General features: G+C 37.1%; 4 protein-coding genes, 1 long non-coding RNA gene and 1 pseudogene across 9 annotated transcripts in view; 2 read left to right on the top strand and 4 right to left on the bottom strand.

Moving 5' to 3' along the window:
* The first annotated feature begins 15,622 nt into the window (after positions 1 to 15,622).
* fam8a1.S (family with sequence similarity 8 member A1 S homeolog) lies at positions 15,623 to 25,728 on the top strand. The gene is made up of 5 exons (XM_018269502.2): positions 15,623 to 16,044; positions 19,557 to 19,677; positions 21,207 to 21,330; positions 22,777 to 22,916; positions 24,070 to 25,728. Exons 1-5 carry the CDS (start codon positions 15,714 to 15,716, stop codon positions 24,209 to 24,211), a joined length of 858 nt encoding a protein of 285 aa, XP_018124991.1. The 5' UTR covers positions 15,623 to 15,713; the 3' UTR covers positions 24,212 to 25,728.
* Positions 25,729 to 31,952: 6,224 nt separating this feature from the next.
* On the bottom strand, positions 31,953 to 83,043 carry nup153.S (nucleoporin 153kDa S homeolog). The gene is made up of 23 exons (XM_018269499.2): positions 82,661 to 83,043; positions 72,017 to 72,254; positions 68,665 to 68,910; positions 68,251 to 68,390; positions 67,395 to 67,517; positions 65,905 to 66,021; positions 65,187 to 65,225; positions 64,715 to 64,768; positions 61,156 to 61,305; positions 59,931 to 59,983; positions 58,946 to 59,060; positions 52,639 to 52,770; positions 51,547 to 51,639; positions 48,068 to 48,152; positions 46,026 to 46,148; positions 42,782 to 43,375; positions 41,441 to 41,617; positions 40,833 to 41,024; positions 39,039 to 39,782; positions 36,983 to 37,714; positions 34,320 to 34,577; positions 33,883 to 34,039; positions 31,953 to 33,024 (listed from the first exon to the last, which is right to left on the bottom strand). Exons 1-23 carry the CDS (start codon positions 82,781 to 82,783, stop codon positions 32,952 to 32,954), a joined length of 4,758 nt encoding a protein of 1,585 aa, XP_018124988.1. The 5' UTR covers positions 82,784 to 83,043; the 3' UTR covers positions 31,953 to 32,951.
* Positions 83,044 to 83,199: 156 nt separating this feature from the next.
* LOC108704458 lies at positions 83,200 to 129,613 on the top strand. Its single transcript, XR_005962271.1, has 4 exons — positions 83,200 to 84,889; positions 117,582 to 117,690; positions 119,632 to 119,795; positions 129,477 to 129,613. It is a non-coding gene; the product is annotated as an uncharacterized LOC108704458 (long non-coding RNA).
* Positions 129,107 to 248,103, bottom strand: LOC108704456 (kinesin-like protein KIF13A). Of its 5 annotated transcripts, none has more exons than XM_018241013.2 (40): positions 247,447 to 248,103; positions 246,283 to 246,376; positions 214,011 to 214,023; positions 201,925 to 201,985; positions 195,298 to 195,390; positions 194,428 to 194,608; positions 188,507 to 188,594; positions 184,832 to 184,966; positions 182,202 to 182,314; positions 181,413 to 181,524; positions 179,424 to 179,636; positions 177,723 to 177,833; positions 176,851 to 176,985; positions 176,026 to 176,156; positions 172,523 to 172,609; positions 172,280 to 172,446; positions 168,511 to 168,721; positions 168,070 to 168,232; positions 163,707 to 163,847; positions 163,001 to 163,150; positions 160,937 to 161,098; positions 158,968 to 159,141; positions 156,942 to 157,093; positions 154,777 to 154,909; positions 154,554 to 154,700; positions 153,381 to 153,419; positions 150,796 to 150,895; positions 148,984 to 149,110; positions 148,480 to 148,535; positions 144,528 to 144,652; positions 142,954 to 143,130; positions 141,891 to 141,983; positions 140,648 to 140,800; positions 140,082 to 140,159; positions 139,620 to 139,667; positions 136,479 to 136,590; positions 134,531 to 134,676; positions 133,521 to 133,625; positions 131,940 to 132,975; positions 129,107 to 129,725 (listed from the first exon to the last, which is right to left on the bottom strand). In XM_018241013.2, exons 1-40 carry the CDS (start codon positions 247,508 to 247,510, stop codon positions 129,439 to 129,441), a joined length of 5,913 nt encoding a protein of 1,970 aa, XP_018096502.1. In that variant the 5' UTR covers positions 247,511 to 248,103; the 3' UTR covers positions 129,107 to 129,438. The 5 variants fall into 5 exon arrangements, with proteins under 5 accessions (XP_018096502.1, XP_018096504.1, XP_018096505.1 ...); XM_018241015.2 differs by lacking the exon at positions 247,447 to 248,103 and adding an exon at positions 247,137 to 247,417; XM_018241016.2 differs by lacking the exon at positions 133,521 to 133,625.
* An 8,243-nt stretch (positions 248,104 to 256,346) lies between these two features.
* LOC108704448 lies at positions 256,347 to 259,690 on the bottom strand (annotated as a pseudogene).
* Positions 259,691 to 264,495: 4,805 nt separating this feature from the next.
* LOC108704455 (probable thiopurine S-methyltransferase) overlaps positions 264,496 to 269,063 on the bottom strand; it is a 13,303-nt gene continuing 8,735 nt past the window's right edge. The window contains exons 8-9 of the mRNA XM_018241012.2: positions 265,827 to 265,871; positions 264,496 to 264,874 (exon numbers count right to left, since the gene is read on the bottom strand). Coding sequence (XP_018096501.1) covers positions 264,753 to 264,874; positions 265,827 to 265,871 — 167 coding nt within the window. The 3' untranslated portion in view covers positions 264,496 to 264,752. The remainder of the gene's footprint in view (positions 264,875 to 265,826; positions 265,872 to 269,063) is intronic.

Raw genomic sequence — 269,063 nt, 5'->3', positions numbered from 1 at the left:
TCCGACAGTTGTGTCGTGTCACATCAACAATGCGGCACAATCCGACAATAGCATTACTTACCTTATTTCCGTCGCAACCGACATGATGCCTGCGTTTTTGTTTTTTAGAAAATGCATTCATCTCAGAGGAAACAAAAAAAAATTCTCAGTGGATCTAATTAGCATGACCTGGATTATGCAAGAAGATATATAAATAAAATATATATATATATATACTGTATATATATATATATATATATATATATATATATATATATATATATATATATATATATAAATAACCATGTGTCTCCTTTGGTACTATTTGTACCTTGCACAATATGCTTGACAAGTACATGATGTTAAAGTGAGAACTGTAGAGTATGCCTAAGACAAACATCATGGCAGCTTTCACTTCACTGTATAAAATTTGCTAATATAGTTAATTTCAAATTGATGCATTGATTATGCATTTTGTAGCCTCAGTGCTAAGACTTTTATTTAATACTACTATGAAATTGTCCCATTGCTGATTTACCTTTATTTTTTTCGAAGTGCAAATGGTTTGCTTATTAATAAGCGCTACGTACTTGACTTCAGTTTCATCCACATTTATGTGCACAATTGTGATCTTACAGGAAACATTGATTCACACTAAGCAGTATGATTTGCTATTTCCCTGTTCATTCCGGACTAGAGCCATCTCAGAATAGTTGTACAGTATTTGTTTGAGACACAAGATAACTTGAACTTGGGGAACATGATCGTTCACAGCAGTTACTATACAACAGCGCTGTATTAAAGCCATGTTTGCCCTGTGAATCTGAAGTGTTTATATTAAAATACAAATTGGAATTGCTAAATGCCCAGTAAAAAGCAATATTTTAGTTTCCATTTTAATTGCACAATTAGCGTATCAATATTTTGCTTAGTTTTTCCTTGTTTAGAATAAGATGCAGTCCTCTAGAATGTAGAAATCCGTAACAGCTGTTAGAATTGCATTTATGATGCCAAAAGCAAACATGTTACTCTGCTATTTTAACCCTATCAAACTGCATTCCATTTTATTATCTCTTTTGGTGGAGTTACTTTATGCAGCATGTTTTGTATCATGTTTACATTTATTTGTGTAATGCTTACAGTATATGTTTCATTATGGATCAACAACTCTTTACTGAATATATTACTTTATAATCGGTAGGAAATGTACTCTTCCAGCAGTCTTAAATCCAAGGTATATCTGGCTACTGACATAATTATTTTGTACTGGCGGCTTTTAGTTTCCACGTGACTGCTGTAGGGGTGAGAGCCCTTGTGCCAGTGCTTTATTCATTCAGTTTTTCAAAAATGTGTTTTGGGCATACAAAAGTAAAGTTACTATTATCTGATAATTGAATGGATTTTTAAAGGGGAACTATGATAAAAACAAAGAATAAAAATAAGCTTTATCTCATGGAATATAAAAAAATCGAATTATTAAACATTTCTGAGGTAATCAAGTCACCCTATGTCTCTATCGTGCAAGCTTTGTGTCAGTCAGATTATAATGGACACCTTTGCATCATTGGCATTTAGTTATTCATGGGCCTGTGCTTTGACTAGATGCTTTAGAGCTAACTGGTGATAACAAAGTAAATTCTTACACAGCCTGCAGGTAAAGACAGATTGCTGAGAGCAGTATAATAGACAATAATTTGCTAATTTCAGAAACAGTACAGAATTTCAAAATTATTTTTAACATTAGCCAATCATGTTTTTACAATCTGTACAGGTAACCTTATCTAGCCATGTACGGAGATGGATAAAATGCAAAAAAGCATTAAATAAACACTATACACGATGTGTACACAAAAATGTGTTCTGCCTTTCTAATCAGCTTTTTTTTTTAAGGACAAAGCAAATGTAGGCATGGACCTAACCAAGTTATTTTAATAAAAAGAAGAACCTAACTCGTCATGATCCAGGCATTTCCTATATATTGAAATGACATACAGTAGGGGGCCGATTCACTAAGGGTCGAATATATAAGGGTTAATTAACCCTCGATATTCGACTAGGAACTAAAATCCTTCGACTTCGAATATCGAAGTCGAAGGATTTAGCGCAGATAGTTAGATCGAACGATCGAAGGATAATTCCTTCGATCGAGCGATTAAGTCCTTCGAATCGAGCGATTCGAAGGATTTAAATCCAATGATCGAAGGAATATCTTTCGATCAAAAAAAGTTAGCCAAGCCTATGGGGACCTTCCCCATAGGCTAACATTGACTTCGGTAGCTTTTAGATGGCGAACTAGGGGGTCAAAGTTTTTTTTAAGGAGACAGTACTTAGACTATTGAATGGTCGAATAGTCGAACGATTTTTACTTCGAATCCTTCGATAGTCGAAGGTCGAAGTAGCCCATTCGATGGTCGAAGTAGCCCAAAAAAACCTTCGAAATTCGACGTTTTTTAACTTCGAATCCTTCACTCGAAGTTAGTGAATCGGCCCCTAGGTCATCACAGCTCTGGTTTTTTTTCGTTACCTTTAAATCAATTTGCTTGAAATTGCACTGTAAAGATGGATACATACAGGGTACAGATGGCTTCATATTTGACCAGCATGTTGATAAGAAGATTTAGTTCCCCCTTGCTACCTGTGGAAGATCACATCTGTTACTCTACAAGAAAGCTCATCTAATCCAGAATCAAATGTATTTAGCAGTCAGATATTTACTATATCTAAATAAAGGTTCTGATATTATGTATGCTGCTCTTTGTTGTTGATATTGTTTCAGCATAGCTACATTAGCTGCATGGCCAGTCATTTTCATCTCAATGCTTTGCTGAGACAAAACCTGCCTGTCATCCTGCTTTATTCTTTTTCAAAATGTTGCATTTATACTGGAGATTGTTGTTCCATATAATGTGTATATTATAAATGGCAAATACCTAAAGAAATGATGCACTGTATCCCCTGATTGATAGAATATAGCAACAAATCCAAAACCAGAACAGCTTCAAGCATTGCAGAACATAGAGCTAATTTCATTAATAAGCAGTCAATATTTCTGCCTATGGTAATACACGCAAGTGCATACAATGTTCAGTTATTCATTGTATTAGCACTGGGTAGAACATTGAACATTTATTGACTGCAGATGTTTCTTGCAGAATTCATTTTGTTAACTGTTAAATACTGCTTAAAAGTGAGAAAATATGGCCCATGAGTAGAGCTGTGAGCCTGTAATGCTCTGAGACGACATAGCTTCGCACTTAAACCCAGCATTTCATAATTAGGGCCAGATTCAGTTCATTGAGAAAAACTGATCTTATGCTTTGGACCAGATTTAATATTTTATTGTTTATGACGTGAAAACTAAAGGGCGAGATTCAGTCTGAGGAGAAAAAGAAAATTCTCCTAATTCAGTTCCAGTTTTAACCATAGACTTCAATAGAGTTTTCATGTCATAAACCGTGAGATAATTTTTCTCATTGAAGTCTATGGGAAAATCTGCAACTGAACCAAACATTCATGTTATCTGAATACTCTTTTAACAATGCTATTCCTGCTATTTATGTTTTCAATGAAATATTCAGTATAGTTTATAGGACCACATTCAATTCAGTGAGATAAAAAAATCTTTACTAATTGTATTCTGGAGTTTTTATGAGATAAACCACCGTATAAATGTTTCATAGGATTGTATCTGGCCCATTAAATATATATATATATATATATATATATATATATATATATATATATATATATATATATATATACACACATATATATATATATACTTACAAATGTATATCATGGGCCAGATTCAATCCTTTAAAAATGTCTATTGTGGTTTATATATATTGTTCCTGATTATGCATTTATAGGAATGAATGCCATTGAAAGTAAATTTGGGATAGTGACCGAGCAACTTCGTTTCTCCTCTGTTGCAGAATAAACTCTTAGAAGTAACCAATTTTGATACTATTCATGTTGCTGACTCAACTATAAAAAGCCTCAGTTGTAGAGTGCATTGAATACCCAGTCTAAGGATTACAATTTGAATTCAGTCTATAAAGAAAAAAATCATATTTTCATGTAATGTTCTGCACACATATTTTAATCCATTGATTACTACATACCGGCCAATGCAGAAGGAACTGACATGATCATAATACTTACTCGGGTGATTTGGATTCTGTAGGTGGGTTTAAGCAGATTAGAATAGAGTTTTTTTATTTGATAATAGATTCATTTTATTTGATAAGAATAAAAAAATACTAGCATAGTAATCATTGACAAATAATTACAGATTTGCTTTCTTTATTCTACCTGCAGACAGACTATATTTCAGTGTTGACTGACTACACAACTCAGATACAGGGAAACAGTCTGTAAGATTGTCTACCTTTTGATTACAGAGCCCTGTTACAATATACTACGTACTAATATTTGCTCATAAAATTATTTACTGAAAATGTTTGTAATACAATTGTCGTTAAAGGGGTTGATCACCTTTACATGAACTTTTAGTATAATGTTGAGAGTAATATTCTCAAACAATTTGCAATTAGTTTTAATTTTTTAGTATTTGTGGTTTTTGGCTTATATAGATTTTTATTCAGAAATGTCAGCAATATGGTTTCTAGGGCCCAAATTAACCAACAACCGTACACTGATACGAATAAAAGACTGCTGGAATATGAATAGAATAGTGCCTGCATAGAAAGATGAGTTATAAAAAGAAGCAGTAACAATAAATTTGTAACAGAGCATTTGTTTTTAGATGGGGTCAGTGACCCACCATTTGAAAGCTGGAAACAGTCAGAAGAAGGCAAATAATTAAAAAAAAAAATTAAAAATGGACAATTGAAAATTTGCTTACAAATAGATGTTCTATGACATTCTAAAAGTTAACGTAAAGTTAAACTACCCCTTTAGAATGGAATTTCTATTGCTACCATAGAACTGTTCAAGGCTGACAAACACTTTGGAGAACAAAAATATGGGGGGAAATGCTTTGATGAAGTAGCACCACTTTGATGAAGTGGCAACATTTTTCAAAATGTGTTTTTCTGATGAGTCACATAATTCGTCCCATACTGTATATCAGGAAATGTTTTCACTATTGAATAATAATACTTTGAACTGCAAAGGAAAATGCTAAATTGTCCTAGGACAGGGGTGCCAAGACTTTACTTGTGAAGAATCTATGCACATTGGTCATTTAAACAAATAGCTTAGTAAAGTCAGCAAGTCTCATAATAAGTAGACAAAACAGAATCATAGTATAAGTATGGGACCTGTTGTCCAGAATGTGGGACCTGGGGTTTTCCAGATAATGTATCTTTCCATAATTTGGATCTCCATACCTTAAGTCTACTAGAAAATCATTTAAACATTAAATTAGGGATGCAACGAATCCAGGATTCGGTTCAGGATTTGGGCTTTTTCAGCAGGATTCCGATTCGGCCGAATCCTTCTGCCCGGCAAACAAATCCTAATTTGCATATGCAAATTATGGGTGGGGAGGGAAGTTGCGTGACTTTTTGTCACAAAACAAGTAAAAAATGTCTTCCCACCCCTAATTTGGAATGGAGTCTATGGGAGATGCAATTCCGTAATTCAGAGCTTTCTGGATAACGGGTTTCTGTATAATGGATCCCATACCTGTATAGCATTATGATTTAAGACAATGCTCTGCACACAGTGATTGCTAACTGAGGGTTTAACCCGCAGTTACAGATCTACCTTTGGGCATGTGTAGTCTAGGAGATCTGAATTGACCTGTTATAAATCTGTCCTATAAATTCTAATGCAAACGTATTATTGTCTCCCGTTTCACAATTTCTTTTTAAGGTCCTAGAACCATAAGAAACAATTCCAAATTATATTCTATTGTGTTTGTATGCAAAATAAAGTTTGCTTACACTATATAAATAATATAAACTGTCATTAAGGTAAGCTTTGCATCATGCCAAGATCTTGTTTATGTGCCGGAATGGGAGACCTGGTGCCTATGTCGATACACTGGCTACTCAATTACACAGTGAGGAGGGCAGTGAAATCTAGGAAGAATGGAAAGTGCCTTCCCCACCCAGGTGTATTTCAGTGATGAGGTGGCCTTTCTGATGCCGCTACCCCTAGCACCCGGGGCATAGCATTTAGAGCTCCGGAGCAGGTGTAGGGGGGCGCATCGCTAGTGATGGGAAAGCCTTAAATGTGGGTTCACCTTCATTTGTTTAGGAATTGACAATTCTTAGCAGCTTTTCTAATTGGTGTTCATTGTTATGTTTTTTTCCTTCTTCTTACAACACTTTCTAGCTTTTTAATGGGAGTCACTGACGCCAGAGGCTATAATTATATTGTTATTATAGTTTATTAATTATATTTTTATACAGACTCTCTCCTATTCATACTGCAGTGACGGATTGACACCTCTGCTTGGTTGGTAGGTTAAATTGGACCCTAGCAACCAAATATCTGCTAAAATTCCAAACTAAAAAGCTGTTGAACAAAATGCTAAATCTCTAATATAGGTAATTCTAAAACAACTGGACTTGCTGAGTAATCATTGAAAATATTTCACTACTCATCTGAGCAGCTTCTTCAGTTCAAATGACTGGTGTGGGAAGTCCTCAGCACATAAACTCTTCCACTAATCCAATCACAATGGCAATAGTAATTATTCAGAGAGATGACATCTGAAACTCACAGAGGTTGTGGTTGCTTTGTAGTTACTGTGATAGGATTACCAAGGTATCATGTGACTCCTAGAAACCGGTTTTATTTGTGAGAGTTGCATGAATGGATGTGTAAAGTGTTCTGAAACTGCCGGGATACAGATGTTAGAACAGCATTGTATGTAGCAGGTGGTGTCGAAGGCCTCCGCTGGTTTCTCCACCTTGACATGAACTGCCTCTTTCACATATGCTGAGGACTTCCCATACCAGTCAGTTGAACTGAAGAAGCTGCTCGGATGAGTAGTGAAACATCTTCATTGATTACTCAGCAAGTCCAGTTGTTTTAGATTTACCTATACTAGATATACCATGACCTGGATCGTGAAAATCGTCATAGCTAAATCATTCGGGAACCATACATAATAAAAAAATTGCTTCAAAATATCAGTCACTACATCATGCTCAAATTTAATTTAAAGGGGAGCAATCCCGTTAATTTCTAATTCATTTCAGATTTTCTCATAAACTTAATTGGAGTTTTTGTGGGATTATTTTCCGATTGATTTGGCCCTAAGACCCAGATTCAGTTCAGTAAAGGATAATTATTTCCTAATTCAATTCCAGGTTTTTTCAATAGACTTTAACAGTTTTCTCTTTTCATTAAACTGAATTTGGTCATTACATCTTGGAATACCATACATTTATCTATTTTTTTTAAAGAAAGTATTTATATCCCTAGATCTGTCATTTCCCCAGAAAGACCTGTATCAATTTTCTCATTGAAACAGATGAAAATGTAGAAATGCAAATTTAGGTAAATTCAGTGCATCATTTTTTTGGAAATACATAAGGCACCTGTAAGGCAAATGTTTGTTACTGTGTATGTGGAATTTTAGTCACAAGTTTATAAATAGTTAATTAATGTTTAGAACAATCTGTGTAAATAGATATAGGAGGCTGGTAAAAAGTATGGTTAAGAAAAGGGTACTGTGTGTTAGTGGGGTAAAGCTGTTTAGTTATATTGGAAGTAGGGATGGGCGAATTTTTTCGCCTTGTATCGCCGAAAAAATGACGCCCATAGACTTTAATGGGCGTCGGCGTCATTTTGCCCTCGGCGAATTTTTGGCGAAGCTAAATGGGTAAAATTCACCCATCCCTAATTGGAAGCACTGTGTTGAGGTTTGTGCATTTCCTGTGTGTGCTCTCATTGTTTCTTAATCTCCAATTTTTCTGGGCATTTAATACTATTATGTTGACAGAGGTTTTAATCTTAACCCCCCAAAAAAAATACAACTTGACAAACATAATATCTTCCCTTCTAAAGATACTTGGATAAAGTGAAAATGATCACTAAAATTCTTGTTTTTTATCATTGTGTTGCAAAGTAATGTCTTGATAAGTAAAATCTGATGCTGTTCAAGTATCAAAGCAAATTCTGCTTGGTTTTCCAATATTAATAAAAAGCGGCACTAATGTTAAATAAAAAGATTTATGTGAATGTGTGCTCTGTGATCCCTCATTAACAATGCAATGATAAACAGATAATGATACCTCGCAGATAAGGTCACATACACTAAAAAATGATTTATGTTCAAAATGTATTTTATATTGAATTGTTTTAGTGAATGAAAAAAATGAGGATTATGTGAACTCCTCAAAAGTAATTGAGGCAGTGCAGTGTCGGACGGGGGGGGGGGTCTGGGCCCACTGGGCTGCCACATCAGGGGCCCGCACACACCTGACCGGTGCCCCAACCCCCCTCTCCACCAACTCCAGGCCCTCCTTTCCAGCCAAAAGCCTCCTTCATCCACCCCATTCTCCTCCATCACCAGCATGTACCTGCTTTTCTTCTATTAGTTGGGGCAAGGAGAGTTCAGGCAACACAGAGTTCCAAGCAGGGGGGGGAGTGGATCTGGGCTGGTGGAGCTCAGAATGTTTACCAGCTGGCCCAGTGTGACCCTGAGGTAGTGATTATAAAAATCCTATTTTTTTATTCTTGCACACCGTATGACTAAGGCTTTAACTACCTCTACATAAATACACTACTACTGTACCCAAGTATTTATCATTTTCTCTTGTGTGAGCAACCTTCACAACAGAATGTTTTCTTGTCCTTTAAAGGAGAATACTAAGGGGGTTATTTACTAAACTCAGAATGCAAAAATCATGAAAAATTAATGATTTTTTTTAAATCGGACTTTTAAAAATTACAAATTTTTCAGAATTTATTAAACCCCGAGGATGGAAAAGTCCAGATCTGAAAATCCAGCATCTCAGACCTGTCGAGGTTGCATATAAGTCAATGGGAGAAGTCCCAAATATTTTTTGATCTGCGCTGGGTTTGTGCAATACCCGGAAGTTTTCTGAGGTTTCAGGTTAAGATTTTAAAAAAAACAAATTGTGAAAATTGTGAAAATCGGTTAAAAAAAAATTCGGATTAAAAAAATCGTGGATCAGATTTTTCCCGCAAAGCAAATTTTCGGGAAAATTTAATAATAAATAAGTGTAAAAAACCTAAGCAGATTTGATCTGAGTTTGTAGCAGAAAATATTGAGATAGATTCGGACTTTGATTAAAATAAACCCTAAATATAGGCAGCGCAAAACTGAAGATGCTTTCAACCTCTCTGTATATTATTATTATTTAATCTTGACAAAAAGGTTTATACAGGTACAGTATAGAATCCATTATCTGGAAACCCTTTATCCAGAATACGCCAAATTACGGAAAGGCCGTCTCCCACAGACTCCCTTTAATCCAAATGATCCAAATTTTTAAAAATGTTTTCCTTTTTCTCTGTGATAATAAAACAGTACCTTGTACTTGATCTCAATGAAGATATAATTAATCCTTATTAGAAGCAAAACCAGCCTATTGGGTTTATTTAATGTTTACATGATTTTCTAGTAGACTTAAGGTATGAAGATGCAGTTTTCCGGAATGCCCCAAGTCCCCAGCATTCTCGATAACAGGTCCCATACCTGTTTATACATTAAAGGATAAGTAAACCTTTAAAATAAGTGAATGTAAAAATGATGAGGATGCTATTCTAAGATATTTTGCAATGTACCATACAGTCTGACCACCAAGTAGTCAAGGAAGTTGTCAGGAGAAAGAAAAAGGCTGCTCTGATGTTTTTCTGCTTAGGAAAAAAAATTAAAAACCTTTCTCAAACCTTTCCTAAGCAGAAGAACATCAGAGCAGCCTTTTTCTTTCTCCTGACAACTTCCTTAACTACTTGGTGGTCAGACTGGTTGTAAACTAACAGTACATGTATCCCTTTAAGATTTTGGAATAAAAACAAAATAGATATATGAATATGAATGTACATTGCAAAATATCTTGGAATATCACCCTCATCATTTTTACATTCACCTATTTTAAAGGTTTACTTATGCTTTAAGTGCCTGTCCCAGTTGAGCTCACAATCTACAAGTCCTTATCACATTCTCACAACCTGTCTGTATATCTAGTATAGGTCAATCTAAAAACAACTGGACTTGCGGAGTAATCAATGAAGACGTTTCACTACTCATCCGAGCAGCTTCTTCAGTTCAACTGACTGGTGTGTGAAGTTCTCGGCATATAAACTCTTCCACTAATCCATTTACAATGGCACATTGTAACTCTTCAAAGAGGTGACATCTGAAGTAACTCACAGAGGTGTTGATTCTGTGTAGTTGTGATAGGATTATCCAATGTGTCATGCAACTCCTAGATACAGGTGTTACTTGTGAGAGTTGCATGAATGGATGTGTGAAGTGTTCTGAATCCGCCGGGGTACAGATGTTAGAACAGCATTGTATGTAGCAGACAGGTGGTGTCGAAGGCCCCCACCTCTGTTCAGAGATGGTCTCTCCACCTTGACATGAATGGCCTCTTTCACGCCTCGTTCAAACCAGCGGTCTTCTTTATCCAAGATTTGGACCTTGCTGTCTTCAAAGGAGTGTCCCTTGTCTTTTAAGTGTAGAAAGACAGCTGAGTTTTGCCCTGTAGAGTTCTCCCTCCTGTGCTGAGCCATTCGCTTGGAGAGCAGTTGTTTTGTCTCCCCGATGTATAGATCTGTGCAATCCTCACTACACTGGACTCCGTATACCACATTGCTTTGTTTTTCTTTTGGTGTTTGATCCTTTGGGTGTACCAGTTTTTGTCTCAGTGTGTTGCTAGGTTTGAAAAACACAGGGACATGGTGTTTGTTGAAAATCCTCCTGAGTTTCTCTGACACTCCAGCTACATATGGGATGACTATGTTTCGCCTACTATGTGTCTCCGGGCGGTTATTTCTATTGGTGTTCCTGTTGGGCTTGGTTGCTGCTGTTTTGACAAAGGCCCAGTCTGGGTAGCCACACGCTTTCAAAGCTCCTCTGAGATGTTTTTGTCTTTGGACTCTGTATCAGTTGCCACACATTCCGCCCGGTGGTGCAGGGTTCGAATGACACCCAGTTTGTGTTCCAGTGGATGGTGGGAATCAAACAACAGATATTGATCCGTATGAGTGGGTTTCCTGTATACTTCCGTCTTCAAGTTACCCCCCTCTTGGATACATATCAAACAGTCCAAAAAAGCAAGTTTGTTCTCATGGACATCTTCCCTTGTGAACTTGATGTTATTGTCCACTGAGTTAATGTGTTCTGTAAAGGCCGCCACTTCATTGGATCTGATTTTAACCCAAGTATCATCCACATACCTGAACCAGTGAATCGGTGTAGTTCCCTGGAAAGTAAGTAAGGCCCTCCTTTCCACTTCCTCCATGTACAAGTTTGCTACAATGGGAGAGACTGGAGAACCCATTGCACAGCATGGGATGAAAATCTTCATAGTCAACCTGTCTGTATGTTTTTGGATTTTGGAAGATGCCAACACAAGCACAGGGAGAAAATGCAAACATCTTGCTCATGGTGACCTGACTATGATTGAGACTATGGCCCCTGCGCTTCAGAGGCAGTAGTGCTAGTCAGGGCATCACTATGCTGCCCTATATATTATTATTTATGTATTTATTATTCATAATAAACCATTTGTTATAGCCCTGCTCAATTAATGCAAGACACAACTGAGTAGGCATTTCCCAGAAGTCTCTGTAAAAATATATTATACATTTCCATTTATTTTCGAAACAGTAAAGGAAAAATAAACAATGCTTTTCTCTGTATTAAAACTGCCCACTTACAGATCTCCTTTAGTTGTATTTTTGTATATTTACAAGTAGGCACACAATGAATGTTCTGTACATTCAAAAATAACTGGTCTCATACACACCATCTGTTTAATGGAAAATACAGAGAAGCTAAAACAAATGAGCTTTTGTACACGCCTGCATATCCATGATGCAATTAGCTGTAACAAGCTGCCCTAATCATTTGTTATTAGTAAGCCATGTTTTGCTTCTTGTGTGTATTTAATAAGACTGTTATGTTGTGTCTAAACAAGTAGACACATGGCATTTCTCTAGCATTGCAGTAGAATCTACTGATGTGGTAACAGCAATAGCACTTCTATTATTGTACCCGGTTTATGCATTTACCCTGATTAAACGTTAGAATCACATGTATACATGACACACTGAGCATTATTACATTATGGGGTTTATTTATTAGTGAGAATGGTATATACTCAAAAAATTTGAGTTTTTTTTTACTATAAAATCAGAATTTTTAGTGGAAAAAAAACTTGAATTTTTCAAGATTTATTATACCCTGAGGATGCAAAAATTCAGAATCCAAAAATAATCCCATCTTCAACTTGTCGAGGTCCTGTAGAAGTTAACGGCAGAGGTCCTATTTGTAATTTGAAGATACTATGGTCTGTGCTGGCTTTCGTACGATAATCCGAACATTTAGATCAACAATCTGAAAAAGTTGCGGTGTACGTGCGATGATCCGAAAAGGTCACGGTTTTTCTGGACCAGATTTTGTGTGGTTTTTTTTTAAAAATAATAAATACGGGTAAATCGTGGATTCTAGTTATACATATATATATATATATATATATATATATATATATATATATATATATATATATATATATATATATATATATATATATATATAAAACACAATGAAATGCAGCTCTTCCCTTACCTTATTGGGTGCACGTGGTCAGGCTTCATATACAAATTATACACTTTACCACAGCACTCCAACATATAGCCCCCTGGGAAAACCTATTTTGCACATCTGAACTGTAACGCTAATAAAAAAAAGATTTTAGTTACAAAGTTTGTACAAAGCATGCATAAGCTGACGCGCCCCGTCAAGACAGTGTCCATGCGTCAGTCCTATCTAAGTGAAAAAAGTATTATCTTTGGGGGGAGAAAGGCCATACTTGCTTTTCTCTTTGTTTAGCATGATCTCTTCCAAAGACACCATTCAGCGGGGGTTGGGAGAGCAGGCATTTAAAGGAGAGATGTCATCTCCCCATAATATATAAAAAAAACACAATGAAATTCAGCTTATCCCTTACCTTATTGGGTGCATATGGTAAGGCTTGATATACAAATTACACAATCTACCACAGCACTCCAAAATATAGACCCTGGGAAAACCTGTTTTGCACAACTGAACTATAACTCTAATAAAAAAAAGACACTTTTAGTTACAAAGTTTGTACAAAGCATGCATAAGCTGATCATGCTAAATAAAGAGAAAAGCAGGTATGGTCTCCATCCAAAGATAACACACAGTGTGGCCCTTTAGTATCTTAAGAGTTTCACCAATCCAAAAGAAAACAATAGTCATGGCCCGTTTGCATTTCATGACAGACACAGCGTAGCCCCTTAGTATTTCATAAAAAATGTAGCTGAGAGAAAGGGGCACTAACTGGTTAAAGGCAGTTATGTGTAGAATCAAATAATGCACACAAATAACAAAATCCAAATACTCCAAAATACAAAGGTCAAAATAAAATGCCTGATGCTCCAAGGGTTAAATGCAAATTATCCGAGAACTCAAACAAATGTTCCACGTGGGGTGCTGCCTCCTTAATCTGCTGGTCCCAAGCAGGCAAAGTGTAAAAGAAGGGGTGCGCTCCCATCATGTTAAATTGTATCAGCATCTTTAATCAAAGAAAGATATACTGCACTTACAATTTACGTAAGTAGAAAATTATTGTTCATCAATTTTTTTTACACAGCCCAGTTATTGTTTTCATACTGAACAATGATTTAAACATCATATCATCAATGTTGCATGATCTATGTATCTGTGTATTTCCCTGTGAAATATTACCTTTTTAATCAGTAGGGCTAATGGAAACACACAATGTATGACTTACTGGAACACGCTGTTATAGTGGTTGTTACAGCTGGTTGCATCATGCATAGAGTAGCACCTACACAATAGTATGTAATAATGTAATGAGTACAAACCAGTGGTGTAACTAGATGTTACTGGGCCCCACAGCAAATTAATTTTAGGGCCCCCAACATATCCAGAGTTTGTCCTGTTTTACCAAATTATATTGAAATAGCTCTTGAAATTAGGGCCTCATGGGGCCCCTATACCTTCTGGGCCCCTTTGCAGCAGCAGGGTCTTTTTCCTCTGTAGTTATGCCCCGGGTGGAAACACAGATTTTGAGATGTATTACAATAACTGCTTGTATTCAATCAAGACACTAAAAAGGCTGCCCCAGGAAATGGGAACACACAAGACAAAGGCACAATCAGAGCCGGGCCAACCCTGCCAGGCGCCCTAGGGCAACCTGGCGGGCCACGGCGCCGGCTCAGTGCGCGTGAAACTGCGCATGTGCGAAACTGCGCGAAATGGCGTGCGCGCATGCGCAAAATCGCATTTTCCGAAAAAATACACTCGCCAGCCTGCGAGAGACGGGACCGGACACGGGTTAGGCGACAGAGCAGGTACGTGCCTGGCGCCCCCCCAGCTTTGCGCCCTAGGCACGTGCCTACTCTGCCTACCCCTAGTTCCGGCCCTGGGCACAATACATATCTCAATGTAATGTATTAAACTCTGTGACTATATTATTGTGTGTGTTTATATTTCAGCATTCTCTATATGAAATGGTTGCCCAAAGCTCGTAACTAGGGTTGCCACCTGGCAGGTGTTTTACTGGCCTGGCCAGTAAAAATGATGGTTGATCCCAATGTTATTAATAGGGAAAAAGTTAAATATATAGAAAGGCCGGTATTTTTTTCCAGAAAAGGTGACAACCCTGGTTGTAACAGGGGATTTTAGGCAGCCCAACATTACTAGTACTGCGTTATTAAAGGGGTCAATTTCTAGTATGTTATAGAACGGCCAAATCAAAGTAACTTTTCAATTGGTCTTCATTTATTTTTTTTTAGAGTTTTTGAATTATTTACCTTATTCTTCTGACTCTTTCCAACTTTCAGATGGGGGGTCACTGACCCCATCTAAAAACAAAAGCTCTATAAGGCTACACATTCATAGTTATTTCTACTTTTTATAACAAATGAATTGTTATTTCTATTTTTTATTACTCCTTTCTACTAAGGCCCTCTCCTATTCAAGTTCCAGTCCCTTACTCAAATCAGTGCATGGTTGCTAAGGTAATTTGGACCCTTGCAACCAGAATGCTGAAATTACAAAGGGAGGAGCTGCTGAAAAAAAAACAGCTAAATAACTCAAAGGCCATAAATAATAAAAAAAAAAACCAATTGCAAATGTTCTCGCAGTACCACTTTCTATATCATACTAAAAGCTAACTGAAAGGTGAAAAACCCCTTTAATAAAGAAGTGCCACCCTGGAGTTGATTGAGAGACACTAGTATTACAGCAGAACTGTTTTACGGTCACACACACAACTGCAGGCTCAGCTTCATGAGAAATGTGCAGGGCAAATGAAAGGCAAATAAAGCATATGCTATTGGAAACGAAGTGGAATACCTTATTTCTACAACGCTGTCCAACCTGCATTTTCCACCAGGGGGCAGAAGAGAGTCACGTCAATAAAGGCGTTTGTCCAGCCCCTCTCACCTTTGCCCCGCTGTATCGCGCTCTGATTCGTTCTTTACTGCGTTGTTTCAGACTATCCTTGCCATGATTGGCTAATATGAACTGATGACGTCACCAAAACATGTTCCGGGCTTAGTGGATGATGGCGGAGGGTGAGGAATGCAGGGCAATGCTGCGGGAGGGGAAGGTGCAAGGTGGGAGCGAGGAAGGATCCTTAGAAGGTGCTGCTGCCACCGAACCGAACGCCACAATGAGTGCGGCACAATATACGCGACAGCTGCAGGAATGGCTCTGGCAGTGTTACTGTGGCTCTTTATGCTGGCAGAGCAGCTGCGCCACTACCACGGCTTTTCTAATGATGAACGCGGCCTCCAGCAGCACCGGGGAGTCTGGGAGATCGGCCAGTAGCAGCAGCGACACGGGGAGAGCGACAAGCGCAGCAACTACAAGTGGCACCACCGCAGCTGCAGGTGAGAAATATCATGGCTCCTACTACTCTGCTCACTTCATTCATTCACATGAACTTCCCAGCATTCAGTGGGCTCTGACTGGACATAATAATTCCCCTTCATCCTTTGTACCTCTTTCTTTGGCCAAGTATTTCAAAGCCAATAGTAGTCCTTGAAGGGTGCTGGGAGTTCAGGGATGAGGTTTAGGTTGCTCTCCATCTGTCTGACTAAATGGCTGTTACTAATATCAAGCCAAAGGTCTGTATGTTGCAATCAACACCTTGTATTATGAGGAGCAATGACACTAGCAGTAATTCTGCAGTGTAAATCCAGTGACAATCTGAACTGGAGTTAACTGGGCATACTAAATAATACTATAGAATTTCTTTTATTTCCTTCTGCAAACACATGCTTGTCAGTACATTTATCCCAAGGATCCAGTTTGTCACAGGAGTTTCCCATCTTGGCATTTGTCATGAGTGTCAGTGACCCTGCACATGCTCAGTGGGCTTTGAGCAGTAGCTTAGGGGTCGTTGCGAATCATCAAGCAGAAAATAAGGTTTGTCTTTCATATAAGATGATGCTACAGCATAATAAAATAATGATCTGATAATTAAATGTGTCTGATAATTAAATTCCGGTGCTTATTGTGCTGAATTGTGAGCTGCCATGTACCAATAATCTGAATTGTTTACTAATCAACCTTTTATTGTGACTTATATTTTATATATATATATATATATATATATATATATATATATATATATATATATATATATATATATATATATATATATATATATATATATAAATATATTCAGTAGCTTGTGAGTCAGTCCCTAAGCTCAGTAAGTGACAGCAGCACAGAGCATGTTCAGTGACATCAGCAGAAAAGAAGATGGGGAGCTACTGAGGCATATTTGGAGGGTCAGATATTTACTGCTAAAGGGCTGTGGTTACCTTGGGCTGGTACTGAAGCCCAAAACATAATGTACAACATTTCTAGCCTACTTCTTTAGTTAAGCTTTAGTTCTCCTTTAAGGTTTGCATGGTTACTTTCATATGGCTTGAAGATAATGTAAACATAACATGTTCTTTTTTTGCTTTCAAGAAGTTTGGTTGTAATGGATGCCCTGTGAGCACAACAGCTTTTTCTTTTTCTCTATATTGACAATTACATCAGAGAAGAATCGGCAAATGGATCTGATTTAAAGGGGTCTTTCACCTTTAAATTAACTTTGAAGGAACAGTTCAGTGTAAAAATAAAAACTGGTTAAACAGGCTGTGCAAAATAAAAAATGTTTCTAAAATAGTTAGGCAAAAATGTAATGTATAAAGGCTGGAGTGACTGGATGTCTAACATATCAGACAGAACACTACTTCCTGATTTTCAGCTCTCTTGGTTTACACTGACTGGTTACCTTGGTTACCAGGCAGTAACCAATCAGAGACTTGAGGGGGGCCACATGGTTTATATCTGTTGCTTTTGAATCTGAGCTGAATGCTGAGGATTAATTGCAAACTCATTGAACAGTTATGTCCCATGTGGCCCCCCTTCAAGCCTCTGACTAACTCAGAGTTAGAGAGCTGAAAAGCAGGAAGTTGTGTTCTGTTAGACATTCAGTCACTCCAGCCTTTATAACTAACTATATTAGAAACATTTTTTATTTTGCACCGGCTATTTATTTACCCAGTTTTTATTTTCAATCTGAACTGTTCCTTTAAGTATGATGTAGAGAGTGATATTATTGAGATAGTTTGTAATTTTTGTATTTTTTCAGTTTTTTGGGTTATTTAGCTTTTTATTCATCAGCTCCCCAGTTTGCAGTTTCAACAATCTGTTTGCTATTGTCAAAATTACCCTAGCAACCATTTATTGAAGAGATTGGAATATGAATAGGGGAGGGCCTGAATAGAAAGAGGAGTAAGATAAAGTAGCAATAACAATAAAATAGCCTTACAGACCATTTTTTTTTTTCTTTTTTAGAGGGTTCAGTGACCCCCATTTTAAAAGTGGAAAGAGTCAGAAGATGAAGGCAAATAATTTAACATCTATTTTTGAATAATTAAGGCCAACTGAAAAGTTGCTTAGCCTTTCTATAAAATACTAAAAGTTAACTTAAAGGTGAGCAAAAAAACAAATTGACTTAATTTCCTGGCTTGAGTGCAGAGATCCACTGCAAAGATTGGTGCAGGATCGCATCATTTGTGTTGTATCCGTTGCTAAGCTGTCTTGAACTAGAAACAAGCTATGTATGGTTGCACTTCTCGCAGTAGTTTGGTATTGCATAGGAAGTAAGAGTCCTCATTCTCAAGCTGTACCCACAAGTCTGTGCGGTTTCTCATGAAATGTTACTGGCAATCTTGGGTGCTATGAGTCTAAACGTTATAGTAAACTAGGCTGGTTGACTCCGCAAGGGTTGTCTTCCATTGGCACCAGAGCAAAGTTAATAAAATGCACAGTTGTCAGCTGAAGGCAACTCATGGTGAGACAGTGGCCATTGGAATAGCAAACTAAATGCTAGTGGCCCATAGCCCTAAGTTTTGCTTTGGATGCTTTCCCTTAATATTTTTTTCCAGGGTTCCCATATTAAAAGGGTAGATCCCTTTCAAATCAATTTGGAGCACAATGTAGACAATAATAACTGGAGACCTTTTTTTTGTGGCTGTTGAATTATTTAGCTTTTAGTTTGGCACAGCTTTCCAGTTTGGAATTTTAGCAGGCCCAGGATGCATATGAATGCGGCCCAGCTTGAAACGCTTGGTTCCCGAGGAAACGTCATGCCGCAAAGTATATGGGGGGGGACTCTGCCCATTGCCCAGTTAGTAATAATAATATAATACGTCTATTTAATATCCAGGTGTCCCATATTCCAGTGTATAGCTCCATCTGGTTATCCAACTGGCATTGTAGTTCTTCTCTGTGTTTTTCCTTTACTTTTACAAATCAAATGTGTTTGTCTATTTCATGTGTGGCCCCAATTTTTCTTTTTCCAATGTGGCCCGGCGAGCCAAAAGTTTGGACACCCCTGCTGTAAAGGTACACAAATAAGTGAAGGCCTGTTGCTAATAACTCAGTAACATTTTAAAAAATGTTACTTAAAGGTGAGCTACACCTGTAAGTCTGGGAGCCTTTTTCACACCCAAGAATAGGAGTAGACTAAAATATACACCTTTTTAATATTACCTTTGCTAGGGGATCAAAAAAGCCCCCTATAATGATGGGGGATAAATGTTAGCAGTGTTATATCATTAGATGTGTGCATGTATGTGCTACCAATTAGGGTGCTTCCATCCTTGTGCTTTTTTGGGGGGGGGCAACTTTGTTACAGTAATTTATATGATGATCATGTTTGAACAGTCTCTATACCTAGAATTTCTTCAGTTTTGTTTTTGAAAAACCTAGCATGGTATTTTCATGCTGAAAGGATTAATTCAGGTTTTTCAGTCGCATTTCAATCTGCCACCAGTTATTCATTTTGCTCTGTAGTCTCAGAGGTATTTAGGTAATAATATGTCACTTTGTTTTTCAGGTCGAGAATATGTTATTCCTACCTTGGCACAGCGGTTCAGAGCTGAAATGGTGGATTTCTTTATCCTGTTTTTCATAAAAGCAGCTTTTATCTTAAGTATAATGCATGTTAGTGGAATCAAGTAAGTAGGTGATGCAACATGTTGACACACATGTTCCAAGTATAACCAACTGTGAGAGTCCAAGTCTTATGCATGATTTTATCTACACTAGCTTGAAACCTGGTTGTAAATTCTAACTAAGAAAGCTGTGAGCTGTGTTGGATATCTTTCCTTTAACACCTGAGTAATAATACAACACGTTCAATAACATCGAGATATTTGTCCCTGGGCTATTTGGAAAAGGCATGGGAAATATAGTTATATATAGAATATAGTTAACAGTGTTTACAACCAAAGCCTCAAAGACAAACTTTACATACATAGCAGATCTTGCAAGTTTCAGTCCGTCTGATGTATCTTAGTAGTAGAAGAATTTGTGAGAGCACAAGAGAAAGGGTATATAACTGCATGCATTTAATTTGCCATTATCACTTAGATAATTTCAGCCAAAACAGACACTGGTTCCGGATGACTTTGGTCAAGTCGAAACATGAGTTTAAAAAAGTTTTGCACATTATAATGTTAGCATGCAAATGTATTATGTACGCACAGCTGCAACCCTTCTGCCAGACATAGATCATGTGTTTCAGTTCTTTATGCTATGCCAGAATGTTCCTTTTCCAAGGCATCTTTGTATCATGTGGAAGAAAGTACACAGTGACTCCCTTAGAAGTACAGATTGGCATTACAGGAGACATTTTGTGTAAAAATAAGAACATACCAGTGCATTATACTCATTTAGATATAGAAGAATTGTGCTTAAAAAAGTAGTTTTTCAGGCTGATTTATTAAATATTTCTGCAAAAACCCTAATAATCCCTCCCTTCCACTTCCTGCTCCCTGAATTCCCAGAGGCTATGCAGGGGAGCCGACGGCTCTCAGCTCACTGCACTGTAGGACAGGAACCAATCAGCAGCGAACAGGACCTTATAGGGAACTGAAGCCTGTCTTTGCTTGTGTGACTGCCTGGCTGTGATTGGCTGTCCCCCTCCTACTGTGCTTCTGGCAGGGACGGTTAGGACATGCCCCCCCCTTATTTGAAATACAGACAGGGACCAGAGAACATCTATAGGGAGCTCTAATAAAGGGGCTATTTTTAAAGATAATATTAATTTTTAGCACCATGTAAAAGCAACACCATATATTACTCATAATTGCCTACAAAATTAGAGTTTTTTTCATTTATCCTATGTCTCCTTTAAAGTGGTATAAATCCCCTATGTAAATAGAAATGTTTTACACTTTTTAATCACTGTATTCTGTAGTCTTCTTAAATACTGCATATTTATTGATCTTCCTGGCACATCAGTTCATGGATTACATGATAAGCAAAGCCATATTCACTATTCCAGTGAATACAGTCAGACACTGGCCTGGGAAAAAAGGAAAGAATGACACGCTACCAATATACTTAATTTTTATTATCCATAGCATTTATTTACACTCATGCATGTGCAGTAGAGTAAACTAAAATAATTCTGCCCTGCTGCATATGCTCAAGCCCAGACAAAGAATAGTTTGATTTGAGAATGTAAATGTTCATTTTTCAGAGACATTTCCAAGTTTACTATGCATTACATCATTGAAGAAGTAGACGAGGACACCTCAATGGAAGATTTGCAGAAGATGATGGTGGTAGCACTTATCTACAGAATAGTCGTGTGCTTCTATGAGGTAGGCTCTTTGGATTCTTACTCTATAGTGTATGGCTTATTCACTGTATAAAATAAGTTTTGCCATTCATAGGCAGTCTATAAACAGGCTTTTTTGTGTCTAATAATAGTGTTGCTTGGCTTTATGCTTAATCTAGTGGAGTCCTAAAGTGTACATACACCGTCCTACGCTAAAGATTTTCAATATTCTTCTATAATCTTATATTATTATATTATACATTGCCTATTTTGAGTCAAATCGTGTTTTTACTTCTATATCAGGTATTAGAAGTAGTTGCTTAGAGACCATTTTCTCAATTAGCAAAAGGTGTGAGTTTTGCTTTATTAGGACATACAGATGACCGCCTAACACGTTTCATGCCTACTGGGGCACTTACTCATCCTATGAGTAAGTGTCCCAGTAGGGACGAAACACATTAGGTGGTCACCTGTATGTCCTAATAAAGCAAAATATAATATAATTATTATGTTTTGAGCCATTGATTCACAATGTCTACATAATCCTCTTTCCTTATGATACCGTCTAGCTTCTATAGGACACCAGTCCTTTATCTTGGCAAAACCATGGTATGCTGCCGCCAACCCCATGCATCACCGCTGGTTATTGTCCCGAGTCCCCTTTTTTAGACTGTAATGTAAAATAATGTGTATGGGTGCATTGTATGTGATGCTACTGTGTTGAGAAAAAATCGCCTGCACTTTAGTAGTAAAGGATTACCCTTCAGAGTCACAGCAAGTGACTTTGATTTTATATTATATGAGTGGTATCTGCAAATGTTCATTACTCTGCTGAACTAAAATGAAACCTAAACCATACACTAATCTGTCATCACCAATAGCCACCCAGCGCTGGATAGTGCACATGCTCCATGCCTGATACTTGTAAAAAGGAGGGCCTGACTGCAGGAGCTAAGCTTGGGTGAATGGGAGATAAAGTAGCCCTGCCATTGGTTGGATACAACTTCTGGCAATAGGGTATGGCACATCAAGTGCAGTAAATAGCCAATGAGAATTTGACAAAGAGTGGGGTCCCTGGTGGGAATGAGGTCCAGTTGAACTGTCTGATCAGTGGTCAATGCACTGTGAACTTTACCAGCATTGTGGTGAACCTCAACTGCTCCTCGCACAGTATACATAGCTGTTAGTATTCGATGAGACAAGACCACTGACACATACATGTTACAATATGCTTGTTTATTATATTTTTTATTTAACAAAAAAAAAATTCCCCTTAAAAATGAGGGGGAAATACTTAATTATAAAATACTGCGCAGCAAATTAATGCAGGTGTTCTACTTTTCGTTGAACATTTTCAATAAATAAACTAGTGTCACAGTTCTGACTCCTATTTAATTAGGTGACTAATGAGATTTTGTATCGACACCTTTTTGCTTTACAGGTTTATCTGCTGTTTATCTCATTTGCAGCTTTCCTCTTATTTTTTAAGATAATTTGCATTTGGGGGGCTGGAGGAGCCACCCCAGGAAAATTCCTTCTTGGCCTGAGAGTCGTGACATGTGACAGTTCAGTGCTTATTGGGCCAAACAGAGTTTTAGTTGTTCCTTCAACCAATGTAAACCTGACTTCGTAAGTATACACTCAAATAACCCTTTATGGAGTTAAACGGTTTGGTTTGGGTTAATGGGATTTTGTCTGCATTTTTAGGCTATGTAACACGGGGTATGCTGAAATTTGCCTTGTGTCTGCACCTAGGCCAATGCAATGGTTCCAGGTGAAAAAGAAAGGCCTGGCCAAAGAAGAAAGCTAATGTCAGCTTTGGAACTGATTCTTGGCCTGTGTTTTTCTGCTGTAGTGGTTGGATGCCTAGTTACGCATTAGCGGCAAGCATCTGTCTCTAGAACTCCTTGACTTGCACCATTCCTTAGCTATTATTTCTGTTGGCTCTCACTGAGCTGGCTGAAGCCAAAGGGACCATTGCATTGAGTATGTTTGGGATGAACATGTAATTGATGCCTCAAATGTATTTAGTTACTATAGTTGTATGACTTATACAAAAAGTCTTTTTGTCAACAGTATCTATACCTTTGGGTGAAGGGGCGCTTTGTTTATGGTGTACTTTAAACAATGCTTAAAGGGATACTACCATGGGATATTTTGTTTTTGGAAACGCATCAGTTAATAGTGCTGCTCCAGCAGAATTCTGCACTGAAATCCGTTTCTCAGATTTTTTTTATATTTAATTTTGAAATCTGACATGGGGACATATTGTCAGTTTCCCAGCTGCCAGAAGTAATGTGACTTGAGCTCTGATAAACTTCAATCACTCTTTACTGCTGTACTGTAAGTTGGAGTGATATCACCCCCTCCCTTTCCCCCCCAGCAGCCTAACAATAGAGCAATGGGAAGGTAACAAGATAGCAGCTCCCTAACACAAGATAACAGCTGCCTGGTAGATCTAAGAACAGCACTCAATAGTAAAATCCAGGTCCCACTGTGACACATTCAGTTACATTAAGTTGGAGAAACTACAGCCTGCCAGAAAGCAGTTCCACCCTAATGTGCTGGCTATTTCTGAAAGCACATGACCAGGCAAAATGACCTGAGATGGTTGCCTACACCTCAATATTACAACTAAAAAATATATACTTGCTGGTTCAGGAATTACATTTTATATGGTAGAGTGAATTATTTGCAGTGTAATTTAGAAATTAAAAACTACACCATAAAAATTATGACAGAATCCCTTTAAACTTTCTATTTTTACTCTCTCTCTCTATAGATCAACGATACGAGCTGTGATCAAGAACTTTTCCATTGCGTTTTTCTTCCCTGCATTTATCACTTTACTATTCTTCCAACATAACAGAACGGCCTATGACATTGTGGCTGGTACCATAGTTGTAAGAAGGAATGGGAGATGATCCAAGCAGTATAGCAGCTTGTGTTTGTTTACATCTAGATTGTATTTGGGAGAGAGTTCATTCCAAGGGCTTAAACAATCAGTACTACAAGAGAGGAGTATTATTTAGCAGCATTACAGAAGGTAATATGGGAGCTTTGCTGTGTAACCGCTATATCAAAATGGCAAATTTATGACTATTGTGGTTTCAGCTCCATGTGAACTATATATATATTTTTTATTGTCAGACATAAGATTGTGTGAGTCAAGGATTTGGTAATCAGATGTCTTCTTGCGCCCCACTCCTGTATAAGTGACCGCTATATCCCCTGAAATGGAATGATAGTTGAATAAGTGTAAGTACAAACGTGATTCATTCAAAGAATTTACAAGGACGACTTATCATACTTGTGCTTGTCTTGCTGGCAAGAAGTCTCTTTTTGTGGGAATATACAAATTTGGTGCATTTCTCCTGTAAATGTTACTATTGATGATTGCGATACAGTAATAATTGATCTTTTGGTCTATAACAAAACCAAAAAAACGCAGCATTTCCTGTTTCTTCTGTCTGGTTAGAAAGTTCCATGAAGCCTGTTTTTACATAAGCAACTTAAATGCCAAAACAATACAGACCAAACTGGTTTTCACTAAAATGCACATTATTATGTACTGCTAATTGGGTCACCACATAGGGCAGAATACTTAAAGGGGACTCGTCACCCCCAAAAAATATTCCAAATCCTATTTTAACATGTTAGTCAAGCAAAATGAACTTTAATTACACTTTATGAATTATATTATATGAATCTTGTTTCCTTTAGTCTGTGAATTCATAATTAAAGCAAGCAGGCAGGAGCCATTTTGTGGACACTGTTATTAAGACAAGCCTTGCATCATCTCAGAATCATGTTTGTGCACCAGAATAGGGGACCCAATGTTAGCCCTTTGGAAGAAACATTTTTGTAGCCTTTATCAGAAGTGTAGAACACCCCCCCCCCCGAAGATATCTCTAATCAAAGTACACCTGTATAGGCTCACTCACCTCTACACCAACAGCAACTTCTGCAGCCTTTGTTCCAGCTCATGTTCTGCACTCTATGCTTTTCCTCTGCTTCCCTGGCAGCTTTTCAGAACCAAGATGGAAATCTATTACACTTTGCTGATAGTTTTGCTTTTAAGAGGCAGACTGACCTGTAGAGTGGAGGAAAAACATAGAATGCAGAGTATAGGTAATGACACATTAATGTAGGCAGGAGAAGCTTTTGTAAGTAATTGTGGTTCGGCAAAAATTCGCGTACAGCAAAATATTCTGCAAATACATTGAAGTCTATAGCAGCTTCTTTTTTGATGCGTGACCGTTTTCCCCATTGGAGTCTATGGCCATCTTTTGAAACATTGCAGGTGTGTGGCATTTTACAGTTGTCCCCTGGCATTTGTCCGAATATGCCAATTGCCAGTCCAGGCAAATTCAAGCTCTTGTGCAGCCTCTCTCTGCCCCTTCCTTCTTTATTTTCATAGTATTGTTGAACATTGTGTTGCCCTGACTGTATCAGCAGTGACGGTGTTAAACCCGAGGACATGCTTGCTATGTAAGAAAATATAAAAATGAACTTTTTAACAAGTCCCTGCTATTTTGGCAGTAGCGAAAGATATTCTCAAAAGCTGAACATCCCTTTTATTCCTTTTGATTGCTTGATCTCTGTCATATATATCATCAATCATTAACTGGGTATCAGTATAAACTTGCACTGAAATAACTCCAATATCTGTAGCATAATTATTACGTGAAGAAGTATATGATTTGTATTGCTTTTAAATGACATGGAGAACTTTGTATTTCAATTCAGTATTCTTTCATTCCTGGGCATGTCAATTTCACACCATTCTGGACCTTTTGATAGTAGGCAACAATTGAAAAGTAGAGGCTAAAATATTCTAGATTCAGTGTTACTGCAGCATATTTTGTATCATTTGTCTCAAGTTTAAGGCAAATATAATGATTTACTGAAACAAAATAGTCAAATTAGTGACTCACATTTAAAGCATTCTTCAACTATTTGGGTCTTCAAAAAGAAAACAATACAGATGCTGTTACTGTGCACTTTGGTCTAATCATTCATAGTTATCTGCATTCCCCTGAATATTAAATATAGCATATATACTTTATTTGCAGCTGTGAGGTAAATTATTAGACTTGCTCCAAAAAATTGCTTTCATTAATAAGATGCAGCTTGAGTCATTCTGCATGAGCAACCCAGTCAGTGTACTCCTCTCTCATGTCTCATTCTTTAAAGGAAAACTATACCCCCAGAATGAACACTTAAGCAACATAGTTCATATCATATTAAGTGACATATTAAAGAATCTTACCAAACTGGAATATATATTTAAGTAAATCTTGCCCTTTTACATCTCTTGCCTTGAGCCACCATTTTGTGATGGTCTCTGTGCTGTCTCAGAGATCACCTGACCAGAAATACTTAAACTCTAACTGTAACAGGAAGAAGTGTTGAAGCAAAAGACACAACTCTGTCTGTTAATTGGCTCATGTGACCTAACATGTATGGTTTGTTGGTATGTTTGTGAATCCTACGATCCCAGGGGGCAGCCCTTATTTTTTAAAATGGCAATTTTCTATTTATGATTACCCAATGGCACATACTACTAGAAAGTATATTATTATGAAAATGGTTCATTTACATGAAGCAGGATTTTACATATGAGCTGTTTTATGCAATATCTTTTTATAGAGACCTACATTGTTTGGGGGGTATAGTTTTCCTTTAATGATTGAATGGCTCCCTTGTGCCCACTACCCAACCACATCACTGCCGCTGAATAAAACTCCACTGGCCCCTTGTATGTGGTCTAGAAAGCTGCCCAGCAAAGTTGGTGGCTGCCAAATTGGGCCTGATTAGGCTTCTTGGCTATCCCAAGAAAACTGGTCCTGGCTTCATTTAGGCACACTGCTGATTGTGTGTAATGTGATGTGGGCACTTAGTAGGAATGACAGACAGCTGAAGATTTAGGGCAAAACTCTAGTTGGACTGTATCCAAAACAAAATATGCTGTGGTGTGTCCAATTTAGGTAAGAAAAGTTATACAGAGTGGTCACATCCCAGAAAACCCCCAGTCCAAAGGGTTATTTACCGTTTGATAGAGTAAATCAACAGCAAAAGATGGGAAGAGATCTGCTGTTAGTGAAAAAGTAGCCCAAATAATGTTAAAAATTTAAAAAATTTTATTAGGACATGCATTAGCCTAACGGGTTTCGTGTCAAAATGGGCCCCTACTCATAGGCTTACTCACAGCCTATAACATTATTTGGGCTACTTTTTCACTAACAGTGGATCTCTTCCCATCTTTTGCTGTTGATTTACTGGGCAGATTTGGCTCCGGTCAAGGCCATGTACCCACAACATATTTTGGTCTATACCAGTTTATTAAACACTCTTTCTGACCCAAAAATAGAAACATGAATAATCAAATGACCTTTCCTGACAATTTCCTGAAACTACTTTCTAAACGTTAGCAGTGCATCAATAGGAACGACACATGTATGTACAGGAAAAAAAAAAGGTATGTGTTTTGTATTTTCACAACTGAATTGTATTTTCTTCAGGTATAATAATAAACTAATTTATTTTAAGATAATTAAGATATGACTTTTTTTTTGTGCAAAGTTGGCTTTACGTTGGCAGCTTTATTTGGTTGGAACTTATGAGATCTGTTAAGGAACCATGGGCCTGCAAGTCTGACAGACACACCCCATTAGCAAACAGTGTCTCCAGAATTAAAACTTGGTTCTAATTAGTGGATGTTAAACGCAACGAGTTTCAGGACCACTTATTATTCTGAGCCAATATGCAGCCACTCGCTCTGTTACGTTAAATCCATTGTTTCATCGAAGTCACGAAGTTTCCGAAAAAAGAGAACTTCGTGACTTTCGGGCGCATGCGCAGTAGATCCTTACGGTTAAATACCTCCTACTGCACATGAACCACCGAACACCGCTGAATACAGGAAAAGTGCTCGGGAGAAGATGGCTGCCGTGAACTCCATTTGTACACAAAAAGAAAAAAGATTGCCAGTGCTAGGACTCAATTAGTGGCCTTGATGTGGCAAGTGAGCTTACATGTTTTGGCCAGTGTAGTACTAACACTTAATTTATTATAATATTTAGTTTTAAAGGAAAACCTTGCACTGGCAATCTCTTCTTTTTGTGTACAAATATTGGCTTATTTATAGCAGCTGGTTAACTCTAGATTATGGGTTCGACCGAGCGATGGCACTATTGTGCTTCTAGAATCTGGTCAATGGCACAGTGGCAATTTCTTTGTGTTTCATGTACAAATTGTAGCCAAATATTGCCTATAGCTGCCATTCAGCCTTTAAAACAGAATTATTCACAGGTGTATGATAATTGGCTGCAGCCCAAACACTTCCTGCTTTCTCACTAGAGCTCCTGAGTTAAGGGTAAATGCACTATGCTTACTCACATTTTTGATTTTAAACGCAATACAAATTTAGAATTCCAATAGTATAGGCAGTGAAGGGACTTGACGTGACACATGAGCTTCCATATTTTGGCCAAAGTGTAATACAAACGTTAGAGTTCAGGGCTGCCACACTAGCATTACAACATATAGTATAAAGACTCTCCCAGGAAAATGGAACAGTAGTTCTGTAGTCCTATAAAAAAAAAAAAAAAAAAGGCAGAAGGGCTATCCTCTAACAGGAGTTGATTCTTCCTGTATTGGTGCCTTCAGCACTACATCCTTTCTGAAGTGGACTATATTGAAGCTCAGAATAAGATAACGAGCAACATCTTGGTTCCAGACCAACAAGATTGACGTTATGGAGTGGGCAGCCCAATCCCTGAACTTTAATCAAATAGAAAACTTGTGGGGTGACATCAAAAATACTGTTTCTGAGGTAAAACCAAGAAATGCAGAAGAATTGTAGAATGTAACAGGTGCCAGAAGTTGGTCGACTCGGTGCAACACTTCTCAGAAACACTGATTATACAACTTAATATTAGTTCAGTGATTCAAAGGAAAGCAAAATCTTGAAACATTTTTCAGTTTATACAGTGAATGTTTGTAAAGAAAAATTCAGACACCAATTTTTGGAACAGCCTAATATTCCCTTTTTTCATTTTCTGTAAGAGAATAAAATAAATTTGATAGTGTTCTTGTTTTAATTTGGAATAGAATGTGCCGTGTTTCCAATGCATTTGTGTTTATGGAAATAAAAGCCATTACAAATATGAGATCAGTTACCTGGAAACCCATTATCCAGAGAGCTCCGAATTACTGAAAGGCCGTCTCCCATAGACTATTATAATCAAATAATCCAAATGTTTATACATTTCCTTTTTCTCTGTAATAATAAAACAGTACGTTGTACTTGATTCAAACTAAGATATAATTAATCCTTATTGGAAGCAGAACCAGACTTTTGGGTTTATTTAATGTTTAAATGATACTGTCAGAATTAAAGTAAAAAAATTAGAATAAATTATGAAAAGATCCATCCAGAGAAAACCCCAGGATATGAGTGTTTACATATTCCAGTACTTACATGGTTAGTGTGGATTGGGTCAGCCCTTATGTGTGATTCCCCCCACATCACTGATCCACAGTAGCAGAGAAACACTTGATGACTTTGCATCTCTTTGTAAATACATATCAAATTGTACACATGCAAAAAAAAATAAAAAAATATTTCACTTAAAAAAAATCTGTAGCCCTGATGATTCTGCCACTTCAAGCTATCTTAAAGCCTACATTTTCCTACCACGTATATAATTCGGGCACATCTTCCCTGACCCAAATGGCATTTATTCTGCTTATACCCCTCCATTTGCCAGCGTCATTACATTTCCCTAAAACAAACATCAGCTTTCACCAGGGGACTATTTTCCCTCAGACACATTGTCAGTGCATTTATAGTGATGTAAAGTTCATGCAATTGAAAAATGCAGTCTAACAGGCAGACTTTACTATGATGACAAGTCCTGCTTGGATTGAGCACTGTAATGGTTACTCTAAGCTCAGGAGACGGGTTAGGGGAAAAAATAGGATCCGTTTCTATGGGAGCCAGCAATGCTATCTCTTCATTGGCTGCTAGACTGGAGGGTGTGTTTATTAATCTGAGAAGAACTGAGCATGCTCATGAGCCAACAGCCAAAGCAAATTCCAGAGGGAGGGGGCAGAGTGGGTTACAGGAGGAGAAAGAATCCTAAAGGATTAAGGGGATGCTGCAGCCTTACTGTTAATCTTTTAACAATCAGAGTGGCAGTTATATAGAGATTTCAAAGAGGCTGTTCACTGATTCAATTTTTGCGTGGGGGGTTTACAGGTCTTTTAAGGGAATCCACTATGGCAACACCCTTTACACATGTAAAGGAGCAAGCCTGGCTGACCAGTTACAAGAAGACACTGCTACACCTGGGTGTATTGGTGACTTGTTTCTTGCCCAGCAGAGTAAAGTAAAGAAGTTAAGGTCACAGCAAACTGTTGCCAAACAGTGATTGGGTAGTCACAGAGGACCACTACAGTTTTATTATTGCAGAATGAGGGTGAAATCAGCAGCTAGCTGTGCTAACAATGGCTGTCACCCAAACTGGCCAGATACCAACGTGTTAAGTTATCCAGCACTTTCAGGCTTCATTAGAAGTAATGTCAAGCAGGATGAATAAAGGAACGAGTCTCTTACTTATGAGAGAGGAAACTGAAACATCCCCTGACAATAGTTGACATTACGCAAACACAAAGCTCCAGTCACATTGCTCAGGTTATTCATGCCCAAAGGTTTCAGTTGATATACACCCCCCCCCCCAGTCACATCACACAAGACAAGTTAGAACATTTACCCGTCGCCTTGTTGGGCCACTCTGCCATGGTTTCCCCAGTTATGGACAATGGCTATAGATCAACCAATTAAAGGAACAGTAACACCAAAAAACAAGTCTTTTAAAGTAATGAAAATATAATGTACGGTCATGCTGCACTGGTACAACTGGTGTATTTGCTTCAGAAAGTAGACTATAGTTTACATAAATAAGCTGCTGTGTAGCCATGGAGGCAGACATTCAAAGCTGAAAAAGGAGAAAGGCACAGGATACACAGCAGATAACAGATAAGCTCTGTAGTCTACAATTGGATTTTTCAGAACATATCTGTATCTACTGTGTATGCTGTGCTTGAATGGCTGCCCCATGGCTACACAGCAGCTTGTTATATAAACTATAGTAGAGTTTCTGAAGCAAACACACCAGTTGTACCAGTGCAGGGCAACACTACATTATATTATCATTCCTTTTAGAAGACCTATTTTTTGGTGTTACTGTTCCATTAACTGTACAGTAATACTCCAGTGGCCTATACAACTCCTCATTCCACACAATTCATTTAATAGCCTGCAGACTAGATGGGATCACGCAATCAAGGATTAAATACATTTTGTACCTTTGATAGGAATGAAAATTTTTTTGTACATCTACTAAGTTGCTTGAATTTTTGCAGTGCAATTTATATTTGCCCATGGAATATGTGTAAAGCAGCTGCTGGATTCCCATGTACTTACAACTGGATGTTTCAGACATTTCCATCTGCTCTGCATTTTGTTTTAGGTGCAAAAAGCTTTAGATGTGGATCATGGAGCAAATGAAATTGTTGCATTGCATCCATGTGCCATTTTGATCCGACAGTTGCAAAACATGCAAGGCATGAGCACTTCATTTGTAGCGTTAAAACAAATTGTATTTTATAATTTTATTGATGGCATTTAACATGTTAATTATACTGTAATAAACATGGCTTTAATATTAAACTTATTATCCAAAGTCACCACAGTCCATTTCTGTAAATATAAAAATATATACTTAATACTTTGTACAATCCTGGTTTTTGGTCCAAACAAAAATGGATCAGAAAAGCCAATAAACACTTTAAAGAATTTCCAATTTTCTTTAAAGACTTTTTTTTTTTAATGGATTTAGGCAACTTTGAATAATGAGACTTACATAATAAAATCTGAGACACTTCTAAACAAAGGGGAGATTTGCAGTAAAACGGAAAAAAAAAAAATTAAAACTTCAAGTTCACAGATTTAGGTTATGCTGAAGGGTACACGTAGGAAACAAATGTATTTACATGAATAGAATAAAATAATGGAGGAAAGTAAAGATGACAAGAGCTGAATGAAAACGGGTGAAGGAGGAGGAGGAGAAGAAAAGGCATGTTTGAAACAGAGAACTACAGATTGAGCATGTCCCACGTAAGGACCATCCACGTATCAGTCTTCCACAACCAGAAAAGTTTTGGTGCACACTACTCTCAACTTGACACATTCACCAGCACAACTGCGGCATAGAAATAGGTCGTCAGTCTCTAACCTATACACGGCCCCTCGCTCATAATTACAATTTGAAAGCATCAATAAAATAGTGGTGCGGATGAAAGAGGTATTATACAAAAGCCATTCGCTGTGCAGGCTATAAACACTTGTATAGCCACATCATGCCAAGTCAGGTAACAAAGGAGGTGCCGGAATCAGATTTCTTGGTTAAGAAAATTCCCATCACCATGTTTTAATTACAGAGGAAAAAAAAAAAAAAAAGAGACAAAAGTTTCAGCATATTATTTATATTGTCCTTGGGCTGATCTGACTCCCACTACACACAGCTTGAGGTACACTCCAGGATTTGCACAATGTGGGACACCATTCATTTCTTGAAAGAACGATTACACATTCGATTATTTTCTTCTTCTGGCCGTCCTTATCTTCCGATTAGAAATAGAAGATGCTGGAGTTGTCCTGCCATTCGTTCTGAAGAAATAAAAGCACTAGTTATACACGGCAAAGTATTTCACATTGTATGACGCAGACAATTATTTCGGAAGATGAGAATGATTAGGAGGGATTCTTTGCTCTGCTTCAACTAAAGTTTTGTCTGCTTTTACTCAATTCTATTGACAATTCACTAACACACTGAACAGTAAGAGGCATCATGTCCACTTGATTTAGTACAGCTCCTCCTTTGTATCTTTTATGGCTTACTCCCTATTATTCATACCTCATGTTTATTTCCTATTGTTTATACCCCATGTTTACTCCCTATTATTTATACCCCATGTTTACTCCCTATTGTTCATAGTTCGTGTTTACTCCCTATTGTTCATACCTCACTGGAGTAACCATATGCAAAAGTTTTGGGTCAGGAATTTCCTTACATTAGCAACAATGAGCCATAGTAGTGCCATTTTCCCCCCTTTGCTAAATCCCAGGACAGAATTATTTCGGCACTCCATCATAAGGAATGCTGAGTGCAAGGAGCACTGGGTCGGTTATGTTGGCCATATATAGGCTACGGCTGATTTGGTTGAATTCATGCGAGTTTTTTTATTAAATCGCCATAATTTTTAAATTTGACCAATCGAAATACATTTTTTTAATATTGGGTGAATAGGATCGACCAAAAACTCAAATTAAATTATAATCTAATTAGATTAGAGTTTTAAAAGATCTATTTTTTTTTTCTCTCCCAAAAAACACTTGAATGTCAGGAAGGCTCAAACAACTCCAAATAACTCCCATAAACTTGGCAGGTTTTAGGTGGCGATTTATTAATTTTCAATTCGGCCCTTGATAAATCTGCCCCATAGTCAGATAGGTTAGTGCTCTTACCCTTTGTTAAAGCCTGGTGTGACTGCATTAAACATAAAGCCTGGTGCAGGTGGCTGGGTGGTGGATTCTGAATTTGCATTAAAAGTGAAGACTCCACTTGAAGAATTTGTGCTGGTAAAGTTGAAGTTTGGGTTGTTGCCAAACTGAAAACCAGATCCTAAAAAAGAAAACACAGACATAATGTAAGGGCAATGTGTCACTTAAGTACAATATATCCATTATACCCCAGTAGGACGATCAGCTGGCAGCATGAAGGCAGATGGATGAGAAAAAAAATTACATTTTAAAACAAAAACTAAAAGCTGGCGATTTGTCAGTGGCCATTAAATGCGAACTGCAATGTGTATAAAAAGTTAACTTTTGAACATCTAGCTGAACAAATATGGGTGTATAAAATATAATATTTTCCAGTGCCTTGATATTAAGCGGTTACTTACCAGCGCTGGGTGCAGCAGATGATCCAAAAGAAGGCTGAGCGGCTTGCTGCCCAAACACAGGGGGTTGGGAACTACTAGACCCAAAGGCTGGCACTTGCTGAGGATTACCAGCTGGAAACACTAAAGTTGAAGAACCAAAAGCAGGTGCAGTAGACGGGTTAGCACTTTGCCCAAATGCTGGCACGGGATTGGCAGTTAAGCTTGATGAAGCAGGGCCAGTTGAGCCAGTGCCAAAGATAAATGGAGAAGAGCTACTGCCTAAAGTCAACCAAAAAAAAACACATTATTACAAATCTAAAATTTATATTTTCAGGCTTAGAGTAGAAATCTTACAAACAGCAAATTTCTATATTAAAGGGATCCTGTCATCGGAAAACATGTTTTTTTCAAAACGCATCAGTTAATAGTGCTACTCCAGCAGAATTCTGCACTGAAATCCATTTCTCAAAAGAGCAAACAGATTTTTTTTATATGCAATTTTGAAATCTGACATTGGGCTAGACATTTTGTCAATTTCCCAGCTGCCCCTGGTCATGTGACTTGTGCCTGCACTTTAGGAGAGAAATGCTTTCTGGCAGGCTGCTGTTTTTCCTTCTCAATGTAACTGAATGTGTCTCAGTGGGACATGGGTTTTTACTATTGAGTGTTGTTCTTAGATCTACCAGGCAGCTGTTATCTTGTGTTAGGGAGCTGTTATCTGGTTACCTTCTCATTGATTGATATCACTCCAACTTGCAGTACAGCAGTAAAGAGTGATTGAAGTTTATCAGAGCACTAGTCAAATGACTTGGGGCAGCTGGGAAATTGACAATATGTCTAGCCCCGTGTCAAATTTCAAAATTGAATATAAAAAAATCTGTTTGCTCTTTTGAGAAATGGATTTCAGTGCAGAATTCTGCTGGAGCAGCACTATTAACTGATTCATTTTGAAAAAAAATGTTTTTTCCCATGACAGTATCACTTTAAGAAAAAGAACCTTGTTCAGTCTTAGTTTGATTTACTTGAACAGATCCTGTATTGCTTTGCTTAAACTGCACACTGATGCTCCCTCCCGTTAGTGAAGATACTTTATTTAAACCTGCTACATGGCTGCTTTATGTTCAACGGGATATTTGGCAACAGGAACAATACAAAAGCTCCCCATGTGCCATAATACAGACTTTTCTCGTTCAACAGTAGCACCTAAGACTCCCACTGGCACATAGTAATACAGCTGCAAGTTATTTGCACACTTTTTACACTAACACCTCATTAAAGCTGTAATTTGCAATTAAAATAATTAGAATAAGTTTTAAAAATGCACATTATTAAAAGGAGCAACAGAGAATGTAAGAGTATGGAATAATTGTTTATAGGTGCATTGTCTTGCGGTCACCAACTGTTAAAGCTGACAAAAAGAGTAACCTTCCAATGGATCCTTTTAAAGTAATCTGAAGCTTAAAGGGATACTGCCATTTTTTTCAAAATACATCAGTTAATAGTGCTGCTCCAGCAGAATTCTGCACCTAAATCAGTTTCACAAAAGAGCAAACTAATTTCTTTATATCTAATTTTGAAATCTGACATGGGGCTAGACATAGTCAATTTCCCAGCTGCCTGTAACAGAACAATGGGAAGGTAACCAGATAGCAGCTCCATAACACAAGATAACAACTGCCTGGTAGATCTAAGGGCAGAGAGACACGTGGAGATTCGGGGAGATTTAGTCACCCGGCAACAAATCGCCTCTTCTTCGGGCAAGTAATCTACCCGAACTGCCTTCCCGCCGGCGGGATGCACTCTGAGCGATTCGTTTTCCGAAGTCGCCATCCTGCTGGCGATTTAGATTCTAGCCAGCGGGAAGGCAGTTTGGGGAGATTAGTCGTCCGAAGAAGAGGCAATTTGTCGCCCGGGAGACTAAATCTCCCTGAATCTACACGCGTCCTAAGAACAGCACTCAATAGTTAAAATCCAGGTCCCACTGCAACACATTCAGTTATATTGAGTAGGAGAAACAAAAGCCTGCCAGAAAGCAGTTCCATCCTTAAATGATGGCTCTTTCGGAAAGCACATGACCGGGCAAAATGACCTGAGATGGCTGCCTACACACCAATATTACTACTAAAAAACTTGCTGGTTCAAGAATGAAATTTTATATTGTAGAGTGAATTATTTGCAGTGTAAACAGGGTAATTTAGAAAGAAAAACTAAATCATAAAAATCACGACACAATCCCTTTAATAAACGACCAAGGCAAAATGAATTGGCATCTATTGCAACATATCAACTGTACCAGAATATATTTGTGCTTTTCCATTCACACTTTTAAACAGAAGTCTTTGATGAGACCAATAAATGGATCACAGCAGCAGTAACAACGAGTAAGCTTACATGCAAAATGAAATTAGAGCAATATTGGCAAGAAAACTTATTGCATGCCACACACAATAAGTGTAACAAACGTGTAACAAACTAGTATTCATTATTCTAAATCAACACTATTCATGTCCACTGCCGGTTAGTGTTCTGTGCCTTTAAGGAAGAGTCTGAAAACCCTTACTCTTAATGGAGGTTTTACAAAATTGTACATTAGGTTTCAGCAAACCACTGCAGTGGTTGTGGTAACTCATATTGATATACAGAAGATAAAATTATTCAAGAATCAGCTAAAAAAAATCTTTTACCTGTCACATTTGAGGCGTTTGTTTGTCCAAAGTTAAAACTTGGAGCTGCTGGGGTAGTACTGGCAGATGCTGCTCCAAATAGAAATGGAGTCACAGAAGTACTTGCAGAGGACACTGGTTTATTCTCCTGACCAGAGAAAACAAAGGTCGATTTTGATTCGATCGAGTTCCCAAAAACAGTGCTAGCAGTACTAGCTGGCTGTCCAAACACAAAAGCCCCAGGGGCGCTGGAGGTTCCAGCAGAGCTTCCAAATATGTTCACAGAATTCCCAGAAGTGTTTGTGGAAGAAGCTGCATTGCCAAACACACTACTTGAAGTGGATGCCGGGGCAGCAGGTGCCGCACTGTTAAATACACCTCCAGAAGCTACAGGAGCACTCAATTTAGCTGCAGAACCAAACAAGCTAGTGGAACTGGCAGGAGAACTGGATGAGGTTGTAGAGCCAAACAAAGCACTGGAGCCTGAAGGGGTACTGGAGGGAGCAACATTACCAAACAAAGTGCTAGGAGCTGCAGGGGCATTTGATGGAGGGAGGTTCCCGAATACAGCAGTAGATGCAGCAGGAACATTTGCTGAAATAGCACTGCCAAACACATTAGTAGGGTTTACAGAAGAGCTTGACTGAGTCACACTGCCAAACACACTGCTGGAGACACCAGAAGTACTTGATGAATCTGCAGTGGAGGAGACACTGGTCAGAAAACTGAAAGGCTGTTTGGAAGCTCCAGCATCTAGAAAAAGAAACAAAACACGTTTGAACATGAAGTACATGAATACAAAAGTGCGACAAACCCAGATCTACAGAGGGCACACCAGCCAACACAGCAACAAAAATGCAAACATTTTATATGAGGTTCAAACAACCCAGGGGTACCCCCACATTCAGTGACCCAAAACTCTATATAGCATATATTGGGTATCCGGGTTTTTTTCTGAACAAAGATTTTTAGTGAAGCAGCATTCAGTTGTATGAAATTAAATCAAATGTGAAAAACTGGCTGTGGAAAGATTTGGGCACCCTTGTAATTCTCCTATTTTGAATACACGTTACTGCTCAATACGGATTATTTTACCCAATATAAGCTATACAAAATTGTAACATGCCTTAAACCATTACACAGATGTAATGGTAATTATATCATGGCAAAAAGGACTCGCTCCCTAAACAAAATAATGCAGAAACTATGAATAACTGAGGCAGGAATACTTAAAGATGGAGCAGACTATTTAGTGAGCTGATCAGAGTTACCCTGCTACCCTTTGTCGGATTATCACAATTTGCTGTTTGAGTTTGCAGCTCAAACAGTTGTCAAAGGCTTTTTGATAGGAAATAAAAGACTACAGACTACTTTACGACTGCTTGCAGGAGGTAAATCAAAGCTGCTGGCTGTGGGACGTGGCATGAAAATCCAGTTCCTACAGAAGTAAGCTTCATTTAGTTCCATGGCTCCCCTTCAAATGAAAAATGGGAAAACCTTGGGAAAGGAAAAATGCGTTGAAAGTGTGTACTGCTAGAGGGCCTCTTCCGAACGCGGAGAAGGAACTATAATGTTTAGTACCCTTTATAGACACTTTAGCACATTTACAAAGTGCTTCACAGAGACATGATTTACACCAGTCCCAGTGAAGATTACAGTCTAAAGGTCACTATAACATGGGGGTGAAATGGTGAGAGGATGCATTGGGGGTGAGAAGATGAGTATGCGTAAGATGAGGTACAAAATACACAATTGATCAAGATTAATGGGGCTACACTACTGGAGCAGAATATGAAGTATGCAAGGTTTGATGGGTGTGTGTGTGTGGGGGGGGAAGAGATAATCAGCTGTATTATCACTGCAAAATGACGAAGTATAACGCAATTGTAAGCTGGCCCTCTGACTATGCATCTGGCATAAATTAAATTGCTATGTAGCAACTATATAAATAAATGGTGATCACGCCCATAGTGAGGGCAGAGTTTCCACGCACTCTGTATGTGAGCAATTCTCAGTGACAATCTCAGAATGCTGACAGTACAGAGTCTGGTCTTATTTAATATATTTTTGCAGTTACCTGTAGTTGAAGTTTGAGCACCAAAGGCAAAAACAGATTTTCCAGGCTGTTCATCCTTTTTCTCTGTAGGATTAGACACTCCAAAAGTAAAACCAGCAGATGCTGTACTGCCATCTTTGGCTGCCCCAGGTTTTCCGAAGAGAAACGGCTTAGGTTCTTCCCCATCCTTTTTTTGCCCGGATGGAGCAGAGTCTGTCTGTTCATCTTTCTTTCCAAAGACAAAAGAAGTGGATACAGTCTCTTTATTTTGATCGGTTTTACCAAAAGTAAAGGGTGTCGTGGTAGGTGCTTCAGGCTTTTTCTCTTGTACTGATTTTAAGCCAGCTGTAGCGGCAAGATTAGAATCATCGTTTGCGGCTGCCACTTGCAACCCTGAACTAATTGCAGCAGGAGCAAGAGAAACAGTGTTGGAAACCGAGCCAAATTTGAAACCACTTGTGCTAGACTGGCTTAGGGTGTCTGTTTTTGTCTGAGCAGAGCTGGTAACACCAAACTTAAAACCTGCTGAAACTTGATTGTTAGTAGAAGAGCCAAATGTAAAGCTTTTCTTGCCAGATTCCTCGGTTGTTGTGGATGCAGACGCTAAACCAAATTTAAAATCCCCTACAGGTTTGGCAAAAGAAAAGCCACTTTCAGGGCCTGTAGCTTCACCAGATTTTAACTCTCCAGTGCTATCTGAAGGCTTCACACCAAACTTGAAGGTCGGAGCAGTTGTTCCAGAGGAAAAGGTTGATGTTCCAAAACCTGGAAATAGATTACATAATCATTAGTTGCATAACCTTACTGAGGAACGGAGCTAAATCTTTCAACTGTACAGGAACAATACCGTTGAGAAGCATCAACATTGGTTAAGTTTACAGCAACCAACAGAAACCACATTTTTGCTTTCACTGTTCAACCTGCATCTGGCTGAGAGAAACAATCAACGAATGATTGCTATAGGTTACTTCCCAGGTGCAAATGTGCCCAGGCTTGATAAATGTGCAACACAAACATATGGAGGATCATGCTCAGGAAGGAACAAAGCTCCTGCAGCTAATGTATAAAACTAAAGGAAGCCACACACAAACTGATTTAAGATGCCCATTTGGGGCCCTTCTGACCAATTCAACAGATTATCTTCCCATGTATGGGGCCCACTGACAGGCCCACCTGAAAAATATAGGGTGTTGGACAGGTTAGATTTTCCCATTGGAATGAGGGGTCACTGATGCAGTCCTCCCTCCAACACATTGTATTCCTGTTGCTGTAATCAAAACATTTAGCCTTTGGGCCAACCTCGATTAACTATTGGATCTACTACTGTGTGGCCAACTTTACTGTTTGGATAGCCAATTAGATAATACAAAGCAAATAGAAATATTAAACGGGGTACCCATTTTTAAGTGTCCTTTAAAGTGTAATACAGGTATGGTACCTGTTATCCAGAATGCTCGGGACCTGGTATTTTCCAGATAACAGATCCTTCCGTAATTTGGATCTTCATATCTTAGGTCTAATAGAAAATCATGTAAACATTAAATAAACCCAATAGGCTGGTTTTGGTTCCAATAAGGATTAATTATATCATATCAAGTACAAGGTACTGTTTTATTATTAGAGAAAAAGGAAAAGATATGTAAAAATTTGGATTATTTGATTATAATGGAGTCTATGGGAGACAGCCTTTACGTAATTCAGAGCTTTCTGGATAACAGGTTTCCGGATAATGGATCCTATACCTGTATTTGAAAATTTTTTACAAAGGTATTCAACGTTAAGACACATTTCCATGACTCTATATTTAAGGCCTACCTTTTAACTCTGCTTTGGTGCCCGGCTTTGCGCTCTCACAGGCAACGCATTTTGTGGCTTCTGGTTTGTTTTCTACTAGGCACACATCACAATCCCAGCTTCCTGCTGACTTCTTAAATTGATCTAGCAATCCAATCTGCCCTGAAGTAAGGGGTGCAGCTGAAACAGAATTTCTCACTGTATCAAAACTACCTACAAAAAACAAAACAAAGTAAAAATTAGGAAAGCTTTCAACACATCTGGTTTGTACAGAGAGAAGCACTGATACATAACGTGTTTCGGTGTTCTCAGCCCACTGAAAAAAGTTAAAATAGTATAAATTGTAAAATTAATATTCTCTTTTATATGAAAAGCAAAACTGCTTTCCAATATTAAAGAAACAATTTTACAATTTAAATTGCTATTGAGAAGTATTAGTCCTATGTATTCTATGGACTAAAGTCAGCCCTCCTCCAACCAAGACCACAATTCCCACAATAACTTCTATAGCCTTGCTTTCCTTAAAAAGAAAAAAAAAAAAAAGTTTAAAGGTTGGCATGTATAGCTCATGTTTGTCACACTCCGTTGTCATAGGTCATCTCAGCCTTATAATAAAATACAATGCCTACCTTTCATTTCAGCATTGGCGCCTGGCTTGGCACTTTCACATGCAACACATCTGGTGGCCTCTGGTTTGTTTTGTATTAAGCAGACGTCACAATCCCAGCTGCCAGCTGGTTTCTTAAACTGATCCAACATTCCCAGCAGCCCTGATGGTGCAGCAGTAGATAAGCTCTTGATGGTTCCTAAGAATACAGACTTTATAAGCACTCATAAAATCAATTTACAAAGAAAGAGGCAATTTATTGCTTTAACGTCTTGCATTTTAACATCCTATTTTGCCAAGAGGCACACAATACGTAAACGCATATATTTCTTCCTCACCAATCCTTTTGATTCAGTCAAATTCCCAGTGTTCAGCTGAACCAAACCCTTGCGACTCTAGACTAAACGCGATTCTGTTTTGTTCACAATTAAAGCTACTCGAGTTTTTTCTTAAATGTGAATATACAAATTAAGGATAAGGTTCAGAGCATTTAGAAGATTCCTTCTATTTTTGTGTGATATGAAAATCAAGTTGATTTTTTATTATACATGGATACTGAAGTGCTGAAACAAAAGGAAACAATTCTACATATGAATCACAACTGCCTAACCCTGGCTAAAACTCTGCACCTCCCGCCATTTAAAATATACGAGCCCCCCTGGGATCGTAGGATTCACGGTGCACACAAACATACCATACAAACTATACATGTTAGGTCACATGAGCCAATTAACAGAGTTCGGTCTTGCAGTATTTCTGGTCAGGTGATCTGAGGCAGCACACAGACCATCACAAAATGGTGTTTCAAGGCAAGAGATGTAAAAAGAGCAATATTTACTTAAATATATTCTGTGTAATATTGACCCGATTTCTGCTCCCTCTTAGGCAACCTGAATCAGGGATACCCCCTGTAAATTTTGGCAACAGAAAGTTAACCCACCCCTAATACACCACAAACCAGACTGGGCCTTAAACTTCAACTTTACTCTTTACCCCCCCCCCCCATGATTTTTGTTATTCTATGCTTTGTCGACTTTTACTTAATACTTGATTACATGAACCTATATGGGTTAGTCTGCTTGTTTTGGATGTATAATATGTACATATTCCAGTTTCATAAGATTCTTTAATATGCCACTTAATTTGATATAAAATGCCACTTAATTTGATATAAACTATCTGTTGCTGAAGTTTTCATTTGGGGGTATAGTTTTGCTTTAAGCTTTCACCGGCAACCAAAAGGTTACAAATAAAAGTATATTTTAGAATGAGTTTATATTACATTTATTTATCATTGCATTTGTAAAATTAAAACTATGAAGAACTAGGAATCAAGATTTATACATCCAACTTCTTCACTTACCTGGTTTCTCTGCTGTGCAGCCCACACATGTATTATCCTCCGTTTTATTCTGCATATGGCAAGATGTGCACTCCCAAGATCCCATAGGCTTTTTGCAGACGTCTTTATTTGAAATGCTTGAAGCAAAAGCAAGAGTATTTGTGGCTGGATTTATAGCCTTCGTGGTGGAAGGTATCAACAAGGTAGCTTTCATGCTTGTCCCAGGTTTGGGGGTTTCACAAGCAACGCACTTTGTTACTTCTGCTTTGTTCTGCACTAAACAAGTGTCACAATTCCACATGCCTGCGGGCAGTTTAAATAGGTCGCCTAGTCCTGGTTCACTAGAAAGAGGAACAGTGTTTTTTGTATTGCTACTTGGTGGTGAAGCAGGTAGTTTCTTGGATGCTTCAGCAGAGCAAGCAATACAGTTGCTATCAGATAACATATTCTCATGAAAACATGCACTACACTGCCAAAGTCCCAAACCTTGCTTGCTTCCTACACCCAATGATACTTTTGCAGGGGAGAATGTATTTCCCACAGTCTTTGTGAGGGTTGGTGTGCTTCTGTTAGGAGTAAATGCTGAAGTCACCTGGGAAGGTGAAGATGAAAAGCCTGCAACACAAAGAACACAGGAAATGCATTAAGACAATGGACAAAATCGATTATGTATAAAATGGGTTAGGTTTCCAAAAACGATGGCCCACTGACATTTTTGCTTTGTTCATGACTAAACTCTCCAATGTCAAAATGGCAACATATTTTGTGATTTAGCCTTTTTCAAAATGCGACTTGTCACAAACTGTAAACTGTAAAATTGTGATTTTTTTGCACACATTAGCAATAAGCAAATTAGAGCTTGGACACGGTTCATCCGAATGCCAAAATAGCAGATTCGGTGCATCCCTATTCCACATGCATAAGCAGCAACAGGTCATGATCCATACCAGAATAATAAAGCAAACAAATTAGAGCTAACCCACTTTACTTCCTCTCTAATGTTTATGCAGTTTCAGAAATCCTGTAAAAGTACTACAGGTATGGCACAGGTTATCCAAAATGCTCAGGACCTGGGGTTTGCCGGATTACAGATCTTTCCGTAATTTGAATCTTCATCTAAGTCTACTAGAAAATCATGGAAACAATAAAACCAATAGGCTGGTTTTGCTTCCAATAAAGATGAATTATATTTTAGTTTATATCATGTACAAGAGACTGTTTTGTTATTATACAGAAAAGGGAAATCATTTTTTTTTTAAAAAAAATTGTATAATCTGATTATAATGGAGTGCGTGGGAGACAGCATTTCTATAATTCTGAGTTTTCTGGATAAAGGATCCTATACCAGCTTTTTTCCATCGAATCGCAAAACTCTGACCACTAGTAAATGGCTCATAAAACTATTTAACGGGATACAGTGAAAGTAATAAAGTGTAGCACGACAGACTTTATATCTACATTATGTTTGCACTGGGCACAGGATTAAGATGGAAATAAGACAATCAATGTTTACATTGGTTTACCATATTTACACCAGCATATTTATTTATATTTATGAATTGATAACATCCCTATAGTTCCCTATATAAACTAGTTCCTTCTGGTGACCAATTGTCATCATTATTGATGAACTCATTACTACTGAACAAAACAAGTCATTTTACATAGTTACATAGTTAAATTGGGTTGAAAAAAGACAAAGTCCATCAAGTTCAACCCCTCCAAATGAAAACCCAGCATCCATACATACACCCCTCCCTACTTTTAATCAAATTCTATCTACCCATACCTATACTAACTATAGAGCTTAGTGTCACAATAGCCTTTGATATTATGTCTGTCCAAAAAATCATCCAAGCCATTCTTAAAGGCATTAACTGAATCAGCCATCACAACATCACCCGGCAGTGCATTCCACAGCCTCACTGTCCTGACTGTGAAGAAACCCCTACGTTGCTTCAAATGAAAGTTCTTTTCTTCTAGTCTAAAGAGGTGGCCTCTGGTACGGTGATCCACTTTATGGGTAAAAAGGGCCCCTGCTATTTGTCTATAATGTAATCTAATGTACTTGTAAAGTGTAATCATGTCCCCTCGCAATCACCTTTTTTCCAGAGAAAACAACCCCAACCTTGACAGTCTACCCTCATAATTTAAGTCTTCCATCTTCTCCTCTAACCAATTTAGTTGCTCGTCTCTGCACTCTCTCCAGCTCATTTTTATCCCTCTTAAGGACTGGAGTCCAAAACTGCACTGCATACTCCAGATCAGGCCTTACCAGGGACCTATAAAGAGGTATAATTATGTTTTCATCCCTTGAGTTGATGCCCTTTTTACGCAAGACAGAACTTTATTTGCTTTAGTAGCCACAGAATGACACTGCCCAGAATTAGACAACTTGTTATCTACAAAAAACCCCTAGATCCTTCTCATTTAAGGAAACTCCCAACACACTTTAGTATATAACTTGCATTTATATTATTTTTGCCAGAGTGCATAACCTTGCATTTATCAACATTGAACCTCATTTTCCAGTTTGCTGCCCAGTTTTCCAACTTAGACAAATCACTCTGCAGAGTGGCAGCATCCTGCATGGAACCTTCATGATTTTAAATGAGAACAAAACAAAATGAATAGGGCTTAAAATGCCATGTTTTATATACTGAACTTATTGCACCAGTCTAAAGTTTCAGCTTCTCAATAGCAGCAATGATCCAGGACTACAAACTTGTGACAGGGGGTCACCATCTTGGAAAGTGTCTGACATTCAAATGCTCAGTGGGCTCTGAGCAGATGTTAAGAAGCTAAGCTTAGGGGTTGTCACTAATTATCAAGCAGAAAATGAGGTTGGCCTGTAATATAAGCTGATGCTACAGGGCTGATTATTAAATTCAGATGCTATCTGCACTGGTTTCTGTGCTGTCATGTAGTAATTATCCATATTAAATTACTAATCAGCCTTATAATGTAAAATTTATATTCTATGTGTACTGTATATTGTGAGTCGATCCCTAAGCTCAGTTAGTGACAGCAGAACAAAACATGTGCAGTGAATCAGAAAAGAAAATGGGGAGCTACTGGGGCATCTTTTTGAGACATAATGTACAACATTTCAAGCCTACTTCTTTAGTTTAACTTTCCTTGTCTTTTAAACACGTATAACTAATCAATGTCTTTTGAACTCAGGGCTGTCAGAGCAGTCATTTAGAGCTTAAATGAAAACGAAGAAAGTGGCATGGCTATGGAGTCACTAATGACGTATACATACCTGGACTTCTCAAAATATCTAACACACTCCCTTCCTTCAGAGTTTTTGCAGGTTTACAGAATCCCACTTGTTCATCGTCAGTGTTCTTTGTACTGCCGTTATTCACAGCTACGTGCATTTTAGCTTTGGGATGACAAATAACACATGAGCTATTAAGTCTATAAATTTAGCAACAAAAAGTACAGCTATGAACTCACACAAGGCAATTTATGACCATGTTCTATCACCTACATTTAATGATCTATGAGCATGCTGCATATTGAGTTAGCCTAAGAAAATCCAAAACAGCTTTTTTTTTTTTTTACTTTCCTGTGCAGTAGACCTACAAAGTGTCAAATCTATATTTTTTCATTCACTAAAGGGTCTATTTACCATGCTGTGTAAAAAGGATTAAAACATTACTGGTTATGTTGCTTATATAAAGCAAAAATCTGATTTGTTGCGGATTGGTTGTTATGTGCAAAATGACCAGTAATGTTTGTCTCCACTTTTTACACAGAATCATAAATAGGCCCAATTACCCACTGCAACTAGTCAAAGTGAAATTATGTTTATATCATCACAAGTTATATTTCATATTTTGTGTTTGGACACTATACTTCCTTTATCCAAATACAGAGGCTGGTTATAGGGCAACAAACCCCCTTCTTCAACACAAGTGCAACAAATAGGGCTTATGCCAAACTTACTTTTGATCCACAAATTATTTCTTGAGCTAAATATGCTATAAATGAACAGAAGTTAAATTTCCTGATTTTTACTATATGGTTTACAGCCCTGAACAAAAAAAAACAAAACAAAAAAAAAATAAGCAGCTCCAATTGCTATGGGAGAAAAAACAATAGCAAATCAACTGCAATATTGTGAATTAAAACTACCACTGCAATGGTAAAACTAGTACTGCAATGCGTATCCGAAGTCAATATAGCTTCAGTCAAATACAGCCAAATGTATCTGATGTGATATCACATCTGGTCGCAACAGTGCGTGAAACTCTATGTAGAAAAGATGCCGGCAGATCCAAAACCATCACATTTATAAGGTCTACCTTCACATCACACTGTTGGACAAGTAATTGTTTGCACTTCAGTAATACTTTGTATTTCAGTGACTTGAAAAGTTTAAAATAAATGCAATATCTACTGTCCCTGCTTTTAAAGTATCCACAGAAAGAAAAAAGGCTTTGAAATGGATATGCTGCTTTGATATCAGGGTTTTTGTATGTTGCTGATCTGGGAAATCTGCATGTGGTGTTTCTTTTTAAAAAGTAATCACTATAGCATTTTATATTTAGGAAATCACTGAAGCACTTTAAAAGCAGAGAAACACACTTTTATAAAATGGTTCCGGATAGACACTGAGCTGGACTATATTACAGAACTCTGCCGATTCTGCTATAAAGCCTTTGGCACGGATTAAAACTATATCTTGGTTCGGTGATCTGGCTGCAAAACTGTGAAACAGATTGGAAAAATTGAGGGTGTACTTTCCTTTAATCTTTATTTTACAGATACAAATATACCAGGACCTCTGTACTTTTAGTGGAGAGAAACACTGGACTTGGGTCCAAGATTAGTCAACAATCACTGGAGGGTGTGGCAATTCTCAGTTAATCCAACTGCTAAAGGGATTGTTTAAGGGGATTGTTTAAGGGGAAGAGAGGCCCCAGAAAGGGGGAAGGGAAAAAGAAAACATCATAGAAGTGGAGATGCATATAAATAGTGTACGGTGGCAGCATGGTGCTCTGTTAGTATTTCCACAGGCCTGTATAGTTTTTTCCAAAAAAGAGAGGCACTAGTAGGGAAAAGACTCTGCTATTTAGTTCTTCATATTAGCATTTTTCCTGCTGTTTCTTCAAGCTGTTGACACACACACACACAAAAAATAAATGTGCCTTTAGCCCTTTTTGTTGCCAGATCCTAAAATCTATAGTGCTGACAAAGTTGTTTTCAGGTTAAATATTAATCTATGCTGGATAAATGCTGGTCTAGCAAACAATACTGGTGCATCAAGGGTTTAAAACGGAGCTGTGTAGTACTTACCTATGCTACTTACAGCAGACACATTGCTCTCTACAGATATTGCAGAAGACACTTTTACTGTTGGTACACTGAAAGTGAAATCAACCTACCAAAAGAAAATGAGTGCAGAGTTATTTAGCATTCGGTAAAGATTAATATAATTTTGTTATTGCAGGATGGTGTGCGTGTGTACACACATCTAGCTGTCCTTTTAGTGTAAAAGTACTATATAATCTATTTTCTCTATCCCCTTAATTTTATTTATTCAACCCTTATAATTAAATATTACTTTTCCCATAACCTTGAAATACAAAAATCCCCCAGCAGATCATGTCCCTCTACGTCTACCATCAACACTTGTAGTCATGTTAATCGCATGCATCTATTCGTTTCATTCAGGAAGTCAATAGAAAATGACTGCTCTAGACTAAGAGTCCTGCAGCGGGTCGTGTACTCGCGGGTTTCCCGCAAAAACCTGCAGTACCTTGCGGGTTGAGGGGAGAAGTTCTGGGTGTGGGTAAAGACGAGGGTCGGGCCACGGTCTTCTCAATAGTGATATTTACTCCTTTTGTTCTGCGGGTACGGGTCGGGGTGCCATAAAATGGACCCGCGCAGGACTACTCTAGACTCACCGCACCACACAGTGCCACTCCATTCGGATGCACGAAGCTTCGGGTGCTCAGCCACCAGCATCCCAACTGTAATATGAATCCAATCAGCAATAAGACTCCCATAATTAAGGGACTCTTTCCCAAAATGTGTAAAGCAATGTCGTTAACCCACCATTTCTTATTTTCCGGAACGGCGCCTGATCTAACTGCTGATTGAACTGAACTGCTGTATTAGTTTCACTCACAAAAAAAAATCTGTACTTCTATCTGTAATTAAGGAACCCTTAAAAGGGTTGTTCACCTTCCAAACACATTTTTCAATTCAGTTGTTTTTAGATTGTTCCCAGAAATAAAGACTTTTTTCAATTACTTTCCATTATTTCTTTTTTAATGTTTTTCCAAAATCTAAGTTTAAAGTTGAATGTCCCTGTCTCTGGTGTTTGTCTGGCAGCTCAGTAATTCAGGTGCAGACTCTAAACTGTTACAATTTAGCAACATTTTGTTGATACATTTCTCAGCAGCATCTCTGGAGTATTAGCAACTATTGTATCAATTCTAACAGCTGCCTGTAATGAAACCCAGAGATGCTGCTCAGCAGGGACAAAGATAAGAAATGTATCAACTAAATGTATCCATTTAGAACAGTTTACACGGTCGGCGACCCCCCTCCCTCCCAGAGCTGCTTCAGAAGGTGAAAAAAGACAGACACTTCAATAGAAGAAAAACGGTCACACAGAAAATCATTGGAAAAAGTCATTATTTCTGGTGATCTATCTTAAAACAACTACCGTATATACTCGAGTATAAGCCGACCCGAGTATAAGCCGAGGTACCTAATTTTACTTCCGAAAACTGGGGAAACTTATTGACTCGAGTATAAGCCTAGACACAACTAAGACCGTTAGACAAGCAGGATCCTTTTGTTTATTTGTATTTGTAGATAGATATATTTAATAATAATATTAGTTAAACCTTTGCGTTTTAAAAAAACAGTATGGGATTGCAGCCGTTCTCCATGGCTTGGTAACATTAATACCATTCTGTAGTTTCATAAAAGAAAAAATGTTAAAATGATATCCCCTTTGTTTAGTCTTTTAATTTAAAAAGTGCCAAGGTATTTTACTGCTTTGTATGACTGGGAACTGAAAAACAAATCAATATTAAAGTGTATTCTGGTCATTCTCACGTGAGTTCCAGTATAAACATTGTGATTTTATGTTTTGAAAATTAGAATTATTAAAAATGACAGACAAAGCAGACAAGTAGCACCTGCAATATTTTACAATTTTAGCACTGTAGCTGCATCAGTTTTTGTGTGCAAATAAGTGGCAAAATAACGTGGTGAGAACAAACAGCGCAATGGTGGGAGCAGCAGCGTGATCAGTGGGGAATTACATCAAAACCCACCATGCGGGTGGCGCGCATGCTGACGTTACAGATCATGTGGGTTTTGATATAGATTCCCACTGATCGCGCTGCTGCTACCACCTTTGCGCTGTTTGTTTTGGGGGAGCGAGATCAAAATGTGCTGCTGCGAGTCTGCTGCGAACCTTCCCAGCGTTTCCCTGCAGGTAAGAAACTTCCCACAGAGGAGGGGAAAGCTTGGTTGGAGCTTTGGCGGAATGTGCACTGCCACTGACGCGAGTATAAGCCGAGGTAGAATTTTTATACTCGAGTATATACGGTAGTTGTTTTAAGGTGAACCACCTTACAGGATCACTAAAAAAGTGTTCATATCTGGCGAAACCAATCAGCAAATTCTGTTGCTGGGTTGATAAGGTGAGTTCCCAGAAGTAGTCTCGGAATGGGTCATGACTTGGTTACCTGAAATATTACAATGTAGTCCAGTAATGTATCACAAGCAAGTGTGTATATTTGTTTCAATAACCTGAAACATGGTGGTGTACTAAGTGTCTCTAGTGATGTGCGGGTCGAGAAAAACTAGACCTGCTCCCTCCCAATCCGTGTCTGCCGACATCTGGCTTTCCCCCTCCTTTTATACACCTGCACCACCGATTATGTCACAAAAGGGGCAGGCAGGCACAGCCCCTACAAAATCGGAAGCTGGAGGTTGGAAGACAGCAGTGTAAGGTCAAGGGCGGGGAGAGCAGGCGGAAAGGCTCAACCCCAACCTGCCAGCGATCTGCAGAACCCGCCTGACCCGCGGGTATCAGGCTGACCTGCACATCACTAACATGTAACTTTGTATTTAATACACGTAGAAAGCAGCAATGTAGCCAGTCCCACTGTCTCACAGGTGCTCCGTCCACACACCTCAAATCTTGTATACAATCAAAAGCGGAGAACAGAGGAACAAACTTGCAGAATAACTGCTAAAGTGCAAATTTATTATAGTCCACACAACATGTTACGGGCGTCACAGGCCCTTTTTCAAGTGAAAAAGGGCCTGTGACGCCCGAAACATGTTGTGTGGACTATAATAAATTTGCACTTTAGCAGTTATTCTGCAAGTTTGTTCCTCTGTTCTCCGCTTTTGATTGTATACATGTACCATTAACTTTAGTCCAATGGCACGTGTGTTGTTGTGCAGAAAGACGGCAGAAGACAAAAAGCCCTCTTGCTCGATACAATTCCAAATACAATGTGACTGAAAAGCTCTATATTGTACACAACCAGAGGGGTTGCAGGCAGACCTAGAAGCCAACAAAACAGGGGGGAAAAAATTCCCCAAGTATCAGGGGCCTCAGGTTGAACAGAAAGATGCTAAATTGTAGCATATTTTAACCACCACTGTTGCAGTAAGAAATCTTTACATACACAGAGAATTTTATGTGCAGAATAGCTTTAACAACTCTCGACTTAATAGGGAAACTTGGGATGCATGAATATTATAAACACATGTATTTTAATCAAATAATTGGTACTTACAGGTGACCCAGGAGATTGAGCATTTGATTCAGTTGATTTCACGATAGGGGATGAAAATGTGAACAATGGGCTACTGCTGGTTAAGACACATGTCTGTAACAAAATCAATTAAAAACATAAATAAAAGTCATATAACATACTATTGTAATTTCATTTTAAAATTCATTGTCAAAATAAAAATGCTTATGCAACCTTCTTTTGCCATAGCATTTATACCTCAAAATATTATTAAAGCCCTTATATCCTGTCAACACCCAAAAGATCAGAGAATAGAAATGCAGGGCTGCGTATGCTTGTACATAAACATGAAACTTACCAATAATGCCTTCTACAACCTCAGGGGGCTAGATTACAACAGCCAAGTCTAGCAAACAAACAGTACCTATACCAATGTTCGAAGAAAATTAATGCACTAGGACATAGTTGTCGATAGTTGCTAATGTTCCACAGAAACAGAGAAATGTATCTAGTACTGTAGCTCATTTTAACATCTTAGAATCTGCACCTGGATTACGGAGATGCCAGAATGGAACGCCAAAGAAAGGAGCATTACAATTTAAACTTACATTTTTTAAAACCGTTAAAAGATAAAACATGGAAAACAATTGGAAAAAAGCCTTTATTTCTGCTGAACAATCTGAAAACAACTGAAGTGTTTGGAAGGTGAAACACCCCTTTACACATTTAGTGCAACACATTAAACCATTAAAATCTCAGAATAAACAAAAATGTAAATACCAACAATGGTGGACAATTAGTAACAGTAACTACAAGCTATAGTAAATGTTTTAGAAAATAAAGTATAAATAAACAAAACAGTTTAGTGACGTGCGGGTCCAGAAAAACGCGACCCACAAGAGGTGGATAGAGGCAACAGTTGTGTACTAGCCATCTCAAAACCAACACCCTGAATTTCTTTGCCTACTGAGCTAGCAGTTAAGCATCATCAAGGACAGCACATTTTGCTGTTCATGCACCAGGGAATCCTCAGGAGCTACTAAACAAAGCAAGGGTTCTCTATAAATACAAGAGATGGGAGAGGGAGAGGGAGGGGGGGGACACACTGGTTGTACAGTAGTTTTTCTGACTTACCGCAATGTCTGCAGGTTTAGTAGCAGAGATAGGCGAAGTAGCAGTACTAGCCAAAGTTGAAAATGTAAAGCTTGGAAGGGCTGCTGTGCTAAGAGGCAATGGAATTTCAGGTAAAACTGGTAGATCCAACTCCTGAGGATAGAAAAATTAAGTCATGTCAAAGTAATATTAAACAAGATATTCAACATCTCATTTACTTTCCTGCACATCTCTACACTAGGCAACTGTATCTGCGCTATAGAGCAAACATTGGATTTTAGCCCTAGGAATTGCTGTGTTTTGCATATATATGCAGTGCTTGGCCCTTTCAAGCACTGCATATGTATGCAAAAGTATTCTGGAATGTTATCTATTTTGATTATCTTCTAATAATCAAAATCTTAGTGAATGTTTGCTGGCTATTTTAGGGCATTGAAAACATGTTCTTAACATGTCAAAATTACATAACTCTGCAAAGAGCATATTTCAGTTACCCGATAGCATGTGTAGCAGCCCGAAGCAGCAGTCTTCTTGTTATAAAAAGTGAAGAAAATAGTAACGTGGAGCAATTTACATGCTTAAGCAAGAAGCATGCTTTAGTAGTATCTTAAAGTTTTTCTCGAACACCAAAAATGCTTAATAAAAATAATGTGTTTTGAAATAAAAATCCAACATAAAATTGCAGTGCAAGATGTATTCATTTGAAATTGAGAACTGGTTACATTTCTGAACTTGTGAATAGTAAAATGCTACTAAACTACTCTGGGACCAAAAAGTTACTGTCACACAGTGTTTAGTATGGCACACTAGCTAAGCTCTATAGTATATTAAAATTATTTTCCAATCAAAACTAAACTCAAGAAAAGAGGAGCTCTTCCTACAGTCTGTTCATAAGTGGCCTCTGAAAAATGGGCAGGTAACAAAACATCTGGTTTCTTTTAGGAATCAGCTGCCTGAGCTCCATATTTGTAAGCTATGTTTCAAGCTTATAGTACACACTAGTTTGGAAACTGTTCAGAGTTAGCAAGTGGAGAAATGAGGGTCAGCATAGGCACTTAAACTGGAGGAAAAACTGAAGAAGAATTGAATAGCTTTAGTAGTAGTAGATATCTAAAAGGACTTGCAAGAGCCTGTGAGGTTTGTTTTTGCCAACACAGAAAACACAGAATCATGCATAATGAATGGAGAGCTACCCACATATTATTGAAAATAAAATGTTAAACTTGCAAATTCATTTGCCATTTAACACTATTAAAATCTACACCATCAAAATTAAGACTGTATAACAAATTGCTCTTCAGGGAACATTTGTGCATTACATTTTTTAAAATAAGATTTCAAGATATTCTGCTTATATCATTAACATGTTATTGGATACCCCCCTGAGCAGGGAAGCATCAAAATACGCTTCCTGCTTCAGTAAAATAAACCATTCTGCCCAGGCTCAAATAGCAGGAAGTACTCCAGTTCAAGTCATTATATAAGTAGTCACCATAGTAGCAGCCTATGCAATATGCATTCTTAAATATAAAAGTAAAAGTAGCATTAATTATGGCTGTGAAGGGATTTATACTTGCCATTAAAACCTTTTTGGTCTAGTCCTATGGTGGACACAGGAACCATGGGTTTAAATTTCCTCCCATCAGGAAGCAGGACACAGAAGAACTCAAAGTCCTCCCCCTCTATATAACACTCCTCCATAACCAGATAATCAGAAATCAGAACTGAGCAAAACCAAGCAGTAATCCAACTATAACTATATACATATGTGGCTGAGACTAAAGATAATTTCCTCTTTCCAAGTTGGGATGTCCTGTGTTTCCCACAGGACTAGAGATAAAGGTTTTAAAGGTACATAATAAATCCGTTTTTCTCATACGTCCTGGGGAACACATGAACCATGAGGACATACCAAAGCTGTCCCAAACCTGGGAGGGAAGAAACAGGTAACCAAGGTAGCAGCTACTGGTAAACTTATAAACACTTTTTGTCCAAAAGCAGCTTCAGCTGAAGCAAAGGTATCAAATCTGTAGAATTTTGTGAAATTCAGCATGCAATAGTAGCTGCTGGAGGACAACAATGCCTTTTCTTCATGGAAGATCAAATATGGAGGGACACAGGACAGTGTCCAATTTCAGAAAACCTCCAGGGCTGTTGAGACAGTCACTAGGAACATGACCTTCCAAGTAAGTCAGGGCATCTCAATTGAGATGGGTTCGAAGGGAGGTCCGAGCAGCACTGTTAACACTACATAGAGTTCCCAGGGAGGCACTGGAGAATGATATGGTGAAGCAATATGTGCCACATCATTAAAAAAAAACACAAACATTTGTCTTCCTGTAAGGCAAATCTCTGGAACAGGATTGAAGAGACGAAAATCTGGACCTTCAGAGATCCCAAACTCAAACCCTTAAGCTGTCCAGAAGTGGTTCGATCGAGAGATCCCTCAAATCAGTCAACCGCCTTGAAACGACCGCCTTGGCGGGTGTGGTGCAATCACAATGAAGGAACCCTGTTCCCTTTTTATTCCTTTGAGAATCCAAGGAAGCTTTGAGAGCAGAGGCAACACATAAGCTAGAGAGCACACCAATCCGCTGTCAGTGTGTCTATTGCGGAAGCTAGGGGGTCCTAGTCTTTAAATTAAGCAATTCACCTACCTTTTCGGTTGTGAGGGGAAGCCATTAGGTCAAGATTTGGGCATCCCCAGCATTTAACAACGGAGCTGAAGATGTCATTTAGCGCTCACTCGTCGGGTCCAATTGATGGCAGCTCAGATAATCTGCTTCTTATCACACCCGAAATCTGCAAATTGTGAAGTTTAAGAAATTTTGCCTTCTGCCCAATGAAAAATCTCGCTGAGCTTGTTTGCTGCAACTAAGCTGCGTTTCCCTCCTTGATGATTGAGATATACCACTGTTGTGGTGGTTCTTGAAGGTTGCCTCACAACCAGACAGACTGGCGTCCATGGTAACCACTTGCCATAGTGGCTCCATTCACCAAGCCAGGGAATTTCAGGCAGGGTTTGATAGGGACATCTGGTTGAGATACTGCTTGTTCCGCTAAGCTGAGAGAATGCACTTCAGAAATAGCCTCAGGTAAAATTGAGAGAAGGGAATAGCTTCGGTTGACAAAACCATCAGCCCCCGGACCCTCATGCAGAACTGAATTGAAGGTCTCTCTATTGAATGGAATTTGCATACCAGGGAGACTAATTTCAGTATATTCTCCTCTGGGAGGAAAACTTATTCCTGGGCCGTGTTGAAGACAAATCCCAGAAAGGGCATCCTCTGTGCTGGTGTCAGGTGTGATTTGACACTCCTTAGACTCAGTAAGGTGGCCATGGCAGTCATAATCTTAGTGAATATCCAGGGAGCCTATGATTGACCAAATGGCAGTGCCACAAACTGGAAGTGAAGTTCCTGAAAGGCAAATTGAAGGAATTGCCAGTGAGGGAAGATCGGGACATGCAGTGTGCACCCTTGACATCCAAGGATGCTAGGGAATCCCCCCCGGTTCCATGGAGGGAAGCAAAATGACTACCTTTGAACGTACCAAATCGTCTATGATGGAAAGAAAGGCTAGTATTTTCAGGGGGTCCAAGGAACCCTGGATAGAAAAAATCTGGGGGGGGGGGGTTTAGATGTCTGAACTGAAGCCAGTAGACAGTTGTGGCACACTTGACTACCCATTGGTCATATATGTCCCTTGCCCAATTTGCTGCAAAATTTCAACTTTCCCCGGGTGTGACGGGGTCAGCCAGTCATGCAGAGGACAGCTTTTTGTTGCTGGACTTTGGATTCATCTTTCTAGACTGCCGAGATGACTATCTTTAGGGCCCCCTAACAGATGGGGAGAAGCCTCAAAGAACGAAACCACTGGCCACTAAAGGATCTGATATTTCTGTAAAGAGCCCCTAGACTTAGTCTGGGTAAATGGCAAGGCGGTAAGAGATTTTAGAGCTCAGATCAGCGGACCACAGGCAAAGCCATAGGGTGTGTCAAGCAGTCACCGACAAAGTGGAAGTTGGAGGAACGATTCACAGCAACCAATGAGGCTTTAAAAGGAAAGTTTGCTTCCTGCATTCTGAGCGCAATGGATTCAGGATCCTCTGTGGGTATATCCTCCCTAACACCCCAAATCATTGCATCTGACCAGGATTCCATTGCCCCCTCAACCGAGGGCAGCCAAAAGGCAGTCCCAGCTGAGGAGAATATTGCTTTAAGGAAACAGTTTAGTTTCTGGTCAGTGGCTTTCTTAAAAGCAGAAGAGTCCGGCACATGTAAAGCAGTTGCTTTAGAGAGACGAGACACTGGAGCATCCTCCAGGGGTGTGTGCTCCACTTTGAGTGCTTCCTTAAAGGAAAACTATACCCCCCAAACAATGTAGGTCTCTATTAAAAGATACTGAGTAAAACAGCTCATGTGTAAAACCCTGCTTCATGTAAATGAACCATTATCATAATAATATACTTTTTTAGTAGTATGTGCCATTGGGTAATCATAAATAGAAAATTGCCATTTTAAAAAATAAGGGCCGCCCCCTGAGATCGTAAGATTCACTGTGTACACATACAAACCACATGTAAGGTCACATGAGCCAATTAACAGACAGAGTTCTGCCTTTTGCTTCCACACTTCTTCCTGATACAGTTAGAGTTGTAGTATTTCTGGTCAGGTGATCTCTGAGGCAGCACACAGACCATCACAAAATGGTGGCTCAAGGCAAGAGATGTAAAAGGGCAATATTTATGTAAATATATATTCCAGTTTGGAAAGATTCTTTAATATGTCATTCAATTTGATATAAACTATCTGTTGCTTAAGTATTCATTTTGGGGGTATAGTTTTCCTTTAAGGAATGGGTACAGCTTTGCAAATTTCTTGTTAAGCTGGAATTTATGATCCGGGATATCCAATTCCTCTTGGACAATGGTCTGCAATTGGCCATGGACAGGAAAAACCACAGAACAATCTGAGTGTCCGCAAAACAACCTCTAGAACTCTCCTACGGAGAAGGGTTATCGTCATTCTTAAAGGGATACTGTCATGGGAAATTTTTTTTTTTCAAAATGAATCAGTTAATAGTGCTGCTCCAGCAGAATACTGCACTGGAATCAATTTCTCAAAAGAGCAAACAGATTTTTTTTTATATTCAATTTTGAAATCTGACATGGGGCTAGACATATTTTCAATTTCCCAGCTGCCCCAAGTCATGTGACTTGTGCTCTGATAAACTTCAATCACTCTTTACTGCAAGTTGGAGTGACATCATCCCCTCCCCCCAGCAGCCAAACAAAAGAACAATGGGAAGGTAACCAGATAACAGCTCCCCAACACAAGATAACAGCTCCCTGGTAGATCTAAGAACACCACTCAATAGTAAAAACCCATGTCCCACTGAGACACATTCAGAAGGAAAAACAGCAGCCTGCCAGAAAGCATTTCTCTCCTAAAGTGCAGGCACAAGTCACATGACCAGGGGCAGCTGGGGAATTGACAAAATGTCTAGCCCCATTTCAGATTTCAAAATTGAATATAAAAAAAAAACTGTTTGCTATTGAGAAATGGATTTCAGTGCAGAATTCCGCAGGAGGAACAGACTGAATCCTTCTGACCACACTTGCATAGAGCACATGCAAATAAGGTAACTGGCTGTCTGATTGCCCCCTCTGGTAAACAAGGTATCTCCGGATCTCAGTCATGTTTGAATCACTGCCGAGTATGCCTCAGTGACCTGGGGTGTCACTGGGGACGCTCTCTAGGAGGCTGTGAGTTGGCCACACTATAGAGATGTTTGTTGTGTCTCGGCAGGCTGGAGATACAGGTCCTGCTGTGCATGTTCAGAGGGAGAGCTATGAAAGGCAGGTACATACCTCCACCACTGATCCTGCCCAATATTGGGTAGAGTCTAGAGGAGACCTCAAGCTCACCCTGTGCCCCTGGTCTGCCTAACCAGGTGTTCCACCAGTGTGTGGTTCTGGGGCTGTAGAGGCCGCTTTCTCTGGTGAGGGTCTCATGGTGGGAGCAGACACAATGAGCACAGCAGAAGCTGCCTTAAGCACAACCCCAGTTGCCTGGGCAAATACCAGGCTAAAGCATACTTGTGTTGAAACCCCCGCCCCCCTCCCTTGTGCAAACCTCCTGTCTTTGTGAGGACACAATTAAAACAGATTATCTGTTCATGTAGGGGAGGACAGTTATTGTGTCCTGCCTCCTGATGGGAGAGGATTTAAGCCCATGATCCTGTGCCCCACCCCTATTTTGCAAACTGTTCAAATACTCACTGGGCATATTATTCATAATTAAAATTCTGTTTAATTAAATTTTACCTCATGAGCTGGCTTTGTCGAGTAATGAGAGCCTTTTTCCCTCATCATTTTGCCCCCACTTGTTGCTGATATCAATCCATTGGATGCTGGAGTGCTGAACTTTGGGTAAGAAAAACTGTTTGCAAAGAAAAACAAAGAAAAAATGTCTGAAATCAATAACAGAGAATATGGAGTTAAAAAACTGTCATGCCTAATAATCTGACAAGTTTATAGTTGTAATGAGAAAAATATGTTGTGACAAACGACATACTTCCCTTTAATGTACCTTGGAATGGTTACTCCCTTGTATAAACTAATATTCCCATATATTAGTCCATTTCTGAGGGGCTGCAGACAAACTCAGCCTTAGTTATACCCACTTCAACTTTTGTGCAAGTTTTTAAAATTCCCCTTGCTTAAAAATAAGACATTTTTGATAATTCCTAATCTCATGTACGATAACATGGTCATAGATGCATAGATATAGTATTGTACGATTTTGACAACAATTTATGTTATTTATTGTGATTGGTCGTTTAGCCTGACAGGTTGGAAAACTTGTTGGGTAACAATAAGATCTTTGCATGCATTGACTACATCTATGAGTTACTGTCACAATTTCAAGGACATAACTTTTGTAGGATTACTGTGTCAATTAATGGCCAGAACATTGCCGGATTTCATTTTTCCCCACTTCAATCCTAAAATTTAAATCTGAATGTTTTCGTTGTAGATTGTTGCATGGAAACAAATGCCATCTGTACATTCCTCTTACAAAGACGAATCTTTGTGCGTCTGTGGCCAGCTTTCAATCACTTTTAATAATTTTAAGAATAATAAAGAAAAAAATGGAGTGGAACGAGTTAACCATTATAAAATTTAAAATACAATAAATTGATGTTGAATTAAAAAAAAAAAAAAAAATAGGAACACATTTTCTTTACAGTGCCTTAATTGGTCAATCAACTAACTCTGAATATGGGTCAATTGAAAAAGCATAACGAACCTGTGAGACTGAGATGTTGATTGCACATTCTGAATATAATTCTTTTTGGACTCCTGGTAGTAAAGAAATAATAATTAAAAACTGTAAACTTTAGTTCTGCCTAAAGCATCTAAAAGTGTTCTTCAGTTATAATAAAAAGCTAATGGGGGGAAAAATAGTTAAGACAGAGCAAATGAACTAAAGAGAAAAAAAACACATGGGTAGTTTTGACAGCAGCTGCATTACTGCAAGAACAGAGGCATATTTTGTTGTATAAGCTTCCATTTCACATGACTAGGGAAAACAATGCGGATTCACTTGGCTCCTATGTTCCCTGTGCAATCCTTACCTAACGGATTATTGCCCACAAACCTGTTAGAACACTACCTTTAAAACACTTATTTTTTGACGTTACTGTTCCTTTAAAGGGATCATGTCATCGGAAAACATGTTTTTTTCAAAACACATCAGTTAATAGTGCTACTCCAGCAGAATTCTGCACTGAAATCCAATTCTGAAAAAAGTAAACAGATTTTTTTTATATTCAATTTTGAAATCTAACATGGGGCTAGACATTTTGTCAATTTCCCAGCTGCCCCCAGTCATGTTTCTTGTGCCTGCACTTTAGTAGAGAAATGCTTTCTGGCAGGCTGCTGTTTTTCCTTCTCAATGTAACTGAATGTGTCTCAGTGGGACATGGGTTTTTACTATTGAGTGTTGTTCTTAGATCTTACCTTCCCATTGTTCTTTTATTTGGCTGCTGAGGGGGAAAAGGGAGGGGGCTGATATCACTCCAACTTGCAGTACAGCAGTAAAGAGTGATTGAAGTTTATCAGAGCACAAGTCACATAGCTTGGGGCAGCTGGGAAATTGACAATATGTCTAGCCCCATGTCAGATTTCAAAATTGAATATAAAAAAAATCTGTTTGCTCTTGTGAGAAATGGATTTCAGTGCAGAATTCTGCTGGAGCAGCACTATTAACGGATTCATTTTCAAAATTTTTTTTTTTCCCATGACTATACCTTTAAGGCATATTCTCCAGGTGACTAGTTTTAAAGTTTTAACCAACTGCCTCATATACAGGCATTTTGAAAATTATTTATACCTTCCCCCTAATGACTAATATATAAACAAAACATTTTTACTGCTGCAAAATGGTGACAGAGTGCTAAAATGTCCAACTAGAAATCTGAACGTTGATTAAAAAAAATGTTAAGGTAAAAGTACAATATAAATATACTCACATTGTGCTTGTCTGGCTGTATTCTCCGACTGTTTGTATTTGATACAGCAGAGGGTGTGAGTGAAGGTTTGATATACAGGGAACGGTTCGAAGATACAGAAATGGATTTTGGAGTCACAAGTCTCTGAACAGGAGGAAATGGGGACTCCACCTTCATTAAATAAAATGTTTTTTTTAAAAAAAAAAAAAAAAAAGTGGGCCAAAAATATCTGGCATATTACAGCTTTATAAAAGTTTTAACACAGAAAATGGTTGACAGAATAAAAAACTAACAAGGTTTTTTTTTTTTTTAAACACTATAAAATACAGTAAATTTTGAAGGACCAGTAACAAAAAAAAAGATTGTAAGCCCCTTCATTAACACCCCCATCCTGCAAAAAGTTAAACATTTTAATGCTTTATTCAAAAATACATTGCTAATATTCTGATTACACTTTTGCAATGATTTCCCAAATAGGGGAATACGACGACATGCACTCTGGCGACATCCTACATGCATGCTCCAGATCTCCTAGGCCCAATTCTTCTGAAACGTAAGTCAGTTACTGCTACACTTGAAAGGGGTTTTCAGCATATCTATACTATCCTTGAACGTAATTTTTCTAAGTACTGTGCTCAGTAAAGGTAACACCCGGGTCACTCAAATCTTCCAAAGACCACAGAAAGTTATTGCTGCGCCAAATCCGTCACCACTCACAGCTCTGTATTAATAATACAGTCATATGAAAAAGTTTGGGAACCCCCTCTCCTCAGCCTGCATAATAATTGTCTCCACTTTCAACAAAAAAGATAACAGTGGTATGTTTTTCATTTCCCAAGAGGTGGAAGTGTTTTTTGAACAGAGATTTTTTAGTGAAGCCGTATTCATTTGTGAAAAACTGGCGGTGCAAAAATTTGGGTACCCTTCTAATTTTCCTATTTTGAATGTATGTAACTGCTCAATACTGATTACTGGCAACACCAAATTGGTTGGATTAGCTTGTTAAGCCTTGAACTTCATAGGCAGGTGTGTCCAATCATGAGAAAATGTATTTAAGGTGGCCAATTGTAAGTTGTGCTTCTGTCTGTCAGTTTCAACTGTAAGGAATGTAATCAGGAAATGAAAGGCCACAGGCACAGTTGCTGTAAAACCCAGGTCTGGCAGGCCAAGAAAAATACAAAAGCGGCATATGCGGAGGATTGCGAGAATTGTTACAGACAACCCAAAGACCTGCAAGAACATCTTGCTGCATATGGTGCATATGGTGCATCTGTACATCAACAACATCTGCATGGCAGGGTGATGAGAAAGAAGCCCTTCCTGCACTCAGGCCACAAACAGAGTTGCTTGTTGTATGCAAAAGCTCATTTAGACAAGCCACAGTCATTTTGAAACAAAATGCTTTGGACTGATGAGACAAAAATTGAGTTATTTGGTCATAACAAAAAGCACTTTGCATTGTGTAAGAAGAACACCACATTCAAAGAAAAACACCTGCTACCTACTGTCAAATTTGGTGGAGGTTCCATCATGCTGTGGAGCTGTGTGGCTAGTTCAGGGACTGGGGCCCTTGTTGTGGTTGAGGGTTATATGAATTCAACCCAATATCAACAAATTCTTCAGGATAATGTTTAAGCATCAGTCGCAAAGTTGAAGTTACACATGGGTTGAATATTCCCACAAGACAATGACCCTAAACACACTTCGAAATCTACAAAGGCATTTATGCAGAGGGAGAAGTACAATATTCTGGAATGGCTGTCACAGTCCCCCGACTTGAATATAATAGAAAATCTTTGGGATGATTTGAAGCAGGATGTCCATGCTTGGCAGGCATCAAATTTAAGTGAACTAGAGAAAATTTGTATGGACGAATGATCCAAAATACCGCCATTCAGAATCCAGACACTCATCAAAGGCTATAGGAGGTGTCTGGAGGCTGTTACATTTGTAAAAGAAGGCTCAGCTAAGTATTGATGTAATATCTATTGGGTTTGGGTGTCCAAATTTATGCATCTGTCCAATTTCGTTATGATGTTATGATGGAATACTACGGCTTCCATAAGGCATGTTATATATTAAAAGGAAGCTGCTACTTTGAAAGCTAAGCCAATGATAAAACAAAACTCCAAAGAATTAAGAGGGGTTCCAAAAAATTTTCATACGACTGTAGATCATAACAGGAAGATAAGATTGTTGGACTGGGAGAACTGCAGCATGCATGTAGGATGTAAAAGAGGGCATGACACCCTATTTGTGAAGACCAGAAGCAGAATTTTGGCATAGTATTTTTGAATATAGCATTAAAAATTCTTAACTTTGCTCAGGATTGTAGAATTAGTGGATAGGACTACAATGGATTATTTTACTTAAAATATGTTGTGTTACTGTTCCCTTAAGCCATGCATAAATGTACTGTGAGCTACAGGGAAGACTTATTAGAAATAAATATGCATTCCATGCAGACAGCTTCTGCTCCTTTAATATCAGACCATGAATAGACAATCAACCCTCTGTCACACAACAGGTGCAAACAACAACGTCTCTAAATCCCATTCCACGGTAACAAAATACACCAATCGTCTGACAGATAACTAGTAATAATAGTGCTTTGTGAATAACCTGGTAGCTGGTTTTAAAGAGAAACTGCTTATTCTACACTACATCACTTACTTATATCTCCAATATGTATGTTTTGCCAGTGCCTTGGAAGGTTTATTCCAGATGTCACAATTCCCTTCTAATACTACAGGTGGCAACTGGGCCTAGATGAAACCAAATGTGTTAATGTTTGTAGAATGTGTGGCAAGGAACTTTGATTGTAATCTGGTTGTGTCTGTAAACAGTCAATGCTGATTAGTCTGCAACTCATGCAGTCATGCACAAGCCACATAATGCTTTAGGTCAGGGATCCCCAACCAGTGGCCTGTGAGCTGTATATTGCTCACCAACCCCTTGAATGCTGCTCCCAGTTGCCTTAAAACAGATACTTATTTTTGAATTTCAAGCTTGTGAACTAGATTTGGTTGCATAAAAAACAGGTGTACTGCCGAGCAGTGCCTCCTGTAGGCCACCAGTCCTATTATTTGAAACACCCAGGTACATTTTTGTACTTGTGTTGCTCCCCAATTCAGTCTTGCACATGCCCCCATAGTGTAACATGAATGCTGCACTGCTTTAACCATTGTCATTAACAAAATAAAATGGAGTCCTGTGCTTACATGCTTTGAGTATTTGGAGAATAAGCTGGTTTAACACATTTCCCTGATTTTAAATTTCCGAGATATTACACCATTTTTCCTGGTCCTCTGAAAAAGTAAGGGGGGGGGGGGTTTCTACTGTACAGTGTATTTCTTAATACTGAAAACAATGAATAGGGCTTGCCATAAAATGTTCACTACCAGTCTAGGTGTCTTTCTGAATCTCTTTCACCACAGCCACATACTACCATGCAAAAACAAACATTCTGCTATTTAAGCAGTCAATACTTTGGTGACTGCAAACTATTACAACAAAGCTGACAAGACTAAAAAACTACTTTTGCCCAACTCTGCAACATGCAATTGAACAAGGACATTACCTTTTTCCTTTTTGATGGGTTTTCGGCAATATTCACAAGGCTTTTCTCCGGTGTCTGGAAAAGCAGACACTTTGTAGTCAGATTATATTGCAGGTTACAGAAAAACACTGGTCTTATAACTAGCTAAAAATGTGGCTTATCTACAAAAAAAAGTTTATCATGTTTAATAATAATTCTATAGGTCTGTAGAAAGAGGACTGGAATTGCATCCATATTTATCCTGTTAATTAAACCACTGATTCAACAGAGTTTTAATGTGTGCCATTATAAACAGCAAATGTCAATTAGCATAGCTGCCGCCATGGTTAGAGCTACATAAGCCGTTTAGATGAGGTGTAGTAGTGGTAAGCAAATGCACAACCGTTATCAGTTAAAGGCAACAAAAGATATTTAGAAGCATACAAAATCCTTCATTTTCTGTATTACTGGTATTTTAAATAGGATTAGAACTGTGAATTAAAAAGCAGCTCACGTGAGATAAAGAAGAGCCTGGTGGAATCCTTTTGGCATCCTACACAGGGAAAAAAAAAAATCAAGACTTCTATAGCAAATTCTACATCTTAAATCTGTATTTCTCAATTAAAATGGAAAGGACATGCTTACAAGTCACAATTTAATGTGGAATATTTGCCTTAAACGGATTACTTCAAAGTAATCTCAGTGAAACTTTAAAATGGGTCCCATCACACCTTTTACCCACATAATGTCAATTTTACTCAAACTATACTTTACTCAAACTAGAACATCAGTAAACATAAGGTGGGCACACAAAAGCACACCCAATTATATTAGCCCATTTTTGGCATTCCAAAATTCTACAGGCAAGGCACAATTGGTCTGCATATAGAGAAATGGCAGATGGGGAGAGGTTTGTCACCTCCAGTGATTAACAGCTCTGATTGTAAGAACAATGCTCGTCAGACAATGTCTGCAATTCACTAAAAGAAATTGACAAAACAAAGTTCAACTGAAAGTGTGCTTTTTGCACATGTATACACATATAAACACACAAAAGAGATGACAGTTTAACAGAAATTGCTTAGTCAGAAGCACTTGCCATATGCAAACTAAAAGGTGGCAACAGCCACTGCAGGGAAAAGGGCCACCATCCTATTTACCTTTCCCTGACAACCCTAGAGCAGACTTAAGACTTAATCATTTATGATGGACAAGAGACAAAGGATAGTTACCGTCAAAGGACTAGACATCTTCTCCAAAGATTGTAGAATGCGGCGTGCAGCAGAGCTGGTAACACCATACTGCTGAGAGTGTGCTGGTTTTGCTTTCACTTGTCTTCGTAAAGGTGCCTAAAGTCACACATATATTATATTTTAATATGATCAAAACTATCATTTAACTAAAATAGCCATTGTGAAAAATTGCTCTAAATATTGACTGATTTATTTAATGTCCCTTACCGGACATAATTAAGAAAAAAAACTCTAATATTTTAAAAACACAGTACATAATGGGGGAACAAAAAGTTAGAGGAACCGCAAAAAAAAAAAAAAAAAGCAATCGTTCCTTATTGATTTCAAATGCAATTGCCTGAACCCGTCAGTGCAATCAAGTAAGCTAATTGTTGTTTAAATACATTGGCTGAGAGAAACTGAATTAGGCACAATTTCAAATATTAACATCGGCAACATCATAAGTATTATAAAAAAAAAAACGGTTTGTTCACTATGTTTTGAAGATTTTTCTGTTTTCCCACTTCTAATTTTTGAATACATTCGTGGCTACATGCAAACCACCCTCTTAGTAAATGCTCAGATCAACTTTTACATGTGCTACTGAATAGACAAAAAGCTGCAAAGAGAAAGGCCAAAATAAGGAGGCTACAACTTAGAGAGCTATACAGTATTATTCAAACAGTGCAGTGGACTATTGAGACAAGCCAAATGCCAAAATACATCTGTTTACTACATGTACTCCATCATTGTGAGTTAAAGGAACAGTAACACCTAAAACTGAAAGTGGAATTGGAATTCCAATATAATACACTGTTGCCCTGCAGTGGTAAAACTGGTGTGTTTGCTTCAGAAACACAACTATAGTTCATATAGGCAAGCTTCTATGTAGCCATGGAGGCAGCCATTCAAGCACAGGATACACAATGGATAATATAAGTTCTGAAGAATCCCATTGTATACTACAGAGCTTATGTTATCTACTGTGTATCCTGTGCCTTTTCTCCCTTTTCAGCTATTAATGGCTGCCCCATGGCTACACAGCAGCTTGTTTATATAAAACTATTGTAGAATTTCTGAAGCAAACATATCCGTTTTAAAGTGCAGCACAACAGTACATTATATTTTCTTTACTCTCCGGCCTTTATCGATTACATTTTTGACCAACCAACAGTTTTCTTTTTTGCACAGCCTAATTACCCAGTTTTTATTTTTAAACTGAACTGTTCCTTTAATGATGGAATAAAAATTGAAACAAGTAACTGTGCCTTATCAAACCAGTCACAATAATGTGTTGGCAAATGCAGGCATTTGAGGGGGAGGAGTCAAAATCTCTTTGCAAGTAATGATCTAAACTTTGCATAGTAAAAATATAGGATAAACCTTTGGAATTGGACAGATCTATTTTGCCCATAATGCCTACCCTTGGAGATCACAAGTTTTCATAAGCTGAATATTAACACAACATGCAAAGTAATTTCTTTTCTTACTTGATATGGGGTGGAGCGCACACGTGAGGGACGGACTGCAGCTGCACCTTGATATGTTGTTTTGCCAGGATAAAAAGGAGAATCCCCAAGCTGACTGTTTAAGATAGATGTGTTTCCAAGAGACTGCAAATTAGAACACAATGAGAATAAATGATGGGGGGGTCATTTCAATTTACAAATCAGTAGTGCTATAACAAATGGAACAATCAAAACAAGAACTGGGGAAAAAATAAGCAGTAACACCGATACTTTTTATTGCTCATCTTTCTGGTAAGGTCTTCTCCAATTCATATTCCAGTCTCTTATTCAAATCAATGCATGGTTGCTACGTTAATTTGTACCCTAGCTACCAGATTGTTAATAATGCAAATTGGAGAGCTGCTGAATAAAAAGCGAATTAACTCGAAAAACGTAATAATGAAAACCAAATTGTCTCAGAATATCACTCTACATCATACTAAAAGTTAACTCAAAGGTGAGCAACCCCTTTTCTTTTACACAATTTAAAAGAATAGAAGCCTCAAATCAATTTCTAGATAAAACTGGCACATCGTTCCTGGCACTTATATAGCACCAACACATTTTCGTACCGATTTACAGAGATTATACCTCATTCATATTAGTCCCTGCCCCAGTAAAGTTTGTAAAGTACCTATAAGATTTTTTTTTTATTATTACATGAATTGCTAAACTCAAAACTAGTAAAATTGAAATTACAAAAAGGGAGTAATGTTTATTACAGGGTCAAATTAAGAAAATAAATTCTTCTGTGCAACAATAGCTAACGAGACTAAAGGCAATACTGTTAACAGCTATCAAGCAAATGTTCTTAAAAAATGTGGAGTAAAGTACTTACTGGTGACAGAGAACTGAAAGCAGACAGATTAAAACTTGGTTTTTTAGAGGTCATGGAGGAGTTATGGGACAAAGACTGAGAGCGATCAACTTCAGGAGACCAAAGAGGTGGCATGCTGACATTTTTTGAAAGTCCTACATCTGAGGGGAAAAGAAAAAAATCAATATAGTAAATTCTAAGCAACACTTCCCTAAAGAGATGTGCATTCAGTATTAGAGACATGCAGGATGCAGACATTACAAACCTGCACTCCTAAAAATGTCACAAGGGCAATCTAGGAAGTACTAGAATATGCTTAATCAATCCAATATAACCTAAAAGACAGTACTAGCCTTTAACAGTGTGCAGAAATAGAGTAAACTGATAACGTAAAAACTTTTACTTAATAAACTGATGGTAGATCAATTAAGTTACCCTTATCAGACGCTCGAGAGGAAAACCCACTGGTGGTAGAGATGTTATCGTCATCATGTTGCGAGGTAGAGTCCTTGATCTCTTTTACAAGCGAGAAGCCAGATGTGCCAATAGGAAATGTAGATGTTGATGGCTGGCAGTTCAGTGCCGTAGAGTCAAATATGTTGAAGTTTAGACTAGCACGGTGTAACGATGGCCTAGCAAGGGCATCTGTGTCGCTTATTGCTGACCGACTAGTGGACGGAACTATAAAGTGAACATAAAAAAAACCCCACAGTAAATCTCTCTTGATTTTGACATGCCCAACTAAATGCCTATTAGCCACCTGCCTATATGAGCTAAAGTAACTTAAAGATGGTCAAGCTAAAGGTTATCTATCCTTCAAAAAAACTTGAATGTTTTTTTTAATTGCACTGTAGTCCACCAACTACCAATTAACCTCCGTTAGCTTGGCTATTATGGTATAAATGTCTTACAAAAAGCCTATAAGACACACAACTTAACAGGGAAAATGGACCCCTCCAAAGCAGGACTATCTTCTGGTCTTCTCATAGCCTTTACAAAGAGGGTTACTACAATCTCATGCCAGCACAGGTATATCACAAAGTGCAAAGGTATAAAGGTTTTTTTGATCGGTTGCCCAACATGAACAGTAAAATAGGACACTGCCGGTCAATTACCTGACTGCCAGCATGAAGAAAATGAGTTGCATAAGGGCATGGAAAGCCAAGAAACCTGCCTGAAAGCAATCTTGTGTAAATAAATAGACGCTTTAGTCCTAATTGATGACCTATAAAAAGGTTTCTCATTACCAAGGTACCATACAAGAAGCATCTCATGATGGGTAAAAGGAAAAGGAGCTCTCTCAAGACCTTCGCAAACTTATTGCTGTAGAAATAGATTTACGGAGAAAGCCTGTGAAGTGTTCAATATTTATTTTTCCCCGCTGTATATAGAATGTTAGGCCTTTGCCACTACTGTCAGGAAAACGATAGCAGAACAAACTTTCCACCACATACACCAGTTTCTCATTACTAGGAAAAAACATTCAGCTTTCTGCTTAACTGTCCAGCACATATCATGTTTCCCCATAATATTAAGGAGAATTGGCTGCAAAACCACACTTTTTCATGCCATGGTTCTGCCTCTTAGGGGCAGATTTATCAAGGGTCGAATTTCAAATGAAAAAACGTCGAAATTCGAATTCAAAAAGACCAACCGAAATTAAGTTGGTTTGTTTTTGGTCAAACAGGGCAGTTTTCGATCGAATAGGTCCGTATTCAGTTTTAGATGACGAATGGTCGAAGTCGAATTTTTAAAGAGACAACACATGATAAATTTCAATATTCAAATTTAAATTTTTTGCATATTCTAATCGAATTTGGACTATTCCCTTATCGAAGTACACAAAAATAGCTTGAAATCCAAATTTTTCCAATTCGAAAATTCACCTCGACCTTTGATAAATCTGCCCCTTAATGTGAACACACCTTGAGTGCCATAGGTCTACATGAGAAAACAGGGTCACTAATTACATTAAACATTACATAAGAATTATTATATTACAATTATGTAGCAACATTTCAGGAGAATAACTACATAACAAATGGCACCATTTAGTGCAGGGATGTCCAAACGTTTTGTAACAGGGTCAGATTTGGTGAGGTGAAAATGTGTGAGGGCCAACCATTCAGCCTGACATCCATTCTGATGTAGCTAGCTTGTGATCAGGATCATTCACTCCTGGAGATGGACGCGTATACTAGAGTCCTGCAGCAGGACAGGTACGCAAAAACTTGCCGTACCCTGCGGGTTGAAGTTCCGGGTGCGGGTATCGACGCCGGTCGGGTACCGGGTCCAAACGGGTAAGAACGCGGCTTGCGGGTCCGGGCTGCAGGTACAATACGGGTTCCAAAAAATGGACCAGCACAGGACTCTAGTGTACACAGTGTTTAAGAATTGGAGAAGTGTAGTCTGTTTGGACTTAAGTCTCCGCGCCTCATTTAAACAAGAAATCGCGTAGCCGTAATATTTGGGCACAAGATTAGTGAAACGATCGTCTATATTGCTGCCTGTGAGCGGAAGTTGTTGGCAATAGACACGTACTGGCACATAGTGATGCCCACTCTCGCTTATGTCTTTAGTTTACTGTACTGGCATGTTAGTACATCTTTTGCACCTTCAGCCCTAAAGAAGTATGCGAGAGCAGCGCGTCTCTACGTGCCAGTACATGTCTATTTCACATCATCATGCCCAAATATTACTGCTACGTGATTTCTAATTGCACTGTGCAGGGGTCCACATTATTATTCATTTCATGGAGGTCGAGGGCGGGTGTAAATTTGAAAACGTGCCGCAATTGGCCTCCGGGCCTGACTTTGGACATGCCTGATTTAGGGGAATTACTAGATCTCAATCAGTTTTAGCTCTGATCTCTTGTACTGGGCTACCCAGTCTCTCCATGTCCTACACAAATTTAGCAGATCTAGTAATCAATTCACCTATGCTGCAAAGGTTCCTCAGGAATCTATGAAATGCAGATGTAGTTACTTTTGGAAGGCAGGCTAGTAATTTTTTTTAATTAACCACTAAAAAAGCTATGTTAATATAAATTGCAAAAAAAGTATGTTTTGTGCAACCTCAGTGTATCATGTCCATGAGAGTATACAGTTTGAGCAAAGTAATTGTTTTGTCAGAGGTAGCGGTTAACTGTCATGGGAACATTTTTTTTTTTTTAAATGCATCAGTTAATAGTGCTGCTCCAGCGGAATTCTGCACTGAAATCCGTTTCTCCAAAGAGCAAACAGATTTTTTATATTTTATTTTGTAATCAGACATGGGGCTAGACATAGTGTCAGTTTCACAGCTGCCCGCAGTCATGTGACTTGTAATCTGATAAACTTCAGTCAATCTTTACTGTAAATTGGAGTGATATCAACCCCCTCCCTTCCCCCCCCAGCAGCCCAACAACAGAACTATGGGAATGTAACCAGATAGCAGCTCTTTATCACTCAAAATAACAGCTGCCTAGTAGATCTAAAAACAACACTCAATAGTAAAATCCAGGTCCCACTGCGACACATTCAGTTACATGGAGTAGGAGAAACAACAACCTGCCAGAAAGCAGTTCTATCCTAAAATGCTTGGTCTTTCTGAAAGCACATGACAAGGCAAAATGACCCGAGATTGCTGCCGACACACCAATTTTACAACTAAATAAAATACACTTGCTGGTTCAGGAATTAAATTTTATATGGTAGAGATTTGCAGTGTTTTTAAAAATACAAACTACATTATAAAAATCATGACAGAATCCCTTTAAGAAAAAGAGTACAAATGAGATTTTACAAACCTTCTTCATCAACATTAATAATTGGCTCAGGCGTGACTCTGCCATCCATGGCAGAGTTTCCTTCATCCTCATCATATATATGGTGTTCAGCATTATTTTCTCTGCCCTCAATATCATTCACAATAACTTCACTTGCATTATGTGCTCGACCACGTTCCTCTTCTTGTTTGTTAAAATACTTCTGCAACCATCCAGGAACAATGCTCTTGACAGTATCTGTGACCCGGCTGATAATACCCTACAAGAGTTAAGCAATGAAAAGCAAATTAACAATGATAAGAGTAATAACAATGCACTAAAATATTAACATAAGAAACGAGTGTTTATTGGAAGTGTCCACAATAGAGTTGGGTGGCTATACAGGGTGGATATAAACTTTTGACTCTCCCTATAGACGGAGTCAACGTCATATGGAGTTATAGTGCCAATTTGACCTTTATCTGGTCAAACAGAGAAAAAATTAAATCTCTTACTAGTTCATACTGTATTTAGAACAATGTACCTCTATCAGTAGAACTTTAAAGGCGAACTAAAGCTCAAAAAATGGTCTATAAAAGCAACACAATATGCCTTGGACTTTATAGGAGCCCATAACAATCACTGCCTGTAACACTCCGATATTGATATTGACTGACTGGATGGGGAAATACCCAACATATTGGTATCCCACAATTTGTGATTCCTTGTCCTTTAAGAAGAGCACCAGGAAAAGGTGTTATTTTAATAAAAACACAGAACATAATCCTGCGACTAAAGTTTCAAATGAAAATGCATGAAAGCAGCGTTACTTTTCAGTGTGAAAATGCAACTAGATAATCCCAATGCAGATGCTTTTAGGCAGTTACCACTGAAGTCAATGGGAGCAACAGGATGCAATTTGTGTTCTTTTTGTGCCTTTAGTTAAATCACATAGGTCAGTTTTCTATCAGGGTGTTTCTCACGGATTTAAAGGGACACTAAAATCTAAATCAGAGTATGGTTTGAAATGTTTGTCTGTGTGTTTTGGGCTCTTATCCCAACCCAAAGTCACCAAAGCTCTATAGAAATAAAGACCCATGCCTCTGAAGATGCCCACAGTAGCTCTCCATCTTTTGCCTTTCCAAACTACTGCACATGCTCGGTCTGCTCTTGGCTGATGTCAGTGACCTGAGCTTAAGGACAGACTCAATATTCTACTTTCCTCTACCGGCTTGCTCTAGTCACTGCGTATTCACTATTACTACACTACTGGCTGCCCAGCTCTTGCACATTGAACTTAGAGCTTGACTTTAAAGGAACAGGTCAGTGTAAAAATAAAAACTGGTTAAGTAGATAGGCAAAACAAAAAAAAAATTCTAATATCGTCAGTTAGGCAAAAATGTAATCTATAAAGGCTGGAGTGACTGGATGTCTAATATAATAGCCAGAATCCAACTTCCTGCTTTTCAGCTCTCTAAGCTAGTCAGCGACTTTAAAGGGGGCCACATGGGACATAACTGTTCAGTGAGTTTGCAATTGATCCTCGGCATTCAACTAAGATTCAAAAGCAACAATTATGACCCATGTTGCCCCCCCCCTCAAGTTACTGATTGGTTACTGCTTGGTCACCAGGGTAACCAGTTTCAAGAGGGCTGAAAAGCAGGAAGTAGTGTTCTGTGCCACATCGAGTGACTCCAGCCTTTATAAATTATATTTTTGCCTAACTATATTAGAAACATTTTTTATTTTGCACAGCCTATTTACCTATTTTTATACTGAACAATTCCTTTAACGGAATTCTTAATTCAATCCATCCCTAGTTTGTGTTTCCTTTCGACCTTGAAATGATCCCAAATGCTGAACTGTGTTAGTATTTATTCCCTCACATAATTAAGGGGTCAGTTGAATGAATCTATACAGGTAGACAAGTATTAGAGGGGTAGGAGAAACCATATGCAGTACTTGTGCTTCTCTGCCTTTTGGCTAAAATCAAGTGCAGTATCTGTTCTTAGCAATTGGGGGTGGCAGACCCCTCAGAAGAGACGTCCACAGGCCTAAAGCATGATGGAAGTGGAGGTGCAGGGCCCCCCCACGGGGGGGGGGGTGGCTGACTTACTGCTGGGTTTCACAAATTTGCACTTACATTTTTCGTTTTTTATCACTCTTTTTTAATCACTTCCTCTGCTCTGGCCATTAGGTAGGCAAACAATTTTTTTCTTTATTCCATCCACAAGCCGGAGCCTTAACAGGCACTATTACACTTTTGCACCTGTTTGTCTGTGCACTTTTTGACTCACTGGATGGGGGTCATAGTCCTTTGGGCTTGATATCAGGCCAAGACTTGAGCCCTGGGGGAAGCTTCGGCAGAAGCCAGGGTAGATGGGACTCTCACTAGACGCAAGGCGAAGGGGAACCCAACGACCCTAGTCCCCTGTCTGCTCCTTGTGTGCCAGGGGGGTTGGGGAAGATGGGGCTCATCCTAGCTTCGGCGAAGATGAGCCCATCTACCCGCTTGTTCTTTGGCCTGGCCTGGGACACTTGGGTATCAGAGCCCATGCCTTTGGGTAAGACTCGCAGGGAAAGCACGGTTTCAAAAAAAAAAACGTATGCGCAATAGGAGTGATGTAATGGTTTTATTTTTATATATTAAAATATGTATATAAGCAAGTATATTTTTTCAATAAAAAAAAACTTGGAAGTGTGAATGATAAAAATTATATACTGACAGAATGATAAGACTGACTGGGCAATAAGACTGCAGTTTCCTATAAAACAGTCTTTGGGGCAGGATATCGGGCTTTAACTGCATTCTCCAATTCTCTGACTTTGGAGAACTAGAAAAGTTTTAAATACAAAACTATAAAACACACATTTCAATATATGGCAACAAGAACCAGTGCAGCCTGTATATTCTGATCCTAATTATTAAGGAGCCTTGCTGATTAATAATTCTTCTATGTTGTGTTGCGATAATGTACTAAGATCCCCAAGCTTTGCCTCCCGACAGCAGCCAAGAGCACACGAAGCATGCACTTGTCTTGGTCTTGCAAAGATGGTAAAACAAAGCTACAAAATGGTGACCCTCGTGGCCAACTTTGAAAGCATAAAGTGCTCGTTTAACTAGGCTTCTCAACCTTTGGGCTGGTGCATTTCGTTCAGGTTTAATTTCAGTATACAAAATACAGCATTTCTAATGATATTCTATTTTAGACTTTAGTTCCCCTTTAAATAGAAACGACGGAATGTAATTTCCATGTCTACAATGGCCAGTAATTGTGATGTCACCAAAGTAGAGAGAACCGACGCACACCCTTCACCAGATCAGCCCGGTGGTCACGACCCTTTGTCAAGCTTGACAAAGGGGCGTGACCCCGAAACGTTGCAGTCCGCACATTAAACGAGCAGGTAACACTGCAAAATTTAATGCCTGTGTGCCGATCCTTCTTTGTTCTCCAGTAATTGTGATGGCCAGAGAAACGCTGAAACCAGGGGGGTATTATGGATATTTTTGTTTCTTGGCAAAGTTAGTGGAACTATTAAAAGCAGCATGAACGTTATCTGCGGTCTTGTGTTGCATGAAAAGAAAAATGAGCAGAATTATTACTATAATCTATATTATATAAAAGTATGTATTTATTTGAGCTATTGGACCTTTAGAGCCAAGTGCTTTTCAGGGCAATGATTGGCAGCGATAAGGGTCTGTTTGTGCAGGCAACTAATCTACTGTAAAAGCTTTCCCACTGCCAATAATGTGAATCTCTGGTGGTAAAACCCATGTCGCTAATGCCTCCCAAAATCACTTGAAGTTATCTCAAGAACACTGAATGTGTGCACATTTGCAAGTGCTGAAAAGCAGTGATGTTGGCAAATAGGAGGAATAATAATAAAAAAAAAAAAAAAATCATGAGAGAATAAATGAAGCAAGAAGTTCTTTTTACACATGGGCTTTTTGTGCATCGCATTTCAGATGCAGGTTTGAGTGTGCCTAAACGCAACAGCTGATTCCAGTATATTCTGTCAATTTGAACTTATTCATTCAGAACTGTATTTTATTGCAGTCAGACTTTTTAAAAACACAACGCTTTTTTTTTTCTAACTTGATTCGCGTTCATTAGACAATTGAATAGAGGATTGAAAAAAAAAAAATGTTTATTGTTCCCTCAAGTATGCATTTTAAGACATCCCCCTCCTTTTTATAATAAATACTTAGAAACATTAGGAAAGTTGGTCCGTTATGTTTTAGTTCTTGCCGAGCTCCTTTTTATTTATGGTTTTTCACGCTCATCCCTTGTTCTATCCTAATTGTACTTCAGTGATTGGTATACCAAATATATACCCCAAAACCACCAATTTGTTTGGTTTAGTCTATGATCAAGTGCCTAAAAGCACAAAACATGCAAGGCTATGTATTAATTTACTTTATGGCCTTAAAATGTTCTTTTACAAGCCTGTTTGTGGGATCTGTGAGTGCCGTTATTTAGCATCCCCAGGAACTTTTTTCATGCCTGTGTTGCTCCTCATCACCTTTTACATTTGAATGCAGGAGTAAAAACGGTTGGAGCCCCTGCTGGAAGGACTGCAATGGAGTGCTAAGGGCAACATGTATCCAGGGAAGGCATAAAGGAAAGGCATGCTTAAAGGAAAAGTAACAGCAAAAAATGAGTTTTAAAAGTAATGCAAATATGTACAGTTGCCCTGCACTGGTAAAACTAATCTTTTTGCTTCAGAAACACTACTATATTTTATATAAACTAGCTGCTGTGTAGCAATGGTGGAAATTGAAAAAAGGCTATATGGCACAGGTTAAGTAGTGGATAACAGATTACACCATTATGTTCTACAGAGCTGTGTAACTTGAGCCTTTTCTCCTTTGAATGGCTGCCCCATTGCTATACAGAATCTTATTTATATAAACAATAGTAGTGTTTCTGAAACAAACAACAGTTTTACCAGTGCAGGGAAACACTACATTATATTTGTATTACTTTAAAAACGAATGTTTTGCTGCTTCGAGAATGGAGAGTTTCCATTTGAATATGCAGGTCGGCATTTGTTGCAGGGGTGAGGGGGTGAGTTTGAAGGTTTGTATTGTGTGTAGCTACGTGTCCAATTAGATGTGACTGTTTGCATGTTATCCATGACAAAAACATTGATCTGAAAGATACACTATTTATGCACTGGAGAATGACTTCTGTGGGAAGGTGCAAAATAAAAAAAGTACATAGTATAGAATTTCAAGACAAGTGAATTATATTATAGCACACAACTGCACACCATAGGTGAAATTGATTATATATCAGTGATATGTGCCCCTCTGGGGAGATGTCCTACTTACCAGATATAAGAAGTATAAGTGCCAGACAATGTATAAAATTTACTCATGTTATATAAATTTACTCATGGTTTGCCCTCTAATACATCTGGGTAAAGACATACAATCGGCAGATAGCTCATAGAACTGATCAGCACCGCAAGTGGAGTTTTCATCTCAATATGTAAAAATTGCAAATTTTAAAATAAATAAATCATGAACTGCCTAGAAGCACTCTGAATCATTTTACAACAATTTATTTTGAAGGTTTAGGTTAATGCCACACTGGACTGTTTTCGGGCCTGCGTATAAGCACTGGACAAGAAACAGTCCCTCCATTAATATCTGCACTGGAGCCACTGTGCTAGCCCAGATGAAGACACACAGAGTGGATTAAGGGGCCGAAGTCCATACTCACATTTTTCTGCCGAAATCGACTCCCTACATCTGTACCAGAGTTAATGCAGTAATTCAAGGCGAAGACAGTAGATCTGAGCAGAGGGGCTGTTTCTCAGCCAGTGCTTATCCTTAGTCTAGGGTCACACGACTGCAGAGAATCCACTGCCCCTGCTCTGCCTGCACCCAAAAACATGGTCTCCAAACAGTGGTGCACATGGTGGATTTTGGAGCTGAAATCCACCCTGCCTATAGAACAGAATGGGAGCAGTTGATTCTATGCCTGCAGCAAATCCTTTAAAGGATTCAGTCACAGGGAGACATTTTTTTTTTCCTAAAAAAACATCAGTTAATAGAGCTGCTCCGGCAAGATTCTACACTGAAATCAGTTTTTCAACAGAGCAAACCGATTTCTTATTTAATTTTGAAATCTAACATGGTCCTAAACATATTGTCAGTTTACCATGTGTCCCCAGTCAAGTGACTTGTGCTCTGATAAACTTCAGTCACGCTTTACATCTGCACTGCAAGTTAGAGTGATGTCTCCACCTTCCCAGCAGCCCAATAGAACAATTAGAAGATAACCAGATAATAGCTCCCTGGTAGATATAAGAACAGCACTCAATAGTAAAAATCTAAGTCCCACTGCAACTACTCCAGTTACATTGAGTAGAAGGAACAATAGCCTGCCTGAAGGCAGTTCCATTGTGAAGTGCAAAATGACATGAGATCACCGTCTACATACCAATATTAGAAGTAAAAAAATATATATTTACTTGTTGGTTTAGAAATTAAATTTTATATGGTGGAGTGAATTATAAGCAGTGTAAATGTATTTTAGAATTATAAACTGCCTTTTAACCTTAGTGTAAACAGTGTTTCTGGATAGAAGTAGATTTGGTAAATTCCATGCAAATACTAAATTATCAGACTTCTACATTGAAATTCATAAGGGCAGTGGTAGACAGGGACATTTGTCATCCATGACTATTTGAGCCACTGTGGGCAACAAATCTCCCAAAAATGCCTCTCGATTTGAAATAATTGAAATTGCTGGTACTATGACCAACAAGTAACCCAAAATTGCCTCTGGAGGAAACTTCAGGGGACTTAGCGATATGTTGGTCATAGTACCAGCAATTTCAATTATTTCAAACAGAGGCATTTTCAGGAGATGTTTCTCCCGTGACAAATCTCCCTGCCTGCCACTGCCCTTAGACCGATATTATTAAAGGGACAGAAACATCAACAAATTAAAGTGTATTCATTTAATTAAAATATAATGTACAGTTGGCCTGCACTGGTACTACTGGCGTGTTTGCTTCAGCAACTCTACTATGGTTTATATAAACAAGGTGCTGGGTAATTGTGGAGGCAGACATTTAAAGCTGAAAATGGAGAAAAGGCACAGGATACACAGCTGATAGTTAAGAGATAAGTTATGTAGAATTGCATTGTATATTAAAGAGCTTATCTACTATTTGTCTTGTGCGTGAATAGCTGCCCCAATGGCTACACGGCAGCTTGTTACATAAACTATAAATCTTTCTGAAGCAAACCATTATGCTATTATAAAATTTGGAAATCTGAATATCGTTTGTGGACCTTTTCTATGTCAAATTGGGGCACTACTTCAAATGCGGGCTTGGTGGCCCAGTTCAGGTTTCTCCAAGGACCAGCACTGGGCCGCAGCCCGGCAGTTGGGGACCCCTGCTTTAGATCATAGCATAAAAGTCACAAGATATGCTACTTAAATATACAGTATAACTTTAGTTTACATCTAGTTTGTATAGTAAACCCCAAACAGACTATTTAATGGCAATCCTTGCAAGAATTAACAGAACACAGCCAAGCTGCATGCACAAAAGGTACTTGGTGTTTCACTTGAAGATGGCACCTACTCTGTCACAAACTACAAAAAGCATTTGTCTGCATGGCCTGTTTAACCACAGTTCAGCATTCAGAAACTTCATTAATGGTGGTTGGCCACGTTGTTTATTTTAGATGTGGTCCACAGATTCACCTTTATTGTAAAAGTAAATAAATGATCGGTGTATAAAGATACTGTTTCAGTTTCAGATACTGCTGGTCTTGGAAGCTACATTTTGCACCCATTTTAAAAAATATTCTGGATATTAAGCCCTATACCTTTACATGTTGAGTAATGATTTATCAATGTATAAACACAAAAGCCATGACTATCTTGTATATTATATCCTTATAATACACAAAAGCCATGAATATCCTGTAAATTATATCCTTATAAACGGTGAGTAGTGACGTCATCAGTTATAAACGGTGAGTAGTGATGTCATTTCTGTCACATGACTCACTAAAATTTGTGTATTATAATAAATAAAGTACCCCCAGTTGTAAAATATGAGGATATTAGAAGTTACCTCGGAGTTCCATGACCTGTATAAAAACTCGGCCTTGTGTTTTTATATGGTCATGAAACTCCTCGGTAACTTATAATATCCTTATATTTTACAAGAGGGGGTACTTTATTCACTATATAAACGGTGAGTACGGATGTCATCAGTTATAAACGGTTTGTAGTGATATTTCTGTCACATGACTCACAGAATCTTGTGTATTATAATAAAGTACCCCCTGTTGCAAAATATGAGGATATTATGAGGTTACCTTGGAATTCCATGACTAGTGTTCTTGGTTTATCTCATTTTCCTCTATGAAACGGACACTGCAGTCCAGTTTATTTCTTCCCATAACTAGGTGTTTATGACTAAGACATTAGATTTGCTCCAATTTTGTAAATTTACCATTTTATACCATGATTCTGGCATTATGAGTGGAAGCAACCAGATGTGCAACGCACCTGTCAAGATGCAGGTGCGCCGGGAAACAGAATTTGTGCATTTGTGGACTATATTGCTTTACAAAACAGACTGCTTGTAGAAATACATGTTGACTTTCAGTGTAGTAAAATGGGTGCTATCAGCAAAAAAACAAAATGATGATGAAGATATATACACACACTCTGCAGGCAGACGGCACTTCTGGATAATTTCTTCCCCCTCCTTCTCAGCACTCACGTTTAGAAGTTTCTTATGGGCCTGGGTGTGTGTGTCCATTCTTTTATACACTCTTCCAAAGTAGAAACCGCACTCTCAGGACATACGAAAGTATAAAGAATTTTATTACAAAAAACTAACGTTTCGGCTGCATCTCAGCCTTTGTCAAAGTCACAAATACATTTACTTACCACATCTATATACACAGTAAGAAGGCGCGAAAATCCTAAACATCGTCGCAGAATGACGTCACCGGCTTCTATTGGTCCCTGCACCATCCTTAATTTGCATTATTTTTTGTTCCATTGCTATCTAAAAACGTTTTTTTAAACGTCTCAAATAAAAAATTTTTTATATGTTATTTTGTTTTTATAGGTACCATCTTGTCCCTCCACCGAAATCAGGGTCTCCCCACATTTTCGCAAGCTTAAAATGTAGGACTTAAAGCTCTTGTGGATCTACAGCTCCCTTTGCTGAATACCTAGTTTGTTATCTTTATAACGGTAAATGTTGCCGACCCAGTCCGGAACATCTGCGACGATGTTTAGGATTTTCGCGCCTTCTTACTGTGTATATAGAGGTGGTAAGTAAATGTATTTGTGACTTTGACAAAGGCTGAGATGCAGCCGAAACGTTAGTTTTTTGTAATAAAATTCTTTATACTTTCGTATGTCCTGAGAGTGCGGTTTCTGCTTTGGAAGAGTGGATATAGATAAAGACAATTTTACAGCAAGCATATCCCCACATTAGGGAATTTGTATAGCCTCCTCTGCAATCATACAATCACATCTAAGGGATAGGACTATTGGTAGCATGGTAGCAACATATAAAATTAAGAAACAGGAACAAAGATACATTTTTGGGTTTGAGGACTCCTGGGATATATACGTGTATGGGTTGTACACAATACCGCAATGTCATCAAGGGTAAGTAATTTGTGCACCCTGGTACAAACCATACAATTCAGTTACGGGGACACTACTCATGTACTTCCAAGTATGTTGTGTATGTGTTGACTTGCCCATGTGGGCTACATATTAGTTAATCTCATAAAAATAGATATAGATCATAATCCCTACTGAGTCCGTATGGTCAGTAAGATCATCTTATTAACCCACCATACCTCTCTCTGTTTCAACCTCTATGTTTAAGGCGGATGGAATTCCTTCTAAAACCATGCATTTCAATTGCTCTGCATTATGACCCAAGCTCAAAAAATGTTTTTACACAGGCAGTTTTGCATTTCCTAAATTGATTGAGGATTTATGTTGTGATAGGTGCGACTTCACCTGTAGCACATAAAACAATGATTTGCAAATATGGCAAACATCGCAAACAATCCAGAAAGCCCATGTAAACCAAGGGAACTGTTTAATGATACACAAATCTGCAAGGCAAGCAAACTCAAACTCATCGATGTTTCCCAACTCCTTGATTATAAAATATAGAATGCAGATATATATTGAAGCCCAATTAAACTGTGGTCTAACATGCAGACACTAAAGGTACCCAACTAATGTCACAATTGTGCCAAAAATCGAGGCTGACTAAAGAGTAGCCAGTTAGGATCGTCATAAAGCCACACAGTGATTTCAGCACGTGTAACCGGTGGGTAGTGAGCAGTTGTACTGGAAGCGTGACAAGTCCTTGTGTTATCCCGCTATTAAAGTGTAATAAGTAGAACGGAGCCAGCAGTGGGTCTTGTTAATACACAGGGACATCAAGTAGGAACGTGGCCTGACACGAGCAGGAATCACGCCGCTGCTTGTGACAAATGGGCCGACTCCCTATTCTCCCACTCAACACACGTCCGACACCCCCGGCTCAGAATTGCTGACCACCTCTAACAAATTGAAGTTCGCTGGGCGATTTGCTGCCTTTAGCAAGGAATCAGTATGTGGATAATCTCACGTGTCCCGGCCTCCCCTCCATTTGTACACAAACCTGCTGCTGCTGTCGGCTCTTGCTGTATGGAGCCCTGCCGGAACTCAAGTGATATCTCCTACTCCTTATCTTGCCCCCGGTTCCCGGTCCTGCTGGTCCTTCGCCTCCTCCGGCTGCCGCCATTCGCTTGTTCACCAGGACCCTGTTCGGGTCACTTTTGGCCCGAGGTCCCCCCCCGACTGCGCCCTCACTAACACGACTGTCTGCAAAAACTCCCGACAGGCACCGCTCAGCAGCACAGCGCTCTCCCGAGACTAGAGCGATTCCCGCGGAAGTGGGGAAACACGCACGGGTTAGCTTCCGTCACCCCCGAACAGCTGCGCGCGGGTTTTCAGGCCTCTTCTCCTCGCTGCCCGCCTGCCTTCCGTTACCCACTGCGCCCGCGCACGTAACTCGCAACGCAATGACGCAAAATCGCGCGTTGCTTGCTGGGAAGTATAGTTTTAAGCAAATGTAGGGAGGGGGTTTGCCGGCACGGCTGGCTGGAATTTTCAAGCCTCCCGCTACTTTATTGGTCTAATCACGTGACAGAAAAATATTGCGCACGTATCGTGGTTAGTATTAGTTAACTGAAGCCTGACATACTCGTACAGGCACTGCTGGTGAACTTGCGCCTGCTGTACACAATAGTGTTTGAACACAACAGAGACCTCAGTACAAATGTTTCACGGAGCTATAAAGGCTTTTAACGCTCTCTATTCATCACAACTGGGAGTCAAGAGCAGGACTTGTTTAATACAGGGAGAATATTTAAAGGGGCCAGTTACATTTGCTTGGGGGACAAGTGAAATTGAAAATAGGGCAGAATATGGGCATGTAGTAGTGTCTCCTGTCGCTTCTTAACTTGCGTGTCTGAACGGGAGAGCGGCCTCATACACAGAGCTCTAACACCAGCGAATTGCTATTCAGGGGCTACAGCACAGGTTTCTGTGTTGTAAAACAGACCTTTGGTCATTCTGGCCATTTTTTTCACTTCTAGGGAATTCATGTCAGCGCTGGGGCAGGAACCTGTGCCGTTCCCTGGTGCAGCAGGCACACTCAGACACTTGATGCATTCACTGCGGGTAGCCAATGAGAATTCAGGGTACTAGTCCCTTATCTCTGTCCAATCAGAAGCTGGAGTACGTGTTACGCGCCAGGACTCTACTGTTAGTGACATGAAAGACTCCTGTCCCGCTGTCAGACTCTATGGTACAGGTGTAACTAAGGGAGACCGTTCTTAGCTCAGGCTGTAATCTCAGCGCGTGCCCAATGCAATGGCAAAGCAGTGGTTAGTAGTAAGTAACTGCACGTCACGCTGCTGCTTTTGCATCTCTTACGCCATGGAGTTGTGAGGAAAACGTGATGCGGCTGCCTACATCCATCTCCAGGAGCCGAGACGAGTATTTGAGGAACATGTGGAAATGTCCCCGAGCCATCGCGCCAAATGACAGGAAGTAGCACTTAATTATTTCACTAATTGCACTTGTTGCGCTGAGTTAGTCTGGTAGGGTATCGGCAATAGATGCAGACACTGGCAGTGACCTCACTACTTCCCCAGGGGACTCTGTGAAAAGTTAGTACCGGGCTCCCCTCACACCCCCGGGCCAGCTAACCCCGCCCCCGTATCATCACCACTTCTTCCTCCGTCTCTCCCGTCCCTTTTATACTTCAAATTTGGGTCGTGTTATCTGAGGCCAGCGACCTGTATTGCTGCCCTGTCAGTGTCTGCTCACCGCCGCTGAGAAATGTCTGTGAATGATCAATGTCAATTGATCAATGACCAATGTCTGGCATGACAACCATCGGTGGATATTTTTTTAACCCCCTGAAAGATTCATGTCGAATATTCCCTTAAAGTTATACCAGGATTATAAAGAAACAGGCTGGCTGTCAGGGAGTGCAGACGGGAGTTGTGAAGGGGTCAAAGATCGTGGGGCCAAATTGTCATTATTGCTGAACAATATCTGAAGTGTTTAATAATGTATGTGCAAATGTATCATTATCATTATTAGTCAATATAGTTTGTGCTGCAGGAAGGGGGGAAGCCTGAGGTATCCAAGTATTTAAACGCTAGAGAAACACACACAGACATGATCACATGTTCCATGGTCACATGACCCAGATAACTGCCGTTTCTCTGTCAGTTAGGAGAGCCGATCAGCCGAAGAACAGGTGATTTCCTCAGCAGTTTTGGTCCTGACACGTCAAAAATTGGAAAAAGGAGATGAAAGAGAGAAGATGACAAAGGTAGGGAACAAGGGGAAAACACTGGGTAGAAAAGAGAGGTCTCTGTAAAAAAAATCATGAAAGCAGACGAGCAGGCAGGAGAGGGAAGCAGGTAAGAGACAATTTTAAATGCTGATTTCATGCTTATGGTGATTTTTTTTGTTTTTAAATCTTGTTAATTAACTCTATTGTGAGTTTGCGGCAGCTCTTTTGACATTATATGTTTTGAGAATAGTTTTTTTTCCCATTTTCTGGCGTAAATCTTGATTTAGCAGAAGGGTTGTTTGATTAACTAAATACGTACAGCGTATAAACCATAGAGTTCTTGCTGTTACACCATTACATTTGTCAGAGAAATGTGAGAATCCAGCAAATAGGCACATTTTCAATTATGTATACTGGTACATATGTCCATGCATTGTTATCATGGGATGTTGTAGGCAAAGTCTAGTGACAGTTTATAACTGCCACAGAGCTGCCATATTGAGTAGGTGAGTGAACAGTGTAAGAGAGACTCCTCGCAAACAAAATTGTTTTAGCTAATTTGGGTCCATGGTCTCAAACCTTGCTAAAAGAGATGGAAAAGAAAGGAAATAAAAGGTTTTGTAAGGAGAGCAAGATATTTTGCAAACCTCTAGAAGATATGAATGGGCAGGGGTGTGAAGCAAGTAAGTTGCAATTTTAAAAAGCTAATTTTTTTGCATTTGGTAATTTTTTTTTGCTTCTTATTAATTAACTTTATTGTGTATTTTGAAAATCCAGCAAATAGGCACATTTTCAATTATGTATACTGGTACATATGTCCATGCGTTGTTATCATGGGATGTTGTAGGCAAAGTCTAGTGACAGTTTATAACGGCCACAGAGCTGCCATATTGAGTAGGTGAGTGAACAGTGTAAGAGAGACTCCTCGCAAACAAAATTGTTTTAGCTAATTTGGGCCCATGGCCTCAAACCTTGCTAAAAGAGATGGAAAAGAAAGGAAATAAAAGGTTTTGTAAGGAGAGCAAGATATTTTGCAAACCTCTAGAAGATATGAATGGGCAGGGGTGTGAAGCAAGTAAGTTGCAATTTTAAAAAGCTGATTTTTTTTGCATTTGGTATTTTTTTTTGCTTCTTATCAATTAACTTTACACCAAATGTAATGGTGTAACAGCAAGAACTCTATGGTTTATACGCTTTACGTATATATATTGTTTTATTTTTATAAGTAAGCGATAGTGTTACGTTTTTCTGTTTATTGTGCTTTATGCATTGGAGAATTGATTTGTATAGGCTTATATAGATGGACAGTTGAATTGCTGGGTCCTTTGCAGGGGATGGCATAGTCACCCAAAGAGGTCCTTGTTGTAAGGTTAGGTAGTGGGCGTGTAGGGTGGACCTCTGAGGATGTGACCCCTAGCAACAAAAAAGGGGTAAGGATTCCCTTTGTGTCCTCTGGATTGTCAGTATATATATGTATATGGTCATTGATTTGTATTCATTATTGTCGAACTGTATGGTTATTGATTTGTATTGGTATTATTGTAAATAAAGTGTTTAAATACATATATATATATATATATATATATATATATATATATATATATATATATATATATATATATATATATATATATATATATATATAGAATAAAGAAAAGACCAGCAACACCAGGGTTTCTGTGAGTAAAAGAGTGTTATTGCATATGCAATAACACTCCTTTACTCACAGAAACCCTGGTGTTGCTGGTCTTTTCTTTATTCTATATACTAATTTTACCGAGCACCCAGGTAAAGGATTTGGAACGGAGTGCTGTCCACTACAACAAGATATATATATATATATATATATATATATATATATATATATATATATATATATATATATATATATATATATATATATATATTCATCCATCTATATACACTCTACAGATATGTATTCATCCATCTATATACACTCTACAGATATGTATTCATCCATCTATATACACTCTACAGATATGTATTCATCCATCTATATACACTCTACAGATATGTATTCATCCATCTATATACACTCTACAGATATGTATTCATCCATCTATATACACTCTACAGATATATATATATATATTCATCCATCTATATACACTCTACAGATAAATATTCATCCATCTATATACACACTCTACAGATATACATTCATCCATCTATATACACTCTACAGATATACATTCATCCATCTATATACATTCTACAGATAAATATTCATCCATCTATATACACTCTACAGATATATCTTCATCCATCTATATACACTCTACAGATATATATTCATCCATCTTTATACACTCTTCAGATATATATTCATCCATCTATGTACACTCTACAGATATGTATTCAGCCATCTATATACACTCTACAGATATGTATTCATCCGTCTATATACACTCTACAGATATGTATTCATCCGTCTATATACACTCTACAGATATATATATTCATCCATCTATATACACTCTACAGATATATATTCATCCATCTATATACACTCTACAGATATGTATTCATCCATCTATATACACTCTACAGATATGTATTCATCCACCTATATACACTCCTCAGATATATATTCATCCACCTGTGTACACTCTACAGATATGTATTCAGCCTTCTATATACACTCTACAGATAAGTATTCAGCCATCTATATACACTCTACAGATATGTATTCATCCATCTATATACACTCTACAGATATGTATTCATCCATCTATATACACTCTACAGATATATATATTCATCCATCTATATACACTCTTCAGATATATATTCATCCATCTATGTACACTCTACAGATATGTATTCAGCCATCTATGTACACTCTACAGATATGTATTCAGCCATCTATATAGATGGATGAATATATATATATATATATATATATATATATATATATATATATATATATATATATATATATATATATATATATATATATATATATATCTCTGTAGAGTGTATATAGATGGAGTGTACACTCTACAGATATGTATTCAGCCATCTATATACACTCAACAGATATTTATTCATCCATCTATATACACTCTACAGATATGTATTCATCCATCTATATACACTCTACAGATATATATATTCATCCATCTATATACACTCTTCAGATATATATTCATCCATCTATGTACACTCTACAGATATGTATTCAGCCATCTATGTACACTCTACAGATATGTATTCAGCCATCTATATACACTCAACAGATATGTATTCATCCATCTATATACACTCTACAGATATATATTCATCCATCTATATACACTCTACAGATATATATATTCATCCATCTATATACACTCCTCAGATATATATATTCATCCATCTATATACACTCCTCAGATATATATTCATCCATCTATGTACACTCTACAGATATGTATTCAGCCATCTATATACACTCAACAGATATGTAGTCATCCATCTAAATAGACTCTACAGATATATAATTATCCATCTATATACACTCTACAGATATATATATATATATATATATATATATATATTCATCCATCTATATACACTCTACAGATATATATTCATCCATCTATATACACTCTACAGATATGTATTCATCCATCTATATACATTCTACAGATAAATATTCATCCATCTATATACACTCTACAGATATACATTCATCCATCTATATACACTCTACAGATATATATTCATCCATCTATATACACTCTACAGATATGTATTCATCCATCTATATACATTCTACAGATAAATATTCATCCATCTATATACACTCTACAGATATATATATTCATCCATCTATATACACTCTACAGATATATATATTCATCCATCTATATACACTCTACAGATAAATATTCATCCATCTATATACACTCTACAGATATATATTCATCCATCTATATACACTCTACAGATATATATATATATTCATCCATCTATATACACTCTACAGATATATCTTCATCCATCTATATACACTCTACAGATATATATATTCATCCATCTATATACACTCTACAGATATACATTCATCCATCTATATACACTCTACAGATATGTATTCATCCATCTATATACACTCTACAGATATATATATATATATATATATATATATATATATATATATATATATATATATATATATATACATTCATCCATCTATATACATTCTACAGATAAATATTCATCCATCTATATACACTCTACAGATATACATTCATCCATCTATATACACTCTACAGATATATATTCATCCATCTATATACACTCTACAGATATGTATTCATCCATCTATATACACTCTACAGATATGTATTCATCCATCTATATACACTCTACAGATATATATTCATCCATCTTTATACACTCTTCAGATATATATTCATCCATCTATGTACACTCTACAGATATGTATTCAGCCATCTATATACACTCTACAGATATGTATTCATCCGTCTATATACACTCTACAGATATGTATTCATCCATCTATATACACTCTACAGATATGTATTCATCCACCTATATACACTCCTCAGATATATATTCATCCACCTGTGTACACTCTACAGATATTTATTCAGCCTTCTATATACACTCTACAGATAAGTATTCAGCCATCTATATACACTCTACAGATATGTATTCAGCCATCTATATACACTCAACAGATATTTATTCATCCATCTATATACACTCTACAGATATGTATTCATCCATCTATATACACTCTACAGATATGTATTCATCCATCTATATACACTCTACAGATATATATATATTCATCCATCTATATACACTCTTCAGATATATATTCATCCATCTATGTACACTCTACAGATATGTATTCAGCCATCTATGTACACTCTACAGATATGTATTCAGCCATCTATATACACTCAACAGATATGTATTCATCCATCTATATACACTCTACAGATATATATTCATCCATCTATATACACTCTACAGATATATATTCATCCATCTATATACACTCTACAGATATATATATTCATCCATCTATATACACTCCTCAGATATATATTCATCCATCTATGTACAGTCTACAGATATGTATTCAGCCATCTATATACACTCAACAGATATGTAGTCATCCATCTAAATAGACTCTACAGATATATAATTATCCATCTATATACACTCTACAGATATATATATTCATCCATCTATATACACTCTACAGATATATATTCATCCATCTATATACACTCAACAGATATGTATTCATCCATCTATATACACTCTACAGATATATATATTCATCCATCTTTATACACTCTTCAGATATATATTCATCCATCTATGTACACTCTACAGATATGTATTCAGCCATCTATATACACTCTACAGATATGTATTCATCCGTCTATATACACTCTACGGATATGTATTCATCCATCTATATACACTCTTCAGATATGTATTCAGCCATCTATATACACTCTACAGATATGTATTCATCCACCTATATACACTCTACAGATATGTATTCAGCCATCTATATACACTCTACAGATATGTATTTAGCCATCTATATACACTCTACAGATATGTATTCATCCATCTATATACACTCTACAGATATATATATTCATCCATCTATGTACACTCTACAGATATGTATTCAGCCATCTATGTACACTCTACAGATATACATTCATCCATCTATATACATTCTACAGATAAATATTCATCCATCTATATACACTCTACAGATATACATTCATCCATCTATATACACTCTACAGATATATATTCATCCATCTATATACACTCTACAGATATGTATTCATCCATCTATATACACTCTACAGATATGTATTCATCCATCTATATACACTCTACAGATATATATATTCATCCATCTTTATACACTCTTCAGATATATATTCATCCATCTATATACACTCTACAGATATGTATTCAGCCATCTAAATAGACTCTACAGATATATATTCATCCATCTATATACACTCTACAGATATATATATATATATTCATCCATCTATATACACTCTACAGATATACATTCATCCATCTATATACATTCTACATATATATATTCATCCATCTATATACACTCTACAGAAAAATATATATATTCATCCATCTATATACACTCTACAGATATATATTCATCCATCTATGTACACTCTACAGATATGTATTCAGCCATCTATATACACTCAACAGATATGTATTCATCCATCTAAATAGACTCTACAGATATATATTCATCTATCTATATACACTCTACAGATATATATATATATTCATCCATCTATATACACTCTACAGATATACATTCATCCATCTATATACATTCTACAGATAAATATTCATCCATCTATATACACTCTACAGATATATATATTCATCCATCTATATACACTCAACAGATATTTATTCATCCATCTATATACACTCTACAGATATGTATTCATCCATCTATATACACTCTACAGATATGTATTCATCCATCTATATACACTCTACAGATATATATATTCATCCATCTATATACACTCTTCAGATATGTATTCAGCCATCTATATACACTCTACAGATATATATATTCATCCATCTCTATACACTCTACAGATATGTATTCAGCCATCTATCTACACTCTACAGATATGTATTCAGCCATCTATCTACACTCTACAGATATGTATTCAGCCATCTATATACACTCAACAGATATACATTCATCCATCTTTATACACTCTTCAGATATATATTCATCCATCTATGTACACTCTACAGATATGTATTCAGCCATCTATATACACTCTACAGATATATATATTCATCCATCTATATACACTCCTCAGATATATATATTCATCCATCTATATACACTCCTCAGATATATATTCATCCATCTATGTACACTCTACAGATATGTATTCAGCCATCTATATACACTCAACAGATATGTAGTCATCCATCTAAATAGACTCTACAGATATATAATTATCCATCTATATACACTCTACAGATATATATATATATATATATATATATATTCATCCATCTATATACACTCTACAGATATACATTTATCCATCTATATACATTCTACAGATAAATATTCATCCATCTATATACACTCTACAGATATATATATTCATCCATCTATATACACTCTACAGATATGTATTCATCCATCTATATACACTCTACAGATATGTATTCATCCATCTATATACACTCTACAGATATGTATTCATCCATCTATATACACTCTACAGCAGTGATCCCCAACCAGTAGCTCGTGAGCAACATGTTACTCTCCAACCCCTTGGATGTTGCTCCCAGTGGCCTTAAACAGGAGCTTATTTTTGAATTCCAGGCTTGGAGGCAAGTTTTGGTTGTATAAAAAACAGGTGCACTGCCAAACAGAGCCTCAATCTAGGTTCACAATCCACATAGGGGCTACCGAATGGCCAATCACATCACTTATTTGGCACCCCAGGAACATTTTTCATGCTAGTGTTGCTCCCCAACTCCTTTTACTTCTGAATGTTGCTCACGGGTTCAAAAGGTTGGGGATCCCTGCTCTACAGATATATATATATATATATATATATATTAGGGATGCACCGAATCCACTTTTTTGGATTCGGCCGAACCCCCGAATCCTTCGTGAAAGATTCGGCCGAATACCGAACCGAATCCGAACCCTAATTTGCATATGCAAATTAGGGTGGTAAGGGGAAAACATTTTTTACTTCCTTGTTTTCTGACAAAAAGTCATGCAATTTCCCTCCCGCCCCTAATTTGCATATGCAAATTAGGGATTCGGATTCGGTTCGGCTGGGCAGAAGGATTCGGCCGAATCCGAATCCTGCTGAAAAAGGCCGAATCCTGGCCGAATCCCGAACCGAATCCTGGATTCGGTGCATCCCTAATATATATATATATATATATATATATATATATATTATATCCATCTATATACACTCTACAGATATACATTTCATCCATCTATATACATTCTACAGATAAATATTCATCCATCTATATACATTCTACAGATAAATATTCATCCCATCTATATACACTCTACAGATATATATTCATCCATCTATGTACACTCTACAGATATGTATTCAGCCATCTATATACACTCAACAGATATGTAGTCATCCATCTAAATAGACTCTACAGATATATAATTATCCATCTATATACACTCTACAGATATATATATATATATATATTCATCCATCTATATACACTCTACAGATATACATTTATCCATCTATATACATTTCTACAGATAAATATTTATCCATCTATATACACTCTACAGATATATATATTCATCCCATCTATATACACTCTACAGATATATATATTCATCCATCTATATACACTCTACAGATAAATATTCATCCATCTATATATACTCTACAGATATATATTCATCCATCTATATACACTCTACAGATATATATATTCATCCATCTATATACACTCTACAGATATATCTTCATCCATCTATATACACTCTACAGATATATATATTCATCCATCTATATACACTCTAGAGATATACATTCATCCATCTATATACACTCTACAGATATACATTCATCCATCTATATACACTCTACAGATATGTATTCATCCATCTATATATACTCTACAGATATATATATATATATATTATATATATATATATATATATATATAATATATATATATGTATATATACTATATATATATATATATATATATATTATATACATTCATCCCATCTATATACATTCTACAGATAAATATTCATCCATCTATATACCACTCTACAGATATACATTCATCCATCTATATACACTCTACAGATATATATTCATCCATCCTATATACACTCTACAGATATGTATTCATCCATCTATATACATTCTACAGAATAAATATTCATCCATCTATATACACTCTACAGATATATATATTCATCCATCTATATACACTCTACAGATATATATATTCATCCATCTATATACACTCTACAGATAAATATTCATCCATCTATATACACTCTACAGATATATATTCATCCATCTATATACACTCTACAGATATATATATATTCATCCATCTATATACACTCTACAGATATATCTTCATCCATCTATATACACTCTACAGATATATATATTCATCCATCTATATACACTCTACAGATATACATTCATCCATCTTATACACTCTACAGATATGTATTCATCCACCTATATACACTCCTCAGATATATATTCATCCACCTGTGTACACTCTACAGATATTTATTCAGCCTTCTATATACACTCTACAGATAAGTATTCAGCCATCTATATACACTCTACAGATATGTATTCAGCCATCTATATACACTCAACAGATATTTTATTCATCCATCTATATACACTCTACAGATATGTAATTCATCCATCTATATACCACTCTACAGATATGTATTCATCCATCTATATACACTCTACAGATATATATATATTCATTCCATCTATATACACTCTTCAGATATATATTCATCCATCTATGTACACTCTACAGATATGTATTCAAGCCATCTATGTACACTCTACAGATATGTATTCAGCCATCTATATACACTCAACAGATATGTATTCATCCATCTATATACACTCTACAGATAGATATTCATCCATCTATATACACTCTACAGATAGATATTCATCCATCTATATACACTCTACAGATATATATATTCATCCATCTATATACACTCCTCAGATATATATTCATCCATCTATGTACACTCTACAGATATACATTTATCCATCTATATACATTCTACAGATAAATATTCATCCATCTATATACACTCTACAGATATATATATTCATCCATCTATATACACTCTACAGATATATATATTCATCCATCTATATACACTCTACAGATAAATATTCATCCATCTATATATACTCTACAGATATATATTCATCCATCTATATACACTCTACAGATATATATATTCATCCATCTATATACACTCTACAGATATATCTTCATCCATCTATATACACTCTACAGATATATATATTCATCCATCTATATACACTCTAGAGATATACATTCATCCATCTATATACACTCTACAGATATACATTCATCCATCTATATACACTCTACAGATATGTATTCATCCATCTATATATACTCTACAGATATATATATATATATATATATATATATATATATATATATTATATATGTATATATATGTATATATATATATATATATATATATATATATATATACATTCATCCATCTATATACATTCTACAGATAAATATTCATCCATCTATATACACTCTACAGATATACATTCATCCATCTATATACACTCTACAGATATATATTCATCCATCTATATACACTCTACAGATATGTATTCATCCATCTATATACATTCTACAGATAAATATTCATCCATCTATATACACTCTACAGATATATATATTCATCCATCTATATACACTCTACAGATATATATATTCATCCATCTATATACACTCTACAGATAAATATTCATCCATCTATATACACTCTACAGATATATATTCATCCATCTATATACACTCTACAGATATATATATATTCATCCATCTATATACACTCTACAGATATATCTTCATCCATCTATATACACTCTACAGATATATATATTCATCCATCTATATACACTCTACAGATATACATTCATCCATCTATATACACTCTACAGATATGTATTCATCCACCTATATACACTCCTCAGATATATATTCATCCACCTGTGTACACTCTACAGATATTTATTCAGCCTTCTATATACACTCTACAGATAAGTATTCAGCCATCTATATACACTCTACAGATATGTATTCAGCCATCTATATACACTCAACAGATATTTATTCATCCATCTATATACACTCTACAGATATGTATTCATCCATCTATATACACTCTACAGATATGTATTCATCCATCTATATACACTCTACAGATATATATATATTCATCCATCTATATACACTCTTCAGATATATATTCATCCATCTATGTACACTCTACAGATATGTATTCAGCCATCTATGTACACTCTACAGATATGTATTCAGCCATCTATATACACTCAACAGATATGTATTCATCCATCTATATACACTCTACAGATAGATATTCATCCATCTATATACACTCTACAGATAGATATTCATCCATCTATATACACTCTACAGATATATATATTCATCCATCTATATACACTCCTCAGATATATATTCATCCATCTATGTACACTCTACAGATATGTATTCAGCCATCTATGTACAGTCTACAGATATGTATTCAGCCATCTATATACACTCAACAGATATGTAGTCATCCATCTAAATAGACTCTACAGATATATAATTATCCATCTATATACACTCTACAGATATATATATATATAATATATATATATATATATATATATATATATATATATAATATTCATCCATCTATATACACTCTACAGATATATATTCATCCATCTATATACACTCAACAGATATGTATTCATCCATCTATATACACTCTACAGATATATATATTCATCCATCTTTATACACTCTTCAGATATATATTCATCCATCTATGTACACTCTACAGATATGTATTCAGCCATCTATATACACTCTACAGATATGTATTCATCCGTCTATATACACTCTACAGATATATATATTCATCCATCTATATACACTCTAGAGATATACATTCATCCATCTATATACACTCTACAGATATACATTCATCCATCTATATACCACTTACAGATATGTATTCATCCATCTATATATACTCTACAGATATATATATATATATATATATATATATATATATATATATATATATATGTATATATATGTATATATATATATATATAATATATATATACATTCATCCATCTATATACATTCTACAGATAAATATTCATCCATCTATATACACTCTACAGATTATACATTCATCCATCTATATACACTCTACAGATATATAATTCATCCATCTATATACACTCTACAGATATGTATTCATCCATCTATATACATTCTACAGATAAATATTCATCCATCTATATACACTCTACAGATATATATATTCATCCCATCTATATACACTCTACAGATATATATTATTCATCCATCTATATACACTCTACAGATAAATATTCATCCATCTATATACACTCTACAGATATATATTCATCCATCTATATACACTCTACAGAGTATATATATATTCATCCATCTATATACACTCTACAGATATATTCTTCATCCATCTATATACACTCTACAGATATAATTATTCATCCATCTATATCACACTCTACAGATATACATTCATCCATCTATATACACTCTACAGATATGTATTCATCCACCTATATACACTCCTCAGATATATTCATCCACCTGTGTACACTCTACAGATATTATTCAGCCTTCTATATACACTCTACAGATAAGTATTCAGCCATCTATATACACTCTACAGATATGTATTCAGCCATCTATATACACTCAACAGATATTTATCATCCATCTATATACACTCTACAGATATGTATTCATCCATCTATATACACTCTACAGATATGTATTCATCCATCTATATACACTCTACAGATATATATATATTCATCCATCTATATACACTCTTCAGATATATATTCATCCATCTATGTACACTCTACAGATATGTATTCATCCATCTATGTACACTCTACAGATATGTATTCAGCCATCTATATACACTCAACAGATATGTATTCATCCATCTATATACACTCTACAGATAGATATTCATCCATCTATATACACTCTACAGTAGATGTATTCATCCATCTATATACACTCTACAGATATATATATATTCATCCATCTATATACACTCCTACAGATATATATTCATCCATCTATGACACTCTACAGATATGTATTCAGCCATCTATATACACTCTACAGATATGTATTCATCCATCTATATACACTCAACAGATATGATTCATCCATCTAAATACACTCTACAGATATATAATATCCATCTATATACACTCTACAGATATATATATTATATATATATATATATATTTATATATATATATATATATTCATCCATCTATATACACTCTACAGATATATATTCATCCATCTATATACACTCAACAGATATGTATTCATCCATCTATATACACTCTACAGATATATATATCATCCATCTTTATACACTCTTCAGATATATATTCATCCATCTATGTACACTCTACAGATATGTATTCAGCCATCTATAATACACTCTACAGAATATATGTATTCATCCGTCTATATACACTTCTACGGATATGTATTCATCCATCTATATACACTCTTCAGATATGTATTCATCCATCTATATACACTCTACAGATATGTATTCATCCACCTATATACACTCTACAGATATGTATTCAGCCATCTATATACACTCTACAGATATGTATTCAGCCATCTATATACACTCAACAGATATGTATTCATCCATCTATATACACTCTACAGATATATATTCATCCATCTACGTACACTCTACAGATATGTATTCATCCATCTATATACACTCTACAGATATATATATTCATCCATCTATATACACTCTACAGATATGTATTCATCCATCTATGTACACTCTACAGATATGTATTCATCCATCTATGTACACTCTACAGATATACATTCATCCATCTATATACACTCTACAGATAAATATTTCATCCATCTATATACACTCTACAGATATACATTCATCCATCTATATACACTCTACAATATATATTCAGCCATCTATATACACTCTACAGATATGTATTCATCCATCTATATACACTCTACAGATATGTATTCATCCATCTATATACACTCTACAGATAATATATTCATCCATCTTTATACACTCTACAGATATATTATATATTCATCCATCTATATACACTCTACAGATATATATTTCATCCATCTATATACATTCTACATATATATATTCATCCATCTATATACACTCTACAGATATATATATTCATCCATCTATATACACTCTACAGATATATATTCATCCATCTATATACACTCTACAGATATATATTCAGCCATCTATATACACTCAACAGATATGTATTCATCCATCTAATACACTCTACAGATATATATTTCATCTATCTATATACACTCACAGACTACATATATGTATTCATCCATCTATATACACTCTACAGATATATATTCATCCATCTATATACACTCTACAGATAAATATTCATCCATCTATATACACTCTACAGATATATATATTCATCCATCTATATACACTCAACAGATATTTATTCATCCATCTATATACACTCTACAGATATGTATTCATCCATCTATATACACTCTACAGATATGTATTCATCCATCTATATACACTCTACAGATATATATTCATCCATCTATATACACTCTTCAGATATATATTCATCCATCTATATACACTCTACAGATATGTATTCAGCCATCTATATACACTCTACAGATATGTATTCAGCCATCTATATACACTCTACAGATATGTATTCATCCATCTATATACACTCTACAGATATATATTCATCCATCTATATACACTCTACAGATATGTATTCAGCCATCTATATACACTCTACAGATATGTATTCATCCATCTATATACACTCTACAGATATGTATTCATCCATCTATATACACTCTACAGATATGTATTCAGCCATCTATATACACTCTACAGATATGTATTCAGCCATCTATCTACACTCTACAGATATGTATTCAGCCATCTATCTACACTCTACAGATATGTATTCAGCCATCTATATACACTCAACAGATATACATTCATCCATCTTTATACACTCTACAGATATATATTCATCCATCTATATACACTCTACAGATATGTATTCATCCATCTATATACACTCTACAGATATGTATTCATCCGTCTATATACACTCTACGGATATGTATTCATCCATCTATATACACTCTACAGATATGTATTCATCCACCTATATACACTCTACAGATATGTATTCATCCATCTATCTACACTCTACAGATATGTATTCAGCCATCTATATAAACTCTACAGATATATATATTCATCCATCTATATACACTCTACAGATATATATTCATCCATCTATGTACACTCTACAGATATGTATTCAGCCATCTATGTACACTCTACAGATATACATTCATCCATCTATATACACTCTACAGATATATATTCATCCATCTATATACACTCTACAGATATATATTCATCCATCTATATACACTCTACAGATATGTATTCATCCATCTATATACACTCTACAGATATGTATTCATCCATCTATATACACTCTACAGATATGTATTCATCCATCTATATACACTCTACAGATATGTATTCATCCATCTATATACACTCTACAGATATGTATTCATCCATCTATATACACTCTACAGATATATATTCATCCATCTATATACACTCTACAGATATATATTCATCCATCTATATACACTCTACAGATATTATTCACCATCTATATACACTCCTACATATATATATTCATCCATCTATATACACTCTACAGATATGTATTCAGCCTTCTATAACACTCTACAGATAAGTATTCAGCCATCTATATACACTCTACAGATATGTATTCATCCATCTATATACACTCTACAGATATGTATTCATCCATCTATATACACTCTACAGATATATGATTCATCCATCTATATACACTCTACAGATATATATATTCATCCATCTATATACACTCTATCTGTAGAGTGGTACTATCAGACTGGATTGAATACATATCTGTAGAGTTATATAGAGATGATACATATATGTCAGACGTGCTATATAGATTGGTGGATACTATATCTGTAGAGTGTATTAGATGAATGAATATATATATCTGTAGAGTGTATACAGTATAGATGACAAATGACATTATATATATTATCTGTAGAGTGTAATAACTGATGCGATGATTCATATATCTATACGACGTGTATATAGAGGATAATATATATCTGTCAGAGTGTATATAGATGGTTTAATGAAATATATCTGCTAGAGCTGTATATAGAATGATGAATAATAGTCTGTAGAGTGTATACTAGAGGATGAATATATATCTTGTAAAAAAGAAAAAAGTGTATATAGATGAATGAATATTATCTGTAGAGTTATATAGATGATGAATAATATATCTGTAGCGAGTGTATATAGATGGATGATAACTATATATCTGTAGAGTGTATATAGATGAATGACATACTATATATATATCTTAGAGTGTATATAGATGGATGATTATATATCTATAGAGTGTCTATGATGGATGATTATGATATCTCTGTTAGAGTGTATATAGATGGATGAACTATATAAACTAATCATGTAGAGTGTATATAGATGGAGAATATACTATCTGTAGAGTTTATATATGATGGATGAATATATATCTGTAGAGTGTATATTAGATGCTGAATATATATCTGTTGAGTGTATATAGATGGATGAATATCATATCTGTAGAAGTGTATATAGATGGATTAATCTATATAATGTATGAGTGTAATAAAATGGATGAATACATTATCTGTAGAGCGGTATATAGACTGGATGAATATATGTCTGTTAGAGTGTATATAGATGGATGAATATATTCTGTAGAAGTTATTAGTATGCTGAATATATATATCTGTAGAGTGTATATAGATGAATGAATAATTATCTGTAGAGTGATAAAGATGGATGACTATATACTGTAGACGTGTATTAGATTGGATGAATACATATATGTAGAGTGTATATAGAACTGGATGGATATATATCTGTAGAGTTGTATAATAGATTGGATGATATATATATCTGTAGAGTGTATACCAGTATAAGATGAATGAATATATATATATATCTGTAGAGTGTATATAGATGGCTGATTATATAATCTATAGAGTGTATATAGATTTGGATGAATATATATCTGTAAGAGTGTATATAGATGGATGATATATATCTGTAGAGTGTAATATAGATTGGATTGAATACATAAAATGTAGACGTGTATAAAATGACTTGAATATATATGTAGAGGTGTAATAGATGGATGCTATATATAATATATTATATCTGTAGAGTGTATATAGATGGATGAATATATATTCTGTCGAGTGTGGTATCAGATGGATTAATACATATATGTAGATGTGTATAAAATGGATGAATTACATATATGTAGAGAGTATAAGTAGAATGATGAATATATGTCTGTAGAGTGTATATAGATGGATGAATATATATCTGTAGAGTGTATATAGATGGATGAATATATATCTGTAGAGTGTATATAAGATGAATGAATCATATATATATATATATATATCTGTTAGAGTGTATATAGATGGATGAATATATATATGTAGAGGATATGATTGGATGAATTATATCATGTAGAGTGTATATAGACTGATGAATATAATATTGTAGAGTGTATATACGATGGATGAATCATATATCTGTAGAGTGTATATACGATGGATGATATATATTCTGTAAGAGTGTATATAGATGGTGAATACATAACTGTAAGTGTATAAATGGATGAATATTATATCTGTAGAGTGTAATATAGATGGATGAATATATATATATATATATATATAAGTATAGTAGTTCTGTAGAGTGTATATAAGATGGTTTAATATATACTCGTGTAGAGTGTATAAGATGGATGTATATATCTGTAGAGTGTTATATTAGAGGATGTATATATCTGTAGAGTGTGATATAGATGTTGATGAATATATACTCTGCTAGAGTGTCATATAGATGATGAATATATATATAGTATATATATATATTAATATATAATACATATCTTGTTAGAGTTGTATATATATATATATATGCGATGAATATATACTGTACGAGGTGTATATAGCGCTGGATGAATAATATCTTAGAGTGTATATAGATGGACTGAATATATATCTGTAGAAGTTGTATATAGATGAATGAATTATATATCAATATATATCTGTAGGTGTATATAGATGAATGCATCATATATATGTAAGAGTGTATATAGATGGATGAATATATATCTGTAGAGTGTATATATGATGGATGAATTATATATCTGTAGAGTGGTCTATAGATGAATTAATATATATCTTGTAGAGTGTATATAGATGGATGAAACATATGCTGTAGAGTGTATATAGTGGATGAATACATATCTGTAGAGTGTATATCGATGGCATTGGATAATATCTGTAGGTGTATCTAGAATGGATGACATATATTATCTGTAGAGTGTATACAGTTAGATGAATGATATATATATATATCTGTAGAGTGTATATAGATGGATGACTATATATCTATAGAGTGTATATGATGGATGATATATAACTCTGTAGAGTGTATACTAGATGGATGAATATATACTGTCAGTGTAATATAGATGGATGATATATATCTGTAAGAGTTATATAGATGGATGAATATATATCCTGTAGAGTGTATATAGATGGATGAATACCATACTGTTAGAGTGTTAAAATGGATGAATATATATCTGTAGAGTGTATATAGATGGATGAATATATATATACTTATATATCTGTAGTAGTGTCATATAGATGGATGAATATTATATCTGTAGAGTGTGTATAGCATGGATTAATACATATATGTAGAGTGTATAAAAAATTGGATGAATACATCTGTAGAGAGTATATAGATGATGAATATAATGTCTGTAGAGTGTATATAGATGGATTCAATATATCGTGTAGAAGTGTATATATGATGGATTATAAATATATGTACGAGTGTATAAAATGGATGAATAGATATCTGTAGAGAGTATACTAGATGGATAAATATATGTCTGTATAGAGTGTAAGTGATGGGATGACATATATAGTCTGTAGAGTTAATATAGATAGCTGAATTATATAACTGTAGAGTGTATATAGATGATGAATATATATCTGTAGAGTGTATATAAGATGGATTGACTAATAACTGTGAGTGTAGTATAGCTGATGAACCTTAATTAGAGTGTATATGATGGATGGATATATATTCTGTAGAGTGTTATATAAGATGGATGAATATATTATCTGTAAGTGTATACAGTATAGATGATGAATATATATATATATCTGTAGAGTGGTATATAGATGGATGATTATATATCTATAGAGTGTATATACGATGGATGAACTATATATCTGTAAGAGTGTATATAGATGGATGAATATATATCTGTAGAGTGTATATAGGATGGATGATATATATCTGTAGTAGTGTATATAGATGGATGAATTATATCTGTAGAGTGTATATAGATGGATGATACATACTGTAGAGTGTATAAAAATGGATGAATATATATCGTACGATGTGTATATAGATGAGATGAATATATACTATATATATATCTGGTAGAGTGGTATATAGCTGGATGAATTATATATCTGTAGAGTGTGTATAGATGAGATGGAATATATATATCTGTAGAGTGTATATAGATGATGAAATATATATATAGATTTGTAGAGTGTATATCAGTGGATTATATACTATCATGTAGAGTGTATATAGATGGATGAAATATATATCTGTAGAGTGTATAATAGATGAATGAATATATATACTACTTATATTATATATATTGTAGAGTGTATATAGATGGATGAATATATATCTGTAGAGGTTATGATGGATGAATATATATCTGTACGAGGTGTAATATAGATGGATGAAATATATTCTGTAGAGATGAATGATATATATATATATTCGTAAGAGTGTATATAGATGAATGAATATATTATGTAGACGTGTATATAGATGGATGAATAATATCTGTAGAGTGTATATACGATGGATTAATATATATCTGTAGAGTGTATATAGATGGATGAATATATATCTGTAGAGTGTATATATGATGAATTAATATAATATCTGTAGGTGTATATAGATGGATTGAATACATATCTGTAGAGTATGTATATAGAATGGATTATACATATATTGTAGAGTGTATATAGAGTGGAGTGGATATATATCTGTAGAGTGTGATAGTAGGATGGATGTAAATAATATATCTTAGAGTGTTACAGTATAGATGAATGAATAAGTATATATATCATGTAGAGTGTATATAGATGGATGATTATATATCTATAGAGTGTATATAGATGGATGAATTATATCTTAGAAGTGTATATTAGATGGATAATATATATCTGTAGAGTGTATATAGCTGGAGTGAATATATATTTTGTAGAGTGTATATATGATGGTCAATATATATCTGTAGAGTGTAATATAGATGAATGAATATATATATATATCTGTAGGAGTGTATATGATGAATGAATATATATTATGTAGCAGTGTATATAGATGGATGATATATATCTGTAGAGTGTATATAAGATGGGATGAATATATATCTGTAGATGTATATAGATGGGATGAATATTATAATCTGTAGAAGTGGTATTAGAGATTATATATATGCTGTAGGTGTATATACGATGGATGAATACGATATCTGTAGAGTGTATATAGATGGATGATATCATATATGTAGAGTGTATATAGCTGGATGGATATATATCTGTAGAGTGTATATAGATGGATGAATATATATATCTTGTAGAGTGTATACCAGTATAGATTGAATGATATATATATATATCTGTTTTAGAGTGTATATAGCACTGGATGATTATATATTAAGAGTGTAATAAATAGATGGTGCAATACATATCTGTAAGAGTATAAGAATGGTATAATATCAATGTCTGTAGAGTGTATATAGATGGATTAATATATATCTGTAGAGTGTATATAGATGGATTAATACATATATGTAGAGTGTATAAAATGGATGAACTACATATCTGTAGAGAGTATATAGATGGATGAATATATGTCTGTAGAGTGTATATAGATGGATGAATATATATCTGTAGAAGTTATATAGATAGCTGAATATATATATCTGTAGAGTGTATATAGATGAATGAATATATATCTGTAGAGTGTATATAGATGGATGACTATATAACTGTAGAGTGTATATAGATGGATGAATACATATATGTAGAGTGTATATAGATGGATGGATATATATCTGTAGAGTGTATATAGATGGATGAATATATATATCTGTAGAGTGTAATACAGTATAGATGAATGAATATATATATATATATCTGTAGAGTGTATATAGATGGATGATTATATATCTATAGAGTGTATATAGATGGATGAATATATATCTGTAGAGTGTATATAGATGGATGAATATATATCTGTAGAGTGTATATAGATGGATGAATATATATCTGTAGAGTGTATATAGATGGATGAATATATATCTTTAGAGTGTATATAGATGGATGAATACATAACTGTAAAGTGTATAAAATGGATGAATATATATCTGTAGAGTGTATATAGATGGATGAATATATATATATATATATCTGTAGAGTGTATATAGATGGATGAATATATATCTGTAGAGTGTGTATAGATGGATGAATATATATCTGTAGAGTGTATATAGATGAATGAATATATATATATCTGTAGAGTGTATATAGATGGATGAATATATATCTGTAGAGTGTATATAGATGAATGAATATATATCTGTAGAGTGTATATAGATGAATGAATATATATATATATATATATATCTGTAGAGTGTATATAGATGGATGAATATATATCTGTAGAGGGTATATAGATGGATGAATATATATCTGTAGAGTGTATATAGATGGATGAATATATATCTGTAGAGTGTATATAGATGGATGAATATATATCTGTAGAGTGTATATAGATGGATGAATATATATCTGTAGAGTGTATATAGATGGATGAATACATAACTGTAGAGTGTATAAAATGGATGAATATATATCTGTAGAGTGTATATAGATGGATGAATATATATATATATATATATATATCTGTAGAGTGTATATAGATGGATTAATATATATCTGTAGAGTGTATAAAGATGGATGTATATATCTGTAGAGTGTATATAGATGGATGTATATATCTGTAGAGTGTATATAGATGGATGAATATATATCTGTAGAGTGTATATAGATGAATGAATATATATATATATATATACATATCTGTAGAGTGTATATATATATATGGATGAATATATATCTGTAGAGTGTATATAGATGGATGAATATATATCTGTAGAGTGTATATAGATGGATGAATATATATCTGTAGAGTGTATATAGATGAATGAATATATATATATCTGTAGAGTGTATATAGATGAATGAATATATATATGTAGAGTGTATATAGATGGATGAATATATATCTGTAGAGTGTATATAGATGGATGAATATATATCTGTAGAGTGTATATAGATGGATGAATATATATCTGTAGAGTGTATATAGATGAATTAATATATATCTGTAGAGTGTATATAGATGGATGAATACATATCTGTAGAGTGTATATAGATGGATGAATATCTATATCTGTAGAGTGTATATAGTTGGATGAATATATATCTGTAGAGTATATATAGATGGATGAATACATATATGTAGAGTGTATAAAATGGATGAATATACTGTATATCTGTAGAGTGTATATAGATGGATGAATATATATCTGTAGAGTGTATATAGATGGATGAATATATATCTGTAGAGTGTATATAGATGGATGAATATATATCTGTAGAGTGTATATAGATGGATGAATATATATCTGTAGAGTGTATATAGATGGATGAATATATATATATATATATCTGTATATATATATCTGTAGAGTGTATATAGATGAATGAATATATAGAGTGTATATAGATGAATGAATATATATCTGCAGAGTGTATATAGATGGATGAATACATATCTGTAGAGTGTATATAGATGGATGAATATATATCTGTAGAGTGTATATAGATGGATGAATATATATATATATATATATATATCTGTAGAGTGTATATAGATGAATGAATATATATCTGTAGAGTGTATATAGATAAATGAATATATATCTGTAGAGTGTATATAGATGGATGAATATATATCTGTAGAGTGTATAAAGATGGATGTATATATATCTGTAGAGTGTATATAGATGGATGAATATATATCTGTAGAGTGTATATAGATGGATGAATATATATATATATCTGTCTATATATATATCTGTAGAGTGTATATAGATGAATGAATATATAGAGTGTATATAGATGAATGAATATATATCTGCAGAGTGTATATAGATGGATGAATACATATCTGTAGAGTGTATATAGATGGATGAATATATATCTTTAGAGTGTATATAGATGGATGAATATATATTTATATATATATATATATATATCTGTAGAGTGTATATAGATGAATGAATATATATCTGTAGAGTGTATATAGATGGATGAATATATATCTGTAGAGTGTATATAGATGGATGAATATATATATATATATATATATATATATATATCTGTAGAGTGTATATAGATGAATGAATATATATCTGTAGAGTGTATATAGATGGATGAATATATATCTGTAGAGTGTATATAGATGGATGAATATATATATCTGTAGAGTGTATATAGATGAATGAATATATATATATATATCTGTAGAGTGTATATAGATGGATGATTATATATCTATAGAGTGTATATAGATGGATGAATATATATCTGTAGAGTGTATATAGATGGATGAATATATAAATATATCTGTAGAGTGTATATAGATGGATGAATATATATCTGTAGAGTTTATATAGATGGATGAATATATATCTGTAGAGTGTATATAGATGGATGAATATATATCTGTTGAGTGTATATAGATGGATGAATATCTATATCTGTAGAGTGTATATAGATGGATTAATACATATATGTAGAGTGTATAAAATGGATGAATACATATCTGTAGAGAGTATATAGATGGATGAATATATGTCTGTAGAGTGTATATAGATGGATGAATATATATCTGTAGAGTGTATATAGATAGCTGAATATATATATCTGTAGAGTGTATATAGATGAATTAATATATATCTGTAGAGTGTATATAGATGGATGTATATATATCTGTTGAGTGTATATAGATGGATGAATATCTATATCTGTAGAGTGTATATAGATGGATTAATACATATATGTAGAGTGTATAAAATGGATGAATACATATCTGTAGAGAGTATATAGATGGATGAATATATGTCTGTAGAGTGTATATAGATGGATGGATATATATCTGTAGAGTGTATATAGATGGATGAATATATATATCTGTAGAGTGTATATAGATGAATGAATATATATATATCTGTAGAGTGTATATAGATGGATGATTATATATCTATAGAGTGTATATAGATGGATGAATATATATCTGTAGAGTGTATATAGATGGATGAATATATATATATATATATATATCTGTAGAGTGTATATAGATGAATGAATATATATCTGTAGAGTGTATATAGATGGATGAATAAATATCTGTAGAGTGTGTATAGATGGATGAATATATATCTGTAGAGTGTGTATAGATGGATGAATATATATCTGTAGAGTGTATATAGATGAATGAATATATATATATATATATATCTGTAGAGTGTATATAGATGGATGAATATATATCTGTAGAGTGTATATAGATGGATGAATATATATCTGTAGAGTGTATATAGATGAATGAATATATATATATATATATATATATATATATATATATATATATATATATATATATATATATATATATATATGTAGAGTGTATATAGATGGTTGAATATATATCTGTGGAGTGTATATAGATGAATGAATATATATCTGTAGAGTGTATATAGATGTATGAATATATATCTGTAGAGTGTATATAGATGAATGAATATATATATATATATATATATATATATATATATATATATATATACATCTGTAGAGTGTATATAGATGGATGAATATATATCTGTAGAGTGTATATAAATGGATGAATATATACATGTAGAGTGTATATAGATGGATGAATATATATCTATAGAGTGTAGATGAATGAATATATATCTATAGAGTGTATACAAATGGATGAATATATATCTGTAGAGTGTATACAGATGGATGAATATATATCTGTAGAGTTTATATAGATGGATGAATATATATCTGTAGAGTGAATATAGAGGGATGAATATATGTCTGTAGAGTGTATATAGAGGGATGAATATATATCTGTAGAGTGTATATAGATGGATGAATATATATCTGTAGAGTGTATATAGATGCATGAATATTTATCTGTATAGTGTATATAGATGGATGAATATATATCTGTAGAGTGTACATAGATGCATATATATATATATATATATATATATATATATATATATATATATATTTATATGTAGAGTGTATATAGATGGATGAATATATATCTGTAGAGTGTATATAGATGGATGAATATATATCTGTAGAGTGTATATAGATGGATGAATATATATCTGTAGAGTGTATATAGATGCATGAATATTTATCTGTATAGTGTATATAGATGGATGAATATATATCTGTAGAGTGTACATAGATGCATATATATATATATATATATATATATTTATATGTAGAGTGTATATAGATGGATGAATATATATCTGTAGAGTGTATATAGATGGATGAATATATATCTGTAGAGTGTATATAGATGGATGAATATATAGATGCATGAATATATATCTGTAGAGTGTATATAGATGGATGAATATATATCTGTAGAGTGTATATAGATGGATGAATATATATATCTATAGAGTGTATATAAATGGATGAATATATATCTGTAGAGTGTATATATATGGATGAATATATATATATATATGTAAAGTGTATATAGATGGATGAATATATATCTGTAGAGTGTATATTGATGGATGAATATATATCTGTAGAGTGTATATAGATGGATGAATATATATCTGTACAGTGTATATAGAGGGATGCATATATGTCTGTAGAGTGTATATAGAGGGATGAATATATATCGGTAGAGTGAATATAGAGGGATGAATATATGTCTGTAGAGTGTATATAGAGGGATGAATATATGTCTGTAGAGTGTATATAGATGGATGAATATATGTCTGTAGAGTGTATATTGATGGATGAATATATGTCTGTAGAGTGTATATAGAGGGATGAATATATGTCTGTAGAGTGTATATAGACGGATGAATATATGTCTGTAGAGTGTATATAGTTGGATGAATATATATATATGTAGAGTGTATATAGATGGATGAATATATATCTGTAGAGTGTATATAGCGATGGATGAATATATATCTGTAGAGTGTATATAGATGGATGAATATATAAATATATATATATATATATATATATATATATATATATATATATATATATATCTGTAGAGTGTATATAAATGGATGAATATATACATGTAGAGTGTATATAGGTGGATGAATATATATCTATAGAGTGTAGATGAATGAATATATATCTATAGAGTGTATACAAATGGATGAATATATATCTGTAGAGTGTATACAGATGGATGAATATATATCTGTAGAGTGTATATAGATGGATGAATATATATCTGTAGAGTGAATATAGAGGGATGAATATATTTCTGTAGAGTGTATATAGAGGGATGAATATATATCTGTAGAGTGTATATAGATGGATGAATATATATATATATATATATATATATATATATATATATATATATATATATATATATAAATGGATGAATATATATCTGTAGAGTGTATATTGATGGATGAATATATATCAGTAGAGTGTATATAGATGGATGAATATATATCTGTAGAGTGTATATAGATGGATGAATATATAAATATATATATATATATATATATATATATATATATCTGTAGAGTGTATATAAATGGATGAATATATACATGTAGAGTGTATATAGATGGATGAATATATATCTATAGAGTGTAGATGAATGAATATATATCTATAGAGTGTATACAAATGGATGAATATATATCTGTAGAGTGTATACAGATGGATGAATATATATCTGTAGAGTGTATATAGATGGATGAATATATATCTGTAGAGTGAATATAGAGGGATGAATATATGTCTGTAGAGTGTATATAGAGGGATGAATATATATCTGTAGAGTGTATATAGATGGACATATATATATATATATATATATATATATATATATAGCTATATCTGTAGATATATCTGTAGAATATATATACTGTAGATGCAAATATATATATATATATATTTATATATGTATGTAGAGTGTATATAGATGGATGAATATATATATATCTGTAGAGTGTATATAAATGGATGAATATATATCTTTAGAGTGTATATATATGGATGAATATATATATATATATGTAAAGTGTATATAGATGGATGAATATATATCTGTAGAGTGTGTATAGATGGATGAATATATATATATATATATATGTAGAGTGTATATAGATGGATGAATATATATCTGTAGAGTGTATAGCGATGGATGAATATATATATATATATCTATATATATATAGATATATATAGAGTGTATATAAATGGATGAATATATATCTGTAGAGTGTATATTGTAGAGTTTATAGAGATGGATGAATATATATATCTGTAGAGTGTATATAGATGGATGAATATATATCTGTAGAGTGAATGTAGATGGATGAATATATATCTGTAGAGTGTATATTGAGGGATGAATATATGTCTGTAGAGTGTATTTAGAGGGATGAATATATGTCTGTAGAGTGTATATAGATGGATGAATATATGTCTGTAGATTGTATATAGATGCATGAATATTTATCTGTAGAGTGTATATAGATGCATATATATATATATATATATATATATATATATATTTATATGTAGAGTGTATATAGATGAATGAATATATATCTGTAGAGTGTATATATATAGATGGATGAATATATATATATATATATATATATATATATATCTGTGGAGTATATATAGATGCAAATATATATATTTATATATATCTGTAGAGTGTATAGAGATGGAGGAATATATATCTGTAGAGTTTATAGAGATGGATGAATATATATATATATATATCTGTAGAGTGTATATAGATGGATATATATATATCTGTAGAATGTATGTAGATGGATGAATATATATCTGTAGAGTGTATGTAAATGGATGAATATATATCTGTAGAGTGTATATAGATGGATGAATATATATCTATAGAGTGTATATTGATGGATGAATATATATCTGTAGAGTGTATATAGATGGATGAATATATATCTGTAGAGTGTATATAGATGGATGAATATATATCTGTAGAGTGAATATAGAGGGATGAATATATATCTGTAGAGTGTATATAGATGGATGAATATATATCTGTAGAGTGAATATAGAGGGATGAATATATATCTGTAGAGTGTATATAGATGGATGAATATATATCTGTAAAGTGTATATAGATGGATGAATATATATCTGTAGAGTGTATATAGATGCATGAATATTTATCTGTAGAGTGAATATAGAGGGATGAATATATGTCTGTAGAGTGTATATAGATGGATGAATATATGTTTGTAGAGTGTATATAGATGGATGAATATATATCTGTAGAGTGTATATAGAGGGATGAATATATATCTGTAGAGTGAATATAGAGGGATGAATATATGTCTGTAGAGTGTACATAGAGGGATGAATATATGTCTGTAGCGTGTATATAGATGGATGAATATATGTCTGTAGAGTATATATAGATGGATGAATATATATCTGTAGAGTGTATATAGATGGTTGAATATATATATCTGTAGAGTGTATATTGATGGATGAATATATATATATATATATATATATATATATATATATATATATATATATATATATATATATGTAGAGTGTATGTAGATGGATGAATATATATCTGTAGAGTGTATATAAATGGATGAATATATATCTGTAGAGTGTATATAGATGGATGAATATATATCTATAGAGTGTTGATGAATGAATATATATCTATAGAGTGTATATTGATGGATGAATATATATCTGTAGAGTGTATATAGATGGATGAATATATATCTGTAGAGTGTATATAGATGGATGAATATATATCTTTAGAGTGTATATAGATGGATGAATATATATCTGTAGAATGTATGTAGATGGATGAATATATATCTGTAGAGTGTATATAAATGGATGAATATATATCTGTAGAGTGTATATAGATGGATTAATATACTGTATATCTATAGAGTGTATATAGATGAATGAATATATATCTGTAGAGTGTATATAGATGGATGAATATATATCTGTAGAGTGTATATAGATGGATGAATATATATCTGTAGAGTGTATATAGATGGATGAATATATATCTGTAGAGTGAATATAGAGGGATGAATATATATCTGTAGAGTGAATATAGAGGGATGAATATATATCTGTAGAGTGAATATAGAGGGATGAATATATGTCTGTACAGTGTATATAGATGGATGAATATATGTTTGTAGAGTGTATATAGATGGATGAATATATATCTGTAGAGTGTATATAGATGGATGAATATATATCTGTAGAGTGTATATAGATGGATGAATATATATCTATAGAGTGTATATAGATGAATGAATATATATCTATAGAGGGTATATTGATGGATGAATATATGTCTGTAGAGTGTATATAGATGGATGAATATATATCTGTAGAGTGTATATAGATGGATGAATATATATCTATAGAGGGTATATTGATGGATGAATATATATCTGTAGAGTTTATAGAGATGGATGAATATATATATCTGTAGAGTGTATATAGATGGATGAATATATATCTGTAGAGTGTATATAGATGGATGAATATATATCTGTAGAGTGTAAATAGATGGATGAATATATATCTCTAGAGTGTATATACATAGATGAATATATATCTGTAGAGTGTATATAGATGGATGTATATATCTGTAGAGTGTATATAGATGGATGAATATATATCTGTAGAGTGTATATAGATAGATGAATATATATCTGTAGAGTGTATATAGATGGATGAATATATATCTGTAGCGTGTATATAGATGGATGAATATATATCTGTAGAGTGTATATAGATGCATGAATATTTATCTGTAGAGTGTATATAGATGGATGAATATATGTTTGTAGAGTGTATATAGATGGATGAATATATATCTGTAGAGTGTATATAGAGGGATGAATATATGTCTGTAGAGTGTATATAGAGGGATGAATATATGTCTGTAGCGTGTATACAGATGGATGAATATATGTCTGTAGAGTATATATAGATGGATGAATATATATCTGTAGAGTGTATATAGATGCATGAATATATATCTGTAGAATGTATGTAGATGGATGAATATATATCTGTAGAGTGTATATAAATGGATGAATATATATCTGTAGAGTGTATATAGATGGATGAATATATATCTATAGAGTGTATATAGATGAATGAATATATATCTATAGAGGGTATATTGATGGATGAATATATATCTGTAGAGTGTATATAGATGGATGAATATATATCTGTAGAATGTATGTAGATGGAAATATATACATATATATGTATAGCGTTTATATAGATGGATTAAAATATATCTGTAAAGTGTATATAGATGGATGAATATATATCTATAGAGTAGAGATATATATTCATCCATCTATTTACACTCTACAGTTATATATTCATCCATCTATATACACTCTACAGATAAATTCATCTATCTATATACACTCTACAGATATATATTCATCCATCTATATACACTCTACAGATATATATTCATCTATGTATATACACTCTAGATATATATTCATCCATCTATTTACAGAGTGTATATACATAGATGAATATATATCTGTAGAGTGTATATAGATGGATGAATATATATCTGTAGAGTGTATATAGATAGATGAATATATATCTGTAGAGTGTATATAGATGGATGAATACATATCTGTAGAGTGTATATAAATGGATGAATATATATCTGTAGAGTGTATATAGATGGATGAATATATATCTGTAGAGTGTATATAGATAGATGAATATATATCTGTAGAGTGTATATAGATAGATGAATATATATCTGTAGAGTTTATAGAGATGGATGAATATATATCTGTAGAGTGTATGAAGATGGAAATATATACATATATATGTATAGAGTGTATATAGATGGATTAATATATACTGTATATCTGTAGAGTTTATAGAGATGGATGAATATATATATCTGTAGAGTGTATATAGATGGATGAATATATATATGTAGAGTGTATGTAGATGGAACTATATACATATATATGTATAGAGTGTATATAGATGGATTAAAATATATATGTAGAGTGTATATAGATGGATGAATATATATCTGTAGAGTGTATATAGTGTATAAATATATATACTGTATGTAGAGTGTATATAGATTGATGAATATATATCTGTAGTGTGTATATAGATGGATGAATATATATCTGTAGAGATTATATAGATTGATGAATATATATCTGTAGAGTGTTTATAGATGGATGAATATATATACATGTCTCATATGTACAAAAAAAACTTTTTATTTATGGACAATAGCTGACGTTACGTTTGATACAACAGCCTCTCTTAAAGGGGAAGGAAACCTAGTTGGCGCAAAACCCTCCCCCCTCCCGTGTGTCCCAACCTCCCCCCTGGCCTACCCGTCCTGCTAGGCAAATGCCCCTAACTTGTTACTTACCCTTCTGCGCAGGTCCAGTCCAGGGAGTTCACAGACGACTTCTTCTTCCACGCGATCTTCTTCCTGCTTTGAACGGCGTTTTGGCGCATTCACAGTAGGAGCATTTCGCCAGTACGGATCTACTGCGCATGCGCCAAAAGTCACGATGTACTTTTGGCGCATGCGCAGTAGATCGTACCGGCGAAATGCTCCTACTGCGCATGTGCCGGTCAAAGCAGGAAGAAGATCACGTGGAAGAAGATGTCGTCTGCGAACTCCCTGGACTGGACCTGCGCAGAAGGGTAAGTAACAAGTTAGGGGCATTTGCCCAGCGGGACGGGTAGGCCAGGGGGGGAGGGGGGAGGGTTTTTGTGCCAACTAGGTTTCCTTCCCCTTTAAAGTGATGTTGGGGATAAAACAAACTGATTAAATACATGGTGTGGTGGGGAGAAAACAGTTGGTAAAAAGTGACGTAACTGTGATATCATACACGGATAGAAATACTGCGAAAAAAGTGAAGAAAAATATACAAAAATGGCATAATAAATTAAATGTTTGGAAAGCACGTAGCTGTGTATCCACTTCCGTCTTCTTCTTTCTTTTAATTTCCCGGGGCTTTTTCGATTAAAGTGCGGACCGTGCGAAGAAGGCGGAATAAGATCACTCCGTGGTGCTCACTGGTATAACCCTGGCCCAGTGCAGTTTTCTGCTGATATGAGCACCTGTCTGGGGGTTTCAGGTAAGTCAATACAATCACTTGGGGGTGCCTAATATTTGGCACGCCCAAGTGAACAATGCATTTCCTTCTTCTTTAAGTACAAAGATAGAATCTGTGTAAAACAATGTAGATTTATGCAAAAATAAATGACTATACTAGAGGCCCATTTATCAACGGTTGATTTTCGAATTCAAGTGAGTTTTTTAAAACTCCCATAAACGTGAAATTCGACCAATCAAAATGTATTATAAAAGTCGAATTTTTAAACTTCGGGTGAATAAGATCGACCGGAATTTTCAGTTCGACCCTTGATAAATCGGCCCCGTAGTGTTAAATGTTTTTAACTCAATGTCAGATATAGTCTGTAAAGTTTTGTTGTCATCCTTACATGTGAATTTAAATATAAATAGTTTGTCTTTGTCTATATTATACTAACACCAAACTATCATTTTACGGTATGCCATTAAATTACACCAGATTTAGAATAACCTAATAAAATCCATTATCTGAATTCAGGCAACAAAGGCATTCATGTGTAAAAAAATGGGTGAAACAAGATAAAAACTATTTTAACATCTTACAGAATTTTACATTCTGCCACAATATCTGCTATATTCTGTTATAATATTATTACATGGCTTTTTAAATTAACTAAATGTTATATGGTGCACAGGTATAAAATGTATTCTATAGCTTCTATACCGGATTCCTTTGCACCATAATTTGCATAACTATACAGGACGTCAGCTAAAAAAGATTTAAATATTAAATAAACCCAGTAGGATTTGTTTTGCCACCAGTATGGATTTTTGCAGTTTAGGTATGGGAATGCGTTATCCAGAAAGCTCTGAATTACAGAAAGCCTGTGTCCCATAGAATCCATTTTATCCCTATAATCCATATTTGTAAAAACTATTTCCATTTTCTTTTAATAAAACAGTGTTTTGTACTTGATCCAAACTAAGATATAATTAATCCTTACTGGAGGCAAAACCAGCTTATTGGGTTTATATAATACTTACATGTTTTTCTAGTAGACATGGTATGGAGATCCAAATTACAGAAAGATCCGTTAGTTGGAAACCCCCTGCTTCCGAATAGTCTGGATAACAGGTCCCATACCTGCACAAGGTACAGTTACAGTATCTATTACAGAGAAAAGGAAAACATTGTTAAATTCTTTTAATTATTTGCTTATAATGGACTATATGGGAGTTGGCCAACCTGTAATTCAGAGCTTTCAGGATAATGGGTTTCCAAATAAAGGATCCCATTCTTGTACTATGGCTTTAATGTGCCTGTGTTTGATGGGTTTCATACTTGACAGTATGTTAAAGCACAAGGCCAGGTCTATATACTGGCCATAAAGCCATGGGGTGACTTAATACCTTTTGAAATTAAACATATCATTCATATTTATATTTTTGACAACTTTGAGGCTTTATAGTAAAATTACACATGGCATTTTTTTTTTTTGACTGCTGCTTTTTACCCTTGAACATTGACTTATGGATTTCTCAGTGTCTTCTGGTAACTTTTAGAGCCGAATTTCCGGGTTTTAAACCCGCATGAGAGCGCAACTGTGATGTGGTGGTGGGGGGCATCACAGGACCCGAGGGAGACTTAGGGGCCCAAATCACCATTGCGCTTGTAATAGGGTAGTTGTCTTTGTTTCCCTACAGCTAGAATATAATGAATATATACTGTATAATGAATATTTAATATTGTAATTTACAAATGGGGCAAATACACTCGTGAAAGAGATCAGTTAAAAGTGAAAAAGGTAAAAAGAAATCATAGTACTGTAATGTTAGACATAAAGAATATTAAACTAAGGCCTATATCAAATGTGTTACAAAAATATACATATATACCATGAGTGTCCATGTGAGCTTCATTATATTGGCAAAACTAATTAAAGAAAATAATTAGAAAATGATTTGGAACACTTCTACTTTCCAGAGAATGTGTGCCCCCTCACCACACCCTGCCCCCATAATGGAAAGGAGAGAAACCCCATGTGCCCGAATCCATCACTTCACAATGGAACAAGATGAGGAAGGTTTCAATGTCATCCTAAAGAGGTGGGGGGAAAGTCTATATGAGCATCATGGTCACTGGAAAAGGTATAACCGCTTTCTGCCAATGCTATAATAACATCCTCTGATAAAACTAAATTAGAGAAATATGTCAGAATAATAGGGATTGGGCTGGCCTCTCCATAACATCAATCTTGTTGGTCTGGACACAAGATGTTGCTCGTTTACTGGTGTGTTTTGGGTTGTTGTCTTGTTAAAACACACACTTGAAGGGCATTTCCTCTTCAGCATAAGACAACATGACCTTAAGTGTTTTGATTTGTTGAAACTGATCCCTGGTGTGTGATAAATAGGCCCAACACCATAGTATGAGGAATATGCCGATAGCTTTGCTTCACATAAGGGTCTAATTGTAACAGTATCACAGATAACTTTAGACCTTCTTTGATCTTCCTGGAGCTGGTCATTGGCCAAGTGTTTGCCATTTTGGCTATTCTTCTATCCATTTGAATGGTAGTTTTCCATTTTAGTCCACTTTCAGGTATTGGTTGCCATTTTAAAACATTTGAGATCATTTTAGCTGAGCATTCTATATTTCTTTGCACTTCTTTATATGTTTTCCCCTCTCCAATTAACTTTTTAATCAAAGCACGCTGTTCTCCTGAACAATGTCTGGAACGACCCATGTTAGGGCTCTTACACACGGGCGTTCCGACCTGCGCTCCCCTGCGTTCCGTTTTTTGGCGTTCAGCCGCAGGGGAGCGCAGGAATAGACGCAAGTCATTATTTGAAATGGGGCTGTAGTCACTCAGGCGCGTGTAGGCGCTGAACGCAGGAAAAATGCAGCATGTTGCGTCTGAACCTGCGTTCGGCGCCTACACGCGCCTGAGTGAGTACAGCCCCATTTCAAATAATGACTTGCGTCTATTCCTGCGCTCCCCTGCGGCTGAACGCCAAAAAACGGAACGCAGGGGAGCGCAGGTCGGAACGCCCGTGTGTAAGAGCCCTAACTCAGATTTTCAGAGAGAAATGCACTATAACCAGCATGCACAACATTTGCAGCATTCATTCCTTAAATAAGGCACGTAATTGACACCTGCTTTTTCACAGAATGACTCACTAATTGAACTCCACACTGCTATTATTTGGAACAAGCCTCAATTAATGATTCAGTTACACAGGATCAGCAGCAGGCGTGTCATGACCGTTGGGTCTGTTGGTTTTCTATTACTTAATAAACCTACTAGTAAATTATTTACCATGTCGAAACATCATTTCTACCAAAAACAGTGATTGATCAGTTGGACTGTTTTTATATTCTGAACACAACTGTTCATTGGAACACAAACTTATGATACTGTAGAGGAGCAGTGGTGAGCGTTGTGTACTGGCTCACATGTAGTGATACACTTGCCATGATTCTATGCAATTATATTTATTAAAACAAGTGCGGGATGATTGGTTATTAGAATATTAGGCAAGAGGCAAGTTTGAGCAGAGAACTGCCAGTTCATAAGAACATAGTCTGTTCACAGGTACTTATCAGGCACTTTTGACAAGCCACAATACCAGAAAAGCACTAGCTTGTACTTAAGGTACCTTTTCCTGAGTATTGCCAACATATTCTTAAAGTCTAAAAGTGGTGTTTTGTTGCATGATTATTTTTGCACAAACCCATTGTTTCATATGGTTTTATAAATTATTGTGATGCGTAAATTGATCACAAATTTGTATTTGCACTGTGTAACTACAGATTATAAATATAACATTTTATTAGAAATCTCTTTATATACATTAGATATCCTTCTAATACAATATGTAACCTAATACATTGAGCACCCTAAAAGGGTTGTATTTTGAATTTACAGATTATAAAGACTTTATGGAGTATTAGACGCTTTCTGAGCACTTTGTGGGTTTGCAAGATATTAATATCTTGAGGCGGTTTACTACATCTTATAGTATTTCTGGTTCTGATTGTGACAATTAGTGAAGTTTACTATGAAGGCACATTCCTCAATAGCTGCTTCCAAAACATGCAAGCACATAGGACAAAGTCAGCTATTTATAGTAATGTTACACCTACACACTGGTTGTAATATTCCTTTAAGACAGGCTTTGGGTAATACCATCACCTTATCTGACTGCTAGCCTCATAGGTACTGTATGTACAGCCTTGGTACAGGGGCTGCAAGAATCTGTAAGGTTGGAGAACTTACAGTTGTGTTCAAAATAATAGCAGTATGTTTAAAAAGTGATTAAAGCTGAAAATCCTTATAATAGCTTTTATTTCCATACACACAAATGCATTGGGAGCACTGCACATTCTATTCCAAATCAAAACATGAAGAATAATTTATCAAGTTTGTCTTATTCCTTTACAGAAAGTGAAAAACATTAGCAGTGTCTGAATTCTTCTTTACAAACGCAAACATTCACTGTATAAACTGAAAAATTGAATTTGAATCACTGAACTAATATTTAGTTGTATAAGCAGTGTCTCTGCTGCACATCTGTGTTGCTTAAGAGTCTAACAACTTCTGGCACCTGTTACATTCCACAATTCTTTGACATTTCTTGGTTTTGCCTGAGAAACTGCATTTTTGATGTCACCCCACAAGTTTTCTATTGGATTTGGCTGGTCACTCCATAACATCAATCTTGTTGGTCTGGAACCAATATAATATGCTGCTTGTTTATTGGTGTGTTTGGTTTGTTGTCTTGTTGAAACTCCCATTTCGAGGGAATTTCCTCTTCGCCATCCATATATTCCATTCAAATAGTAGTTTTCTGTCTTCTTCCACGTCTTTCAAGTTTTAGCGAAATGCCCTATAACCAGCATGCACAAAATATGCTGCCTTCCTTCCTTAAAGGGGTTGTTCACCTTCAATGTACAAATCTTATGAAACCACTAACAATGCTCTCAATGTGTTAGCAAAACCATTTTCCATAACAAAAAGTAAAAATGCCATTGTAAAAGCTAATTTTTATACCTATTAACTCAGTCCTTCTCCTGTCTCTCTGACCAGTTTTCTGAAGTGATGGGAGTGGCCTATTTTGAACCGGACACACCAAGAACTTCCTATATGATGACATCATCATGCCCAGGCTTTGCCCTTACTTGTTTCCTATTGGATGTTGATACTGCCCTCCTCCTAGTAATTTATTGGGTGCTTGTGAACTGTAACCAGTCACATAATTTGAATGGTCATTGGTTGATTACTCAATTGTAATGGCAGAGGTTAACAGACGCAGCAGATAAACAAACCTGCCTTGTAACAAACAATCACACAGCCATACAGACAAATACTGCAGAAAAGGAACATTGTTTGGCAACCATTGGCATTAAGCATAATGTCAGTTATTTACAAAATTGCAACAAAACCAGCACTGACTTGCTTAGAAATGTAACTTACACATCTAGCAGGGACAGTAGGGTTGCCACCTCACCCTTTTAAAACCAAACACATATGAAATCCACAGGCTGCATGGCTAATTATCAACTCATTTAGATGCTGCAGACTGAACTGATTTCTGTGCAGCCATGTATCATGCATCTAAATGAATTGCTAATTAGCAGCCTGTGGATTTCATATGTGTTTGGTTTTAAAAGGGTGAGGTGGCAGCCCTAAGTGACAGGCAGAGCAGTGATGAGGGCAGGTACATTTTTTGAACATTTTGTGCGCTCTCCCGGGGGGGCGGTAATTTACCTAGGAAAACGATACCTTTTTTAAGTGTTCCACTTCTGGAACAAGATTTAGAGCTCTAAATACCAAAAAATGAAAAAGTTATATTTTTCATGATATAGGGATCTATACCAGAAAAATATTTTACCTTTTTTATGAGGTAAATACACAAAATAATACATGGACCCCCCCAAAAAAAAAATATATATATTTCTGGAAAGTACAAGTGTCATCTCCCATAGTAGCCATTATAATCCAATAATTCAAATTTTTAAAAATGATTTCTTTTTCCTGTGTAATAATAAAACAGTCACTTGTAATTGATCCCAACTAAGATATAATTAATCCTTATTGGAAGCAAAACCAGCCTATTGGGTTTATTTAGTGTTTACACCATTTTCTAGTACTAAGATCCAAATTACAGAAAGATCTGCTATCCGGAAGACCCCAGGTCGCAAGCATTCTGTATAACAGATGCCATACCTGTACCTTGTACTTGATCCCAACTAAGATATAATTAATCCTTATTGGAAGAAAAACCAGCCTTTTGGGTTTATTTAATGTTTACATGATTTTCTAGTAGACTTAAGGTATGAAGATCCAAATTATGGAAAGATCCATTATCCATAAAACTCCAGGTCCCAAGCACCTTGATCCCCCCCATCTGCACAGTTGAAGTCTCTGCAGCACACAACCCACACTCCCCCTCCCTCTCACAAACTTGTAACAGTTTCTCTTCAGTACCTGAATGCTGCTCAAATTCCCCAGCACAGGAAGCAGTGGCAGATTGACAGCAGACATAGCCAATAGGAGTTAAGTTAGCTGCCAGTACAATGTGTGATGTCATATAAGGAAGAGGAAGTGAACACTGTAGTGTTTTTGGGGGTCAGTGACCCCCTCCCAGCACAGGGTCTGTGTGGAACTGAAGGATTAGTACAGGGACACTTCTGAGGTGAATATCTCTTGAACTGTACTTTTTCTGTTAACTATTTCTATGGAAAAGTTTGTTCTATTCATGTGAACTGTTAGATTTGTCAATTTGTTACAAAGGTGAACAACCCCTTTAAATGGGAAGATATATTAGAGCTCTAGAAATCCTGTTTCTCTACATGCAGAATTTGTGCAAAAGGCAGTTATTTTGTTAGATTTTGTTTGTACTGGAATCAGTTATTTGATTGAGCTCTAATATATCTGCTAGGAAAGGAAGCCCCCTATAACATATATTGGATCATTCATCTGACACCCAACTGCTGCATGAAAACAGAATGAAGAGAAACCGATGCTGATAGAGGAATAGTGAAGATAAACATGATTATTTTTAATTGATTGTATTTAAAAAGTTTCTTATTTCAGTATGAGGAGGCTTATATTAAATATTATATTTTCGTGATAGTTCCCCTTTAAATAAGGGCCGTAATTGACACCTGTATTTTCACAAAATGAATGACCTCCCTGCTATTATTTGAACAAGTCTCAATTAATGATTCAATTGCACAGAATTCACAGCATTCAGGTCTGTTGGGTTTTTCATTACTCTACTACACCTACTAGTTAATTATTTGCCATGTAGAAATATAATTTCTACCAAAAGCAGTGATTTATCAGGTTAGCAGGTAGCAGATGTGGATCCATCATATCCCATCATTAAAAGAAAGTATTCTTATCACTGGAGATAGAACTCAGATGGAAAAAATGATTGTATCATCCAACTCCAGCTTGTCAGCATGCTGGGAGCTTATTTGGTGGGTCCCCCAGTTGACAATCTGATAATTGAACTACACATGCAACAGCACAAAGAAAAAAGATATTAGAAGTACACCGTTTGTATTCTACATACAAGAAAAATAACACGTACCAGTATTGTTGGGTATAAATTACATATTTGTACAGCAAAAGTCTACAGTAAGAAATCAGAGCAGCTTGTCATTGTTACCAAGCATCTGAAGGAATATCAGTTTTGGGAGCAAGCAGCCTTTTTGTCAGTTTTTAAAACATTTTTTTGTTTTGTTAGTGGTCAAATTCCTATTTCCTCAATAAAAACCATAAATAGAATTTATAAATAAACCTATAAGATGGTAGTGCAAATGCATGTAGCTTCAGTTCTGCAGGACTTCTGTTCTAATAAGCCTGACCAATGCCAATTTTTATTTGTTTTGCTTATAACAAATCCAAGTTTGCTTACGTGTTATTCAATGTGCATGGAATACCCTATAGCAGGGGGTCCCCAACCTTTTTTTAACCATGAGCCACATTCAAATGAAAAAAGAGTTGGGAAGCAACACAAGCATGAAAAAGTTCCTTGGGGTGCGAAATAAGGGCTCTGGTTGGCTATTTGCTAGCCCCTATGTGGACTAGCACCTACAGGAAGCTCTGCTTGGCACTATACTTCGTTTTTATGCAATTAAAACTTGCTTCCTTGCCTGGAATTCAAAAATAAACACCTGCTTTGAGGCTACTGGGAACAACATCCAAGGGGTTGTAGAGCAACATGTTGCTCTCAAGCTACTGGTTGGGGATCACTGCCCTATAGGAGGAAACTCAGCCATTGGAAGATGATAGCCCAGACAGGGTAGTCACTGATCAAATCCCAACTACAGAACAGTTTTGTTCTTATTAGGGGTTCAGTGCAGTGGAAGATGTTCTGATCTTTATCTACAGTAAGTATTCTTGTAGCAGCCTACTGAAAGTGAGGAAAGATGCCACTTAATGGGGCTAATGGAGTGAATAGCATGAAAACAGACACTGATAAATCAAGCTGAACTGATGTATATTGCAGGGCTATGGCCGCAGTTTTCATAAATCATAAGAGTGACAGTGCATCATGCATAAATATTTTAAGATTTGCACGTAACATAGGTATGGTAAATATCGCCAGTAAATTGAGAATTTCTTTTTTTAAAAACAAACATTTTGTCACCTGTATTAAATGATACGTTTGTATACACTTCAATCCATTTACCTGCTGCTCCACTGGCATTTCGTATCAAATTATCAAACATATTTCAATTTTAATAAAACTGCCGAACCTTAAATATGAAGGCATTGCTGTGTGCTCTTAATAATTGTGCTACTTTAAAGATACTCCAGTTTCAGAATGGCACTAGTAAACTTACAGCAAGATTGTATTCTTCATGTAACATTAACTTCACTCTATAACAGACATGATTTTGGCTGCAGCTGACTTCTCTCTGAACTCTGGAGGGAGAAGCTGTTGGTTTTTCCCCATGTGTTCGTCTTCTGGGTGATACATAGCATAAACAAAAGCCTAGTCCCAGGTCAGGCCAACCCCTGGAGAGCTTTAAAACATATCTTGGGTCTATTTTATGGCAGGAATCCAACTATGGCACTAGTGTTAACATGTCAGTATTAATTATTCTAGAGTAGATTGATTTGCCTTTTCTTTGTCCCACTTTTCTGAAATAAAAGCAGACCAAAAGATTATCATTTCAGTAGGTGCCACCAAACAGCCACATTAGTTGACACAATGTGTTAATAAGAAATTCTTGCATTGTCACTAGCCACCCTGTGACTTGCTCTGATGCTAACATTTTCAGAGCAAAGTGTGGGGGAATGAGGGGGGCAGCACCAGCCCCAGAATCACACCTAGTACCCACCGGATTCCAGCTTGGACTCCAGGCATTGGTCCTATTCTGCAGTGATGAATAAAATTACAGCACAACTTAAGGGCTCATTTGTGATACCTAAGGTGGCTTATTAGTAATGCTTTCTCTGTTCTGTCTGGGGGTGGAATAGCGATTTCACAAGGGATGAAAGTATCCCTTTAGGCTCAAATAGACGTAGAGGATCTTGGATTTGTCTGCAGGCCAAGATCCTCTAAGTCTCTAGCCTTAAAGGAAAAGTAAACCTTTAAAATAATTGTAAAAATGATGAGGGTGCTATTCTAAGATATTTTGCAATAAACATTCATTATTTATTTTGCTTTTCTTCCAAGGATACATGTACTGGTAATTTGAATGAATTTTGTTAAAATAACGCCATCTGCTGCTCAGTTTCCGACCACAAAACAGGGATTGTTTGTCCATATATTGCAATATATTTAAGCTGGCCAACTACGTCAAAGTCATCCCATATCTGGCGCCAGTCCTATGCTCAATTTTCATCTGATTCATTAAGAATTCTATTGCTTCATTATACATTTTACAAAGGGACTAGGTTTTACCTGCAACTTACTTGCTGCTTTCAAAGTAAAACTCCCAAACTTGGCTGCCCTTTTATTAGACACCAGTGGGATCACCTGACTATAGCTGGGAAGGGTGGGAGCTACAACATGGAGCTGGTCACTGCTCTTGTATAACTATAACAAACAAAGGAAAGTTGTGCTCACCACTAATTTTTAATTATCATTTTTACATTCACTTATTTTAAGGGTTAACTTACCCTTTAAATCTACACATAAATCTTGGCCTGGCTATTCTGAAAAAAACACACTTTCATTATTCATGTAAGTGGAATCGAATGGAAGTAGATACAAAGCACTGTTAACATTCAGGTACTCAGAAAGTACAACTAAAGAATTATATAATGTAAAACAAATTCATATCATATTTTTACACCACTACAGCATTATAAAAGTTTTTTTTTTTTTTTAAATCTTTTAACTTGAATCCTGTATATGTGGCCACTGATAAGACCCTTTGGTGGTTTGATCTTTGGTCAGGACCCCCAAGTTCCTTACAGGTGTAAGAAACTACTGGTGTATCAACCAGTCAGCCATAGTTAGAAGACTACCGAGGACAAATATATGTGTTCACATACAGCCCTTCCTGCATGTGCTCCATTTAACTGATAACACTAAAAAATTGTGTGAGTAAACTGGTTAGTACTGTGTATTTTTCTTGCATTCTCTGCAAACTCCATGGGGCAAAATTACTAAAGGGCAAAGTGACTAACTCTGGTGAAGATTTGCTAGTGTGAAGTCATTTCGGGACTTCGTCGATTTTACTAACGGGCGCTGGATAAAGAGATAGAGTGTTGCGCTACTTCGCACTGTAACACCAGGCGAATTTTCGCTCTGGCGAATGGACGTAACTACAAATTCGCCAAGATGCGGATTTTACTGAACGTAACGTTACCTCTTGCGCCAGACTTGCCTTCGCCACCTCAGACCAGGCAAAGTGCAATAGATTATATAGGGCTTACTTCAAAAAAAAAAGCGTCCCAAAAAACGCTGGCAACTTTTCAGTTTTTTAGGGTGATAGGCTGCAAAAGATCATAATTTTTTTTTTAGAGTACCCATGTTCCCCCCTACATTTCCTAAAATATGGCACATAAACTATACACTGGACTCATGTGTAGGGCATTATAACAACTCTATTTTATTTTATTAAGCTTCCCTGGGCTTGTGTAGTGTAATGTATTTGCTGCAACATATACGTCCATTGAAATGTAACTTCCCGCCGTATGAAAATTAGTTAGTAGGTTAGTAAATTTGCCCCCAAATGTTCAGAGTGAAACAGTAACATCCAATTTAGAACCAAAAGCTCTTCTATACCTAAATTAAAGGGGCACTTGATATGCCTTTCGACATTGATCCCTCTGGTAGGACAGAAAAGAAACATATAAGGCAAAATGGCGTGACTATTATCAACAAGCCCACAGAACTACCTTTCTCAATAGAAAGCAAGAAACAATGCTATCAGCCAACATTTCACATGACACAGCCTCTTTGGTAGATAAACAACATACTGCAACTTTTCATTTGTACAGATATGTATATATGGTTTATTTTTCTTCTTTGAATAAAATAGGTTTTGTTTCTCTGATTAAAATAGAGACATCATGTAAGAATAGACCAGTACCTGCCCTCTATCTACATATTCACTTTCAGTCGTGCTTTTAGTGTGCAGCAACAACCTGCCTACAAGGCAGACACATTTCATGTAGAGACCACATTAAAAACAGTTAGAACATTGTCTTTGACTCTATCCAGTAAACGTTTCAGAACAACAAATTAAAACTGTACAGCTGTACAAAATGTTTTTCTTTTAACACAAGAATTGTGTAGTAAGTGCAAATAATGCTTCTTAGTTAATCCAGGATTTGCGGATCTCCTGTTTCCTAGAAAATGCAGATGCTGCCTGATCCCCAGACATGTAGGCTGCTTTCACTTCTGGATTGGCAGCTGAAGAGTCTCGAAGCACCGCACTCTTCCTCTTGTCTATGTTCATTGATGCCTGAGCCTGTGCAGTGCTGCTGTTGCTCCTCTGTGACAAGTCAAGTGCTTTGGTAATCCGACTGGGACGGACAAACACGCCGTGCTTGGGTTTGCAGCGGAAATACTCCTTGCCTTTTACTGTCCCGTCATGTTTGCCTTAAATCAGAATAAAACATTTTATTTATTTTTTTTTAAATCAATCGTACAATTATTTTGTTATTGGTTGTCGCTTTCTATACAGCAACATATAAAAGCAGACAAGTATAAAAGCGATTTATAGAGGGTGCATTGATATTTGTGATGTGACTCATGGTTAATGTCCAAGAGTTGGACAATTCATCCCAAATATAATTATTACATTTGCTTTAACCTTTACCAGCCCTAACTACGGCTAAGAAGCCTCAAACTTACATTTCTAATTTTAAAGTTTATGTTTCACAGTCGAATTTCAATGTATTTCTATGGGTGCACACCTATAGATTTAGACTGATGGTTGTAATTGAGTGTGTGTATTATGGGGGTTCACAGTAATACGTGTTAGTGTGGGGTGTTAGCATGTGTGGTAGGGAATGAAACACAGAAAAGAGTCGTGTGCTTATTATGATTATTATTAACATTAATTTATAAAATACAAATATATTCTGCAGCACACAAGAGGTAAAGAGGCCCTGCTCAACAGAGCTTTTTATTACCCTGGTACACTTAACAAATTTAAACCATGGATAAAACATGAGAGACTCACAGATTCGACAGACAGTCGTAGTAAATGAACTACATACTTTATTTGAGGCAAATACTGTAAGTCCACTATTTGCCTAACATAAAGTATGTGGTTCTTTTATTATGCCTACCTATGGGATCTGTGAGTGCCTGCTGTTCTCTCCATAATGTGATACCTCCAACATGAGCTGTAGGTCTGACACATATGCACCCAGACTCTCTGGGGCAAATTAACTAAAGGGCAAATTAACTAAAGTGACTAACGCTGGCGATTAATCAGCGTGACATAATTTCAGAACTTCGTGATTTACCAACGGTCGATGGCATAACTTCGCTAGCGAAGGAGATAAGACTCTAGCCATACTTCGCTCCCTAACGTCAGGCGACTTTGTGCTCTGGCGAATGGACGTAACTACGCGAATTCACTAAGATGCGGATTTTACTGAACGTTACCTCTTGCGCCAGACTTGCCTTCGCCACCTCAGACCAGGCGAAGTGCAATAGAGTAGATAGGAGTTCCTAAAAAAAATAGTTGAGAATTTTTCTAAGTCCCAAAAAATGCTGGTGTCTTCCTTTTTCAGGGTAGGCTGCAAAAAAATTTTTTTTTGGAGTACCCGGCTTCCCCCCTACATTTCTTTACATATTTACATTCTTTTAACTTTATTTTATTTTATTAAGGTTCCCTGGGCTTGTGTACTGTAATGTATTTGCTGCAACATATACGTCCATTCAACTTTAACTTCCCGCCGTATGCAAATTACCCAACACTAGCGCAACTTCGATTTGCTTGGCGCAGTAACGCTAGCTCAACTTCGCCAGCGTTCGGTGCCCTGGACACAACTTCAGATATTGGTGAATTAGCGTGAATTTTCGTAGGTTAATGAATTTGCACCTATGTGTAAACTGGCAAGAACTTGCACCGCTATACACCAAGAATTTCTGTATCATATTTTTGATCCTCAAACAAATTTCCATGATTTTTCATTTCCCCAGATGTTACATTGTAAAATGGAGCTCTGTTATTTTTGTTTTAAAGAATTACCAAAAAAAGGAAAATACTCAAATCTGGTTTATTGCCAGTGGACACACAACTATGTGGTTGCATTTTAACTTGTTCCTAAGCATTTTATTAGCCTTGTCTATGTGCCCTCCAAACTATGCTCATGGGAAAAAGTAGCCAAATTAAAAGAAAAGTTTGTAGGTGAAACTTTATTAGAGGATAGCTGAAGGAGACTTCCTTGTGGAGCAGAAATTACATCTGTTTCAGAGAATATGGAGGGGAGTGAGCTTGTTTAAGAGGAACGTATGAAATGAATAAGATTAACTGTAGGACAACAATGAGAAAATTAGGTGAAGAGCAGTGCCAATAAAAAAGAAAATAGGGAGAGATACAAGTGGGACAAGCTTTTGAAAAGAACCTGTAATTTAGAGAAATCTTTGGTGATCAAACACTGCAAAAAGTGTTTGGTGTGACAACATTCATTTTTGCTCATGAAAATTATCCAGCTGCAAGTAGCAGCTATTAATATTCCTATGTGAAATAAACCTTGGGGTAAACATATTTTTCTATTTTCATGGTTTTATTTCATATGATAGGCATATATTTCTGAATGCAAGCAAAAAGGCCATTAAAATGGCTTTTTTTCTTACCTAGCTGAGAATGAAGCTCAATTCCAACCCACATACCATGTGAAAAATCGACTGTGCCAACGTATCGCACTGTCCCAGTTTTGTTCTCCCCAATGCATACTTGATCGCCAAGTGCGAGACACAGTGAGTTGTGGAAAGGATTATCTTCACAGTCAGAAAGATGTAAATTATTTTTTTCAAGGGAACTATCTTCAGCGAAATGAGGGGGGGATTTGCTAAATAAGGCAGCATCACCCAGGCAGTTTGAGTCATTATCATCCTCTGTCAGCCAGTGTTGGCTAGGGGTTTCATTAGAGAGGTCAGGTACTAAGTTGCAGTCAGCTCTATCTTTATCTCCGTTGGAAAATAAATCCAGGGAGTGCTCATGTTGCTCAAATTCTTTGCCATCTTCAGCCCCCATGAACTCTGTGAATGAATGATCTTCTAATATAACACACGTGTGCTCCACGGCAACTTCACTGGGCAGAAAATTTACAGTGCTTACTTTAGATTTGTAGGTTGGGGAGCCGACAGAAGAGCATGACACACTTCTGAACAGGAGAGCAGCAGTTTTTTCAGTAGTGCAATGTGGCACTTTATCAAGGGCACTTTTTTCTATGAGGTTTGCTAGGCTGGTTGCATCGTCTGTAGAAATCCTACCATTCGATCGTTTGTGAGAGTAAGACGCATGATCATTTGCAGAATGGTGAAGCGAAACATCTCGGCTTTCAAAATCCCCAGTATGGGCAACTAAATGATCCATGCTGTTACTGGAGGGAACCATTATGTCAGAAAGTGTAGCGTTGGATGCACTGTGAGAAAAGTAGCCACTAGTAATACTGCTGCTGGTGGGACTCCGAGAAATCTCTTTCTCCAGAGGCCGAGAGCAAAGAAAATCTGCTTTTAAGGGGACCCAGTCCTTGTTGTCCAGACTGGCATTGTAAACACTGAAATCAGCAAATTCTTCTGGGACATAAGGCTGGAAAGTTTGAAAACTACTGGAGTGGATTCCTTTTTTACTGCTCCCACTAAATTCATTATCGTCTTCTTCCGACTCCTTTAAAACAAAACAAAATAAAACACCAGATACAGCAATGAACATTCGTATACACCATTCTTTTCAGGGAAGACATTATGAGCTGTGTTATTTACCACATTAATATCTAGAGCTCATAAAATCTATGAATATGTTTACTTTTCTATTTTACGTGCATCTACGACTGGTGCTTTATATTATGGGCAGGCTTCCTGCACAGGGTTGAAGGCATCAGGGAGGCAACTTAAGAGACAATAAACCCTGCTGCACTGCTCAACCACTTTCCCTAGCATCCTTTAACATATTATCAAGGTTAAGGCATGCTAGCAGGGCTTTATTACTGAAGATAGAGAAATAGGTTGTGCAATGTGCATTTTCTGATCCAGGAATGTGATTAACTCATGCTGCATGGTGGAGATAACGCAAAGGAATGGGAAGCATGGAAAGGAATAACACATGCCCTGGAGAAAGAATCTATGCAAAGTCTAAAATTCAGCAATACAAAACTGAGAGTTAAAAGTACTCGCTGACTAAACACAACGACCCAAGGCAAAACGCAGACTTACAATGATATCTTCATGAGGGTTATTGTTTTCTAGTCGCATGCAGATGTCATTAGGTCCTGACGGCACAGCAGTGCCAGGGCCAAGTGTCTGGGATGAAGGCATGCTCTGCAAAGGTTCAGACACACAACACATCACAGCAAACATGAACACAAATACTACAGTGACATGTTTAAAAACGTGCAAGTGATAAAACAGTTATAAAAAAACACAAATGTGACACGTGCAAATCTAGAGATGTCTAAACAAGCAATTAATATGACTCTCATGCAACAATTCTTATAATAAATCACATTTATTTATTTATTTATAAAGTAATGTTATTATATGAACTGTGTCTCACACAAAGGTGCTCAATGGGGTTGCGTGTGTGGATAGGAGACTTTGCCTGTGTGTTGATACCCCCTCCCAGTGATATTCCCCTAGTACATACACACCAGAGCAGCTAAACCAGGACAAAACTGATAGCAATGTGCACTGTGCTGCAGAGAAGGGAAATGACACAAGACATGTTCTGGGGGTGGGTGCTAAAGAACCTCTATCTTATACACTAATCTGTTTCATAGCCTCCCGCATTCTTCTATATACAAACGTCTTGCATGTGAATGTTGCAGAATATACCTTCTATTAAGAGCCACTATGAGCTCAACATTACAGCATCAGCCTGTTCCCACCACAAGGAGCACGTTCAGGGATTTCCCAGACAATGAAAGATATTGCTCCAATAAAGGAAGCAAAAATCCCATCTTTGTTTTGCCATTTACCCATTCAAAACCCTTATTTCCTTTACCTCTAAAGGAAACTTACCTTGACATTTAAACAAAACCGCACTACACACAGGAAGGTAATCATACACTGGCGACACACTGCCAAAGATTATTCTGTCTCATTATTAGAAGCCAAGAGCTTCACATTTTAAAATAGCAATTTGCATGTGGTATTTTATATTAATGAATGCGGAAAGAAAAGCTCTGCACTGGGGCCACATGAAATATGGAGCCACGGTTCTGTACCTCTTGACTGAGGAGAGGCTGGCTTTCAACAGGAATCTTTCTTTTGTGCTCTTCTCTGACAGGCATCAATGGCTTGAAGAGTTTGGGTGGTTGATGAGTGAATGTTTTGAATGGGCTTAAAGCATGTGCACTGTCCAGTACACTGCCTAGAAAAAAAGAAATAATGTCACTTATAGTTAAACATAATGGTCTTTATTTACTAAAAGGGACAAATAACAGGCCAAAGTTCCATGTCCCTTATCTGTAAGCTGTTGTACAGAAAGCTCTGAATTACAGTAAGGACATCTCCCATTATAAGAAAATAATTATGATTTTTACAAATGATTTCCTTTTTTTCTAATAATAAAACAGTACAGGTACCTTGAACTTAATGGCAGTTAAAGGGGGTGGTTCACCTTTAAGGTAACTTTTATTATGTTATAGAACAGCCAATGCTAAGCAACTTTTCAATTGGTTTTCATTATTTATTTTTTATAGTTTTATAGTTATTTGACTTTTTCTTCTGACTCTTTGCAGCTTTCAAATGGGCGTTCTAAAAGAAACAAATGCTCTGTAAGGCTACAAATGTATTGTTACTTTTTATTACTGATCCTTCTATTCAGGCCTCTCCTATTCATATTCCAGTTTCTTATTCAAATGGTTGCTAGGGTAATTTGGATCTTAGTTACCAGATTGGTTAAGATGCAAATTGAAGAGCTGCTGAATAAAAAAACCTCAAAATCACAAATAATAAAACCAATCATGCAATTTGTCTCAGAATATCACTCTCTACATTATACTAAACGTTATCTCAAAAGTGAACAACCCCTTTAAGGTGCATAAATCAATATTGGTCACAAAACAATCCTATTGGGTTTAATTCATTTTTAAAGAATTTTTCCAAATTACGGAAAAATCCCTTATCTAGAAAACCCCAAAAAAACATTTGCTTTTTAGATGGGATCAGTGACCCCCATTTGAAAGCTGGAAAGAGTCAGAAGAAGAAGAAGGCACATAATCAAAAAACTATAAATAATAAATAATGAAGACAGGGAACAACCCCTTTAAGTATTTTTAAATTCATGCAATATTTGCCTGTACTGTGTGTCACAGAGTGGGTTGCCCCTCCCCATCATTTACTTCTGAGAGACCCAGCCTCTCTGTGATCTGCTCTTTTTTATCATTACATAACTTTTCAAGTCTTGTGTTGCCCCTGTGCTTATATATTAAAAAGCTGATGCATTCAAATGGATAATAGACAGGGCTCAAGATTAAAATTTGAATTCTACACCCATATGAGCCATTTGTCTCTTACTTTCTGCCCTTTACTTTCCCACTACAGCCAATAACCTGTAACTAAACATTATCAGCAGCTTAGGATCAAAGGACTGGCAGTGGAGTCTACCTATTACGACATGATGGGACAGCATTTTTCATTATATCCTATAAAGCCTTAACAGTCTTTCCTGGATTGTTGCCTCCCTTAGTCCTGTGTTGCAGTACTGCTTAGCGGTTCCTCTGACTGCTTCTTACACAGAATCATGTGCACTTTCCCATAGCTTTGTTAAGGTTCACCCAATTCTGTGTAAGGAGTGATCAAGGTTGCAGCTTGTAAGCAGCACAGTAAGATGTAGCTCTGACCCTGCCACTAAATGTCGGCAGTGAAGAAGTGATCATATGGAGTCCAACAGGCTGAAATGCTATAGTAATAAAAGAAGCATATAAGAAGCTATCAGGGCATTCTGCAAAGTATTGGTTATTTACTGTAATTTATACAGCCAGCTGATTCTCCAAATATAAATACCATACATGTACAATAACAAAATGTACTTTCATTTTATGCTTCTTTTCGTTTAACTCCTTTATTCAATTCTACCTATACTACTACCTTTTAGTAGCTCAATGAACTGAAATAAGATGCTTTAAGAGGGTTGTTACGAAGAGGCACGTGTTTCAGAAAGAGTCTCACCTCCACCACTGTCCTTCCTTCTGGGAGAATCACTCACTTGGCTGCTGTAGAATGGTGTGTCTTTATAGCTGGAAGAGTACTCTGTCAGATCATACAGACTATCCGTCCAGCCCTACAGAGTAATTGAATATATGAGTTTCACAAAACAGCAGTTCACTTTAAATCTAACCAGCCAATAAAGAAGTAAATATTTTCCAGAATAAAAGTAAAAAGAAAGTAGGTGAACGCTATAAAATAACACACAGCAGGGAAAATAAGTATTGAACACATCACTGTTTTTCTCAGTAAATATATTTCTAATGGGGCTCTATTAATACAGAATTTAGACCAGATGTCGCTAACAACCCAAATAATCCACACATACAAAGAACGCAAAAGAAATAAGTCCATAAATGAAGTTTTGTGTAATAAAGTGGAATGACACAGGGAACAGGTATTGGACCACATCTAGAAGTGGCAACCTAGAGCCTAGACCTGTAATTAATCACTTCTTAAAGTCAACAATTATACCTACGTGGTTATTCTTATTACTAGAAACCCACCTGACTTTCTGTTTTGAGAATATCTGGCCCCTTATAACTTACACAAAGACAAAACCCAAACTTTGACAATTTCTGGTAGAATTAATATAGTAGATATGGGCCGACACACCAAAACTTTATGTGAGATCATGTACACCTCTATATACACGTTCAGAATGCTCACTCACATTTATCCTAACCCTGATCTGAGAGGGGACCAGGCCCAAGATAACTTTTTTCTAAACCTTACCCCTGTTGGGGGTTTGGCCTTCTCCAACCTCAACTTTTACTGTATCTTCTGACAAATGATGCAAATTTCACACTGGTTACATAGTCAGAGTAGTGCAATCAGATGGCGTTAGTAAAAAGAGTTGGGGAGTAACACATGCATGAAAAATGTTCCTGGGTGGTGCCAAATAAGGGTTGTGATTGACTATTGGTATCCTGCAGCTTACAGGAGGCTCTGTTTGGCAGTACATCTGTTTTTTATGCAACCAAAACTTGCCTCCAAGCCTGGAATTCAAAAATAAGCACCTGCTCTGAGGCCACTGAGAGCAACATCAAAGTTGTTGGAGAGCAACATGTTGCTCACGAGCTACTGGTTGGGGATCACTGGATTACAGTAACATTTTGTGATGTATTTTTCTGAAGGAATAAATGTGGTATTAGTAAAGACTAGAGATGAAGTGGCTTAGAGAGTGTGACTGTTCAACCAACTGTTTAAGCCTGTGTAAGATTTCTTATTATGGACATAACAGGGAGCAGACTTAAAGGAGAACTAGAGCTTAACTAAAGAAGTAGCTATAAATGTTGTACATTATGTTTTTGGCTTCTCCACGAGCCCAATGCAACCACAGCCATTTAGCAGAGAAGATCTGTGCCTCTGAATGTGCCCCAGTAGTTTCCAATCTTCTTTTCACTGCACATGCTCTGTGCTGCTGTCACTTAATCAGCTTACGGACCCACTCACAATATACTGTATATACAGAATAGAAATGTCACAATATAAGACTGATTAGTGATTAATACATATAATTACAGAAACCATTGTAACTAGCATCAGAATTTAATAATCGGCCCTGTGGCATCAGCTTATATTACAGGAAACCCTAATTTTCTGATTGATTATTTGTGACGACCCCTAAACTTAGTTTCTTAATAGCTGACAGAGCCCACTGAGCATGTGAGTGTCGTAGACACTTTCCAAGATGGTGACCCCCTGTGACAAGTTTGAAGTACTGGATCATTGCTGCTATTGAGAAGCTAAAACTTAAGGTTGGTGCAATAAATTCAGTATATAAAATATGGCATTTTTAGCCACATTCATTTTTAGGGTTTAGTTCTCCTTTAATACAAGAAAAGTTGTGTATACAACTAGGGAGAGAATTATCAATTCAAGTTGATTTTTATTGTCAAAGTTCCTGGGTATTAATCATTTTAACAAGAGATACCAAGCTGAATCAGAATCCTAGTTTGCATTAGGGTAAAATATTTGTACTTTCTGCTTTACAGTGCTTTACAGTTACGGTACATGACTTTCAAGCTTCAAAGACTGAACACCAAAACAAACTAAATCCTAGCATTGGTGCATTCATATACTTTTTTCTATTTTACAGTTAACACAGTGTATTTCAATAGCTGCTTGTTTTGCTATTTTTTTTAAAGGAGAAGGAAAGCTACGGAGGCATTTTATTGCCAATAGATTAGCTGCAATAGTGCAAGCTAGAATGCTATATTTATTCTGTAGAATGTTTTACCATACCTGAGTAAACAGCTCTAGAAGCTCCCTATTTGCTTAGTATAGCAGCTGCAGTATTAGCTTGGTGTGACATCACTTCCTGCCCGAGTCTCTCCTTGCTCACTTATAGCTCTGGGCTCAGATTACAGCAGAAAAAGGGGGGGGGAGCAAACTGAGCATGCTCACGCCTGGGGCAAGGAGGTTTAAGCTGAAGGCAGGAAGTCTGATACAGAAGCCCATGTGTACAAGGAGTGGAGGAGTGTTTCTTTTGACAGAGGTCTCAGAGCAGCATTACTTTGAGGATTTAGGTGGACCTTTCTGATAAGGCTTACTTAGTTTTAACCTTTCCTCCTCCTTTAAATATCCCTGCCAAGATATGCCATAGATAAGTGGCCCCCAACAAATGGCTCATGAGCAACATGTTGCTCACCAAGCCCTTGGATGTTGCTCTCAGTTGCCTCAAACAGGTGCTTATTTTTTAAATCCAGGCTAGGATATAAGTTTTGGTTGTACAAAAACTAGTTGTAGTGCCATGCAGCACCTTCTGTAGGCTGCCTGTCCACATGGGAGTTACTGAATAGCCAATCATATCACTTATTTGGCACCCCAGAAACTTTTTTTCATTCTTGTGTTGCTCCCCAACTCTGTTTACATTTAAATGTAATGCTCATAGGTGAAAAAAAGTTTGGGGACACCTCCCATAGAGTGTATTTCCCCATGTGTTATTAGCCTAAAAGCATTTTGTGTTTTGCTCTGCCTCCACTTAGCATTTTTTAATTGTGTTTATGCATACTACAGTAAATATAAACAATGGAGACTCGGCAATGTTTAGCTACAGAAGATTTTATATCTTGCAATAAAATTAGCTTTCATAGACATTACCTTGTCATCTTCATCACCAGCAATTAGGTCAAGACGGCTAGAAGATGTCTGCAAAAAACAAAAATTGTGTAATTGCAAACTGGATAGCTGCTGAATAAATACTAACTAAAAAACACACAAATAAAAAACCTGCTTGTAGTCTTTGCACAGCAGCAAGCATGAGCAGCATTGCATCAAGGTTAGTATAAGAGGTATTATAAATGACTGCTGCTCATGAATGCATAAAACAGCATATCCTAACGTATACTAAAGACTGCAGGGAATGATTGGAGCTGTAACATCAGGATGAACTTCCCAGCCACAGAATTCCAGTACAAATATACACTTGCATTTTGGTGGGATTGGTAGTTTATGCAGCCTGACTGCGGAATATGATGGTATTTGTATTTATCGGAGACCCAGAGGAATAGACTGTATTTTGTAAAGGGAGATTATGATCCATGAAGGAAAAGCATAGCTCACATTGTGCATGTTGGGTGTGCTGAGGCTTCTTCGGATGAGCTTCGTTTTGCTTGACAGAGCTTCTTTAACAGTGACAGCCTATGTTATAGGGAGAGAACCATTTCTGTTAGCAAGCTTATTCCCAGATACAGACTAGCCACTAGCTTTATTATAAAGATACTCTTTTATTACATATAACAAGGTTTTCAAATAAATATCAAAATAACGTTTTACTGTAAAAAACGGTATCTAGTTCCTGAACTGACTGGGTGCAATGTCACGCTCTTACAAATAACACAAGACTTGTTAGTCACATTACCGTGGTTTTCTTAATAAAAACTCTTGGGGTTTAAATAGTCCTATATGCAGTTGCCCTTACACACGTTTAAAGTGTACACCGCATGTTCAACAAAGAATAGCTGATCTCTAAAACCTGCTTTTAACAGCACTAGCCCTGGCACATTCCATTCAACGGCACATTCCATTCAAGCCAACTGGACTTGACATTTTAATATCTCACTTGAATTAATTAAGCTTAAGGCCGTTTGTTATGAACACAGGAATATACCTATCATGTCTCTACCTACCTGCCTGAGCCGCTCAAGGCTCAGTATATTTTCCACCTGCAATACCCCCCGTGTGTATTTCTCAATGTAGGACTCTCCATCCACACTTCCCTCATTTTCACTTCTTGCTGCCATCAAAGCCAGTGTTTCACGATCTTCTGTCTCTTCTGTGGCCTATTAGGGTCAGTATAATGGTTAAAATATTTTCTTTTTTGAAACAATTTAAGTGTCAAGAATTTGAAACTTTTAAAATATGCATGCACTACTTTATACGACTTAAATCACTTTTTTTTTTAATTATAATAATACTAGGTGTAAATATTTTGTTTAAAGGAGAACTAAAGCTTAACTAAAGAAGTAGGCTAGAAATTTTGTACATTATGTTTTGGGTTTCTGTACCAGTCCGAGGCAACCACAGCCCTTTAGCAGTAAATAAATATGCCTCTGAAGTTGCCCCAGAAGTTCCCCATCTTCTTTTCTGCTGATTCACTGCACATGCTCTGTGCTGCTGTCACTTACTGAGCTTAGGGACCAACTCACAATATACAGTACACACAGAATAGAAATTTCACAGTATAATAATTATCGCAAATAATTACATGGCAGCACAGAAACCAGTGCAATTAGCACCAGAATATAATCATGTTATATTACAGGCCAACCTAATTTTCTGCTTGATAATTTGCATCAACCTCTAAGCTTAGCTTCTCAACAGCTGCTCAGAGCCCACTGAGCTTGTGAATGTCACATACACTTTCCAATATGGTGACCCCCTATGACAGGTTTGAGGTCCTGGATCATTGCTGCCATTGAGAAGCTGAAACTTTAGGCTGGTGCAAGAAGTTCAGTATATAAAATATGGCATTTTTATCCATATTCATTTTTAGGATGCAGTTCTCCTTTAACTGCTATAACATTCCCAATACTATGACTGGAGCAGATTTTCACAATTCTAGTTCTTATACTCATAATATCCTCCCAGTATTATTGGTATAATCTCAGAATTACTCACAAGTTCCAGGTAAGGGGGGGGGGGCTCACAAAGTCAGTGCTGCTGCATGTAGGTAGAATTGTATTGTGCAATATCTCAAATGTGGTTTATTACATATATGTTCATTTTACAGCAATATTTTACTTTTTTGGTGTAAATTTAACAAGTTTAAAAACATGGCACCAACTTGCAGTAACCAGACAAGTCTTAACTGCATGTTGCCTTGTTAGGATTTACTATGTACATCAGAAAACCAAAAAGACAAAGGGCTACCTTTGGAATGTTGGACACAATCTCATAGCTTACGCCACAGGAGTGCAGAATATTTTTTGTCGACATCCGTCTTTTTAGGCTCTGTGTAAAACTCTGAAAAGAAAGTTTTGGATATTAAAGCTAATAAGTGAATAAAATGACCTCTCTCAAGCTCTCGTGAGATTACACCAGAGATGATCTCCCCAATCAAAATAGAGTCCACTGGCCATATTCAACATTTGGAGCAACTATCTGGACTTAGAACTGCACAAGCTCTGCCAGGAGGCTAATCAGTTGTGTCAATACAATATGATCCTGCACAGTCATAACCAAATACACCTGTCCACCCATATTCCACAAAACAGATAGGAAGAAATGAATCAAGGATAAAAGTAATCTATAAATATTATCTAGAACTGTTGTGCCTAATAATGAAAAATACAAAGAGTAGGTTGGGTCAATTTTATAAAACAGCTGGCAATTTAGAGGGTGCCAGTAAAGGTAGTTTCTTTGGACACAACCTATAACCCTTCTGCTGTAATTTCCTCATTTAGCTTCTCTGGGGTCCACAGTTTATACTCTGGGAAGAAATGTTTGAACCGTATTGCAAAAAAGGTTTTTCTTAATTAAAGTAAATTATAAAAAAAATCATGTTTTACCATTTTACTGGGCATGCAGTTACAGGTGAGAAATCAATTTTGGGTAACCAAGATTGTTTGTTGATGTGAACTCTGTAAATAAATAGGTACAGGCGTGGGACCTTTTATCCAGAATGCTCAAGACCTGGGCTTTTCTGGATAACAGATCTTGGATCTTCATACCTTAAGTCTACTAGAAAATCATGTAAACATTAAATAAACCCAAATAGGCTGGTTTTGCTTCTAATAAGGATGCATTATATCTTAGTTTGGATCATGTAGAAGGTACTGTTTTATTATTGGAGAAAAAGGAAATCATTTTTAAAAATTTGATGAAAATGGAGTCTATGGGAGACGGCCTTTCTGTAATTCTGAGCTTTTTGGATGATGAGTTTCTGGATAGCGGATCCCATATCTGAACCTGCTTATTATAAATAAATAGGTACCTGCTTATTATATACATTCACTGCAATCCTTTTACGTAAAACCAGCTCCAGCGCAGCAGGGTGACTAAGCTGCACCGTGACCTTAACAATCAGATAGACCCGCTCATTCTGAGGTGTCACCCTGTTCAAATGCACCGAGTCATGGATAGCAGAATCCCAGGAGGCTGTGGCCGAAACCTGTGGAATAAACACACAACAGCACTGTCAGGTCACTGCATCTTACATTTTCTTGGTGTTGCACAGATCACTGCTATATTTAATGTCCTTACTTTATTTTTAGGAAAGGCAATATACTGAATTTCCGTAAGCTTGTTAGGCTGGCAATAAATGAAAGCGTAGCGATTATACATGACAAATGGAATTTAAACCACATGATTTTTGTGTTACAAAGACTAACTCATAAAAAAGTACACAATTGTAGCCTAAGAATCAATGAAGAATCCAAGACCCATACCCTGAAAGTAGGTAGCTTTAAGCAAATGTCAGAGAATGAATCCGCAAGGGAAAAGGACAGACTTGTATTCTGACTCAGAATCTATTTCTGCCCCATGCATCATGTAATAATCTATGTGAGGAGAAGGCTTGAACTCTCACCAATCACTAGTACAGGTATGGGACTTGATATCCTGAATGCGCCGGACCTGGGGTTTTCCGGATAACAGATTTTTCTGCAATTTGGATCTTCATACCTTAAGTCTACTAGAAAATCATGTAAACATTTAAAAAACCCAATAGGTTTTGCCTCCCATAAGGATTAATTATATCTTAGTTGGGATCAAGTACAAGGTACTGTTTTATTATTACAGAGAAAAAAGAAATAATTTTTAAAAATTTGGATTATTTGGATAAAATTCAGAGACAGCCTTTACGTAATTTGGAGCTTTCTGGATAACGGGTTTCTGGATAACAGATCTCATACCTGTACTGATGATGTATTATAGATGATTGGTACACTACATAACACTTTTATCACATTTCTATATTGATCAAATATCACAGTGGAGCTAAATTCCGAGCTGCAGGAAGCATATCCCACTCCAATGTCTTGTACAATCTAATGTACAAAGGCTAGCTGCTTGGAGTCCCTTCTTATGGAGATCACCACCCATTTTATATTGGATAAAATTAACAGTTTGAAGGTACAGTTAGATAAATACAGTAGAAGGTGGACACCCTTCCAGTTTTCACCTCCCCTCAGAAGACACCACACTATCAAGTAAGAGTGAAAACCAATGGGTTTGGGTAAAAAAAAGCAGCTGATCCAAAAACCAGGTATGAAAGGCAAGGATATGAAAAAAGAAAGTGAACTGAAAATCATAATTACTATTAAAAGTCTAGCTCCATATTCAGTTGACCTTCTGGTTTCTACAGTCAGTGACCCTGGCAACTAGAACATCTGATGAAAGACTAACCATAAACTAAAATAACCGGGAGTGGGGAGAAAAGGATGGCTTGGGGAGAATACTACAAATGCCTTTGCATTTGTTCAGTTCCATTAGACAGACAGACAGATTGATGGACAGATTAGTATTCACATAATTATGAACATAGAAGATCAGAATTAATGGCGTTACCTCCTCATCACTATGCTTTATGATTGGTAGATAGAAGAACTGGCTTCCATGCTCCTTTGGTAGTATTGAATTGACTCCTGTGGCGTGAGAACCTACAAGTTGTTCATTGGCACTAAGGTCATCAGCTAGCCAGGCCAAAAATAAAGCAAAAGCAATGTTAGACTTAATTTAACCTTACCTTCATTTACCTATAGTGTAACATTTTATTGTAACACTGGTAGCCATATCTGAATCTATCTAGTACCTTACCTACTAAGCTATTCTTCCCACTTTTTATTTAGGATATATTAGGAAAATGTATGAGACACACTATCTCTGGTTACAGGATCTCTGAAATCTTCAGGTAGACTCACATGGCTCTGTAAGCCTATAGCCACCTCAGGTGCACAGGGTATTTCCTTTTACTCTATGGAATCAGGTATGATTGTAAAAAATAATGTTTATTTCTGCAGATAGTGTTTACAAGCCTTTTCTATATACACCCTACTGATTGAGCTCATGTCCAAAAGCTACTATAGGTACTATGGTCAAATGCTGAACCTGAAAGGAGACTTAAAGGAACAGTAACACCAAAAAATGAAAGTGATTTAAAGTAATGAAAATATCCTATACTGTTGCCCTGCACTGATAAAAAGGTGGTGCTTGCTTCACAAACACTACTATAATTTATATACAGTAAACAAGTTGCTCTGTAGCAACGGCAGAAATTGAAAAAAAAAGTCTCTCTCTCTCTCTCTCTCTCTCTCTCTCTATATATATATATATATCCTTCAAATCTAACCTCAGCGTGGATACCACCCAGGTGCCAGAGCTTATCTTCTAATTACTGTGTAACCTGGGCCTTTTCTCCTTTAAATGGCTGCCCCCAAGCCCCCCATTGCTACACAGCAGCTTATTTATATAAACAATAGTAGTGTTTCTAAAGCAAACACAGTGGTTTTACCAGTAGAGCGCAATAGTACATTATATTTTAATTACTTTAAAACAATTTCATTTTTTGATGTTACTGTTCCTTTAAGACAAAAGACAACAAATGGTCTTAAATAAGCATTCAGGTGCAATATAAATGAATACTTAATGTCCAATTTTCAGGCAATTATTCTCTAGCATCGTCTATGTATCCAAAATGAGGGAATTCATGCCTATTTATATAACTGAGCCCATATAAAAAATTATGAAGGCAAAACTTACCTAATATGATTATTAATTATGTACATATTCTGATTATCTTTGTTCATCTAGTTGTTAATCCTAGCAACACTGGAGGGAATGCTAATTAATTCATTTTATCACCCAAACCACTTACTGTTCAAATCATTCCTTTAAAGGGGTTGTTCACATTCAAACAATTAGATGCTTTCAGATAGATTACCAGAAATGAAGACTTTTTACAATTACTTTCTATTTTCGGTTTCATTTTTTACTTTCTAATGCAGCTCTGGGAGGGGGGGTCATCGACCCCGTAATCTGTAAATTGATACCTTTAATTGATACATTTCTTATCTTTGTCCCTGCTGAGCAGAATCTCTGGGTTTCATTACAGGCAGCTGTTAGACTTGATACAATAGTTGCTAATATTCCAGAGATGCTGCGGAGGAATGTTGCAAATTTGTAGCAGTTTAGAGTCTGCGACTGAATTACTGAGCTGCCAGACTCAAACACAAGAGATAGGGACATTAAACTTTAAATTTAGATTTTGGAAAAACAGTAAAAAATGATGGCAAGTAATTGAAAAAAAAAGTCTTTATTTCTGGGGAATAATCTAAAAACAACTGAACTGAAAAAAAGTGTTTGGAAGGAACAGCCCATTTAAATAGCCAAATATGAATCATACAATTGCACTTTGTATATATCCAAATAACAGAGAAATATTGTATACAATATAAATATAAATCCCCAAGCTCTTTTATCTGAAGACGGTGTGTACACTGTCAAGTATACATCTGTTAAAGGGGACCTGTCACCCTAAACAATAATTACAAATCCTGTTTTATAATGTTAGTCAAAGCAAAATAAACTTCACTTGCACTATATGCATGATCTAAATCTTCTTTCTTTTAGTCTTGTAAATCACAATCAAAAGTAATTGCCTGCCCTGCCTCTATGCCTAAGGCATAGAGGAGGGGCAGGCAATACATGATTGACAGCTGAGAGTTTTAAACGAGTTTATAACCAGAATGGTTGTTTTAATAAATAAAATAATTTGGGTTTCATGATTAATTTTGAAAGGACAGATTATAATACAGATTTTCATGTGTGTCTGATAGGTCGCCTTTATTTGAAAGAAGCGAAAAGAAAAGTAAATTCCGCACACCAGCTCGTCAGTTGAAAAACATCATCTTTATTCGACCATATTAAAACACACGCTGCTTGACGCGTTTCGGGCTCAGCTGCCCTTAATCATAAGCATAAGAAAAAAATGGCAAGAGTAACAATTTAAATAGGTAATGCCTATAGTGACCTCCAATGGTCAGAAATAGGTATTAAATTGCATGGTTTTTTTTTTTTTTAGTTACAAAAATTTTAAAAGTTATCTATTATAATACAAAGAGATACAAATCAATTACAGTTAAAACCAAAGAATACAATGTATACTGTTCTCACAGATCAATTATATAGTGATACATTATGATTGGCCACTTAGTTCATTTAAATAAGATGGGAAATGTCAAATCTGGTATTTAACCCATCTGGATTACGTGTGTGTAAAGTTAAGATCCAAAAAGCTTCACGATTGTTTAGAAAAATGAGTGGATCACCTCCCCTTATAGGGGTAAATACTTTTTCAATTATTTTGACACCTAGGTCCTGAATGCCATGTTTGCTGCAGGATTTGAAATGCTTGCCAATAGGGGATTTAGTATCACCTTTTCTATTGCAAGCAAATGTTCTCTTACTCTATCTTTAAGTGGACGGATTGTGCGTCCAACATATTGCTTCATACAGCATTTACATTCAAGTAGGTACACAACCCTGCTACTGCAGCAATTGTTATATGTACGGTTATTATATATTTTTCCTGTGACGTTTGATTTGAAGTCTGTACTGATCGAAATGACAGAACATGTTTTACATGGAAATTTTCCACATTTATAAGAACCCTTCGTCGCCAGCCAAGTGTCGGGTAAAGAAGATCCTCGACTGGAAACCATACTTGGCGAAAGTCTGGTTCCCAAAGTAGGAGATCGTCTTGAGATTGTTTTTAATTCACAGTCTCGCAATATTTTTTTCATTATAGGATCATTATAGAGGACTGGGATATGTTTCACGTACAATTTTACAAATGTCATTAAATTCCATACTATATTGTGTACTGAAATAAATCATGGTTTTGTCTTCATTATTAGATGGAAAAATGCTTCTATCATCATGCCTGCTTCCCTTATTTTTATGTAAAAGTTTGTGTCTCTCCCTTAACCTCGCCCGTTGATAAGCCGATTCTACCAAATCCGGGGAATAACCCCTATCTATAAGTTTATTTTTCAGAATGACAGACTGTTCATCGTAAAACTCCAATGAAGAGCAGTTGCGTCTAAAACACAAAAATTGGCTAAATGGAATACTAGTCTTGGTATGGTGAGGGTGGCAACTATCCGCCCTCAGAATGGTATTACCCTCTGTGGGTTTAATATAGACTTTAGATTCGATTTTGCCTGTATCAGAAGAGCCAATTAGCAAAGTATCCAAAAATTCAATGTGAGTAGGATTTTATTTGAAACACTATTTGTATAGCAAGTAGTATTATTTTTTTCATGAACTAAAGAACTTCCATTCCTTTTTTTTTGCACATCCAAATATCACTGTATATAGCAGGGAAATTCAACTGAAGTCAGTCAGACTTTGTTGGACATCTGATGACTGAAGGTGCATACCTTATACACAAAGTTTCACGTAAAGATGTCAAATAGTTAGGCTTTGCTGAAAGGTTTAATACCCCAATGCATTAACTTACCATTAAGATCTAGGAAAAGGACAGGAATGTGCGTCTCCATGCCTCCAGGAGGGGTCCTGCAAAAATGTTCAGAGTGGTTGCATAACATACATATTACATAAAATAAACCTTTTTTAAATGAATAACATAAAGAAAACAAAATGCATTAAAACTTTCAGTATAAGTTAATTTTTTACAGCCCTAACATTGATGATTAATAACCATGCCAGACTATGAATGTTTCTTACAGGGGGCGAAGAATGCCAGGGTTTTGTTTGCACCTCTTTACATTAGTAGTGCCCACATGCAAATGCCCAGGAAAGATGATTTTGGCCTAGTATGAACTTAAAATGCCACTAAAAGTTTATTTAGACCTGTCTCCTCTCTAAAAGCAGAGCTTTAATTATGACCAATAGAATTGCCCTTTAAAAAGCATGTCAAGTTTTAAAAGAATCATAATTAGTATGAAATATAATTTCTCGTTGTAGCAGCACATACTAAAGAGGACTTGATCCCTCTACATACCAGTCTGCAGGTGCCCCTGGGATGCCACTTCCTGGTGCAGGAACAAGTACTGCATTCCTTTCTTCTGTCAGCCCCACCCACTGTTCCACCAGCCTTGCTTCCCGCTCAATATCATCCTCGCTTTTCTCTAAAAAAAAAAAAAAAAGAAGAAGCAAAAGCTGAACCAAAATGCTAGAAATAAATGGAAAGTATGTGAAAAGAAATTAAAGCGAGGACTGTAAAAATAGACTGACTTTAAAGGGGTCCTCCTTCTAAAAAGTAAAAAAAAAAATCACTTTCCAATTTACATTAGTAGAATAATTTGTAAACTGCTACTAAAAACACTAGTGGGGCAAATTCATTAACCTCCGGAAATTCGCCAGTGACGGGTTCGCTCACATCGCCACACTTGGCCAGGTGAAAATTTTAAAATACTTTGTTTTGTGCTACTGCCACAAAGAAGTTATCTATGGTACCACTCAACATAAATATTAAATACATAAAGATACAAGAAAATATAATAGAAAAATGATAAGAAGGAAAACACTCACAGTTCACCTCAGTCCCAAGGTGCAAAGACCAAAAACATTGTATCCAAAAGATGTGAGGGTCTCCAAAAATAAAGAAACAAATGTAAAAAGTAGAAAATTTATTAGGACAATGTCCTAATAAATTTTCTACTTTTTACATTTGTTTCTTTATTTTTGGAGACCCTCACATCTTTTGGATACAATGTTTCAGGTGAAAATTTGCCAGGACAACACTAATTCACAAAAATGTAAAGTTGCGTCCAGGGCGCAGAGCGATGGCGAAGTTTCGCTAGCATTAATTCGGCAAGCAAAGTAAAGTTCGGCAAGCAAAGTAAAGTTACGGTAGCGTACGTCAGGAAGTTCAATTTCAATGGACGTATATGTTGCAGCAAATACATTACATAACACAAGCCCAGGGAAGCTTAATAAAATAAAACAAAGTTGTTATATTGCCCTACACATGAGCCCAGTGTATAGTTTATGTGCCATATGTAAGAAAATGTAGGGGGGAACATGGGTACCCTAACGATCTTTTGCAGCCTATCACCCTGAAAAACTGAAAAGTCGCCAGCATTTTTTGGGACTATGTTTGGAGGAAGTCCTATCTGCTCTATTGCACTTCGCCTGGTCTGAGGTGGTGAAGGCAAGTCTGGCGCAAGAGGTAACGTTCAGTAAAATCCGCAACTTAGTGAATTTGCGTAGTTACGTCCATTCGCCAGAGTGAAAATTTGCATGGCGTTAGGGAGCGAAGTACCGCTAGAGTCTAACTCCTTCACCAGTGTCTGTTAGTAAATCGGTGAAGTCCCGAAATGATGTCACGCTGGTGAATGTTCACCCTTCACTTCACCCTTTAGTAAATTTGCCCCACTGTCTGGCTAAATATATTCTCTGCATTACAGGCCAGAGGCAGATTAGATTAGATTGTTTCTCAGAAGCCACACTCAGCTGTGCCCCCTGGAAACCACAGGCCCTTATGACAATAGATGACAATAAGTCACTGTATTCGTATACTGCTGAGATGACAATAAAGTTGACTTTGACAATTTGCCACTATTCCTTGCATTGACTCCTGAAGCAATGTTGTAATCCAGAGACATGCAGACCTCCAAGAGAACTACTCCTGTTTATACACTGATTTCACCTGCAACTACATTTCTGCATAACCATTGAAACAGTAATAATCAGTGTATATCGGAAATTTGTTGAAGATTTTCTTTCATTTTGCATGAAAAAAAACAAAACTGCTTTTGGGTACTGAGCTCTGAGTGTGAAACATAACTGCATGCATCGCTACACATTTTACCTTGTTTGTTGATGATTTTCTGTATCTGTTCATCTAAGTATTCCTTCCTCTTTATCAGCGTGTCAGACCACCTTTCACGGACACAGTTTAAATCCTCCTCCTGGTGATCGAAACAAAATAAAAAATATATCAAATTTGTGCTTGATGCATTGCCACCTGCCACCCGAATGTGCTAGAGGAAACAAGTGATGCCATTAAACCGTTTTCTGCTATTCTTTAGACAAGGAATACTATGTACTCCCTAAATAATAAAAACCCTCATTTAAAAACTGCATTTTGTGTTTACTTGTGTTATCTTTGACTAATAGTTAAATGTGTTTGATGATCAGAAACATTTTGTGTGACAAACATGCAAAAGAATAAGAAATCAGGAAGGGGGCAAATAGTTTTTCACACCACTGTACTATAAACTTCACAAAAGAACAAAAAAAGACTATTACAGTCATTACAGATATTTGTCCATATGGTCTTAAATGTGTTACTAATTCACTGATACAATACAAATACAGAACATCTGAAAATCTATTTGTTTCTAATGGACTGCTGTTAAACTAGAGAACAGCAGAAAACAGTTTAATGGCAAATGTTTGGAATTGTGCTGAGGCTTCTGCTTTTCCTGCAGATTTCCAAAAGACAGGTTAATGCTCATACACCATTAGTACTGCGTATATTGGCCTCAAAAGTGCCACAGCTGAAATGTAGCCATGAATAACTCTTCCATGCAAATTAACCCATTCATGCACCATGCGGCTGATCAGTAAGTTTGGTATGTGAAGGTGAAAGGAGCAGAAAGCACAAAGACACAGTAAAAGTTAGTGCACTGTGATTTCACCACATTTATATTATATATTAATTTTCTAAAATGATTTATCCAATTGTGCAAGTCAATCTCAAGTCAATGACTAATTGCTTAAGCTATAGAACCCCCTTAGTTTTTACAATAACTCCCTAAAAGGAACAGTTCAGTGTGAAAATAAAAACTGGGTAAATAGATAGGCTGTGCAAAATAAAAAATGTTTCTAATATAGTTAGTTAGCCAAAAATGTAATATATAAAGGCTGGAGTGACTGGATGTCTAATAAAACAGCCAGAATCCAACTTCCTGCTTTTCAGCTCTATAACTCTGAGTTAGTCAGCGACTTGAAGGGGGGCCACATGGTACATTTCTGTTCAGTGAGTTTGTAATTGATCCTCAGCATTCAGCTCAGATTCAAAAGCAACAGATATGACCCATGTGGCCCCCCTCAAGTCTCTGATTGGTTACTGCCTGGTAGCCAGGGTAACCAGTCAGTGTAAACCAAGAGAGCTGAAAAGCAGGCAGTAGTGTCCTGACTGACTTGTTATACATCAAATCACTCCAGCCTTTATACATTACATTTTTGCCTAACTAACTATATTAGAAACATTTTTTATTTTGCACAGCCTGTCAATTTACCCAGTTTTTATTTTTACACTGAACAATTCCTTTAATATTTATGCTTTCAAAGGAATAGTGAATAATAAAAATAAATGGCAGTCAAACACAGTATCTGAGAGGGAATCATTTAGGTCAGGGCTGTTCAACTGTCAGGCCGGACCTCCTCCTTGTGTGACCCCCCAACATGAAAGTCTGCCTGCTTTCCTTAGCTTGTGTAAGCTTGATAATGTATCAGTACTGAAATTAGCTATAGCTTTCCCTGTCTCCTGCTCTATTCTGCCTTCCCTCTGCTCCCTGTGTGTGTCATACTCTGCCTTCCCTATACTCCCTGTGTGTGTGTGCCATACTCTGCCTTCCCTATGCTCCCTGTGTGTGCCATATTCTGCCTTCTCTATGCTCCTTGTGTGTGTGCCATACTCTGCCTGTCCTATGCTCCCTGTGTGTGCTATACTCTGCCTGGCCTACTCTTTACCCTGTGGGACATGAACCTGGTAGTATTTTTTCTGGGGGTTCTTAGCATTTGGAAATTGTTGTTAAGGTGTTTAACCATATGGTGTGGCGGTGCTGTGTTATCCACAGGGGAGGAGACGACATATGGATTTAAATGTTTATGGTATATTTAAAAGTATGACTTATATTTTTCACATATGATTGCTGAGTGATATGCCTGCAATGAGTGCCAACCATTTGGTTTATTTGGTGTGTTACCAACATTAATGTGGACATGGTCTTAAAAGTTCTTGAGATAACATGGGTGTAGTTTAAATGGGTGGTTTAAAATGGGGAATGGACAACACTGGCTTCCATTATCAGCCCTCCATCACATAGGCTAGAAAAATGCCGGCCCTCAGTAGCACAGAAGTTGGACATTACTGATTTAGGTTATGTTGTTTTACCTGGCCTTGCACCAAAACATATTATTACGATGTGCTGTGCTCAGTGACAGTTGTGCAAGAACAGTACCGTCTGACATGATGCTCAAATGAAACGTTTATTTAGTGCTAACCTCATTTTGTTATCTTAAGCCAACCTCCCACCCAACCCCAGTCCTTTGTCTAAGTTTCCCTTTATTTTCCACCCTTCTCTTGCCCATTCTGGCATAGAACAGAATTTGGTTCCATGCCACAGGATTGACAAGTTACAGTAGCAGCAGCAGCAGCCATAATACCTGGTAACTATCCATATCACCACCAACATCATCATTTTTCTGGTAGGAAAAAATAAACTTTGTAAACAGGACATGCATTCATCTTTCAGTAGACAACAAAGCACAGGACAGGGGTAACAAATCAGGCACAAAATAAAAAGTTACAGGACACACATAGCAAGAATAAAAAACACAGAATGAACAGAAATAAACAAACATGTATTAGGGGAACATGAGTAATGATAAGCACAGTACCATTTTTAAAAATATTTTTTAAAAAATTGCTCTTACAACACAATAAATATGATTTATTAATTGTACAATATATCTATATGAATAAGCCAAGATGCACAAACTAAAAGAACAAATTTCATGAATAAATCAGACACATGACTAGTTGTGAACTATAAACAATTACAGAGTACAGCTGGCCATAGATGTTGAGATTTTTAAAAGATCTGATCATGATGGTGAGACCACGATTATCTCGGATCATACGAATTGTCCATCAACTAAAAAGACCAAATTGCCAGGAAAACAAAGGGGAGCTGCCTGCTTGGCCCTGCAAACATAGATAGATTGCACTGGGGCCGACAAAGATTTTTTAACCTGGCCGATCAATTTCCTGACAGATGTCGGCCGAAAAATCGTAAGATGTTCGATCGTTCGAATCCCACTAACCGCACGATAATTTTCGAAGGAATTGTCGGACTTCACTAAAATCGGTCGTTTGGCAAGAGAAATCTTTGCGTCTATGGGGACCTTAAAGCCCAAAATTTGCACAGATCTCATTACCCATAGCAAACAATACAAAGGCATGCAACTTTTCTGTTTTGCTTATTTTCATTATCTACAGCATCATCCTTTGTTCTGATTTATTTCTATATTCTATTCAGTTTTTGCAAAAGTTTATATAAAAGAACAGGGAAGGTTAGTTCTCACTGCTTTTACAGATTGAGCTTTACTTTCCTACTATCGTCTTTTCCTCTTTTAGTCCCACATGTATGTGTGTCTTGTCTATAAATGATGTCTTTGAGTACCAATACTGCAACATATATCCTGTAATAGCTTTTCATTCTTTTAGCAGAAGTCTGGTCAGAGGGAAATTTAAGTTAGTCAGTTCTTTCATTATAAACCAAGCATTCTGATGTCTACTCTGCAGCTCTGAAACTCCATGTCATGTCCATTCATTACCTGATAACTGTCCAATCCCCTCTGAAGCTTTGTTGACCTAGCAGTGATGCAGCCCACAGACACTGAAAGGATTGCTTCAACCATAAGCGGTAAAGTTCCAGAATTCTGCATGGGCTTCACAGTCACTTGAATTCTTCGAGAATGGCCCTAAACAACAACAAAAGTGTTTAGCAAAGAGAAAATGTAGGAATAACATTGCCAGTTTACAAAAATTGTGGCTTACCTGCCTCAGCTGAAAGACCCCACCAGTGTTCACGTCTTTAGCCTCATGCAGCTCTACAGATGTATATTCCCCATTTTCGTTTAGCTCATAGATAGAAATCCATATTTCTATTCGTCGGGTTACTTCACTCCACCTAAAAAATAAAATATGTGAAACAAGTTCTAGATATGCCGGGCATGGTTGAGTAGCAATCCCCACAGAGAGTGCTTAGTGTATACATAGAGCACCTACTGTATTTACCATAGACATTTCCATGCACCGTGCAGGAAGAATATTTCTTTTCATTTCCAACTAAGCAAATCTGGTGGCTGGAAGTAAATCTACTGAACCCATGCTCTTAGTGCTATCAGAAGCATTGAGAAGACAATGGTGATCCTAAGGATGGGGGAGAGGAGATTTAAAGGAACAGTTCAGTGTAAAAATAAAAACTGTGTAAATAGACATGCTGTTTAAAATAAAAAATGTTTCTAATATAGCGAGTTAGCCAAGAATGTAATCTATAGTGTCTGAAGTGAACGAATGTCTGCTATAACAGAACAGAATACAACCTCCTGCTTTGCAGTTCTCTAACTATGAGTTAGTCAGCGACTTGAAGGGGGGCCACATGGGACATAACTGTTCAATGAGTTTGCAATTGATCCTCAGCATTCAGCTCAGATTCAAAATCAAATAGTTATGATCCATGTGCCCCCCCTCAAAGTCACTGAATAAAAGGAAACCAAGAGAGCTGCAAAGCAGAAAGTTGGGTTCTGGCTGTTATGTTGAAATTCAGTCAAACAAACCTTTATAGATTACATTTTGCCTAACTATACTGAAAACATTTTTATTTTGTACAGCCTATCTATTTATATAGTTTTTATTTTTACACTGAACAATTCCTTAAATCTTGATAAAGACACCTTGATGCTGTGAGAGCTACTGGAATTAGAGTTACAAGCGGTCACAAAGCTGAGCGGCCGCCACGGTACATCACAGCATCGTTTGCTGTTGAGTTTAATTCTCCTTTAAGTGAAAAGTTAGAGTTCCTTACATCTTGCCTTGCCTTGGTTTATGCATTCAAAGTAATTACTGTAAAGTGGTAGCAACAGGACCTAGGTTCTTTAGATGAGGATAAATGGGATGAATTAGTAGAACCCTAATTATCAATCTCTGTTAAATATAGGAGGTGAATGATTCAACTTTGCTTTGTGCATGGAGTATACAGGCCCGGATTTACATAGCGAGCACCCCTAGGCCCGCTGACATTTGTCACCCCCCGTCCCCTCCCTTTTATTCGTGCAATTTTCATCTGGATGGGAGCAATGGTCTTCGCAATATTTTGGTCACAAATCATTGATCACCTAGATGCAATCCAAAAAAAGTTTGCTTCTTCGAACTAATTACACAGTATCAGTGCATGTTCATAATGTTTATTTTTGGCTACAAAAACATATTACACAAAAATTGAACTTTAACTAGGAAAACTAAACCCTCCCAATAATAAAATCCTCTTACTACAGCCCTAGGTAGTCCCCCTCCCTGCTCCCCCCGTATAGTTACCCCTGAAATTGCCACTAAGAGTTTGCTCACGTATCGGTGCAGAGTAAGTGAAGCAGAGTCATGGGCACCATCTTACAGATTTCTGATCTTCTTTGGGTCCTCTTCCTTTCGGCAATTTCCAGGACATTTGGCGCATGCACAGTTGCTACAAATCGGAAGACTGCTCCAACTGCACATGCGCCAATACGGCGCTCACTTACAGAACAAGACTGGAGATCCGAAAGTTGGCTCCCATGAGCTCCGCTGCACTTATTCTGCACCAATATGTGAGCTAACTCTTACTGGCATTTTCAGGGGTAACTAACTATGTGGCTGTGGGAGCAGGGAGGGGGGACTACCTAGGGTAGCAGGTAGGGGATTTTCTTATTGGGGTGTTTAGTTATCCTATAAAGCTGGAGGTAGCACTAAAAGTTGCCAAAAAAAGTTTATGCATTTGTTTTAAATTTGATATTGCTTCAAGTTAAATAACTTGTGTGTTCACTCCTGTTTCTTTCCTATATTCATTTTTCAAATGTCCATGATTTTGGTCATGATTTGCCACATGTTTTATTTTTATTTAAGGCAGATTTTAAATTTCAAATATAGATTTAAAATCCAAATATGTGAGTAAGAAGAAAAACACAAACCTGTCCCGTAACGTTCTAGATTTGGCATGTAGAGAATCAATCTCCCACAGAGACCTGCCATTTCCAGCGCATCTGTGACCCCACACTTCTATCGCTAGTGCTCCCTCAGAAATGAATTCTAAAAATTCTTCTGTGATATGCACCACGTAATCCTAAAAAAGAAAGACGGTGTTAATTATGCTTGGTTTAAAACAACTACTTGTATTCAGCTTTGGATTCCGCATCTGTGGAGAGGATGGGATTAGATCTAGAAAAGATCCATAGGCAGCCATATTATACACTGGGGCAAATCCACTAAAGCGCAAAGAGACTAATGCTAGTGCAGATTTGCCAGTGTGACGTCATTTCGTTACTTCGCCAATTTACTAATGGGCTCTAGCGTAAATTCACTAGCAAAGTGGACCTACACTAGCGCTACTTTGCACCCTTATGCCAGGTGAAGTTGCGCTATGGCGAAGGGACGTAACTACGCTAATTCACTAACTTGCGGAATTTACTGAACGTTACCTCTTGCGCAGACTTGCCTTCACCACCTCAGACCAGGCGAAGTGCAAGAGTAGATAGGGATTGCTTCAAAAAAAGTTGAAATTTTTTCTAAGTCCCAAAAACGGTGGCGTCTTTTCCTTTTTTACGGGTGATAGGCTGAAAAAGATTGTAAATGTTTTTGGGGGTACCCTCCTTCCCCCCTACATATGGCACCTAAACTATACAGTGGGCACATGTGTAGGGCAAAATAACAACTCTATTTTATTTTATTAAGGTTTCCCAGGCTTGTGTAATGTATTTGCTGCTACATACAAGTCCATTTGCACCGTATGCATTACTAGCGTAACTTCGCTTTGCTTGACGAATTAACGCTAGCGCAACTTCGCTACCGTTCGCCTCCCTGAGCGCAACTTCGCATTTTCAAGTTGGTTGCTATCCTTTGCAATCTAGCGCCTATGTTAGAAAAAGATATTGCTGGAGTGCGTGTAAACAATGTAGATATAATCAATGGTACCAATGTGTTCTAAAGTACCTTCATCACTTATCTCGTTGCTAGTTTATATCAATATACAAAAAGCCAATGACATACGTCATCAACATGTAATGTATAAAGCAGCCAATGGAAGTGATAAACAATATGCATTTCAGAAATGTACTTGAACATAATAGACATTATTCATGCCTTCAAAGTTTTCATCATTTTGAATCGTTAGGAATCTCCTTGCAAGTGGTACTGCACATGCGCAGTGTACCCTGGGCTGCTGTTGGCAAATTTAAAGGAACAGTTCAGTGTAAAAATAAAACTGGGTAAATAGGCTGTGCAAAATAAAAAATGTTTCTGATATAAAAAATGAAATGTATAAAGGCTGAAGTGACTGGATGTCTAGCATAGGTGACTGGATGTCTAACATTACCAGTCAATAACCAATCAGGACTTGAGGGGGGGCACACGGGTCATAACATGCAAAATCACTAAACAGTTATGTCCCATGTCGCCCCCTTCAAGTCGCTGACTAACTCAGAGTTAGAGAGCTGAAAAGCAGGAAGTTGTGTTCTGTTTTGTTATGTTACACATCCAGTCACTTCAGCCTTTATACATTACAGTTTTAGTTAACTAACTATATTTGAAACATTTTTTATTTTGCACATACAATCTATTCACTCAGTTTTTATTTGTACACTGAACTGTTCCTTTAAGTATTGGTGGAAATTATCAGAAAATTTGAAGAAAGTGAGGCTATTAATTTAGTTATTATGTGGCCATGTAATGTAAATCAGTATTAATTACTAATCTATACCCTTTATATTGTTGGCTCCTCAGATCAGCTTAGTGACAGCAGCCCAGAACATGTGCTGTAAATGAGCAGAAAAGAAGATGGAAAGGTACTGGGGACATCTCCAGAAGCACAGATCATCACTGCTAAAGGAATGTGGTAGCATTGGACTGATATAGAAATACAAAACAATGTGTAGCATGTCTAATTTTTTTGTATAGCTTTAGTTTAGGCTTGAAGCCTGTAAGAACTTTTTAAAACCTTACTTTAACATGAGCAAATGTAACCGTAAACTGCACATCTTCAGTCCGAGGGGACGGCATGTCTGGATTGACCATGGGTGGTGCAACCGCAGGCTCAAGCTGGTCCCAGAACATATACTGGCAGAAGACAAAGTTGGACAGTTTCAAGGGAAGTCCAGTTGCTTCTTTTATTCTTACCTACAGAAAAAGAAAAGTGTTATAAAAAATAGAAATGTTTTTTAATGCTCTAAATGAGTATATACAGAATGCTTTAAGATTAAGGCAACAGCCCAAGGGATTCATGTGCTGTAAGGCCAGGGAGTTTAATGACCACACACACACACACACACACATATACAGTATAAATATAAATATATATATATATATATATACAAATTCCTTAGGTTTAAGCACTCCCATGCGAATATCCATCAGACCCAGGTGCTATTCCTCGCCAGTTGTATAGAATTGTTTGAATATAAGAATGCACACTGGGATTTAAATAAAATCTTCTTTATTTATTCCAACATTTAAAAGAAACAGGTTTCTTTTAAATGTTGGAATAAATAAAGAAGACTTTATTTAAATCCCAGAGTGCATTCTTATATTCAAACAATTTTATATATACTGTGTGTATATATATATATATATATATATATATATATATATATATATATATATATATATATATATATATATATATATATATAAATAATTCACTGGGCCGGTGCACAGAGATCACAGATAAATTGCCTAGGTGCTGGAGCACTAGGGATGGGCGAATTTTTTCGCCTTGTTTCGCAGCAAAAATGACGCCCATAGACTTGTATGGCGGCGGGCGTAAAAAAAAAAATAACGTGCCTAAATAAAATTAGCAGCATTTTTTTGATGCCCTTTAATGGGCGTCAGGCAACATATTGCTGGTGGCGAATTTTTGGCGAAGCGAAACAGGTAAAATTCGCCCAACCCTAATCCGCACTCATAGGTCTTGTGATACAAAAAAATGGTGTTTATTCAACAATTCGGCTCTTAGATGTGAGAACTTCCTGATGACGGTTCACGTCTAAGAGCCAAAACGTTGAATGAACACCATTTTTTTGTATCACAAGACCTATGAGTGCGGATCCCTTACTGTTTTGACATTTACCTTAGTTCAGTACTCCGAGATGGGCTTTTTCCTTACACAATATTAATAAAGCTTTTTTTTAGTTCAGTAATCAACATTTACAATTAACTTAAAAAGGTTACAAATTTGATGGATTAATGACGTCTTCAGTATTAACAGAAATGTGTATTTTAACAGCATGCAACCCAGATGATCTTAAATAGATGAATCGCTTGCTAGTGAAGTACATAAAATTAGAAGGGTTTGCAATTGGTTTTGCTTCATTATTAAAGCCCCAGTGCAAAACACATGGAGATTTACAGAGTTTATGCATCATTTACATTAGTGACTGAATATCTGTAGAGCAGGAACGCAATAAAGGCAATCTTCCACCAGGTATATAAAAAGTAGAGATATGATATAAATAAAGTCTCTCCTTGTTTTTATACGCCTGGTGGAAGAATGCCTTTACTGCTTGCTCTACAGATATTTGGTCTAATCTGCTCCCTGTGCTGAAAGCTCAGAGTGTGGCATCTGGGCCTCTTCATTTACATGGTGAATAGTTAAAACTTTTCTGGACCCTCAACCTAGTTTCTGCATTTACAAAAGTGAAGTTTACAATCTACGGTTCATAACACATTTACACACAGTATGAATGTGACAGTAGCCTATTATGTTATGTTACAGTGTTGGGGTATAAAGGAGTACCCAGTAGAAACCCGCACAGACAATGGCACATACAACTTCTTGCAGTGCCCTAGGCCTCTAATCTACAGTAGGAGTAGGAGTTCATTGAATTTCTGTAGTTGATGTACTTCCAGAAAAATAGAAAATAAATACCCACCACCAAAAAGACAGGAATGTATTTTAAACATTAGAATTACTCACTCTGCAGGTCAGTTTTTTTGCCCTATGGATGATTTCACCACTATTGTCAATTATTTCAAAGCTCCCACTTTCACTGGAGTTCTCGGAGGAATCATCCCCTACTAAACACTCAGGCACCACGCCAGTTACACGCATCACCTCTACATGAAGTCGACCAGCGACCTAAAGAGAGGACAGGCAAGTTATTAGCATTTTTCATCCCCCATGTTTATATTTGCTACAAAAATATGTGCCTTTTTACACTATTCGATAAGAATGGCTTCCCCTATGGCTGTATATGGGATATATATATATATATATATATATATATATATATATATATATAAATTTAAAATAAACTAATTTAGATGTTAGACTACTTAAAGGATAAGTAAACCTTTAAAATAAGTGAATGTAAAAATGATGAGGGTGCTATTCTAAGATATTTTGCAATGTACATTCATTATTTATTTTGTTTTTATTCTGAGATATTAAGGGATACATGTACTGTTAACATTTATGAATTTTGTTAGAACAGCGCCACCTGCAGGTCAGTTTCTAACCAGTCTGACCACCAGGTAGTCAAGTAAGTTGTCAGGAGAAAGAAGCTGCTCTGAAGTTCTGCTTAGGAAAGGTTTGAGAAAGGTTTTTAATGGTTTTCCTAAGTAGAAAAACATCAGCCTCTTTCTTTCTCCTGACAACTTCCTTGACTACTTGGGGGCCAGAATGGTCAGAAACTGACCAGCAGGTGGCACTGTTTTAACAAAAGTCATTCATATTAACAGTCCCTTAAAGGGATACTGTCATGGGAAAAAAAAATTTTTTCAAAATGAATCAGTTAATAGTGCTGCTCCAGCAGAATTCTGCACTGAAATCCATTTCTCAAAAGAGCAAACAGATTTTTTAATATTTAATTTTGAAATCTGACATGGGGCTAGACATATTGTCAATTTCCCAGCTGCCCCAAGTCATGTGACTTGTGCTCTGATAAACTTCAATCACTCTTTACTGCTGTACTGCAAGTTACAGTGATATTACCCCCCTCCCCCCCCCAGTAGCCAAACAAAAGAACAATGGGAAGGTAACCAGATAACAGCTCCCTAACACAAGATAACAGCTGCCTGGTAGATCTAAGAACAACACTCAATAGTAAAAACCCATGTCTCACTGAGACACATTCAGTTACATTGAGAAGGAAAAACAGCAGCCTGCCAGAAAGCATTTCTCTCCTAAAGTGCAGGCACAAGTCACATGACTTGGGGCAGCTGGGAAATTGACAATATGTCTAGCCCCATGTCAGATTTCAAAATTGAATATAAAAAAATCTGTTTGCTCTTTTGATAAATGGATTTCAGTGCAGAATTCTGCTGGAGCAGCACTATTAACTGATGTGTTTTGAAAAAAAACTTCTTTTCTGATGACAGGATCCCTTTAATATCTTGGAATAAAACCAAAATAAATAATGAATGCACATTGCAAAATATCTTAGAATAGCATCATCATCATTTTTACATTCACTTATTTTAAAGGTTTACTTATCCTTTAACTTCTAATATAATACATATAGGCATGTGTCCTTTATTAAATGTTGCTAATTGGTTGCTCAGTGACATATATCAGTACTGCTGAGGCAGTAACAGGACACTCATGTTCATGCATCTGTCTGTTCATGTATCTGTCTGTTCATGCATCTGTCTGTTCATGCATCCGTCTCAATATCCTACAGAAATGGTTTGTCCAGCTATGCTTACAACATAGGTTGGGACCAATATAAACAGTATATACATTTCTAGCTGAGTGTGTCTTCTGCTTGCAGCAGTGGGAGTTCAGCAAACATTTTAAAAAAAGCATTAAATAGATTTTGTTGGGGATGGGAAATTAAAAAAAGCTATCAAAGGCACGGGGCACATTTTGGCCGTTAACAACTTTCAACTTTGTAGCCAAACCATTTACATAACAGCCAGGATATATTAACATTTATATTTATACATTTAGGGATTCATGCAACCAAACGTTAGTCAGCAGTTTTTGTGGCAGTCAGACGTAAGCAATGACCAGAATCAAGTGAATTGCTTGGGTTCTTACCTCCCCCTGTTGGCTGATGATCGGCACAGCATACTGCAGCTTTACATCATAAAACAGACATTCTAGAAACACATTCGCCACTCCAATAAGATTGTGATTTTCTTGAGCTTCGTAAAATGGGTCACCTTTCTTAAAAGAAACCCTTTTGTTCTGGAAGATAAACAAAATCAAGTTTCTATAATCTGCCTCACCTTCTCTGAAACAGGCTGCTGTACACTTAAAACAATGCAGTTTTGCTTCTAGACTCCCACGCGGTTATCTTCAGGCTCTATCCGTACTACAAATATGACACAAATATCGGGAGGATGGGGGTTGTGAAGGGGTATAATGCCAAACAAAATCACAAGTTGGAAGGCAACTTTTTATCCTGCATAAAGTGAAGGAAACAGGTGCTTAGAATCTATAGTTCTGACAAGCTTACAATTCCATGTGAGTGCAATAGATAGTGTGTGTAAAATCAGGGTTCCCCTGTGACCCTGGTCATGGCAGGAGTTTTTTTTGTTGTGACATAAGAGGATTCCTACTGATATATTAAGCCAGTGACAATTTTGGTAAATCTGACCATTTGGCCCCAGAGCCATCAGTTCGTTTTGCAGCCTGCTCATTTACTGGTCAATCACCAATTCTAGTTTGATTTGGGACTGTTTCCACTCATATCTGCAGGACTAAACTACCCACCATGATTAGTATGGCTAGATTTCTTTACCTCTTGAGGATTTTCTTTCCATTCCTGGTATGCATCTCTCATGTCAATAAGTTTGTTCTCCAGTTTCTCAATTGTCCATATTTGGATTCCTTTGCATCTTTTCCGCACCTGAATAGCTGGTTCACTCACTATTGCCCCTCTCTGGAGAAAGAAGAAAAGTCATTTTTTAACCTAGAAATGCAATAGAAGGGCAGATGAGCACTTTAATTTTAAAGTGATGCCCTTGTAATTTGTTTCATTAAAGGGAAAATATCTTACCTGCATTCGATTGAGTCTAAAATATGTAATTAAAAATCAGCACCAAACATTTCCATAAAGTCCTCAGGTCTACACTTTTGACAACAGGGGGTTTTGAAGTCCCTCTGCCTTCAAGCAAATCTGTGCACCACCCACTATGGAAAGCAGAGGGACTTCAATTCCCAGAAATGATCACTCTACAATGATGACGGAGAGGCTGCATGAAACTGGGAGCCTAAAGGCGTGGGGAATTGGTCTCCGCAAGCAAAAATAAACTATCATTATTTCCTTTTAATCTGTGGAATCAGATCAAGTTATTCTGCTACAACTTCCTATACTTAACAGGGAGCCATGAGATTTTAGCATTGAAGTTGTCGGTTAGTTGAGAGCATGAGAATTCTAGAAGCAGAGTTTGAGGCTAATTGCACGCAAGTAAATTCTGCGCTGGCATATAAACACTGATGGAGAAAAGCTGATCTGCTGCCTTCTGTACCGTGTATATTTGCACTGACAGGCATGGGATCAGCCTGTCTGCAAAGCACAGATCAGATCAGATTTTGACACAGAAACACTAAAATATGCATTTTCAAGACAAAATCTGCTGTGTGTGCTGACAGACGTGTCTCTCAGTGCACACATACCTAGTACAGACGAATCTGAACTGGCTTTTATTGATGCCAGTGATGAAAAATTCCCATTTGCCATAAGCCTAAGGGCAATGACATATGCAGTGATCTATCGCTCATGGCAAATCACTGGTCAACAAATCACCAGAAAATACCTTTACATTTGCAAGTTTAAGGAACACCAAGTACCAAATCACCACATATAAAGAGTTTTACATGCAGTGATCCAACATATTTTCTGCAAAATTGCCCTTAGACAGACTGTAAGAGAGAGGTGGGACCGATTAGTAAGATGCTAAGAGGCTGGATAAGACAAGGACAACAGTTTTAGTAGTTACTTTACAAGGACAGGGACATATGTTTGCTATATTGCACAGGAAAAAGCACCAGTTGGTGACAGGGCCATTATTATGTTTAGGGAAGAGTCAGATATTACTCTGAATCAACAGGGTTAATAAGCAACCCATTAGTAGGTAGAAAGGCAATAAATTCAGTTGTTAAATTCTTTTCTAGCTAAGGATCATTGAAACCTGTTGATGTCTGCAAGGAGAGTCTTTGTTATATATCTACAAATACTAATTTAAAGTATAACTTGGAACTACATATGACGATCTGACGAACATTACACCTGTATTACTTTTGTGGTGTAATTTCAATAAATCCCCTTTTGTTTGATTTGCAAGAACCTCTAGCATCCTATTTTACTTCTACACAGCAGCAGAGAGTTGTAGTTGCACAACATCCTCTCATTGCCTCCTCCAGTTAGCGAGAGCCTATCTGGATAAGAGGGTCCAGTATGACCCATGTTCTACCTGTACTAGCTGGAAAGACAGGGTTACATAGATACAGTATGTACACACATTTATATGTACACATCCATACTATACAAGACAGTCTGAGGCTTATGGCACATGGGGCAGTTTTTTAACAGTGTACTTTAGATGGCATCTCAAACAAACCAAGTCTCTTCCTATTGTAAACTGAAACTGCCTGACGCAGCATGCTCAGACAGTTCTTCAAATTTTGACTTGCAAAGTTTAAGGGGGTTATTTATCAAGGTCCGAATTTATCTCAATATTGCCTGCTACAAATTCTGATCCAAGCCGCTCGGGTTTTTAGCGCTTATTTTTTATTACATTTTCCCTGAAAATATGCTTTGTGGGAAAAACTCAGCTTTCCACGATTTTTTCATGAATTTTCCCCGAAATTTTTCGGAGTTTTCATCCGAAAGCTCCGAAAACATTGTGAAATTGCCCGAAACCCCTGCCACAAACAAAAATCAATGGGACTGTTCCCATTGACTTTTATGCAACCTCGACAGGTTTGAGATGCTGTGTTTTTATATTCTGGCTTTTTAGCCCTCGGGGTTTAATAAATTCCTGAAAAATTCGTAATTTTTTTTAAAAGCCTATTATAACACAAAAAAATGATGAATTTTTTGGATTTCGGGGAATTTCGGGTATTCGGAGCTTAGTAAATAATCTATTCAAGGTTAGGTGTCAAAAAAAAAAAAATATATATATATATATATATATATCCAAATATAACTATATATAAGCAAATATATTTACATCAGCACACACTACGCAATTTATTATACACACGCAATTAACAATGCTATTTCAGTGGAAAGTGAAAGTGCATTATGGTGCCAGACAGCTGGCAATAACTAGAAAACCTATTGTACAAAGATATTTCACAATATTTCTTTCTAGCCAAGGATCAGGCAAATTTGTGGAAATAAACAGTAATGTTTATCCTGCCAATGACCCATGTTACTTCTGCAGAATAAATCCGATATGGCAAAAAAATGTTTCCGTTCAAATGTTATTCGCTCAGTCTAGAAAATGTTTCTTTTTTTAGAAGCTAAAAAGAGAGCTAAACACTGCTTTGTCTTTTAAACAAATGAGCCTCTTCTAATAATATAATATTACTAATAAATATTTGATAGAGTATTTTTGAAAATACTAGGGTATAGGTATACAGGTATGGGATCAATTCATTATTTTGAAAGTCTTGAGACCTGGGTTTTTTCAGTAATTTTGTCTTCAGCATTTACACACTAAATAAACCCAATAGGATTGTTTTGTTTTGCCATCAATAAGGATTCATGCAGATTAGTTAGGATAAAGTACAAGGTACTGTCTTATTATTACAGAAAAATGGAAATTATTTAAAAAAAATTAGATAATTTGCTTTACTTTATAGGATATGGCCTACTGTAATTTGAAGTTTTCTGGATAACAGATCTCCCAATATATGTATTTTCAATTTGTTTATTTTCTGTTCAGTTTTAAGAATAGTGCGCAGGCAGTTATCTCAGGTTATTATGTATGATCCCCTGCTCTCAGACACAGCCAGCACAGCACACCACAAAGTAAATCCTTTCAGGTACCTATTGTAGCTGAACCTGTTAAATTCTTATTTCCCAGTCATTAGTCATGCTCCTATTTCTCCTGCTTGGAAGAATGCTGAAATCTTGCCCAGCCTTCAGATAACCGATTTTACAACTTTAAGAGGAAAGTTTGGGGTGCAAGAACCCATTGCCTCTCACTGTATATATAATATTTGGGGTTAAAGTTTTCACTGCCTCTCAGTTTAATGTATTTAAGATTAATTTAATGGAAATGATAAGACCCATGAGTGCTTATTTCTTTAATTACATGGGCATATGTATTTATTATGGGCATAATGAAATTATTATTATTATGTGGATTACAATTAAGCGCAGTGCTTCTCATATACATAAGTACTGATATTCTTTTACTAATGGTGCATGGGGCAGTTTGTCAAAAGTGTGTTTTAAGTGGCAGAGAAATGCCTAAACCACTCATATCTCTTCCTATTGATGTAAATTCAGACTGGCTGAGACAGCATGTACAGGTGGTTCTTGTCCCTAAAAAAAAGCACATTAGAGCATTTTAATAACCACCAGTACTAGAAGTGTTAGGTAAGAGTCCAAAAGGTGTGTGTCCCACCAGTCTGTCTATAGGCATTTCCCATCCATAGCAAGGATAGCTCCCTAGGTGACTGGATGAAGTGCAAGGATCTAGGTGCTCCATTGTGAAGAACAAGGACCAGCAGCCAGAGGTGTGGTCCAGTTTACTCTATTGTGTCTGCCTCCTGAAGGAGGTAGTGATATGTCAAGGTCGTGTGTTTCCCAACAAGACCAGAAAGAAATATACAAAGGATTTCCAGTGGATGAAGAAAAACATGGAACCGGCTGGACTAGAACCTGGACACTAAATAAATATAGCTATAATCTGCTTTCATTTGTGCTCTACATGGGTCATTAGGCTGCAATAAACATTTGACTTTGTTTTTATTGCTGTTCAAGTACTTGTTCAACACTGTGCAGATTAATAAATGTTTAGGCAGTTGCCTTTAGTCAGAGCTTTAATCAAAACTGGAAAAGTCACACCAACACACTGACCCAAGAACCCCTTTAATGGGCTTTTATCCTATTGTCCTTATTGAAGGTCAGTCCAGGTAGGCATTACCTTACGGTTAGCACTCAGGTTGACAGCTGGGATTTGCAGAGTCACTTGGTAATCTGTGCACTTGTTCATTTCTTCTCCTAGAAAGTTGGCTTCTCTCACCAAGGCATTGGCTTTGACTAACTGCTCTCTGAGTTTAGAAAGGCTCTGTCTGAATAGCTCATCCCTGGCAAAGAAAACAAATCAGTATCAAAAGCATTTAAAATATATGGTTTAATCGCTAATGGGTACTGGGCTTCCTTTAAATTTTCAGTGGTATTGTAAGGCAAGCCTTTTGTACAAATATCTGTAACGCCAAAACTTCAGCAATAAAATATATATCATCCTTTATCTGTCTTATAAACAAGAGATACAAAAATAGTGTACTATTCTTTTTTAGCTTTTGTAATCCCAAAAAAGCAGCAAGATGTTTCAGATCTGCTCTTGATTACCAGTAATGCTTACCTCTCCTCAGCCCACATGTTCAACTTCTGCTGGGCAGTTTGGGAGCTATAGGAGAGTCGCTCTGTGCTGTGCTGGTGGTGCCTGTCCGGAGAGAGCTGCTGTCGCAATTGTTCTAATTCTCGTTCGTACATCAGCCTCTGTTCCTCCAGAGCATTCCTCTTCTCCTCCAAGTATTGCTTCTCGAGAACCTGCACAACATTGTGGACAGGATCTGCAGGAAAAAATGTTCAACACATTAATGGTTCCAGTGCACAAGCTATTGCTGCTGACTCTGCACATGCACAGGACCTACTTGCTTACCAAGTGCAGGTTAAGGGAACCTACAAAAACACCTTAAGTTGCACCTTAAAATCTGAACACTTCAGATATATTCATTATATGAAGAAGCATAGAAAATCCAAATAGAAAGTGGAACATGCACCCAATCCATCTTGCAATGTCCAGGTACTTTAAAAGCAAGGTACAATATTTTACCTCCCCCCCCCCCCTGGCTGGGAATACATTGCAGGAGTGCACAAAAGCAACACGCTTTAATCACATGATAAAGGAGCTTGAATGTAATTAATGCAGTCTAATGTGATGTTTTAATGCAGTCTTAAATGATGAAGCCATTTTCACTGTAATTTCAAGCATATTAATGCAACAGCAAAAATGGGTCTGCAAAAGTCATCCCATGCATTGCCAAAAAGACAGAACCCATATAATATAATAAACCATCATTCAAAGCACATATGATGTACACCGCAGCAGGAATTGAAAGATAAGCACAAACTGAGAGAATCCAATGACTGCTGATTTGATTTTTCAAGCAAACATTAAAGTCATTCCAGAAATCCTTCCTTCATCATTCCCTCTTTGATATAATGCCTACCTTATTGCTTCAGTGCTGTCAAGCCACACTTACACAACCTTGGCCTTATATATTAAAAATCCAATAAGGTGTAGTGAATGGTTTATAAACTGATTTCTCTAACAGAATATTTTTTCCTGTCCCTGACAAACAGCATGAGCTTTCAATCATGGATTTATGATATTTGGTATAATAAATGGTGCCTTGTCTATGTTATTTAGACAGGTAAATGAAAGAAAATACTTGTAAACTGTTGCAGGGTTAAAGACAACAGAAACAACGTTCCTTTTGTTTACAAAGAGACTGTTCTGTTGCTATTGCTGTCCAAGAATATATAACAAGACAAGAAATATGGCTGCTCATATGTATGTATGTATGCTGGTGTGCAGAGGAGGTATTATCTACCTACTGTTATGCTCAAACATACTCCTTTACATATAGCTACATTTAATTATTCATCCAGAATGAGTGGTTAATGATTATAGTCTACACCAAGTAACATGAAGTCAAAGGAAAATTTGCTTAAATAGTATGTAGGTATAACTTTAGTAATAAAGAGCTACTGAAATACTGTATGCAGAACTGGATAATCTTACCATGTGGAATAGTACACACTGGGATGACAAGCATTATAACAAAAAAAGTAAGTTGTACACGTATGCGGCTTATTATCCATAATGCTCAGAACCTGGAGCTTTCCTGATAACGGATTTTTCCGTAATTTGGATCTTCATACCTCAAGTCTACTGGAAATTCATATAGATATTAAATAAACCTAAAGGGATGGTTCTATTTTCAATAAGTATTAAATATATCCTATTTTGAATTAAGCACAAGGTACTGTTCTATTATTACAGAGAAAAAGGAAATCATTTTTAAGCATTTGGATTATTTGGATACAATGGAGTCTATGGGAGATGGCCTTTACGTAATCCAGAGTTTTCAGGATAACGGGTTTCTGGATAATTTATCCCATACCTCAATAAACATAAAGAAATTAAGTGCCATGTGGTAAGCGACAGAGTAAGAAGGTGTCGCTTGACCCGTGAAGCTTACAAGTCCTTTACCTGTCTTAGAATTATATATATATTAGTTTTGTCATTAGGTATAGGAACCCTTAGCTGGAAACCCGTTATCCAGAAAGCTCCGAATTGCAGAATGGCTGTCTCCCATAGACTCCATTATAATCAAATAATCCAAATTTTAAAACAATTATTTCCTTTTTCTCTGTAATAATAAAACAGTACCTTGTAATTCACCCAACCTAAGATATAATGAATCCTTTTTAGAAGCAAAATCAGCTTATTGGGTTTATTTTACAGAAATATAAGTTATCCGGATAACCCCAGGTCCAAAGTGTTCTGGATAGCAAGTCCCATACCTGTATAACTAAAGAAATACTCCCCCTTTCTCTGAAGATTTGTGTTATTTAGTATTATTTGTTTGCTTTGCCACTATATGGGAAGGTTGAGTGCTTTGATGAAGTTAATCTTGGCCACAGCCGTTTCTCATCAACAGAAGCCAATAAATTCCATGCAAGAGCCAGTCAATACGGGACCTTTATTCCAGATGTGGTGTAAATACTGGAAGAGTTCATGCCACTGGACAGAAGGAAAGATCCAAAGAAAACACATGGACAGTGTCCAGGAATGCTCCATTACAAGTTGTACACCCCATACTCCTACTTGCAGGGTGAGTTGGTCAGACTCAGACTCCTATCTATATGCGAGCATGATATGAAATTAGCATACTTTGCTGTCAATTAAAGGGGTTGCTCACTTTTGAGTTAACGTTTAGTATGATTTAGAAAGTGACATTCTGGGAAAATTTGCAACTGGTTTTCATTACTTTATTATTTGTGCTTTTTGAGTTATTTATAGCCTTTAATTTGCCAGCTCTCTAGTTTGCAATTTCAGCAATCTGGTTCCTAGGGTCCAAATTACCCTAGCAACCATGCACTGATTTGAATAAGAGACTGGAATATGAATAGAAGAGGGCTTGAATAGAAAGATGAGTAAAATTAGCAATAACAATAATTGTGTAGCCTTAAAGAGCATTTGTTTTTTGATGGGGTCAATGACCCAGTTTGAAAGCTGGAAGAAGTCAGCAGAAGGCAAATAATTAAAAATAAACTATATTAAAAAAAATAATGAAGGCTAATTGACAAGTTGATTAGAATTGGCCATTCTATAACATACTTCGGGGGTTATTTACTAAACTCTGAATGCAAAAATCACGAAAAATTCATGATTTATTTTTTTTTATAAAATCGGACTTTTAAAAACAATCACAAATTTTTCTGAATTTATTAAACCCCAAGGATGGGAAAAGTCCGAATCTAAAAATCCGGCATCTCAGAGACCTGTCGAGGTTGCATATAAGTCAATGAGAGAAGTCCCAATGATTTTTTGATGTGAGCTGGGTTTTTGGCATTACCCCGAAGTTTTCGGACAAAATTCTGAGTTTCCGGGTGAAAAATCCGAAAAAATCCGATGAAAATTTCGAAAAAATTGTGAAAATCTGATTTTTCACGTTTTTTTTTCCCCGCAAACCAAAATTTTCGGGAAAGATCAACTAATGCTTTATTTTGTGTCTTAGTAATTGGTAAAAAAAAATTGTTATAAATTATAACTAAAAACTCAATATTTTCTTAAATATATGGTTATTTGTGCATATTTAAGTACAGGGTAACAATATATTAAGTGAATAATGCCCTCTCCTGTATATAGGCTGTTTGCTGATATGTAAAACTGTGTTGATTTCTAGCACAATGTCTCTGATTGGAATATATATGCTCATCCTACAGCATGTTCAGTTACGTCTATACGATATGGTCAAAACATTCAATGTTTTTTTTCTTCTCCAATTTAAGACAAACATTACAACATTATTATTTTTACAAGTAAATCTTTTGCTTACCATTGCTGTTCAGTGCTTTCATTATGACTTCCATTTGTGCAAACTCATAGTTATAGTCTGGTTCAGATGAGGCCTCACTTGCAGCATCCACATCCATTTCACTACAACTGGCTTCCTTCTCAAACTCTTTCAGCCAATCTTTCCTTTTTCTCTTTGGAAGATTTAGCCTACAAATATTGAATGGGTATTACATTAGAATAAAATATTATCATGTAGCTGAAAATATGGGGAGGGAGTGGTTACCTAAAGAAGTGGTTATTTCCCCATAGGATTCTGTCCCCGTGCCATAGTGATGTTTGTGCACAAACCAGGGTGCCATTTACACAAGTACTGCAAAAAAAAAAAAAGACATTGCATAGTTATATCAGGTATATAATGGTACCACTGTATAAACTAAACTACTGTACTGTCAAACCTATAAAATAGACACTAAACTGCCCAGGTTAACCTGCCAGGCAATATACTCTTTTTAATATAAAAGGAATGTGATTTAAAAAGTTGTGTTCCAGGCTGAAAAAAATTAGTCCTTCCCATCTTATAATTTCCTGCTGCTTCCTCTTCTGGACTGTGCAGTACTCAACATATTGCACGGTAGAATAGGGACCAATCAGTTATTTTATACCCTCTACTACTATAATCATATGCTTATACCAAGTAGTACTTCCTGTTTATAAACTTGGTTCACATAAAGTATAACAGAAGGTGGGGAACAGGATATGTTTGACCTTATGTACTTGCATAATGTGGTCAGAGTAACATTCAGAACTTTAAAAGATAAAATTTGCCATGGTCTTTCCAATTTGTCCATCCCTATTTTGGACCAGTTTGCACACACAGCCACATGCTGCACTCAATGGCATTTCCCCAATTAGGACATGCTTAGGTCAGGAAACAGGTATTTGTCATACAGTAAAAGTATTAACTAAAGTGAGACTAGTCATCTATATTCACTATAACAGGTATAAAAGCATGGGGGGGGGGCTGGGTGTAAATAAGGGAGTGCAGTATGCCTCCCATGTGTTGGGGTTCCAAGTGTTTTTCTGCTACGGGGTTCAGTGCAATAACATTACCAAAATCATGCCTTCACAATGAAACATGGTAAGGTAGGGGATGCATGACTGAGAGACTATCATCGCTTGTAAATCTGAGGAATTAGGTGTGTATTTATACATTTGTAGATTTTTTTTAGTTTTTTTAGTCAAATTGTGTTCAGGAAGGTGATTTCATCCCTTTGTATCTGAGGATTTCTGAGCTAACAAAGTTTCCTCCATGTGTTTGTATCGTGACCTACAAGCCTGCAGTTCTATAGGTGGGCAGCTGCTCGATCTTATGTACAACTTCTCTACTGCATGTATAACAATGAATGCTGCACAATGGTGAACTATTAAATCCTAAAGTAGGTGGAAACTGTAGACTTCCTATTGAAGTTGGTGCTTTTAACCTGGAATAAAATGGTGACAATTAATACGATTAAGCAGTGATTTCCTTCCATATTAAGTTTTGCTATATTTTAAAAAAAAATGTACATAATCCCCTGATTTACCCTGTGCTAGTATGAGGTCGAAATGAAATGGAGATCAGCATTTTATTCAGCCAAATTAATGCTGAAACCCCTCCTAAACTGTTTTTACTTCTTCCACCTCCCATGCTCCCTATTCATTTGTCCCATGTGTGTCAGTCTTTCCATCTGCCAGTCCTGCTGTCTGACTCACACTCTCCTGGCACATGACAGTACCAGCTCTGGGCTATTGTGCTGGCTCTCATGTCAGACATGCTATTGCAAGACTTTCTTTGTGAAACACTCCGCTTGGAATGATGTCTCATACCGCTTTGTTCATGGGATTTATTAATTCTTTCACAGCTGAAAAGCAGGCCACCCCCGCTGCCTTTTTGTTATATACATCAATAACGACACACGCAAACCATTCCCTAAAGATGTTGAACTACAGCTGCAACAAAGGGGTGATGGAGGTTTTCTTTAGACAACATTCCAACAATTTTTAGAGAGCAGAGCAGATCCAGAGATAAACAAAGAAATAACATTTACGAATATAAGAGGATACACATAAGAGCTTACAGTTCAGCATGCAGCAGTAGCAAACAAAGCCTTTAGTAGAAATACCAGAAAATAAAAAAAAATCATTCAGACAAAGAACTACACATAGTACAACCTGAACACTGACAATTTAATTCAAAGTAAAGAGACTTAATAAGCAAATTAAGAAAGTCCAAAAATTTGAGGGAAATGGTAACTGTTTGTGCTGCTTGAGGTTTGTGTGATTATATTTATGTTGTTACAATCAAGGACTCCATAGGAAGGGGGTACAAGGAGAGGAGTACTGCAGTCAGTTGTGCCGTGACAGAGGGGATCCCCAATATAGAAAAGCCGGATCTGTAGCTCACTCGCGTGAGACATTGAAGTGGACAGAGTTTAGTGGATCATAGACAGATTTTTAAGAAAATAAGTGAGCAGACATGTATGTTGGCAGGGCCCATCACCCAACTGGTGGAGCCTGGGGGGGGTCATCTAACTTTGTACAGAGTCCTATGATTACTAGTAATTTCTGTATATACAACATATTGTAGAACATGCAAATTCTTATATGCACTTACTGCCCTGCATATACACGGCAATCTTGACACTTAGGGGCCGATTCATCAATAGTCGAATATCGAGGGTTAATTAACCCTCGATATTCGACTGGGAACTAAAATCGTTCGACTTCGAATATCGAAGTCGAACGATTTAGCGCTAATCCTACGTTCGATCGATCGAACGATTAAATCCTTCGAATCGAACGATTCGAACGATTTTAATCCAACGATCGAAGGAAAATCCTTCGATCAAAAAAAGGTTAGCAAGCCTATGGGGACCTTTAAAGGGAAAGTACTTCGACTATCGAATGGTCGAATAGTCGAACGATTTTTCGTTCGATTTCGTTCGAATTCGAACGAATTTAACCAATTCGATGGTCGAAGTACCCAAAAAATACTTCGAAATTCGAATTTTTTTAATTCGAATCCTTCACTCGAGCTTAGTGAATCGGCCCCTTAGGCATTACAAGAAATTAGAGGTTAACACTGCAGATTCCTCAAACATAGCTGCTCTTTATCATTTTATAAATAATTTATTTCATGAATAATTAAATAATTTTTATATTCTTGTTTCACCCATAACTAAAGACAGTACAGCCTTCCACATGAGGCATACTGCCTCATATTCCATTTTATTGAGACAGCTACTGCCTAAAGGTACAGGCCCAGACACATATTACTAATAGGAAAGTTCCTGACAATTACAAATTCTCTTAGTTATATTAAATAATAATAATAGGGATTGACTTTATAGAGGGATGCTTAAAGCTCAATAAAAGGCACTCCCCACCAAATGAGAGAATAATGTGTTTCCAGATTTTCAAGTTAGTTGTTAACTAGCAATATTTGTCATGTTAGACTTTCTTATTCACAGGCCCAGACACATATTGCTAATAGGAAAGTTCCTGACAATTACAATTTCTCTTAGTTATATTAAATAATAATAATAGGGATTGGCTTTATAGAAGGATGCTTAAAGCTCAGTAAAAGGCACTCCCCAGCAAATGAGAGAATAACATGACAAATATTGCTAATTAACAACTAACTTGAAAATCTGGAAACACAAGTCTTCATCCTATGTGCAACACAATTTGCCAGGTCTTTTTAATCAAATAATAAATAAAAAAAAAATTGGCAAATAACAAACTTACCGTGCATTTTCCTTCGGTATGAGATACGTCTCCCCGTCTGAGGCCACATCAATCACGCAGTGCTCCGGCTGTATTCCAATACCGAAGAGCTGAATATCCTGAGAAGTGTCAGCACCTATTCTGTTGTGACCCTGTAGCAAAAGAAATGAAGTAATTTCTAGATCAATAAATAATCCCAACATTTAAAAATATATATATTATTACACATATATTAATGCAAAAATATTAAAAACATATTTTTAGAGAACACCATACCAAGTAAGAGCAATTGCTAGTAAGTCATCTGTTATTTCTATATGGGTTAAATGAAATTAAGCAATAGTACGCTGAAAAAATATGGTTTTCATTTCCACTTCGCAAAAGACAATGGATATTACTTTAATAAGCACCTTAAGAGTTTATGTAGGGTGTTCATATCAACTAAACAAGATCACTAATAGCAATATATAAACTCAGAGCCCTACTAGCTCAAAGGAAGAGGAGTTAGAGAACAGAAAAATATACACATATTAATTTGATTTGGTTGTACATTGCAAATTCTTATAAATGAGGATGTCCAGCTTCATGTAATAAAAGTCATTAATAAAAGTCATTCCTGTACTGAACATGTGTCACTTATGTGTACTCAGAATTGCAATCACAACTTGGATTCTAGGTTTTGCATTATGAATCACAACATAAGAAAAGATTCTATAACCCTGCTCTGGACAAAAGCCTCCACTGCTCTATATACTTAATATATGTGCCATATATTTGCACCACTGCCCAATGTTCACCCACTGCCCCAATGTTCACTGTCACTGTCTGGAAAACAAAAATTCACACCTTTAAATAATACACCAGAAGTTCATTGAGTGCTGGATCAGCATTAAGGTTCACCAGGTAACATTTGTCATCTCCAACTTTAATTCCAGAGGATTCCAGAGATATGCCCATGCTTTCCAGCTGCTTCTGCCTTTCCTATGGAAAGCAAAAGTGAATACGCCATAAACCAAATGGAAGAAATATAAATTGATAATTCAAATCCAAAATGGCACAGCTAACAATAAGGATAGGAATGAACCCCAAATAGTAGAACAGACCGGCTATTTTCATGGATAGTGTTTATTAGCATTAGCAGTCAATTATTATAAATAGCTTATCTGAGACCCCAGGCTGGTATTTCTGTTTGCTGAAAACTGCCTGTCTGGATAATACCGTAGGAGCACCACGCCACAATCTTCTGATTCGATCTTAACTGCAGTCTCAATCCAGGTGTGCATGAGGAGTAGAATGAAAGACTTTCAGATTCAGAATTTCGTTGAACTGTGTATGCCCACCTGGATTGGTTTATACAGATAATCCCGAAAGAAAAACAAGAAGCCAAACTGCGGCATGGGCCTCCTATAGTAGTACGCCAATTGGCAAACAGGAGCACTCACTCATGGTCTCAGGTAAGCGATTGCTATCAATGGTGGTGCCTAATAATTTGGATGTACAATTATCTTCAAATTGCCTCATTTTGGCCCTTAGAATTAACATCTTTTATTTGGCAAAATAACTTGTTTATTGTGGGAAAAGCTTTTTTTAGAGTATATAAAATAAGAACATGGGATAAATGGGAATTCAAGGAAAAGTTCTGAATGCCCTTATACAGAGTAGACTGATGTCTAAGCTGATATACAGAATACAAAATTAAATAAAACAGTAAATAACACCTGTGCTATTGCTTCGGTTTTCCTTAGTTTTTCTTCCCAAGTGATTGTTAGATCTCGAATTAGCTTTTCAGATTCCTCTAATTTATCTTTCAGCTCGGGGGCTTTCATAGACTTATGAGAAAAGAAAAAGAAACAAATATCATTTACAGAAATCTAAGAAGCATTCATTTGTTTCTACAAATCCTTACCTATGGAATAACAAAACAACCAACTTCACTGGTACGACTTCATCTATTATCCAAAATGCTTTTCCCATAATTCGGAATAAAATCTACTTTAAAAAAAGGATTTAAACACTGAATTAGCCCAATAGGATTGTTTTGGTAAAATATGGATTAAACAGCTTAGTTGGGATCAAGCATAAGTTATCCCTTATCCAGAAACCGGTTATGTAGAGAGCTCAAAATTATTGTAAGGCTATCTTCCACAAAGTTAATTTCAAACATATAATTGTTATTTTTAAAAATGTGATTTTTAAAAATGATTTCCTTTTTTTTCTCTGTAATAATAAAATAATACATAATAATATGTATTCTTCTTTTAAGCTCCCCATAGACGCGACGATTCTTCTTGCCGAACGACCGATTTTAGTGAAGTCCGACCAATCCTTCAAAATTATTGTTGCGGTTAGTGGGATTCGAACGATCGTACATCTTACAATTTTCGGCCGACATCTGTCGGGAAATTGATCGCCAGGTCATAAAATCTTTGTCGGTCCCAGTGCAATCTCTCTATGTTTGCAGGGCCAAGCAGGCAGCTCCCCTTTGTTTTCCTGGCAAATTGGTCTTTTTAGTTGATGGTAAATTCGTACGATCGTGCGATCGTTCTGAGAAGATCGTGTTCTCACGATCAGGATCTGATCTTTTAAAAATCTCAACATCTATGGCCAGTTTAAGTCCTTGATTCTCTAACCCAACCAACTAAAACATTGAAAGCATATAACATAAATAAATCTACCCTCTTGTGTTAATGGGAGTGTTGGTCTTTTTAACACCATGAACAAAACACAGACACCTAACATAAAATAATCTTTTATAATTCAGATTTTCTATCTCTCTCTCTCTGTGTTATACTCTATATAATTTTATATAAAATGTATAGGATGGAAATTTTACAATGCACCATGGTGACATGTGACAACTAAAAAATATAATTTTTTGGTATGATGCAATATTTTTATTTTTCCTAGATAGGACTAGAAATATTATAGTTCAGATTTGGTTCAGTATTTGGCCGAATCCTTTGTGGAGGATTTTTTATTAACCCAAATCCAAAGATAACGGATTTGGTGTATTTCTAATTTGAAGTCGCCTTAATGTTCTGTGGGAAATGTCCCAATAAGTCAAACTAGTAATCACAATTAAGTGCATATAATACAAATAATTTATAATAAATATATCCCTAGTAATGCCATTAGTTATACCCGGTGCTTAGTGGGGCAATTTATATGAGGATATTAGAAGTCACCTTGGCGTTCCATGACCTAGATAAAGGTACTTGGTCATGCTTTAATATGACCATGGGACTCCTCTGTGACCTATCAAATTTTGTAGACCGTGAGTGAAAAATTAAAAAATATATTTGGTATAACAGAATGTTTTACCCAGCAGCTGCAGGGTAAGGCTGTACCCATTAACTGCCAAATACATGTTCCTATAAGAAGAAAAAGAAGATTATATTAACAGGATAGTGGACACATACTTCTGCTTGTGAAAGCTGCTCTTTTAGTTTTTCCACCTCCTCCCGCAGCTCTCTTATAACTCTAGCATTGGGATCTTCATTTACAACAGCATGATTAACTATCCTTTTTGCTCGATCAGCATATCTTAATGTCGAGAGAGTCTCTTCGTAGTTATCAGCTGCTGGGCTAATTGTAGCTATCATGGCAGTTTTACTGTTGCCTCCAAGATTGTCCTATTACAAAAAAAAACACATTAAAAATATTTTAAAAAATACCCGTATAAACAAATACAAAACAAGAAAATTGGACGATTTTTCAAGTTTAGCTTAAAAGGGGATTATCATAGAGGAAGAGCAGGTACCAATTTTTTTTTTTTTTGTCAACCTCCCTCTAGGAGGCTGGATGACTGGGAAAAAACCTTTCTGAAATTATTTTGTCCCCTCATTGGTTTTTAGTCAGAGGATCAGAGGCAAGATGAATGAATGTGGGACTCCCTGTGCTGCCTCTGCAGGATTTACCAGTGAATAATAGAAATCTGGTGAAGGTGAATAATACAATTTCTCCTTTCTTGGATCATCCAGTGGACTGAAAATAAACAGCAGCCTGCATGACTGCAGTATGCATAAAATACAATGTAGTACTCTAAAAAACAGGTCTGATATAGCTTGCTTGGCTTGGGTGGATGCCCTTAAAGGACCAGTAACATAATGTTCTGGTGGAGTGAACCAAGCCCAGACAGGGTTTTATTTTTGCAGATTTTATATGGGGAAGCTGAATGGCCTCTCTGATCCATCAACTTATGCTGCCTTTACATTACTTCCCTAGGTGCAGGCCAGTAAAAAAAACGAAGAGTGTGTCGGTCTTGCAAAACATCTGCAGGAAACTACCTTTTTCCAAACTCAATTATTGGAACTTGAAAAAAAGTTTGTAGCCAGCTCCTTTTTATTCATTTTAGAAAAACTATACCCCCAAAATTAATAATTAAGCAACAAATAGTTGAGATCAAATTAAGTGGCATTTTAAAGAATCTTACCTAACTGTAATAAATATTTAAGTAAATATTGGCCTTTTTCATCTTTGCCCTTGAGCCCCCATGATGGTCACCTGTCCAGAAAAACTGCAGCTCTGACTGTAAGGGTGGTGGCAGACGAGGCTACTGGGGGAGATCACCTTTTCCACGAGCGACTAATCTCCCATGAATGCATTCCCGCCGGCTAGAATGTAAATCGCCAGCGGGATGGCACTCGGAACACTAAGCCGGCAGAAATGCATTTAGGGGAGATTAGTCGCCCGAAAAAGAGGCGATTTGTTGCTGGGCGACTAATCTGCCCCAGTAGCCTCGTCTGCCACCACCCTTACAGTTAGAGCTGCAGTTTTTCTGGACAGGTGGCCATCATAAAATGGGGGTTCAAGGGACATGCTTGATTCATAAACTGTGCAATAGTGTATATAAACAAGCTGCTGTGGAACCAGGGCGGGGGCACAATTGAAAGCTGAAAAAGGAGAAAAGGAACAGGATGCACAGCAGATAACTGATAATCTCTGTAGTATACAATGGGATTCTTCAGAATTTATCTGTTATCAATTGTGTATCCTGTGCTCGAATGGCTGCCTCCATGAATACATAGACGTTTGTTTATATAAACTAGTTGTGTTTCTGAAGCAAACACACCAGTTTTTTCAGTGCAGGGCAACAGTACATTATATTGTCATTCCTTTAAGACACTTTCCGTTTTTGCCCTTACTGTTCCTTTAATTCATAAAATGGCAATTTTCTATTTAGGATTACCTAATGACACATACAACTACAAAAGTACTGTATATTATTATGAAAATGGTTTACTTACACAAAGCAGGGTTTTACATATAAGCTGTTTTATGCACTTTATTTTTATAGAGACCAACATTGTTCGGGGGTATAGTTTTCCTTTAAAAATATTTATGGTTTATTTCTAAATACTAGTATCAATTGCATATGCATGTAACAGATGGAAAGTGTATGTTTTTACCTTAAGTAGCCATGTTAACACAGAATCTCTGTATGGCACAAACTTGTTCTTTCCTTTGCCAGCTGCTTGATCCGCCAGAGAAGATATAACCAAACCTAAGGTTGTAAGTGATCTGGAGAAGAGAATATGCAAATATCCAGGTCACTATATACATAGACCCTGAATTGCAATAGTAACACATCCTTCTAAGGTAAAGTCACCTCTCTACTGATATCCACAATTCAGCTGCATTCTAGTTCTATCCTTACCTTTCCAACCAATTATTTTCTATCAGTTATGCTAAGAACAGTTTCCCAGTGTGTTTTTGTGATTTTGCATATAGCTCAAAGGTTTAATCTCTCTCATAGCTGCATATTATTTCTTATGTGTGGATAATGGGTACAGCCTGTATAAGGGGAGGGACACAGATTAAAGAATGGGAAGTAAATGGGATAAAATAACACTCCCGGTGGGCCCAGGTGTCAGGGGGCCTCTTGCTTCTAACCATTTGGCCTATTTCATGGTCATTCCCTATTTCTTTATGGGAAAGAAATGCACAATATGGAAGAATATAGTAAGTAGATATAAAAGACTAGGAGAATAAAGAGGTTGAGTGAGGAGAGGAGGAATAATAGTTTGGAAAGTGGGCTCATGATCTAAGGTTTTCTGGTGGGCCCCTGGTATCCCAGTCCGACACTGTATGTAGGTAGATAGATGCTTAGCTGACTATAATTCACCAAACTAAAATAAATGACAATTTATTTAATATTCATAGCATTTATAAAAGTAGCCTTCTCGGAATATGCTTACTTGTTAATGTTGCTGCCTTCCTTTAGACGCTCTCCAGCTGCACCTGTTTTGGACACTCTCTCACTCCCAGCTAGGTCCACCAAGCTTACTTTGCTGACACGCTCCCCTGAGTTCTACCAACAATCAAAGCAAAAAAACAAAGAATTCAGAAGTAAGCTTCCATACAGAACAGAACTTTGAATTGAAGGTTCTAAGCTACTGGCAGAAGAGTTGTTGGGCACAATAGTTGTAGTAAAATGGGAATGTACTAATGTGCCCTATAAAAGACCAGAGGGTTTGTAAAGTGTAAGGGTCTAGCCACACATGCAGATTAGGGGAGATTAGTTGCTAGGCGACAAATCTCCTCTACTGTGCGGCGACTAATCTCCCCGATCTGCCTTCCGGCAGCTAAAATGCTACGCAATATGTTGGCGCTATATAAATACATGTTAATAATAATAATAATAAAATGAAAATTGCCAGGGGGCAGGCAAACGGAGCACTTTGTTTTCCGAAGTTGCCCGTAATTGCCTCACAAGGAAACTTCGGGTGACTTTGGAAAACGAATCGCTCCGTGTGCCTGCCCCCAGGCGAATTTTAGCTGGCAGATGGCAGGGGAAGTTGCCTGGCGATTAATCTCCCCGAATCTGCACGTGTGGCCAGACCCTAAGAGTGTGCTCCTTAGCATTTGCTTCTCTGGGCTAGCTGCTTTTTGCACAGAGCACAGGATTAAAAATCAAGAGCTCCCTGCAAAGAGTAGTGCCTGGAGGTGCATCCCAGCCCTATCCCTGCCTTAGATCAGGCAGTTAGGACAGGGCCCTGATGTGGCCAGAACCTACTGCAGCTCTGTACCTTGCATATCTGAATGACATGCAAGGTATGGGGCAGGTAAAGAGACACTCAGGGTCGGACCCCCCTGCCCTCCTACCGTGACGTGCCTAGCACGCATGTCGCATCAGTGTGAAGGCGCCCCTCGGTGCTCCTGCTTGACGGTGTCGCTTGAATTGCGCCACGCACATGCGCAGATGGCGGTGCGCCTAAAATAACTTTTTTTGTTACAATGCGAACCAGAGAGGGGTCTGGCCCGGTGGAGGCCTATTAAGGGTCGTGGGCCCACGAGGTTTTTTCCCGGTGTCCCGCCGGGCCAGTCCGACCTTGGAGACACTAATGTGTCTCCCCCTTGACTGAATCAAACACTGCCTAACCCAGACAGTGCTTAATTCTAGGCACAGTCAGCAGAGGCCTATAGCTATTTGCACAATGCCAAACGTGGTGGGTAAAGTGCAAATCATAAGCCCAATGAACAAGGCTTGTGCTGATCATACTTTTTTTCCAATCCGTTTAATTAAAAAAAATCTATTGTTACTTTTCCACAAAAACAAAATGAAACCACATTTAGTTTTTAACTTATTTTATAATCCTGATTTTGTGAAACAGATGAGAAGCTGGTAAAACAAATTACTGGTTTACAGATTAACCCTCTATATCAGCGGTCCCCAAACATTTTTTCCCCATAAGTCACATTCAAATTAAAAAGTTTGTACTCACTGGGGATGCCAAATAAGGATCTTGATTGGCTATTTATTAGCCCCTAAGTGGACAAGCAGCCTACAGGAGACTATGTTTGGCAGCACACCTGATTTTTATGCAACCAAAACTTGCCTCCAAACCAGGAATTCAAAAATAATCTCCTGATTCGAGGCCACTGAGAGCAACATCCAAGGGGTCAAAAATCAACATGTTGCTCACAAGCCACTGGTTGAGGATCACTGTTTTATATAATAAGATGTTCATTATTTAAAAACATCAGAAAGGGAGCAGCTTAGCGTCTGTTTATACAGAACTCACTATGTCCCTTTGAACAAATTACGCTGTATATGGAAGGGAGTTAAGTGCAAAATAATTTTCCATTAAACTTTTATAATTGGAAATATGTGGATTTTTGAATATGTGGATTCTTTTTAACCAAAAAGTCCTTTTTATTGTGCTTAGGTTCAGCCAATATGTACATAGGTTCTGCCCCTTTAATAAGAATAAGGAAGAGAAAGAATCTACAGGTCAGAGAAAAGTTACAGATGATGATTTGTTTTCAACTAATTCAAAGTTAAAAAGTATTTATTCCAAAACGTGATACAGGGGATAGGCTGTAGCCTGAAACAAATTCCTCTACACAATAATGAGCTATAAACCAGCAGTTACTTTTTATCTGGTCAGAAATGTTAAGGATAATAATAGTAAGCTTTTTTATTGTTTGAGGCACCAAAAATGCAACAAATTATTACATAACCAGATAAGTAACTATTTATTAGCACCCTTATCATATTCCTGATGATCTGGTTATATAATTTTTTATTTTTTTTTATTTTTTTCCCACTGTTCTGCTGTTATGTACTGTCAATATAGTCACTGAATTTGGCAAAAAAAACGTTTTTTTCCCATAATCTAATTTAGTTTGATGACTTAATACTTAACCAAACTTAATACTAGACAATCTGCTGTTAATTTTTCTTTTCCAAAAAGTGCTGTCTGGCTTTGCTTTCATTCCATTGCAAATGCCCATTTTTGGGATGAGGAAAATTATGCAAATTTTCTTCTCAGAGTAAAATGATTTCTAGTCTACTGAACAATGCCAGGCTGTATCAAATCCTTACCCCAGACTGATGGTCATACAGGGTCTGAGTCACAATAATGCTAAATACAGCATGCGAACGGCTGCTTTCCTCATTCATGTTTGTTGCAGCAACAGTACGAGATTTGTTTCCTTCTGACATTAAAGATTCGATGTCCTTAAGGAAAAAAACAATGAAGAAACATGTTAAATATTTATTTATAACAAGAATCTCTCTTAAAGGGGTGGTTCACCTTTAAGGTAACTTTTAGGGGCACATTTACTTAGTTCGAGTGAAGGAATAGAATAAAAAAAACTTCGAATTTCGAATGTTTTTTTTTGGGTACTTCGACCATCGAATTGGCTACTTCGACTTTCGACTTCGAATCGAACGATTCAAACTAAAAATCGTTCGACCATTCGATAGTCGAAGTACTGTCTCTATAAAAAAAACTTCGACCCCCTACTTTGCCACCTAAAACCTACCGAACCTCAATGTTAGCCTATGGGGAAGGTCCCCATAGGCTTTCTAAGGTTTTATTGGTCATAGAAAAATCGATCGATTGATTAAAATCGTTTGAATCGTTCGATTCGAAGGATTTAATCGTTCGATCGAACGATTTGCAGTAAATCCTTCGACTTCGATAGTCGAAGGATTTACATTCGGCAGTCGAATATCGAGGGTTAATTAACCCTCGATATTTGACCATATGTAAATCTGCCCCTTAGTATGTTATAGAACGGCCAATTCTAAGCAACTTTTCAATAGGTTTTCATTATTTATTTTGTATCGTTTTATAGTTATTTGCCTTTTTCTTCAGACTCTTCGCAGCTTTCAAATGGGCGTCGCTGACTCCCTTCTAAAAAACAAATGCTCTGTAAGGCTACAAATGTATTGTTATTGTTACTTTTTATTACTGATATTTCTATTTCTATGCCCTCTCCTATTCATTTTGCAGTCTGTTATTCAAATCAGTGCATGGTTGCTAGGGTAATTTGGACCCTAGTTACCAGATTGCTTAAAATGCTAAATGAAGAGCTGCTGAATAAAAATCGAAAATAACTCAAAAGCCTTCAATAATTAAAAATGAAAAACAAATTTCAAATTGTCTTAGAATATCACTCTCTATATCATACTGAAAGTTATCTCAAAGGTGAACCACCCCTTTAACTAGGAATATATTACATGGTAACCTGTAGCTATGAATTACAAATCACAGCGTTCCTTCAATTTACTGTTAAAGGAACAGTGTGAAAATAAAAACTGGGTAAATGGATAGGCTATGCAAAATAAAAAATGTTTCTATAGTTAGTTAGCCAAAAATGTAATATATAAAGGCTGGAGTGACTGGATGTCTAACATAATAGCCAGAACACTACTTCCTGCTTTTCAGCTCTCTAAGGGCTCTTACACATGAGCGTTTTTACCTGCGCTCCCCTGCGTTCCGTTTTTCGGCGTTCAGCCGCAGGGGAGCGCAGGAATAGACGCATTTAATTATTTCAAATGGGGCTGTACTCACACAGGCGCATGTAGGCGCCGAACGCAGGAAAAATGCAGCATGTTGCGTCTCAACCTGCGTTCGGCGCCTACATGCGCCTGTGTGAGTACAGCCCCATTTGAAATAATTAAATGCGTCTATTCCTGCGCTCCCCTGCGGCTGAACGCCGAAAAACGGAACGCAGGGGAGCACAGGTAAAAACGCTCATGTGTATGAGCCCTAACTCTAAATTAGTCAGTGACTTGAAGAGGGACCACATGGTACATTTCTGTTCAGTGAGTTTGCAATTGATCCTCAGCATTCAGCTCAGATTCAAAAGCAACAGTTATGACCCATGTGGCCCCCCCTCAAGTCTCTGATTGGTTACTGCCTGGTAACCAGGGTAACCAGTCAGTGGAAACCAAGAGAGCTGAAAAGCAGGAAGTAGTGTTCTGTTCTGTTATACTGTACATCAAATCACTCCAGCCTTTATATATTAAATTTTTGGCTAACTAACTATATTAGAAACATTATTTATTTTGTACAGTCTATCTATTTACCCAGTTTTTATTTTTACACTGAACAATTCCTTTAAGGGATGCTGGAGCTGATGTAAACAAAAGCTTCATTGTATAAACCCAGAAGTAAGACATCCATACTTTGAGTTAGAGGACAGCAATTCTGCTTGGCTCACCCTGTTGCTTTAATTATGCCAGCATGTTTAACAATTAATCAGGTTACGGCTAATCCATTTAAGAGGATAGCTTGCGAGTAAATCACATTATAGCAGTTTAGATTTAATTGGCTAAAAAAAAAAAGTGGCAACACAATCCTGTGACAAGTAAAGCACAACAACAACAAAAAAAGAATGTACATTGTATAATTAATAACTTATAATCATACTGTACTTGGTACTTCTGGTGGGCCCCTGGCATCCCAGTCCGACACTGCCTGTGTGCCTTACTTTTACAGGGAGCTTTGCCAATAGCTGGTCACATTTTAAACGGGTCCTTCACCTTCAAATTTTTTAAAAAATTGCTTTCTATTTTTTTTTTTTATCACTTTTCTAAAGTTTAAGTTTAACGGGATTGTTCACCTTCCAAAACTTTTTTCAGTTCAGTTGGTTTCAGATTGTATACCAGAAAATAAAGACTTTTCTGATTACTTTCTATTTTCTATGTGGCCGTTTTTCTAGTTCAGTTTTCTAGTTTCAGTTTTCCCCTTGTCTTTCTAAGCAGCTTTATGAGGATGCAGACTCTAAATTGATACAGAAGTCAATAAATCTGTTATCTTTGGCCCTGCTAAGTTGAATCCCTGAGTTTCTTCAAAGGCAGCTGTTAGAATTGATGCAATAGTTGCTAATATTCCACAGATTAGTGATGTGTGGGCCGGCCCGATACCCGGGGGACCCGCGGGTCAGACAGGTTCGGGCCGACCTCGCACCCCCCTTTCCGTGTTAATCTCATCTTGCTGCTCTCCCTGACCGTGACCTTACTATTCCGACTTCCGGGTTTAACTTTTATAGATGCGCGCCTGCTCGCCCCACCCCTTTTGTGATGTCATCGGCGGGGTCGGCGCTGGTCTATAAAAGGTAGGGGGAAGGCGGGCGCAGGTGGAGGGAGGGCGGGTATTGGGTGGGTGCGGGTTGGGTAAATCCTGACCCGCACATCACTACCACAGATGCTTCTGAGAAATGTATCACCTAATGTAGCAAATTATAACAGTTCAGAATCTGTGACTATATTACCGAGTTGCCAGACTGAAACACCAGAGACAGGAACATTCAACTTTAAACTTTGATTTTGAAAAAACAATAAAAAAGAAAAGGTGGAAAGCAATTGAAAAGTCTATATTTCTGGTAAAGAATCTGAAAACAACTGAAAAAAGTTATTGGAAGGAAAACAACCCCTTTAATGTTCTTTTCTCTGGCGTGTCAGTCTTGCAGCTCAGTAATCCAGGTGCAGATTCTGAACTGTTACAATGTTATTTCTCAGCAGTATCTGTGGAGTATTAGCAACCATTGTATTAATTCTAACAGTTGTCTTTAATAAAACTCAGGGATTCTACTCAGCAGGGCTAAAGATAAGAAATGTATCAACTAATGTATCAATTTAGAGGTGGCTAGTAACTCTCTAGTAACAGGGAGACAGAGAGAAGCCTCTGTGGAGGTGTAAATTGTGCATTCAAGAACAAGACAGCTCTGAATAGTGCTGAATACTGTACAATGGTTGAATACTTACCTCAAAATTAGTTACAGCTAACTGAGATAAACCATCAACATATGGGCCCAACACCTTGTGCTCCCGAACCTTGAGGGAATGGCGATTGCTTCAAAAAAAAAAAAAAAGAGAGAGTTAAGCACACTGTTCTGAATTTAACTACTTTATAAAAACTGTTTTGGCATGCCATCTATGCTTAATATGGAACAAGCAGGGTACAGTATATAAATGAGGAAGGAAGAGGAAACAGAATCGAATAATCCATATTATACTATATTCAGTAAATGCTCCCCAATTCTGTATGCTGCCCGAGACAGTAAATAGCATATTAGCCACAAACAAGACTCTATTGGATTGTAAAGAACTTTTGAATTCTGTAAATTTGATTATATATTCATTGTAGAGTTACCAAGGATTCTTCTAGTGGTCATTTTCCATTGGGGCAACAAGTTTAAGTTTAAGAAGGTTTGAGCTACAAAAAGCTATAAAAACCAGCAATGAAAAAATTCAGTTGCTAACATTATTTATTTGACAAAAAGTGACACCAACAGCAAAATCAACATAAGCAGTCCCTGAGGCCTTTGCTTCCTAACCTGCAGCTCTGTCAGATGGTGTTTGACAACGGTCTCTTACGGTAATTTAAATCATAAGTATATAACTGTACAGCAGTGCACAATAAATGCAAACAGATATAGGTGCTCCAGACTGCAATATGACCCAGTTAATGTTCATTGTTAAAATGCACTCTTCTATAAAAAAAAAATTAAAAGCTCTGCACACACTAGATATTTTTTATGTCAACAGTATAATAAATGTTAATTATATGTTTATAAATTTGTATACTGTAAATTTTTCCTTCAACATTTCAAAACAGAAAATGTGGCTTAAAACATTTGCCTGTAGCTGCCAAGAAACTTGCATCAAGGTTAATTATATGGATGCAGATGGCTTGGAACACCTCAGTATTTTGCATTAATCACTACGGAAAAAATGATGAAGGTTTGTTCCCTAGATACGATTTACTTGGTTTATTAATAAAGATTTGTTCATCTTTGGAATAATATTCTTGAAAACATTTTTTTTCCTAAGTCTATACATTTTTATTGCACATAGTTCAGATTGCAATCTAGGGAAAGTACTCAGACCTGTGCCTGGTTTGATTGTAATTAGTGCCTGTCTATAAACATTCAATGGGGAGGGAAGCATATAAAATTTGGTATATACACATTTCTTGAAGTGTTGGTCACCAAATTGTGAAAGAGTTACAAGTACGATATATTCGTAAAAAGTATCTTATAGTTTTATGGATTTGGCGAAATGCCGCCTAATTTTTTAAAAAGTGATATATAAAAGGTAAAAAATTTAGTTATTAGGGATGCACCGAATCTAGGAAAATCAGTCTGTGCATTAATTGGAACAATTATGATATATTTACAACATTTTCCTTTTCCATTTTCCCAATTTTGTCATTTCTGACCAATAATGAGTTTCTTTGCTCTTGAGAAACCCTTGTTACATAGTTACATAGTTAAATTGGGTTGAAAAAAGACAAAGTCCATCAAGTTCAACCCCTCCAAATGAAAACCCAGCATCCATACACACACCCCTCCCTACTTTTAATTAAATTCTATATACCCATACCTATACTAACTATAGAGCTTAGTATCACAATAGCCTTTGATATTATGTCTGTCCAAAAAATCATCCAAGCCATTCTTAAAGGCATTAACTGAATCAGCCATCACAACATCACCCGGCAGTGCATTCCACAACCTCACTGTCCTGACTGTGAAGAACCCCCTACGTTGCTTCAAATGAAAGTTCTTTTCTTCTAATCTAAAGGGGTGGCCTCTGGTACGGTGATCCACTTTATGGGTAAAAAGGTCCCCTGCTATTTGTCTATAATGTCCTCTAATGTACTTGTAAAGTGTAATCATGTCCCCTCGCAAGCGCCTTTTTTCCAGAGAAAACAACCCCAACCTTGACAGTCTACCCTCATAATTTAAGTCTTCCATCCCTCTAACCAATTTAGTTGCACGTCTCTGCACTCTCTCCAGCTCATTTATATCCCTCTTAAGGACTGGAGTCCAAAACTGAACTGCATACTCCATAACCAACAAGCATTCCCCATGCTTGTTGGTTATTGAAGCATGGGGAAAGCAAAAGAACTGTCAATAGGATCCTACTTAAACATTGCTGTATATTAAAAGAGAGGAGAGCACTCAAACGCAGATTAACTGCTTGTGATTATTTATTCATGCTGCTTACACACGACATGTTTCGGGCAGGTGTTGCCCTTTCTCAAGTGTCACACTTGAGAAAGGGCAACACCTGCCCGAAACATGTCGTGTGTAAGCAGCATGAATAAATAATCACTAGCAGTTAATCTGCGTTTGAGTGCTCTCCTCTCTTTTAAGCTTTTTAGTGGATATTCTGGGATGATTGGTACATCTCTGTGAGAGGATTGATGCATGAAAATTAAAAAAGGATTGCCAGGCAGAGCGCAAATCTACACAGCTTCTATTATTGCTGTATATTAGTCTCGGTTGCAATATTAGCCCTTTAGGGCTCTTATACTTCGCAAAAGATCTTTTATGCCTTCCACCACAGGGGAGTTAAGGTGGACATTAATATTTTAAATGATTTGCTTAAAGTGGACCCGTCACCCAGACACGAAAATCTGTATAATAAAAGTCCTTTTCAAATTAAACATGAAATCCAATTTCTATTTTTTATTAAAGCATTCATAGCTGCTGTAAGCTCATTTAAACATCTCAGCTGTCAATCAAATATTGTCTGCCCCTCCTCTATGCCCGTGGCATAGAGGCAGGGCAGACAATTACTTTCACTTTCAATTCAGCACTTCTTAGATGTCACTGCTCTCCCCACATATCCCCGTTCTCTTTAACATTTAATTGTTTAGCCAGTGCATGGAAATGGACATCAGGTCCCCTATTCTGGTGGACAAACAAGATTCTGAGATGATACAAGGCTTTCCTTAAAAACAGTGTTCACAAAATGGCTCCTGCCTGCTTGCTATCATTTTGAATTCCCAGACTGAAGGAAACAAGATTCAAATAATTTATATAGTGTAATTAAAGTTCATTTTGCATGACTAATGTGATAAAATAGGATTTTGAATAATTTTTTTGGGTGACGGGTCCCCTTTAAATTTTCAATTTGTACATCAACAAAAACAAAAGTCAACTGTTCGCAGCCAGTCTACCCCCAACCTGCCCCCCAAGACCAAGCTATTTCAATTGTGACTCCTAAGGGTAAGGTCACACTGGGCGATTCGGGGAGATTTAGTCGCCTGGTGACTAATCGCCTCGTCTTTGCGGCGACCAATCTCGCTGAATCGCCACGTGTGCTTAGTGCTGGCGATTTTTCATTATAGCCAGCGCAAGAGTGAGGGAAGGCGTTCGGGGAGATTGGTCGCCGCAAAGACGAGGCAATTAAATCTCCCCGAATCGCCCAGTGTGACCTTACCTTAAAGAACTCGTGCCCCTGGTAGTGGGAAATTAAATTGAAAAAAAAAAAAAACATGCAACTTAAATACTTGCCCTTGTATCCATTAATTGCCACTTTTTACAGTATATACTAATCACATTCTTTTGTAAGGGGGAGTTACATTTATGCCAAGATATTATATTTATTTATACATCTTAAGTGACTTATTGGTAGAAATGTTGTCTTTTACAATGTTGTTCTTTTGTGCACACTGAATAATCCCATGTGCATGCTACGTGCTGTCTCCACCCATCGCATTCCCAGCATATTATTTGTGTCTGTGCATTTCCCAATTCAAGACTGCCTTGCAAGCTTCCCATTCTCTTCCCAAAATAAACTCTCTTCTTACATGTGCTTTTTTCTTAAGGGATTACATCCTCTGAATAACATAAGTGTTATAAAGAATAATTGCTATCCTTCTCATTCTCTTAATTTTGGTTTATCTGAAATATAATGTTTGTTGAGATATTTAAAAAAAAAAGTTAAAATGCTTTTGGATCGTATTTTCATCATTTGTATAATGGACATCTTAAACTTTACCTCTCTTTTTAAAAAAACAGGTGGCATTTTTGTATACTCCTTATCCAGAAATCCGTTATCCATAAAGCTCAAAATTACAAGATAGCCATCTTTTATAGAGGAAGGAAATTATTTGAATTTTAAAATAGATTTCCTTTTTCTCTATAACAATAAAACTGTATCTTGTACTTGAGGGTAACTAAGCCGCTTCAATGCATGCATATTGGTGGTAAAGCAATTCTATTTATTAAATATTTAGATACTGTATATTTTAGCAGACTTAAGGTATGATGACTTTGGAAAGATTCCTTCTCCGGAAAACCCCATATATATATATATATATATATATATATATATATATATATATATATATATATATATATATATATATATATATATATATATATATATACCAATCAAGAAGTGTGCCATTAACCTTAGTTGAATTGGCAGAATAAACAATGCCGTTATAGTTTGCTGGATATGAATTTACAAACTGGAATTCCCGGAGAGGGATTCACATATAGTTGGAGATGTCTCCAGCTGTTCTGCAGATAAACTTCTAAGCCAGTAACAGTAAAAATGTGCTTAATAATATGTAATACTGACATATCTCTGTAAAGGTAACTCATTAATGCTTCAAATTTCTTCCTATATCTTGTGCTTCTGTTTTGCTTTGGGCTGCAGTGCCCCATAAAGCCCTTGTTTGTTATACATGAATGTAAATCAATGTGTTACTTGCTGGCAACAAGTAAATAAATCATAATGACCTGCATGTGTGAAGAAATGTGCCAGAAATGGCAGATTATAGTAGGGATAATGGGGGTAGCAAACAGGGTCTCAAAGCAGTAGTCCATGAGTGGTGGATAAATTACACAACAACTAATGCTCTGCTCCACCAAGAGAAGTGCAATCTCCTCTTCCTTTTTGGAGCACTACACTCAGGGAGGCAAACCCAATAGTTTAATCTTCAAATAATTTTGATTTTCACATAAAAGAGTAAATTAAAACAACTACCCCAAAATTGGTTTATGAAGCAGTTATCTCCAAAACAAAATAATAATTCTTTCCCAAGCTCTAATGTCTTGTCAAATAACGATACAGCACAACATTTGAAATTATGTGAAGCACACAGCTGAGGATATCTACCAATCATTTCTAGTAATAAGATTTAGATCATAAATGTTGTATCATTGTGTATAAACTGTATACATAGTAAGTTAGGTTGAAAAAAGACACACGTCCATCAAGTTCAACCTTTGAACTCTATTTCAACCCGTCTAACTACCAGTAGATCCAGAGGACGGCAAAAACCCAATCTGAAGCTTCTCCACGGAAAAAATTCCTTCCTGACTGCAAAATGGCAATCAGACTAGTCCCTGGACCAACTTGTACTATGAGCTATCTTCCATAACCCTGTATTCCCTCACTTGCTAAAAAGACATCCAACCCCTTCTTAAAGCTATCTAATGTATCAGCCTGTACAACTGATTCAGGGAGAGAATGCCATATCTTCACAGCTCTCACTGTAAAAAAACACTTCCGAATTATTTAGGCGGAACCTCTTTTCTTCTAATCGGAATGGGTGACCTTGTGTCAGCTGGAAAGATCTTCTGGTAAATAAAGCATTAGAGTGATTATTATATGATCCCCTTACATATTTCTACATTTTAACTTTTTATACCTATAGCTCAATACTGACAGCAGCCCTAACATGTGCTGTAAACTGAAAGCAGAAAGATAGAGGAGCTACTTTGATATACTAGTAAAGAAGCTCAAAACATAAGCCTCATTTTTTTTTTTTTTATTGCGCTGAGAGATAACAAAAGTCAATGTTGGAACCATCCTGGCTCATATGTGGTCTAAATCCACCACTGTAGATAAAGTAATGTTATAAGTTAATAGATAACTACCCTTTAGGATCCAAGAGATCTCGAACTTTTTCATTGTAAATTTCCATGTAGGAGACTTCAACTTTGAAAGACTGAGAATCACTCTCTTCCTCAGAGGTCCTCTCAAATAATGCACAGCAAAGCCGGGGGATGAGGCCAGGCTTATCTGCAGTTCCCATCATGGAGAAAGATTTTCCTGAACCTAAAGAAAGATAAACCAACAGATTAATGAAGGGATTGGATGGCTTTTAGAAAGTGAAGGAATACAGGGTTATGGTAAATTGGTACAGCCTATAGTACAAGTTGATCCAGCGACCGGTCCAATTGCCATTTTGGAGTCAAAAAGCAATTCTTCCTCCTCTGAGGCAAATTGGAGAGGCTTCAAATGTTTTTTTTTGCCTTCCTCTGGATCAGCTAGCAGTAAGGCAGGTTAAAATAGAGTTAAAGGGTTGAACTTGATGGGCATGTGTATTTTTTTAACCTAACTTACAATGATGAATGTGGAATCATCTGTACAGCACAATATATTGTCATCATGTTATTTATAAAGCACTTACATATCCTGAAGAGATTTACAATAGAAGGGTGTATACACCAAGAATAAAAATTGCATACAAATACTGACCAATACAGGAGGTAATACATATTTTATAACTACATTAAAGTCATGAAAATCATGTATATTATGCTGTATCTGTCAGGGCAGAAGGGTGTGCCTAGTGTCGGTTTTGACACCATATTTAGGCCAATAAGCTGGTGGTTTTTTTTTTTGCAGGAGACATTCCTGTAGAGGAAACTGTTTGGAGTCTGTGCTGCTCCTTTGCTGACGGCAAAAAGTGGAAAAGACCACTAAACCTTACCTTATATATTCCTATTCCTTATATATTATACCTGTTTGTCCGTATGCAAAAATGCAAGCGTTGTATCCCTGAAAAGCATTGTCAAGAATTCCTTCTCCAAGGCACTTAAACACTGCTTCTTGACCTGCAAAACAGAATTATTATTCATTCAAATGTACACACAATTGTATCCAACAATAACTAAAATGATTTAACTGCAACAAAGGAAAAAAATGTCAAGAGTTGCCCACATACAAGACTAAAGCTTGGCTGCAACTAACAGTTCCCAGCAGACACTCATTTTCATTATTCAACTGCATTAGATAAGTAAAGGTGGAGATACAAGGGCAGATAAAGCTGTCGATATCAGTCCTTTAAACCAATTCCGACAGGTCTTCCCGATCGATATCTGGCCAAAATATCGATCGGGAAGGTTTCATTTTTCCACTGACCAACCCTAGAGCCGAATTTTCGGATTACCCCGATATAGCCCTGCCGTTGGTGGGCATATCGATGAATGATCCTCTCGTTTGGCGTAGTCGCCAGACAAGCAGATCTCTTCATGTATGGCCAGCTTTATAGCTAACAGTGGGTAAAAGGTTACATGCAAGCTTTCCAAGTTTTCCTACACAATACCTAAAAGTCTCTACTTTTAACTTTGACCAGTAGTTAAGTGTTATCTCAGGTAAGAGGTACAGAAAAATTTGTTGTTTTTTTATCTATATTTTTTAATTTTCATACGTTTTAAATGCAGTTGTTACTTTTGGTATAAAGTGACTCACTGTATTCAGCAGTCTAATTATACAGTTGCTATGTTGTTCTTATATATACAGCTTGGTTAAATCAAGTCAAGAAGGAAAATTAAAAAACATTAAGAGAACAGTACAACTCAAAAGAAAAAAATAAATACAGGATTGGTAGGGCAATAAAACAAAAATAAACCATTTGTTATTCTCTGGGTAAACTACTAAGCAGATCAACCCTCGAGGAAACAATAAGTCCAGTTACTCCATATCTCATCATATGTAGGCATCGTTCTGTTACTTAGTGCTGAAAGGTATTCCATTCTTTTTACTTCCTCTATATGTTATTATTTAGTTCCCTTTCTGTTGGGATAATTGATTGCTTCCATTTCTGGCTGCCGTCAGAATATGGTTCATCAGTTTCCTTGCCATCTTTGTGTATTTAAGTTAGGGTTTCCCTAAGAGAAAGGTCCATGGCTCCCTCTGTATATTTTGTAGAAGCTCTCTTACCTTTCCCAATAGTGGGTAACCATGGACAAGCCTCAGAGTATGTGGGAGAGAGTCCTCAACTTTCCAGAGTTCCGACAGCATCTATCCAAGTCTGTAGGATATATTTTATAGAGTATAATACGAATTCTCTGGAGTATAATTAAGTAGGTTTTTGTATATATTCTTTGTACTGAACACAGATGGGGGATTTTTTAGCATTGTCCCATATGTCCTCCCAGTTTTTCTGCAGGGAACTTATCTTCCCAGTACTTCATATACTTGTATTTAGGGAAGTCCTTTGTAGGTTTTTTGACCTGGTCTTCTATAGCAAGTCTAAAAGGGGTTAGCTGTGTTTCTATGTGGAAATTAGGTTTTTATTCAAACACAAACCAATTTGTTCATTGCCTCATAGTGTTGCCATCTTCCTAATTCTGACCAATAATGTAATATTACACAGGCTACTAATGAAAATGTTCACAGTGAGGGTACAGTTAAATTACAGGAATTCTTTCAGTGACATGGTTATATTTACTGGGAGTGCAAAACATTCCCCTTCTGCTCATCTATATTTACACAAGTGAAAGCAGTTATACTGCTTTATTAAGCTAATCCATTATCCTTTCTGAGCAAAAGTAACTGCGCCTTCAGTTTATAACCAGCAATGGCACGGCTTACTAGTTACAAGGGTATATCTTTCTTATATTGCCGAGTGTTACATGGGTATATCTTTCTTATATGGCTGACTAGTTACATGGGTATATCTTTATTTTAACGCTTTGTTACAGTATGAATGTAAACATACTTAATTTTTCTATTTTAAACTAATTAAAAAATTATATATTGCACACTAAGGGGGTTATTTATTTCGAATCCAAAGTCCGAATGCCAAAAACTTGAAAAATGTTAGTTTTTAACTATAAAATTAGAATTTTAGTGAAAAAAAAAACCTTGAATTTTTCAGGATTTATTATACCCTGAGGTTGGAAACAGTCTGAATATGAAAATCCAGCATCTCAGACCTGCCAAGGTTGTGTATAAGTCAATAGAAGAAGTTCCGAAGATATCCTGATCTGCACTGAGTTTCGTGCAATAATCCGAAGATTTCAAGGTTTTCGGGCAAAAATTAGTTTTGAATTTTCACAATTTTTTTCACGTTTTTTCCTGCACAGGAAATTTTCAGGATAATGTATTAATAAATAAGGGAAATCACCCATGCGGATTTGGTCAGAGTATATTTCAGAAAATAATGAAATATTTTTGTATTTTGATAAACAACCCCAAGTATAAGGAGCACAACTGGAAATATTCTACATACAGTTATGGTATAGCATGCATTAAAAAGGTTGGTCATTAGCCCTGGGTGACACTTTTGGGGAGAACTTGATAAAGTCCCCGAATGGACTTCTCTGGGAACATTTAATGGCTTGAGTTCGGGCGTCCTATATGTATGGTATACTGTGGTTTCTATAAGGTCTCATGCTCTCACTTTATTGGTACTACGTTCACTTGGTCCTGATAATGAGATGTAACTTGCTATTTACCCTGTACTGCTTGTATTTGATATGTCAATATTGTTTTGCCCTTCCCTGGTCCCCCCCTCTCTTTCTCTTTCTGTATCCTTTTCCCCCCTCTTTTTGAAAATCAATAAATAAAGATTTGAAAAAAAAAAAAAAAGGTTGGTCATTAAAAATATGAATAAATATCCACATACACACATCTTTATATACACTAATTGATGCCACATACACCTTAAAAGAAATAAAAAATAGACTAATGAACTAATAAATAAAAATATACTAATGCCAAGAATTTACTTTGCTTTTATGGTTTCAGCTGTGGCCATGCGTGCTTTGTCTTTTAGCTTCTAAGTAGAAGAGAATTTGTAATGATCCACAGCCATTAAAATGTCTATAAAACGGATATCTTGGCAAAGGAGATACTGAAGCATGAAATACATTATCCCGATTTTTTTCTTTTAATTATGAACAATGAAGTAAAATCCCAACAATGGTGTTTTGAATATCATCTAGATAGTGGGGTTTTGCAGATGGAACAATTATAAAAACTAACAAAGATGGTGGTACCCATGTAATTCAATCAGCTGGCACCAAAAGGCACCAAATCTCCAGCCGTTTCCCACTGACTTAAATGTGAAGCACCGGACAACACCAATATTGGAACTGTTAGGTGTTATCTATTCAACTCAAAGGGTAGCTGCCAAGGCCAAGTGTTTTCAGATGGCAAGTTAGGGAGTGGCAGGAGGTGCCGGTCCTTACTTCCTGCCCTATAGTAGGCGGTAAGGACCAGTCCCAGTGCACCCAGTAACATCCCGGAAATATCCATCATAGCTAACAATTCCACTATCACCCCCTCTCCCCAGGCCCGGTGCCTTGGGGTTATCCTAGATTCTGCCCTGTCATTCACTCCTCATATCCAGTCACTTATTAAAACTTGTCACTTCCACCTAAGGAACATATCCAAAATACGATCATTTATCACCCAAGATGCTGCCAAAATTCTTATTCACTCTCTCGTCATATCACGTCTAGACTACTGTAACTCTCTTTTAATTGGCCTTCCTCTCCAGAGACTGTCACCTCTCCAGTCCATAATGAACACTGCTGCGAGGCTCATACACCTCAGCAACCCCCCCTCCTCTACCACGCCATTCTGTCAATCCCTGCACTGGCTTCCACTACCTCTCAGAATTAAATTTAAATGAATGACCCTGACATTCAAAGCACTTCATAACTCTGCCCCACCCTACATCTCTGAACTCATCTCTATATACTCACCCAACCGCTTACTACGCTCCTCTACTGACCTGCTACTCAACTCTTCTCTCATTAACTCCTCACATGCTCGCATTCAAGACTTTGCAAGGGCTGCACCCCTCCTCTGAAACTCTCTCCCACGGTCTGTCCGACTTTCTCCCAACCTTTCTGCTTTCAAGAAATCTCTTAAAACGCACTTCTTTCGAGAAGCCTACCCTCACTCTGCTTAACTACCAAACACAACACCACATACAGTACCACATTTCTCACCCACTTAATTCGATCTTGCCCACTCCCACACCTTGTGTATTACTCCCTTCCCTTTAGAGTGTAAGCACTTTCTGCATAGGGCCTTCCTCACCTTTTGTACCGGTATTGATTGTGATGTATGTAACTCCATATGTTCTATATAATTTCATGTGAGTTAGTTGTATAATCACATTTACTTTACAGCGCTACGCAATATGTTGGTGCTATATAAATGTATGTTAATAATAATAATATTATAATAAATGCCTCTGTGCCAATTGCATGAACGACTGCCCTCTTTTCCCGGTTCCTTAACTCCTGGTCAATACTTGGCCCTCCAAGCACACACCACTTACAGGTTGTCTGAAACTAGGGGAAGTCAGGCAGAAGAGGTACCTGCCAACAAGCACCTCCCCACCCCACCCCACTAAGGCACATGTCTATTCTGCCTACCCCTAGTTCTGGTCCTAGTAAGGCCCGGACTTACTGATACTGCCCATCAGGGGAGTGATCAGTAATGTCTCCAGCAGTTACATATAGCAATGCATGCACCTTTGGGCTAAAGAGTCAATTTTGTTAAGCAAAGTGCTAAATAATATAGCGGTGGAAAGCTTTTCCCATAAGACAATTGTAACAATATAATACAATTACAACAATTACCTCAATATAATGCAATTCCAACAAACATGATTATCTTCTACAAAATAATAATTACTACAGAATAACTGATTAAAAATAAAACCCAGAGACCAGTAATAATGAGACCATCACAAAGAAGAGATGGGGATGTGGATATGGACTGTATGTAAGCAAATACTTAAACCCTAGAATTGCTAATAACAATTAAAATCCAGGTTAAGAGATGACAGCCTCTGGCATGGGTATAGTTTTATGGCCTTGTACCCACCAGCTGAAACACGTGTAATTTGTTTAAATCAGTGCAATTTGGCTCAATTTGTGTGATCAAAGTGTCCATTATCCCAAGGCAAAAACTGCCCCATGGGTAGCCAGATTTATAGAAGGGAAGAGCTTGTTTTATCACCATTATGGAGTAACTATTGAGTTTGGACAAAGCAATAACCTTTTACGGTTTTATTTCTACTAGATGCACATGGTGTTATACAGAGTTGTACTGTCTGGCTTTGGATATGAAAAATGTTTATGTACTATGCTGTAAAACACAACATTGGTTTAGATCTAAAACCTTGTTTACAAATGCAGTATTCCTTTTTTTCCTTTTTTTTTTTTTATGTACCATGTTTTTCTATTTAAATACCAGTTGCTTCAGAAGAATAGAGACTGTACGCAATACAAAACAACATGGACCAGAAACAATCTTCTGAATTGCTCAATGCCTGGCGTGACTTGAAACAGGCATGCACGTGCTACACTTCATGGCATGCACTAATACAACAAATGGCTGTACACAGTCACATGTGGTTGTATTTGGTCATACATTCTAATAACACTTTCTCATTTTTTCTGAAGTTTCAAAACATTTTATGAGGACACACAGAAAGGAAAGCTACAGTATGTGTACCATGTTCAGATTATCAGTCCCAAAACCTTAACACCTCAAATAAGACATTGACGTGTACTACTCCCCACAACAGAGAAAATTATATAAAGTACTTCATATGATACAACTGATTAATTTTCCATGTAAATGCTTCTATATAAGAGGTAGGCTGAATGCTTTGTTAGATTTGTCTTACTACTTTGCAATATTTAGGCTTCTATTCAGATGTTTCCCTTTTCCTCCAAGATCCAATTACCACAAAAATTCAATCTCTGTCATATGGCTCTCTTGTTAGTTTCTCCATTGCTTAAAGGGGTGGTTCACCTTTAAGTTAAATTTTAATATGTTATAGAATGGTTTCTTCTAAGCAACTTTTAAATTGGTCTTAATTATTTCTTTTTTAGAGTTATTTTTAATTATTTGCCTTCTTCTTCTTCTGACTCTCTTCAGCTTTCAAATGGTGGTCACCGGCCCCTTCTAAAAATCAAATCTTCTGTAAAGACAAATTTATTATCATTGCTACTTTTTATTACACATCATTCTATTCAGGCCTATCCTATTCATATTTCAGTGTCTTGTTCATATCAGTGCAGGGTTACTGGGTAATTTGGACCCCAGCAACCAGATTGCTGAAACGGCAAAACTGGAGAACTGCTGAATAATTAGCTAAATAACTCAAAAACCACAGAATATCACTCTCTACATCATACTAAAAGTTAACTCAAAGGTGAACAACCCCTTTAGAGAGCCAAATGCAACTCACTATTTAATTCCCTGTACAAAAAGGGCATATGGCATGGGGTAACACCATGTTTTCCAAGAATAAATCCAATCTATACCACATCACAGTACAATCTTTAACCTAAACAAAATGTGCCAGCTAGTGTATGTTTTCTGTGCTTTACCTGCATATTTAGAGGTGTTTGATTCATCCATGGACCAGAAGCAGTAGTCAAAGGCAAACACCTGCAAAACAAAAAAAAACAAACAAACCTCCCTTCAGATTTTCAGTTTGAATACATTCTGTATAGATTTTATGATTAGTTATAGACAAGTGGTTTGTCTCTGTTCTGCCTAAAAACATCCTGTTCTCCAATACAAACATTTTAATGTTTTGTCAAATTTCACATGATATATCCACACTTCTGAAGAAGAAAGATTTACAAAACTATTCTAGCGATCATTATTTCAGAGGCCACTGTTGACCCAGTAACCCAAAGATGATAATTCAATTCTGATTTAAAAAGTAACCTCTTAATTAGAAATGGAATGAATTTGCAGCTCAGGCCAGTATTTTTTTGGCAGACTTGATGCCATTTAGCAAGAGCTTTCCTCTGCATAACATGCTGGCTGGATCACAATGCAGTGTCAATATTGCTAGTGGTAAGCAGGATACCTCTGTGATTCCAACCTCTGCAAAATATGTGCAAGGAGTTTGCAGTGCCTGGAGGAAAATACATGAAAAAACAGGAGGGACATACAAGAGGAGCCCTGTAGGGCTTACTTATAAACACTGGACACATTTGTATCTGGACAATAAAAGGTAGAACAATGAAAGAAACATCTAATTGGCTGCCATAGGTTACTGCACAAGTGTTTATAAATGACCCCCATTTAATGGCAAGGCAACCTCTGGGTACTCCAGTTTTCTTCTAAACTACAAAAACATTCAGGCAGGATATTTGACTTTAGATTGAACTGTGTATGTTCCTAGTATTCCCTTAGATTGTAAAGCTTCACTGAGGTAGGGTCTAATGTGAATAATAAACACACGCGATACAATAAAATCCAGATTTATTATACCCTGAGGTTGCAAAATATGGAATATGAAAATACTCCATCTTCAACCTGTCGAGGTCCTGTAGAAGTGGCAGAGGTCCTATTTGCAATTTGAAGATATTATTGTCTGCGCTGTGTTTTGTACAATTATACGAACATTTCAAGCTTTTCTGCTGATTTCACAAAAAATTCTGACTTTTTTGGTGTCGAATCCGGCAAATTAACATTTTTCGAGTGACAATACGAAAAAGTCATGCTTTTTGCCGATTTTTTTGTGGTTTTTAAATAAAAAATACGGGTAAATTATGGATTTTAGTTTGGTTGGATCAGAAAAATTCAGATTTTAGTAAGCAACCCCCCAAGTAAAGCATGATGTATGATGTAAAAATAAAGATTAACAATAAACTAAGAATGGACAATAATTTATTTTGGCATTCTGGGTTTGTTTTAAAAAATGATATCAAAACCAACAAGAGAAGGAGAAGGAAAGGTAAAATCATTTGGGGGGGGGGTGTGACGAAATGCTAGGAACTCTACAGTGAATATAACTGCTTACTTGATACCATGGGCCAGTGCTCCTTTTCGTTAAAAACTACATTTGCCTGGGATATTTCTGAAGAAGCTCCTCGTTGCCCTTTTTGTCTTTTTCTGTCTTCTCTTCTTTTTGGTTCAAATGTCCACAATAAAAGTAGAGTAAAAGGGGACTTAAGGAAAAACTGTTGGCTTTTTCATTCTAATACACATGTGCCTGCCTCAGCCTGCACCCAAAGAAAAGAAGACAGAAGAAGAAGATTGCACCAAAAGAGCTTCTACAGAAATACACTTGGCCAGTAAAATCTTCTGCTAACAGGAGCACTAGACTGGGGTATCAGGTAAGCAACTAAAATCTCTTGGAGGTGACTAACATTTGGCACTTCCCAGTAATTCACCTTTATCCAGCCGTTCCTAGATTAAGTAAAAGGAATAGTTCTTGTACTGAACATAGTTTTTCTATTGTTTTAATCACAAAAAACAGGGTTAATGGCCTTGGTTGCTCCTGCGAGCACACTTTCAAGCACCGGAGCAGTGGGGAGCTTTGAGTCCCCAGCGCCCCTTTGGGATGCGGCTGGGCGACATGTCGCCCCTAAATTATTGCTGCCCTAGGCCCGGGCCTTTGTGGCCTGGCCAGAAATCCGGGTGTAAGCAGCCAGATAACACTTATTTGGTCAGGCAGTTTTGAGACAGAGTTTCTGAGAGAGGTGTACTTAATGCAAGTATGCCTAGAAGCTAGCTTTGTTTCATTACTTAAAAACTAAAAACACTTCAAAGTGTAGCCATAGTATGTATAAGCTCAAGGCCATCCAATGGACATAACTTTAAAGACAAACCAAATGAATTATTTGCCACAATAGAGGTTGCCTACAAATATAGCAAGGTCAACCAGAACAAAGGAAGAAATCATCTTTATCTGTAATCCTAGAATAAAGAAATGCTGAGATCAGTGAAATTAAATTCACTTGTATTGATTTATGCCTGGCTGATTGTTGTATATATCACAGCCAGGATGTTTGGATTGTGCAAGTTTAAGTCATAACCCAATTTTAACATACTACAGCATTTCATTATACTTATACCGCTAGGCCGAAACAATAGTATACATCAACAATACTGAAGTTAGACTACCATATATTTAAATAGAGCTTTGCATATTTTATTTATGTAGGCATTCTAAATGGAGAGCTATCTGCGACTGCTTTCTGTTAGGTGGCTGTTTATGGTAGGGATGCACCGAATCCAGGATTCGGTTCGGGATTCTGCCTTTTTCAGCAGGATTAGGATTCGGCTGAATCCTTCTGCCCGGCCGAACCGAATTTGCATATGCAAATTAGGGGTGGGAGGGTAAATTACGTGACTTTTTCTCACAAAACAAGGAAGTAAAAAATATTTTCCCCTTCCCACCCCTAATTTGCATATGCAAATTAGGAATTGGATTTGGTTTGGTATTCGGCCGAATCTTTCGCAAAGGATTCGGGGGTTGGCCTTATCCAAAATAGTGGATTCGGTGCATTGCTAGTTTATGGGACACAAGTATGCTCACCTTTGCCATAAGAAATAATTTCTTCTGGAATTATTGTTAGTGTATTTGCAACACACTAACAGAACTGGCATTAGCTATTTAAAAGATCAAATCAGTTGCTGTCGCGCTCTTTCTTAAAAGATTCTGTCACAAGAAAACACACACCAGTAAATAGTGCGCCTCTACCAGACTTCTGAATGGAAATCCGTTTTTCAAAAGAGCAAACAGATTTTTTTATATTTAATTTTGAAATCTTGACATGGGGCTAGACAAGTTTCCCAGATGTCCTGAGTCATGTGATTTGTGCTCTGATAGACACTTTTCAGGTGACAGGTGCCATTTACAGGGGTTGTTCACCTTTAAATTAACTTTTAGTATGATGTAGAGAGTGATATTCTGAGACAATTTGCAATCGGTTTTTATTATTTGTGGTTTTTGAGTTATTCAGCTTTTTTTCAGCTGATTACCATCTTGAAGTTTCATCAATCTGGTTGCTATGGTCCAAATTACCCAAGCAACCATGCACTGATTTGAATAAGAATAGGAGAGGCCTGAATAAAAAGTCGAGTAATAAAAAAGAGCAATTACAATTCATTTGTAGTCTAACAGAGCATTTGTTTTTTAGATGGGGTCAGTGACCCCCATTTGAAAGCTGGAAAGGCCCAGAAGAAGAAGTAATTAACTACAAAAAGTAAAACATATAAATAATTATGACCAATTGCAAAATTGCTAAGAATTGGGCATGCTATAACATACTAGAAATGGTGAACCACCCCGTTAAGGACTTTCCAGAAGAGAATTCAACATGCATTATGCCCTGAACAGACAAATCCTCTTGTTGGTTTTCACATGCACAGTGCTGGAAGGTTGATCAGTCATCTTGACAATTCTTGACAGAAGAGCCAGAAAATAGAAGATACAGAAGAGAATAGCAAAAGAAGATAAGAGAAGTATAGGTTATTCAAGGAAAAACTCTAGCTAAAGCTGGCCAAAGATCTAAAGATTTTTAAAAGATCTTTTCGTTATGGTGAGACCACAATTATCTCGAAACGATTGTTGAAATGTATGATTTGTCCATCAACTAAAAAGACAATTTCAAGCGATATTGGCAGGAAAACTGAGGGTAGCTGCCTGCATGGCCCTGCAAACATAGACCAATAAAAATTTTTTAACCTGGCCGATCAATTTTCTGACAGATGTCGGCCGAAAAATCGTAAGATGCCTGGCTATTTTGTTGGCCTAAGGCAATGATCCCAAACCAGCGGCGCATGAGCAACATGTTTCTCACTAACCCCTTGACTGTGAAAGTGAATTGCCCTTTAAGCTGCAAGTCACAGTTTCCCCAAGACAGGGGTCCCCACCTTTTTTGGCCCGGGGACCAAAAAAGAGCCAATTTTTTTCCAAGGACCAGAGGGGGAGGGGGGGAGGGAAGGTTGTCTGAAGGGCCGGCATCCAATTTGGGCGCACCACATTCATTGTTCGGCGGCCCAGTTCAGGACTGTCCAGTGGTTGGGGACCCCTGCCCCAAGAGACTTGCTTATCTTAAATTGTTACAATTGTTTCTTAAATTGTTATAAAAACATATATGTGCACCTGCCAAATATTCTGGGCTTTCTTCCAAAAGCCAATTAAGTTTTAGAAACTTTGTATCTTTTTCTGGCTGTTCAGTGCAGGAGATCAAAGAGAAAGTCGAGAAATTTCTGTAACAATCCGAGACTGCGGGCTGAGCTGTCAATAACGGGACTGTCTAAACCGCTAAAAACGGGACAGTTGTGAGGTATGCTTGATGAAAAGTATCAAGTATCTTCTTGATGAAAATCAGTAGTAAAAGTTCAAGCCTAGGAAGTCAGCATATTATACACCGTCTTTGTCTGGTTAATTCGATCAGTTAAAGTTTCAGCATCTGTTAAAACCGCCCGCGACAAATCTCCTCCTCAAGGCAACTTTGGAAAATGAATCGTTCCAAGTGCCATCCCGCCATGATTTACATTCTAGCTGGCGGGAAGGCAGGGGAAGGCAGTTTGGGGAGATTAGTCGCCCTGAAGAAGAAGAGATTTGTCGCTGTGCGACTAATCTCCCCAAATCTGACCGTGTGTCTCTGCCCTAAAGGAAAAAAAATAGCTAAAAACCAGAGATTTTACATGTAAAGAGCACAAAGATGGCAGATAAACATGTTATACTATAGTGTACATTTAATACTTGGCCAGTGTCATATTGATAAACAGTGGCACAGGTTTTACTATACGACATACTGCCAAAACTCCAGAAGCGTAACTGAGTAAAGATTGATGGCTCAAAAACATTGGCAGGCAACCTGTGCGTTGGAAAGCATAATACAAAAAATGAATGGTGGGAGCTGTAGTTTCGGAACAGCTTGAGAGCAAAAAAAAGTTAAGGAAATTTAGTTGCAAAAAAATAAAGCAGTTTAAAATAAAAATCTTTTGTGTCCCTGCAACTTCCTCCCAAGCCAAGTGCAGCAGTGAAGGCCATGCAGGAACTGCCTCCATATTGAATAAAATTAAACACACTGATAACTTGAGGGTCAGAATATTTGCTTTGTAAAAGCACAAAATAGCTTCTGTAGTCTCCTTTCCCTTCTTTTCACTTATGTCTGATACTAAGGCGGCTGCTAGAAGAATCTGATTCATCCCACAACATTCCATGGAAATTTAAACAAGACACCCTCTCTCTCTCCAGGGGAATCCTCCTTGCTAAAAGAATATTCTATTTTCCAATTTGATTTTATTTAATTACTTGGTACAATCATTCTTGAAATAGTAGTCCGGGACGGAATGTTTAAGCCTTTTTAAATTAAGAAATGCTCTTGGTACAGAGCAAAAGGCAGTATATAAATAATAATTCTAAGTATATTTATTTGTGCATTAATTACAATATTCAAAATTAGGTTTTTTTCCATGAAATATCAGGCAACTGGCAAATGATAATTCTACGTAGACACTGAAAAAACTGATTTTGGCACATATTTTACCGTTGTGCTATTTCTTCCATGCTGGGCCTACACTCAGTTTCAAACAACTGCGAGAAAAATGTTTATCATATGAAAACTCATGGATGAGATGCAATTCAATTGAGATTGAAAATTCACTAGTTATCATTTGAAAACTCCATTGAAGTCTAGGGAAATGGAACTGAATTTCTCCTTGGATAGAATCCTTGGATCGAATCTTGTCCATGAGTTTGCACTTGATGAACCTTTTTCTCACTGAATTGAATCTGGCCCAGTGTTGTATAAGACAATTAATTATAATAAATAAAAATGATGTAGACAATTAATCAAATATAATTACAGGTTAAATAGTAAACATTTTGCCTTAGATCTGTTTTTGCAGTGCAGTTAAATCTGAGATTTATTACCTGAGATAATCTTTGTTTAAGGCAGCTTAGAGAGCATGCTACAAACGGAAAATGATCAGGTTTATTACTCTTTTACTGACAAAACTTCAATAATACAGAAAGCTTAATCTTGCTTGAACACTTGTGTTTTATTGGAATCCTGGCTGGATCTTAATCACACAGATGGTGCATGGCAGACTGGAGCACACATGCATATAGTGCCAAGGATTATTAAGAATATGGAGCTACATTCATGCAGGTAATTATACTGTGTAAACTGTTAGCATTTTCTTTACAGTCTATTTATTCTAGCAGGTTCAAGTGGTATCTTACAGGTTACAGCACAAGATCCGTCCACCACAACAATAACCCAGCTTAATACTGCAGTGGAGGACTGGCCATACATTACACATTCCATACCCCCTTAGCCCATTTACAGAGCACTTATGCCCATGGGATTTCTGGTACATGGTTTCATAGGGAAGCATTAAGTACAGGACTTGTGTCCTATGCGATCCATAGTTTGCACATGTGAATAACATACATGCTAGGGGACATCCAAGGTGCTTATCCTAAATTATATGTTATAAATAAATAGAGTGCAGTAAAATTCAGGTAGTGTTATATTCACAGGAGGAGCTATCTGCTACTGTGAGAGTGAAAACGTGCAACCTTTGGCACGGCCTACATGGCAGGGTGCAATGTGCTAAAACATAGCCTTTTGGACCTCCTCCTGGACACAAACCTTAACAACTTCAACAAAACAGGAAAACACTAACTGTATAACTCCAAAACACACTGCAAAACCACTATAAGTCCAACATAAAAACATTATTAAAGCCATAAAAAATCCCACGTTGTAGATGTAACAAACCCCATTTTAATAAGGGTCACTACATAAGACCAAATTAGTATTATAATAGAAAGCAGGACAAATCCAAGGCAGTAGCTATGACTGCAAAGTGCTTTTATTGGGGGGAAATGCTTATAATACTGACTGTATCAATTTGGGTGTGTACACAGGACACCTTGCAGGAGAATCCACCTACATATACTAAAGGTGAGCTACAGCCTATTTATAATTGATAAGACCAAATTATACTATTACACCTATTGGCTATTTTGTGAATTGTTTATTTAGAGAAGGTTTCTGTTTTGTTTATGCTGACACACAGAGTTACAGTATGACATGTATAAACCTATTTATTACATAATTATTTTGCCATTACATGTGTACAGTACTATTCACCAGCAACAGGGCTGTCCAAATGGAGACCTGGAAGAAGTTCTACTCCAAGTAGACAGTCCGCACTACTCTTTATCATATAAATGTATCCATGTATGATTCACATGCACACATGTTAATAGATACATGTTCTAGATGGGTAACAGGTGCAGTGCAGTCAGGGGTGATCCTGGCCCCTCCGCCACCTGAGGCAGCAGCAGTTGCTGCTGCCCCCCCTCCCCCAGAAATTCTCTCTTAAAGGAAAACTATACCCCCCAAACAATGTAGGTCTCTATAAAAAGATATTGCATAAAACAGCTCATATGTAAAATCCTGCTTCATGTAAATAAACCATTCCATAATAATATACTTTTCTAGTAGTATGTGCCATTGGGTAATCATAAATAGAAAATTGCCATTTTAAAAAATAAGGGCCGCCCCCTGGGATCGTAGGATTCACTGTACTCACAAACATACCAACAAACCATACATGTTAGGTCACATGAGCCAATTAACAGACAGAGTTGTGTCTTTTGCTTCCACACTTCTTCCTGTTACAGTTAGAGTTGTAGTATTTCTGGTCAGGTGATCTCTGAGACAGCACACAGACCATCACGAAATGGTGGCTCAAGGCAAGAGATGTAAAAGGGCAAGATTAACTTAAATATATATTCCAGTTTGGTAAGATTCTTTAATATGCCACTTAATATGATATGAACTATCTGTTGCTTAAGTGTTCATTTTGGGGGTATAGTTTTCCTTTAAAGTACCAGCCTCAACTCGCCTCATTGGCGAAACACCCCTGAGTGCTGTGCTGGTAATGGTGATGTATAGCTCAAATAAAGAGTGCCTGCAGAGCCTATCAAAGCTAAGCAAATACTTGGGGAGCAGCCACGGAAGGAAAGCCGAGGCTTGAGCTTTAGGGGTGAGCAGATGTCGTCTAGATCAGTTACAGTCATTAAAGTTCAGGCAGCTGAATAGCTGGGGCTTCGCCTCCATTTAAAACCAGGATATTTACACTATCTTAAATACAGTTTCCAGCACAAAGCCCAAACAGCTGCTCTGTCTGTATCTATGCCATATACACTACTGCCGTCTGCTATTACAATTAAGGAGTCTCAAAGCCCCGGTTTGGCTGACAGAATACTTTGTTTGTGAGAGTGGAAGGAAGAACACTACAGGAAGTGGTTTATGAATGCAACCAAGCAAGAAGTCACTTATTATTACATAGCACCAATGGACTTATCCCAGAATTCTGATATCTTCAGCAATTCGACGTACAAAAACATATTTAAGATATTCACTGCCTCAGGGAGGTAAACAACGCACAATACTTCACTTAGTTTAACAATACTACAAATGTGGACACATCTTTATTATATTGGTAGGTGTGTCAGGGAGTTGTTATACTGTTACCTTCCCGTTCTGTTGATGGGCTGCTGGGAGGGAAAAAGACAAGGGTGATATCACTCCGACTTGCAGCTCAGCAGTATAGTGTGACTGAAGTTTATCACATGGCTGAGGGCACCATAACAAGATATCAAGCCCCATGTCAGATTTCAAAATTAAATGAAAAAAATAAAAATCTGTATGCTCTTTTGAAAAGTGGATTTCTATGCAGGATTGTGCAGGAGGAGCACTATTAATTGATGCATTTGTTAAAAAAAAAAAACAAAAAAAACCATGTTTTCCCATGACAGAATCCCTTTAATATGTAAATTGGAAAAGCTATATTATATTAAGTTAGTTACATTCACACATACTACATGTACAAAATACTCATAACATTTATGGCCAATGGAGAAGCAGTTGTGGTTGTAGCCTAAGAAATATCCTCATTCAAACAGGTACTGTTGTAGCTGCCCTTGTCTGTATTAATGCAGACAAAGGGATCTTCAGCTGGAGTCACTCCACTTGTTACTAAACTACAAATCCCAATATCATATAACCACTGCCTGTCATTGGGTTGCTGCAAGTTGTAGATCAGCAGGATCTGGTAAGCCATATTTGAAAAACATGGGTCCATAGGAAAATAAACTAAATGGTACAGTGCTTTTGCAGCACCAGGCTTATGGGTTTTAATTTTTGAAGTTGTTTTTATTGTTTCGCATTTACTTTTGAACAAAAGCAGATCTCAAAACAGTTGACAATTTCAACACCAATGCCAGGGTTTTCGATCAGTTGCTATAAAATCAAGTTGTTTTTAGCAGTTGAGAAAGATGCCTGCAGTGGTGCTTGAAAGTTTGTGAACCCTTAAAATTTTCTATATTTTTATATGAATGTAGCCTAAAACATCATCTGATTTTCAAACAAATCAGATGTGAGTGAAAGACCCTGTTTTATTTAAAGAACACAAAGCCTGATCACACATACAACACATCTTAATTCTTTCATTTAACTAGGTTTTCATGTACTTTTAGGAGTTCAGATGATGATGTTTTAGATCCCATTCATATAAAAATATAGAAATTTTTAAAGGGTACACAAACTTTAAAGCACCACTGTATTAGGTTCCTGGGTTTAAGTCTGGAGTGGGTTTCCACTGGGTTCCCCAGTCTACTAACACAACAGATTCTAAAGGTGGCCATAGATGCACCTTTTATAGTATTAAACAATGTTTTGTACGATATTTAGTGCATCTGTTGCGGGAGACAAGCCAACCAATATCTGCAGAAGTCTTAAATATCAGTCGGCTTGTCGATCGGTCTGGCCAGAAAATTTTGATAGGTGGCCTTTGAAGGCACCAGAACATCGGCCACTCTTAGAATTCTATTGTTTCTACCTGTATATCTGACAATTCAGCTGTAACAGTATTGCAAATAAACGATCTTTCATGTGACCAGTAAAGGAGAAGGAAAGGTTAAAACGAAGTAAACTTTGTCAGAAAGGTCCATATAAATACACCATTAAACCGTCAAAGCAATGCTGCTCTGAGTCCTCTGTCAAAAGAAACACTGCATTTCTTTCCTTCTATTGTGTACACATGGGCTTCTGTATCAGACTTCCTGTTTTCATCTTAAACCTCCAGGGCTTGGGCATGCTCAGTTTGCTCCTCTCTTTACCTCCCACTCTCTTCTCCTTCCTCCCCTCCCTGCTGTAATCTGAGTTTAGAGACTCAGGCAGGAAGTGATGTCATGCCAAGCTAATATGGTAGCTGCTATCCTGAACTAACAGAGAGAGACAATAAATAGCCTCGGTAGCAGTGGCATAACTACCGGGGGAGCAGGGGGTGCGATTGGGCCAGGGCCCGCACCCCCTCAAGTCCCCCCCGGCAGCTCGCACGCCGCAGATTCTAGACGTACAGAGAGGGGCGGGGGGCCCGGCTGCACGTCCGGCCCCCCTCTGGTTACATTGCTGCTCGGTAGCTTCCCTTTTCCTTTAAGATTGTAACAGTGCTCTAGTGCACACCTAGTTAGTGTGTGTGCAAGCAGGTTGAGATCTTGTAAGCTCCACCTGGCCAGAAGTATAATTTTTTTCTGTTACTTTATTGGGTGAGATTCACTAATACAACTCTCTCTCTTGCTCTGTTGCTTCAGTATCAAGCAGAGGCAGTACTATGTATTGAGCTCTATTTGCAATCCTACAAGCAAACAGCAGCAAACAGCAAACAAAACAAACAAACAGACCAAACAGCAGCTTTCCTAATTCTCCAAAGACAATCACAAAGACCTTTCCATTCACTGACAATGGGAATACACATGTGGTTTGTGAATGTGATATTCTCTTAGAGGTAGCACAGACAGAAAGCAAGGATTCCTTGTTACACAACAGATTGCTAACTTAAAAAGAATGAAGCCAAGCATAACTAGACAGATTAAAGCTGCTGATTCATCCCATTCTAATCAAGTTGGCAGCTTTTCTGCCCATTTATGAGGCCCTCAGGACAGGCAGGATTAAAGATCGAGTGGAGACGAGGACTGCATTGGCTCGTTGATGCAGTCCTTGCCCCAACAACCTGTGACCTCATCGTTGCAACAACAGCACAATATTGACCACCTCAAGGTGGGTATATTTGGGACAGATCTGCTCAACTGGTGATCTTACCAAACGGATAATTCTTTCTATGTTTCGCCAGCTTACAACAGCTCTGTGAAAAGTGCTCTGTTTGAAAATTTTCACAATTTAGTGATGTAAGTAATGTTTTGTGGCCCTTTAACCAAGACTAAATAATGGAGGACAAAATTCCAGATCACTTGACAGGTGAGGACCTTCACTGTTTGATTAATCATCTCCCAAACCTGTTTGTGTATACATGCCATACTGTCTCTGCCATGGTTAGTTGAACATATGTAAATAAATACAGTGGTAATGATGTATTTCCAGGGGTTCACTACTATGCAGATGAACTAGTTAGTTGACCTTGAGTACATAAGTGTACAACATGGTTATGGCCATTCTTTATCTGGCAGTCAAGGGTAAACATTACCCATGGTAAATAAGACACACCCCAACACACACTCAGTTTTGGTAAAAGGATTAGAAGAGCAAATTCCATGTTTCCTACATACACACACACACACACAAACACACACCCATTATTCTGTAACTTTATACTTTTTGGTGAAAAAAATGCTTACCTTTGGTGGTTTTCTGATGATATAGGATACAGGTTGATAGAAGATATAGGATGAGCACCAATCATTTGTGAGGATTCCATTAGTTATCAGGAAGGTAACAGAGGATGAGAAAGAAAAATGAAGCAACTGTGAATGAATGGTTTCCAGACAAGACAAAAACACAAGCTTTCTAGGTAAGTTACTGCTGTACCTGCATTTACAGATACAATGACATATCTGCAATGTACTCATGAGGGTTAACTGGCTCCTAATGAAATAGACCATAGTGTGTATGCATAAGCTCCAGTGGGGCAGGGACTGAGTACACGAATGATAAACTTCTATAAAACACTGTGAAATATATCAGTACTAAACAATTTGTCTCCTCTAGCATAGACGACTAATCTCTTCTGAATACTTTTCCACTAGCAAGTGAATTGCAGTGTGAAAACATACGAATGGCATGAAAGGCCGTTGCCTTCCCTTCCCTACGCTAGTGTGTAATTGCCCTTAGAAGTGGAACTACAAAGACATAACAAAGAATGTAATTAACAATGCTTCAAATAAAATTGGTAGGCAATTAAATGTTTTTATTGTTTTGTAAATGTTTTACTCTATATGGGCAACATATAAATGCAGAACTAAAACATATGCAAATGGTTTGATTTCCTTTTGCGGGAATGCTGGGTACTAGATCACCCCCCTTTCCCCAATGACTTAAAATTCCCAAGCTCAGTTTTTTCTTTACTTTTCTATGCTGTGCCAAGGCACATCTGACTCTGCTTAGCACTTCATGGCAAGCAGTACATTACCAGATCAAACGTGAAAGAGGCTAAATCTGGAGATACACAGTGTAAACTATTTATGCAGTCTTATGCTTAAAGTCAGATTGTGGAGTGTTTTTTTCATTATTACAATACTCAATTGTAAAGAATATGGACTGATGAAATATAAGGTTCTATGTTTATAATGCCATTTAGATCAATGTCTGGATGAAAAAATGTGTTTTCATTTGCAGCTGGTAGTATGTTGTTAAACTATAATTTCCAGCAGATATTTCTGAAACTACCCTCTCAGCAAAGCCACAACCGCCTTCAATTATTTGTTGGATGCTGGTGGGGAGGAAAGTTGTTAAATCTGGGCTGCAGGTTGACATTGCCTAAGCAAATTCTACACCTCATACATTACATGAAGGAAAGTAGCAAATTACTGTATGACAGACCTTAGAGGTGTAACCCAAGGAAATAAAGGCGATCTGTCCATTCTGCAGCTCCGAAGTTGCTGAATTAGGGATCAACTTCCGCTGTGCGGCTCGAACCGACACATCGCCATGCACCTTCTGATGTTCTGAAGATACAGGAAGTGAAGGAGAAATCGCAGGTAAGAACTACATTTATCCGACTGTCGGATGAAAACTTACCTGCGATTTCTCCTTCACTTCAGGCCCGGACTGGCAACCTGTGGGTTCTGGCAAATGCCAGAGGGGCTGCTATAAGGTGCACATAGAAAGTCAGTATTTAGTGGGCTGATAGGGGCTGTTTGGGCCTCTTTTAGGGCTGATTGGGCCTCTGTGTACCTGAAATGCCAGGGTCTATTTTAATTCTCAGTCCGGACCTGCTTCACTTCCTGTATCTTCAGAACATCCGACACGTTGCATGCATTTCGTCGCTTGGCGACATGTCGGCTCAAGGGAGTTCCTCCCTTGGAAATGCTGAGGAACAATTGAATAAAGTCAAAGTTTGGTCAGTGTTTAAGGGGCCCATTTACTAAGCTCGAGTGAAGGAATAGAAGAAAAAAAAACTTTGAATTTCGAATGTTTTTTTTGGCTACTTCGACCATCGAATTGGCTACTTCGATCTTCAAATGTGACTTCGAATCGAACAATTCGAACTAAAAAATCATTCGACTATTTGACCATTCGATAGTCTAGGTACTGTCTCTTTAAAAAAAACTTCGACCCCCTACTTTGCCACCTAAAACCTACCGAGGTGCAATGTTAGCCTATGGGGAAGGTCCCCATAGGCTTTCTAACAATTTTTAGGTCGAAGAAAAATCATTTGATCGATGGATTAAAATCCTTTGAATGGAACGTTTCGAAGGATTTAATCGTTCGATCGAACGATTTGTGGTAAATCCTTCGACTTCGACATTCGAAGTCGAAGGATTTACATTCGGCAGTCGAATATCGAGGGTTAATTAACCCTCGATATTTGGCCCTATGTAAATCTGCCCGTTAGTGTTTATACACAATTTACTAACCATGGGGCTGCCTGCACAATGAAGAGGTGTATGTGTGATGCATAACGGTGCTTGTTTCTTTTTTTCAAATTCGTGGGGCAGAGTCACAGTAGCTTCCAATTCAGTAACTCTTGACCAAATCAGTTTCTTATTGACCCATATATTCAACAAATAAAAAAGGCTTGAAGTCAAAATGAACATTTCAACTAAGCTGGATCAATCAATCAAAGATCAACCTGATTTGGCAGGTCAGCAATGAGAACGTTCTCTACAATATATTTGCCTTTTCTGCCTATAGGTCCCAGTTTTATCCTTATCGTGATTCATTCTACACAATAAAAGAAAAAAAATCTAATCCTAGTTCCAGCAAAGTAATTCTTAAACCCATAAACTAGACCTCATGCTCAGAAAAGTTGAATCTATAGACATATAACCAACCACGCCCTGATGCAGCTTTAAATATTCCTTGCCAACCATATGGACTGCAAAACATACGGGCATTTATGCAGGCTGTGAAATCTTTAAAGGAGAACTAAACCCTAAAAATGAATATGGTTAAAAATGCCATATTTTATATACTGAACTTATTGCACCAGCGTAAAGTTTCAGCTTCTCAATACCAGCAAACCAGGACTTCAAACTTGTCACTGGGGGTCAACATCTTGGAAAGTCACATGCTTAGTGGGCTCTGAGGAGCTGAAGCTGAACTGGGGGTTGTCACAAATTATCAGGCAGAAAATGAGGTTGGCCTGTAATATGAGCTGGTGCTACAAGGCTTATTATTAAATTCTGATGCTATTTGCACTGGTTTCTGTGCTGCCATGTAGTAATTATCTGTATTAATTACTAATCAGCCTTATACTGTGACATTTCTATTCTATGTGCACTGTATATTGTGAGTGGGTCCCTAAGCTCAGTAAGTGACAGCAACACAGATCATGTGCAGTGAATCAGTAGAAAAGAAGATGTGGAGCTACTGGGGCATCTTTGAAGACACAGATCTTTACTGCTAAAGGGCGGTGGTTGCTTGGGCTGGTACAGAAGCTCAAAACAAAATGTACAACATTTCTAGCTTGTTTCATTAGTTAGGCTTTAGTTCTCCTTTAAGCAACTCCAACACTCATTTCTAGAACATCACCTCCAGTGACTAATGAACTGCAAATGGAGATAAATGGAAAGCACAATGCAGGGTACCCACCACTATTAATGCTTGTTACTGGTATTCCTTGGATGCTGAGTGATTCCATCTGCATTCTCCGAATTCACATCAACCGTGTCAACATAAAGTTCAAATATGCAGGGAGTGGTAATGGGAAAATAATATACAGGGTATAGGGAAATTTGCTAACAAAATGCTTCTACTTTGCTATTCAAATAACCCATTCCTTCCCTGGTTGTCATTTTTCTTTTTGTTCAGCATGTACTGTCTGCCCTTTTGGCACAGGATTAAAAAATAAGAATTCTAGAATATGTACCGTATATATTTTTTTAGGTCTTGTACAAACGACTTGTCAGTGTGTATTTCTCTGCATGTTTTCTGGTGTTCAAAGTGGCAAACACATTTGTAAATAACTGATAACGATAAAAGTAATCATTCTAACCATCATTTACACTACACTATCTTGCTGCAAAGTCATTAGCAGGTTAGATGTAGGAAGGCTTTATGTTTATTATGCCTTTTGGAGAGTGAAGGCAGCTTAGAGGATGCTGCAATTTTCTTTTTGTAAGGGATGGTGGTGCCCCCACAACAGAAAAACTATATTTTGTATGGTTAGTGAAAATTGTCTGTTTGGCTAGCAACTAATTTCTTTTACCAAATGATTTTAAAGCATGTCATTGTGCAGCACTGTAGTACTTCATCGTTAGTTAGTGTTGCTTTAAAGGCAAGCCTTTATTTTGCAAACACAGCTTCAACATGATTAGAGGAATCTTCCCCACCCAAGTATCTGGGATTGATCCAAAATATGCTTCATTACAAGCAATGTCAAGCTGAGAGATTCCCTGAACTCTGCATAATATGCCTTGCTCTGACACAAATGGTGCTTTTATGATATTTAAATATCAACTCAGTACACAGGAAAGAGATTAGACAGTTTCATCTATATAATGTTAAATCATTAACTGATTTTATATTAACATCGGTCCTTTGTCCTTTTGGAAGGAAAGGGCAATTCATTTCTTCTGCTCTCCTTTAAAAAGTCTGTTCTGTCTAGTTTAAAAAAAAAAAAAAAATACACACTAAAAATAAACCGACTTAAGAGTTTGACAATTGTCAGGACCCAACCATAAACTATATTACAGCACTTATTCCACCTTCAAACAGTTATTTTCAGATAGTTTAGCAGAAATAAAGACTTGTTCAAATTACTTTCTATTTTCTATTTGTGATTGTTTTTCTAATACTGAAGTGTAAAGTTGAATTTTTCACCTTCTAAAGTAGCTCTGCGAGGTGGGGGGTCGCTGACTCCAACTGTTCTAAAGTGATACATTTATCTTTGGCCCTGCTGAGCAGACTCCTTGAGCTTCATTGAATGCAGCTGTTATCATTGATACAATAGTTGCTAATATTTCACATGTATCAACTAATGTAGCAACTAAATGTAGTAAATTGTTCAGAATCTGCACCTGGATCACTGAGCTGCCAGACAAACACAAGAGACAATTTCAAATTTGAAAAAACTATAAAAAAAGAAAACAACTCAACTGAAAAAAAAAGTTTTGGAAAGCGAACACCCACTTTGAAGGAACAGTAACACCAAAAAATTAAAGTGATTTAAAGTAATGAAAATATTAGGGATGCTCCGAATCCACTATTTTGGATTCAACCAAACCCCCGAATCCTTCGCAAAAGATTTGGCTGCATACCGAACCAAATCCTAATTTGCATATGCAAATTACTTCCTTGTTTTGTGCCAAAAAGTCATGCGATTTTCCTCCCCACCCCTAATTTGCATATGCAAAATTAGGATTCGGATTCGGTGCTGAAAAAGGCTGAATCCGGAACCGAATCCTGGATTTGCATATGCAAAATTAGGATTCGGTGCTGAAAAAGGCCGAATCCGGAACCGAATCCTGGATTCGGTGCATCCATAGAAAATATCATATAGTGTTGCCCTGCACTGGTAAAACTGATCTGTTTGCTTCAGAAACACAAATATAGTTCATATAAATAAGCTGCTGAATAGTAATGGTAAAAATTGGAAAAAAGTATGGCACAGTTTAATGGGGTGGTTCACCTTTAAGGTAACTTTTATTACGTTATAGAACAGCCAATTCTAAGCAACTTTTCTATTGGATTTCATTATTTATTTTTTTATAGTTTTATAGTTCTTTGCCTTTTTCTTCTGACTCTTTGCAGCTTTCAAATGGGCGCCGCTGACTCCCTTCTAAAAAACAAATGCTCTTTAAAGGACAAGTAAAGTCTAAAATAGAATAAGGCTAGAAATGCTGTGTTTTGTATACTAAACATAAACATGAACTTACTGCACCACAAAGCCTAATCAAACAAATGATTTATGCTTTCCAAGTTGGCCACAGGGGGCTGTCATCTTGTAACTTTGTTAAACATCTTTGCCTGACCCTGACCCTGCACATGCTCAGTGTGGTCTGGGCTGCTTAGGGATCGTCATAAACAAAGCTGCTTGAATGCTGCATGGCTGGTAAGTAAGGCGGGGGCTCCCCCTGTTTATAAGTATGATTGTTTCCTGCTCAGCAGTTAGGGACCATCTGACAATTCCTATCCACAGCAGTAAATGAAGGGATAATTTCACTGCATACAGTCAGGTTTCTTATAAAAACGGTACACATTTTTTAATTAAAGTATATTGGAGATAGGTTTCTTTTTCATTAAAGAAAGTAAAAATGGGATTTAATTTTTTTGCCTTTCCTTGTCCTTTAAGGCTATAAATGATCCTTCTATTCAGGCCCTCTCCTATTCATATTCCATCAAGTTCAAGGTAATATTGTATTATTAAGGTAAGAAAAGGAAATAATTTCATCAATTTCATCAATCATTTAGAATTTTTTGCTTAAAATGGATTTTATGGCTGATGGCCTTCCCTTAATTTCAGGATAAGGGATCACATACCTGTACCCACTGTGCGTATGTTCATATGTACCTGGACTGAATAAATATTCAGGTTCAAAATTTTCAGGCTCCCTAGCCAATGTTTGGTCAGGGGTCAATCCTGCTGGTTAAAAAATTGCAGATAACATTTTTTTCTCAACCAACAACACAGAGATGTATTAGTTGTCTAACTTGGCAAGACAAATGATGAATTGCAGCTTCCAACCATTCCCAGGACAGCAGAACAAAGAACCACACAGACTGTTATTGAGCCCTTTCTAAAGCAGGCAACTGAATTACAGCTATATGATTTGTATTTCAGATCTATCACCATCACAAACTGACAAAATATATCTGGCAGCTCAGAGCAGATTTGTATTTCTATACATATACGTAAGAGAAGTAGGTTATTTTTAAGCAGCAATTACACTTCATTACATTAGTGGAACACAGGCAGCTTAAAAGCTTCTAACTACTGTCTGTGTTATAATAATTATCAAGTATTTACAAAAGGTCCCAAGGTACCTCTTAGCACTTTACTAGCCATAGGACTAATATATATATAATACAAGGAAGGATAAAAAGAATCTACAGGAGCCGTGTAGGAGCTACAATTCCTGGTTACAGCTGGGTCATAGAACACAGTAACCTACACAAAGGGAACTTTCATTCAACGCGTTCCGTTGCTCCATCTTAATCCGATTAGACCTGCCCTTAGTAAGGAGTTTCTGCTACAATGCACTACACTTGGCATGTCACGGTCAACTCAGAGAAGGTGAAAAACCATCATTCAAAAGCAGTCAATTCATGTCCCTAACGAGATTCTGGGCAAGACGTGAATTGAATATGGCGTAGAGTGCTTTCACATAAAACGGCAGCTTCAGATTACAGCTCGTAACAATGTAAAGTTCAGCTATTATAAAAAAGTTAAACACAGCAAGCTTACCGAGTTTATTTTATCTCCATGACCCACCCTGTTTTGCACAAGGAAACGAGTACAATTTAAAAAATATGCCTTAAAATACTAATGGTGGTAGCATCCTGGAAATAAACAGGGTACATGTGCATGACCTCTTCCCTAAGTGGGATCTGCATGCCTTCACAAGAAATGCACACATGCTTCACTTTCACACCACTAAAGCATTTGTTTAATGCAGGATTATAGACGGATAGGGTAGCCGCATAATCACTAGATTCAATAAGCATGAACAAACCGTGGGGAAAGGCAATGTGCAGCTGGCATATTAAACCGAAAATGAGATGCTCTTTAAGAGAAAAGGCTATTTTCTATTTATTTTCTCTGATCATAACCAACTAGTGCTTGTGCACCTGGAAAATGCCACACGTGGGGGCCGATTCACTAAGGGTCGAATTTCGAAGTTAAAAATACTTCGAAATTCGACCCTCGAATTGAAATCCTTCGACTTCGAACATCGAAGTCGAAGGATTTAGCGCTAATCCTGCGATCGATCGATCGAAGGATTTTTCGTTCGATCGAACAATTAAATCCTTCGAATCGAACGATTCGAAGGATTTTAATCCAACGATCGAAGGAAAATCCTTCGATCAAAAAAAGGTTAGCAAGCCTATGGGGACCTTCCCCATAGGCTAACATTGACTTCGGTCGGTTTTATCTGCCGAAGTAGGGGGTCGAAGTTTTTTTTAAAGGGAAAGTACTTCGACTATCGAATGGTCGAATAGTCGAACGATTTTTACTTCGAATCGTTCGAATCGAAGTCGAAGGTCGTAGTCGAAGGTCGAAGTAGCCCATTCGATGGTCAAAGTACCCAAAAAATACTTCGAAATTCGAAGTATTTTTCATTTGAATCCTTCACTCGAGCTGAGTGAATCGGCCCCTAGGTAAAGCACTATGGCAGCTCCATTACCTACATATAAATAGCAACATCCATAGAAGATATTCCACTACTTTCTTCTATATAATCAAAACTAAATGAGTAGCAATTTTCAACTAAAGTATTTTAAAGAGATGTTCACCTTTAGGTTTAGTTTTAAAATGCAATGAATGGCCAGTTCTAAGCAGTTTTTTAATTGGTCTTCATTATTTATTGTTTACAGTTTTTTTAATAATTTGATTTTTTCTTCTATTTCCAGTTTTCAAACAGAGGAAAACAAATGCTCTGTAAGACTACAAATGTATTGTTATTGCTACTTCTTTTCAATTGCAAATTGTCTCAGAATATCACTCCCTACATCATACGAAAAGCTAATTCAAAGGTGAACAACTCCATTAAAACATTTATATCTCCTATTAAGATCCACCTTGGTCAGTATTGTACCTTGACTTGGGAATTTCAGTAGCTACATATTAAATGTACAGTATGTGTTAAGATAAATAGCAATAAGTGTGTGCTTAGAATTGCTACAGGTTTCTACTACCAATAGAGGCACAATATCTCTAAACTATTATAGTGCTTAGTTGCCCTATATGTTCAAGATAATTAAACTTCATATAAAGTTAATAAAAAATCAAGTTAAATGAATGCAGTCTACACTGAATATATTTTCTATGACTTACTAGAGTCCAGTGTGGTTCCCAAACTTTGCAGTAGACTAAAGAGACCCATGGTTAAACAAAAATGAACAGCTATTAAAACAAATAAAAATATTTAAAATGTCTTTTTGGGCTCTTATCAAAACAGGCAGTGACCTACATAGATAAATCTGGCTCTCTGTGATAAGTTTCAACAATAATCAGATCCTAATAGGGACCTAAGCATAACCATAGGGAAAGGGCTGCATTATAGCCAGAAAGCGGCATTCTTCATAATCATAGAGGGCAACACTATTAAACAGAGGTTCCATTGAAATTACAGTGGACTGCTTCCACTATTACATATAGAGCATTTCGTAAACCTCATTGTCCTTGAACATAAGTTAGACAACCAATTACCAATTGGCAATTGGCAAGGAGTTCCGTTTCAATGATTAAGGGATTCACTATGGCTGGCATCATCAGTGCACCTTCTCTATTGTGAACTATGCACATACTTCCCCCCACCTTTCTTGTGCATGAGGTTCAATAGAATGTACATGCTTTTGTTGGACTCTGTTTAGAGATAACCCCTTTATGACTACATGGTAGCTGCTGCTATCAAACTCAGGTGGAACAAATTCTTAACTAGAAATCAGTCTAAAAAGTAAGTGTGGTATGTACTAGAGAGGCTCAGATCTACAGCAAATACACAGATAACACACAACCCTTATCTTATCACCCTCCTAGGTGTGTGCACAGAAAATGTTTCCTGCTGCAACATAAATACGAAGAAATAAAAACTCATACTAATGCAAAGTAAAGAGGAGATAGCTAGTCTGGGAAATCTGGCAAAAATAGCTATTATATGTAGTAAGTTCAAGTTAAAATTAACTTTTAATATGGAGTCAATCTAATGCTACTTTTAATTATATATATATATATATATATATATATTTTTATATTTTGAAATGTTTACATTATATGTTTTTTCTTCAAATCTACGGGTTATGGCAAATGGGGCTATTTTTACTTAGATATACAGGTCATCTCTACAGAATCACCATTTCTGATATAGGGAGCATTTAAAAAAAGGAGTGAAAAAGAGACCATTAAATAGCATAGCAGAGGACTATTTCATACTGCAGATTTTGTTGATTATAACCAGCAGAGGATGGCAAGACCACTAAGCCAATGACCAGTTCACATTAAGAACCTCTGAAGACCTATCTGGAGTAAACCACATCTATGGACAGATGTGTTCCTCTATCAATGCAATTTTTTAACCAGCAGGATTGACCCCTGATCAAATATTGGCCAGGGAGTATGACATTTTTGAACCTGAATATTTATTCAGTCCAGGTACATAAGAACATATGCACAGCGGGTACAGGTATGTGATCCCTTATCCTGAAATTAAGGGAAGGCCAACAGCCATAAAATCCATTTTTAGCAAAAAATTCTAAATGATTGATTAAATTGATTAAATAAATTATTTCCTTTTCTTAATTGTAATAATACTATATTACCTTGAACTTGATGGTAACTAAGCAGCAAGAATCAATATTATTGACAAAACAATCCTATTGGGTTTATTAAATTATTTAGTAAACTTAAGGTATGGTGATTGAAACAAAACCTTTATTTGGAAAACCTCAGGTCACAAGTATTCTGTACAATAGATCAGTAACGTAACTAGAGGGGGGCGGGTCCTGGTGCGGGACGCGCAGCCGGGCCCCCCGCCCCCTCCGTACGTGATTTTTGGCCCGCATTTTAGTGGCACGCGAGCTGCCGGGGGGCCCTGAGGGGGTGCGGGTCCTGGCCCGCTCGCACCCCCTGCTCCCCCGGTAGTTCCGCCACTGCAATAGATCCCATACCTGGATCTACATTTCCAAATCTGGAAAATGCACAGGGGACCTTAACAGGGAGACAGAAGAGGATCTAGGTGAGCCATAGGGGAGATGGAAGACTGAGGACTGAGAGGTCCCGTATTATGTTTTATAAAAGTAGTAGCAGCCCAGCACATATATTAAACAAAATATACAAATTGCTATTATGTGGAGCTTATCCTGACATATTTTCAACCCAACTGCAGCTTTAATAAGGACAATTGTTTTCTTTTTTTATATAAAACAGCAGATAAGTGCTCAGTGCCAAATGATTGGCTCGTTTTCTTATGTATAAAAGCTCACCATCAGTTATCTCAGCTAAGTTGTACTATAGTATAATATAGTGAGCAGCAGGTAGCATTTCCAAAAACAGCAATTTCAAACAGAAGCAAGCCGTAAAAGGTAATTATGTTCACTCTGTGAATATCCAGAAGGAAAGTGTTAATTCCTTACAAAACAATAGCTCATTGCTAACAAAGGTTCCATGCAATCTCACTGTCATCGTTGCCTTCCTGAAACAAGAGAATTTCAGGAGTTTTTCTTTGAAGAGACAACTCTGCACAAACAGCTTTAAAACCATCCAGACCCAGAGGGGATGTACGGAGTATTATTCAAATCCATAGCACAGCAACAATTTTTAGACGTAATGAAAATTCACAAACCCTTACATACTGATTTGGGGGTCTGCCATACGAACATCTAACATCGATTTATCTACAATATGTTAATCATGTTATCTTATCCCCTAAAAGCAACTTCTGTTGTTATATGGCAAAATCAAACAAATGCCATCCATTGGTACGATATTCAAGCAAAAGGGAGGAAACGGAAAAGGACAAGTGCCAACCTGCTGAACACTTCAAATGTCTTTGGCAGAAGAAGCTTGAAAACACTTGGCCCTCCACATGACTGCAATGTTCAATGCATACCAAGTATAAAAAGAAGCTTTGGAATTCAGCATTAAGGAATGGGATCCATGGATTTTTTTTAGTCAACTGATTGCACCATTACATATTACTGAAGTTTAAGCCAAAACAAATGTCACAGTTGAAAGGGTGAAGCATAAAATGTTGTCGTTGCGCCACAGCATGTAACGCCCAAAGCATACTGGGTTCTGACTGGAGTCATAGGTTGACAGTGTTGATAACTGAGGGGGTAGGACAAAAGCTGGACACCCATGGAATAAATGTCAGGGATACTGGTCATTTGAGATTGTGATAGGGTCACAGCCCTCAGAAGCCTAAAACTGAGATTTATGGTTGAAGGAAACTAAGGACTTGGGTTTTACTTGCCATACTGTAACTCACCCAGATCTCAACATTGTTTGTGATAAGACTATTCTTTGAGCTCAGTGGAGACTGACCAAGCGTGTGCAATTCTTTTTTGCAAATGGACTGAAAAAGCCTGCTGAAATTAGAAGTGAGATGTAAGCCTCACACAAGCTGGTCCAACTAGAATATCAGCTTTCAGAAGATTTGCAATTAACCTAATGGCAATTTTCCACAATGGGCTCACTAGAGCGTGTGGCGCATCATGAGATCCTCAGGTACTCTAGAGTTAAAGCTCCTGTGCACTATGGTTTAAACAATGCATGTTCAAGATTCATGAGTTTATGGTGAAAGGCACTCTCTGCTCATGCCACACCAATGGAGATAGCTTCCCACCAGGAAGTCTCCTCACAAATGTAATGCTGCACTCTAAATCAACAATGACTATGTCATGCATACTTTACTACATGGGCCTCGGACATTTACTAAACCAATACCTAGTTACATCATAAAAATTAATATTTATGAAATACAAGTCTATAATAGAATACTGCAAAACTATATACAGGTATGGGACCTTTGACACCTTAAGAATACTAGAAAATCATGTAAACATTAAATAAACCCAATAGCCTGGTTTTGGTCCCAATAAGGATTAATTATAACTTAGTTGGGATCAAGTACAAGCTACTGTTTTATTACTATAGAGAAAAAGAAATTATTTTTTAAAAACTGAAATTCTTTTATTATAATGGAGTCTACGGCCTTTCCGTAATTCGGAACTTTCTGGATAACGGGTTTCCGGATAACAGATCCCATACCTGTACCTAATTTAACAGGGATGCTTGTTAGTATGTGCTTTTAACTTTGAATACCGCCTTTCTATTATCTTTCGTTCTGTGTTTTATAGTCTACATACAATACAGAGCTGCTCAGTCACTTCTCAACGTAACCTAGAATCCTCATAACCTCTGATTTTCTATTGTTTACATCAATTCCCTTAGATAAACACAAGAAAAACACAACTATACAGCATTCAAATGCAAACAAAGAACTTTATGGAAACTTATGAAAGGCACAAAAGAAAGCTACAATATGGCCTTTAAATTGGCATTAATGCCGAGACAGTACAATGGACCTACAATAAACATGAAAGAACATTTTCTTTTTCTTTTTATATTTTTAGCAAGTTTATAACTATAAAGAAAAATAAGGTATGTGAAACCATGTCTCAAATTGAAATTGCATGCTCTATGTTTTCCACATAAAGTTTTACACTGAACAGGGTATTTTTGGATTCAGCTATGAACAGCTGAATAGACTTAAGGTGGCCATACACATAGAGTTCCGCTCGTTTGGTGATGTCGCCAAAATCGTTTGTCGGCAGCTTTTAATCGGCCCGTGTATGGCAACCTTTACATCAATTATTAGGATCTTGGATTATTACAAAGTAAAACAATTTTTTTAACAAATAATAAAATGCTACAATAAAGACCAAATTTAAAATAATACTAGCAAGATAATGGCATTCTGTTTGCATGGAATATACAAATAATATAATTATATTGGGAATTGAATTTGTTCTTATGATTGTAGCACTACAAATAATGAAATACTACAATCATATGAATACATTAAAAAAATACTGGCAAAGAATGGCACTGTTTGTAGGGAAATACAACTACTGCACTTTTTCCGGGCAGCCTGGCACTGACTTGAGTGAGCGATCTTTCCATGAAGGATTATTCGTTCGATTAAATCCTTTAACCTTCCCCATAGGCTAACATTGAGTTCGGTAGCTTTTAGCTGCCGAACTAGGGGGTCGAAGTTTTTCTTAAAGAGACAGTACTTCGATTATCTAATGGTCGAATAGTCGAACGATTTTTAGTTCGAATCGTTCGATTCGTAGTCGAAGTCGTAGTCGAAGGTCGAAGTAGCCCATTCGATGGTCGAATAAAGCCCAAAAAACACTTCGAAATTCGAAGTTTTTTTAATTCGAATCCTTCACTCGAGCTTTGTAAATGTGCCCTTAATGTCAAGCAAAGGGGCAAACATCTTTGAAGATAGCTACATGCAGCTACGAATATCCTTGCAAGAAACAAGCAGAATAAAACACTATAGCATAATAAGCTCATTTCTATCATATCATGTAAAAATCATATTTAACCATAAACAGAGATGTTGCATAATTGGTTACATCTGAAGAGACAAGTAAAACTGATTCAAACCATCCATCTCCCTCGGTGACATTAGAACAGAGCATTCACAAGCAATAACTCTCTATGGGCATAAACCAGAAACTGTTCAAGGTTTGTTTAGTCTTTTAGCCCAGCAGAAAGAATGTCATTGTGATTGCCATAGAGATACTTCTCCTAAACAAACACATCAGATGGCCTATCTGAACCAGTCATTATCAGTACAAAGCAATTGTTTCCTTTATGGCATGAATGAGCACTGGCATAGTGAATGCTTTTAAGACTGGAACAAAAGTGGAAAAATTTAAATCTTGTTCCCATAAAGTATCACAGGTCTCATAGTCCCATTGAGAGAGAGAGAGAAAGAGAGAGAGTATATCGATCATAGTTCGAAGAAATAGGTGATTTTATCAGTGTAAAAATGAAATGTTTAGACTAGGATGTTATTAATCTGTGTAATATGCATTTGTGCTTTGATTATATTGCTTTAGGGTAAGGTCACACTGGGCGTTTCGGGGAGATTTAGTCGCCTGGCGACTAACCGCCTCGTCTCGGCAACCAATCTCCCCGAACGCCTTTCCTCACTCTTGCGCTGTCTAAAATGAAAAATCGCCGACGCTAAGCACACGCAGCGATTCGTTTTCCAAAGTCGCCCGAAGTTGCCTTACGAGGAAGTGTGATGCCTGGGTGGTATTAGCCTATTGGTGTTGATGAAAATACGTCATCATTGATTAGCTGCTTTCTCGCCAATATGTATATTTATGGCATTTTCACTTTTCACTGAGCACTTTAAAAAAGGCCTTGGAGTGGGCCGAAACGTTAGTCCTCCATTAAACAATACATTTTAAAGTTTTCTAAGACCTGTGAGTAAGGATCTTACTTGATGGATATATATATATATATATATATATATATATATATATATAATTCAGTAAGCAGGACCCGCACTCGTTCAAATTCAGTGAAATAAAAGTGTCTTTATTCAAGGAAAAAGGTCCCAGTGAGGACCGAAACGTTGGAAAATGAACCTGTGAATAAAGACACTTTTATTTCACTGAATTTGAACGAGTGCGGGTCCTGCTTACTGAATTGTATTACACTTTGACCAACGCACCACCATCGATTGAAACAAATCCGGAAGGAGTGCGTTCACTGAACCGACAGTATATATATATATATATATATATATATATATATATATATATATATATATATATATATAGATATATATATATAGATATATAGATATATATCATTTGTGGAAGATTTTTTATTCAGCCAAAATATAGTCCCTACCTACAATAGGTCCGGAACATTCTGGATAATAGGTCCAATAACTGAACAATAAATGGGTGTATACATTGAATTACTGCTTTCTCATAATCTAAGAATCATTTGAAAAACATTATAGGTTATCAGTAGTAAAGTAATAGTGTATAGAAATTAGACCTACTCAATAATTTAATCAATTGGCATAAAACAAATGCTTCTGTTATGGGAAATCTAAAACCATAAAGTATTGTCAATTGCCTGCTGGTCTGCAGTGGAATGGAGACAATACAGGGTACTGATTCTTAATCCTTTTGCCTTACGTGAGGGTTTTCTGAACTGTAAATTATCAATGAGAAACAAGTTTCAATTTACAGGTAGTATTTACTGGGAATGAATTAAGAGGCAGAGTAAGGTTACTGCAATGTCAGGATGCAAAATGAGCCTACAGCATCAGAATGATTATTGCCTTGTTAAAGTTAATTAAAACAGACTTTCTGTTGTTGACAAAAAAAAGACCATATATGGGAAAGATAATTATTTATCAAGAAAAATGAAACATATCCCCAATAAATCAATAACTTCCCACTACACCAAACTGCCAATCATCTGTCCCAGTAACTTTAAAGCAGTGGTTCCCAAAAGGTAGATTGGGATCTTCCAGTAGACCTTTAGCTGGAGATCAGTAGATCTCAAGACACTGTCAAGCCACTTGTCTATATCACCCTCCTGTTTCATGCTTTTTATTCAGATTTTTAAGTTGTTACATAAAAAAATAATAGTTTGTTAGCAATATACATTTTCTCATAAATCAATATTTAAGTAATATTTTCCATGGAACAGAACTGTAACTATGCTTTTATGGATGTAGATCCTAATAGGACATCATCACGAAAAATATACCTTGCATTAGTAAAGTATGGGCACTCCTGCTTTAAAGCAAAGCATTGCTATACCATGTTTTTTTTCTTCCTCCAAGGAAACCCTTGGGCCACCCTTGATGGGGCAGATGTTTAATACAGTAAACTTGCCAGTACTAGAGTACTAAACTGTACTATACTACAGGAAGGAACAAGGGTTCCCTGGAAAAAATAGAGTACCAGAGGCTGGTGCACTTTTTATGGGAAAACGTCATTATTACTACAACCAGTCTGCAGATATATTCTCTTAAGGTGGCCATAGACATTAAGATTTTTCTTTCCCTAATGACCAATTTTAGTGCGATCCAACAAATCCGTCAAATTATCGTGAGGTCAGTGATCACAGAACGATTGTGCATCTAATGAGTTTTCATCTGACAATGGACAGGTTAGAAAATCTTCATTGTTCACAGTGAAATTTATCTATTGTCCAACTGTTTGCAGGACCAAGCAGACAGCTACCCACAGATCTCCTAGCTTCAACTAGACTATATCGCTTGAAATGGTCATTTTAGTTGATGGCCAAATCATACATTTAAATCATCGTTTCAGAATAAGCTGGTTCCTACAATAATGAAAATAGCTTTTAAAAATCGTAACGTCTATGACAACTTTTAGTGCGGACATTTTTGTAGATAAAATCTTGATTTATTCCAGAGTATTTACCAACTGTGCACAAATGCATGTACTGTACACAACCCCATTTACATTTTACAACCAAGCTGGCAAACCTCATCAGGCAAGGACCACATTGGCCTGTATTCAAAACTATGTGTAGTTTTAACACATCACAATGTAAATAATGCAGTATGATTCAGATCTTGTAGCTAAGAAAAAAAAGAAACGTGCCAGCAGAAAATACAACTGTGCCAGAAAGGCTTAAAATTTCAGGAGGTCTGAACTCAAGCTGTGATCTGCTCACAGAACAAGCAAAGCAAATGGCAAGTGTCAAGCCTTAGGGTAGGGACACACTGGGCGATTTGGGGAGATTTAGTCGCCTGGCGACTAATCGCAGCGACTTTTCTACCCGAATGCCTCCCCTCACTCTGCGCCTGGATAAAATGAAAAGTCACCGGCGCTAATCACACACGGCGATTCGTTTTCCGAAATCGCCCGAAGTTGCCTCACGAGGAAACTTCGGGCGACTTCGGAAAACAAATCGCCGCGTGTGATTAGCGCAGGCGATTTTTCATTTTATCCAGGCGCAGAGTGAGGGGAGGCATTCGGGGAAGATTGGTCGTGGAAAGTCGCGGCGATTAGTCGCCAGGCTACTAAATCTCCCCAAATCGCCCAGTGTGTCCCTACCCTTATATTGTGACATTTCTATTCTATGTGTACTGTATATTGTGAGTGGGTCCCTAAGCTCAGTAAGTGACAGCAGTACAGAGCATGTGCAGTGAATCAGCAGAAAAGAAGATGGGGAGCTACCGGGGCATCTTTGGAGACAGATCTTTACTGCTACAGGGCTGTGGTTGCCTTGGGCTGGTACAGAAGCCCAAAATAAAATGTACAACATTTCTAGCCTACTTCTTTAGTTAAGTTTTAGTTCTCCTTTCAGTCCCAAACCTACAAGAACAAGTTCTGCTTCTGTTTAAGTATGCGTACTGTCTGCATAGGGCCCATCAGGACACAGGGCACTTTTTCAATTTAGTTTCAGCCCAGCCACCTAAACACCACAACATGCCAACATGTCTGGAGGCTTTAAGCAGAGAGGGGTGTTAATCGAAATTGTTTGTAAAGCATTGTGTCAGCAAGATAAAGAGAGATCAGTGGTTCGCTACCGCTCTGTGCCATCTGCTTCAAAGCACTGTAACTGCTGACAGAAAGCAATTAAATTATAATGGCAATGTAGAGAGTGAAAGGTACCCCATATGTGAGGTAGCTGAGTTGGAATGATCCTCAGATGTCCGTCAAAACAAATTTTTTTCAAATATGATTTTAAAAACCCATATTTGCACTTGCCAGTAACTATGCTGTGTGAAATCAGGTGGAAGGGTACTGACAGAAAAGTACCACTCTATGGGGGCAGTATTTCTGTGCAAGGATCCTCTGCTGCCTGTGTCCGTCCCAGATTCTGCTTTCCTTACTCATCTCCAGTTTCCAACAGGCAGAGGGTGAAGATAAAGAAATCCATTCACTTTTGTTCTGTGATAGCATCTACAATGTTTTATTGATTTCAGATCTAGAGCAGTTGAAATGTTGAGCTTTCCTGAATCAATGGCACCAATTAATGTGTTGCCAGTGTCTCTGACCGGATGCTAAGCTGGCCTAAGATCTTATCAATATGAGCCATTTACAGCATTCTAATGTCATAGGATTTAACTAGCAGGACATGGGATGAAATTCTACATACAAGAGAGATTTGATGCAAGTGAAGTGGCACATTTTCAATTGTTTCAGGAGTTGTTTCTCCTTTCCAGCAGTAAAAGTGTTCTTGCAATTGGGTGCACCAACTGTTAGGCACTCCCAAGTGAATGTATTGACTTGACCTGAAACCCGGGCCGGGGTTATTCCAGCAAACACCACGGAGCAATCCACTTGCGGCTTCTTCTTTCTTCAAATTTCCCATGGCAGACACATGCACAGTAGAGCAAAATAGTAGTCTGTTTAGTTAAAGTTTGGCCTTCCGTTGTAATGCGCGTGTGCAGCCGCGCGAAGATATAGGAAGATGGAAGAGGATCACTCTGTGGTGCTCGCTGGAAGAACCCCGAGCCGGTGCAGTTTTCTGCTTACTGGACTCACTGGACTTTTAATTTATATACATAAATTAAAAAATATGCAGACTTTTCATGATTTGCAACAGTTCCCTAAGCCTAACTCCCTGCTCTCCTTCTGATCTCTCTGACTACTTTGTTGAGCTGGCTGACTACTGTTACTTTGTATCAGCAGCCATCTGTCCTCAGCCTGCATCCCCGAAACCCCACAATTCCCTGTACATGTTCAATAAGGAACAGAACATCATAGTGCAATGCATTGTGGGTTATGTAGTTCCTGCATACTGTTTGAAGAAACCAGTAACTGTGATGGGTATATTAGGGGTTTCTGTGTTATGTGGGCCTCTTTATCAAATTTTGGTTTGGATGCAAGAGTTCCCCTTTAATATAAAAGGTATGTCAATTGATTTGTTGTTAATACTGTCATTCTAGTCATAATTCGGACATAATGTATGGGGTTGATGAACCTTCATGAGTGGTTTGTTGAAGGTGAAATTACTGGAACACATGGCTAGTTGCATCTCATGTGACACGCCATGGAACAATGAAGCAACGTTTTTATTTTAAAGGGTTTGTTCACCTTTAATTTAACTTTTAAAAGCTACACAAGAACAAAGTATAATAAGGAAATGCTTTTTTTTGATTATAAAGTGGTGCTATTTTTGGGAAAAATAAGTCTGATTTTGAGGGCAAGATCCCTTTAAAATAACTGCTTTCGTTGTAGAGAAAAGCAATATTTAAATAGGGGTAGCTAGTATGTAAATACAAAGTCCAACTAAAGTTCCAGGCTATATAAAGTCATCCTGACAAACTTAATATAGAATTGTTAATGCTGAACAATAATAAACAATGAAAAATAATATCTTCAGTCAGGATATGCACTGTATTAATGCATTCTAAATTCAAAAATGAATCTCTTCTTCTTCTGTGCTGTGGCTGAAGCCTTCCATAAAAGCAAACGAGGTACTTGCTCATAAACAATATAACAATACCAAAACTGGGAACATCCTGGATAAAAAAAAACATATTATTAGGTGCATAAAAACACAAAACAGACAACTATTTATACAATGCCATGACAGGGGTATCTTGGCAATTCATGGTAGCACCCAATGGCCCAAAATGCCTTAGGAGTGCTAAGATACCTCTGTTGGTTGTTATGAACATTTGTCCATTTGGTTTTTTGATCGCCTTTTTTATGAAGGATGCTGCCAAAATTAGTGTTATTATACAACTTGGAGCAGTCCATCACACATTTAATAGATGGCTCTCTCCTAGAAATGTATTCTTATTGTTTGATAAGATACATTGTCAACCATAGAAAATTAACTTACTAGCTCATATTTCTTTAAAAGCAAGCCCAGTAACACTCAGGGGGTTAAAGGGGTAGTTCACCTTGAAATATTTTTTTAGTTCAGTTAGTTTCAGATAGATCACCAGAAAAAAAGACTTTTTCCAATTACTTTGTATTTTCTATTTGTAACGTCTCATTTTTCACCTTCTGAAGCAGCTCTGGGAGGGGGGTTGCCAACTCTTTAGCAGTTTTAAATTGATACATTTGTTATCTTTGGCCATGCTCAGCAGAATCCCTGAGTTTCATTACATGTAGCAAATTGTAACGGTGGCCATACACAGGGAGATCCGCTTGTTTGGCGACCTCTCCCCGATATGCCCACATTGAGGTGGGCGATATCAGGCTGATCCAATCGTAGGCCCTAGGGCCCAATGATCGGATCAGAATGGAGGCAATACGGGCGGTCGGAATGCGGGACCACATTAACGAACAGATGCGGCCGCGATACAACGGGATTTTTTTCCGGCTTTTTCCGGCCTGTGTATGGGGCCTTAAAGTGGAACTGTCACCCAGACACAAAAATCTGTATAATAAAAGTCCTTTTCAAATTAAACATGAAATTCAATTTCTATATTTTCTTAAAGCATTCATAGTTGTTGTAAGCTCATTTAAAATTCTCAGATGTCAATCAAATATTGTCTGCGCCTCCTCTATGCCAGTGGCATAGAAGCGGGGCAGACAATTACTTTAACTTTCCATTTAGCACTTCCTATATGTCACTGCTCTCCCCACATTCCCCCGTTCTATTTACCGTTTAATTGTGTAGCCAGGGCATAGGAATGGACATCGGGTCCCCCATTCTCGTGCAGAAACAAGATTTTGAGATGATGAAGACTTGCCTTAATAACACTGTCCACAAAATGGCTCCTGCCTGCTTGCTATAATTATGAATTCCCAGACTGAAGGAAACAAGATTCAAATAATTTATATAGTGTTATTAAAGTTCTTTTTGCTTGACTAATGTGATAAAATAGGATTTGGAATTTTTTTTTGGGTGACGGGTCCCCTTTAACAGTTCAGAATGCTCCTGGATCACTGAGCAGCAAGATTGAAACACCAGATGCAGGAACATTAAACTTTAACGTTGAAGTTGAAGTTTGGGAAAACTGTAAAAAATAAAAGATGGAAAGCAACTGAAAAAGTCCTTGTTTGTGGAGAACAATCTGAAAAAAACTGAACTGAAAAATATGTTTGGAAGGTGAACAACCCATTTAACTGTGTCACCAATTGTTACTGAAGGCAATTAATGAAGATACAACAATTTTTGAGTGCAAGTATTTGATTTGAGTCAGTTTGTGTTGCCAGCATAATCAAAATGTATGCAGAAAGTAACCTACAAGACACTCAAATGTAAAGAGCAAACACATAAACGTTTTTTTAACCAGTTATTTAAAAGAAATATAATTCAATTTTAAAATATCATTAAGTTTAGAAATGTTCATATAAGCATGGAACTTAATTAACCTTTACTAAAATACTCAAGTGCCATGTACAGAGCAAATATGACTTGGGAGAAAATGAAAAAGGGCAATCACCTTTCAAACAGAACACTTTAATTATACAGAAAAACAAGTGGAATCAAAAGGTCAAAACTGAAATAATGGTGTCCTACAAGATGGGGGGAAAACAACTGTTATTACTGGAATAGCGATACTAGTTACAAAATTGCAAAAGAATATTAATGAGATTTTAAACTTTCAAAATTTCCAGCTACACAGATTTTTATACAGTATGGCATTTTAGCTCCAATAAGATCTTCCTCAGCTGAAAGTAGCCACATTCTCAAGAGTACCTCACTTAAAGGAGAAACAAACCCTTAATAAAAAAAAAAACCTACATAGACCCCCCCCCCAGCCTAGCTGCTTCCCCCGGCAATTGCCCCTAACTATTTACTTATCCCTCTGTGCAGATTCTGTCCAGCGGAGTTCACGGCAGCCATCTCCTTCTCTTTGGTAATATTCGGAATAAGACAGATCAAGCGGCGCATGCGCAGTTGGAGCAATTTTCTGTGCATGCGCTGAAACTCACGAAAATTGCAGAAGCACTAGTCTCATTCCGATACTAGAAGTTAAAGGTGAACAATCCCTTTAAATAACCATAGCTTAAAAACTGATTGCAATTACATAAAAGATAAAGTATATGAACACAAAATAGAACTATATTGTGTAAGACCAGTTGTATGGTCCACTCAGTGTTAACATTATATTAAGCCCAGAGAACATGCTACTGTTTTATTTGTGGTAAGCCCATTACTAAAAAATACTTAAATGTTCAGCACCCACAGTGGAGTTCCAATCCCACTGCAATGGGAGAAGTAGTCAAACGTTAACATAAAATTGCAAATAAATTGAAAAAAATATATATGTATGGATACATATATAGATATAGATAGCAGGACCAGAACTAGGGATAGGCAGAAGAGGCACCTGCCTAGGGTGCAAAGAAGTGGGGGCACTGGGCAGTTACATGTTCAAAGGTCTTCTGCCTACCCCTAGTGTGGGTGGTTAGCTCCCCTGCTGCTCTTGCCTCCCTCCTCCCCTCTATCAGTCTCCCCACCCTCCTTTACTCCCCCCCTTCCTTCCCTTCCCTCCCCTTCTTTACTCTCCCCTTCCTTCTCTTCTTATGGCACATGCACCCATGGGGGGGCAAGCCGACTGGGTGCCTGTTGGCTTTGCCCAGCCCTGATAGATATATAGCTATAGACAGATATATAGTATAAGCCAATACTACTCAAGATGGCTTTGCTGATATGTAGAATATGTAGGAAATACATTCACAAATGTCGCTTAATCCTCCCATGCTGAATGTCAAGAATAAAAACAACTGTAAGAAACCACAAATGTGAATATGTATCATATTGCTATAAGACACCACTCTCTCCACCACCAGTCAAGTCTTTGAGAAGGACAGTTGCATGCTTCTCTAATGTGCACATATAATGAGCTAGCCCTTCCAGGGAAAGTTTCTTAAATCCTTTAGCGAGCAGATAATACCCAGTGATACAACACTTAAACAGCTGCTTCACATCTTTTAAAACGTCTGTTCATGAACTGCTTATGCCTGTTGCAAATGTGGAGAGCTTCCTAAAAGCCTGACCTTCTTCTCCCTCCTGCTTTGAAAGAGGAACTGTAATGATCACCCTGCATGCCTCATCAGGCACTTGGGTGTCCCATACTGTTTCTTTAATACAAATGTTTCAGGTGATCCCAGTGGTGGCCAATGAAAGGGCAACATGTTTGGGAGTTTTAACCTTGAAAGCAGCAAGTAAGTTGCAGGTAAAACGTAGTCCCTTTGTAAAATGTATAATGAAGCAATCGAATTCTTAATGAATCAGATGAAAGTTGAGTGTAGGACTGGCCATATGGGGGATGACTTTGACCGAGTTGGTCATCTTAAATATATTGCAATATATGGACAAACAATCCCTGTTTTAGGTAAGGCATTTTTCAGTAGCAGTATGCACAAACTGTCTCAATGTCTTAAATATATTGATAATGGGTTGAGTGCAGAGGACTCTTGTATTTGACTATATGTATTTTGTGGCCACAGCCTCATTGCACCCCCACCTAATGGTTTTTAAAAATGAGTGGTGAGCACAACTTTCCCTTATTTGTTATAGTAAATGTATTATATATGTGTGTGAGTGACATACACAGGGCTATTTATCAAATTTTATTTTTTACTTAAATCAACTCAAAATGTTCCCAATGTTTGCTCATACATTAAAAAATTCAAATCTAAGAAACAAGATCAATTAAAACCGTAAAAATAATTTAAATAAATCAAATTTGTATTCTACTCATAATTTTTAATTTATCCACAAACTCAAAGAAATTTGAAAGATTCTAAAAACTCAAACTGGCAGTCTAAGAGCCGCGACCAACAAGAGGAGCATCGAGGTCATCCCGAACCTGGCCCACACATCCCTATTACCTACTACAACTCCCATTGCCTTCTACATAAAAACTTTCAAGCTTTTTTTGCATTCAAGTTTTTCAAATTCTTTACTCTTAATAAATATCGACTTCTGGAAACTTTCCATAATTTGAATTTGTGAGTTTTAGGGTAAGAAAGAAAACCTAATTGCGGTAATAAAATTAATAAATATAATCAGGCATCAGGTTTGTGAAAACATAAGAGGGAAATTTGATTCAGTTAAACTCTATTGTGCAGAGCTGTTATGTGAAGTCTGCTTATGAAGACAAAGACAAGTCTGAGACATGTCCGTATACATCCAGTATAGCAGCTGCAGGGGTCATTTTCAAACACCTAACGTCAATTATTTTTGAGCTCCATGGAGGTTGAATAAAGTAGCCTAAGGCTGCTCACTGTTGATGATAGATTTTCTTTAAAGGGCACAATTAGCTACAGCTGGCTTGTTCGGAAACTTTCACTTCAAAACCAACTTCTAAAAGATTATTAAGTCTTGAATGAAACCTAAAGCACATATGATTCCCCTGTCAGAAAGCAGTAAATTGGGGAAAAAGTACACTGATTTCTGTGTGCTTTATTTCTATTTAATCAGAGATTTAAAAGCAAGGAAAAGACTTGTGTTAACTAAGAATATTTGCTCCAGGCAACATTACATCAAAGTGCAAGCCACCTGTGTGCATCATGGAACTAATGCAATAATTGTGTACTATTGTGTTCATTTTCATTCTCTCTTAAAACATCTAAAAAGACAATGAAGGATGACCTTTAAAGGTACACACCTGTTGCAGCCCTCAGGTGACAGTGTGGCCTAAATAATGAAGCAAGTTAAAGGTGCAATGCAAAATTCCCAAGGGGATGGATCAGAATATGTATATATGATACTAGTGATGAAACACAGCAAAATATACAGGGAACGTATACCATTAGTCACAGCTAACTGTGAGAAACTGTTTATAAAGAAGCATTACTGACACATACATCATATTCTATTATGTAAGTGCTCCTCCTATAGCCAGCAATGTTGGCTTTTAAAGGAGAACTAAACCCTAACAATGAATGTGGCTAAAAATGCCTTATTTTATTTACTGAACTTATTGCACCAGCCTAAAGTCCAACTTCTCAATAGCAGCAATGATCCAGAACTTCAAACTTGTCACAGGGGGTCACCATCTTGGAAAGTGTCTGCGACTCACATGCTCAGTGGGCTCTGAGCAGCTGTTGAGAAGCTAAGCTTAGGGGTTGTTGCAAATTATCAAGCAGAAAATAAAGTTGGCCTGTAATATAAGCTGATGCTACAAGGCTGATTATTAAATTCTGATGCTAGTTGCACTGGTTTCTGTCCTGTCATGTAGTAATTATCTGTATTAATTACTAATCAGCCTTATACTGTGACATTTATATTCTATGTGTACTGTATATTGTGAGTGGATCCCTAAGCTCAGTAAGTGACAGCAGCACAGAGCATGTGCAGTGAATCAGCGGCAAAGAAGATGGGGATCTACCGGGGCATCTTTGGGGGCACAGATCTTCCCTGCTAAAGGGCTGTGGTTGCCTTGGGTTGGTACACAAGTCCAAAACATAATGTACAACATTTTTACCTACTTCTTTAGTTAAGCTTTAGTTTTCCTTTAAGGGCCTTACACAATGGCATTTCAGGATGGTTTCAATACAGTGTTTTTTTCCTCACAGGACAACAGGAGTTATCATTAGTGTAGGTTGTACTGATGGGGCTGTGCTAACCCACCGATCACAGATAAAGCACTAGGTCTCACTTGCATTTGGCATGACTACAATATTGTTTCTAAGCAATTTTGGTGTTAGAAGCTAGTTATAAAAGATACAGCTTCTCTTATTTCACTCTAGGAAGTACAATGTGGAAATGTACCAAGCATTGACATTTTATTAGAGATGTCCATTCAGTTGAACTATATTCAGCTCTGCTACCACTTCTGATGAAGTGGCAGGACGCCACGAAACGCGTTAAGCGGGCAGCCAAGGGTTCACTGCTGCTGTAACCTGTTTTTATGTCTACTGAATAAAATCTTTATTTTTTAACATTTTACTGAATTCTCACGGTGCTCCGTCCTTTTTCTGTCACTTCATAAAGAAACAAGCTGGTCCAAAGGGGGGGGGGGGGTAGAAAAGGTGCAGCCATGTATATAATTAGTAACAGGAAAGCATTCCCCTAGAATGTATTATTTTAAAAACAAACATAACATGGAGCAGGAAAAGTGTCATGCAAACCAGTTAGCTTTAAGGAGGAGCAATTGCCCTGCCAGAGTTCTAGGCAAGAAAGCTAACTTTACTGTTCTATAACCATTAATGGAGTTATACCTCAAAACAGCAGGTGATGAGGCTACCCATTCACTACATCTGAACGCCCCTGGAAATTTGTTGAACATGCTCCAATTTATGCAGCCTAACAAATTAATTCCCACTGTGACAGTCTCCCCTTGAATGACACGACACACAATGCTATACTATATCACAGTTAGGCACAATACCAGACTGAAAACAAAAGTCACACTGCTTCATTTTCCTGTTCACAGTAAAACTTAGCAATGTCAAAAAGAAACAGAGTTTCTCTTAATCCAGCTGAATCCCATCATGTCAGCATGAGCATTGATAAGACATAGCAGATGGTGCTCCCTCCATATTGAACCACAACAATTCCCATTATAGGGTGTCGCACTTCAGAAGGTCTCAGGTTCTCCACTTGTAAATAAAACTTCCACAAAGTCTTAAACCAAAACACAATAACATAATAAAGACTCTTACAGACTAGCGCAGGAGTAGACGCACTGAATTCGTTTCAATGTGGCTGAACTCACACAGACGCATGTAAGCGCCAAACGTAGGAAAAATGCAAGGGCGCACAATAATTAGTTCGCTTAGCATGCTTGTTATGCGCATTTGTACAACGTCACACACATGCATGTAACTATCAAAAGCTGTAGCACTATAACTCCCAGTGACAGCAGCTAGTGCAGGCTGGGGGGATTCTTTAAAAAAACGCAATTGTTTCCCGTAACAGGAGTGTAGGCTCTTATTAGCACACACCTCTGGCGGGGGAAACATTTTTCAGGTGACAGGTGTCCTGTAATGTATACCGCAAAGTTGTTTAAAAGTACATATGTTTTTTCAAACAAAATATGTCAAAAGGGGTTTACATCCCCTTTAAACAAACCATTAACACATTTAAAGATGAACACAACAACCCTGCAAATTTTAGATTTCACCAAAAGTACATTGCAGCAACTCTAGGAAACCGGTTTATAAACACTAGGGCACAAAGATACATTTTAACTAGGGTGGGCCCACCTTTTTACGGACAACAAATACAGGCATCAACCCTATCCATTTGCTGGGCAGCAGTCTATTGTGAAGAGAAGGTGGGAACTGGAAAGAATATCACAAAATGAAGTGATACAGAGAAAAATGAACACTATTTGGCAAAGGCAGCTATTCACTTATCTCTAGCTACAATGGATTTTACTTCAGAGAGCAAATCATTTGCCTGTAGCACATTCTCTCAACTCCCCCGATGAAAAACAAACCCTTGATAAAGCAAAAAGGTCAATATTTACAATATGGAAAGATGCGTGTAATTGCAAATCGTCCTTTAATACAGAATGGCTCCATGGCCTGTTACAGATCTATTTTTACAGTCTGGTGAACGGGTATTTTGGCTGCCCTCCAGGGTGCCTTAATTTAACAGGATTTTACAGCTATTCGTTAGATTTCCTGGGTGCCTGTAACTCACTTTCTTTTTACTTAGCATTTGGATAAGAAAACTAATAAGTATATTCAACTGCTGAAATGCAAGAAAACCTACATGGCATGTGACTGGATGAATACAATTTCCTTCCTTAGGGAGAAATAGTTAGTTCTTTCAGCTTACTCGCTGACCTCCAAGCATGCATTCTTAGGCTTATACTTTACACAGACTTTCCAAAGCATTTCAAGTTGTTTTAACCAGGTGAGTTTTTCTTTTTTGCTGTGCCGTTTTGTGTTATTGTCAGTTTGATAGTATCGACTCCCAAGCCCACCTAAATGAAGATCAAGTAGGTTCTTTATAGGGTGAACAAAAAGTAAGGATTTAAAAGATCCAATAAAGCATCCTGGATAGAAGACTCAAGATGTCACAAATGACGCCCCACTTCTATGTGACAGGTTGTTTGTCAAACTATTACATAATGTAAGATAGATGTTCAAGTCCCAAGGTTTTATTGTGACCTTATCCTGGGTCATTTTCAAAGTAACACAAAAGTCCAGAGTTTGCCCCAAAGTATTCACATATAATTGTCTCTGCTAGTGCCTGTTCTTTTCACTATGAGACCCAGTGTGCCATTCTGGCCTATGTCCCACAATGTTTTATTATTATAATGCTGGAAACATGCCCAGACAACATTAGCGTAAGGCCTCTTAGTTCCCGTGAACCACAGAAATCCTGCTAAAAGGAAGAAGAGTCACAACACTAAGAAAATACACTTTCTAGTCAAGCAGAAAAAGTGACTGGACTTTAATTTTTTTTTTATTACATTTTTTGTTCCCCATTACAACCTGCCGTTTTCTACGACAAAAAGCACTCCAAGTGAGCCAAATATACTACTTTTAAACAGGGTTATCTTTCTGAATAAATCACACTGATTTTCCAGGAGCCTAAGATATATTCATCAAAGAATTGCCACAGTTCTCTAGAGTGAAATTCCGCCACTCTCCATTCATTTCTATGGGATTTTAAAAGGCGTATTTATCAAAGGATGAACTTTCACCCATGGATAAGTACTCTTTTAAAAATCCCATGAATGGAGAGTGACGGAATTTCCCTCTAGAGGACTGTGGCGACCTCTAACTTCACACTTTGATAAATATACCCCAATATTGGGTTTTTGAGACAAAATATTTAAAGAAACTGCAGAGCTGGTGGTAAAGGTTCACAATGGGCAATTAAGATTTCCAATGCAAAAAAAGAATATTACATTGCGACAGGCAAATTTTTATTCACAAAGATTTGCTCTTTGTGAATTTTATTACATTTTAGTTTCTCCATTCCCCTACCTATGCAAACCAAATCAGATATGTAGTTCCTGTGGGGGGCTGTCACGTATGAAACCTTCTCTGAACACACAACAAAACAATACTGAATATACAGTAAAATAACAAGACATGCGATACCTTTATATGTAGAAAATATGTTTGGTGTTAGACATCTGACCTTTCATACTTTGTTAACTGTATAAGAGTTAGTTTGTTTGATGTTCTTATAGAGTTAGCTATGAAAGGTCAAATGTGTAACACCAAACACACATTTTCATATTAACCCTATTTTGCCAACATTTTCACTGTCTTTGAAAACTAGTTTACATCAAAGTGTGTAAATATACCTGGCAGCTTCATAAACACCCAAGATAAACATAGGTAAATGCAGACATTATTTGCTTATAATATTTTCTGGAAGCTTCATTGCTAAATGCATGCAGACACTTATAGCGAATAGCAAGCAAAAAAAAGGAAAATGCTTGTTTGCCAGCTTTAGCAGCAATTTCAATAATGGAACTAACTGGCAAAACATAGGGGTCCACTTATTGGCAGGGCACTCTTGGCACTGCTACCATAAACATGCAGGCAGGAAATAATATAAAGCCAGTGGGAACATGTAAGAAAATAGTTATGATGGGGGGCGGCATTAAGGAAGAGTAATATTTACAAGCTGTTTTATGTAAAAGGTTGTGTAATAGGCAACTCTCCAGGTCATGTAATGAAATCATTTATAATTAGGTCAAAAGATTATACCTTAATACAGTGATCCCCAACCACCAACATGTTGCTCACCAACTCCTTAGATGTTGCTCTCAGTAGCCTCAAAGCAGGTGCTTATTTTTGAATTCCAGATTTGGAGGCAAGGTTTGGTGAATAAAAACCAGGTGTAATGGCAACCAGAAACTCCTGTAGGCTGCCAGTCCACATAGTGGCTACCAAATAGCCAATCACTGCACTTATTTCGCCCCCCAAGGGACTATATTCATTCTTGTGTTGCTCCCTAATGCTTTTTACATCCGAATGTTGCTCATGGGAAAAAAAGGTTGGGGATCCCTGCCTTAATATATGTCTTTTCCTGCCATACTAAAAAGAGAAATTTAGAATGTGCAAGGTAAAAAAAAAAGTTTGTTTCTTAGTTCGGTGTTGGCTTGTCGCTAGTTATATAAATATGTTATTGAGTAGACATGCCCAAGTACAGCTGATAAGAATTTGTGCAACAACAATTCCTAGCATCTTTGCTGTCAACAGCCTGTGAAAATAGGGAGGGGGGGGGTATTCTGGGGTCTGTAGGCTGCTAGTTTGATGCTCTTATCAAATAGTATTTATCGTTTGCAAGGTATAATGCAATCTATACTTGAAAGGAATCGGGGTAGGAGAATGAGTTTGCCTGAAAATACCACTTGGTGGGACGAAATCACATAGCCAGACATTTTATACTGGAGTTTAAACCCATAGCAACCAATCTGATTTTAGCTTTGATCAGTCAACTGCAATAAGACTGATAAAGGCAACATTCTGATTGGTTGCTGTGGGTAACTATCACTATCATCAGAGTACAAACTTGTGAATTGCGACTGATGACTTCTACACTTTCATCATCCTTAATGTACCTTTCTATAAGAACAGCTGGCTTTATAAGTACCTACAAAGTATTTTAAAGGGGTAGGTCAACTTTTAGTTTGTTGTTATTAAAGCCCTGTTGTTAATGTCTGTTCTTTTCAATTAGTCTTCCTTTTTACAGTTAATTTTTAATTATCTGCCTTCCTCTTGTGCCTTTCTCCAGTATTCATATTGGTGCCATTGACCCAAGCCAAAAAAAACAATTAATCTCTTGCTATAATTGTACTGATTTTGTTTATTTTTTATTACTTTTTCTAACTTACCTATTTAAGCTCTCTTCTATTCACGTTCCAGTCCCACATGCAAACCATTGTCTGAATGCTAAGGTAAATGGGACCCTAGAAACCAGAAATTCCAAACTGGAGAGCTGCTGGACAAAAGCTAACACTTAGGGGCCCCCAACGTTTTTTACCCATGAGCAACATTCAGATCTAAAAGAGTTGGGGAGCAATGCAAGCATGAAACATATTCCTTGGTGGTGCAAAATAAGCACTGAGGAGCCATTTGTTAGCCCCTATGTTGACTGGCAGCCTCCAGGAGGCTTTGTTTGTCAGTACATCTGTTTTTTTAAGCAACCAAAACTTGTCTCCAAACCAGGAATCAAAAATACACACCTGCTTTAAGGGAACTAGGAGCAACATTCATGGGGTTGGTGAGCTACATGTTGCTCACAAGCCACTGGCTGGGAATCACTGAACTAAAGGTGGCCATACACGGGCCGATAAAAGCTGCCGACAGACCGAGTCGGCAGCTTATTGGCCCGTGTATGGGAGCCCCCGACGGGCTTCCCCGATCGAGATCTGGCCGAAAGTCGGCCAGATCTCGATCGGATGGGGTTAAAAATCCCGTCGGATCGCGGCCGCATCTGTTTGTTGATGCGGTCCCGCGATCCGACCGCCCGTTTGCGAACGTGAAGGATCCGATCGTTGGGCCCTAGGGCCCACGATCGGATCAGCCCGATATTGCCCACCTCAAGGTGGGCATATCGGAGGGAGATCCGCTCGTTTGGCGACATCGCCAAACGAGCGGATCTATCCGTGTATGGCCACCTTTAGTCATTCAAAAACATAAAATGAAGACCAATTAAAAATAACTCAGAATATCACCACCTACATCATACTAAAGGTTAATTTAAGGTGAATTCCCCCTATAAGTACAGCACTCAGTCTCAGTGCTTATTGAGCAACACACTGGCTCCCTACACAACATTGAAGGTTCAGTGAAGAATGGCTGCCCAAGTGCCACTAGTCCACACCAGCTATGCAATTAGATTTCTGTACAAGATGTTTTTACCTGTTCTCTCCTTGCTTGCCATTGGCAGGGGGAGTCTGCAGAATTGTCTGATTCCCTTCCATCTCCACCACGCACTTTGTCTTCAGATCCAATTCTAAATTAAACAATTATTGTGCACATGATTACATTTCTAATCCTCTAGCACAGCAAACACATGCCAACATTCTCTTTAATCCCCTAGCTGCAAGCCAAAGCCCTTAAACCACCCCCACCCCACAAGCAGCTCAGTTTAAAAAGTGCAATTCCTCTATAAAAAAATAAGATATCTCGCCAATTACAGTATATTTGCAAAACAACAAGTGTTTTCTTGCCCTGTATCTGTATGTGACACTGTACAATTTATTTGTACAGTATTATAGACTATGTCAGCAGTAAAAGGAAAATACATAGGTCAAAGCTGTTTCTGTGTAGCTGCTAAATCCAGACAATGTGTATGTAAACATGGTTCTGCATCCACCTGTCAAAAGTGAATTACAAAGAGGAAAAATAAAGTTGGGCATAAGAAGATGAATGGATTTGTGCCTTAGGCAAATACTGACTGCCAGGCTGTGGCATCAAGCCTTAATAAAGCGCCTACATATTTCCCATGGCTGTAAAACCCATAGCAGTACTCAAGGCATGGGGTCAACTCATTAAAGTTTTAACTCCGCTATAACAATGTCTAACCTGCTAGAAACACACTAAACTACAACTCCCAGCATAGCACATGATGGAATAGGAGTTCGGCAATATCTAAAGGCGCACAAACTGTCCAGGTTTGTGTTAAGGAAAACTATTTAGGTAAATATTTGTATTGTTTATTTGTCAGACGCATAGAAGAAACCAGGAATAGACTTAAGGTCAGGGATTGCTACCTTGTAACCCTATATTTGCTATTGAACTACAACTGCAAGCCAGGCAGTGCAGAGAGCTGTAGTCCAACAAGATTCAGGGCAGAGAACACTGCTAGAACAGAACAGTCCATGCAGCAGTGCTATGGGCAGCAAATGAGTTCGTGACTTATCCCCGGGACAGGGATCTTCAAGCTGTGGCTATCGGGTTGCTGCCAAACTGCTCAGCTCCCATCACGCCACTATGTGGGAAGTCAAGTGCAAATCCCAGTGGGAGCCACAGGTTGGAGATGATCCCTAGAAAAGGAACTGCGAGGCTGCGAAGCACATTTACCTCTCCGGTTCATGGGCCGGACTCTCACGGCCACTAGCACCTTACTAGCCGACATCTTTTGCATCCGATCCGCCGGCCGCCCACCACCAGCACAATCCTACTCGATTCCCAGGCCCCCGCCCCGGGGCCACAGTATCCGACTCAGATCGAATGTTTATTGAAATCCCCAAAGCGATGCTGCACATGTCGCCTGGATTCCTGTAGCAGGGGAACAAGCATCACTCCGGAACAGACAAATCCCATTGCGGTCCATAGAGGCCAGCGAAGCCCAGAGCGAGGACAGGGGTTCGGCTTCCTTAGTTTCAATCTCTCCTTATTGGCAGAGGACAATCCCCGGCCCTGCTGCTGTCGCCATTACCCGCTCACTTCAGTCAGAAGAAAAGCCTATCGCTGCTGCTGCTGCCAGTCCGGCCCCTCCCGACGCTTGGTTCAACCCTCACCCAGGATTAGCCACTTACACGAGAAACTCCACAAACTTCTCTCATCCTAAAACGCCATAGTCTTTGTTACTGACACTGTGGAAAGTACAAACGTGAACAGGACTATTAGAAATCACGGGGCCTACAACAACATTTTTGGGGGGCCCTAGGCCCCGCCCACATTGTCACCCAAGCCCCCCAGACTCCACATCACAGTTAAAAGACCACACAGACATCAGTGCTAAAAAGTAACCACCCCACACACAAAAGTTATAAAAAGCTATTGATGGTCAGGGCCCCCTTATAAGTTAAAAAAAATTGGGGCCCAAAAAATATTATTTTAGAACAACATTGGCGCCAGGGCCCCCCTTACAGGTTAAAAAAAATTGGGGCCCCAAAAAATATTTTTTTAGAACAACATTGGCGCCAGGGCCCCCCTTACAAGTTAGAAAATATTGGGGCCCCAAAAAAATATTTTTAAAACAACATTGGCACCAGGCCCCCCCCTTACAAGTTAAAAAAAATATTTTTTTATAAAAACATTGGTGGCAGGGGCCTATAGAATATTAAAATAATATATTGGTGGCCAGGGAATTAAAAAAAAAACACAAATTGGTTTTCAGTAGAACAGTGAACTCATGGCTTCAGGACTTCAACTTCGCCTCCTTTCGTGTCTTTTCGCCACTTCAGGACTTCAATTTCAGCTGTTTACGTGACTTCGGATGTTTTCGCCACTTCGGACTTCGGCTATTTTCGTAGCTTTGGGTCTTTTCGCTGCCTCGGGAGTTCGTCTTCGGCTGTTTTCGTGGCTTTGGGTCCTTCAGCTTTTCAGCTCTTCCACATTTCGGCTGTTCAGGACTTCAAAGATGGACGCAGGCTTCGGCGCTCATAAGGGGGACCCGGCTCTTTCAAAAATGCACACCCCCTTCATGCCCGGCCCCGGGACACTTGTCCCCCCTGTCCCCCCCTGATGGTGACCCTGACCGTGAATGTAAGAGGGTCACCGAGGATATCCCACACTCTCTATATCCCACTCTCAACTGATACGGCCCCCTGACAAAACGCACGTGCAGGGCTAAGAGAACCGCTGTCAATCACAAAATCCGCCAAATCACAGATGATGTTTAAAAAGCGCTCAAAGGTTTTTTTTGAAAAAATTCGTTATAGGAGGTCGTATTCCTAGCAAATTTTCACTTGGTCTTTATTCTTTTTTTCTCTCCAGTTTTTGAATTATGTGCCTTTCTCTTTTACACCTTTCCCACTTTAAAATGAGGGTCACTGTCACTGGCAGCAAAAAAATGTTGCTCTGTGAGGCTACACTTTTATTATTTGTATTACTTTTCTTTCAGTTCCTTTCCTATTTATTCCAGTCTCTCATCCTAACCACTGCCTGGTTGCTAAGGTAAACAACACCCTAGCAATCAGGTAGCTGCTGGAGAACTGCTGAACATGAACCTAAATAAGTGAAAAACTTGGAAGCATGGGTTGGCTTACTTTGTAGTCTATAATCGGATAAAACTTGCCTTATGGGGAAAACTTGCATGAGATTTGCAAACTGCAATATTTGCCTAACCTGTGTCCCAAATGTGATTTTGTGCCGGCTATTTACTCATAGGTTATCTGCCTTTCTGACATGATTGCCATTCCTGTCATGGATAGATAGAAAAAGAAAATAACATTAAGTGAAAATTACATTTCCTATCTCAGCTTGGCCTCCAAACTAATGACTGGATCTAGAGCCAGGCCAGACGCCTTAGGCAACCTGGCTGGTCGTGGCGTCGGCTAAACATGCACGAATTGGCACTCACGTGCACATACGCATAAAGACACAGAAATAGCACAGAGAGTTGGGAAGAGAGGGGACTGGACTGGGGGTAGGTGACAGAGAAGGCACGTGCCTGGCAACCCCCCAGCTTTGCGCCCTAGACACGTGCCTACTCTGCCTACCCCTACTTCCGGCCCTAACTGTTGCACATGCAGTGTATCCAATGCTGCCCTAGGCCCTTCTTGATTAGTCCATGAACAGTACATTCAGTTGCAAAGGACAGGGGTAGCTCTGATCCCAAAAACTGCAAGTGTCCACCAGCAAGCTAGAGTGGTAATGTCAGGGAGCTAGACCTGCTTTGACATCAAAGATGTAACCACGGCCAAAACTAGAGGTAGGCAGAGTAGGTATGTGCCTAGGGTGCAAAAAGGTGCAGGTGCTAATTATTCTGGGCTCTCTGCCAAAGGCCTCTTATTTAATTAAGTTTCAGAAACTTTGTATTTTTTTCTGGCTTTGGTGCAGATCAAAGAGAAACTTGGGACTTTTTATTAAAAAAAAATCTGGACTGCGGGCTGAGCTGTCAAAATCTGGACTGTCCCACAGAAAACAGGGAGGTATTTTGCTTTGGCCCAGTTTGACCCTGGTGACAACTCTATAAGTTGAAAAAGAGTGGCACAGACCCTCCATTTGATCAGGGGCATATTTGCTATATAGGCACTCAAGGGCCGCCTCCCTGAAGCTGCAGTCTTGGGCATGTGCCCTTGGTTGCCTAGATAGAAAATATGCATCTTGTTTGACTGTTTATCGGTATAAAAAAAATGCACTCCACAATGAATAGTGTGTATGCTAAAATCTAAAATCTACCAATCATACTACTTTGTTAACAGTAAGCTAGGCTACTATCCCATCACGACTTGAGAAAAATATAAACAGGTATGTTTTTGAAGAACAGTGATTATTATTTATCATTAATGTACAAGTTAAAGAATTAAAGAAAGTCTAATAGTGAAAACAATAAGAACTCTTGCAACATCAGTAAGGGTACCTAAGCCACCCAAAACATTGTTTTTGTATACTGGCAAAAGGGAAAGCAATTCTACAATGCACACTTGACATAAAGATAATCTAGGAAGTCCAGAGGACATCATATTCTCAAAAGCAACACACCATTTTATGAATACAGCATGGCATTAACATTTTGCTGTACTTTTTGATAACTTCGGAGAACCATATTTGAATCATGCCAATTTGTCAAAACAACTTCCATTTGTATTAAGTACCTTTAGTCTGCTCAAAATCATTAAAAAAAAGCGGCAGATTTATCAAGGGTCGATTTTCCAATTCAAATTTTCACGTTTTTTTTTGGCCAGAACTGTCATATTCGACAAGGGAGTTATCCAAATTCAAATTGAATTTGATTTTCGAGATTTATCCTACTCTGGCCCTTTAAGAACTCCAATTTGACTATTTGCTGCCTAAAACCTGCTGAATTTCTCTATAAATCAATGGGAGAGGTCCAGGGATACATTTGGGGGCTGATTCACTAACTTCGAGTGAAGGATTCGAAGTAAAAAACTTCGAATTTCAAAGTTTTTTTGGGCTACTTCGACCTTCGACTACGACTATCGAAGGATTCGAAGTAAAAATCATTCGACTATTCGACCATTCGATAGTCGAAGTACTGTCTCTTTTAAAAAAAACTTTGACCCCCTAGTTCGCCATCTAAAAGCTACCGAAGTCAATGTTAGCCTATGGGGAAGGTCCCCATAGGCTTGCCTAACTTTTTTTGATTAAGGATATTCCTTCGATCGTTGGATTTAAATCCTTCGAATCGTTCGATTCGAAGGATTTAATTGTTCGATTATCCTTCGATCGTTCGATCGAACTATCTGCGCTAAATCCTTCGACTTCGATATTCAAAGTCGAAGGATTTCAATTCCCAGTCGAATATCGAGGGTTAATTAACCCTCGATATTCGACCCATAGTCAATCGGCCCCTTGGTGATGTTTGCAGCCTTACTGACTTTCAACTTTTTTACCGAGAAAAAACTCAGATCGAGTTCTAAAAACTTGAATCAAATTTGATTAGAATTCAATTTGCGTTTTCGGGTCGATCCAATTCACCCAACTTTTAAAAATTTGATTATAATGATAAATTTCGAATTTCGAGTTTATGGGAGTTGAAAAGACCTCACATGAATTCGAAATTCAATCCTTGATAAATGTGCCTCTAAATACTTGCCACCAAAATGCATTCATGCAGCTTAGTTTGGATCACGTACAAGGTACTGTTTTATTATTCCAGAGAAAAAGGAAATCATTTTCAAAAATTAGAATTATTTGGAAGGTCGGCTTCACGTAATTCAAAATACCCCAGGACATTTGTGATTTTTTTTTTTGTTAAAATTTTTTGAGGTGCAATGGATATTTTACTACACTTGGGGTTGAGTACACTCGTTCACATTGCTACCATGCTCCTTAGATGTGTCACTCAGTCTTTTATATTAATTTGGCCTCTTTATTTTTTTTCCAAGTGCAGAGAATAACTGTCTACATAAACTTTACACAAGTATGGGATCCATTATCCAGAAACCTGTTATCCAGAAAGCCATGAATTAAGGACATCTCCCATAGACTCATTTAGCTATGTAACAATAACACAGTACCTTGTACTTGATCCTAGGATATAATTAATCTTTACTGGAAGCAAAACAATGCTATTGGGTATAATTAATATCTAATAAATGATCTTTTAGATCCCTTATCGGAAAACCCCAGATCCCAAGCATTCTGCATAACAGGTCCCATACCTGTATATATTTTATCCATCTTGAAAATATTTTCCTGGAGAACTTTTAATTATAACATTATCTTTTATCAGAGGGGGGAAGCTATAATTACTACACCTGATATTCTTCAACCTGTTCTCATTTACCAGTGTATGCATATTAAAGTGGGTGCACTGCTCCAGTTCTGTAAAAGCATAATCTCCAATTACCTTGTATGCTTTATGGAACAGGTTGTTAGTCTGTATTTATTAATTAGTCAGCACTGTGCAATATGTTGGCGCTCTATAAATAAATGTTAATAATAATAATTAGTTAACCTAATTCTTATTAACACAAACAACACTGTATACAAATTAAACCACCCACAACCTATGCTGCAGAGCTTTTAAATAAAAAGCATGTCATTATTTCCATTTCCAATTAGCCATCATCTAATATAACACTAACTGCAAAAAAAAAACCAATAAAACAATTCAATGTATATCATTACAGACGTAAAACAAATGTGATATTGTGATTGAAGATAATAGGACATAAGTTAAGAATTATATCAGAGAATGCTAATAATAACTAATGCACATGTAAGGAAAATGTGAATGTATAATGTATAATTCCTATAATGTTATGAAGTATAAAGTTGGTAGTGAAAGGTAAATAAAGCAAACAGGAAAGGGAAATACGGTGGCCATTTTGGAAGAAGGGACAGCAGTCTATGTCAAGGAAAGGTGAAGAGAAAGAATTGTGCCGCAACTTACCTGTTATGAAGAAGTCACCGCAAGAACCTTGAACTGTTTATGAGAAAGTCTTCCATACCTCATGTTCCAAGGTTACACATATGAGATGCCCATGTAGGAAAGTCATAAATATGAAACCATCTACCAAATGTCTACTCCCCTCCAGAAAAAGAGAGACGGGGTAGAACACATTAACAGAATAGAATGTTTCATTGAGGCTGAAAGAGTGGGAGAGTTTTAGATTGCCTCACATCTCTTGTGTGTACATCATAATGAAAGTATAAATGTTATAAGATCTCATGGCTTATCTGCAAGAAAACTAGTATATTTAGTCTAGTCCCTGTACCCTGATAAAGGCTATTTCCACAGAACCCTGGGTTGGGAATGGGGTCCCAATTATAAAGGAAATACTAGTAAATTCCGTGGAATATTTAATGGACATGAATAAGTAATATAATCCTCAAACCTGGGAAGTAGGAATAGTGACAGAGACTGGCAAGCTTGAAATGCAGCTGCATAATGCAGCGATCTAGGGGCAAGGGAACACGCCGCTTCTCCTTACCTTCGGGGTGTAGCCGCATGCAGGCAGAAGCTTTACTCTTCAGTGCAGATAGAGGAAGCTGCTGGTTAGAGTGGATCAGCTTTTCTCCATCTGATTAAAATCTGCAGGCAGAGCGAATCATTGGATAGGCTTTATTTGCCCTTATTCTAAAGATATAAAGCTTGTAGGTCCCAGGAGGAGATAAACCTCTAGCGCACAAGTGTAAGCTAAGATGGTAAGCTTTTCTATGAAAGTAATAATAATTAAATGAGGTAAACGACTTGTGATTATTATTATTTTAGGTGGTGACACTATGGGATTTATTTATCAAAGAGTGAAGTTAGAGATTGCCATAGTCTGCTAGCGTGAAATACCGCCTCTCTCCATTAATTTTAATGGGATTTTTAAAGGCGTATTTATCAAATGGTAAACTTTCAATTTCACCCTTTGATAAATACGTCTTTAAAAATCCCATAGAAATGAATGGAGAGAGGCGGTATTTCACTCTAGCGGACTGTGGTGATCTCTAACTTCACTCTTTGATAAATAGAGTGGTTCAGTCTTCATCCCCCTTCATCATAACAGAAGCCTGTAGGGTGGCATAAATAAACTGTAAAGGTGTCTATACTCCTGGAGATCCTCTCCTTTGGTGATGTCACCAAAAGAGCGGATCTCTCCCCAATATGCCCACCTTGAGGTGTGCAATATTGGGCTGATCTAATTGTGGGCCCTGGTAAACCCGCCAGATCGACATCTGGCGACTTTCGGCCAGATATTGACCGGGGAAGCCTATTGGAGGGCCCCATACACTGCCCTTATATCGGCCTGTGTACGACCACCTTTAGTCAAAAACAACCATGTAAAACCACTGGAGTTTGACAAAAAGTATGAGAACAGACCAACTGCAATGTGGAAAAACATTTTTTTGTCAAATGACACCAAGGCAGAGCTTTTTGGCCAAAGTTCAAAGTAAATACGTGTGCAGAGAAACACCTGCTGTATATTTTCAAAAGAACTGTCCAAGTAGAGGCTAGGGTTAAATGCAGCCCTAGTAGTAGAGTAGATTTCCCGGCATAGCCCCCTGCTATTCCTCCCACTAAACTGTGTGTGTTTGTACAAAATTACACAATTCAGCAATAGCATACTTTACCTTTAATTAATATATGAAAATATTATGTGAGAATAAATACATAAGTGCTAGAAGTTGAATACACAGTTAGGATGGGGTCTCTGCCTGGAAGAGCACTGAAGAGTCAATGCAGTGAAGAGTTCATCTGCTATCTGTGCAACTTATATTTAGCAGGAGAATAAAGATTATTTTGGTGCTTTCCCATATCTTGCTCTCATGGTGACTGAAAAGAGAAGTGTTCATTCCTAATGGTGTGAAATACCCTTGCTTCCCAAACAGAAAAATATTGATGACATTGTATTACTTCTTTGTTCACTGTCTTGTTGTTAGGATTACCAGAACCAAACTTTAAAATAAATTAATTGTAGCCTTAAAAAAGGTGTTCAGGCCAAATATATAGAAACCTATATGGTTTTATATTGGATATATGTTTTTAGAATTCTGTGTTTAGGGTTGTTAGCCCCTCACTGTCTTTCTGCACGCCTTCTTTGTCTTCCACTCTCTCATCACCCTGGGTATATCACATCCCATTACCTTTCCCTTCCATGTGCCTTTCCTTTCACTCTTAACCAAACTCTGAAGCATGGACCTGTGGGCAAGGGGCATAGTAGACAACAGAATTTATATAGACAACTTATTATGTATATTGCTAAGGGTCATGTGTTATGAAATGCTAGTGCCAGTTTCATGAAATGCTGGGGTTAGTGTACTAGATATTGCTAAAGCCATTAGATTATGAAATAATGGTGTGTCAAGTAGGATATTTCTGGGGTCATTGTGTCATTTTAGGACACATTGTCATGAATCAAACAAGTTTAATAATCTTTTCTGTAACTCTGTCTCCACCTCTCTATAACAAAATAAACTCACAAAGAGCAGAAAATGACAATCCACACTAGGGGGCCGATTCATTAAGGGTCGAATATCGAGGATTAATTAACCCTCGATATTCGACTAGGAATTAAAATCCATCGACTTCGAATATCGAAGTCGAAGGATTTAGCGCAGACAGTTCGATCGAACGATCGAAGGATAATTCCTTCGATGGAACGATAAAATCCTTCGAATCGTTCGATTCGAAGGATTTTAATCCAACGATCGAAGGAATATCCTTCGATCAAAAAAAGTTAGGCAAGCCTATGGGGACCTTCCCCATAGGCTAACATTGACTTCGGTAGCTTTTAGATGGCGAACTAGGGGGTCGAAGTTTTTTTTTAAAAGAGACAGTACTTCGACTATCGAATGGTCGAATAGTCGAACGATATTTACTACGAATCCTTCGATTCAAGTCGTAGTCAAAGGTCGAAGTAGCCCATTCGATGGTCGAAGTAGCCCAAAAAAAACTTCGAAATTCGAAGTTTTTTACCTTCGAATCCTTCACTCAAAGTTAGTGAATCGGCCCCTAGGGTGTTCATGGGGGTTATTTACTAAAATTCAACTTTTTCTCAGTTTAAATTAAAAAAAAATTCTACCAAACTACCAAATCCGAATGCCCTTAATTTACCAATAATTATTCTCATATTTAAGTATGCAGTCTGTTTTTATATAAAATTATTAGTTTTTGTAAAGTGAAAGATCTAACTGTGTGCAGAGAAAGGTTTTGGTTCTGTGCTTTCCTAGCCGGGTCTGTCTGGTTACTAAATAAACTTATATCAATCCCTAGGTAATCGGATGACTACTGGTCACGTGATTTTAAAAGATCAAGCTATTAAAATTGAAGAAGGATCAAGATATTAATCCCAGTGATAACTCTAACCAGCAGTTTGTGCAGGAGAATAGGGGACATCGTCCTGATCATACTGAAAAGGCTGACATGCACAGGAACTCCATTTAATTTCTTATCTATGTGCTTCAGAACAGAACTCATAACATATCTGCAAATTATTATTAAAGATCAATATACTGGTCTTTTATTTCCTGAATCTAGCAGTATCACTTTAAGGCATGATTCTCAAAATGCAACACATCCAGTTAAGGGCTGTACACAACACAGAGTGGTTTCCACTATCTAACACAGCAACTGAGCCATCCTTTAACGTTGTCAGCGACACTGGATAAGAAAACCCACTGGCAACATGTTTTAGAAAACGACATTTATCTGTTGTATCTAAACAAACAACAAATCTGTAATTCACATCAGCAACCAAGATATTGCCCTCACGATCAAATGCCACTTCATTTGTGTGCACTTCTTTTTTTTATAAATTCTTTATTTATAGCAAATTTTATAAGGGCTACAGAAAGAAAGAAAAGGGGCAGATTACAAACCAACATTGGGGGGGGGAAAAGAAAATCAAATATTCTGTTTCACATCCAATATACTATATCTACCTTATCAAAAAGGTTAGTGGTAGTATCAGTCTAGCCTTAGTAATCTTAATTTATTCATAATTCCTATACATCTCAAAGGCGAAATCACAAAAATGAAACAGAATAAGGATAAGAAAAGAGATTTGGCAGTTTATCCGTATTCTAATCTAGTTACTGAGATGGTGGACCTTGCTTTCATCTTTTCGCTAATCATGTGTCAAGAACAAGCATTGGGTTTTTCCCTAATTTTACCCACGGAGCCCATGTTCTCCAAAAAGTTTCAATTTTCCCTTTTTTTAATGCAGTTATTTCCTCAAATTTTTTTATCTCTTCTATAGTTTTAATCCATTCTAAAACTGTCGGTATATAAGGGGATTTCCACTTTTTAGGAATTAAGGCTTTTGCTGCCTGTACCATGAAATGTGTCAATTGATTTTTAATAATTTCACCTTTCATTGGGTCAAGGTGTAGAGAGACCAAAAACAGAAATATCTGGTACCTTTCCAAAAGGTGTTATTTTTTGTATATTACCTAAAATCTTTCCCCAAAACTCTTTTATTTCTTCACATTCGAACCAGATATGTAGTGGATTCCCTTCACTCACATGACATCTCCAGCACCTATTATCCACTTGCGGAAACATTTTATGCAACCTCGACGGAGTATAGTACCATCCCATTAACAACTTATAATTTATTTCTTGAGTCTTTGTAGCTATAGAACCCTTATGCATGGACAACATAATTTTCTGCCACAATAAATCATCTATATTAAGTTTTAAGTCAGTCTCCCATTGTTTTTTCTTAACACTCTCCCTAGGAAGCTCGCTATTTACAATAGAACTATATATTACTGAAAGTGGTTTCCTTATTCTGGCAGAACCAGAAATTAAACTTTCCCACCAACTTAAAGCTCCCTCTACTTTACACAAAACTAGGGAATTTAAAAAATGCTGTATTTGGTTGTAACACCACATATCATGTGGATGTTTCCCCCAAATTTTTTGAATACTATCCAATGATATTACTTTTCCATCTGAAATAAAATTTGAGACCACTGTCCGTTTATTATTTAATTCCCCCCACTGGGCGAATGCTCTTTTATCCAGTGACGGCAAGAAGTCTGGGTTTTGATTGATAGGGGCTAATGGAGATGGATACTCCGCCAATGCCCATAGCAAATTTATTTCATACCAAATTTTTAAAGTTGCACCCAACAAAGGGTGTTGTCTAGTCTCCTTAGTTATATTTAATTCTCTTCCCCAGATCAAACACCTCAGAGGGATCACAGAGAACACCTGTTCTATACCTACACCACTTCCACCTTGCCTCTCCTCCGTAAGCCAACCCAGAACACATAATAAGTGAATTGCCACATAATACAGGTAATACAGGTAAATATCTGGAGCTGCTAGACCACCATATTTTTTCGGTAATGTTAGTATCTTATATTTTACATTTGTGTGCACTTCTTAAGGAAGGAATAGGCTCAAGCCAAAACTATCGATTTGCCATATGAGTTTCATAGCGCTACTGAAAATCTTTATTCGAGTGTTGCTGGAATTCTTGCTATCCTTTGACAGATTTTCAACCACGACCACAAGATCCACTGGTTGGGCACACTACAATTTCTCTTGGATGAGTTAAGTTGGAATAAAGTTTTAGCATTTTCTTAACCATCCCTTGTTTAAAGTCTGCAACCACCAGAACAAGGTTGCCTGCATCAGAGTCTGACACTATAACTTCATTTTGAGGTTGATGCACAAGCCCCAGGGCAGTAAAAAGGTCTGTTCGACAACTAATGTGGTCTTCCCTGATCAATCAAACACCTTGACAGAATGATGACTAGCGTCTGTCACCACTACACAGGATGTCGCTGTCTTGCATGACAGCGACATCCAAAGCATAAACAATAGCGTTAGTGGCGTTAGTGTCTGATTTAACACCAATCTGTTGAATGCATTTTCCACTCATAGAGAATACACCAATTCTTCTTTTGCCATCATGTGCTACAACTAGACGACCAGTCTTCTTACACAATGCTATACCAGTTGGGTTGAACAAGATGCCCTAGCCACCAATTGATAGACTCAGATTGAAACAAGCAGGCCACAGCTTAGTGACATGACTTGCTGATGGAGAGTCCAGCTGATCAGGAACCACACGTGTTACTATTTCCATTAAGTGCAGGACAGGTAAGCAGATACTTGTTTCCAAAGTTCTGCAGGCCTTACGACAGAATGGGCATTCTAATCTTGAGCTTCCTTGAGGAAAGAGAGCTAAAACACATTCCTGGCAAATCACATGGCCATATGGAAGGTTTTAGGCCTGTGTTTCTGCTGCTGGATGTACTTTTCAAAGCAAACCTTGCATTCAAGCTAATTCAGCTCTGTTTCTTCCAAAAAATCTTTCATGTTCTTGATTTCCTCAGAAGCCGGGATGACATTGCTTGTAATGGTTATCCTCCACAATAATTCCAAAAAGCTGTTTACGCCGGGAAGTGTCACATGACTGCAATATAAAGAATTCACATGGTAGATGTTGTTATAGTATGCCATCTATTGGTTATTGAGGGAAAAACAAGAGTTGATGTAAATGAACAGAACTGTAAAATGACTTATTTTACAGTTTGATGGTAACATTGTATGGTGGACTGGACATTGTATAATTTCTTTATAAGCTAATTCTATGTGAAAATAAACACCAGGGAACAGGCCGGCTTTATTTAAACTCTCAAAATCCTGCTTTTAATTTCAGAAACTTGAATTTAGCATTGGGGGAAAAGAAAAATAATTCCCTTTCCACATTGTTCAAATCAAATGTAAAGCTAGCTTACAGGGTTCCTGGCGCGAATGTGGGACCATGTTTAGTCACCATTCGATTGGTCATTCAAAGTACAGTAGAACCCTGTAAGCCTCATTTTACATTGTTTTTTTGTGGTCCCACCTACGTATATATTATGCATAATACATTTTACTGATTTTACATTTTCCTGGATTTTACACCATTTTTTTCTGGTCCCCGGAAAAACATAAAATGGGGGTTCTACTGTAGTCTAGTTTTCCTGGTCGGGTAACTGTTTGATTATTGGGCAGTAGCTGTTGGTAGGAGGCATTTATGTATTAGTTACTTACTAACTCTCATACTGCTTGAGGGAGAGGAGACATATTAGTACAGCAGTCCTGAAAATTAAAACCACTGTTTTATTTGTAGCTCAGATTTATGGCAATGATGTTGAATAAATAAAGAATTATTAATAAAAATAATTATATAAATGTGGACATAGAAATAATAGAAGGAACATGTTTTCAGTAACAATGAGCTAATGTTCAGAATATATGTACCTGTTTCTTGCACTACAAGGGAAGCCTCTTGTAATTATTGGAATTGTCAGTTTAAGCCAAGTCATCATTGCAGTGCTCCTACAGTGAATCATACAGTGGCATTTCTTTCAATTCTATGCTAGAGAGAAGTCATTACCTTATCTGTGAGGTTTCCCAGTGTCACTAATTTATGTTCCTTGTTTCTGTAAGAGGAGGGAGCACATGGCTCACTTTCTTAGGTCTCTACCTAGGGGCTTTCATTCCTGAGAAGCTTCCACTGGAGAGGATACACCTTACTGAAGTGATGATAATGTTCCTTCACATTTCTTCATCCTACAGGTAATGGGGGATATCCCTTTTTAAAACTGCTTAACTACTTCCATAAATAAACACACATAAACTGGTGTATGGCTCCAAAAATGAATTAGAAATAGTGAAGCTAAAGAAATGGATACTCACCAAGACAACCCCCAGTCCAAGGGGTCCGTATACAAAATCCAAGTGAGGTGAGGTCTGTTTCCAAGTAAAATAGGAGCTCAAGTCATGATGAGTCAAAAAGGCTTTATGCATGTTAGCCTATTATGCTAACATGCTTAGGCCTAAGGCATTTCGAGCCTGTGTGGGCACTTACTCATAGGAAACGCGTTAGACCTAAGCATGTCCTAATAAAGCCTTTTTAACTTATCATGACTTCAGCTACTACTTTACTTGGAAACGGACCTCATCTCGCTTGGATTAACTACTAATTCGCCCTTTATTCTTCTTCACTGTAGTTTAGAAATGCCATCTTGTGTCTGTTTTCTTTTGTGAGGAAACAAATTTGTCCCCGACTACCTACATTTCTACCTTTATCATTGAAATTAGTTGTTTTCTGTCTACATGTGATATTATGCCATGAACAGAACTATTTTTACTTCCTACAACGGCACAAGCATAAGCTATAGGCAGTGCTAGATTTACATGCCACCCTCTGCCATTTTTTTTGTGATTATTACTCCCAGTGGTTAAGACTCAAGACAAATCCTTCTGGAAACAGATTATTTACCCATCAGGGAAACGTTTTAGTGTCTCCTTTGATTGCTGTAGCTTTGATCTGACAAAAGTCCCCACTTCAGAAAATCTAGCTATTTGACGCACTTTTGTTTACAGTTATTTCACTGTGCAATTTTGCCATTGTAACCAGGCAGAGAAACTTCCTAGGGGTGGACCTGTAGGATTGGGAAGAAGGCACCTATAGGGAATAAGAATATATCAACCAGAGATATTTTACTGCAATATAAACATTTCTATAGGCTCCATAAAATTCCTTCTTGCTTATTCCATATGAATAAAATGGAATTTTCTGTGTCACAAGTGTATTCATCTGGATGCAGGCTATATCAAAATGTTCTGGGATTAGTAACAAGCATGGGGAAATGCTTTGAAATAATGCAATAAATGAGTTGCCAGTCCACTGGAATCAGCCCACAAACAATCCCAAATCCATTAAACAAAAGAAGACAAGGAATTGCACACTCTAAAAATAAAACTACAAAAGTCTTTATTAAGTAATCACATCATAAAAAAGCCTGCCCCCATTCTAGAAATCCATTGTGGCATAATCCCAATGTGCTGTTCCCCATGTGTCCCATCTGGGAGTCACTGATCTTTTAACCCCCTTTAACAAATTAAGGTAAGTATTACTGTATTGCATAACCTTGCTGAATGCAAGGAAATGTATACTTTATCAGATGGCTCACAATGACTCTACACTAATGTTTAAATGTGCTAATTTTTTCTTCCGATTCAGCTCACGTGTTACCAGGAGGTACCCACCAAATATAAGGTCTGGCTTAGCTGGAATAAGGATACCTCCTAAAACTACACCATTTAGCTACAGACTAATAAGTGCATTGGAACTGGGTCATAAAAAATGTAAACTAAAGAAATTTGTGCTTCACCATGTTATATAATAATTGTTTCATTCTTTACCTTCCAAGTGTTGAGGACATTCAAGCTGTGATCTTGCAGACTTTTGCTTATCACTTCTTTGCAATGTCTATTTGTTATTAATGTTATTTTATTATGGGGGGGTTGTGGATGCACACCTGAGGCCAGCTTCAAAAAAGTTTAAAGCCCTGTCTAAGTAATTCAAGTAAATATGCAAGTGCATGTAATTTTGAAACAGGGATTTTTTGTTACAAAGTTATGATCATAATATTGATAAGCCACCATACCACGTCAAGGTAAAACCCCACATGGTGGTCCCTAACTTATTTATCTTTAGCCATAGTAAAAAAGGAATATTACCTCTCTGTGTAGTAACAATTCTTTATGTAAACATCTCCTGTGCTTTGGTTTCAAACTCTGTGCTAAATCCTCCCCCGCCAACTGCTGAGCGGCTTTTAAGAGGGAGAGACTGCCTTAACCAACGCCCATTTTAGAAAAGTAGAAGTCAGGTGTTGTAATTAAAAACAAAATAGAGTGATATGTGCAGTTGCACAATAGTGTGTATACATGTGTAAGTGAAATGTGAAGGTGTGTATGGTAGTGATAAGGGAAAGTGTATGTGTATTTGGGAGTATGTATGTAAGTAAACATAGAATGAAAGAGTGTAAAGGAGAACTAAATAAATGACACAATAAGTGTGTGGGTACATAGAGAAGTGTCTAATGGGACGTTGGTTTTTTCACGGCTAGATCCTCCCATGCCGCTAGCATTTATGGCTTTTAAGAGAGAGCGATTGCACAAACCAAGGCACAACAAGTGAGGGGGACCACCAAAAATATAAAGGGGTGGGTATGAGGGTGCAATAACCACATGAGCTTAGCCAAAGCTTCCGGCAAATACATAACTATGGGGGGGTTGTGGATGCACACCTGAGGCCAATTTCAAGAAGTATAAAGCCCTGTCTAAGTAATTCAAGTAAATATGCAAGTGCATGTAATTTTGAAAAAGGGTTGTTTTGTTACAAAGTTATGATCATAATATTGATAAGCCACCATACCACGTCAAGGTAAAACCCCACATGGTGGTCCCTAACTTATTTATCTTTAGTCATAGTAAAAAAGGAATATTACCTCTCTGTGTAGTAACAATTCTTTATGTAAACATCTCCTGTGCTTTGGTTTCAAACTCTGTGCCAATGGGCGTTGGTTAAGGCAGTCTCTCCCTCTTAAAAGCCGCTCAGCAGTTGGCGGGGGAGGATTTAGCCAAAAAACCTGGGTAGCCAAAAAACAATTGCTCTGGGAGGCTACAACTTTATTGCTCTTGCTTCTTCTTATTTCTATTTAGTGCTTCTTCATATTCCAGTCTCTTATTCTGGTTGCTAAGGTAAATAAGACCCTAGCAACTAGGTAGCTGATGAAATTGCAAACTGTAGAGCCGCTGGACTAAAACCACAAAAAATAAGAAATGAAAACAAATTGCAAATTGTCTCAGAATATAATGTCTATGTCATACTAAAACTAAATTTAAAGGTGGACAATCACTTTAACACGTGATACTGCTGCAAAGTATGTCTGATGTATTGATACATGTACTTTCTCTTGCTCCCAGACTGCACAGTCTATGTCTATCCTGTCCCACTGTATCTGGCGCCCCAAAAAAGTGTCATCACTTAGCCCCCTTCTCTTATCCACATTCTTCTCAGTTTTTCCCTTTCAACTGCTGAGCTGGCTGCAAAAACATAACCATTGCTCTACCCCTCTACTTTCTTGTTGCCCCTTCTTTTGTTGATTACGCTACACTGTCCCATTGATAATGTATCTGGCTGCAACAACATAATCATTGGTGCTCAGTAGTGATTGGCGAATCTGACCTGCTTCGCCAAAAATGTTTCACCCATTATGGCCTATGGCCAAACAATTTCGCTCATCACTATTGCTCAGAGTGTCTCAGTGCAATCTATTTATTCCATTCTGTATGCAGCTTAGATTGTCCCTGAACTCTCTCCCTTCACAGCACAGCTGAGTGCCTTGATTTTACCAACAGGAATTAAGCAGTCTGTAATTGTACACATGAAAAACTGCAATAATGCAAAAAAAAAAAATCAGGTTTATTAAACAACAATTTAGGTAAATCTCCCGTTTTAGCCAAACAATTTGCAATTCAGTTATGTCATTATTTAATACTATAAAAGGGTATATTTTAAAAATACTAGTCTTTTTCTGGCATATAATGAATAAGGAATAATTCAAATATTGTTTCATTAAACGCCCAGGCAGGATTTATTAAGGTAAATGAATAAAATGCCTAGAAAAAACTAGGAAAAGGGACTGGCTTTGTATTTCTCCAGCAGGCTTTTTTATTTGTCCAATCAGGAACTGGATTTTAGTGTTACTAGATATAGATTATCATTGTAATAATCAAGTCCCCAATCTCTCTGCTCGTCAGTAAAAGAATCAATAGTCTTCAAAAACTTCACATTACACGATTGCCCTATGAAGAAAGCACAGTGTTAAGCTGGTACTTGTTTGCACAGAATGAAAATGTATGAACATAGGAAACCTACAAGTTAATCAAATGAATATAGGAACAGTATTTTATCCATGATAAGATACAGTTTAGTGATAGATGTCATGTATAAAGTTTGCATATTAAGGGGAATATATAGTGAATAAAGTACCCCCTCTTGTAAAATATAAGGATATTATAAGTTACCGAGGAGTTTCATGACCATATAAAAACACGAGGCCGAAGGCCGAGTGTTTTTATACAGGTCATGGAACTCCGAAAATCGTTCGATCGAAGGATTTAATCGTTCGATCGAAGGATGTAATCGTTTGATCGAAGGATGTAATCGTTCGATCGAAGGATGTAATCGTTCGATCGAAGGATGTAATCGTTCGATCGAAGGATTTAATCGTTCGACCGAACGATTTTTCCTACAAACATTTGAATGAACGAATAGCGGTAAATCCTTGGACTTCGATATTCGAAGTTGAAGGATTTTACTTCGACGGTCAAATATCGAGGGTTAATTAACCCTCGATATTCGACCAATAGTAAATGTGCCCCTAAGTTGCATAAATCCATATTGGTGGCAAAACAATCCTACTAGGACTGATTTATTCATGTTCAAGCCTCCGGACACTAGCACGTGTGAGTTCCTGAAGTCTCATGTGGTTTCTGTATCCGAATACCTTGGCTTGCCCCCCCCAAGTGGGGTTTTAGCTTAGCAACCTAAAACCAGCTAAGCTTTTAATTTTTTTTTTTTTTTTTTTTTTGGTTTTACAAACCAAATGCTTCAGTCCCTTAATTTATGGTGATCCAAGTTATAGGAAAAAAAATATTTTCCTTATCTGGAAAACCACATGTCCCAAGCTTTGTGTATAATAGATCCCATACCTGTATTCACTTTAGTGGAGACAATAGTAAGCAAGTCACTTACCAAGCAAGCTTTCTCTAGCTGTATCGGATATATAAAACGGAGGCCCTAAAAAGTAGAAAACAGTACAAACAATATTAAGGTCAGAGCTGTCTTTTAAGGGGTCCAGACAGAGATGCCTGCCGTTCAAACCCTTCCACTGAAAGCTAGTGTCCACAACAAAAGTGACTTAGGGTGACAACAAGGTGACTGGCCCTGTTTAACAGAGAATACATGTTATAAGGTATGCTCAGCTGAATCCTGGGTGAACCCTGACAACTTAATATACCAGCCATGTGAGAACTTTGAAACGTATGCCCAGAACACAGAAAAGATTATTTTAAAGGAGAAGGAAAGTTGTTTTTACATGGTGGTGCCAAAAATCAGGCACCCAAAGTGATTGTATCTACTTACCTGACACCCTGTGCCGGTTCTCCTATCATGAGAAAACTGCACCAGCCCTGGGTTATTCCAGCAAGCACTACGGATCAATCACCTTCCTGCTTCTTCTTTCTTCAAATTTCCTGCAGCAGATGCATGTACAGTAGAACAAAATATCTGGCTTTTTCGTTCAAGTTTGGCTTTTCGCTTTACTACACATGTGCCGCAAAAAGAAAGAAGAAGCCAGAAGACGATTATTCCGTGGTACTCGCTGGAGGAACCCCAGACTGGTGCAATTTTCTGCTGATAGGAACAACGGCCCGTGTGTCAGGTAAGTAAATAGAATCCCTTGGGGGTGCTTAACTTTTGGCACCCCCAAGTAGAAAGTGCCTTTCCTTCACCTTTAAAAAGTTTTGTTATTTAAAGTTACACATTTTGGAATGATTTCCCTTAAACAATTGTAAAATCGTAGATGAAAAGGGCAGCTTAATTTAAAGGCTTTATAATGTTGCAAGGAAGGAATTTAATAACATTTGCCATTGTTTTTCATTTGTTATTGTTTGCAATAGATTGACAATATGTATATTGCACTAAAAGGCAACCGAGTTATAAACTTCCCCTTTATGCCCAAAAATAACTGTTGCTTAACTGTAGCGATTAAGCGCTTATGGCTAATTAATGATTTCCCACGTACAAACTATTCAAACTAGGTTTTTAATTAAGCTGTACATCCAACTGTTCCACTGGACCAGAAGTACAACAAAGATGGAGAGATAAAGCTCGAAATGCAGCTGCCTGGTGCATAGAGCTGGTAAGGTGGTGATCAGGAATTGGACTGCATAAAATAACAGTAACACCAAAAAATGTAAGTGTTTTAAAGGAATGACAATATAATGTACTGTTGTCCCCCACTGGTAAAATCAGTGTGTTATATATACAAAACCACTATATATATATATATATATATATATATATATATATATATATATATATATATATATATATATTGTTTTGAACACATTTCTTAAAATTACCATTAAGAACCTGCAATAAGCTTATTAATAATAAGGCTTACATCTTGTGGTCAGCACCCCTTAAAATAATGGACTGTCCCAATGCCTATTCTATCCGGTTTAGCTCTGCCCGTTCCCTCTGTGAGAAGCTTCCTGCTCCTCAACTGTGAGAGGAATGAGTGAATCACAGAAGAGAATCTCCTACTGATGAAGCAGCTTCTTTCGCAGGGCAGAGGAGTGTGAATCAGTTGTGTTAAGCTTAGAGTGTGAATGCCAGTGTATGTGTGTGTCTTTGTATGTATCTATGCATGTGTGCAAATTAGCGGTTAGTATTAATGTGTGTCTGGAAGGGCAGCTGTGTTTAAGAAGGTCTAACAAACCCTGTGTGTGTTATAGAGACTATCAGGGCCGCCATTAGAAATTACGGGGCCCCGTACAACAAAATTTTTGGGGCCCCCTGGGCCCCGCCCACACTGACGACCAAGCTCCACCCCATATCCCGCCCACTCCACATCGCAGTTAAAAGACCACACAGACATCAGCGCTAAAAAAGTAACCCCCCCCCACACAAGTTGTAAAAAGCTATTGATGGTCAGGGCCCCCTTATAAAAAATTGGGGCCCCAAAAAAAAAATTTTTTTTTTTTTAAAACATTGGTGGCAGGGGCCCCCTTATAAGTTAAAAAAAACTTGGGGCCCCAACAAAAAAAATGTAAAAAAACTAAAAAATAAACAAATATTGGTGGCAGGGGCCCCCTTATAAGTTAAAAACAAATTGGGGCCCCAAAAAAAATTTGAAAAAAAAAAACATTGGCGGCAGGGGCCCCTTATAAGTTAAAAACAAATTGGGGCCCCAAAAAAAAATTTGAAAAAAAAAAACAAATATTGGTGGCAGGGGCCCCCTTATAAGTTAAAAACAAATTGGGGCCCCAAAAAAAAATTTGAAAAAAAAATAATTTTTTTTGAAAAAAAAATAATTTTTTTTTGAAAAAAAAATAATTTTTTTTTGAAAAAAAAAAAAAAACTGGTGGCAGGGGCCCCCTTACAAGTTAAAAAAATTTGGGGCCACCAAAAGAAAATTAATTTTTTTTTTTTAAAAAAACCCAAAAAAAAACAATGGTGGCAAGGGGCCCCTTACGAGTTAAAAAAAAAAATTGGGGCCCCAAAAAAAAAGTTTAAAAAAAAAGATTGGTGGCAGGGGCCTATAGAATATTAAAATAATACATTGGTGGCCAGGGGATTAAAAAAAAAAAAAACACAAAATGGTGTTCAGTAGGATTGAACTCATGGCTTCAGTACTTCAACTTCGCCTCCTTTCGTGACTTCGGGTCTTTTCACCGCTTCAGGACTTCAATTTCGGCTGTTTTCGTGACTTCAGGTCTTTGCGCTGCTTCAGGACTTCGGCTTCGGCTGTTTTCGTGACTTCGGGTCTTTTCGGCGCTTCGTGACTTTGGGACTTCGGCTTTTTCCTTGACTTCGGGTCTTTTCGGCGCATCGGCTTCGGCTTTTCGGCACTTCCGCATTCGGCACGCAAGAGGCAAGACGTACGGCTTGGGCGCTCGTAAGGGGGGCCCGGATCTTCAAAAAATGCAGCGCTGCCGGGCCCCCCTTCATGCCCGGGCCCGGTACGCTTGTCCCCCCTGTCCCCCCCTGATGGCGGCCCTGGAGACTATAATGAACCTGTGTATAACTGCGTAACAACATTTATTATTTCATCTTATAAGTACAGTTTGGTTGACCCACAGCCATTATGTCAGTGCATTTGCCACAAAGCACATTAAGCCCTACAGTTCCTTTCCCTGCTGCTCCATTGAATCCCCCATCTAAACATGGCTTCACTCTATTTTACCCTTTCCCTTCTCATTCTGC

Source organism: Xenopus laevis, chromosome 6S (assembly GCF_017654675.1).
Source record: "Xenopus laevis strain J_2021 chromosome 6S, Xenopus_laevis_v10.1, whole genome shotgun sequence".
Classification (NCBI taxonomy): Eukaryota; Metazoa; Chordata; class Amphibia; order Anura; family Pipidae; genus Xenopus; species Xenopus laevis.
Note: the sequence above shows the minus strand (reverse complement) of the source record. Positions and strands in the feature narration are given on the sequence as shown.

Coding starts and splice junctions, on each gene's coding strand:
- fam8a1.S (XM_018269502.2), top strand. CDS start 15,714: ATGATGGCGGAGGGTGAGGAATGCAGGGCAATGCTGCGGGAGGGGAAG. Junction 21,331..22,776: donor TAGTCGTGTGCTTCTATGAG/GTAGGCTCTTTG, acceptor TTATTTTTTAAG/ATAATTTGCATTTGGGGGGC. Junction 22,917..24,069: donor ACCAATGTAAACCTGACTTC/GTAAGTATACAC, acceptor CTCTCTCTATAG/ATCAACGATACGAGCTGTGA.
- nup153.S (XM_018269499.2), bottom strand. CDS start 82,783: ATGGCGGCAGCCGGAGGAGGCGAAGGACCAGCAGGACCGGGAACCGGG. Junction 68,911..72,016: donor TATTAATGTTGATGAAGAAG/GTTTGTAAAATC, acceptor TTCACTTTATAG/TTCCGTCCACTAGTCGGTCA. Junction 48,153..51,546: donor CTCAATCTCCTGGGTCACCT/GTAAGTACCAAT, acceptor TTCTTTTGGTAG/GTTGATTTCACTTTCAGTGT.
- LOC108704456 (XM_018241013.2), bottom strand. CDS start 247,510: ATGCAAAAGATGTCGGCTAGTAAGGTGCTAGTGGCCGTGAGAGTCCGG. Junction 246,377..247,446: donor CCGGCCCATGAACCGGAGAG/GTAAATGTGCTT, acceptor TGTTTAATTTAG/AATTGGATCTGAAGACAAAG. Junction 172,447..172,522: donor GGAAATAACCACTTCTTTAG/GTAACCACTCCC, acceptor CAATATTTGTAG/GCTAAATCTTCCAAAGAGAA.